Source organism: Schistocerca piceifrons, chromosome 2 (assembly GCF_021461385.2).
Source record: "Schistocerca piceifrons isolate TAMUIC-IGC-003096 chromosome 2, iqSchPice1.1, whole genome shotgun sequence".
In the NCBI taxonomy this organism is placed as follows: Eukaryota; Metazoa; Arthropoda; class Insecta; order Orthoptera; family Acrididae; genus Schistocerca; species Schistocerca piceifrons.
Genome location: NC_060139.1, coordinates 490,004,726 through 490,293,083, shown reverse-complemented (window position 1 = coordinate 490,293,083; position 288,358 = coordinate 490,004,726). Strand labels below are relative to the sequence as shown.

The 288,358-nt window shown below is 41.5% G+C and overlaps 1 protein-coding gene across 1 annotated transcript; it reads left to right on the top strand.

Moving 5' to 3' along the window:
- Window positions 1–63,112: 63,112 nt before the first annotated feature.
- Window positions 63,113–270,070, top strand: LOC124777666. Its single transcript, XM_047253146.1, has 4 exons — window positions 63,113–63,162; window positions 182,978–183,168; window positions 227,420–227,601; window positions 268,909–270,070. The coding sequence occupies exons 2-4, from the start codon at window positions 182,989–182,991 to the stop codon at window positions 270,068–270,070; spliced, it is 1,524 nt and encodes a 507-aa protein (XP_047109102.1). The 5' UTR covers window positions 63,113–63,162; window positions 182,978–182,988.
- The last annotated feature ends 18,288 nt before the right edge of the window (window positions 270,071–288,358 follow it).

Here is a 288,358-nt window from a genome sequence, read left to right as displayed (position 1 = left end):
ATTGTTATGCCTTAAAGTGAAAAAAAGGCGAAACGCTCTGGGAAAATAAACCACAGAGCAGCAAGTGAAATCGCTTTTTATTCACAAAACTAATATTTCTGTGCTTGTTGTGGAGTATGGAAGCGCAAACAAATTCGTTGAACTGTTAGGTGTTTGTATTTTGTACTTCTCGGAAGACAAATCGTGTTTAGATTCAATATTTTTTAAACTGTTAGAGATTAGTTTCAATATTTTTTAAACTGTTAGAGATTGACTCAGGTGATGCAAACACAATTGTTGTAGGTGTGAAACCTACAACTGCTAACTTTGAACCGAATTTTTAGCAAATGTGTGTGCACGCACAGGTAACGCATTATGATCGGCAAAGACAACGGAGTTTATGCTCCCCTTAAGGGACATATTCCACACTTAATCCTCACACCACTATCTTGTCACTCCATTCAGTTTGCCCTTTCTCGTTCTTGTAAGAAATTCATTTCTTTACGGTAACACACCAATGGTTTCATCGCTCCTCGATAAGGCAAAAGTCCTACAATGATCTGTATAACATATTTTATGATGAGGATCCCTAGAACATACTATAGAGCGCTGGAACACGATAGATTTCCATTAAGCCGTCTGTGAATGAGTGCTTTATCAGTAGGAGGCTCTTCTAGGATTACTTCTGGGAAGCCTTAGTGAATGAAAAGTGCTACACAGCGCAGACACTATATAAAATGTATAAAGACAATACAGCAATATTCAAGCATTTTTCATATTTCCACTACCGTTCCCCCGAGAGTACAACGTAGTTAATAAGGCGCTGAAGTCCAGATCTGCCGATCCAACTTAGTTGTGCAAAATGTTATTGTAATAAGAATACTTGCACACATGGTAAACGTGAAAGGCTGTCAATGGGATCTGCTTTTTGTAAATGTTAAGAATTTTCTTTAACCCAAGCCACATTCAGGTTACGCTTGTGAAAAGCAAGTAGAATTTTTCCTATCAGCGGTAGAATGACTGTGGATACTGAAATGGGAAGTGGAAAATTTGCATTGTCTTTAATGTACACCTTGTCAATGAGCTCCAATCTCGTCTCTCGAACAATGCTGAAGTGCTACGCGTATATAGCACCAGGAAACTGTTTGAGAAAAATAAAGAACAGTGACACATCATTAACTTTGGAAGTATCACATCATTAACTTTGGAAGTAGATATTAGACCGGCCATCCTGTCTGACAGAGAATTCCAGTGGCAGTAAATCAACTTGTTGCAGGGGGAGAATGTGACAGACACTCGTTGGACTTTGGCGTGAATTATCAAAATCTGAGGATGCAAATAAACAGCGGACTTTTAGTGAACTCTGCAATTTGGATAAGGTACTCTTAATTCTGGCTTTGTCAGAGACAGAAAGGCCCTTTAGTGAAATGAATGCTGCCAGAGGTTCACATAGGAACAGCCATGGTCAGTTCTATTTCGACGATTCGTGCTGGCCTTCGACGCCTTGGAATGTGCTGTTGCAACTTTCAGTTTGAAGATGCAGTTTTGAAAAAAGTTGGTAAGATTCAAAATAATTGAACAACTGCATAAATTTATATCTTTTCGAGTTTTCTACGCTACTGTGCTTTTCAAAATAAGTTTTTTTTGTTGTTTCATAGGTACCATCCAAACCTACGGCAAGAGTAGTGGCGTTAGCAGCTATAACACAGGACCCTCAACATTAACACAATTCATGAAAGAACAAGTGGATGACCCAGAAAGAAATAGTATGCAAATAAAAGAAGTGTGCCTTTAATATGCCATATTTAGCAAGTAATTTCGAGAAAATTGGTTCGGCGTTAAAAAAGAAACCCACTGGCTGGTGTGCGAACCGTTCGTACAGCAGACAATATCCAAACTTTCTGAATGAATATATGGGCCAGGTAGGCGGTATTATTATTTTTTTTATTATGTATGCAATTGGGCAGTTTCGACCTTTGCTCATTTTCAAGCATACATCTTACGCTTCCAGCTTCATTTTACATTATAATACATTTCTGGTACATGTAGACAGGAATACATCTTACTTCTGTGCGTCAAGTGAGCTATCGCAGATATAATAAAAAAATAATACCGCCTACCTGGGCCATGTTTTAATTCACAAAACACGTTGAGGTTGTGAATACCCAGAAAAATAAAATTTTAAGATATTCAAACTGTTCCAGATGCTGTCACAAGAAGTCCACGTCGGTCAATCCGTACACATTCAGCATTTTTACAGTAGCATAGTTAAGTGTTCGAAAAATATTTTAGAAGAGGACTTGCAATGCCATCTATAGACATTGCAGATCGTCCCGGAACTGAAATCCATTGATCACGTTACGCAACGATAATTCTGCGAATTACTGTTTCAAAAGATAAACGAGGACGAGAAGTTTATTAACAAACTGTGGATGTCAGACGAAGCTCACTTCCACCTCGGTGGGTTTATTAACAAACAAAATTTTAGATATTGGGCACAAGTGAATCCTGCGGAGCTGCACCAGATTCCATTGCACAGCAGCGTAGTTACCGTATGGTGTGCTTTCTCATCAAACGGTGTGAGAGGCCCTTATTTCTTTGAGGAGAAATGGTTGGGGGGGGGGGGGCTAGAAGCTTCTCTACCAGAGAATATACACATACGAAATGATGAAGATACCGCTTTCAAATAAGCCAGCGGGTCCGGGCGGACTCTCTATGGAATTTTACGTTAAATTTTTGACACGTGGTCGAATCACAGTTAACGGGTACCTACAGTGAAATATTTAAAGCGGCATAAATATCATCCAACCTTACCGAAGTCATAACCGTATTAATCACCCCCCGCCCAAAAAAACTAAGATTACGATAAGCGACAACTGTAGACCCATAGCAGTAGAAGACTGATAATGACATTATAATGCGCATCTTGAAAGACTGAGTTTTTAAAAGAAGTTGTAGCAACTATTTTAGGAACACGTGAGTCGTTCATGCGAGAAAAATCCACTCTAACAATTTTAGAGCTGTACGAAACATTAGTATACCCGAGCAGGGGTGCTGGGTCTCATACAGCAATCGTGTGTTTCTATTGTAAAAAGCCTGTGATAGAGTCGAACACAAATGGCCAACATTTATAAACGCATGAGATACGTGAGATTCGAGGAAACCTTTCTCACAGTTACAGGAGCAAGGCTCAAAATCAGTAATACTCTGACAGGTACAATCTCCATAAGCGGAACATAAAAACAAGGTTGCCCAGTTTCAGCACCTCTGCAAGACATTGTGGCAAAATCCCTACTAAAGTCACTTCATATAAGGGTGCAGGGGATACTTAGATTCGGAGTTCAGTTCAGGCCTAGTCTGGCGATGTTACTGTTATGTTAACAGATGTCGCAAACAGGAACACAGCTTGAGAAACTCTGCAAGAATACCAACGTCGTAGCGGTGGAAAATTAATTACGGAAAAATTTAGAAATAATGTATCTTGATGACATAAAAATGAAGATCAGACAGGATTGGTTACATGACATAACAGACGATATAGGAATACATATCATACCAATTTTCAAGATGTGATCACCGCTAATTGGAATAAAAAATTATAACTATTAATTCTGTAAGACATCTTGATAGAACACAACGGACACGTTACATGAAACACACTACCGAAATGACCAAGATGATAGGACAATGAAGTATTTATTTCGCCATTATAAATCAAAAGGCAGCAGAGATCCTTTGTTTTAAGCAATGAAGGCTTAGTGCCAGGATGTGTGGCTGCCTACTATCTCGAATTAAATTACATTGACACGAGACACTGAGATTTTTGACTGACTGCTTATACTAGCTCCTATCGAAGAAAGGCGGCAGCACATACGAAAATTAAATGCCTGAATATAAACTAAACTCAAGAATTGAATAACGCACGCAACAAAGTTTAAAAAACTTATGTTCGATCAAAGCTGTTAAGGAGACGAAGCATAATCTCAGACTCGAAAGAGTGGAAAAGGAAAACACCAACACCCTTTTCAGTAGAACATCATCAGTATTAGCCTAAAGCGACTTAGCTAAACCATGGAAAACGTAAATCTGAATTGGCGGGCTCAGCTCTGATTTAAAAATATTAAACCATTACACGAAACTCGATTGGATTAAAGCTGCTGCCACTTTATTAAGCAGTTTAAAAGTCAGCGTCGTAGCCTTCACTTTAAGAGGAAGATTAGATTTAGTCTACGGTGAAGCACTACCGACGGAAACAAAATGCGCTTTTTAACTGAAGGTCATATTGCGCAAGGGAATCAACGGAGTTTACAAAGTGAAGAGGTTCCTAACGTCTGTCCTTACATAATACGCTTCAACAGCTGTTACATCTGAGGTTATCAGTTATTTCAAGGTGTACCCGGTCTCATAGACGCCCACAAGGGGATAAGAGAAATGATTGGCGGGGGGGGGGGGGGGGGGGGGGGCTAGAAGCTTCTCTACCTCCGCGAATCTGAGTCACAGAGTTTTTATTCGTTACAGAATTTTCTCTCACTTCTACAAGTGTGTGGATGACCATCAGTTCTCTGCAATACAATAGATTTTTTGTCACATACAAAATTTAGCTCTTGTGGCATGACACGTGTCAAAACTGACCAACTGATTTATATAAAAATGGCAGTTTTAGACAGTTGCCAGCCTTCCCCCGGGGCAAATTTCTGCACACAATTTTAGACTGTTGCCGGTCTCCCCCGGAGCAAATTTCTACAGATACCCATGCACGCTCTGGGGCAACTGAAGTAGCTGAACAATGAACTGTTGCAGCCATGGCATATATTCGAAAATAGTGTTTTTTAGCTTCTGTGTAGGATATCTCAGTCATACTTGTTCCCTTTCGTTTAAAAATACGTTCTGTATGGACTCGTCGACTTCATTTACCTGTCCACCTTTGTAGATAATTTGTCAATGAGTCTATTTTATTATCCGTTCCATTGAACTACTGTATTGATTTACTGATTTCCTTTTTCTGCGTTAGTTTACTCATTTTCTTGTGGAAAACTGATCCTGCTAAGAGCAACGTGTTAGCACAATGTAACAGAGCTATAAACATGTCGTTGGCTTTTTAGTGTAAATAATTTCATCATGATAGGTTTCCTTACGTATGAATTCGGAAATTCTGTTCATGTCATTTTTTGTGATACGTAGGTCAATAAATTTAATTCGCAGAATACTTTAATTGGAAAGAACTTTAGGCGTGGCATTTGGTTGTTTCCGTTTAAAGCTATATATGTGAGCTGCTGACAACCAAAGTGGCCTAAGTCGAAAAAAATTTAGTTTTGAGTTATATCACACAGTTTATTCACAATGTACGGAAATTTGTTGTTTAGAAGAGATATAACGATAACTTCCACCCGAGATGCTTGAGAGCGCCAAATGTTGTTTTGCGTGTTTATTTACGCGCTAAAATCAAAAAGGCATTACAACAGTGTTAGTAAGTATTAGCATGACCCGCTCGGTTGGCCGTGCGGTCTAACGCACTGCTTTCCGCACGTGACGGAGCACCTGGTCCCCGGCACGAATCTGTCCGGCGGATTTGTGTCGAGGTTCGATGAACCGGCCAGTCTGTGGATGGTTTTTAGGCGGTTTTCCATCTGCCTCGGCAAATGCGGGCTGGTTCCCCTTATTCCGCCTCAGTTACACTATGTCGGCGATTGCTGTGCAAACAAGTTCTCCACGTACGCGTACACCACCATTACTCTACCAGGCAAACGTAGGGGTTACACTCGTCTGGTGTGAGACGTTCCCTGGGAGGGTCCACCGCACCGGGGCCCGAACCGCGCAATAACCCTGGGTTCGGTGTTGGGCGGCGGCGGAGGGGTGAAGTGGACCGCGGTAGTCGTCGTGGCGTTGTGAACCAATGCAGCTGGAGCGGAGACGGAGCCTCTCCGTCGTTTCTAGGTCCCCCGTTAACATACAATACATACAAGTATTAGCATTGTTGTCTTTCTTAAGATTTGTAATATCGCTTTGCTTTACGTACAATTGGGATGAGACTTTGGCATCAAAAGGCTCCCAAAAAGTAGGTTCCTACCTTCTAAAGAATGTAGAACTCGCTGCCCACGATGCTCATCGCCTGACAGGATACCGTGACGCAGCAACTGGTCAAAATCGGAATTCGAAACTTGAACTAATTTGGATAGAGATTGTAAAGCAATCAATAATGATAACCATAACTCTCCTTTCTGGCGTAAGATTTCGGAGATACTGAGGCAAAAATCAAGAAACGCTCAAATTTTCACTCCGGATTATTGGTATAATATCATTCAAAAGGCAAGGAGAAAACAACCCTTTATCGTTTTTAGAATGGCCCTTAATGATTCTTAGCAAAGGATCTAGAGAAAAGTGTGGCATTTAGAAAGTCACACGCAAAATGAAAAGCTCAGTTGGCTTCGCGTTCGAAGGCTTTGTTTCCAGAAAGACCGCCCACATCTCGTTGTATACAAAGAAACTGTTGATACAGGAATTCCTTCCAAAACTTTAGGCGTTACAACTTCACATCGTGCTCATTTCCTTCCTCGCATGTCTAGTGCTCAGGTCATCCCTCTTAACGATGCTGCGCTTACTGTCACCGAGGCAAAAAGGACAAACATGACGACACTTCTCCCGTACATCCCGACGGTGCACCACGGTTTCTTCAACTAACTGATAACTGCAAGTTCGGCTCAGGAATCTGGACCTGGACATGTCGACCCTTTCGCAGAGGAAGATGACGTGTACGGTGAACTCGAGTAAATAGACATGCTCCATTATAAAGCCTCTTGATATATCAGCATGATAAAAAATACACTTAAGAAATTTCGGCGTTTAGAAACAACAATTTATTTATAATCCGTAGATTACTGCTGAACTACTAGACCCAGTAGGTAGCATTCTAAAATTTAACAACAATAATGCAATTATTTTAACTCAATTTGTGAGAGAAAAGTGCATAATAGGGGCGATAAGTACAGACTCACATTTACTGTATCACATTATGTTTATGTTTTATAAATAAATTGGAGTCATTGAGACTAAGAGACAGAGTATTCCTTCTCATGTATTCAACTTCACCAAAACGTTTATAAGAAGAGTGGTTCAACTCTTGATTTATACCACTTCACACTTCACTAGGAGTAAATTGCTGAGAGGAAAAGTGGTATTCAAAACTTTTAGAGACTATAAAAAGGAATTTAAGATACAAATAACTAAATGCAGAGACGATTCATTTAACAAAGTCTTCATCGAGCTAGCGCTTCGTCTCTGATAACTTCGACGTCGACGGGACGTTAAATCTCAACTTTCCAGTTAGTTAGTTACGTGTCTCATAGGCCATCTGAATGATGTTTTTATCGAAATCATGAGGAGCGGGGCAGTTTACAGGATGTGAATTCATGATTAGTGATTCCTTCAGATCGCTACACATTGCTCATTTACAAGTTTTTAAATGGCACGCTGGCCTAGATTTAATATTAATGAAAATATTACTTTCGACCCTACTCATGCAACTCTGCTTAATTTCTATTTAATTTATTTTTACAGGCTACTGATTCTTAAACAAAAATTCGTCTATTGAATGGAAAGAGTTGTCCAGAAGCAATGATATTAGGTTAGATTTAAAGCTTGATTTACTGTCACACATTTTATGTTATTGGACAAATGGTCAAAATTTTTGGTTGATGCATGTTGAACTGTTTCCTGACCCACTCACAACTTCAATAACGTGCAACAAAGGTCATTCCTTTTCTTCTATTTTTGTAGGTGTGGACATCGGTATCCCTTTCAATTTGTGACGGATTATTTATGACAGATTTATTAAATCTTCGAATTTCCAATGTATGTCTTCTTTGGAGCTTACACAATTTTTTGAAACCTTTAATGCGGTACTGACCATGTGAAATACCACGTAAGAGCCAGGGAGAGTAGCTGCGTCAACATCGGAATCGCGATAACATTCCAGGGACCGAAATGCGTAAAGCGCCAGTGCGCTGCCGCTGGGCCCTTTCCGAACCTTTCTCGATTAATCTACGCAACACTTTTGGGACTGACATAACGGCCATTATCAACCCAAAAGAAGGAGAAGAACAACAAAAGCAGTAACAAACGCCAGACACACACTACGCTATTCTTTCATTAGTAACCTACTGTAAACTGTTGCGTTTACGATAAAACGTTCATATTTCTTTCGTAGTTCACAACGAAACTGTGCCTACACAGAAAAACTTACCAATAAAACAGCGGAACTATCTCTCCAGAGCAGTAGTTTCCGACCCGTGGGTAATTATGTTCTGACGGACAAAATTAAATTTTATGACGGGTAAAAACTAAAGTGTTCGATCGTGCTTCGGTCAAGAAGTTAAATATTTTACAAATATCACTTCTGTTATTACTATCACTTTTCCTAAGATTGTAATACTGATTATACAAGTTACCAATAATTACATTTTATTTTTCAAATACTAGCATTTATATGTGATACAGTGTGGTGGAGGTTACAACTTGTGTAATGAATGTATGAACAACATCTTCCTCACACAGTGCATCTACTACACACTTGCCTTGTACTTTGTACCTACGATAGTAAAATTGAGATATATAGGTCACATACGTGGTTGGTTTCGTAAGTCTGGTAAAAAAAACAAAAAAATGGTTCAAATGGCTTAAAGCACTATGGGAGTTAACATCTGAGGTCATCAGTCCCCTGTACTTAGAGCTACTTAAACCTAACTAACCTAATGACATCACATACATCCATGCCCGAGGCAGGATTCGAACCTGCGACGGAAGCAGCAACGCGGTTCCGGACTGAAGCGCCTAGAACGGCACGGCCACAGCGGCCGGCAAAAAAAAGAATGTTTGTTTCATATAACCAACTCACCGTACTACTCCACATAGTCTCCTTTGAGAGACATACACTTGATCCAGCGATCCTCCAGCTTTTCATCCCAACGGAAAAACGGGTTCTGTCAAACTCAGCAAAATACTCGTTGAATGCAATTGTCACTTCCTCATTTAATGAAAATTTCTTTCCAGAAAGCCAGTTTCAAGGCAGAGAATAGCAAGAAGACACTTGGGACTAAGTCTGGAGCCGGCCGGAGTGGCCGTGCGGTTCTAGGCGCTACAGTCTGGAGCCGAGGGACCGCTACGGCCGCAGCTTCGAATGCTGCCTCGGGCATGGATGTGTGTGATGTCCTTAGGTTAGTTAGGTTTAATTAGTTCTAAGTTCTAGGCGACTGATGACCTCAGAAGTTAAGTCGCATAGTGCTTAGAGCCATTTGAACTAAGTCTGGCGAACAGGGAGGACGAGTAACCAATTCAAAGCCCATTTCGTGCATTTTCGCCATTGTTATCTCTGTTGTGTGTGATGGTGCATTATTCTGGTGAAAGAGCATCTTTTTGCATGCTAACCTTGATCTATTTTCTTACAATGTGAATTTCAAACGACCCAGTAATGAAGCATAATAGGGTACAACTATGTTTCTCCCTTTGTTCAACCAATATATGAGGATTATTCTTTGGGAATCCCCAAAATAGTGGCCATCAGCTTACCAGCTACAAAAATGGTCTTTGCCTTCTTTGGTGCACTTTCATCATCCTTTGTCCATCGTTGTGACTGACTTTTTGATTCTGGTGTATAATGAAGGATCCAAGTTTCATCAACTGTCATAATTCGGCGCAAAAAGTCTTGCACACTGCGATTAAACATCGCCAGACATTGTGCTGAGATGTGTCAGATGCGCTTTTGCTCGACTGTGAGGCGGGGTACTCACCTCTCACGTAGCTTGTTTAAAGGGGGGTAGGATGTCAAAAATTTAAAAAAATTCTATTTTTCAAAAATCTGCCTATTTTGTAACGCACATCTTCCTGAATAGTTTGATGTACAAACCAAATATATTTGAGAGATTATAAGTCTTTTTATATCTAAAGTGTACCAAGATGCAGCGCCACACCCCTTTGCACAGCATTCTTCTGTCATACGTAAGTGTATTTCGCTCTGTAGAATTCGAATGTTTATTTTGCGCCAGAGACTGTCATACGTGAAAAAAACGACTATTGGTATCAATACTTTCTCTGCTGCTATCGACGGGCATTGTTTTGATCGCTGATTTTGTTTGATCTCTGTTTTGAAAGGCTTGCAGTTGTGAATTTCGAAACTACTTTCATTTAGCTGTATTTTTTGTGCTCGTTTGCGGCATATTATCGCACAAGAAACCTAGAATCCGTTGCTTCAACCGTAAACAACGTCACCAAGGCAACAGATACACAGTAAAGAGTGCTACAACAACTGTTACACCATTGCTCAAGGCTGCACCCTCTCAGAGCCGGTAAACATATCACTGCCGAGTGCTTCTAGAAGGAAACTTCTTTTTTTTGTTGCTAATGAAAATGGAGGCTGTGAATCTGAAGGTTCGTGTAATATTATTGTTGATGTTAAAGTACTGTCACAGTTAATACTGGAGAATGTTATGCGCAAGCATTGCTTTGGTGTGCAGTGTGTTTCTGTGACGGAAGATGAGATTGCCAGGAAAGGATTGCCAGGAAAGGCCTTGCTACGAACTTACCTGTGATATGCAGCAAATGCAACGTTGTGCGTCTTGCATGACATCTAAAATCGTAAACAAAGGTTATGATGAGAATTTGATGGTGGCATATGGCATGCGCTGTATTGGTAGGAGGCAGAAGGCAGCAAGAACACTTTGTGCAATGATGAAATTTCCGCCTCCTCCAGCAAAATTTAAGAGATATTATGGCTTACTGCTTGGGGCTGTAAAAGAAGCTGCAGAATCATCAATGAAAAGTGCTGCAGAGAATCTGTTATCTAAAATGATGGTGACAGGAACATAGTGGCCACTTTTGATGGTACCTTCGAAAAAAGGGGCCACACTTCATCTAATGGTGTTGTTACAAGAGCAACTGTTGACACTGACAAAGTACTAGGTGTTAAGTGTTGAGCAAATTTGGTCACAGTTGTGTGAAAGGGATTCCAGATCATGAATGTAATATGAACTGTAAAGGCTCAAAGGGAGATATGGAAATGCAGGGAGTTGTCAGTTTGTTTACCAGATTTGTTGCCTCCCATGCCCTGTAATACGTGAAGTACCTTGGTGAAAGTGGTAGTAAAGCTTTCCTTGACGTTCAAAAATGGACTCCATGTGGAGCTGAGACTATTGTGCAGAAATTAGAATGGATGGGACATGTACAGAAAAGACTTGGCACTAGACTTAGAAGGCTGAGACAAGATTAGTCAGAAAAAATTATCTGATGGGAAGGAAATAAAAGGGATAGGGTGTCTGACAGGTGCAGAAAATGACAGGCTACAGAAATATTATGGCTTGGCAATGAGAGGGAATACAGGGGACTTGAAAAATATGAAGCAAGCAGTTTGGGCCTTATACTTCCACAAAATGTCCACAGACAATAACCCTGTCCACAACTTGCGCCCAGAAGGAAGTGAATCATGGTGTGGTTACCAAAGGTCAATTGCTGGTGCTGGAGAATATCATCACAGGAATTCTCTATCAACTGTTGTAACGGAAGCCATCAAACCTATATTCAGGGACCTTGCAAATCAAAGCTTATTGAAGAAATGCCTTCATGGGGGTACCCAAAACCCAAATGAAAGTTTTAACCCATGTATATGGCAAAGATTGCCAAAAACCATTTTTGTGGGAAGAAATGTACTTGCTATTAGTTTTTATGGTGCACTTTCATGTTTTAATGATGGTGAGCAAAGCAGGAAACATGTTTTAGAGAAAATGGAAATTAAGCCCAGTGTGAACTGCATCAAAGATTTGTATGCAATAGACAGAGAGCGCGTAGTGAAAGCAGATAAATTATTTTTGGACGTGATAAAATCAAGAAGAGTGCATCATAGGAATCTGAAAAGGAAGAAAACTGATTTAGAAAATGAAAAAGAACGTGCTTATGGTGCTGGACAGTTCTAAAAGAATACTTAATACAAGCGGAAACTTTAACGGCCAATTTCTGCAAAACACAAATTTCTGTACTTAGGTAAATGTAACATCCGAAATAAATATCCTATTACTTTCAAACTTGGAGCTTGGTATGTTTATTAAACACAAACTCCTTAATGCAAAACTCTAGAATTTTCCAAATCTATTAAAAACTGTGGTAAAAATTGAGATAATTAACTATAAAATTTGAGTTTTTTTTAAACATGAAGTTTGAAATCCAACAACTCATTCGTTTTTTCGTAAATTAAATAAATTCTAGAGTTTCATACACCTGTTAGTACGGTTTGTATGCTGTACAAAATTCATCGAAGAATCTCTATTACTTACGAAGAAAAGTGTACCTGCAGCAACAAATGCAGCCAATAATAGTAAGTGGAAAAATGATGAAATTTCACACGAGAAAAAAATTATTTTGTGATGTTTTTGGACTGCCACTGCTATGAGAATGAATTCTGAATCCTTTCTGGTCATGCTGACAAAGTTTCATGGATTTATTTGCAAAAGTACAGATGCACTCGCTCAGGTGGGATGCCTACAGTCTCAGCATTCTCACAGGTTTTCATTAGTAGGTCTTGTATTACCATATCATGGATTTTGTCAGTGGTTATATTTGTGATGAGCTCAACTGGACGACCGGAGCGCACTTCGTTTTCGGCGCTTGTCCGACCACGTTAAAATTCATTAATCCACAAGTAAATGGTCTTCAATGCTAGTGCAGAGTCCGCTTGAACTTCATCAAAATCTGTTTTGAGCTATGTGGCAATCCAACTCTTCAAATAAAATGTTTAATAACAGCGTAAAACTCAGTTTTCTCTATTAGGAATCGCAATCGGCATACTGACCAATTCAGACGGCTGCCAACAATGAACCGTACGCTGTACATAACTGAAATTTTGAAATTCTTCCTTTTGCTGAAATTCTTTAGTGTTCGAATAATCAGTCTTACACGCCTTGACGGTGCAGCAGAAATGTTTCAGTCTTTCACGGAAATTTATCAGACTTGTCAAACCAACCTAATATGCTTAAATATCTGCGAGTTGTAAGTAGTTCCCACAATGGACCAAAAATTCCTACCTCACTCACTTCGGAACATAAATCATGTAATGGCTGCTACGTTGCTGTAGGGTTTGCACATTATTATTATTATTATTATTATTATTATTATCAGTGACAGTGGTCAAAAACAAACCATTAGCAGCCTGAAGTTTCCCCATTTCTCTCACCTCAGTACAGAGGATGTGGATGTGGATAGTTAGTTTCTTTCTCAGAAGAAGCTGTACGTATTAATCGAAGTGCACATAGAATTGCTTCATCATTCCATAAAACATGGTTATTAGATATAAGTTGTATCAATTATGTCATTGATTCACCAGTTTGTGGTTCGATAAAACACATGTAAAAACTAAATATCATTTATCTTTCACCAATTTAGAATAAAAATGTACAAAGAAAATTATTTTCCATTGTCAAGTTTAGGTAAGCGCTAATGTTGATGTTGGTGAGGGCCAGGGATGGGGCGGACGGTAGTGCGGGCTGGGTGGGGGAGGGGGGAGTGGGGGAGATCGTCGCTGGACGATACTGTAGCTAATATCTGGTTACCCTGAGGGGTTCTCTTGAGTTTCCCAGCTTAAATTCCTGTACGACCTCATTTTTTATCATTTACAATATATCTTTCATAGTCTCTGTAGAGTTCCTTTTTCCGGTCTGTAAATCTCCTGTACATACAAATATTTTATGTTGTTTGACTTCCTTTTCTTGTGTTGATCTCCAAGTTGCTTGGCTTACTGGAATAACATTTCGATTTCTACCATTTTACACAGTATTTGTAGATTTCTGTCAGAGAAATTTAATATTTTGATTTCAAACTTCGTTTCGAGTTCCAGTAGCCCATACCTAACATTCATACTGAAGTAGTTGCATGATACTGCTAAAATCTCCGGAACTACGCCGCTACCCTCTTGTCCATCTACTGCATCTTGTCATTTGTCCTCACCTTCATTTGACTTATCATGCACACAACGTAGTGCGTGAGACAGGAAGGAGGAGGAAGGAGACTAGTGTTTAACGTCCCGTCGACAACGAGGTCATTAGAGACGGAGCGCAAGCTCGGGTGAGGGAAGGATGGGGAAGGAAATCGGCCGTGCTCTTTCAAAGGAACCATCCCGGCATTTGCCTGAAGCGATTTAGGGAAATCACGGAAAATCTAAATCAGGATGGCCGGAGACGGGATTGAACTGTCGTCCTCCCAAATGCGAGTCCAGTGTGCTAACCACTGCGCCACCTCGCTCGGTTGCGTGAGACAGGGAGGGGGAGAGGGGGAGAGGCGAGAGGGGGAGAGAGAGGAGAGAGGGAGAGAGACAGAGAGAGAATGACACTTCCTCCGTAGGCTTGAATCCTCCAGTTTGCAACTGAAATTCGTTTGATAAAAAGGGAATTACTTACACAGTTATTCTGAACTCTTGTTGTTTCATTTGCAACTATATTCATGTCATTTTCGACAGTTTTTTTATAGCCACTGCTGCCAGCCCATCGCGACTTCTACTAAACTGTGACTGACACAGTTGATAGTTTATTTTATTTATTTATTGCTCCCGTCAGACCTATTCTCTCTTTTGGTATAATAAGTCGTGTTTCAACATTTTTTGAAGTTGTTATATCTTTTGACTGATTATAAAGCTATTTCTCAGCTTAAAAATGGGATTAATGATAATGATATAATAATAACACTAAAAATAATGATAATAGCAGTCGGTAAATTATGGTTAAGCAAAAAAGTGTATATATATATATATATATATATATATATATATATATATATATGCACCAGTACCAATATTTATGCATTTATTTATAAAGGTGAATACGAATTGGAATGGTGCCGTTCTGTCTCTGCCATAGTAATCACTTTTTAGTTTTTATAATTATTATTATTTTTGTTGTGTGTGTCTGTGGGTGTTCGAAAACAGTCTCCAAAGAACGTTGGGACTGATACACACCATGTGTTAAGCACCTCCCTTCCATGCACCTCTTCAGATCTCCACCGTTGAGGTGGAACTGGAAACAGCGATGACATAAGGCTGATGTGGTACTGTGGGTTCTGCCTCGTGTTGTGTCGCTGCGATCTTGGTTGCACACGGACATTCTGTGATTCAACACTCACATTCACATCTTCCACAACAGTAGACACTGGGTGCACTCGCTAGCACTTAGTTATCCACGTTGACGCTCCTATGGTGATGCTGTGCAGGATGGGAGGGGTTTTGTAACTGCAGTAACTTGGCAAATTTGTCTTTCTCTTATCAGTTTGTATGGTGATTGGTTAGTCTCTGTCGGTTCCCTAATTCCATTATAAGCATGGCTGTTCAAAATAATGTTGTCAGGTTCTTATGTATGAGCATCCTGACAGAGGTCATTGTCTTTCCAGTTAAACCTGTGCAGGTAAACTGGAATGGACAGAGTACCATTAGGTAATGTATCATGTCCTGATGGAGGTTTACATCGCCAAGCGCTAGGCATTCTCGAAGCACAGGGTTAGTTGATACATTCTTAGACCCGTTTCACTGTTGTACCAGTCGCTCTTCCATGAAGCCACTTTCCATTTCAGGAGCTAGACATTGGTTGTTACCCTTTCGCATAAGATCTCCTGGAGCTTTCGTCAGTTCCCCCTTACGTAACTGACAGGTTATCTATTTCGCTGAGACAAGTCTTCACGGCGGTGAACTGCAGCTTGGGGCGGATCTAGAGAACGCCGGCCCAGGAACCAATGCTCGCCATACCTCGATCACTAGAAATCGGCAACTCGTTATCCGTAAACAAATGGACTGCATCTACACCTACATAGATACTCTGCAAGTCACATTTAAGTGCCTGGCAGAGGGTTCATTGAACCACATTCACAATTCTCTATTATTCCAATCTCGTATAGCGCGCGGAAAAAATGAACACATATATCTTTCCGTACGAGCTCTGATTTCCCTTATTTTATCGTGGTGATCGCTTCTCCCTATGTAGGTCGGTGTCAACAAAATATTTTCGCATTCGGAGGACAAAGTTGGTGATTGGAATTTCGTGTGAAGATTCCGTCGTAACGAAAAACCCCTTCTTTTAATGACGTCCAGCCTAAATCCTGTCTTTGAACGTTTTAGATGTCAGTCGTATCTGGTAAGGATCCCACACCGCGCAGCTTTATTCTAAAAGCATAGTGTAGGCAGTTTCCTTAGTAGATCTGTTACATTTTCTAAGTGTCCTGCCAATAAAACGCAGTCTTTGGTTAGCCCTCCCCACAACATTCTCTGTGTTACTTTCAATTTAAGTTGTTCGTGATTGTAATTCCTACGTATTTCGTTGAATTACGGCCTTTATATTTGACTGATTTATTGTGTAACCGAAGTTTAACGGATTCCTTTTAGTACTCATGTGGATGACCTCACACTTTTCGTTATGTAGGATCATATGCCAATTTTCGCACCCTTCAGATATCATGTTTGAGAGTTAACTGCGGCAAACTGTAAAATTTAAGAAATACATGGTACCGACAGTTCACGGCACAACATAGGAGTAGCGTTTGGATGAACAGCAATCCAGATCCCTGTCTCATCATCCAGAATTAGGTTTTCCAAAATTGTGAAGGCTAATGTCAGGGTTCACGAGTTGCGATATATTCGCAATAAGGTTACACAGCGATCCAGGAAATATTTATTTTATCATACAACCAGTCGCGAAACACAAAAGTTCAGTAGTCGGGTAACTAATTTCGGTCAACCTCACCACTTTCAGATCTAACAATAATAACATAAAGGGAGAGTATGATGTAAAATATTTCCAAATTACATAAAACACATAATTAGAAATCATTATTAGCAAACTTGACATCATTTCCGTGCGTGAGTAAATCCAGTGGACAGTCACAATAATCAGCCACACAAGCATCGTCACAAAGTAATAAATTTTTCTGTAGTATTCTTACTCCCGGATGAACATCCCGCTATTTAGCTTCGAATGTGCGGGACAGAAGTTCACACCACAAGTGATGTGAGGTGTATCGCAGGCCGGCGGGTCCCATGGTGTAATGGTTAGCACTCTGGACTCTGAATCTAGCGATCCGAATCTCAAATCTGTGCCACTCTCTGCCATTAAACTAGATTCGACGAATATCAAAATCGTGCCAAACCCACCTACCCCTGTAGTCCTTCATAGTTAATTTTATTACTTCATGTGTGAAGTAGTGCTCTCGTATTTAAAATTCCTTCCCTTGTCCCTCTTCTTTTGTGATATAAATATGTGTTGTGTTATCTTCGCTCCAAGCCTCATGTAACGTTTGCTAAACATAATAACCTTTCATTGTAATAATTTGTACTGTATATTTGCCACTATTGTTTCTTTTTTTACTGCCACGCCGCAAAATTAACAAAATTGGCATTGATTGTAGCGAACTGTGTACCTAAAACTGAATACAAGCAAATACCACGGAGGAATGCGATGAACTCTTAACATGAAGCCAAACAAGAAAAGGAAAATGTAAAAGGAAAAATCTTATGATATAAAAAAATTACAATTGTGGTTCTCTTCCTCAAATGATGTATTCTGTGCGCCTATTCGCCCTGGCAAATTGGTTAATTACATCGTCAATTGGACAATCAATGGCAGGGAGACTGTTCAATAGAGCTAAGCCATTAAGTCGATCCTCCATCATTGTCGACCTCAGCCATGTCTTTGCACGCCGCAATGTTGAAAACCGTCTTTCCACTGTAGCAATAGATGCAGGTAGACAAGCAAATATTTTGTACAGCGTGTGCAAAGTAGGATAGTCAGATCTAGGACAAACAAACAAGCCTTGCATAACAGAATCACGATCATTAAGGGCGTTTATTCTCGTTTGCTTGTATTGAAGAATCTCTCCCATTAGTCTCTTTTTAATCACAAAGAGTGAGTCTTCTTCAAAGAACGATAGTTCAGTTAAGCACTGATTTAATTTATGTGCCGGATTATTACCGTAATGTTTCAATAGTTGTGAGGCCAAAAGTATGTTCGATCTTAACTGATAAATATTTTCTTCAGCAAAACGTTCCCTCATGTCAGTCGTAACATGGTCCAGCGTTGGAATAAAAACAGTTCTTTTCCAATATGTCATAGCATCATCATTATGATCGAAGTTTTCTCTGTGTCTTTTTCTGCCTGCCCCTAAGACGAGGAACACTCATCTCCACGTCTAAATCTTCCGTAACTGCCTTCGCCTCTTCAACAATACGAGCAAAGTGGTTACCAGCATTAGCTCTCATGCCGTCGTACACATTGGGCGTCGAATCTAATTTTGCTTTTGCCATCACGACGTCCAAGCTATGGTCTTGTAAGATTTTGCTGACTGGATACGTTATGCTCATAATGTTACTCAGTGTAAACAGAGTGATGATAAACTCGCAGTTAGAGAGACCTCGAAGGAGAATTTGGGCTTTGGCAGGCAGCTGCTGTTCTATCCCTCCAACACTGTATTTCTTTAAGAACTTTGCAAACAGTTCCGAGATCAGTTGCGAATTGAATAACAGCATCATGTCGTTAACCCATCTCGTTTAACAATGTGATTGCAGCGAATGTTTTAGGTGACTCTTTAAGTGTTGCGAACCGCTTGCTAGACGCTGTAAAGAACGATACTACTTTTTCAATAGTACCAAGTGAGTTTCTCACACTTGTAGCTTTGCAACTGTGAGAGACAACGAGTTTGAGCTGATGACTTCCACACGGTGTTACTTGCGCGTTGATAGCTTCTTTTTTATTGTAGCCACAGATCCTTTCAGGTCTGACATATTAACTGAGCAACCATCACAGCCTATACCCACGTAGTTCTCTGCTAAGCCGCCGCAGGGGAATATTTTGCTGGGCTGGCCGGAGTGGCCGTGCAGTTCTGGGCGCTACAGTCTGGAACCGAGCGACCGCTCCGGTCGCAGGTTCGAATCCTGCCTCGGGCATGGATGTTTGTGATGTCCTTAGGTTAGTTAGGTTTAATTAGTTCTAAGTTCTAGGCGACTGATGATCTCAGACGTTAAGTCGCATAGTGCTCAGAGCCATTCGAACCGTTGTCAATATTTTACTTTCCATGATATATGATTGTTTTTATTATAGGTACAAGACGGTCTCTGTTTTCTCTAATGCTTTCCATTCTCTGTCTTGACAATTGATTTATGACCTCAAGCACGCTCGTGTTTTGTGTCGCCAAAAATAATTTGGCATCTGTTGACGCTTCAACGTGGTCACCATCTTTACCATTAAGTTTGGCAAACTTTGTTAGTGATTCAGTCACAAGTTTCTTGGCGATAATGGATTTCTTTCCTCCAAACATTTTCGATTGTTCTGAGGTCAAGAAACTAAATTACTTTTAAATGATCATTGCTATTAATACTATTTCATAAGAATGAAATAGTAATTACATAAGTTACTGATAATCACATTTTCTTCAAGTACTAGCATTTATGTGTTACACAATGTGGTAGAGGTTAGAGATTGTGCAATGAATGTATGAACAACATCTTCCTCACACAGAGCAACCACTACACACTTACCTTGTGCTTTGTATCATGTACCAACGACAGTGAAATTTTGATAAATATGTCACATATGCTTAAATATCTCATGAAAATGAGTTCTGTGAGTTGCAGGTAGTTCCCGCAGTGGACCAGACATTGCTCCCTCATTCATCTCACAACAGTAGTTATGTAAAGGCTACTATAGTGCTGTAGGGCGTACACCGTATTATGGAGGAGGAGGATTAGTATTTAACGTCCCATCGACAATGTGGGGGTTAGAGACGAAATGCAAGCTCGTGTTAGGGAACGATGGAGAAGGAAAGCGGCCGTGCGCTTTCGAAGAAACTGTCCCGGCATTTGCCTTAAGCAGTTTACGGAAATCACGGAAAACCTAGATCAGGATGGCCGGAAGTGAGTTTAAATCGTCGTCCTCCCGTGAGTGAGTCATTGTGCCAACCACTGTGCTACCCTGCTTGGTCACAGTATTACTATTATTAATGGCAGTGGTCAAAAACAAAACGTTGGCAGCTTGTAATCGCCTCACTTCTGTCGCTTTAGTACTAAGGATGTGGATGTAGATAGTTACCTTTCCTTCCTGAGAAGGAGCTGTGAGTAGCAGTCGAGATACACTGAGAACTCTATAAATAAACCTGTTGTTAGAAATAAGCATTACCAATTGTATCATTCAGAAATTAAGACATTCAGCCTTCAGTTGCAAGGTAAAATTTTATTAGTTTACCTAGGTTTCGATGCGAATAATGCTATCTTCTTCAGAACCTATAAATTAGCCCATACGGATATATGTTACACATTGAAATACATCATCAATCTAATGAATTCATAATAAAGAAAATCGTGGTACATACAAAAATTAAATTATTTTGGGTGCCAAACGTTGGCCATGTCACAGAATAAAATTAAAACAGAATAAAGAGGCGTAGTCGTAAGATTATGTCTATCAAAACTAAAAACATTAAGACAAACGTAGGCGGAGCTACGCCGGCCAGGAATAAGCCATACGTAAGCAACAAGGAACTAGGAGTCGCGAGCAGTTCCGCGGCGAGGTTCGGCCAGCGGCCAAGCGCTTGTCACATTCCGATATCACTTAGTCAACGGCAAAGTTACAAAACCGGTACTTATATATTTTGGATAAAGGGCAGCAACGGTCGTAATCACTGAAATCTTTTATTTTACAGATCGATTTCGGTCACTGCGTGTCCATCTTCAGTGCAAATTGTTTGAACCTTGTAGGTCCATATCATAATAGCACAACATTTTCTATGAGGTGTAACACGAACTATGATGATCACTTCCAACAGATACCTTCACTTTTACTACATACAATAATTTTCAAATTTACAGAAGAGCCTATCTTGTAACATTAGCAGTTAACCTTTGCAGTTGCCGATGCAACATACATTGGTACGCTGGCTCTGCAACTGCTAATGTTAAGTGCTAAGGTTAACTATAATACTGAGATTACAACATAGGCTCTTCTGCAAATTTAAAAATTATTGTGCGCAGTAAAAGAGAAGGTATCTGTTGGAGGTAATCATCACAGTTCGTGTTACACCTCATAGAAAATGTTGTGCTATTATGATATGGGACTACAAGGTTCAAATAATTTGCACTGAAGATGGACACGTAGTGACCGAAATCGATCTGTAAAATAAAGGATTTCAGTGATTACGACCGATGCAGCCTTTTATCCAAAATATATAAGTACCAGTTTTGTATCTTTGCCGTTGAGTAAGTGATGTCGGAATGTGACAAGCGCCTAAGAGACCTCTTTCTGGCTGCGTGCTCCGCCGCGTGTGAACGACAGATTACGTAACGAAGCTGTGGCCGCCGACGTCAAGACGCTGCGACCGAGCGAATCGTCTTCAGTCCTTCGGTAGCTTAGTTGGTGTCCCGAGTTCGAGTCTCGGTCCGGCACACAGTTTTAATCTGCCAGGAAGTTTCATCATAATTTTGCCGGCACGGTAGCTCAGCGTGTTCGGTCAGAGGGTTAGCTGCCCTCTGTAATAAAAAAACTGAGTTAATGGATCAACAACGAACTGAAACGGGTGTCTTTCGATGTCCGCGCAGAGCAGATACAACGAACTAAAAAAAAAAAAAAAAAAAAAGTTGGTAGAGCGGTGGACTGTAGTGGTACGTTTCACAGATATCCATAGGTCGCTGGTTCAAATCCGGCCCGAAGGAATATTTTTTTATAATTTCGCAATACTTCAGAGCTACTGACAATTTTTTGAATCGATATTGATGCAGAAAGTGATCAGTGTTAGGTGGAATTACACATAGCTCTCTGTGTCCAGTTCTTCGTTAGCATTTACAGTGCTGTTATGCTACTGGCTTTTTCATATCTTTATTGCTATTCGTGTCGATGGCTGTAAACAATTACCGAAATATCGAAAGATAGGACAGTTAGGCAACAGTATTGTTCACATGTCATACAAAACGGATGAGACAAAAGTTCAGTTACTTGTTGGCTCAAACTAGGTTTTCGTGTGGACTGGACTGTTACAAATTAAAACTACTTCACACCATCGATTACGCCCATAGTTTTAAGGTTCGAGGGGAAATACAAATTGGTGTATTTGGAGAACAACGACGTGTGGAAAATCTGTAGCCTGTAACAGTGTGCTAGATAAATAACTGCGACGAAGATTTGCAGTACTTCGATCATTTTGCAGACAGCTCCGGTTTTTCAAGGGTAGATGGCAGAGCTTTTTCCAGTGGGTAATGTCTGCTGGACTATGCCGAAATGACTAAAAGGTTGTGAGTACCTTCATTGTACGTGCTCCCGTTCTGCTATCGAATATATACTGGTTTGCAAAACTTAAGGGCGGAAGTAGCTTTCGCATGATGTGTTACTGACAGGACACGTAGATCGATGAACCATGGACTTCACAAACTAAAGTGAACAAGGTAGCTGAAATAAATACGCAATGTGACGAAATGATACTTTTATTCGAAGACAATAATTACACTGAATTCACCGCGATTTATAACGGTCCCCTGGACAGTATAAAAGGCGGGATGTGGTTCTTAATAGTATGTGATCACCACGGACGGTAGCGCACGCTCTGCAACGAGGTCTCACGCTGGTTACGAGGGTGGTAAGGAGTTCTTGTGGTAGGGCGTTACATTCCTCCACTAGCGCCGTTCACAACTCCGTTCGTGCATGTGGACGAGCTACAGTAAGTCGCCCCAATACATCTCATTCGTGTTCGATGGGATGTAAGTCGGGAGAATGGACAGGCCAATCCATTCGCCGAATATCGTCTCTTCCAAGAGGTCCCCATCTGCGCTGTTCGGTGCCATTGCGAATCGTCATCTATAAAAATGAAGTCCGAGCGAATGCACCTCTGAAGAGACACACATGGGGAAGGAACACAATGTCACAATAACATTGACCTGTCAGTTCCCGCAGGCAACATTACGCGTTTGCACACCGTTAATACTCCCAGGAACAGTGCCGACCATGATCATCGTTTCGGTGCCCCATATGTTACCGTGTCGGGAGGCACTATCTTGCATGGACGTACTGACCTCCAGATCTTTGAACACGGTCTACTCACTGGTTAACGTTATTGTGACACTGTAATCCTTCGCTATGTGCGTCTTTTTGGGGTGCATCCGACCTGACTTCATTTTTATTGGCGATCGCATCGAACGGCACAAGTGGAGGAGCTCTTGAAAGGGCAGAATATTCGGCGAATGGAATGGCCGCCATTTTCCCCGAATTAAATTCCATCGAGCACGAGTGGGAAGCGTCGAAGAGACGTAGTGCAGCAGGTCAACATACATCAAAGACCATCCAGCAGATATCAACCGCGCTGGTGGAGGAATGGAACACTCTACTCCAAAAACTTCTTACCATCCTTGCGACGTTGCACAGCAAGGGGTTCAGTCCGTGGTTATCACGCACGCTATAGAGAGCCATGTCCAGCCTTTTGTAATGTCCAGGGAACCATGACGGATATTGGTGACTTCACTGTAGTTACTTTCTTTGAATAAAACTATCATTTCTGTTCGTCGCATTGCGTGCTATAGTGAGGCATTTCTTTCTACACATACCAAAAAAAAAAGTTTTGCGTCACCCCGGTCCCCAGAACTCCTGAAGATAGGCGTTGACTGTGGATATTCCATCACAGACACAGTCTCTTTTACTCTTCAGAGACGCAGTCCGGAACCGCGGGACTGCTACGGTCGCAGGTTCGAATCCTGCCTCGGGCATGGATGTGTGTGATGTCCTTAGGTTAGTTAGGTTTAAGTAGTTCTAAGTTCTAGGGGACTGATGACCACAGAAGTTAAGTCCCATAGTGCTCAGAGCCATTTGAACCATTTGAACTCTTCAGAGATGCCACTAAACCTACCCAAAGATGTAAACAACCTTTTGTAATGTCCAGGGGACCATGGCGGATCGCTGTGACTTCAGTGTGGTCACTTTCTTTGAATAAAACTATCATTTCTATTCGTCGCATTGCGTGCCATAGTGAGGCAGTTCTTTCTACACATATCAAAAAAAGTTTTGCTTCACCCTGGTTCCCAGAACTCCTGAAGATAGGCGTTGGGTGTGGATATTCCATCACAGACACAGTCCCTTTGACTGCTCAGAGATGTCACTAAACCTGCCCAATGATGTAAACAACCTAGCATGAGCAGCGCCTGTTAGACGGAGGGGGTCCGACAGCCGATTGGTTCCAGTCATTCCGCTAGGACGGAGGTACACGGCTCATGTTGGCTGTAGTTCAACCATGCCTAGACGGTCAACACCGCAGTTCGATCAGGTCCGCATTGTTACTTTGTGCCAGGAAGAGCTCTCAACAATGGAATATTCCAGGCGTCGCAAGGCGAACCATGTGATGAGGTTAGGACGTGGAGGAGATACAGAAAGAGACAGGAACTGTCGATGGCATGCCTCGCTCAGGCCGCCCAGGGGCTACTGCTGCAGTGGATGACCGCTACCTACGGATTGCGGCTTGGAGGAACCCTGACAGCAACACCACCATATTGAATAATACTTTTCGTGCAGCCACAGGACGTCGTATTAGGACTCAAACAGTGCACAATAGGCTGCATAATGCGCAACTTCACTCCCGACGTCCATGGCAAGGTCCATCTTTGCAACCACGACACCATGCAGCGCGGTACAGATGGGCCCAACAAGATGCCGAATAAAAGTAGGAGGAGCTCTTGAAATATACCGCTCAGGGCTGGCATCACGATCTCTTCACCGGTGAGTGTCGCATATGCCTTCAAACCGACAATCGTCAGAGACGTATTTGGAGGCGACCCCGTCAGGTTGAACACCTTAGACACACTGTCCAGCGAGTGCAGCAAGGCCGAGGTTCCTCCCTGCTGTTCTGCGGTGGCATTATGTGTGGCCGGCGTACGCCGCTGTTGGTCATGGAAGTCGCCGTAACGGCTGTACGATACGTGAATGCCATCCTCCGACCGACCGATAGTACAAACTTTTTTTTTTTTTTTTGTCATTAGTCTACTGACTGGTTTGATGCGGCCCGCCACGAATTCCTTTCCTGTGCTAACCTCTTCATCTCAGAGTAGCACTTGCAACCTACGTCCACAATTATTTGCTTGACATATTCCAATCTCCACCTTCCTCTACAGTTTTTGCCCTCTACAGCTCCCTCTAGTACCATGGAAGTCATTCCCTCATGTCTTAGCAGATGTCCTATCATCCTGTCCCTTCTCCTTATCAGTGTTTTCCACATATTCCTTTCCTCTCCGATTCTGCGTAGAACCTCCTCATTCCTTACCTTATCAGTCCACCTAATTTTCAACATTCGACTATAGCACCACATCTCAAATGCTTCGATTCTCTTCTGTTCCGGTTTTCCCACAGTCCATGTTTCACTACCATACAATGCTGTACGCCAGACGTACATCCTCAGAAATTTCTTCCTCAAATTAAGGCCGGTATTTGATATTAGTTGACTTCTCTTGGCCAGAAATGCCTTTTTTGCCATAGCGAGTCTGCATTTGATGTCCTCCTTGCTCCGTCCGTCATTGGTTATTTCACTGCCTAGGAAGCAGAATTCCATAACTTCATTGACTTCGTGATCATCAATCTTGATGTTAAGTTTCTCGCTGTTCTCATTTCTACTACTTCTCATTACCTTCGTCTTTCTCCGATTTACTCTCAAACCATACTGTGTACTCATTAGACTGTTCATTCCGTTCAGCTGATCATTTAATTCATCTTCACTTTCACTCAGGATAGCAATGTCATCAGCGAATCGTATCATTGATATCCCTTCACCTTGTATTTTAATTCCACTCCTGAACCTTTCTTTTATTTCCATCATTGCTTCCTCGATGTACAGATTGAAGAGTAGGGGCGAAAGGCTACAGCCTTGTCTTACACCCTTCTTAATAGGAGCACTTCGTTCTTGATCGTCCACTCTTATTATTCCCTCTTGGTTGTTGTACATATTGTATATGACCCGTCTCTCCCTATAGCTTACCCCTACTTTTTTCAGAATATCGAACAGCTTGTACCATTTCATATTGTCGAACGCTTTTTCCAGGTCGACAAATCCTATGAAAGTGTCTTGATTTTTCTTTTGCCTTGCTTCCATTATTAGCCGTAACGTCAGAATTGCCTCTCTCGTCCCTTTACTTTTCCTAAAGCCAAAATGATCGTCACCTAGCGCATTCTCAATTTTCTTTTCCATTCTTCTGTATATTATTCTTGTAAGCAGCTTCGATGCATGAGCTGTTAAGCTGATTGTGCGGTAATTCTCGCACTTGTCAGCTCTTGCCGTCTTCGGAATTGTGTGGATGATATATTCTACACACCAACGTGAATAGTCGTTTTGTTGCCACTTCCCCCAATGATTTTAGAAATTCTGATGGAATGTTATCTATCCCTTCTGCCTTATTTGACCGTAAGTCCTCCAAAGCTCTTTTAAATTCCGATTCCAATACTGGATCCCCTATCTCTTCTAAATCGACTCCTGTTTCTTCTTCTATCACATCAGACAAATCTTCACCCTCATAGAGGCTTTCAATGTATTCTTTCCACCTATCTGCTCTCTCCTCTGCGTGTAACAGTGGCATTCCCGTTGCACTCTTAATGTTACCACCGTTGCTTTTAATGTCACCAAAGGTTGTTTTGACTTTCCTGTATGCTGAGTCTGTCCTTCCGACAATCATATCTTTTTCGATGTCTTCACATTTTTCCTGCAGCCATTTCGTCTTAGCTTCCCTGCACTTCCTATTTATTTCATTCCTCAGCGACTTGTATTTCTGTATTCCTGATTTTCCCGAAACATGTTTGTACTTCCTCCTTTCATCAATCAACTGAAGTATTTCTTCTGTTACCCATGGTTTCTTCGCAGCTACCTTCTTTGTACCTATGTTTTCCTTCCCATCTTCTGTGATGGCCCTATTTAGAGATGTCCATTCCTCTTCAACTGTACTGCCTACTGCGCGATTCCTTATTGCTGTATCTATAGCGTTAGAGAACTTAAAACGTATCTCGTCATTCCTTAGTACTTCCGTATCCCACTTCTTTGCGTACTGATTCTTCCTGACTAATGTCTTGAACTTCAGCCTACTCTTCATCACTACTATATTGTGATCTGAGTCTATATCTGCTCCTGGGTACGCCTTACAATCCAGTATCTGATTTCGGAATCTCTGTCTGACCATGATGTAATCTAATTGAAATCTTCCCGTATCTCCCGGCCTTTTCCAAGTATACCTCCTCCTCTTGTGATTCTTGAACTAGCTGAACTAGCTGAAACTAGCTGAAACTTGTTACAGAACTCAATTAGTCTTTCTCCTCTTTCATTCCTTGTCCCAAGCCCATATTCTCCTTTAACCTTTTCTTCTACTCCTTCCCCTACAACTGCATTCCAGTCGCCCATGACTATTAGATTTTCGTCCCCCTTTACATACTGCATTACCCTTTCAATATCCTCATACACTTTCTCTATCTGTTCATCTTCAGCTTGCGACGTCGGCATGTATACCTGAAATATCGTTGTCGGTGTTGATCTGCTGTCGATTCTGATTAAAACAACCCAGTCACTGAACTGTTCACAGTAACACATCCTCTGCCCTACCTTCCTATTCATAACGAATCCTACACCTGTTATGCCATTTTCTGCTGCTGTTGATATTACCCGATTCTCATCTGACCAGAAATCCTTGTCTTCCTTCCACTTCACTTCACTGACCCCTACTATATCTAGATTGAGCCTTTGAATTTGCCTTTTCAGATTTTCTAGTTTCCCTACCACGTTCAAGCTTCTGACATTCCACGCCCCGACTCGTAGAACGTTATCCTTTCGTTGATTATTCAATCTTTTTCTCATGGTAACCTCCCCCTTGGCAGTCCCCTCCCGGAGATCCGAATGGGGGACTATTCCGGAATCTTTTGCCAATGGAGAGATCATCATGACACTTCTTCAATTACAGGCCACATGTCCTGTGGATACACGTTACGTGTCTGTAATGCAGTGGTTTCCATTGCCTTCTGCGTCCTCATGTCGTTGATCATTGCTGATTCTTCCGCCTTTAGGGGCAATTTCCCACCCCTAGGACAAGAGAGTGCCCTGAACCTCTATCCGCTCCTCCGCCCTCTTTGACAAGGCCGTTGGCAGAATGATGCTGACTTCTTATGCCGGAAGTCTTCGGCCACCAATGCTGATTATTTATCAAAATTTAGGCAGTGGCGGGGATCGAACCCTGGACTGAAGACGTTTTGATTATGAATCAAAGACGCTACCCCTAGACGACGGGTACCATATCAGCAGAATATTGGCGATGCATTCGTCTTCATGGAAGACAATTCGCGCCCCCATCGTGCACATATTGTGAATGACTTCTTTCAGGATAACGACATCGCTCGACTAGAGCGGCCAGCATGTTCTCCAGACAAGAACCCTATCGAACATGCCTGGGGTAGATTGAAAAGGGCTGCTTACGGACGACGTGACCCACCAACCACTCCGAGGGATCTACGCCGAATCGCCGCTGAGGAGTGGGACAATCTGGACCAAAAGTGCCTTGATGAACTTGTGGATGGCATGCCATGATGAATACAGGCATGTATCGACGCAAGAGGATGTGCTACTGGGTATTAGAGCAACTGGTGTGCACAGTAATCTGGACAACCACTTCTGAAGGTCTCACTGTATGGTGGTATAGCGTGCAATGTTTGGTTTTCATGAGCAATAAAGAGGGCAGAAATGATGTTTATGTTGATCTCTATTCCAATTTTCTGTACAGGTTCCGGAACCCTCGGAACCGAGGTGACGCAAAACTTTTTTTGATGTTGTATATATCGTCCAAGTTTCGTCGAGCAATGTTACTTGGCAGTGGCACATCATGCAAAGGTTATTTTCATCCTTAAACTTTGCATAACAGTGTTTTTATGATACTTTCTTTTCAATTTTATTTTTCAAAGAGAAGTTCTTGAATAGTCGACCTTAAAAAAACATTCTTGCAGGTTTAATTGAAAGTTGTCGTTTTAGGCCTCAGTCAAATTTACGCGTAAGCTACGACAAGTGACAAACAAGCATTTGTCACTGGCGCATTTTTGGCATCATCGACGAATTCTGCAACTACACAGACTTCAGCAGTGCCGCAGCAACTGTAGAAGCTCTACCTTGAAACCACAAAGTGAAAACAGCACTGATATTTCAACACAAAGCACACTGGTAACAGAATCGAACTAAGAATAGTACCCGACTTTACTAAGTGCTGATTTTTGAAATGATAGACGACTCTCACAGAATTCCAATACATTTACTGAATGCCGGCCGATGTGGTCGAGCGGTTCTAGGCGCTTCAGTCTGGAACTGCGCGACCGCTACGTCGCAGGTTCGAATCCTGCCTCGGGCATGGATGTGTGTGATGTCCTTCGGTTAGTTAGGTTTAAGTAGTTCTAAGTTCTAGGGGACTGATGACCTCAGATGTTAAGTCCCATAGTGCTCAGAGCCATTTGAACCATTTTTGAATTTACTGAATGGACGCATTAAACCCAGGATTGTGAGTCACCTTTTTTGACTTATTATGTAGACTATCAGGTTCACAAAAAGTACTGTTTTAATATTGAAAGAATTTTTGGAAATTACGCCACAGTTTCGTAAGTAATATTTGCAGCCAGGAAATGAGCGTTCACACTCTGACGAACCCAGCCATCATGACGGCTGGCTCCGTGAGACTGAATGTCACCTGCTGACGTTGCGGCCTTGTGGTGAGGTGAGGAAAGTACACTACGTGATCAAAAGTAACCGGACACCCCCAAAATCGTACGTTTTTCATATTAGATGCACTGTGCTCCCACCTACTGCCAGGTACTCCATATCAGCGACCTCAGTAGTCATTAGGCATCATGAGACAGGCAGAATGGGGCGATCCGCGGAACTCACGGACTTCGAACGTGGTCAGGTGATAGGGCGTCACTTGTGTCGTACGTCAGTACGCGAGATTTCCACACTCCTAAACATCCCTAGGTCCACTGTTTCAAAAGAGATAGTGAAGTAGAAACTTAAAGGGACACGTACAGCACAAAAGCGTATAGGCTGACCTCGTTTCTTGACTGACAGAGACCGCCGCGAGTTGAAGAGGGTCGTAATGTGTAATAGTCGGACATCTATCCAGACCATCACACAGGAATTCCAGACTGCATCAGGACCCACTGCAAGTACTATGACAGTCAGGCGGGAGGTGAGAAAACTTGGATTTCATGGACGAGCGCCTGCTCATAAGCCACACATCACGCCGATAAATGCCAAGCGACACCTCGCTTTGTGTAACGAACGTAAACATTGGACGGTTGAACAGTGGAAAAACGTTGTGTGGAGTGACAAATCACGGTACACAATGTGGCATTCCGATAGCAGGGTGTGGGTTATGGCGAAAGCCCGGTGAACGTCATCTGCCAGCGTGTGTAGTGCCAACAGTAAAATTCGGAGGTGGTGGTGTTATGGTGTGGTTGTGTCGTGTTTTTCATGGAGGGGGCTTGCACCCCTTGTTGTCTCGCGTGGCACTATCACAGCACAGGCCTACATTGATGTTTTAAGTACTTTCTTGCTTCCCACTGTTGAATTCGGGGATAGCGATCGCATCTTTCAACACGATCGAGCACCTGTTCATAATGCACGGCCTGTGGCGGATGGTTACACGACAATAACATCCCTGTAATGGACTGGCCTGCACAGAGTCCTGACCTGAATCCTACAGAACACCTTTGGGGTGTTTTGGAACGCCGACTTCGTACCAGGCCTCACCAACCGAAAATGGTCGAGTATTGTTACCCGTGAATGTTCGGACGTAAGTGTACAGGTTCGTGCTCCAGCAGACTAGTGCGGCATAGTTAGAATTTGCCAGAAAGCGAACACTCCGCTACAGAACAAAGGTTAACTGTGGAATGGGTGAGCCTTTTGCCGCAACATCATTTTCGTCAGGAGCTACAAATAGTTCAAATGGCTCTGAGCACCATAGGACTTGAACACCTGAGGTCATCAGTCACCTAGAACTTAGAACTACTTAAACCTAACCTAAGGACATCACACACAACCATGCCCGGAACAAGATCCGAACCTGCGATCGTAGCGGTCGCGCGGTTCTAGACTGAAGCGCCTAGAACCGCTTGGCCACGACGGCCGACCTTCGCCGACCGACATCGATACCTCTCCTCAGTGTAGCACTCCGTGAAGAATGGACTGCCAATCTCCAAGAAACATTCCAGCGCCTGATTGAACGTATACCTGCGAGAGCGCAAGCTGTCATCAAGGTTAACGGTGGGCCAACACCATATTGAATTCCAGCATTACCGATGGAGGGCGCCAAGCACTTGTATTTTCGGCCAGTTGTCCGGATACTTTTGATCACGTAGTGTATATAAGCAGAGCAGAGACCAAAGGGAAATCATCTTAGCGACGATTCTGGCCGCAAAAGGAGGAATCCAATAACAGAAGCGACTTTAGCAAACAGCAAATTGTTACGGCCCTGCACCTGGGAACGAGCATCTCGCAAAGGGCGAAGCTGTTCGCCGTTCGCGTGACACTACCGTAATCACCAATGGAAAGTGTTTGAAGCATGGTGAAACGACGATTACGCGAAAAGGTACTGTAAAGCAGGATAGACGGCGATCGGTGACAAATCTAACGGCAGACCACTGTGGTGGTGCAAGCACAAGTGATTCGGTTGGATGAATCAAGTTTCTTGTTACACCGGATCGATAGTCATGTCTGAATATGACGTGATCCAGACGAACGGTTGCTCGAGCATGAACCGCGCCTTGGATGCAAGTAATTGGGGGACGGTCACCGCGGCTGTGGTAGTAATCGAAGCTGTGGACTACGTGAATATTATTGTGGACCACCTCTATCTGTTCATGTTTGACGTCTTTCCCTACGGCAGTGGCATATTCCAGCAGGATAACTGTCCATATCACAAGCCCAGAGTCGCGATGAAGTGGCGTGAGAAGCTCGATGGTGAACTCATGTTGGCGTCTGGGCCATCAGTTTGCCTGATCTGTACCCGATGGAACACATGTGGGACGCTGCTGGGAACAGGCTTCGCGCTCACAAGGCACCGGTTCTGCTGGTATGCTGCGTTCCACAGTTGGACCAACATGATATTAAGCGTGCGATGATAATGTTTTGGCTTATGAATGTACGTATTTTATCAGTGTGAACATTTCTACGAGGAATCAGTTCGTCACTGTCGAGCAATGTGACATTTTTCGAAACAACATTCCGACTTACATACGGTTGGAACTTTAATAGTGTCAACTATTTATTTACAGCTCGTACAAAATAGATACGTGTTTCAAAGTTTTACTGCCCTTCAAAGTAGTCACCAGCATTGTGTATAACCCGTTGCCAGCGATGTGGAAGTTGTAGGATACTCTTAGCAGGGCCAGTGGTGTTGACAATTCGAGCGGCGCGGTCTATTGCCCGACGAATTTGTAGCAGTTCTGAAGCGAATATCGTGAAGTGTTTCCTTCTGTTTAGAAATCGAGTTGAACTCACGAGGGCTTAAGTCAGGGGAGTGCAGTTGGTGGTATAGCACTTAGCAGCCCCATCAGTCAAACAAATCAGTAACAGCTTGCACTGTACGTGCTTGAGCATTGTCCTGCAAAATGATGGTCAGGTCCTGCAGAAAGTGTCATCACTTCTGTCTCTATGCTGTTCATTTTTGGAACACAACTTACGACCAGCTTAGAGACAGAAGCGATGACACTTTCTGCAGGACCTGACCATAATTTTGCAGAACAATGGTCAAGCACGTACAGTGCAAGCTGTTACTGATTTGTTTGACTGATGGGGCTGCTAAGTGCTATACCACCCACTCCCATGACTTAAGACCTCGTGAGTTCAACTCGATTTCTAAACTGAAAGAAACACTTCACGGCATTCGCTTCGGAACTGCTACAAATTCTTCGGGCAATAGACTGCGCCGCTCGAGCTGTCAACACGACCGGCACTGCTAAGAGTATCCTACAACTTCCACATCGCTGTCAACGGGTTATACACAATGCTGGTGACTACTCTGAAGGCCAGTAAACTTTGAAACATGTATTTATTTTGTACGAGCTGTAAATAAATAGTTGCCACTATTAAAGTTCCAACCCTCGTAAAAGAGACTAACTGCTTCGCACTTTGATGAAAACGTGTCCGTGGCTTTTTTAATGGGTGTTTAAACAGCTACGTTGTAGTTTATAGCATTCTCGACCTAAAAGATATATGTGCTACTTCCTAAAGTTCTGAAGTCCTCTGTGAATTTTAAAAATATTGAAATCGACAATCACAATCCCCAGGCAATTTCAGAATGAATATGTTAACTACAAGAGGCACTCAAATGAAAACGAAACAGATAGAAAAAAGTAACTAAACTGTTTATAATTTAAAAAGTAACCGCCATAACTGTTAATAAATTTATTCTGCTGTGAGACGAGACGGTCTATGCCTTCATGAAAAAATGTTTGCTATTGCCTTCGTAACCATGATTGTACCCAGAAGTTCACCTCATCGTCCGAAGCAAATCGATGGCGACAAACGTCTTGCTTCAGGACTCTAAAAATCTGGAAATAGCACTGAGAGAGATCAGTACTGTATGGAGGATTGTAAGGATTTCTCAGCGAAACTTCAGCAGTGGGCTTTATCCTGCAACAGAATGATGCCATCCATCAACATTCCTGGGTTTTGGGCTTGATGTGGCGCTTGTTTCTGCAAAGTGTCCACGTACCGCTGTGTGTTAATTGTGGCGCCGTTTTCCAGAAAGTCAATGAGAAGCGAGCCCTTGTAGTCAAAGAAAAAGATAATCATGACATTCCCGGAGCTGGTGTGCCTTTTGTTTCGAGTACGCTGGGGAAGTTTCGCTGGGAAGCTCTTTACATCCTCCATACAATCCCCATCTCTCCCCAAACGATTTCCATATTTTTTGGACCCCTGAAGAAAGACGTTAGTGGCCGTCAGTTTGTTTCACATGAAGAGGTGCACTGATGGGTACAATCATTGTTCTGTAGGAAACTGCAAACATTTATCTATGAAGACATAGACTGTCTTCTCTCACAGTCATATAAATACATCGACATGAAATAATACACACTTTACTTACTTTTCTTCCATCGGTTTCGGTTTCATTTCATTTCCCCTTACATATTCCAAACGATACAATATTCGCTTTACATGTTTTTCTTGTCTGGTAGCCACAGCTTTCTTCTAGTCACTATATTATGAAGTATAATACCTATTGCACGTCATTTATCAAATGTCATTATTTGGTATGACTTATTTACTCGCTTGTGACCCCAGTGACTGCAGTGGAGAATGGGATGTGTCCCTGCGGTAGGGAGACAGGGGCCGACAAATAGGCTGCCTCCTCGACACACGCTCCAAAGAGGTGGTGTAGCTTCAGTTCATCTAAGCGCACTACAGCTAATGAAAATTACACCAGTTAACTGTAAATAAGGGAGCTTTCAGACTAAAACGTGCCAGATGGCAACATTCTGAATATGTCGAGAATCAGAGGCTGATAAAATGAGATGTGGGTACCACTAAGCTACTTTTTGGGTGCCTAAGATATTTGGTTGTCTCCATTTAAGACAAACACCCTGAATATACCATCGACAATGATTTCAATTAGCAATATGCGATCGGCGAGGAAACAGAACCATCGTGAAATGTCAGGCTTCCTCTAAACAAACATCTTGTACGCATATGTTCTTGTGCATATGTATACAGGGTGGTCCATTGATAGTGACCGGGACTAATATCTCACGAAACAAGCGTCAAACGAAAAAACTACAAAGAACGAAACTCGTCTAGCTTGAAGGGGGAAACCAGATGGCGCTATGGTTGGCCCGCTAGATGGCGCTGCCATAGGTCAAACGGATATCAACTGCGTTTTTTAAAAATAGGAACCCCCATTTTTTATTACATATTCGTGTAGTACATAAAGAAATATGAATGTTTTAGTTGGACCACTTTTTTCGCTTTGTGACAGATGGCGCTGTAATAGTCACAAACGTATAAGTACGTGGTATCACGTAACATTCCGCCAGTGCGGACGGTATTTGCTTCGTGATACATTACCCGTGTTAAAATGGACCTTTTACCAATTGCTGAAAAGGTCGATATCGTGTTGATGTATGGCTATTGTGATCAAATAATGAACCATCAACCGTATGTAACATCTCAACAGACATTATTAAACCTGACAAATTTTATAAGGACAGCAGCGCTGACCTTCGGCCCTGTATTCTGAATAACAAAAGTAAAATTCTTACCTCAATAAAAACTGCATCTATATCTGCTCTTATCTAGCGATACAGCTTCGTGCAATGCTGGCGTATATTAAATTTTTATTCTTGGAGGAAATGCATAGGAAATATTCTTTAAATTGAAATGAATGTTTTTCTTTAAAAAAGTTACTTTATAAAAAAATTATTATTGGGGCATTTTTTGAACAAATTAATTACAATTAACAAACATTACAGATGCGCGCAATGCTGCTTCATTACCTTCTATAACAATACTCATCCTCCAGAGTCCTGACCAGAGTCGCGAGCAGAGCACACAGCCGACGCATGCCGACACCCTACTACCGTATCCGACTGACTACTACTACAGACAGAGTACAACTGAACACTCGCGCGGTCAAGCGCAGACTAGCAACGATAAATAAGTCTCTGGTCAGAGATTCTGTCATGCCTCGCCATCGCTGGTAATGAATACATACGTGTTTCACCCTTAGGGCCCCTACGTCACCCATGGGCTTGCACACGGCTCCATTCAGATTGTCGACCCGCATCTGTGGACTGTCGGCGCAGCATCTGACATCACAGTAACGGCAGCTCCCCCACCCCTACTGCCTGTGGTCTGCTCCACACTCTAGAGTCACTGTCATACGCAGTTGTCCTGTTATTAACGGGAGACATTGATTCCACACTTCGCTGCCAGGGCACGTGGTTAACCGAATAGGTATTCGTGCTCATGCATGATAGAATTCTCAGACGTGTCATAGGCTGCCTATTATCTGTGATGCTAAAAACGCACTTAGAAAGATGACGAGACAAAGAAAGTTTGTCTAAGCTTGCTAGGTATTTCCACACATTTATAACCAAGTGCCTGCTATTCCACTGCATGGAAAACCGACATTATTCTTTCAGATTGCTGCTTAGCCAGCAACCAGTCTGCTTTATACTGCTGACAATACGAAAAACTGCTGAACATCCTTTCCACTTCCTATTATTCACTCAACTGAATTTCTGATCTGCCTTAAGCGCTATTTGTAGCATACCCATGACAATTACACTAATCACGAATCTGAATAAATATTCAACACAATGGACAAATTCTTTTGTCATAAGAGCAAGAAAATTAATTAAATAATAAATGAACTTTCTGGTGTGGTACTCAAAGCATAAATTGATTCAAAACTGGTAGAATTTAATTAGCAAATACAGGGGCCTGATAAACAATAAGAGCAGTTCAGTTAGACCATCATCCACATAAAAAGTGATGTAAGTCATATGGTCAGTGTAGTGCAAGTCGTTTAGTCGTAGGTTCCACTTAGAGCTGTGGAACATGTCCATTACATACACTGACCACAATATTCAGTTCTACACAATATTCGATCATTACCTTCCCCTCTCACATACACATGCAATACTTCAATCACACAATTTTTTGTCGCTAAGTTACCAACACTGCATTGTGCTGTATATATATTTTTTTCGATAACGATATATATATATATATATATATATATATATATATATATATATACACTCCTGGAAATGGAAAAAAGAACACATTGACACCGGTGTGTCAGACCCACCATACTTGCTCCGGACACTGCGAGAGGGCTGTACAAGCAATGATCACACGCACGGCACAGCGGACACACCAGGAACCGCGGTGTTGGCCGTCGAATGGCGCTAGCTGCGCAGCATTTGTGCACCGCCGCCGTCAGTGTCAGCCAGTTTGCCGTGGCATACGGAGCTCCATCGCAGTCTTTAATACTGGTAGCATGCCGCGACAGCGTGGACGTGAACCGTATGTGCAGTTGACGGACTTTGAGCGAGGGCGTATAGTGGGCATGCGGGAGGCCGGGTGGACGTACCGCCGAATTGCTCAACACGTGGGGCGTGAGGTCTCCACAGTACATCGATGTTGTCGCCAGTGGTCGGCGGAAGGTGCACGTGCCCGTCGACCTGGGACCGGACCGCAGCGACGCACGGATGCACGCCAAGACCGTAGGATCCTACGCAGTGCCGTAGGGGACCGCACCGCCACTTCCCAGCAAATTAGGGACACTGTTGCTCCTGGGGTATCGGCGAGGACCATTCGCAACCGTCTCCATGAAGCTGGGCTACGGTCCCGCACACCGTTAGGCCGTCTTCCGCTCACGCCCCAACATCGTGCAGCCCGCCTCCAGTGGTGTCGCGACAGGCGTGAATGGAGGGACTAATGGAGACGTGTCGTCTTCAGCGATGAGAGTCGCTTCTGCCTTGGTGCCAATGATGGTCGTATGCGTGTTTGGCGCCGTGCAGGTGAGCGCCACACTCAGGACTGCATACGACCGAGGCACACAGGGCCAACACCCGGCATCATGGTGTGGGGAGCGATCTCCTACACTGGCCGTACACCACTGGTGATCGTCGAGGGGACACTGAATAGTGCACGGTACATCCAAACCGTCATCGAACCCATCGTTCTACCATTCCTAGACCGGCAAGGGAACTTGCTGTTCCAACAGGACAATGCACGTCCGCATGTATCCCGTGCCACCCAACGTGCTCTAGAAGGTGTAAGTCAACTACCCTGGCCAGCAAGATCTCCGGATCTGTCCCCCATTGAGCATGTTTGGGACTGGATGAAGCGTCGTCTCACGCGGTCTGCACGTCCAGCACGAACGCTGGTCCAACTGAGGCGCCAGGTGGAAATGGCATGGCAAGCCGTTCCACAGGACTACATCCAGCATCTCTACGATCGTCTCCATGGGAGAATAGCAGCCTGCATTGCTGCGAAAGGTGGATATACACTGTACTAGTGCCGACATTGTGCATGCTCTGTTGCCTGTGTCTATGTGCCTGTGGTTCTGTCAGTGTGATCATGTGATGTATCTGACCCCAGGAATGTGTCAATAAAGTTTCCCCTTCCTGGGACAATGAATTCACGGTGTTCTTATTTCAATTTCCAGGAGTGTATATATATATATATATATATATATATATATATATATATATATATATATATATATAATTAGGCAATGAGTGCCAATGTCCTCTGTAAAACGATTTATGTACATTATTCTGTAATACTATGTCATTTATTAGCTCTTGTTTTCAATGATGACTTCTGATGGTTTATAATTAGGCAATGAGTGCCAATGTTCTCTGTAAAACGATTTATGTGCATTATTCTGTAATAGTATGTCATTTATTAGCTCCTGTTTTCAATGATGACTTCTGATGGTTTATAATTAGGCAATGAGTACCAATGTTCTCTGTAAAACGACTCATGAGCATTATTCTATAATACTATGTCATTTATTAGCTCCTGTTTTCAATGATGACTTCTGATGGTTTGTAATTAGGCAATGAGTGCCAATGTTCTCTGTAAAACAACACATGAACATTATTCTGTAATACTACATACATGGTACAGAAATGTTCAATAACTGGGCAATGAGTGCCACCAGCTATTAGTGTAATTCTCAATGAAGACTAGTATGTGAATGTCCTTCACCTTCTGACCTAATTACCTGGAATTACTGCAATATCCGTTTGTCCTGTATATCCTCTTGATCATGGAGGACTATATTTGGTTTTTGCACTAATTCTACCATGGTGTACCTTACAAGAACGTGGTGTTGACATGACATGCCGTCCACCACCGTGAGCGATGGAGATGCTATTATGGTCCCACTGTTTGGTGTACCTAATGTACCACCAAAAAGATAACATGGAATATTACTACGACATTTCAGTGTCTTGGCTACGCTGATTAATACTTCTGGGAAAAGAACTTCAGATTGTCTCACTTGGGCCAGCCGAAGTGGCCGTGCGGTTAAAGGCGCTGCAGTCTGGAACTGCTAGACCGCTATGGTCGCAGGTTAGAATCCTGCCTCAGGCATGGATGTTTGTGATGTCCTTAGGTTAGTTAGGTTTAACTAGTTCTAAGTTCTAGGGGACTAATGACCTCAGCAGTTGAGTCCCATAGTGCTCAGAGCCATTTGAACCATTTTGTCTCACTTGGTGTTGTGCTTCTGTAGAAAGATATGGACTTTCAGTGCAGCTGCGTGCAACCTAAAGTGCTACAACCATGATGCAATCCTTCCCTTTTCTATCCTAATTCTTGTAACATAGTGAAAATCATTTTTTGCTAACATGATTTGTATTCATTGTATATACATTTTGTGATTTGATGATATATTCTGTACTACAGTGCATGTGCACTTTATGCCATTTGTGAATATGTTTTGTACTCATTGTATATATCTATCGACACAGCTTCGTGCAATGCTGGCGTATATTAAATTTTGATTCTTGGAGGAAATGCATAGGAAATATTCTTTAAATTGAAATGAATGTTTTTCTTTATAAAAGTTACTTTATAAAAAAATTATTATTGGGGCATTTTTTTGAACAAATTAATTACAATTAACATACATTACTAGATGCGCGAAATGCTGCTTCATTACCTTCTATAACAATACTCATCCTCCAGAGTCCTGACCAGAGTCGCAAGCAGAGCACACAGCCGACGCATGCCGACACCCTACTACCGTATCCGACTGACTACTACTACAGACAGAGTACAACTGAACACTCGCGCGGTCAAGTGCAGACTAGCAACGATAAATAAGTCTCTGGTCAGAGATTCTGTCATGCCTTGCCATCGCTGGTAATGAATACATACGTGTTTCAAGGGTAAGAGTCCAAGACTGTGAAAGCAGCTGCCACACGATGGTAACACTAAGGCAGTGGCAGTGGTGTCTGCACGAACCATTTATTCACTCCCGAGCTGATGGCTGGAGTGGTGAACGGCTAGCCTTGTGTGGGCAGTGACCCGTGCGCGTGGCTGGCGGTTGCAACACTCATGGTACAGCAAGTGTTAGTGCAATTGGGGGCCAGCAACATCACGGAGCAGCACGTCTGGAAACAAAGAGGCCCATTCCTCCTGATTCCCCAATGTTTGTTTCAATAAAGAGGCAATTGTTGCTATTACATACCATATAGTCTTAAAGTTTGGACTTTAACTTAACGGAATAAATAGGTTTAAAATGCTGTGTGAGATAAGTGCTGATCGTTTAGAACTCGCACTGAATTGATACTCAGGATGACAATTGTTTAAATGGTTATGTCATAGGAGACTTGTCTAACTTAGGACAAGCAGGATGGAATTCTAAACATAGGATATGTGATGTGACTCCTATAAATAGTCCAACATGTCTCTGCAGGTCTGGGTGCTTTCTAGAAAGCAAGTTACTTCCCTTTGTTCTGGCATCTTGGTTTCTGACGTCAAAAAGAGTCACCGGTACTCCAGGTCAGCTTTCTTGGATTGTGAGAGCATAGAACTGCAACAGTATTCTGTCAACCATCTTGAATTCAACATTTAGCACAAGTGATCGACTTCCATCAGCATGGCAATGCGCCATCTTTGATTTTTTTATTCCCCATCAATTTCTACTTAGGACAACAACCCAACTTTGACAGTGATATCGTTGGAGTGGGGAGGGAAACCCCAGCTACATTTTAATTTCCCTCCAAAATTTGAATTTCCCACCATTTTATACATCTGACGTCATCGGAAATCTGGCAGCAATGCAAAGTTGACCAGAACTGGCCCTGTGTACCTACTACAGATCATTGTCTCAGTTAAATAACATTTTCTTTTGTGACGTTAGCCTATGCATTGGTTTTACTGAACTTTTACTCTGAACGATTCAGTGATTAAGTATAATAATTCACAGTTATGTTTCTATGTTTTTCCAAGTAATCTTGCGACTCATCCCATCACCCCGCCTCCGTAAAAAGAGCGCACCAACCATAATCTCTCCAGTTAAAAAATTGTGCTTGTCGACTTCGTAATTATCCATATAATCTTTATCCATTTATTATATTTTTGTGTCGATACCAGAATGTCGCAGCAAATTAAAGTTTCATCCTTTGTCACAAATTTTTACTGAGCCCAACAGGGTTGACCTAAACATTCTTGAGTTGTAGCATTTCTCCAAACAGATGAGAGACAAAAAGAAAGAGAGGAAACAGCTCGGCACACAAACTCCTCATGGTCATTATTGTATATTGGATGTAATGCTTTCACTCTGCTACTCTTTCTTTCCGCGACCTTCAAATAGTACGGAAAGGGCTTTTTCATTAATCTTTCTTTTATTTTACAAGTGAGAACAAGCTTAAAGTGTGCTTCTGAAATCACGTTCCAATACATTAATACGGGAATAAATTGATTCTGTGGTGGTTCATGGTTATTAACTTTATTCATTTCGCAGCCAATCTGCGCTGTTGTCAAACTTCCAAATGGAAATGGTGATTAAGCAGCAAAACGAGTTTTTTTTTTTTCGTGTTCTGCAACGAAGGGCTCGAACGATTTAATGTACTAGAGAACAAACAATTATTTGTAGATTTCACATGAAACTTCCAGTCAAAGCTTACCAATGCGAAATGTACGTAATCATGCTGTAAGGATGCAATTTTATCTGAGTGCAGGGAAAGACTAATTTTAAGTTTTTTCGTTAATTGATTGCTTTCTTTCTTTAGTTGTGACGCGAAGTAAGCCGGTTTGCGAAAGTGCCCTCCTATTCTTACTGTTCTGGTTATTAAATTCTTCGCTTTGGAAACAGATACCAATAATACTCTTTCAAGACCATCAAACAACTGGAAACCGCTGCGAACAAGAAGAATATTACCTTAAAATTTGTGTGGCTGGGAAAGTCTAGAGATATCTTCTTTATTTTTTTCTTAAATACAAATCCATAAAATATTTGCATGAAATGCTATGAAAGGCAGCAGTCATTTGGATGCACTTTAATAACTTTCACATATCTCGACCACTTTTTTGATTGCCAAAATCGATTTATGCGTTTTCGACATTCCGTCAGTCTCTAAGGCTGCGAAATACAACTCAAAACTGACACCAAAACATGTGAAAATAAGTTACATTTCACCACTGATTAGAGACTGGTATAAAGGGTAAAATGTAGTTTTCCAGCAACCCCAACGTTACGTCAGTCATTCAGTGTTGTACAATAGATACGTTCTATCTCATCCACATTCTCAACCACGAGACAGGTGCAAACTACTAGTAAGAAACAAATTGAAAACCTGCTGGAGTAAACCGCTGGGCTGCGCTGGGAACGCGGTACTCACTGCATTTGTTTTTTCTCAACTACATTTCCATCGTTGCGTCGTATAAGGCGGTTTTATAAGAAAACAATTTATAGAAATCACTTTTCAGTGTTTTACAAGAAGTTTTTTGTAGTCAAAAGTAATACATTAGTACATTAGAATAAGCTTCCGAGTGCCGCTGGGGTACATGAGACCAATTGTCCGTTAATAATACATTTCTGAAAACTTTCAGTGTATAAATAAGTAACATCCTAAAGTTCATAACTATCATTTTATAAGAATATACAAAGTACAGAAACACCCACTGAGGTATGTGGCACTCATTTCTGAACACGTGGCGCCCATGGGTTGCCTTTTTTTTTTGGGGGGGGGGGGGGAGGCGGGTAGCGCAATCATGGAACGCCACACATCAGTTCCATAAATTGCATGTGCGGTCTGTTCAAAAATTGTCCACAACATTTTTCTAGGCTTACCTTTTCCTTATTGCGCATGGTCTCCTTCCAAATACCCTCCTCCACAATTGATGCACCACACCCAACGCCGTTTCAAATCCGGGGAGCGAGGTGGCGCAGTGGCTAGCACACTGGACTCGCATTCGGGAGGACGACGGTTCAATCCCGCGTCCGGCCATCTTGATTTAGGTTTTCCGTGATTTCCCTAAATCGCTCCAGACAAATGCCGGGATGGTTCCTTTCAAAGGGCACGGCCGACTTCCTTCCCCATCCTTCCCTAATCCGATGAGACCGATGACCTCGCTGTTTGGTCTCTTCCCCCAAACAACCCAACCCTCTTCCGGAAGCAGTGTTGGTCCGCCACTTGCAGAATCGCGCGATGCGTCGTCTGCGAGTTTTCTTTTATGCGTCTATCGTTGCAAATCTTCGTCCTTTCGACTGGGGTTTTCAACAATGGAAATTAAAAAAAGTCCGCAGGTGCCAGGTCTGCAGAGTACAGAGGATGATGCAGTACAGTGATTTCGATTTTTGTGCAATACTCACGCACCAACAGGCATGAATGTGCAGTTGCGTTATCAGGGTCCAAGAGCCATTACTTATCTCGCCACACTGCAGGCCATTTCCTTCTCATATTTTCTCGCAGGCATTACTACACGTCCCGAAAAGTACCATCGATTAACAGTTTGTCCCGCGGCACGAATCGGAATGGTTTTGACATTTGACCTGACATGACGAGCTTGCTTTTTTTTTTTTTTTTTTTTTTTTTTTTTTTTTTTTTTTTTTTTTTTTTTTTGTCTTGGAGCCCCTTTCCCGACCCATCGTGAAGACTGAACTTTGGTCTCAACATCATAACCGTAGACCCATGTCTCGTCACCAGTTATGATTCTCTTGAAGAACATCTCGTTCGCATTTGCGCGATCCAAAAGCTCTTCACAGATTGCGAGGCAAAGGTCCTTCTGGTCTTGACTCAAGAGCTGTGGCACGGACTTGGCGGCAACATGACGCATTCAAAGTGCTATGTCAGGATTTCATAATATGATCCAGGGTGAAATGTTGTATTCTTCTGCAATCTCTTGGACAATCAGTCTTCTAATGCCACCCACATTTCATTGACGACACTGAACTGAGCGTCGTCGGTAGACGTCGAAGGGCGTCCTGAACGAGGTTCATCTTTAACTTCTGTCTGGCCATTTTTAAACCGTGTGAACCATTCGTAATACCGAGTATGGCTTAATCACTCTTCACCATAGGCTTCCTGCATCATTCGATGTGTCTCTGTAAAGGTTTTCTTGAGTTTCACGCAGAATTTAATGCAGATGCGTCGCTCCTCTAACTCTGCCATCTCGAAATTCGCGAACTGTGCGACACAAAGTTCTACTAACAATACCTAACAGACATACGACAATGAAACTTCCAGCAGTTACACATTAAACACAGGCGTGCGCAGGGAGGCCACCTGCATTTCGCTTCAACACACAATTGGTGCGAAATTATGAAATGTTCCGGAATTTTTTGAGCAGACCTCATATGGCAACCATCCCAGATTACCTTATCTACCTTCCAAACTGAACAGAAGCTCTCCTGCGAACCTTTCAGGAGTGCTAGTTCTGCAAGGTTCGCAGGAGAGCTTCTGTAAAGTTTGGAAGGTAGGAGGCGAGGTACTGGCAGAAGTAAAGCTGTGAGGACGGGGTGTGAGTCGTGCTTGGGTAGCTCAGTTGGTAGAGCACTTGCCCGCGAAAGGCAAAGGTCCCGAGTTCGAGTCTCGGTCCGGCACACAGTTTTAATCTGCCAGGAAGTTTCATGTCAGCGCACACTCCGCTGCAGGGTGAAAACATCATTCTGGAGAGAAAGAATTAATAAGACACTAAATCATGTGAGAGATTATACGAGTGAATAACACATTACAAAGGATACTTCTTTACAACTTCGAGGAATTCCTGTACAGAGTACAAGGAGAAACCCACAACGAAATCTTTCAACTTGTATGTTGTTTCAACCCCGCGAACTCAGAGGTTGTAATATGTCAGAACGACTGAGAAGTATTGTTTGGGAGAGAGGGGTGACTCACGCAAAAGCGTGCAGAGAGACACCGACAAATGTGTCATTGATTTTATTGCATTCAAGGTACACAGTCGGCCGTCCACTTACTCCGGCAATGGCGCCTCGCGGGTTGTGTGCGTGGGTCAGCGCCAGTTCCAGTGCCAGAATTTGGTGCGTCGGCTCCCGGTCGCCCAGCGTTACAGCCGTAGCGCTCTTACTCAGTGCCACGTTTGTTGACTGCGCTGGTGGCCCGGTGGTCCTTCAAGTGCAACTCGTGTAACTCATGTAGAGCGCCGCACCCCTGTGGACAACAGCATGCAGTACGCCAGACGATGTCACCCAGAGAGCGGAGGTCAGCAGTTCTCCCCCTCCTCGCGCCGGTGCAGCTCCAAGATGCGGTCGGCCCGCCACAGAGCGGAGCTTGGTGGTAGTTTCAGCGAGCCGGTTGGCCGCCGATATCCATCACCAGAGGTTGTCGTTGTTGGCCTGCAACTTAAGCTATCGTCATTCTCTCCGGTTCTAGATGCGGACAGAATGGCGACACGAGTGCCTGATTTGAGCCTCCGGGCTCGCTTATTTATACGTCTTTTCCCTACGCCTGTGGCATGGTTCCTCTGAAGGGAACAAGTGGAGTGCTATTTAACAATTACAATGTCGGCTTTCCTTAGCCCGCTTTGGCACCTACGCACAGGAAGGCGCTGTTTTCTATAATTGCAACGTATGAGTTCGTCACAGCACGTCAGTGCCCTGTGCTGCTCTTATTAGTTCACACTTATATACAACGCCCGCCAGACCGTGCCTTCTCACCTATGAGTGGTGTCGTAAATGCCTCACAGAATCGTTTGCTAAATATCAACATTGCTCGTGCCTTCCATCCGATGTGACAATCAGTTCTGTAACTACTATCTACCAGCCATAGCTAAGTGAAATTTACGATGATGATGTTTGGTTTGTGGGGTGCTCAACTGCGTGGTCACCAGCGCTCGTACAGTGTCCCAATTTTTACATAGTCCTGTTTTTACACAGTCCAGTCTGGCCATTATCACGAATGAAGAAGATGATGATGATGAAATGATGAGGACAACACAAACACCCCGTCATCTGGCAGAGAAAATCCCCAACCCGGCCGGGAGTCAAACCCAGGACCCCGTGATCCAGAGGCAGCAACGCTAGCCACTAGACCACGAACTGCGGACACGAATATTTACGAGAGTTCCCCAAATCCACGCCTATACCTGTTCGTGGCACAGCATTCCTCCCCCCTACAGAGAAGATTCATCCTGAATCTTTAACATCATGCTCCCACTCAACTACGTTAACTCTAATAATTTACATATTGAGGACAATCTTCCGAATTCACCATACAGGAATTCCGTTCACATTTTACTAGTACCATGTACCCCCTATCATATGCTCATACAGTAATTAAGACCTTAAAACTAACTGGTTCCCTGACCAATGCCGGTCAACCATTCTACTGGTAATTGGTATGTTCGAACGTCCACAGCCTGTGCCCCCTTGTGTCTTGCGCAGAAATACAGTAAGCCAAAGCCTGATAGCAACATGCCACAACTGGTTGCCGATCCGCACATCGCTAGTACTTTGTGTTCCTATTCATCCCGCAAATGTTATACATGCTGCCGCATTTGTTCCATAGAAATTCTCCTTTGCTGGGACTCTTTAATCTGTCCAAGGACTGCAAAAGCTCTGGATTGAGCGCGTCATTTAAACACGTTAAATTTTGAACTGGTAATACCCTCGGGGATCCTTCTGGCCAATAAAACGTTTTCTGCGACAATGCCAGAACACTGGAGCCTGTAAGCATAGCTGGAAGACGAAAATCTGTCCCGACTATCTCACAGGTCGTGTCATTAATTATCATCCCACTTTCTTGAAGCTCGAGTTTTTTCAACCTTTCCAGACTGCCTCCTTTGTAGCAATTCAGCTCTACAGTTTCCAGCGTGAATATGGTGCATAATCAATGTGTAGCCACCCTCTGGAAGTACTTTCGGGCTGGCGGAGGCACCTTCCCACAACTCATCACAGTTGCTTCCCCCAGAGACAAAGACGATTCACATGTCCGCATATCAGTCCGTACTTGGCCTCCCGGACAAATCACAAGCCGCCCTTGCTTGCATCTTTCCAACTCTGCCCGTGACATTACCACGTGAGTCTGTCTGTCCTTTGAGACTAGCAATACTTCGCGTGTTCTCACTTGCACCCACTTCCCCAAAACTCCCATTTCACTGTTATAGGTGAATGCTGCAGCAATGAAACTCCGAGTTTCTGGCCACAACAGGTGCGCCGATCGCTATATGCATCATGAGTCCATCTGTTTCCACTTCCACTCTAGCTATAAGGAAGAACAGTGCCAGGTTCCCCTGCGACATTTTGGCTATATGCGGTAACTCTGCGGGAAACTGCCTTTCTACCCGCCACAACCCCATCATGAATTCCCTCAGTTTAACCAATACGGTGGCACTAAGTTGGCCATTCACCGCATGAAACCTCATCTCCTGACGTACACCACTTCAAATGGTGACAGGCCTGTTGCCGTATGAACCTTCGAATTATAACCACACTGTACTATAGGTAAATGGGCGTCCCAATCATCGTGTCTGGAACCTACGTAATAGCTGGACCTTTTCTGCAATTGTCTTGTGCATGCGTTCCATTTACCCATTGCTCTGCGGATGAAACCGACTCATCCGTAACTTCTGCGTACGCAACGCAGGGTGTAGTTGTTTCATTAAATCCGAGACGAAATTCGTATCCTTGTCCATAATTACGCCCCAAACTTTAATATCCAGTTGTTTACTAACGCCTGCGCTACAGTTGCGTAATCCTTGCCTGTGCCCAATGCCACCTTCCAGGGCTCTTCTCTAACATACTTAACATCGCTACCTCGTAGCTTAACAAATCTGCATTTGAGTGTGATCTCCCTGGCTTGTGGCTTACGTCGTGCTCGAATTCACTAAGCTTAAGTGTCCATCGAGTTAATCTACTAGATAGATCTTTCAAAGCAAGTTACCATTTCAATAAGGCATGGTCTGTTACGACCTTAAACTTCCTACCATACATATAATACCGAAAATAAGTAATACCACATAAGAGCGCCAATATCTCTTTCTCCGTTGTTGAGTAGTTACGCTCCACCTTTTAACTGTCTTGAAGCGTAAGTTACTTGGTGTTCCTGACCATATATCGTATTTCCCAAAACACAGCTGGCTGCGGCCGGAGTGGCCGAGCGGTTCTAGGCGCTACAGTCTGGAGCCGCGCGACCGCTACGGTCGCAGGTTCGAATCCTGCCTCGGGTGTGGTTGTGTGTAATGCCCTTAGGTTAGTTAGGTTTAAGTAGTTCTAAGTTCTAGGGGACTGATGACCTCAGAAGTCAAATCCCATAGTGCTCAGAGCCATTTGAACCAACCACAGCTGGCTGCCTCATTTGAAGCGTTACGCGAAAGGATAAACTCTTTCTAGAGATCTGGAAAAATCAATACAGGATCTGAAACTAATATTTCCTTCAATTTTTCAAATGCCTCCAGATATTCCTGCCACCAATGGAACTTTGTCGCCTTCTTCGGTAGCTTGTTCAAGGGTCCAGCTATTTTCACAAAGTCCTTCACGAACCGTCTACAATAATTTCAGAGGCCATTGAATGGCTGTACCTTCTTTGTCGATTGTGGCATTGGATAATTTTGAACTGCATCTGTAAGACGAGGATCGGTCTGTACGCCTCACTCAGTAATCACGTGCCCCAGGTAGTTTACCTGGTTTGGGGCAAAATGGCGCTTGTCCATACTTAACGTCAAATGTGTCGATTGTTTAGACATCCTCCAAACGTCTCATATGCACCAATAAATCCTTTGAATAGACAATTATGTCATCGATATAAACCAAACAAATGTTTGGTTTTAATCTTCTCAGTACCTCATCTAACAACCGCTGAAAAGTTGCTGGTGCGTTCTTTAGTCCAAATGGCATGCGTTTGTAATGGAAATGTCCTCTACAATTGATAGTATCCACTTTTGAGGTCCGTAGTTGTAAAGAACCGAGACTGACTCCGATTATCCAAAGTTTCCGTGATGTTTCGAACTGGATAAGCATCCGAAATGGTTCGTGCGTTTTGATATGTATAGTTACCGCAAAATCTGTATTTCCGTGTCCCGTCCGCCGATTGCTTTGGCACGACGACAATATTTGCACTCCAGGCACTGTCACTCGGTTCCATGATCCCATCCCACAGTTGTCGTTCATTAAATTCGTTTACCAATGGTTGCAGCTGCTTTATTATCTGGTACGACTTCCTATAACTCAGTATGCTATCCCCTGTCGCAATGTGATGTTGCGTCAGAGAGGTTTCCGGTAACTCTCCGTTAGCACAAAATGAATCACTAAACCTCAGCAACAAGTTCTCCATAGCCATTGGATAACTGCCCTTCAAATGTCCTACTTTGCCTCATAACACTTCCGATACTTTGCTTGTGGCTTTCCTCTAGGCTCGACCAATCGAAATCCTACTCTTCCAAGACTTCCAGAGTGGCTATTATTGCACCCTTTGACAGAGTCACTTCCCCTCCGCCGAAGTTACCCACACTAACCGGAATCATCTGTTCCCCATTAAGGTCACTAGCATGTGCCAAACTCCTACATATAAAACAATGCGAACTATCCAACTCTTCATTGGTTAAGAGTGGTACAACCACATATAATGCTTCCCTCGGCAAATCAGTACCACTGAAACCCATACTGTCATTTCCTTACCTACTAGTATTTTATACTGCTGATCGATCTTTACTGAAAACGTATTCAGTTTAGTTGGTCTCACCCCCTTGATAGCTGAGCCTTGCGCCATTGCCTCAGTTGCAACTATTTCCCCCAGTTGAAACAAAGTGACACTGAGTTCCACTGTGCGCTGCAAAGGCCAATCTTAGCTGATGTTTGTCGAGAAAGTTTAGCCCGAGGATCACGGAATAACCATCGCCTACGTATGGCAACACCTCCAAGGGTTCGCTGAACTTAGTTTTCCCGACCGCAAACTCTAGTGCTGGCGTACCCATAGATTCCACCCTATTATCGCCAACCTCACATAACCTATACCGTGGTGGCCCCAATCTCCTTTTTTCCATGAGATCCAGACTGATAACGGACACATTCACATCTGTCTCAACCAAAAGTCTCTGTTTCCTCACCGACTAAGCCACCAAACTACATTCTGTCTTGCACTAACTTATTCCGTGCTACGGTCTATCGGGACTGTCTTTCAACGGGTGAAACAATCCCGTTTGCATTTAACGACTGCTTCCCTCGCCGGTGCTTTCCACCGTTCTTACCTCTACACTCAAATGCCCGGTGGCCGATTATGCCACGCACGTAGCACTTTAATTGCTTACACTGCTTCCTTACGTGACCCTCCCGACCACATCTGTAACAATTCAGAAGCGAACACGGGGTGGTCTACTTTCTCCTTTGTGACCATATCCACCTACTCTATAAGTGCTGCGATCCTAAGAGCTGACTTTAAGTCTTCCAGGTACTCCATCCGTATCCTCTGTGACATTTCGGCGGGTATACCACGCAAAAAAACTGCTCTCTTTTCTACCACCTCTAACAGCATCCTATTACCTTCTTAATTCTGGGTCTGTACACGATGTCTTTGCATTTAGCTTATGGACTATATCTGAGAATGCTTCCAAAGACTAGTCGCGCTGAATCGAAAACGTATTTAATTTCTATCGAAAAAGTCGTGCACTGTTCTGCTTTTGGTACCGCTGGCACAATCCACTAGCCCGCTGCTGGAACGTATGTGCTGTACTCAATGTCTCGTGGTAGACAACATATGCTCTAGCGTCCACCACAAAACGCGTATTAGCAACGTACAGGGTTATTCCATCCGATCACCAATGTACTTCCGCAGCGTCCCTATAATCCTTAACGAAAATTGCCTTGTCAAAGAAGGGATTAATCAGTGCGACCAATGCCGTGTCATATGGACCAGAAGACACACTCAGTACAGACTTACTTTCCCGTGACTCTGATTGCGACTGATCGTGACTCTCTTTACAAGCCTATAGTTCACGATTAGGTTCGAAATTTCTCTTTTTCATGTGTTCAAACTGCTCTGTTAACGTTTGCATTTGTTAAGTTAAAGCAGCAACTGCATCTGCGGTAGTAGACGTGTTTCCACCATTTTGCATACTCTATTTCCACCTTTATTCAACTAATCTTTTTTTTTTAAAAAAAAGATAAAGTATAATCTCCCATTTAAGCCCATACAAAAAAAGTAATCATAAATTAATTCCGCCAGCGTATCATCGCCCATCTGCACTCAGTACAACTACTAGACAGATGACCAGTATGCCTACATACAGCACAAACTGCTGCCACAGCTCTGGTACACGGAAACTTGTGTCCAGACAAATTGCAAAATGGACACCTCACTGTTACTAAATTCTCACGTCCAACATCACCCCTAAACAAAGATAAGTCCACGGTTTCCTGTAGCTTCACAAAAGTAACTCTAAACATCGTGTACCCTAGTTCATACAACTAACTCTGAGAATGAGAGCAAACATCAAAAATTAGAACTTAAACTCACCATTGTGCTAGACTGGTACCACCGAATCTACGTCAAGTACCACTGCCTCCAACTCTCTCACCAAAACGTAGTGTTGGCCGTGGAAGAATTATTTTCCACGCAACGTTTTGTGTTGGAAAGCGAAACGACCACTTCCTGACATCAAACTGTTACAACCCCCCGAGCTCAGGGACTGTAATATGTCAGAACGACTGAGAAGTATTGTTTGAGAGATAGGGGTGACTCATGCCGGAGCCTGCAGAGAGACACAGACAATTGTGTCACTGACTTTATTGCATCGAAGGTACACAGCCGGCATTCCGGTGATGGCGCCGCGCGCGGAGTGCGTGCGTGAGTCAGCGCCAGTTCCAATGCCAGAATCTGCTGGGTAGGAGTCCGGTCGCCCAGCCTTGCAGCCATGGCGCTACTACATTGCCACAGCTTGGCCGCCACGTTTGTTGGCAGCGCCGGTAGCCGGGGCCACAACTGACTGCTCCTTCAAACGCAATTCTAGAACTCACGCAGAGCGCCGAAAGGAAACAGCTGTCCGACGTCGTTGTAGTGAGCCTTAGCAGCTCTGGCTGTCCGCCCAGGGCACAGGTCTGCACCTGGAAGATCACGAGTGCGCACCCCGGCCCCACCCCTGCGGAAGGCAGCTTGCAGTCCGCCGAACGATGCCACCCAAAGAGCGGAGGCCAGCAGCCCTCTCGCACCTCGCACCTCGCGGCCGGCCCGTCACAGCTATGGCGCGTCCGTGTAGCGGAGGTTGGCCGCCGATACCCATCACCAGAGGTAATCGTGGTTGGCTTGCAACTTAAGCAATCGTCATTCTCTCCGGTTCTAGACGCGAACACAAAGGCGACAGGACTGCCTGATTTGAGCCTACGGGCTCACTTATTTGTGCGTCTTCTCCCTACGTCTCTGACGTAGTTCCTCTGGAGTGCTCTTTAACAATTACAATGTCAGCTTTCCTCAGCCCGCTTCGGTCAGTACTACACACAGGTCACTAGGACATGTTGTAACTGCAACCTACGGGTTCTTCACAGCACGTCAGTGCCCTGTGCTGCCCTGTTTACTTCACACTTATATACAATGCCCGCCAGGCCGTGCCTTCTCGAATGCGAGCGTTGTCGTAAATCTATCTCGCAGAATCGTTTGCTAAATATCAACATTACCCATGCCTTCGATCCGCGCGCCTGCTACGGTCACAGGTTCGAATCCTGCCTCGGGCATGGATGTGTGTGATGTCCTTAGGTTAGTTACGTTTAAGTAGTTCTAAGTTCTAGGGGACTGATGACCTCAGATGTTGAGTCCGTAGTGCTCAGAGCCATTTGAACCAGTTGATGCCTTCGAGCCGATGTGACAGTCAGTCTCTTACCTACCATCTTCGAACCGTAACTGCGCTCAGATTTACAAGAATCCCCCACGCTTGTACATACTCGTGGCGCAACAATATGAATACCTGGGGTTTATCATCAATTTTTTCAGCTCAGTTCTGCTGGAAGCCTATTGAAAATGAAACCTGCTGAATTGTACACACCTTTCTGTACACTGCTCAAGGAAAGTTATCTAGCGAGGGGATCGCACGTGCTCGTCATCACCGATCTCGTCCAAATTTATGGGGAATACAAGGCTTGGCCAGAAACGAAAGAACAGTAGTGAAAGCTTCACATAGTCAAGCGGTTAGAAAAACATAGCATATTTGGTGTGGATGGAAGAGCCATAACCGTTAATGTTCTCGTAGTTGGTTCAAATGGCTCTGAGCACTATGGGACTTAACATCGGAAGTCATCCGTCCCCTAGAACTTAGAACTACTTAAACCTAAGGACATCACACACATCCATGCCCGGGCCAGGATTCGAACCTACGACCGTAGCAGTCGCGCGGCTCCGGACTGAAGCGCCTAGAACCGCTAGACCACCGCGGCCGGCGTTCTCGTAGTTCGTAGCGGTTGGCGCAGAGGAAACAGTGCACAATATTGATCGGAGGGTCGTAAGGTCAAGTTCCAATGTGCAGGCTTCTTATTTTCAATTTTTGTGTTATTTACGCCGCAAATAAACCGAAATAACCCACAATATATTGTTTTATTAGTATTTGGTGAAAGGTATGAAAGTGATGGCAAAAAATTTAGAATTGCTAATAAATTTATCAGAAGAGATTGTATAGCGTACACGAGAACATTGTACATAAAATTAAATATTTTTATTGTGTTACAGTCGATGGTTTATAGTTGCTGGGGTGATATTTATCGTAAAAACAGGGGAAGCAGTAATTTTCACTGCATCTTTCAACCCTTATAAGCGCCATATTTTTACGTTTACATCGTTCTTTTAGAGTATCCATAGGGAAACAGACTTGGTTTACCTTCACAATCAGATTGCCAATGTCTTCAAACGAAAGGGCATAATCATATCCTTTACAACAGACAACAATATTGGACAGAAGTTACCCAACAACATCGGCACACGAAACCCACTTCATCACACAACTGTGTACAAAATTGAATGTTTGGACTGTGACTGCTTACACATAGGCCAGACAGGCAGATCATTTGAGATTAGATTCAAGGAACACATGGCAGCACTAAAAAACAAAATATACCACACATCAGCAATAGCCACCCACCTGCATGAAACAAAACACCATGTTAACAATACAAGCATCAGCATCCTACACATCCAATCAAAAGGCATAAAACTAGACATCCTTGAAACACTCCAAATATACAAACATCAAACAAAACAGCCTGAATCCACTTAAATGACAAAAATGACAATATTTACAGTAGTATCATCTCTGTTTTCAGCAACTGCCTACATCATTAAAAAAAATGCACACACACACACACACACACACACACACACACACACACACACACACACACACACCCCTTAATATTTACCATAAATATTGACAGCCGACAAGAGTACAAGAGTTTGACCTCATTAACAGATAATTCATCACACCAACAGCTTGTATCCCTTCTCAAAATGGTTCAAATGGCTCTGAGCACTATGGGACTCAACTTCTGAGGTCATTAGTCCCCTAGAACTTAGAACTAGTTAAACCTAACTAACCTAAGGACATCACACACATCCATGCCCGAGGCAGGATTCGAACCTGCGACCGTAGCGGTCTCGCGGTTCTAGACTGCAGCGCCTAGAACCGCACGGCCACTTCGGTCGGCTGTACCCCTTCTCAGCTTGAAACTATAAGTACATCAACTACTGGCACAAATTGTATATCCATCTGCATATTTTAAAGCATTAACCAATGTATTACCCCAACCTTTAGGCAGCTAATATATGTAACTTGTAATCTTCAGACTCCTTGCCATGTAAAGTTTGCTCTCATACAATCACTCTTTCCAGCCTCTCTCTCTCTCTCTCTCTCTCTCTCTCTCTCTCTCTCCCTCTCTCTCTCTCTCTCCCCCCCCCTTCTGCCTCCAGCCTTTCACATCTGTCTATTAATCCCAATCAAATATTGTTATTTATGTATAATTTTACTGCTGTAGCCAATATGATTATTGTACTTGTAGTCTGTAACATTTCACCTGATTGTTATTAACAAGTACGAAGTTTAAGCCATTTTAACATTTCACCTGATTGTATTAACGAGTATGAAGTTTAAACTGTTTTAACCTGTCAAAATCGGATTTATATGCCACCTGAAGTACACACACATCTATTCGACACCTCAAAACAAACACAAATCCTTTAAAAATTATTCTGTAATAATGTTGTTACGATGTATATTCTTTGTACTTCGCGATAATGTCTTCTCTTCTGCTATACTAACCTTGCACCCAGCAGACTCCAGACGCCATATTTGTTTACAAATATGACAGTATACATGTGATGTGTTACGACAGCGAAAGGAACCTGTGACCACTGGAGGTACTCTGTTTTACTTATTTTATGTTTACCGTTAGATATCAGTTTAATTTCTTGTCAGAAGAAACCAAAAACCATGTTCTGAAATAATGTCTTGTTTCTCCACTAGACAGTGCCACAAGTTCCTCCAAAAAATCGTAACACAACACACACACACACACACACACACAAATGTCAAACTAACTAATGTAAATCTACCCGATGATGGAGGTTTAAACCTATGAAACGCGTCGTGGAGAGAAATAAAAGGGTGACTGGTAACAGCAAACTTGTTGTTTCATGTAATGTCAATAACACTCACGGTAAAGCCTAACCTAAAATGTTCGCATTTAAAGTTACCCTCAGAAACCTATCGAAATACGAAGTCCTGTCCGCTGTAATTACAGTCCCTTCGTGAAGTTGTGTGCAGAGTCCACGCGCACGCTGTAAATATGCTCCTTCCTTGAAAATTTATTTACAATCCCAAATTTTCCTTTGTCTTTCGTTTTCATGCCTTTTACGAAAATATTGATAAATACACTATACTGAGTATCGTTTCGGTTTATTTAAGTGTGAATAATGTAACAGTTGAAAATAAAAAATAATGTTCTCGCATAGAGGCTAGACCTTACGACGCTCATATTACCGGACTGTGGTGTATAAGTTGCTCCAACCGCCGCCTAGAACTGGCGCTAACATTAAAGGCTCGTGCCTCGCCCTACCCTCGCCAAAAATGCCACTTTTCTCTAAACACTTGGCCATCTGGAGCTTCCACTTGTGTCACTTTCATTTCTGGCTATCCCTGCATATGTGGGTGGGGTAAATAAATTTTTGTCACTGTGCCTATAGGTTATAAACAGTTCTGGTGATTGGTATTTCCTATTAAGTAGTAATGTTTCGAACTGTACTTACATATTGCGTGGACAATTTCTTACATATTACGCTCCTGTTGCATTTTTGTTGTTGTTCTTCTTCTTATGAATGCCAATTTGCGGTTTTTTTCCCACATTCCACTGCACTATGAACTGAACGCTTGTTTCAATGCAATGTTTGGTTTCTGTAGCCGACTGTAAAATGTTTTTGCCAAAGATCGAATATTACTGCCAAACTTTCGAGTGTAATTATTGAAGTATCTGTGATCTGTTCGTGTATGCATTTGTGTGTGTGTGTGTGTGTGTGTGTGTGTGTGTGTGTGTGTTTTGGTGTGATTTAATTTTTTTGTGCTGTGTGTGAGTGTGTGTGTGTGTGTGTGTGTGTGTGTGTGTGTGTGTGTGTGTTTGTGTGGTATAACCTATAGACACAGTGACAAAAATGTAAATTAAATAGCTAACATATGTACATATTCCAGACCACTGATGATGCCTTGCAGAAAATAAAGGCGAAACGCGTATGGCACTAAAACTGTGTTTTATTCAGTTGCTGTCAGACGGACCATAAGTAAAAATTATCAATATACCGTAATATTACACGTAACTGAGGAAGAGAGGACTAAAAAAGTTGAAGAAGACTGGTTTCGCCTGAGTGGTTATGTCATCTCACAGAAGCATAGGTTCTGGGCAGCGGACAATCCACGCAACTTCCACGAAAGACCATTGCGTGATCAGAAGGTTGGGGTTTGGTGTGCAGTGTCTGCATGCTGCATTGTTGGCCCCATCTTCTTTCATCAGACGCTGACTTCGGCGCGTTACGTTGCCAATACTTTGAAACCATTTGTGGCAGCATTAACGGAGATGGAAAGCACCTACAATTACCTCCAACAGGATGGAGCAACTGCCCACACAGCCGGCCGAACCTTGGAGCACATTTACACAACCTTCACGCCTCACGAAGTTGTTAGCAGAGGTCAGTCCGGTCGCGGCCGATACCCATGTCACCTGATCTGTCAGTGTACGATTGTGTGGGGAGCGTCAAGTCTAAGATGTATCGCAACAACCATCATAGTCTTCAAGAACTGCAGCGGAACATTTCGGATGAGACTGCAGCAATTCCAGGAGCGGAGCTTCGATCCTCCTTCAGTAACTTGCTGATCAGGGCCCAAAAGTGCCAAGAGACGAATGATGGTCACTTTCAATATCTGCTATAGTCAGGTTAGTACTGTATTTCCTTTCCTCTGCTGTGTTTCTTTGTACCCTGGAACTCTGTTTTCCGGACTACTTTTATGTGCTCCAATATGGCCGACATCGGTGCTAACGAGTGGGCGCCGTCCCCTTGTAAGTACCAAACGATTTCCAGCCTGATGTTCACCAAATAAATGTCGTAGTTTCTTCTGAATAAATCAATATTGCGAACAAACAAACCCAACGATCGAATATATGTGTCAGGGATGGCAAAGTTAGCATCCAACAATGGCGTATACAAAAAGTTTACAAACTGATACCGCAGATCAGTCTGACACTCTTTTCTGGATTAATTATATTCTTGATTAATGCACAGAGTTGCCTAAAATATAGCACCATACGAATAAAAGCGAGAGTAAGCAAAGAAGGCGAGGCTTCGTATTTCATTGTCAGAAACACTGGAGATTATTTATCTTAGTCTGACAACATCCGCACTACAAATAAAGATTTGTTTAGGTGCTTCAGCACTTCTGTGGTATGCTTCTCCAAAATGAATTTATTATGAAGAATTTATCATTATCAGCCTATTCTGTAAGCTTGTCCTCAGATTTTAGCTATGTACTAGGAGAAACTTCCTACAAGTTCTGAACTGCATATAGAATTTCTTTTCGAAGTACGGCGACAAAGAATTGGCTAAGAAAAATTTATTAATGTCAATGAAAATTTCGTTAACCGTTCGTTCTGAAACTATATTTAATTTGCTATGTATTCTTGCATTTGACGTCGTCGTCTTCGTTTCTCTTTTATCCAGCATGAGGCTGGGTTGGGACATTTATGGCACTTCTCCACTTTCTCTGTGTTTCCACCATTCTTCTTCTATAACTGTTTAGTTCGAGCTCAGATTCCTTCTCCTTAAACTAGTATTTATTAAGCCAATCCATCTCGCTCTCGGTCTCCTTCTTGTCGTGGAACTTGGCCTCTATCATTCGTTTTGGTATTCTTCAATTTTCTGCTCTCTTTACATGTCCAAAGCATTTTAACTTGTTCTTCTCAGTTTCCTCATTCAACTTTTCTGTTCCAATTTCGTTCCTAACATCTTCATTCTCACTCTGTTCTCCCCTTCTCCCTAACATACTTCTTAGGACTTTTCATTTCACTGGCTTGGATTCTACTCTCCTCTGTTCTTGTCATCGTCCAGGTCTCCGATGCATAGGCCAGCGTGGGTGTAAAGTACGTCTTGTACGGCACTCTTTACACATCACTAGCATTTACCTCTCCCAGACTAAGCCCTTTATACACTGGTAAAATACGTTGCTCTGCTGCATCCTTTTGCTAACCTCTCTCTCCATTCTCCATTATCACACTTCCTAGATGCTTAAAGTTATCCACAATTTCATTGTCCTGTCCTTTAATATCAATTTGCCCTTACCTACTCTGTCTCCCGTGGTTACCACCATGGTATTGCTTTTCTACACATTACATTTCATTCTATATTATATTTGTATCATCTGAAAACAAAACAAACTTGGCATCTGATAATGATCCTGACCCATACGTATTATAAAAAAATGTATGTATGTATGTTCTCAACCAAACCCGGTACACATATCCTTTACTGTCAGACAACAATCGCTGTGGGGGTAAGGACCACGTGCCTAATAAAGTTCAGAAGATATGACGTCATCAACAGTGAGATGCGTGAAAAAGTGCCACATCATGCATGGCGTTTAAATGTATTACATCTGTACTACTAACTGTATTCACAATAAATTTCGCAGACAGTATACATATGCTGCTCAATACACCTACAAAAAGTTCAGAGGATATGATGTCATAAATATTGAGATGCGTGAAAAACTGCCGCATCGTGCTTGACGTTTAAATTTATTACACCTTCGCTACAAACTTTATTAGCCATGTATTTCGCAGACAGTATCGACATATGACGCCGAATGTACCTACAGAAATACGTCATTGTACGACACATATCTGCAGAGATATGACGTCATAAACACTGAGATGCGTGAAAAATTGCCGCATCATGCGCCAAATTTTAAGACATTTATTCTTTGCTACTAAGACACCCGTACAGTCAAGTCAAATTAAGGAAATCCTAGACGCCCAGCAGCGATTCTGACAGCTTTCAACTACGAAACACGAACGGCTGCACGCGAAAACGGTAGCCATCTATAAAGCTATGGGGAGGCGTTGCCATCGAGACGTTAACAAAATCGCGTTGCAGACACGCAAAGCAGCTGCGTCCAGCATACAGAAGCTGTCTGCAATTATGTTTCTCTATTTGGATACTACACTTATACATTTGGCCATTATGCATGTTTCATTGTACTACTGTTTCGTAATTACACCTCACTGCCAACACAGTTCATTTTTTGCTTTCGTTACTGACAGAAAACTGGCGACATGAATACCAGGAACAATGCCGGCTTTGTCAGCTAGAATACACAATAAATAGCAAGAGCCTTTAGATAGAACCCTGTGGGACACTACATGTAATGAGTCCTTTGTCTCTTTTTATATTCTGCTGTACTCTTAACGTCTTCTTGACGGTTCGTGTCTTTCTGCGGCGTCCTAGGGGACTAAGGAGAATGAATAAGATAAACATAGAGAAGCTTCCATCGCAACCTTGCCAGTGAATGGATTGCTACAAGATTTTGCATAATTCGTGTTACACACATAGAGGTTGTAGAGGGGACTTGGTAGATCAAGTTTTACACAGGAACCTATGTCAGACAACGTCGTCCAACGACGCTACAGAGCGTCGAAGTTATAGGCACCAGCGCCTGTAAATGGGGCTGATTCTGTTATGGCGTTGCAGACTTTCTAGGATTACGGAGAAGGATAACTGTATCAGTTTGAGGTAAGGGTCCCTGTGCCGAAAACGAACGAGTCGAAAGTTACAAGCGAAAACCGTTCTGATACCTACGACGGCGGAATACATGTGCTGGTACCGCAGTTTCTAAGACTGTATGGCTGTCAACTTCAGAGGTGGTAGTGTAGACCAAAACAAAGAAAAAATGTCTAATAAACATGAGCTCTAAAATGCATACCTTAAGAGCTATGAGCACCTATTCAATAAAGATGTGTTTTGACAGTAGCGAACATGAAGAAGTGCTCATTGCGCCTCAGGCACGCATTTTAGAGCCCGTGTTTACCGGACATTTTTTTCCTTGTTTTGGTCCATATTAACTTATGTTAAAGTTACCTTCCCTACAATCTTAGCAACCACAGAAATAGCACATGTATTCCACTGTCAGATGTTTGAGAACGGTTTTCGCTTGTAACTTTCGACTCGTTCTTTTACAGTAGAAAGGCCTTTATCCTAAATTGATACATTTATCCTTCTCCATCGTCGCAGAATGTTTGTAACATCATATCGGAATCACCCTGTATACAGGGTGGTCCATTGATAGTGACCAGGCCAAATATCTCACGAAATAAGCGTCAAACGAAAAAACTACAAAGGACGAAACTTGTCTAGCTTGAAGGGGGAAACCAGATGGCGCTTTGGTTGGTCCGCTAGAGGGCGCTGCCATAGATCAAACGGATATTAACTGCGTTTTTTTAAAATAGGAACCCCCATTTTTTATTACATATTCGTATAGTAGGTAAAGATATATGGATGTTTTAGTTGGACCACTTTTTTCGCTTTTTGATAGATGTGCGCTGTAATAGTCACAAACGTATGGCTCACAATTTTAGACGAACAGTTGGTAACAGGTAGGCTTTTTAAATTAAAATACAGAACGTAGGTACGTTTTAACATGTTAGTTCGGTTGTTCCAATATGACACATGCACCTTTAAGAACTTATCATTTCTGAGTATGCATGCTGTTACAGCGTGATTACCTGTAAATACCACATTAATGCAATATATGCTCAAAATGATGTCCGTCAACCTCAATGCATTTGGCAATACGTGTAACGACATTCCTCTCAACAGCGAGTAGTTCGCCTTCCGTAATGTTCGCACATGCATTAACAACGCGCTGACGCATGTTGTCAGGCGTTGTCGGTGGATCACGATAGCAAATATCCTTCAACTTTCCCCACAGAAAGAAATCCGGGGACGTCAGATCCGGTGAACGTGCGGGCCATGGTATGGTGCTTCGACGACCAATCCACCTGTCATGAAATATGCTATTCAATACCGCTTCAATCGCACGCGAGCTATGTGCCGGACATCCATCATGTTGGAAGTACATCGCCATTCTGTCATGCAGTGAAACATCTTCTAGTAACATCGGTAGAGCGTTACGTAGGAAATCAGCACACATTGCACCATTTATTTAAATTGCCATCGATAAAATGGGGACCAATTATTCTTCCTCACATAACGCCGCACCATATATTAACCCACCAAAGTCGCTGATGTTCCACTTGTCGCAGCCATCGTGGATTTTCCGTTGCCCAATAGCGGTTTACGTTACCGCTGTTGGTGAATGACGCTTCGTCGCTAAATAGAACGCGTGCAAAAAATCTGTCATCGTCCCGTAATTTCACATGTGCCCAGTGGCAGAACTGTACACGACGTTCAAAGTCGTCGCCATGCAATTTCTGGTGCATAGAAATATGGTACGGGTGCAATCGATGTTGATGTAGCATTCTCAACACCGACGTTTTTCAGATTCCCGATTCTCGCACAGTTTGTCTGCTACTGATGTGCGGATTAGCCGCGACAGCAGCTAAAACACCTACTTGGGCATCATCATTTGTTGCAGGTCGTGGTTGACGTTTCACATGTGGCTGAACACTTCATGTTTCCTTAAATAACGTAACTATCCGGCGAACGGTCCGGACACTTGGATGATGTCGTCCAGGATACCTACCAGCATACATAGCACACGGCATTTTTATCACAATAGCCATACATCAACACGATATCGACCTTTTCCGAAATTGGTAAACGGTCCAGTTTAACACGGGTAATGTATCACGAAGCAAATACCTTCCGCAGTGGCGGAATGTTACGTGATACCACGTACTTATACGTTTGTGACTATTACAGCGCCATCTATCACAGAGCGAGAAAAGTGGTCCAAGTAAAACATTCATATTTCTTTACGTGCTACACGAATATGTAATATAAATGGGGGTTCCTACTTTAAAAAAAACGCAGTTGACATCCGTTTGGCCTATGGCAGCGCCATCTAGCGGGGCCAACCATAGCGCCATCTGGTTTCCCCCTTCAAGCTAGACGAGTTTCGTTCTTTGTAGTTTTTTCGTTTGATGCTTATTTCGTGAGGTATTTGGCCCGGTCACTATCAATGGACCACCCTGATAGTGGCGCCAATAACTTTGACGGTCTGTAGCGTCATTGGATGAAGTTTCCGCACATGGGATTCTATGTAAGACTGGATCTACTAGTTCCTTCTACGATCTGTAAGTGTATAACATGAATTGTGAGACACCCTGTATATGCATAGTGGTCCCGCCGTGCTTGGCACCGCCCACTCCTCCGCGCCGGCTGGAGCGGCGGTACAGCTGGGAGGCATTATCTCCGAACGCCTCCAGATAAAGGCGGGCGCGCTAAAGTCCCCAGGGAGAGGTCCCAGTAGCTCTGTCAACATCACGGCGTCCGCTTATCGCGACGCCTCGTCCTCCAGACAGCGGGCACTCCGCTACTTCTCAGCCGCTGATGGGTGCCGCTCGTCCGCCTGTGATGACACGGCCGCCCAGCTAGACGCCAGCCACCGGCCGAGTACCCGATCGCGCACACGCCATGACGGAGGCGCCGCTGGAGAATGTCGTCTACTACCGCGGCGGTGGCGGCTACGCCTCCCTGCTGCGCTTGCCGCGTGAGTACACGCACTGCGGCCTTCAACCCTTGTGTGTTTTGCTAACGTACTAGAGACTGCACGCAGAATAACAACAACAATAATACGTGTTTCAAACGCTGTGCATTCGATTACATGCGACAAGCTGAAACTGTGTGCCGTACCATGGTTCGAAAGAGAATCCTCCTCTTTTGTGGTAAGCACACTATCAATGCCGCGTGGGCTCTCTCAGAGCTTCAATTCGCTGCAGACCTCTGATCACCTCTTGTAAATCCCGTCAGCTTTACCCTGAGACGTGTTCAAATAGTGCTACTGGCAGAATACTGTTCGCGAACGGGACATACCTAGTTTCAAGCTCCGATACGGTACACATATTTAACCTATCACAAAAAAATTAAGGTAGCGTAAATACGACCTTGTAATTTGTTTACTGAATATGCACGTCGTGGTTTCTTGGTCTTCCTATAACGTCCTTCCAACGTCAGCGAAAGTTCCACGTTTTGTTACATTACCTTGATTCTTTTCTTTTTCCTGGCCGCATAAGGCCACATCCATAAGGGGTCGGCGAGTTGACGTGGATTTGGCAATGAACCGATCTGATCCGGGAGGGCATCGCGTCTCCCCTGATCCCGGAAGAGGCGTCGTAACGCGCACGCTTATTCGACCTTGTAGCATTACCTTCAGTAAATATTTTAATAGGCATTTGAAAAGTATTGCAAGAATCATACAATGTAGGCTTTCATGGCCAGCATCTTTTTCAGTTAAAACTTCCGAGCTCAAATGCCGTGGTCGATGCATAAAACTGCTTCCTAACGTTTCGTCACCAGCTGCAGGAGACATTTTCCGAGTATCCGTTTTACATCGGAAGATATCTCCTGCAACTGGAGACGAAATGTTAAGAATGTGTTCTGTACATCGACCACGGCCTCTCAGCCCGGAAGCTTTAACTGAAGAAATATTACAAGACTTTCTCGAGGGAGTACTACCAATCAATACCGGCGCTTCCCAGAGATCCACATTGTGGGAGGTGGCGCTTAGGTCAAGACACTGGTCTCTTTTTCGGGAGGAAGTACGTTTAGATCACATCTGGACAGTCTGATTTAGATTATCCGAAACTTTCTTAAAATGAATTCACACGAATATCGGAATAGATCTTTCAAAGAAGCAACAATTTACATTCAGCTCCGTTTTTCTTCTCTAGATGACCACGATGTCGATTAAACCTGACGTCCCTGCCATGCAGTCCTTAATAGTTCTTAGATTCGAGAACTACTGTTCAGAAAAGGGCTTTCCAGCGAAACATCTGCAGCGTACTCGAAACAACCTTTGCAGCATGATGACGTCCGTCCACATTCCTGCGCGTTTGGACTTGGTGGCGAGCTTCAGTTCTTGTAAGTTTTCATGTACCGCAGTGTCATCATGTCATCATAACTTTTCCGGAGCTGGCGTGCCTGTTGTTTCGTCTATGCCGCAGAAGTTTCTCTGGAAAACCCTTACACATCCTCCATATAGCCTCGATTTCTCCCCAAGCGATTTCCATAGTTTTGGAGCCCTAAAGAAAGACGTTCGAGACCGTCGATTTGCTTCGATCGAAGAGATGCAGTCTGGATACAATCATGATTTCATAGGCAACGGCAAAAGTTTTTCCGTGAAGGCATTGACCGTCTTATATCACAGTGAGATAAATGTAATAACAATTACAGCAATTATTTTTGAAATAGTAAACACTATGCTTACTTTTTCCCATATGTCTCATTTTCATTTCACTGCCCCTTATAGTTTTTAACAGCTCACACAGAGAACGTAACTATTGGTTAAATTTCAAGTTCTCGGAAACCTTTCTTTGGAAGCATATGATTTTAACCAAGTCAAAAATATGCAACTTGCATATTTTGAGAGTGTCTCTACCTATTTAATCTCGAAGAAGCCTACTTTTGCACTCCGTATTGAAATAATTCCATTGTAATTCCTTTATTTTACTATGACTGCTTTATTATTTTTGGCTCCCTGACTGATCAGTTTTAATTATTAACAGAAGGCTCTGATAATCGCGCCCTCGAGCACGTTGGCAGTCGAAATATCAACAGTGTTCTCCCCTTCAAAATGCATCTGAGTTTAGTTGCTAAATCTATGTAAGCCGCTCAAAAAAAGTTTTGCATCGCATGTATGTCTGCAAACGTGTGAGGGCTTAGAGTCAGTGGGAGCAGGGAATAAAATAACGAGCCTCATGAAAATAAAATGTATATCTACTGTGAAATAAAATTAAAACAATAATCAAAATAAAAGCAACTTGTTAGAAGATGCACGTCGGTAAAACCAAAATCTGCATCTGGGTAACATTCAATAACATGATTCTCCACCGTTTGCATTTTAACATGCATGGATCCTACTCGATATGCTGTCCAGAAAGTTGTCGAGACGTTGCTGCTCATGCCTTTCCCACCCTTCGATGGTGGTCATTCTTTGGTCATCCAGTGTGTGCTTAAGGTTCGTGCGAGGACACGCAACAACTTTCAACTGTGTCCAAACACACTGTCAGTTTCCTATCTGCACGTACCGCAGGCCGCTTCATTCGGTTGATTCCTGTATCTGGAAGAAATATGTTCAGCGGATGGAGGAGGTGTGCTCGCATCCTCCACCAAAATGTTGACTGTAAGGCTGGGCAAAAGGGTTGCAGGGTCCTGTCTCTATAATGCACAATATTCAACTTACCCTCAGTAGCGACGAGAAGCACTCGACGTCCGTATATAGGGTGTTCAATACTTTGAGAGACGGTAGTATAGACCAAATCAAGGTAAAATGTCCAGTAAACATGCGATCTAAAAAATGGTTCAAATGGCTCTGAGCACTATGGGACTTAACATCTATGGTCATCAGTCCCCTAGAACTTAGAACTACTTAAACCTAACCAACCTAAGTACATCACACAACACCCAGTCATTATGCAATTTAAAATGCATACCTTAAAACCTATGAGCACGTATTCATCTTCTCTTCTACTGCAAGCTCTAGCCGGCCGCTGTGACCGAGCGGTTCTAGGCGCTTCAGTCCGGAACCGCGCTGCTGTTACGGTCGCAGGTTCGAATACTGCCTCGGGCATGGATGTGTGTGATGTCCTTAGGTTAGATGGGTTTGAGTAGTTCTAAGTCTACGGGACTAATGACCTCAGATGTTAAGTCCCATAGTGCTTATCGCTAAAGGAGGTGCTCAATATGGTGTCCAATCATAGTAAGGCATGCTTCTGTCCTACATCTTCGAGAATCATGCTCTGTTTGAAAAACTCCATGTTGGTCGTGAATGCGCTGTCATACATTGATCACGCGTTCCTGTAGTGTTTGTACATCATTAAAGGGGCTTGCATACACCAAAGATTTCAAGTGTCTTCACGATGATGATGAAGTCCCATACTCCTCGACAGAGGGTAGGGGACGATGCGGGAGACCCGCACTGCTGTAATAGGCAAGGTCCTAGCGGAGGTGGTTTGCCATTGCCTTCCTCAGACCGTAATGGGGATGAATGATGATGATGAAGACGACACAACAACACCCAGTCATGTCAAGCCAAGTGAAAATCCCTGATGCCGCCGGGAATCGAACCCGGGACGCCGTGCTCGGGAAGCGAGAACGCTACTGCGAGATCATGAGCTACGGACGTGTCTCCACAACCAAAGGAATTAATATCGGGGGAACCTCCCCGACTACTCCATTGCCCATTAAATGTCTGTGTGAGGTATTCTCGAAGATTTAGGAGAAGATGGGGTGGTGCCTTGCTTCTAAAACTTCGCGTGGATTTTCATCAGCCCATGCAAGTTAATTACGCAAATTGGTAATCTTATCTCGCATGAAACCAGCTTCGTTTGTGAACTGTATTTTTAAGTAGATCTTTAATACATCATTGCAACGTTCTTCATTCTGGCAAGCTGATTTTGTGGTCGAAGGGCATGGACGCACTGTACATGACAAGGGTGTAGCATCGCCCAGACTGCAGTATGACTAGCCCCTGTAGATGTTGAAATTCTGTGTACTCTAGTTCCGGAATCTTTGTCCATTTACCACTATCAGCCGTTTTTGTAACTTTAAAGCTAATGTTTGCTAGTCGCCGTAAAAGGTGGTGGAATAATTGCGCAGACGGTACCCTGCGTTCGGAAAATTTTCATGCCGGCCGGAGTGGCCGAACGGTTCTAGGCGCTACAGTCTGGAACCACGCGTCCGCTACGGTGGCAGGTCCGAATCCTGCCTCGGGCTTGGGTGTGTGTGATGTCCTTAGGTTAGTTAGGTTTAAGTAGTTCTAAGTTCTAGGGGACTGATGACCTCAGAAGTTAAGTCCCATAGTGCTCAGAGCCATTGGAACCATTTTTTGAAAATTTTCAGCTTGCAATAGACGGGCTCAGAGGTTACTTCCATTTACCAGCCCGTGTGGAATAATAAGCTCGCATTATGTAGATAAGTACAAATATAAAAGTGTAGTAAAGTAAAAACATTTCACAAATTTATCAAAACACTAACTGGTTACATTGGAACTCCCGGGTTCCCGGGTTCGATTCCCGGCGGGGTCAGGGATTTTCTCTGCCTCGTGATGACTGGGTGTTGTGTGCTGTCCTTAGGTTGGTTAGGTTTAAGTAGTTCTAAGTTCTAGGGGACTGATGACCATAGATGTTAAGTCCCATAGTGCTCAGAGCCATTTGAACCATTTTTTTTTTACATTGGAACTAATGTATATGCCGCACTTACCCAGAACTGTGAATACGGTTTACAGTAACAACACTAACAGTTGTTTACTACATACTGCATCCTAGGACAGTAACAGGAGAATGGGTTTTCAATTGTTTACTGCTTTCTGTACGTCGTCAGTAATAGCAAAGGGCTTGTTGCAGAGAAGATGAACAAATGCTTATAGCTCTTAAGGTATACGTTTTAGAGCCCATATTTACCGGGCATTTTTGTTTTGTGTTGGTCCTTACTACCACTTCTCAAAATATGGAATACTTTTTATAGCATCTTGTTGAATGCTCGAAAGACATCGCTGTGCTGTACGCCTGTTTAATGGGCAACTCCCTGCACTGACAACACTGCTTGCCGTAAAGTGACAACACGCACACCGTTAAGCTTGAAATGACTCTTCGAGGCTCGTTGACAGCCTGGATATTGTACACAAACCGCACTGTCTTCTTCACGATTAGAGATACAGCGATCCATATTAACTTTTACCTCCATTACGCACGTGGCTGTAGGTAGCGACTTTTTGTGTGAAACGAGAGTTGAGGAAGCTGTTCCGGTCAAAAAACACAAATTTATGTAAGTCATGAGGATGACGCAAATCTTTTTTGACCAGGTTAATTCAATTATTTTTCTGCGTTCTTCTGTAATAAGTTTTGCCTCCTCCAGTACTACTTTATCTGAAAAGGTAAGAACATTAGTTTCAGATGTCTGTATTATTACTGTGCTTTATGGAAAGGTGCATATCTGTTGAAGGAAGAGAACTGATTTTTCATCTGTGATGATTAGATTATACGATTTACGTTCATGCTATTGTCCAGATAATAACATATATTCTTCTCCATCACTAGTATAGTATTTTCATGGGTTTTATCGTCAATTTTTGTGTTATCATACCCAGGAGATACGGCATAGTATGAAAACGTGAGAGGGGAATTCCCTCTGTTAAAAATGGAAATCGACACTGTTGAATAGTAGTAGGACGCATACAATCGTATGCAATGGGATTTAAGTATGCCGGCCGGAGTGGCCGTGCGGTTCTAGGCGCTACAGTCTGGAACCGGGCGACCGCTACGGTCGCAGGTTCGAATCCTGCCTCGGGCATGGATCTGTGTGATGTCCTTAGGTTAGTTAGGTTTAATTAGTTCTAAGTTCTAGGCGACTGATGACCTCAGAAGTTAAGTCGCATAGTTCTCAGAGCCATTGGAACAATTTTTTTTATTTAAGTATCGTTGTGACCTTTCTTTGGATGTGGCCTTGTGAGCTTTGGCCGCTAATCTCTATTGCGTTCTTCCTGTTGAGAAGTGCTCGTTCAGCTTAGCTGGCAGCGCTCTAGCTTGCCATGCGGAGACTGATAGCCAGATTAACTGCTTTTGGTATGGCATGCTGTGCGGTGTGTGTGTGTAATTTTTTTTCTAGCGTTTTCCTACATCTCAAGAAGCCGTACATTCTTTTTATTACACATAATTTGATTTGTAGGACATCAACAACTGAGAGGCATGATTAACAGAATGACAACCGCTTCAGTTGTAATAATGATTTATTCAGTCCACGACCGGTGTCGGTATTATAAATCCCACCTTCAGGTGCAAGAAAAACTGTAACATACAGAAGGATAGGAGGGAGTGAATATTACATATCTGAAAAAATACAAGAACAGACCAAGAAAGCAATGCGACTCACGTACGAGTACTGTACTTAGTCACGAGTAACAAGCGCTCGATCCAGTACGTGCAAAAACTTCTAGTCATTGCATCTTGTGCGGCACTAGATAAAAGATAACGATACAGACCTATAAATGTAACATTAGTGGGGGTAGGACGAAGGAAAAAGGGACGAAAACCAAACGCTGTACTTAAACTGTCCGCCGTTGAGCAGTCACGCGCTTGTCATCCGTATAAAATCATTCACTTTGTTCAAAAGTCTGCATACCAGTGTTTTAAACATTCTGCGAGCGTTTAGGTATGTGCAGAACGGCAACAGAGAATCTCCGTTGTGAGGACAAGTTATCCCCCTTCCGTCTCCCCCCTCTCCCATCCACCCACGAATATTTGGTCCGCCAGCTTTTAGCTATAGGCTGTGCAAGAATAAAAGTCTGTAAGCGAAGTCATTGTTTTCAATAAAACCATTTTTTGACCGATAAAAACAGAACTGCTGTGAAATGGGAGATTATTTGCATGACGCCTTCTCTTTCATAACAAAAGCCACTCATCCACAAACACTGCTAAAATCAAATGCGTCACGATATTGGTTAACATCGCCCTGCAACACATGGACCTCGCCGAGGGGGTGTGGTTTACGGGCCTCTGCGACACAGGTAGCCATACCATAGGTGCAATCGTATCGGAGGGATATCTGTGGTTCCTGAAGAGGGGCAGCAGCCTTTTTAATAGTTTTGGCGGCAATGGTGAGAATGATTGACTGATGTGGCCTTCATTAGCCAACACGGCCTTGCTACATTGGTACTGCGAAAGGCCGAGAGCGAGGGAAAATTATAGCCTTTACATTTCCTGAGGAAATGCAGTTCTACTGTACTGCTTTATGATGATGGCATTCTGGTAAAAAAAAGCCGGCGGAAAAAAAGTCCCCAATTCGGATTTACGGGCGAGAACTACTCAGGAGGGTACTGTCATCAGGAGAAATGAAGCTGGCGTTCTCCGGGTCGAAGTGTCGAATGTTAGATACCTTAATCGATTAGATAGGTTAGACAATTTAAAGAGGGAAACGGATAGTCTGAAGTTAGGTATAATTGGCGTTGGTGAATTGTGGGGACAAGATGATCAGAGTCTCTGGTCAGGTCAGTACAGGGTTATCAACACAAAATCAAATAGAGGTAAAGAAGATGTAGGTCTAATAATGAATAAGAAAGTAGGAATGGGCGTAAGCTAGAAGGAACAGCGTGGTGAATGTATTGCAGTAGCCAAGAGTTAGCTTTTCGTGACTGCTCTGAAAATCACACATAAGTATTCTCTTTGCCGTTGGATTGTGAAGAACACGCCGTCTTGTCGTTGTTGTGAAAAACTTAATGTGATGATAGCGGAATGAGTAAACGACAAAGACTGAAGTACATAACACGGAAAGTACATCCGTTGTTCACACTAGTATTCTTTTTGTAATTCTCATACTACAGTAGCGCCAATCAGTTTAAAGACATGGATATTTGCAGGAAAATTGTCGTTGTTTGTTGAAATAGTTGTACTTAATGTAAATGCAATAGTAACAAATCCAGTGGACCGGCAAAGCAGTCAAATGATATCGCATTTGATGTCAGTAGTACGGTACATAACAAGACATCAAAGAATCATGTGGCAGAGGGTGGAACTCGGCACAAATGCAGTCGGCTCTGTGCGGTGTTAGTGTGTGCGTATGTGCCTTACTGCGGATACGAAACAGACATCATTAGTGACAGTGCTTGTTGTGTGTATAAACCACGATTGTGACAATGCCCCGCGGAAAACAGCTACCGTACGTTGAAAGTACTTACAAGGAAACTGAACTCTCTTATCGTAAAATCGCCAAGAGTTTGAACTGTACAAGTGCGATGATTGATGATGCACGGTATGAACAGGCGGAAAATATGAGCAAATTAGAAAATTATCTGAGGCATAGAAATGCTTACAGTTGCGCAAAGCAAAGGCCACAGACCGTTATTCTTCTCTCAACTTGCTGCTGATTTACAGTTGCCTATAACCGCCAGACACGTACGACAAATTTTGTTCACATGAAAAATATCTTGCATTCAGGAAATGGCTGCAGAAACCCGCTGTAACTCCCAAATATAAACAGGTGAGATTGGAGTTTGCTGAAAAACATGTTACCTGGACTTCAGAATGTGATAAAGCAATATTCAGTGACAAGAAGTAGTTTAATTTAGATGGGCAGGAAAGATTTCAGTATTATTGACATGATCTGAGAACAGAGCAACAGGCCATAATGAGCAGAAATTTTGATGATGGAAGTATTCTGTTTTGGGCAGCCTACTGCGCTAAAGGGAAATCACGCATTGCTTGGCTGAACACTAGAATAAACTCTTAACATGTACACTGAGATGCTACAGACAGAATTGGTTAGAAAGCATGAGAACCTAAGGGGCGAAGATCTAATGCTTCAAAAGATAATGCATCTGAGTTTGTTTCTGCGCCAATCAAAAAGTGGTTTGAAGATAAAAATATCGATATCTTGCCTTGGCCTGAACGTAGCCCGTATTTCAACCGCGTGCAAAACCTTTGGGGAGTACTTGCAAGGCGTGTTCATCGCAATGGAAGGCAATCTGAGGCTATATAGGAGCTGAAAAGAGCGATACGAATAGAGTGGGTGACAATTTTATTTCAAGAACTACAATCTCTAACAAAATGAATGCTGAAGAGAGCTTTTGAGGTAATTACTAAGAATAGTGGTTGGACAAAACGCTAACAATGCAATAACACGGCAGTAGTGCCTTTACACCAATTCCCATCCAGGTAATGAAAACACCTTATTTTGTTACTCGGTTAATGAAAGAAACTATGTAATTCCGTCATGATTGTTTATGTCTTGTATGTGTCTATTACATTCATGGTAAATTCGACATGCTTCAGACATGATACTATTACTTTCATGGAAACCTGCATTTATTTATTTATTTAACCTGATCAGATTTGGGCCATCAGGCCCTCTCTTACATCGGACCAGTGTTCCACACATGCAGCATTTCACACATCAGAGTTACGTCATGATAATAGTTTACATAATAAAATTAGATTACTCTAGTGACAATATGAATAAACAGTAATGACTAAGACCTAATAAAGTAAATGCTGGCAGTATTTTTACAACAAGTGCTATACATACAGATTATGATGAAAGCAATAATAATAACAGTAAAAAAAAACAAATAATAATGATAAACATGAGAAAAATTGGCAATAGTAACGACGATTTGTGCAGATGTACATTAATATCTTGGTGTGTAAAGTAGATGTTTACTACTATAGCGAGTTTTGGGGAAAGGAGATTTAAGGAGGGGGAAAGAGGGAAGTAATGAGGTAAAGTGCATTCATGTACAGAGGAAGGCATTACTGTTGCTTAAGTAGATACGTCGTTAACTGTTTTTTGAAGCCGGACATGATTTTAAGTTCTCTAACATAACGAGGGAGTTTATTCCAGAGTCGGGTTCCCGCTACTGTAAAGGACTTGGAGAAGGTGATTGAGCGATGCAGTGGAACAGAGAGGATTTTATTATTATGGGAACGTGTGTTTCTGTCATGTTGTTCCGACATAAGCGTTAAGGACGAGGAGAGATATGAGGGACAGTGTACGTTTATAAGGCAGTAGATGAGAGAGAGTGTATGGAAATCTCTGCGTTTGTCTGCACGCAGCCAGGACAATTTTGCATATGCTGGTGAAATGTGATCAAAAAGTCGAACGTCACAGATATATCGGACACAGGAATTCATGACCAGTTCTAGACGTCGCGAATTTTCCTGGGAGAGGCCTTGAAGGATAATATCGCTGTAGTCAATGATTGGGAGTATAAGCGTTTGTAGTAATTTCTTTTTCAGATCGAAAGGGAAGAATTTTTTATATTTTTGTAGGACACGAAGGGATGCTGATGCTTTTTTCCACACTGCAGTTACGTGCTCTGTCCAATTTAGATTTTCATCTATTATTACTCCCAAACTCTTTGCTGAGGGAAAGAAGTTAATATTTTTTCCATTTATGATAAGAGATGGTACGGATTCCCGATGTTTTGGGCTAATGAGTTTAGAGTGACCAACAAGTACCGCTTGGGTTTTAGATGGGTTTAGTTTTAGTCCTATGTCCTGTGCCCATTTTGATAATGCATCGAGGTCAGTATTGAAATTTTCAATATCTTTCTTAAGATTGCTTGGTTTCGCACTTAGATGCAACTGAAGGTCATCAGCATACATACGATATTTGCAATAGGTCAGAACCGATGACACATCATTGACATACAGGCAGAAGAGTATAGGACCTAATACTGAGCCTTGGGGAACGCCTGAGACTACCTGCCGCCATTGTGATTTTATATTCCCAGACAGGACGCGTTGCTGACGAGACGTCATGTATAAGCGAAACCATAGCACTGCACTTGGTGAGAAATTTAGACCGCTAAGTTTAGCTAGTAAGATGTCGAAGTCGACAGTATCAAATGATTTGCTGAAATCTAAGAAGCAAATGATAGTCGCTTCTTGTCTGTCCATGGCAAGTTTCAGGTCATCTGTCACCTTTATCAGTGCGGATGTTGTGCTACGATGTTTACGGAAACCTGATTGGTATTCGTCTAGTAGGTTGTTAGTAGTTAGGTAGTTGGTGAGCTGGTCATGAACTATATATTCTAAGGCCTTTGATAGTGCAGGAAGAAGGCAGATGGGGCGGTAGTCAGAGGGCGCTGTGGCGATGTCCTTTTTAGGCAGTGCCTTAATTTGTCCCAGTTTCCAGGCCTCAGGGAAAACACTTGTGATTAATGAGTCGTTGAAAATGTCTATTATAGAGGGCAGTAGTTGGTCAATAATAAGATTTACCATCTGGATAGTGATGCCATCATGTCCAGTAGATGCTGACCTAATCCGCATTATGGCTTTCTTGAAAGTATTGCAAGTGACGTGCTGTAGATAGAATTTTTCTTTGCTACAGTCGTTCATCCCCATGAAGTAATCAATGATTCTCTGTCTTTTTTCTGTTCAATTGTGGTTGTAGGTAATGTGAAGAATCGGTTTAGTTCTTCAGCTGGGACCATGGGATTTTCTGCAACTTTTATTTTGCCTAAACCGAGACTACGGAGATTTTTCCATAGGATGGCTGGTCTACATCCATTGTCAGCTAATGTACGGGCGTGCCTGAGCTTAGCGTTACTCACCGCTTGACTGACTATGTTTCGTTTCTGCTTGTATACGGTATGATTTTCATTCGGGTGTAGGGTGTATCTTGTATGCTCGATGCGCAGCGTCTCTGAGATTCATGAGCTGTTTTAGTTCATCAGTCAGCCAAGGTGCAGGTTTCCTTTTTACTTTTCTGGTCTTTATTGGAGCATGTTTGTCATATAGTTGAGTAATTTTGTTTGTGAAATCCTTGAGTGTGTCGTTTATGTCCATGAGGGGAGTAGAGGTCATCCCCCAAATTATTTCGTGTGCCTCAGTTTCGAGTTCAGGCAAATTTATGCGTTTAAGTCTCGGTATGTAGACAGTTTTTGTTTCTTTCTACGACATTCTAGTGGATGCGTCATGAAAATGATGTCATGGGCAGACATGCCAGGTGCAGATATTTGAGAGGTGCGGATTATTCCGTTTGGAGATTTCGTTGCGAATATATCTATGAAAGTGTGACTGGTAGTCGTGTGATGAGTAGGTGCCAGCTGAAGTAGCATCATATTTGAGGAAGAAAGCATCCTCTTAATTTTCCCAGTGGAAGGACTATTGCGCAGAAAATTAATGTTAGTGTCGCCTGCTATAATTACATGTTCATATGACGATTCGAGACTAGAGAGGGCAGTTTCGACACAGGCGAACCCACCTACTTTTGGAGGTTTGTAAAGGACACATATTAAGCACTTCCTGTTAAGGGATTTTATCTCTATGAACATACAGGGTTATTACAAATGATTGAAGCGATTTCACAGCTCTACAATAACTTTATTGTTTGAGATATTTTCACAATGCTTTGCATACACCTACAAAAACTCAAAAAGTTTTTTTAGGCATTCACAAATGGTCGATATGTGCCCCTTTAGTGATTCGGCAGACATCAAGCCGATAATCAAGTTCCTGCCACACTCGGCGCAGCATGTCCCCATCAATGAGTTCGAAAGCATCGTTGATGCGAGCTCGCAGTTCTGGCACGTTTCTTGGTAGAGGAGGTTTAAACACTGAATCTTTCACATAACCCCACAGAAAGAAATCGCATGGGGTTAAGTCAGGAGAGCGTGGAGGCCATGACATGAATTGCTGATCACGATCTCCACCACGACCGATCCATCGGTTTTCCAATCTCCTGTTTAAGAAATGCCGAACATCATGATGGAAGTGCGGTGGAGCACCATCCTGTTGAAAGATGAAGTCGGCGCTGTCGGTCTCCAGTTGTGGCATGAACCAATTTTCCAGCATGTCCAGATACACATGTCCTGTAACGTTTTTTTCGCAGCAGAAAAAGGGGTCGTAAACTTTAAACCGTGAGATTGCACAAAACATGTTAACTTTTGGTGAATTGCGAATTTGCTGCACGAATGCGTGAGGATTCTCTACTGCCCAGATTCGCACATTGTGTCTGTTCACTTCACCATTAAGAAAAAATGTTGCTTCATCACTGAAAACAAGTTTCGCACTGAACGCATCCTCTTCCATGAACTGTTGCAACCGCGCCGAAAATTCAAAGCGTTTGACTTTGTCATCGGGTGTCAGGGCTTGTAGCAATTGTAAACGGTAAGACTTCTGCTTTTGCCTTTTCCGTAAGATTTTCCAAACCGTCGGCTGTGGTACGTTTAGCTCCCTGCTTGCTTTATTCGTCGACTTCCGTGGCCTACGCGTAATACTTGCCCGCACACGTTCAACCGTTTCTTCGCTCACTGCAGGCCGACCCGTTGATTTCCCCTTACAGAGGCATCCAGAAGCTTTAAACTGTGCATACCATCGCCGAATGGAGTTAGCAGTTGGTGGATCTTTGTTGAACTTCGTCCTGAAGTGTCGTTGCACTGTTATGACTGATGTGAGTGCATTTCAAGCACGACATACGCTTTCTCGGCTCCTGTCGCCATTTTGTCTCACTGCGCTCTCGACCGCTCTGGCGGCAGAAACCTGAAGTGCGGCTTCAGCCGAACAAAACTTTATGAGTTTTTCTACGTATCTGTAGCGTGTCGTGACCATATGTCAATGAATGGAGATACAGTGAATTTATGAAATCGCTTCAATCATTTGTAATAGCCCTGTATATTCCTCTTGTTTATCTACATTGTTGTCGGATGTATGTAGTGCAGTAGGTGACAAATCAGAGCGTATGTACGGCCCTACTCCGCCCCCTCGTCTGTTGCATCTGTCGTGCCTGAGAAAGATATAGCCATCTAGGTTTACGGAAGTTGTAGGAATACTTGGTTTGAGCCAAGTCTCTGACAAAAGTATTACGTGTATATCAGTAGTTTGAACTATATATTTGAACTCGTCGAAGTGTTGCATGTGCAGTATGCAGCTTGGTGCGTTCGGGTGTTGATTGCCCGAGGAGTCTGCCGACCGATGTTTGCGGGTCGTGGTTAGCGGTGACAAGAGGGTCTGGCATGAGGAATGCGGTTGGCGTGTGAAGGAGGGGGGGGGGGGGGGAGGATGAGGGAGTGTCCTCCCAGTTCTGTGCAGTGCAAAGCGGCCGCGAGGGGGAGGGGGTGGGTCCCCGGGGAGGCAACGGGATCTGCGGCCAAGGTCAGCGAGGTCTGCAACGGTTCTGGAAGTAGCCGTGGGCTGACAGGGGAAGGAATTTCGCTAAACACAACGGGAGTAATCTGCACGTAACGGTAGAGTGTGATTTCTACTACTGGATACAAGAAAAACTTCCGTTTCTTGTTACGTTACTTTGTGAATCTGCTCAACAGCTTGTCGGTACACCCGGTAATGCCTTCTTTAACAGGAGAAGTTTTTTTTTTGTGACTATTTACATTGGAAGTACTGTACTGTCCCCGCGAACACACACGCTCGGCGCTGTGGCTTATGGAAGCGAACGTAAACATTCGTTTTATAGTTTCAAATGTCGTATTTTGTTGCAATATTTTATTTAATTTTCCGGATGGTTTTCGCTATATTAAAGGCGTCTTCACTGTTTTTAATGGAATGATAGACAATTTTTTACATGCTATGATATTTATAAGAAAAATATAAAATGTAACTGTTACCTGTCTGTCCTGCCAAAATCTGCAGTTTTTCTTGTGCGGTCACGGGTTAAGGATGCAGTTCCACTTAGGAAAATTCGTCACGTCTTCGCCTCGAAATCTTTCATTTTCCATTAACTAAATGGTGTGAAACACTTCACTGCTGATTTGACAACCGCTTCAGATGTGTACTGTGACGATTACAGTTGTGAAAAGTTTGTTTAGTTTCTGTCTCAAGACTTACTTGTGTACATAAGTGTTACCAACTTATTATGTGTTCTTTTCTGTATTTAGCTCTCATTTCATGTGCGCGTGCGCGCGACCATGTGAAACAGCTTTTTAAGGATTGGGACGATTAGGAATCTTGTAGCATATATATATATATATATATAAGATATTTTCTTTGGTTATTTTTGCCGGCCGGTGTGGCCAAGCGGTTCTAGGCGCTTCAGTCTGGAACCGCGAGACCGCTGTGGTCGCAGGTTCGAATCCTGCCTCGGGCATGGATGTGTGTGATGTCCTTAGGTTAGTTAGGTTTAAGTAGTTCTAAGTTCTAGGGGACTGATGACCTCAGATATGAAGTCCCGTAGTGCTCAGAGCCATTTGAACCATTTGAGCCATTTTGGTTATTTTTGTTGATGACTTCCCATATCTCTCTTCTTTTTGAAAGATGGCCATTGCCTCTAAGTACTTAATACATCAACTGAAAGTTGTTGCACTGGGTGATCAGCAAATTCTATGCTAATTCCCCCAAGTATTCTGATAGCTTGGAGGCTTACAGTGGTTAGCACGCTGACCTTGTACTCGCGAAGACAGTGGTTCCAAACCCCGTGCGACTATCTATATTTAGATTTCCCGTCATTTCCGTATATCATTTAAAGTAAAAGCCGATGTGTACTTAGATTTCCTTTTCCTGTTCTAAGTAATGATCCGTCTGCAATGCCCTCATCCTCCACTGGAAGTTAAACCAATACTTTCCTTTTTTTTACGAAAACGGTGTTTATTCGATTTCAGATTATTGACTGGTTCAGTCCGCTACTCTACTGCGCACGACGAAGACTGCACTAGATTTGTAGCATGTAGTTTGTAAGAAACTGGACAACAGCATACCCCACTGTCGTAGTTTTCCTTCCGTACTAGTTGTATAGTCAGGCGTAAAATATTGTTGACTGAGCTTTTAGAATGCCGAAAGGAGCCAAAACGTTTCAGAAACGTCGGGTGGCAGTCACAAGTGACAAAGCTTTGTCTGTGTTAGAGACGTAGCCCGGGAGAAAAAAAAATCGATTAGCACTATGGAACTTAACATCTGAGGTCATCAGTCCCCTAGAACTTAGAACTACTGAAACCCAACTAACCTAAGGACACGATACACATCCATGCCCAGGGCAGGATTCGAACCTGCGACCGTAGCGGTCGCGCGGTTCCAGACTGTAGCGCCTAGAACCGCTCGGCCACACTGGCCGGCTAGGCGCTAGTAACTGGGTCACTGTTTATGTACTGATAACCCCGGCGCGGCAACTGTACGAAACGTGGTATAGACTCGAAAACAGTAATGAAAAAGGATGCTCGATGTGATTTTTTTTCCATCACCGCACATGCTAAAGTCAGTTTAAAGACTGATTCTGATACTTAATTTATGATCGAAGGAAGCTGACAATGAACACATCACATTGTTAGTTCAAAGGGTCGTGTATTTAAAAAATGGCTCTGAACACTATGGGACTTAACTTCTGAGGTCATCAGTCCCCTAGAACTTAGAACTACTTAAACCTAACTAACCTAACGACATCACACACATATATGCCCGAGGCAGGATTCGAACCTGCGACCATAGCGGCCGCGCGGTTCCAGACTGTAGCGCCTAGAACCGCTCGGCCACCTCGGCCGGCGTCGTGTATTTCAACCCAGAAAACAGTGGAACATATGTGTTCGAGAAGAAAATTAAATATTTGGCTAATTACTAACAGTGTAACCCTGCTCCTATTAAGCTTCGTTTTCCTGTAGGTCATTCCTCGAAGAAATAGCGGTAATGGGGCTTTATTTCGAACACTGCTGTGGTTAGAATACTGCGTTCACCGACTGACTGCAGCTGTATTTGCGAACTGTGTGATCAGGCTGCAGATCAGTAATCCTTGTGTTTCACAAGCTGCGACGTGGTCACGAATTGAACAGTGACCCGAATATAGACTAAATTTCACGTCAGCTGTTACTTTTTTTTTCATCAGATTATCGGCTTCAGTCTATAATTACCATCTTCAGATCTGTTTTATAAAAACAGTATATTAGGACATGTTTTTTATAAAACAGATCTGAAGATGGTCATTATAGACCGAAACCGGTAGTCTGATGACAAACAAATTTTGACCATTGACGTGAAGTACAGGAAATTTACCATTGTATCTTATGACCTAGTAGCGGAAATGTTTATCCAAACATCCAGGCTGATAACTGATAAGATTTCCTCCTCACAAAGATGAGCAGCTGACTGAAGTGTGAACAGAAGATTAACGAATCAAACCAGTTGCGCTATAGAAATGTCTGAACGTACACTATGGCGTAGCAAAAGATAGACATTTTTTATCATAAGGCCGATAAAAAAATGACAGCCTTAGTCTTCGTGATAGAATATCAGAATACTGAAGCTCATCTACTGCAGACTGCTCACATAACTCGCACACCATTTTTTCTCACAATTTTTTGAGTGGACAGATATACATCTTTTCTCTATTTTATTTTCTTCTCTCATTCCTCGAAGGCGAAAGAGGTGCGGCAGCTGTACAACATTTTACTCCACATTCAGAAGAATTCTTAAATACAGGTTGTCAGAAAAGTCTTTCCCTGATTACATAAATTGATAACTCAGGCTAGAAGTAAGATACAAATATGAAACTGGTGTCTAATTGTTTACAAACTATCAAAGTTTGTTTCACACATCAGTAAACTTCCACATGAACACCCCTGGTAGCACGTAGCACATCTACGTGATATTCAATTTTCTTCCACACATTAGCCAACATCACTGGAGGGATCGATTCAACGACAGTGGTTATCCGTTGCCGCAGGATTTCACGTGTTCGGTGACCTCGTCCTTGACGTAACCCTATAAAAAGAAGTCTAATGGGGTATGTCAGGAGAGCGTGGAGGCCAAACCGTAGGCCCATCACGACCAATCCATCGCCCAGGAAAAGTCATATCGAGATAGGCACGGACGTCCAAACCCCTATGAGGCGGTGCACCGTCTTCCTGAAACAAGACATCGGGGTGATACTGAAGCAGCTGAGGAACAGCATACAGTTGCAACATGTCCAGATACTCTGCAGATGTGATGGTAGCCTCAGCGAAGAAGAATGTCCCGATATTTCGATCGTGCAATGGCGCGCACCAAACATTCACCTTTGGACTGCCTCAGGTGCACTCCATGACCTCGCCAGGGGGTTTTGAATCCCAAATGCGTACATTATGGCGATTCACTACTCCCCTGACAAAAAGGTCGCTTCGTCGGAAAAGGCAATTCGTCTGAGATAACCATCATCGTCCTCTATATGTGATAGCACTTCGACCGCAAAGTCATATGGACGTGTACTGTCATTGGGCAACAAGGCCTGAACGATTTGCACTTTGTATGCACGAAACAATAAACGTTTGTGTAAAATGTCATGGAGAGAGCTTTTTGGCATCTGTAATTCACGTGAGGCCCTGCGCACCGATTTATTCGGACTTCGCAGAAAAGACTGCCTTACAGCTTCCACCCTGTCTGCTGAGATTCTTGGTTGACCAGACCTCGGAAGGTCAGCAACCGATCCTGTGTTCTTGAACTTCTCATACCAGGCTTTAATGCTCTTGGCATCAGGTGGATTCCTTCCAAATGTTGTCTGGAAGTGTCTCTGCACTGTGGTTGGTGATCGTGTCTCATGGTACCATAGGACACACTGTGCCTTCTCCTGATTGGTTAACATGACTTCTTGGGCACTGCACCTCATCCACTACTTACGTACTGCGAACCTAAAACAGAAAAAAAACTTTGATAGTTGTAAACAATTCGACACAAGTTCCACATTTGTATCTTACTTCTAGCCTGAGTTACCAATTTATGTAATCAGGGAAAGCCTTTTCGGACACCCTGTATAACAACGACATACATTATCCGATCAGAAGTATCCGTGCACCACAATGTAATCCGATATTGACCACTGTATGTCACAAGAGACAGATCCGCCATTATAAAAGGAGGCGGGGAGTAGAGAAGCAGTAACAGCGAAATGGGTCGGCCAGTAGACCTCAGGGCGAACGTGGACTAATCATTGGATGACAACTGAGTAACAAATCCATCAGGGACAGTTCAACCCTTCCAAAGCAGCCCAAGTCGACTGTTTATGACGTGATATTGAAATGGAAACACGGAGGAACAACTGCAACTAAACCTCATGTACTGACGGAGAGGGACCGTCGAGCACTGTGGAGTGTGGTTGTAAAACATCGTGTGAAATCAGAGAAAGGTATCACTCTTGAGTGCCGAGGCTATCACAACGTGTTTGCAGGATGGATGCCACTGAACAGAGAAGGACTGGAAATGAGTGATTTGGATTAAGTACCCTGTGGCAGTCCGATGGAATGGTTTGGGTTTGGCGAATACCCGAAGAACATTACCTGCCATCAAGCGTAGTTCCAAAAAAATGTTCAAATGTGTGTGAAATCTTATGGGACTTAACTGCTAAGGTCATCAGTCCCTAAGCTTACTCACTACTTAACCTAAATTATCCTAAGGACAAAGACACACACCCATGCCCAAGGGAGGACTCGAACCTCCGCCGGGATCAGCCGCACAGTCCATGACTGCAGCGCCCAAGACCACTCGGCTAATCCCGTGCGGAGCGTAGTTCCAACAGTGAAGTACAAAGGAGGTGGTGTTACGGTACGGGGGTTTTATCTTTGCGGTTTGGCTGGGGTTCTCTCATTGTAAACAAGAAAACGCTGAATTCGGAAGGATATTAATACGTTTTACAGCACTGTGTAGTGCGTACAGCTGAGGAAAGATGGGGAGATGGTGAGCGTTTCTATCTGCACGACGATATACCCTGTCGTAGATTAGCGTCAACGAGACTATGGTTTGTCTACGATGACATTTCTAAAATAGTCTGGCTTGCCCAGTCCCAACGTGAGCCCAATGGAACGAATACCTTCGAGATGAGTTAGGACGGCGGCCCCGAGGGTCCAACAACACTATCTTCTCTGTTTTCGGCTTTTGTGGAAGACTGGGTTCCATTCCTCCACAGACAGTCGGACTAGTCATGGAGAGTATCCCTAAAAAAGTTCAACCCACCATAAAGACGAAGGGTGGTCACGCCCCACATTAATGTCCACTAATAGATGTCTGGACTTTTGATCAGTTGATGTAAATTACCTCCCCCCATGAACCATGGACCTTACCGTTGGTGGGGAGGCTTGCGTGCCTCAGCGATACAGATGGCCGTACCGTAGGTGCAACCACAACGGAGGGGTATCTGTTGAGAGGCCAGACAAACGTGTGGTTCCTGAAGAGGGGCGGCAGCCTTTTCAGTAGTTGCAGGGGCAACAGTCTGGATGATTGACTGGTCTGGCCTTGTAACACTAGCCAAAACGGCCTTGTTGTGCTGGTACTGCGAATGGCTGAAAGCACGGGGAAACTACAGCCGTAATTTATCAAAATGGTTCAAATGGCTCTGAGCACTATGGGACTTAATATCTGTGGTCATCAGTCCCCTAGAACTTAGAACTACTTAAACCAAACCAACCTAAGTACATCACACACATCCATGCCCGAGGCAGGATTCGAACCTGCAACCGTAGCAGTCACGCGGTTCCGGACTGAGCGCCTAGAACCGCTAGACCACCGCGGTCGGCCGTAATTTATCCCGAGGGCATGCAGCTTTATTTACTGTGTGGTTAAATGATGATGGCGTCCTCTTGGGTAAAATATTCCCGAGGTAAAATAGTCTCCCATTCCGATCTCCGGGCGGGGACTACTCAGGAGGACGTTGTTATCAGGAGAAAGAAAACTGGCGTTCTACGGATCGGAGCGTAGAATGTCAGATCCCTTAATCGGGCAGATAGGTTAGAAAATTTAAAAAGGGAAATGGATAGGTTGCAGTTAGATATAGTGAGAATTAGTGAAGTTCGGTGGCAGGAGGAACAAGACTTCTGGTCAGATGAATACAGGGTTATAAACACAAAATCAAATAGGGGTAATGCAGAAGTAGGTTTAATAATGAATAAAAAATAGGAATGTGGGTAAGCTACTACAAACAGCATAGTGAATGCATTACTGTGGCCAAGATAGATACGAAGCCCACGCCTACCATAGTAGTACAAGTTTGTATGTCAATTTGCTCCGCAGATGCCGAAGAGATCGATGAAATATTTGATAAGATAAAATAAATTATTCATATAGTGAAGGGAGACGAAACTTTAATAGACATGGGTGACTGGAATTCAATAGCAGGAAAAGGAAGAGAAGGGAAGTAGTAGTTGAATATGGAATGGGGGTAAGTAGCGAAAGACGAGGCCGCCTGGAAGAATTTTGCACAGAGCATAACTTAATCATAGCTAACACTTGATTCAACAATCATGAAAGAAGGTTGTATACATGGAAGAGGCCTGGAAATACTGAAAAGTTTCAGATAGATTATATAATGGTAAGACAGAGATTTAGGAACCAGGTTTTAAATTGTAAGACATTTCCAGGGGAAGATGTAGACTCTGACCACAATCTATTGGTTATGAACTGTAGTTTAAAACTGAAGAATCTGCAAAAAGGTGTGAATTTAAGGAGATGGGACCTGGATAAATTGACTAAACCAGAGGTTGTACAGAGTTTCAGGGAGAGCATTAGGGAACGATTGACATTAATGGAGCAAAGAAATACAGTAGAAGAAGAATGGGTAGCTCTGAGAGATGAAATAGTGAAGGTAGCAGAGGATCAAGTAGGTAAAAAGAAGAGGGCTAGTAGAAACTTTGGGTAACAGAAGATATACTGAATTTAATTGATGAAAGGGGAGAATATAAAAATGCAGTAAATGAAGCAGGCAAAAAGGAATACAAACGTCTCAAAAATGAGATCGACAGGAAGTGCAAAATGGCTAAGCAGGGATGGCTAGAGGAAAATGTAAGGATGTAGAGGCTTATCTCACTAGGGGTAAGACAGATACTGCCTACAGGAAAATTAAAGAGACCTTTGGAGAAAAGAGAACCACTTGTATGAATATCAAGAGCTCAGATGGAAACCTAGTTCTAAGCAAAGAAGGGAAAGCAGAAAGGTGTAAGGAATATTTAGAGGGTCTATACAAGGGCGATGTACTTGAGTACAATATTATGGAAATGGAAGAGGATGTAGATGAAGGTGAAATGGGAGATATGATACCGCGTGAAGAGTTCGATAGAGCACTGAAAGACTTAAGTCGAAACAAGGTCCCGGGAGTAGACGACATTCCATTAGAACTACTGACAGCCTTGGGAGAGCCACTCCTGACAAAACTTTACCATCTGGTGAGAAAGATGTATGAGACAGGCGAAATACCCTCAGACTTCAAGAAGAATATAATAATTCCAATCCCAAAGAAAGCAGGTGTTGACAGATGTGAAAATTACCGGATCATCAGTTTAAAAAGTCATGCTGCAAAATACTAACGCGAATTCTTTACAGACGAATGGGAAAACTGGTAGAAGCCCACCTCGGAGAAGATCAGTTTGGATTCCGTAGAAATGTTGGAACACGTGAGGCAATACTGACCCTACGACTTATCTTAGAAGCTAGATTAAGGAAAGGCAAACGTACATTTCTAGCATTTGTAGGCTTAGAGAAAGCTTTTGACAATGTTGACTGGAATACTCTCTTTCAAATTCTGAAGGTGGCAGGGGTAAAATACAGGGAGCGAAAGGCTATTTACAATTTGTACAAAAACCAGATGGCAGTTATAAGAGTCGAAGGGCATGAAAGGGAAGCAGTGATTGGGAAGGGAGTGAGACAGCGTTGTAGCCTATTCCCGAAGTTATTCGATCTGTACATTGAGCAAACAGTAAAGGAAACAAAAGAAAAATTCGGAGTAGGAATTAAAATCCATGGAAAAGAAATAAAAACTTTGAGGTTCGCCGATGACATTGTAATTTTGTCAGAGACAGCAAAGGACTTGGAAGAGCAGTTGAACGGAATGGGCAGTGTCTTGAAAGGAGGATATAAGATGAACATGAACAAAAGGAAAACGAGGATAATGGAATGCAGTCGAATTAAATCGGGTGATGCTGCGGGAATTAGATTAGGAAATGAGATGCTTAAAGCAGTAATTGAGTTACGCTATATGGGGTTCAAAATAACTGATGATGGTCGTAGTAGAGAGGATATAAAATGTAGACTGGCAATTTTGTGAAAGTATTTGTACGGGGTGTAGCCGTGTATGGGAGTGAAACGTGGACGATAAATAGTTTAGACAAGAAGAGACTAGAAGCTTTCGAAATGTGGTGCTACAGAAGAATGCTGAAGATTAGATGGATAGATCACATAACTAATGAGGAGGTATTGAATAGAACTGGGAAGAAGGCACAACTTGACTAGAAGAAGGGATCGGTTGGTAGGACATGTTTTGAGGCATCGAGAGATCACCTATTTATTTCTGGAAGGCAGCGTGGAGGGTAAAAATCGTAGAGGGAGACCAAGAGCTGAATACACTCAGCATATTCAGAAGGATATAGGTTGCAGTAAGTACTGGGAGATGAAGAGGCTTGCACATGATAGAGTAGCATGGAGAGCTGCATCAAACCGATCTCTGGACTGAAGACCACAACAACACCAACAGTGTAAATTAATGAAAGAATAGAATATATTACACAAATTTCAAAACTATTAAATATATGTTTTGATTGGAGACGTTAAACATAGCTACAGTTGCTGTTTTTAATATCGAAGGTGCTAAATTGGAGTAGATGTTAAAATGTTGTATTGAATTGGACACACTTGAATTAGGAAAAGACAACATAGGAGAGTGAATATTGATTGAGTTTGCGGAATCGTTCGATTTGAGAAAAAGAGGGATCAGGTAGTCTGGAACAGACGGAGAAATGAGAGTAATATGGGACGGTAAGTGGTAGGAAAACATGCAGTCTTGCGTAGGAGTAAACTAGATTGGAGGACGGCCTTGGAGAAAAACAGGGAAAAAAACGAAATAGGAGAGAGCAGTGGTAGACTTGATATGGAGAGAGCTGGAAAGAAATGAGTTAGATTTGGTAGGAAGGATAAATTTCAGGGAGGAATTTGTCTGGGAGTGAGAGTATTTAAGTCGTCCTACGAAAGAATGTGGGACCTGTTCGTATTGATGTGACATGATATCAGGATCAGAAATTAGAGGGAAGAGACGATGGGGTCGTTGGGGTCGAGCAAGTCTTCAAATCTCTCCGTCTGACAGCCTCACCAGATACGTGATAATCTACCGATTCTCTATCCACAAAAGGAATATGAGCTGAACGATATTTACTAGCAGTATGAGAGTAGGAAGAATGGAGTTTAAGGCCCCGCCGATGACGTGGTCCTTAGCGCTGAACTGGCATGAGGGGTGAATCAGCCGTGGGTTCACTGAAACAATGTAGCGAAACAACGGAATTACCGAATCAGAATGCTACGTCAATCCTTGCGCCACTTCGTCACATTTGCTAGCTAGGGGCCCCGGACGCGAACCTGGCAGTGAATTTCGCTGAGTAGATATACATGTAAAATTTCATTTTTTTCGTTGTTTTTGGCACATAATTAGGCACATCTTAGATGATTCAATCTCAGAACGGTAATACGAATATCGTTGGTTTTTCTTATACTTATTGAGAATTTAAGCGGATCCAATAATCAGAGTGACAACTTGGTCCCGATTTCATGTCAAAATGTAGGTCGCCGTGTAACTGACCGAGTAGAGCAGCTCACATGGCGGAAGAGTATCAGCCTGCTACAGAATTCTCCCGTTCAAAACAAAATTTGTGGCTCATGAGCATTGTAGTGTCAAATTTCTACTATAAGCTACTAGAAAGTTGATTCTGTGTTTGTAAACGATGTTGCTCGTAGTCGTATAGTTCTAATGATCACCTCGAAAGACAAATAAAGCTATAACCGTGGAATCTGATGATGGTGTGAGTGTTGCTCAACATACTCACCCTTCAACGTACACATTTTTCCCAACGTTGGTTGACTATGCCCTTTGTCGAAGTCTGCATTTTGGCTGACGTTGAAACGTTCACATACCAAAACCCCAAATTAGCCATACTGGAAATGCCTGCCATGCAACGGTTTCTTCATCCGAGGAAAGAGGAACTGTCTGGCTGTCAGATTTTCGAAAGCATGCGGAAATAGGGCAGGTGCTTTACTGGTTTGACCGTTTACCGTATTTGACGCCTCCGGACTGCATCTTAACGAAGCATATCAAATCATTTGCACTGGAATCACGTGGGTGATGCTCAGACAAGGCTAACCAAATGTGATGTATCAATTGCGTGGGATATTTCTACGGATGGGACGAGGTTACATTTAACAGCACATAGTGCACTGCATGAAATCTGTCTGGAGATGCTCCCTCTTTACACTCCTCAGCCTAGTTGGTACCATTCGATGCATTTTGTAATAGCAAAATGGGTGCCTAATAAGTTTTAAATCACACACAAAAAAGAAACTACACCAACATACGTCTTCTCCCCGCATCTGAGTGTAAAATGTGCTCTTGGGTAGTAACTAATAAATACATAGACGTTAGTATTGTACTGAGTGTGTCTAATATGGGTAGAAGGCAGTTAAAAGCTATGGTGGAGTCGACAGAGGCAGTACTCGTATTCTGACTCAGGTCACAACTGAAGGTAAAGCGGCTCGAATACAGCTGACGGCAAGCACTTGAGGCGTGGGCAGGTTGCCAGTAAACTTTAAGAGGCAGCGAGCGGCGTATCGCTTCTTATCGTTGTACTGGTCAATAGAAAACTGAGTGCTCTCTATTTGTTTCATCATCCGCGACAGCACACACCACACTGCACTCAAAATGTATTCATCAAAGATTTTGAAAGTGCGCATAAACAAATCGAAAGATAAGTACGTAATCGTTTACCAGGACACTGACAATCATATCCATCGGTCCTTCGGCGCCACGATATTTCTCCCTGAGCACAACGGACAGAACACTGCCTTTACTAGATACCTTCTCAGGGTGACCCAGTATCCCTTAGCTTGTGACTCGCGAAATAAAAAGAAGCAGCATTTTCACAGTAAAATTTTGAATGCTATTATTTTTCTGGCTCTTTTTGCCACGACAATTTTATGTTTTCTAGGCATCACTACTGAAAATTAGCCTATTTTGTAGCGCAACAACAATGCACTGAAAGAAAACATGATCGTCATGAAGGCGTGTACGTGGTCTGCAACCTTGTACGGTACTCCTTGGTCACCATGGTGCCTTGCACGAGCTCCACAGGACCCATGGACGCCTACGTGAATGTTCCCCAGAGGATAATGGAGCCGGCGCCAGCTTGGCTGCGTTCCGCAGTACAGGTGCCAAGGAGCTGTTCACCTGGAAGACAACGGATTCGCGCCCTGCCATCGGCATGAAAAAAAGGTATCAGGATTCATCAGACCGTGAATTGCTTTGCCACTGCGCCAACGTCCAGTGGCGACAGTTACGTGCCTATTTGTCGTAGTTGCCGCTGTCGTGGTGTTAACATTGGCACATGCAGGGGACGTTGGCTGCGGAGGCCCATCGTTCGCAGTGTTCGGTGCACTGTGTGTTAAGGCATACTGGGGACCAAACCTCACAATAACCCTAGGTTCGGTGTGGGGCGGCGGTGGGGTAAGTGGACTGCTGTAGCCTGTTGTGGGGTTGTGTACCACCGAGAGCTAGTGTGGGGACGAAACCTCTCCGTCGTTTCTAGGTTCCCAGTTCAATACATACATACATAAAAATCCCAAGTTGGTACAAGGCTGCACAGTCACTGACCCTGTCTTTTGGAACCCGTGTCCTCCCTGCGATAGACAGGTGGACTGTGCGCTAAGCTATGCAGGTGGACACGGATGTCACATGGAGTGGATTTTTCTCAAGTAGTCCACATCTTCCACGACACTCATTTATGTAGAACCGCATTATTTTTGTCGGCAACACGTGTTATTTTATCAGAAGGAGAGGCACATAGCTTTAAAGAACAGTCAGGTCTCAGGCTGCAGAATAACATTAAATAAATCACGCATTTGTTCCTCAAGGGCGGTTTACGGAAGATGTTCAGTCATTTTTACTGGATGTGATTACAATGATTACAATTCATAGCCGTATGGTGTTCTTGTTGTAGATGAATCAGAAATTTGTCAGTGGAAGAAGCGGAAGTATACTGTTGCTTAGAAAGTAAGACTACACAATCGTTCGAAGGAAGAAGGACATCAGGAACAGATTGCAGTAGAGCGTGAAATTTCTTTTTTATCAACAGAGCAGAGGTTTACGGGTACCAGACATTGACATAGAAGTAATAAGAAATTTATGAAGCTGTTAGTCTGGGCCACAGTAACGTGTGAGTGTGAGACATGGATCATAGGGAAATAGAAACTAAAAGCATTTTACTTGTGGCATTACATGACAATACAAAAGTTAATAAATGTTAAAGCAGGACTGAAGAGGTGGTGGAAAGCTCTGGCAGCGAAGGGTATCAATGGGAAACTCTTCCCAAAGGAAGGGATTGGTTTATCGTACGGATGATAAGGCGTCTGGGAAATAGCCAGTTTAAAACCGCAAGGAGTAAAAGTTACTAGGGCAGCCAAAGACCAGAATATGCCGAACAGATTATCGAGCTTGCCGAGTATATTGCAAATAAAACCATCGCTACTACAGTGGAAAAAAAGAGACAGAGTACACCATCATACTAGTGGAAAGTCTGATGAATCAAAGAAAAGCAAGCCATCGTTGTCATCAGCCTTGAAACATTCGTGATTTGTGCGAAATATTCACTTTGCAATAATTCTTTGACGCGTAACATAAGGTGCAGTCAAATAAAAACGAGACAGATGAAAAAAAAGTAAGAAAACTGTTTGTTGCCCGCCCGGTTAGCCATGCGGTCTAACGCACTGCCTTCCGGGCGGAAAGGCGTGCCGGTCCCCAGCACGGATCCGCCCGGCGTATTAGTGTCGAGGTCCGATGTGCCGACCAGTCTGTGGACGGTTTTTAAGGCGGTTTTCCGTCTGCCTCGGCGAATGCGGGCTGGTTCCCATTATTCCGCCTCAGTTACACTATGTCGGTGCTTGCTGCGTAAAAACTGTCTCCACGTACGCGTACACCACCATTACTGTACCACGCAAACATTGGAGTTACACTCGTCTGGTGTGAGACGTTCCCGGTGGGTCCACTGGGGATCGAATGGCACAATAACCCTGGGTTTGGTGTGGGGCGGGTGGGGTGAGTGGACTGCTATAGCCTGTTGTGGGGTTGTGTATCGCAGCGGCTACGGGGGGAAGAAGCCTCTCCGTCGTTTCTAGCTCTCCAGTTCAATACAATACAAACTGTTTGTTATTTTAAAAGTAATCGTCATAATTGTTAATTCGTTTACATTTTCAGGAGCTGGTGCCCCACAGCCAGCAGAAATTTGAAAAATATGGATTCATGAGGTATCTCCATACTCGTACACGTCCATCCACTCGATACAATTTGAAACGAGACTCGTCCGAGCAGGCAACATGTTTCCAGCCATCAACAGTCCAATATCGGTGTTGACGGGCCTAGACGAGGCGTAAAGCTTTGTGTCGTGCAGTCATCGAGGGTACACGAGTGGGCCTTCGGCTCCGAAAGCCCATGTTTCGTTGAATGGTTCGCACGCTGACATTTGTTGATGACCCAGCGTTGAGATCTGCAACAATTTGCGGAAGGGTTGTTCAAATGGCTCTGAGCACTATGGGACTTAACTTCTGAGGTCATCAGTCCCCTAGAACTTAGTACTACTTAAACCTAACTAACCTAAGGGCATCACACACATCCATGCCCGAGGCAGGATTCGAACCTGCGACCGTAGCGGTCGCGCGGTACCAGACTTGCCTAGAACCGCTCGGCCACTCCGGCCGGCCGGAAGGGTTGTACTTCTTTCACGCTGAACGACTGATTCCCTTTAGTCGTCGTTGGTCCCGTTCTTGCAAGATATTTTTCCGGCAGCAGCGATGTCGGAGGTTTGATGTTTTACCGGATTCCTGATATTCACGGTACACTAGTACGGGAAAATCCCCATTTTATCGCTACCTCGGAGATGCTGTGTTCCATCGCTCATGTGCCGACTATAACACCAAGTTCAAACTCACTTAAATCTTGATAACCTGCCATTGTAGCAGCAGTAAGCGATTTAACAACTACGCCAGACACTTGTTGCCGACAGCAGCGCCGTATTATGACTGTTTACGTATCTCTGTATTTGAATACACATGCCCGTACTTTGGTGCTTCAGTGTATATGGCGAAAATAAAACCATTGGCTAATAAAACCATGACTCTGTCACTGTAGTCGCATCGTCAATACATGTGTCCCACTGAGACCAGACGGTCAATGCCTTCATGGAATACTGTTTGCAGTTGCTTCGGAAACAGTATTGTAACCAGACGAGCACCCCTTCGACCACAGCAGTTCTACGGCTACGAGTGTCCTTCCTCACGGCTCCAGACTATGGAAATCGCATAGGAAGAGATCAGTACTGTCTGGAGGCTGTGTATGGGATCACAGAGAAACTTCTGCAGCGTAGTCGAAACATCTCGTTGACATGTGGGCTGACATTATACTGCTGTCCATCAACATACCTGGCAGTTTGGATTCGATGGAGCGCTCCAGTTTTTGCAGTATCCAAGTACGGCTTTGCATTAATTTTGGCATCGTGTTCCACAAAATCAATGAGAAGCGGGCCCTTTTAGTCAAAGAAAAGGTCGTCATGACTTCTCCGGAGCTGGCACGCACGGCTCTGAATTTCTTTGGTGGATGTGGATCCATATACTTCCAGTGTTGGCTCTGATGCTTGCTCTCCGGCCCAAAATGATGACACCATCTTTCATCTCCCACGGGACAGGAAACAATATTCTTCACCGTGATACCGTTCCAGGTGCTGCAGTGTCGTCGACATTCTGTTCAACTTCTGCTCCTTCGTTTGGTTTGTGGGGTGCTCAGCTGTGCAGTCATCTGCGTGTTCCTTCGTCAGGCAGTGGGAAGCCCACCGCACACAGATTTTCCGGAACTTCAGATGCTCTGTCATGACGGCGTGAGTGGTACCAAACTGATGCCCAATATGGGTCGAATGTCTTCCACCGTCTGCCGTCGGTCATTTGTGACGGCAGCATCGACTGCAGCAATGACAGGAGGGGTAATGACTCAATGAACTGTCCTGGCCATCTTTCAACCACACCCGATGCTCTCGACATCCATAACATATGCGTACGAGACGTACTATGTTCGCCATACACAGTAGACATTTGGGTATGAAATTCACTTCCTGACACTCCTTCTGCAGTCGAAAACCGGACAACACCTCGCTGTTCCTGTTTCCCGGCCTCCATAGTGAAGCCCGGTCTCTTAAACTGACATACAGCTGGGAGAGTGGTGTGCTGACCACATGACCCTCTGTAGGCTCATCCAGTGACACCTGTGGGCTGAGGATACCACGGCGGCTGGTCGGTACCGTTGGCCCTTCATGGTCTGTTCGGGCAGACTTTATTGTTTTTATTTCACAGTGAAGTCGGTAGCACACATGACTCGCTGCCTCACGCCGAGCACGTATGACAGACAAATGGCACAGAGGTGAACATTCGCACTGTTCGCTCCTGATTCGTAACCTGCGTTACCCTCGTCCGCGGCATTCTCGTTATATAGTCTGTATCGTTTTCATTTGACTTTCTATTGTAACGGCGACTGGAACGGTCGCGGGGTTGTAGTGACGGAAACGCGGCAGGAACCGCGGAGCGGCCCGTGAACAACAACACAACGGGAGAGGACGGACACGACGAACGGAAGGACCCTACGACACAGCAAGAACAGACAACAGAGTCACGAACCAAACAAGACAACCACGTCCACTCGTAAAGCAACACGAAAGTCAATATGCTGTCTAATGCAAGGCGATATGTCCTGAGATGCACGCGAGGTTAAACTGGTAGGCTGAGCTTTTTTTTTTTTTCTTTATTGATTTTCAATTCCCCCCGAAGGGGGCGGGCTGGCAGCAGCTTACTACGCTGCTCTACAGCCTACAGACTTTTTTTAAATAAAGGAAGAAGAAAGAAACAAGGAAAAACAGGCGATAAAATGGTGATTTAAAGTGGAAAATGGCGTAAATTTGCAAACGAATACTAAATTCATTATATTTGATTTTCTAGAAAGAACATTCTAATCATTTTTTTGTTGTCGCCGTACAGAGAAATACATCAGAGCAGTATGGCAAGGCAGGTTCTGGGACAAAGGGGCATTGTTTACCCTCTCTCAGGATAAAATAAGCTCCCTCCACTTCCCTCCCCTAGGCAGATGACGAGATCACCAAACCTCAGTACCGTTGCTGGGATAGAGGATCCATTGTCCTGTTATGATGAGGTCACCAAGGCACATGACGAACTTCCAGGCCATTAGGAATCAAGTTCCCCCTCCCCATTCCCCACCTTCATGTAAATTCAGTTGCATGAGAATTGTCATTCACACTTTGTTCGCCATAGAAAATAGATCACATTTACACTACGATTGCATACATATTCTATAAAGTCATTGAATGAAGTTCTGATATGTGGACACCAACGACGTAATCTGTGTGTTGTGGATCACTAATGCACAGTAGAATTCATGCAGATTGATGAAATTTGCATGTTTAATGTATATGCATGTATCTTCTGAATTTATTTCCAGCATTGCCTCTCCATATGTATCCACTATAGACATCTTCCTCCAAAGGTTAATAGGAATAAGTGACAGGTCGTACACACTCATCATCTTCCTCACACTGTATTTCGTTGTACTGCCAAGACAGTCGCGTATGTACGCTTAGGCTGTAGTCTAGTGGTAAGCCATTGTCAAATATGTCAAAGTCACTGTTATGCACCAGGCCTGTATTCATACATTTAGATCCGCTATGTGTCAAATTGTAGGTTTTGGCGAATAGCAGTATTCTAGAACCACTTAACTGAGGCAGTTCCGATAACTGTGGCTATCGGTGTGGGGGCACTGAAAAGTCCAATAAATCCGGAAGACCGCCTGTGGGTTGCTGTGGTAGTGCTAAGTCGAACACCAGTGTGACATGGTCCAGCAGCATGGAACCATGCACAACTAGAACAAAAAATAAGTAAGTTTAACACTTAGGATATTAATAATAATAATTTTTAATAATACTAATAAAGGATGGACAATTACTTACTCTTCTTCTTATTAGCGGATCTCTGCTGGCATTTCACAGTGATCCTTCCCTATGCAGAACAAAGTTGGATTTATACAAGACAAAAACAAGCAAAGCAAGGTTATGAACGTGAAATACTCGTCTGTTGTATAATTGTAACAGACAGTAATCGACCACCATTGGTGAACTACGTTTCGTCGTATGCAGAAGAACCACAACATCTGAGGTGTCTCTGCCAGAGATTTACTTGTCTGTTACTCGACAAAACGGACGGTAGACTTGGCGAAAGCGGGAACTAACTTGATCATACGGCTACTAAAAGCCATATTACAGTTAGGGCACACACTAAAAGTGAACATGGGAAATACTGTTGCTGGAAACCCAAGACAGCTTTCTGTCGTTAAATTTGTTAAAAATGAGAAGGAATAAGGAGTGACAGTGCTGTTGGGAAAGATGATGGAACGAATTAGCTAAAGATAAGTCAATCGTGTGCAAACTGCAGCACGAAGGATCCGATGCTGTGCAGAGTGGGAGTCAAAGTATCTTTCCCCCAAGGAAGAAGAAGCAAAGAGCACACAATAAGTATCATTTATGAGATGGATGATTTAGTTATTAGCCAGCAATTTCTTTGACACTATGGCCAATATAACGATATACGAGGGACAAATGTGCGAAAACTTCATAGACTTTGTCGCACAAAATGGACTTGATAGCTAACAATGGAACTCAGGAAAAAAATTTTCTGCTTAAGCCAGAGAAAACGACTCATGTGCCAATAATACGATATACAGGTTGGTTAGACAGAGTCTGAAACGCTTGTAAGGGTGTTGCGCGGTAGGTTGTAACGAGAAATTATTGTCAAGGAAAAAAAATCGATACGTTGCCCCGTTTCTGAGTTAAATAGGATTGAAGTTAGCCAATTAGGCCGTTGCGCCCGCAAATTCAAGCGGGTCGCCAGAGACGGTGTCACCAAACGTGTTCTTCGTTTGGTTTCCTAAAACTGAATAAGAGAGCGATTCAAAAATTTAACGTTGGACGGTACTAAGGATCGGACCGGAGCCAAAGTCTGAGCAGCCTCGTGGTCTGTCATTTATGCTATGAGAACAACTAACACCTATTGTATCTGGCGGGCCCCTTGAATTGCGCGCACAGTGGCCTGATTGGCTAACTTCAACGCTAATTAACTCGGAAACGGCGCAACGTATCGAATTTTTTCTTAAAAATTATTTCTCAGCACAGCCTACCCTGAAACACCCTTACAAGCTTTTCGTACTGTTTCTGGACACCCTGCACACTATTTGTCAAAAACGTGTAACATCCAAAAGACATGTCGGATGTCAATGTAACTTCGCACACTTTTACAACATAGGCTGGTACGTAAATAAGTGTTGCGATTCTCTGTGACATATAGAACGACCATCAGAGCGCATTAGTGTTGCTTGTGTTTAGCTTACCAAGTCTGGTAGGGTACATGAGGAGCGAGTGAACAGCGTCGGATATTGAGCGTTGACTACGAGGGACATGGAGATTCTGCATACTCGTGTGGGACGGCAACTGACAGAACTTGAATTGTGTGTCTCCACTTGGCCAGCTGGTGCAGTCATGCTTTACCCGTATTTTTGTGGAACTCGATGTGACAGTGACCCATTGTTGGACTGCATGGGAACGTGTGAACAGGCGTACTCGTCGCCAAGGTTCCGATCGACCACATCCGATCACCACAAGGGAGGATTGCCATCTTATGCACTAAGCACATCGTATCTCCTTCACATCTGCGTCTGCCATCAGAAAAGAAGTAATGGACTTCTGCAACATTCTTTGTTATCCCGCACCATTGATCGTAGTTTAGCAGTGACCGGTCTAGGGAATTAACGTCCCATGCATAGACTGAACACCAGGCGCATCAGTCTGGAACCGCGAGACCGCAACGGTCGCAGGTTCGAATCCTGCCTCGGGCATGGATGTGTGTGTTGTCCTTAGGTTAGTTAGGTTTAAGTAGTTCTAAGTTCTAGGGGACTGGTGACCTCAGATGTTAAGTCCCATAGTGCTCAGAGCCATTTGAACCACAGACTGAACACCAAAACACAAACGACTGTGTTTGTAGTGGTGTCGTGACTGTAAGCCATGGACTGCTGACTAACCACGTCGGATTGAGTTCAGTGCTGAATCGCGGTTGTGTGGTACCCCGGATGACCATTATCAGCGATTATGGCGGTGATTCGGGGAGGGGTCTCATTCTTCCAATGTTTTGGAGAGGCACAGCTGTGTTACTCCAGGCGCGGGAAGCCGTTGGCTGTGACTTCAGATCTCTGCCAGTACAACGGTACGACACGGATATCCTGCGTTCGCATGTGTTACTTCCCATATGACAGTGCTGTGATGCCATTTTTTAACAAGACAATGCAATTCCACACATGGCTCGTGCCTGTGGCAAGCAGGACCCTAGATTTTCCCCGACAGAACATTTGTGGGCAACAACCTCGCCGCAGTGGCCAGCATCCAGGATGCCAAGCGCCAAAGAAACTGGTATAGGCACGCGTATTCAAATACAGAGATATGTAAACAGGTAGAATACGGTGCTGCGGTCGGTAACGACTATGTAAGGCAACAAATGTCAGGTGTAGTTGTTAGATTGGTTACTGCTGCTTAAATGGCAGCTAATCAAGATTTAAGTGAATTTGAACGTGGTGTTACAGTCGGCGCACGAGTGATGGGACACAGCATCTCCAAGGTAGCGATGAAGTGGGGATTTCCCCGTACGATCACTCGCGAGTGTATGGTGAATATCAGGAATCCGGTAAAACATGAAATCTCCGTCATCTCTACGGCCGAAAAAAAAGTGCGCGAACGGGACCAACGACGACTGAAGACAATCGTTCAGCGTTACAGAAGTGCAACTCTTCCGCAAGTTGCTGCAGATTACAATGCTAGGTCATTAACAAGTGTCAGCGTGCGAAACATTCTACGAAAGATCATCGCCTGGGCCCGTTAACACCGACATTGGACTGTTGACGACTGGAAACGTGTTGCCTGGTCGGACGAGTCTCGTTTCAAATTGTATCGAGCGGATGGACGTGTACGAGTGTGGAGACAACCTCATGAATCCGTAGACCCTGCATGTCAGCAGGGGGACTGTTCAAGCTGGTTGAGGCTCAGTAATGGTGTGGGGCCTGTGATATAGGACCGCTGATGCGACTCTGACAGGTGACAAGTACGTAGGTATCCTGTCTTATCACCTGCATCCATTCACGTCCATTGTGCATCCCGATGGACTTGGGCAATTCCGGCAGGACAATGCAACACCCCACACATCCAGAATTGCTACAGAGCGGCTCCAGGAACACTCTTTTGAGTTTAAACACTTCCGGTGGACACCAAACTCCCGAGGGATGAACATTACTGAGCGTACCAGGAGTGTCTTGCAACGTGCTGTTCAGAAGAGATTTCCACCCCCTCGTACTCTTATGGATTTATGGACAGCCCTGCAGGATTCATGGTGTCAATTCCCTCCCACTACTTCAGGTATTAGTCGAGTCCATGCACTTCTGCCTGCTCGTGGGGGCCCTACACGATATTAGGCAAGTGTGACAGTTTATTTGGCTCCTTTATAACATCCTTCCTAACCGAATCAGCGCCTGCATCCAGGCCAGAAGGGGTGCAACGTCATACTAATTAGTGAGCTCATAATGCCAAGATCTTTGTAAATTTGTCTATATCCTGTAAACCCTAAAATAACATCACGTGCCCTCCCAACCCGTGAATTTCAATTTCATATTCTCCTCCCCTTTTGGGTGCTTCACTTTTTTCGTCACCTTTTGCAAATTATATTTTACGAAAAAATTAAGCATCTAAAGTAAAGCGATGGCGATTTATCACGACGAAACATGTAATAATACACATATCGCTGTGAATAAATGTAGTCAAAACGACAGTGTGCAAAGACTACTGGTAAACGGTGCCAGTTGTTGTATAACTGTTGCGATATGCAGGACTCTGGCGTATAGACGTGTAGCGTGTGCAGCGTCCCATCTGTAAGAATGGTGGAGCGTGTACTATTAAGTACCTCCCTCCCTATTCCTTGGCCGTAAATACGACGGTGCTGCCACCGTGACCAGGTCTTCATTTAGCTTTGCCGACATGCAGCACAATGGACAGAGATGAGACTTAGAAATTGGGTTTCTACTTTGTTGGTCACAGTACAAAGAAAAGGAACAAAAGGTTTGGAGATGCAAAGATCGTCGTCGACGGCGAGGTCATTAGAGACGCAGCCCGTTGCTTAAGGAAAGGATAGGAAATCAGCAGCAACTTTTCCACAAGAACCTTCCTTGCACCCGCCGTAAGTGGTTCAGGAAAATCGCAGAAAACTGAAATATAGGTGACTGGACGTGAATTTGAACCCTACTCCTCCAGAATGGATGTCTAACGCCGTCAATGCCATACGTAGATCGGTCTGTCGTCGTAGGAAAAAAAGAGGCAATACGTGCGAAATTGCAAAAAAATTATCTTCCTGCGTTAGTAACTGCTGTAAGCATATTACCTACAAATACAATACCTGAGAAGTAACTGATCTCTTTAATTTCATGAACTGTAAAGAAAAGAAAGATAACGAGGGTTTATATTTTCAGAACGAGAGCTTCTTGTTTTGTTCATTTTCCTTCTGAACAGGAACCCACGAGGCGTGTCTAGCACGATAAGTGCGGCAACACTTTTTGCCGTTTTCGACTAGACGGCGCCTGACCTCTCATTGATAATTTTTTCCGTGTTTATGGCCCGACATGTTTAGGTTCTGCTTCGTGGGAGCGTAGTAGTTACGGGTCGTTAAGGGGCCATCAAAAGTCACGCGTTACGAGTAGAGCTCCTCAAGCCACGTGACAATTTCAAAATAACCGAAGACGTAGGCTGCTGTACGTAACAGCTAGATGAAAGGGCGGATCACGACAGTGTCGAAGTAAACAAGTAGGAACTTTGTTTGAAACTTCACCTTTGTTTGATTGTATAATTCCTCTAAATCCCCATCTTATATTCAGTTCTTTTAAAAGTACTGTTAGAATGCTGACTACTGATCCAGTGAAATTAGCATTTGTTTCAGGATTTGCTTCATCACAGTAATGAAATATATATTCTGCGAGCGACCGTTTCAAACTGATAAACAATAAAAGTCCACAGAATAGGAAGGCTGAAGACGTTTCATAGCATACTTACAGGAATTTTCCTGTTGCAGATGTACGGAACAAAATAATAGTATAATTTCTCAATGATTATGCAGATGCATTTGCATTAAAAACTTTGTTTATATTGAACTGAACGGTGTATTAACTCGTGCGCATTTACTCACACACACAGGGACGGAGAGAGAGGAGAGAAGGGAAATTACCTTGTCAAAATCTGATTCCGGGCACAGGAATCATGCAGCAAAAAGTATCTGTTATTTGATACCTTTAACTCGCTGGAGGGAGGGGGGGGGAGGGGGAGGGGGGGGGTGAGAGGCAATGTTTTCATGGTTAAGTAATGTGCTCCATGTGAACAAGAGTAATGTTAAGTGGTGAATATTGGCGGTCATGTTTGGTGCTCCTGACATGTTTGCGAACTCTACTATTCTTTTGAAACTGACTGATTAACTAAAACCCGCGCAGAGTGGCCGCGCGGTTTGAGGCGTCATGTCACGGACTGCGCGGCCCCTCCCGCCGCAGGTTCGAGTCCTCCCTCGGGTATGGGTGTGTGTGATGTTCTTAGCATAGGTTAGTTTAAGTTAGTTTAAATAGTGTGTAAGTCTAGAGACCGATGACCTAAGCAGTTTGGTCCCTTAGGAATTCACACACATTTGAACATTTGATTAACTAAAAACACTTGCGCTGGGAGTAAATGCGTTGCGAGGCTGTTGTCAGTATACCAACTTGATTTAACAACAGGGACTATTCTACAGTAGCTTATTAGAATGAAAACAACATATCCTTATTTTACACTTTAGTGCAACAAAGCCGGCCGCGGTGGCCGAGCGGTTCTAGGCACTCAGTCCGGAACTGCGCGACTGCTACGGTCGCAGGTTCGAATACTGCCTGGGGCATCGATGTGTGTAATGTTCTTAGGTTCGTTATGTTTAAGTAGTTATAAGTTCTAGGGGACTGATGACCACAGATGTTAAGTCCCATAGTGCTCAGAGCCATTTGAACCATTTTTTGAAAAATCGTACGTGTACAGAAAAAAAATTCCAACGCTGTACGTCTGGGGCGCAGTACTGAATGGAAATGAATCGTTGACAGTGAGAAAATCGGAAAATAGAAGCTGGAAGTTATGAAATATATTGCTGCAAAATTGTGTTAAAAACTAAGTAAATAAATAAATTACGACTTCAAGAGATATTGGAGGCACAAGGGAATAAATGTTTGGAAAAGTCATTACAACGACAGGTTCGTTGGAAATGTGCTAAGACGTTAAGAACTTACTGACTTAACACAGGAAGAAGCACTAAAATGGGGAAACAACGGTGGAGATTTACAGTGCAACAGCAAACACAGATTAGAAAAGGAGCTGGATGCGCTGGGTACGCGTAAATGAAGGGTGATGTTTCCAGTCGTTCAGAATACTAGGGATTGTAAATAAATCTGTATGAAGACTTTGAACGATTGCCAAAACCAAGAATAAGTGGCGTAGTCGTCGAATATTTTCAAACAAGCCTTCATACTGGGCCAAGTACCAGCAGCAGCACGATGACTGTCCCAGCGCGGTGTATGTTCGCACGGACTCGCCAAACGGCACTCGAATTAACGCAAATAGGCTTGTGGCATTGCTGCCTTCGTGAAAGTCGCAGTTTACATTTGAATTGTTTCAGTACGATTGCTACGCAACTTAGAATAAGACAGGCGACTGCAATGCTGGAGTGTCTGTTTTATCAAAACTGCCACAATTTTAGCGACATTGTCCAGTTCCTCATTTGGCACCCTTAAAGTAATGGATCAAAGCAATCAGGAGGATGCAGTATTTCTTGACGCCTGAGAAGAATTTGACTGGGAACCATACCAATGTTTATAGATCATTTGGGGTAGCAAACAAAATTTGTGACTAGAGTGAAGATTTGTTGGTGGACAATATGCAGCATGTTGTCTTGGAGGGCGAGTCATGGACAGAAGTAACTTCAAGCGTGCCCCAGGGACGTGAATTGGGACCCTTTGCTCTTCGTGTTATATATCAGTAACCTATTAGGTAATAGTAATAGTAATCTCATACTTTACTCAGATGATGTATTTATCTATAGCAGAGGTTCCCAAACTGGGGGGCGCGCCCCCCTGGGGGGGGGGGGGGGGGGGTGATGATGTTGCAAGGGGGGCGCGGGTGGAGTTAGCGGTATGAACCTAATATTTCTTTTTAATATCGATATTTTAATAAAAATGAATGTGCAGGTATTAATGATACAGGGTGTTTCAAAAATGACCGGTATATTTGAAACGGCAATAAAAACTAAACGAGCAGCGATAGAAATACACTGTTTGTTGCAATATGCTTGGGACAACAGTACATTTTCAGGCGGACAAACTTTCGAAATTGCAGTAGTTACAATTTTCAACAACAGATGGCGCGGCAAGTGATGTGAAAGATATAGAAGACAACGCAGTCTGTGGGTGCGCCATTCTGTACGTCGTCTTTCTGCTGTAAGCATGTGCTGTTCACAACGTGCAAGTGTGCTGTAGACAACATGGTTTATACCTTAGAACAGAGGATTTTTCTGGTGTTGGAATTCCACCGCCTAGACACTGATAGGTCTGTGCACAGACGGCGCCCCATCATGCTTGGATGTCGCTCAGGATTCGTGCAGATGGTAAGAGAAAAAAACCCTAGTGTTACTGCTATCCATTGTGTAATACACCGTCAAGCATTGGCAGCTAAGACACTTCCAAAGGAACTCAATGATGTCTTGAAATTGTGCATCAAAATCGTGAATCATATTAAAAAGAGTGCGTTAAATTCCAGGTTATTTACGGCTCTTTGAGAAGACTTGGGAGCAGAGTATAAAACACTTTCATGTCATACAGATGTATGCTGCCTCTCAAAAGGAAATATGCTAGGAAGATTATTTGAACTTCGAGACGAAGTGATGCAGTTTTTGGAAAATAACAAACTGAATTGTATGTGGAATTTAGAAAGCCCGGTGTTCATGTTACATTGGCTTATCTGTCAGATATTTTCGAATCTTTAAACACATTGAATTTGAAATTAGAAGGTGGAGAGTCAAACATAATTTTTCATCGGGATGCCATAAAAGCGTTTACTGATAAGTTGCAACTATGGAAACGTAAAATGTTAGCCTGCAATTATTCCTGCTTTCCCAGATTGTTTGGAATCCTGGAAGAAGCCCGATTTCAAAATAAGAGTAAAATATCGAACCATTTGCAGCACCTCATTGATGAATTCGAACGATACTTCCCTAACAGTTGTGATGATAAAATTTATTATGGGTTAGCGACGGATCCATTTCACGTTGACATGGATGTGTTGCCAGACAGACTACAAGAGCAAGTCTTGATTCTGCAGCGAAGTATGACTTTGAGAAGATGGATAAGCCTTTATTTTGCGTGAAATATCTCACGGTGTATCCCAGCACAGCAGAACAAGCACTGAAAGTGTATTTACCGTTTTCAAGCACTTATTTGTGCGAAAGAGCATTTTCATCGGTAGTGGCGATAAAAAATAAGCTTAGAAGCAAACTCAGTATAGCCAATGATTTACGTTGCGCAGTTTCTGCTATTCAGCAAAGAATTCAGAATCTTGTAAAAAATATGCAAGCTCATCCTTCACATTGATTTATTTGTTTGTTTCTTGCCATATGTGTGTGGAAATAATATTTTTATAATAAATACGTCACATTATAAGAGAACTTGTTATTTTCCTCCTAACTATCCTTACATGTAGGTAATGCTGTAAAATTATAAAAAACTATTTCGAAGAAACAATATAAAATAAACATAGTGAATCTGATTTAAATATAGATACTGCGTGTGATCCTTATGGATTCTGATGTTACGTGTGGTATGTTATTTCAACTAATAATAGTATTTCTTCTGGATGAAGACACAGCGAAAGTTTATCCTAGATATGGCAAGCGAAGAGTAGTCCTAAAATCGTATACTGGTGAAGAAATGGTGTGCAGCAAGGGAATGTAATCAAGGTAAGGAAGTTGTTTTATTCATATTTTTTAAAGTTCTACATCTACATCTACATTGATACTCCGCAAGCCACCCAACGGTGTGTGGCGGAGGGCACTTTACGTGCCACTGTCATTACCTCCCTTTCCTGTTCCAGTCGCGTATGGTTCGCGGGAAGAACGACTGTCTGAAAGCCTCCGTGCGCGCTCTAATCTCTCTAATTTTACATTCGTGATCTCCTCGGGAGGTATAAGTAGGGGGAAGCAATATATTCGATACCTCATCCAGAAGCGCACCCTCTCGAAACCTGGCGAGCAAGCTACACCGCGATGCAGAGCGCCTCTCTTGCAGAGTCTGCCACTTGAGTTTATTAAACATCTCCGTAACGCTATCACGGTTACCAAATAACCCTGTGACGAAACGCGCCGCTCTTCTTTGGATCTTCTCTATCTTCTCCGTCAGACCGATCTGGTACGGATCCCACACTGATGAGCAATACTCAAGTATAGGTCGAACGAGTGTTTTGTAAGCCACCTCCTGTGTAGTCTGCAAAATTATTTCGTAAAACTTATTTTTTTATTTTTTGTCTGGTTCTGGGAACTGGGCCTTTATCGCTGTTCGGTAACTGTCGTCGTTGACATAAATGTCAACCTATGCGCAATGACAATGGGGAGCGCTATAGGCGTACAAATCAGTGATGTTCGTTAACACCGTAGCTGAGTGACTATTTTTGATAATGAGTGAAAGTAATAAGCTACACTCAACTTAAAATAATGGCCCGCATCCACTAATCTGCAAAGGCCGCAAATATTTTTTCCTGGTTTACCAAGGAATTTCGTTACTTTAGGAGTGGCTTATAATCTCTAGACTAGACTGATGACGTAATAACTGCGACTCGATACATTAACAGCCCACCATGTTAACATGACGTCACCATCACAAAGTTTTCAATAGTTTCTTGATGTTGTTGTGGTCTTCAGTCCTGAGACTGGTTTGATGCAGCTCTCCATGCTACTCTATCCTGTGCAATCTTCTTCATCTCCCAGTACCTACTGCAGCCTACATCCTTCTGAATCTGCTTAGTGTATTCATCTCTTGGTCTCCCTCTACGATTTTTACCCTCCACGCTGCCCTCCAATGCTAAATTTGTGATTCCTTGATGCCTCAAAACATGTCCTACCAACCGATCCCTTCTTCTAGTCAAGTTGTGCCACAAACTCCTCTTCTCCCCAGTCCTATTCAATACTTCCTCATTAGTTACGTGACCTACCCACCTTATCTTCAGCATTCTTCTGTAGCACCACATTTCGAAAGCTTCTATTCTCTTCTTGTCCAAACTATTTATCGTCCATGTTTCACTTCCATACATGGCTACACTCCATACAAATACTGTCAGAAACGACTTCCTGACACTTAAATCTATACTCGATGTTAACAAATTTCTCTTCTTCAGAAACGATTTCCTTGCCATTGCCAGTCTACATTTTATATCCTCTCTACTTCGACCATCATCAGTTATTTTTTTAGTCCCTAAATAGCAAAACTCCTTTACTACTTTAAGTGTCTCCTTTCCTAATCTAATTCCCTCAGCATCACCCGATTTAATTTGACTACATTCCATTATCCTCGTTTGATAATTTTTTTGATAATTTTCTTGATAATTAATAAAAATCTCTATTTTTTTAGGGGGGGGGGGGCACGGAAGTTTTCTTTTCGGCAGAAGGGGGGCGTGACAAATAAAAGTTTGGGAACCTCTGATCTATAGTAAAGTTCTATATGAAGAAATCTGCATAAACATACATTCGGAACTTGATAAGATTTGGAAGTGGTGCGAAGACTCACACCGTCCATTTAGTGTTAAAAAATGTGAGACTGTGCACTTCACAAAACGAAAAGAATGTGGAATCCTATGATATTAATCAGTCAACTTATATACATAATTGGATTAACAATTCGTATGATTGTGAAGTGGAATGATCACATAGGCTTAGACGTAAGTAAACCAGATAACTTCCGTTCATTGCAGGATTCTGAGGGAACTTAGTCAATCTGTGAAGGAATGACAATAGAACACTTCTGCGCTGCATTTAGAATATTGCTCAATTGTGTGTGACTCTTACCAAATAGAACCAACAGGGGATATTGAACTTCTTCAGAAAATGGCACCATTAATGATCACAGGTTCGTTTGAGTCACGCGGGTGTCATGGAAGTGCTGAAAACACTGAAGTAGCATAAGCTTGAAGATAGAAGCAAATCATCCAGCGAGAGCGCGCTTACAGAGTTTCTGGAAACAGTGTTAAGTGACGAACCTAGGAATATTTTCAGCTCCCTACGTATGGCAACCATATGAAAACAGTGACAACATTAGAGCAATTATAGCGAGCACAGCGATTCTTCCTGCGGTCCATACGCGATTTGGACAGGAAGGAACCCTAACACACTGGGTACTTACAATGAAAGTGCAGTTACTCACGGAGGCCTAGCGTGCGCTGTAATTATGGTATGGCAGCGAAACTTGGTACATATGCTAACGTATGCCCTGTGTAGTGCTGGTGGTCGTGAAGTGTCACGAGAATTACCCATCTCGTGGTCAACAGAAACTTGTGGAAAGCTTCGCTGCGTATTTTATTCTGGTACCCGTAGTAGATCCAGATAGTGTAGCAACTGAAGCCCTATGATCCACAGCAACATTTTCAATTCCCTCCTCGATTTTTGGCACATACTGAAGTTGACAACATAAGGCTGGGCAATATTCTATGGAGTGATGGGTCACATTTTACGCTACGGAATGCGGCGAATACACAGAACTGTCGAATTTGGAATACTGTTCAACCGCGTGCTGTGCGCGAAGAGCCATTGCACTCACCGTGTGCGACCATGTGGCGTGGATTCACAAGCATCTTTATTCTCGGTCCGTTCTTCTTTAAACAGAATACACATAGAGAGCCTTTCAGGCGCACCGTAACGTTTGCACGTTGCCTTCTCACCACTTGTCATATTTACGTGCAAGGAAAATTTAAGAAAAGAAGTGGTGTTCCAAAGTTCTCACCGGAACTCTGTCACAAATGAGGCACATGCTTTTTTGTCTGTGTCTTTTTTTTTTTTTGCTATGCATAAGCACTGTGGAAATCTGAGCGTAATTCACTGCAGACCTTAATACAGGTGCTTTATCTTGATCTAAGCTGATGTCTTAACCGGCGACTTTAACGAATCCACTCGAGAGCTCTTCCTCTCCTGGCAGTGACTAAACACCACGTGGTTCGCATCTACTATCTGGATGTTGCCTCATGCTGTGGGCGAATCTGCAACGGAACAATGAGATTCCAATAGCCGCTTAAGCTGATTATCTCCCCACTAAGTAAGCCCGCAAGTAGATGATAGATGATTTTCGTTTCAATAAAATCTACTCCTTCCTTAGTTATAAAAAGCATAGTGAATATTTAAAAACGTACCAAACGTGAATAGTAAGTAGTGACATTATGTTAGAAACGGTGACTGAAAATCACTTAGTTTCAAATGAATTTTTCCTAACTAGAATTTATTTATTTCATGTTTCATACATATTTTCTTTTTCTTAGCCAATATTATTTTAAACATACTTTATACAGGGTGGTTGTAATTAAACTGTCGCTACTTGGGCTAGTGTTGACAGGAAACTATTTATCGTGTGGATACTCATCTTTATAGGAATGATGTTCAGACTGTGCACCGTAGGGTTTTCGTTGTCGATAGTGATAGTGTCATGACTTATTGATAGGCGCCGGTACTGGTACGGCGACGTTGAGTTGAAGCACAAGCATCAGTGTGCATTACGGTTGAACGCAGTCACGATGCGTCTGGACAAGGTCAGCTGGGCTTTACTCTTAAAGCTGTTTTATTATGACAACAGCAATAGTGCTGCTGATCTTCGCGAGTGTCGACGCATTAAAGGAATACAGAGAGTTCCTCTTTCCTCACCGGGGCTGAAGTACATGATTCGGAAATCAGAATTAACTGACGATTTGAGAATTGGTCCTGGGAGAGATCGACGGCCAATTGCACCAAAAATTGTTGAAGAAGTTAATATTGCCATAGTTGAGTATGCACAATCTGTGTGACGACAGCTGAACGTTTCGTGGTCCATCGTTCGAAAAGAGCTTCGAACAACTGTGAAATGGAATTTCTAATGTGGTTCCAGGCTGTCGTGGGTAACACTCATGTCACACCACTTTCTGCAAAGGTGACGTCATTTTGACGTCACCCGCAATACGGACGACCGCAGACCGGCTATCGACTTTCTGACAAGGAAGAATACGAATGTTATTTCTCCTCGATTCACTCGCAACAACTTAAGCTGTCCTCTTAGGATTATGGGAGTTACGGTACGAACGATTTCAAACAAATATAGTTTATTGTCCTACAAGGTACAAAACATGTTGTCACAAATATCGATCAGAGCGAACTATCTGCGGGTCCAGAGAGGTTAGTTGAGCTACCTCTGGGCAGCGACATTATTCCGGGCGACTCCACGGAGTTACGTCCCCACAGGTTCCCGCCTAACGACACACTTGGAAATCGCCACATTTTCGGGATTAAATAGCCAAATATTCATGAAAAGGCAGAACAGTATTTTATTGCTGCTCGTTTCAGTCGCAGCAAATACAGCTGCCCTCTTTGGTTCCTGCCTAACCACACACCTGGAAAGCGTAGGGTGACCAGATGCAATTGTTTAAAAAGGAAGACAAACAGCTTCAAAAAGGAGGACAAAGGAAGAAAAAAGAGCACACATCAAACGGGTCAACTGCAGACGAGGATACCACCCGTCAGCTTTGGACAAGTCACGGGACTGCCGGGAATAACCGGTGAAACCAGTAATAGTTAATTGTTGCTGAGCAATATTTAAAAAAATTAAAAACATTGATTGTGGTGACAGTGTGGCGTCAATTGTTTTGTTATGTCAACAACACGGAATTGTTTACAGACCGAAAAACGTAAGACCATTCACCTCCCTTCATTCGACGCACCGCTTCCAACATCTACAATTCAAGCAGCAGCTGACGACATGTAAACTGCACTATAACCTTCCGAATACAAATAAATCGAATGACTATGAAACAATGAAATAAAACCATGACAGTTAATCTGTCGAGTTATTTCTTACATTTATTGGCCACTGAGACGTACGTTCCAGCTCCACATATCTTACATTCCGCTTCGAATTCATTTCTCCCTTTCTTAAAGCCGGATATTTGCAGGAAATGACATCAGAGAATGTATACTTTCGTTTAGGCATAGCCAAATATTTTACGTAATTCACTCGGTTAAAAATTACACTCACAAATCACACGTACACTACAGGAAGCCAAGCCAATGCAAAGCAAAGATACGAAACGAAAATTTTAAATAATCGATATTTGCATTCGCTTATACACTCCTGGAAGTTGAAATAAGAACACCGTGAATTCATTGTCCCAGGAAGGGGAAACTTTATTGACACATTCCTGGGGTCAGATACATCACATGATCACACTGACAGAACCACAGGCACATAGACACAGGCAACAGAGCATGCACAATGTCGACACTAGTACAGTGTATATCCACCTTTCGCAGCAATGCAGGCTGCTATTCTCCCATGGAGACGATCGTAGAGATGCTGGATGTAGTCCTGTGGAACGGCTTGCCATGCCATTTCCACCTGGCGCCTCAGTTGGACCAGCGTTCGTGCTGGACGTGCAGACCGCGTGAGACGACGCTTCATCCAGTCCCAAACGTGCTCAATGGGGGACAGATCCGGAGATCTTGCTGGCCAGGGTAGTTGACTTTCACCTTCTAGAGCACGTTGGGTGGCACGGGATACATGCGGACGTGCATTGTCCTGTTGGAACAGCAAGTTCCCTTGCCGGTCTAGGAATGGTAGAACGATGGGTTCGATGACGGTTTGGATGTACCGTGCACTATTCAGTGTCCCCTCGACGATCACCAGTGGTGTACGGCCAGTGTAGGAGATCGCTCCCCACACCATGATGCCGGGTGTTGGCCCTGTGTGCCTCGGTCGTATGCAGTCCTGATTGTGGCGCTCACCTGCACGGCGCCAAACACGCATACGACCATCATGGGCACCAAGGCAGAAGCGACTCTCATCGCTGAAGACGACACGTCTCCATTCGTCCCTCCATTCTCGCCTGTTGCGACACCACTGGAGGCGGGCTGCACGATGTTGGGGCGTGAGCGGAAGACGGCCTAACGGCGTGCGGGACCGTAACCCAGCTTCATGGAGACGGTTGCGAATGGTCCTCGCCGATACCCCAGGAGCAACAGTGTCCCTAATTTGCTGGGAAGTGGCGGTGCGGTCCCCTACGGCACTGTGTAGGATCCTACGGTCTTGGCGTGCATCCGTGCGTCGCTGCGGTCCGGTGCCAGGTCGACGGGCACGTGCACCTTCCGCCGACCACTGGCGACAACATCGATGTACTGTGGAGACCTCACGCCCCACGTGTTGAGCAATTCGGCGGTACGTCCACCCGGCCTCCCGCATGCCCACTATACGCCCTCGCTCAAAGTCCGTCAACTGCACATACGGTTCACGTCCACGCTGTCGCGGCATGCTACCAGTGTTAAAGACTGCGATGGAGCTCCGTATGCCACTGCAAACTGGCTGACACTGACGGCGGCGGTGCACAAATGCTGCGCAGCTAGCGCCATTCGACGGCCAACACCGCGGTTCCTGGTGTGTCCGCTGTGCCGTGCGTGTGATCATTGCTTGTACAGCCCTCTCGCAGTGTCCGGAGCAAGTATGGTGGGTCTGACACACCGGTGTCAATGTGTTCTTTTTTCCATTTCCAGGAGTGTAGGTAGATCAACGATAACATCGACGATCCTGGTGCCACCTACTAACACCGTCTTCGTGCGTGTTTATCACGAAGGCTGAGCCAATAGTTAAAGTATTTAAGAAAAGAGCAATAGAACCGGACGAATTATAAATTTAACTGTATTACGCTCAACTTTGTGAAAAAGCCGGACACTGTAAAAATCCGCCCGGACCCCGGACAAAGAGCTAAAAAGGAGGACATGTCCGGATTAATCAGGATGTTTGGTCACCCTAGGAAAGCGCTAAATATTTGTTTCATCCTTCGTTCTCAAATCCGACGGGATGTAAATGACATCGAATATTGCAGAAAATATGGAAGTTCCAGAATGTGTTAACAACGCTAACATGAAAAAAGATATATGCCTGTGGCGATAACTCACATCATTTGACTCGACAAACCACGTGGTTTTCCATTCGCTAGCGTTTAGTCGCGTGATATTTATCTCCTGTCTTGGCTATCAGTGTCTCTTGAAAGGTTATATCGTTGATGCGTCATTATGTGACATTTAATGATAATGGTGACGTGTTTGTGAATAATTTTCAGTGCCCCGTTACATGAAATGGCACACTGCACATTATAATACAAGCGTGTTCATGCTTAATTTGTAAGTTATTGACGATAACAACTCATTCCTGAGAGAACACTCTTATATGAAGCTGCTAACCGTAGACAAAGGTTCTGTGAAATTTAATTATAGCAATAATGGTAACAAATCAGTCAAAGAATTATGTATTTTTATAAATCTCCGATACCCGTGCATTAAGTCTTGTGAGAGGCCCGTATCGAACACTAACGAATGTCCATAGGCGATCATGCGGTCGAGTCGGTTGCGAGTGACGTTGAAATGAGGTCACGTTTGTAGGAAGTGTGAAATGAGCGTTACCCTGCTGATGTTGTGGATGTAGATGATCGTCTCATTGAGCAACGTTTGTAACCTGCAACGTAAACATTATAATAAACAAAGAGTTAAGGTTAAGTTCTTCAGATTACGGAAACTTGCGATACTACTTAATTTTCACCTGTGATGGTACCGATTTTAGGATATAAAGCATCCGACTCACGTTTTTCCGTAATTTCTCAATACAATACACTCTGGCGAAGTTCTGTATTGTTTAAAGGTGGTCCAACACTTAATGATAGTTTTCCGTGCTTCTGGGTTATGCTACGGAAATTAGTCCTTCTATAAATGTCATGACAAAGTACAAAATACAACCTAGTTTTTACTTCTGCTTCATAAAACTAACGTAACATCATTCGTAACAGATGCCACTTACATTTGTGTACAGACTTATAATATGTGAAGCTTGTGACGTGACATATCTAGGGAAAATAGTTAACTTATTTTGATAATCACATGAAAATAGTTAACTTATTTTGATAATCACATAAACATCTTTTGTTTCTATCATATTTCTAAAAGTTTTTCGTTCTCAAAAAGTGTAATTTTATTCAAATCTGTCTTTTTTCCGAAAAGCGGACATGATCTTGTGATTAATGTGATATCCGGAATGTTTCGCACATTACGTGATTCCCGCGACAGGTAGCTGAGACTACAATAAAACTAGATCTAAGTTAGTATCATCGTTTTACCAGTCGAGGCATGTAATACTTATTTAACTTAAAATGTCTGTTCCTTCACACATATTATTCCTGTACTGCCTAACCTTGGTTAACACCGAACGAGATGTTGCTGTAGATAAGACTCGCATTCAAAAAGAAACTGTCCAAATTTTCGTCCGGCGATCTAGATTTCAGTTTGCCATCGTTTCCTTAAACCGCTAAATGCAAATGCACGGATAACACCTTTGCGCAGAGCATGGCCAAATTCCGTTATCATCATTCCTCAAGCCGGACCTGTTCTCTCTCTCTAACGATCTCATCATTGACGGGACGTTAAACCTTAATATTATTTCTAAACTGAGACTTGGCTACAACTGCATCCCAAAGTGCCGTACGTCGGAAGTAGTTGCATATTTTTAAAATGGATCGTCTGCCAGTTGTGAACTAAGTTACCGGACTGAATAATAATAATATTATAATAATTTCGTTTGGCTGAATGTCCTGGTGCTAGCCTTTCAATTAAACGTTAGCCACTTCGGCGACTTACATGACCCTCGTGTCCCTAACCTACCCCAATTATTCAAACGAGGGGAGGGCACCTATAGTGTAACGTGGAATCCGAACCACGTGTCTTTCCTGGTGACTCCTCACGTTATTGGAAGGTGAAGGCTAGATTAAGTCGCAGATTAACAAATCCGAGGTCCGATAGAGATTCGATCCAGGTCTGTGTTATTACTGCTAGACTACGTGGCCGGCCTAACCCAGCAATGAGTATCACAACCGTTCCTGAAGATAACGAGCAACTGCCTCGCAGAAATACTGTGCAGTTTAGATAAAACCATCCGACGCAACACCAGTATACCTTTCAAGCAGTACCAGTCTGTTTGGAAGTCATCTTGAGAAATCTTGAAAAACAGCTGTTGGGAAACAAGTGTAGTTATGCTTAAAGTTTACGTATGTCAGCTCAATAGCTTTCATTAGACTTCATTAGGATATTGAGAAACTGAGAACTGAAACAGCGTTTATGAACAGAGTTTCCATATCAACGAAACTATTCTTAGCGGTCCTAGAGAAATTTCTCAAAGTCTTAAATTTGGAATGCAGTTGACGAATATGGATTACTGTGTCATCATAAGTTGACCACATTCGTTTTGCTGACGACATTGCGCCGTTTGCACCTATTACAAATAAGTTTCAACAACGAATGGGACTATTTAACAGAGAAAACTTGAAATTAAGCCGAAACATCAGTTGCTGTAAGATTAAAATAATTCACAATCAACATGTCCAAAAGAAAATCGTTCAAATTAACAACGAAATCTATGAAAAAGTCGATGATTTTTTAGGGCTGTTAAAGACAGTGGCTGGACGTACTACAAGGGAAATAACCAGCAGTGTACAAATTAAGACTTTCACTTGCTACGGTGAGATATAGATTTTTAGTTCGAAAACCGTTGAAGAACTGAGGTCTGTTCAGCATTGGAGAAATAAATGTTGGGAATTATTACAGCAGACAGGAAAACAAAGAAAAGAATCATGTAACAGACTAGAGAGGAATACATAATGCAAATGAAATTAGCTGGTGGGAAGTTCAGACAAGTAAATGGGTAGCTTTTGGACAAGGAAGTTCTTTGCTGAATCTAAGAGACAAAACCGGGACGACGACCTAATGAAATGGGCGGGCGGGGGAGGGGGAGAGATTGCATTAGAGAGCACACAGAAGCAAGATGGTTGCTTGCAGCTGCATGAGAAAGCCTAGAAAAAGCCTTTTGCAGCAGTGAACATCAAATGGCCGATGTTGCTGCTGCTGCTGCTCATAATGATGATAAGAAGTGCATCTGAAACTTCAGAATGTAGGATAAACCCAAAAACCGTCGACAAACTTTCGTCCTATTTTAGCTAGGAACATGGGGTAAAAAGTTTTTGGTGTAGCCCGGACCGACTGTCATTTGTATATCCAACCGAACATCTTTCTTACTGTAGCTTTGTTACAGTGTATCGAATAATTCGTTTCACAAACATCTTTGTTGCATTGCTGACAGCAGTTGTTCTTACCTAATTTAAGGATGCTGATTTCAGATCTGAGGTCGCTTTTTTCCTGAAAGCATTAGTTTTCATGCACTCGCAAAATGTCAGTATTTCATGTTATTATCATTATATCATAATGTAGGCCGATGAATATTTAAATCTCTCGTACGTAGCCGGTAATTAAATTAAATACAAATTACATAGGAACACAGTGTAAATCTATTCAGTGGTACGAACTGAAACACATACCCATCATGAAGAAAGTTACGGTTTGATAAAAGTTATTTCTAACTAACTAACGCTTTCTGTTGAGGCAGAAGTTTTCATTTCAACCTCGTCCGTTTGTGGAGTACTTCAGGGAGATCTCATTTAATTCTCCAGCAATAGCCTGCCATCATATGTTCGTTCCATCTCTCTTCCATAGTCTTGAGGTCCTGATGGAGCCGTTTGTCTTGCTCGTCACTGACGTCTTCTAAGTTGTCAGGAAATTAGTGAAGATGATCATATTACACCCAAGAACATGAAATTCAGCTATGAGACTTTCATAGTTAACAGCTTCTTTATTAACAAGGAAGTTTTTCATTACCGCACCCATGCAGCCCTGTTCTTGATGTTCTTTTTTGTGACAAAATAGAGATAGTAGGATATGATATTTTATGCCTGTTTTTCATGCCATTTCCCTTTAGATTAACGATACAAAAATAGCAGTCACTTGTTGGACCGGAATTCCGAAAGGTAAACATTTACTTCATTTCGTTCAGTCACGCAGCATTTCCTCAAAGTTGTGACATACAGTATGTGGTGCCCAAGCATTGCCTTGGTCGCCAGATTTAAGTCCAAAGGTGTGCTCTGTAAGCTTGCATCACAAAGGATGTTATATTTCGTCTGGGGCGAATAAGGGTATAATATCTAAAAATGCAACAGAAATTGTCATGATGATTATTGCATTGATGTCTCTTCGTAGCCATGATGAAATGACATCAGATCTGAAAGAAAAGCAGATACAATGTCATAGCCCTAATGATAACATAAACATGAAAGTAGTTAATCTAACCACAAACGGCTGGAATGAAAAGTTTTTATTGCATGGAAGCCAGAGCATGGAGAGCAAAACCGATTTAAGATTTGAAGTCGGCAGATCAGAGACATTAAGAATCACTGAAACAAATCTCATGTAATTGAGAGTTCGAAAATTTTGTTGACCATTGTCTTAAAAGGGCTGAAATTAATGCTCAACTAATGCCACAATTTGTACGTGCACCGTTCGGATTTTACGTGTTGGCGGCTAATGTCACAATTATGGTAGGGTAAAAGTTGGGAACCAGAATGAAATATGCTCCTATCATAGCACAAAAGAAAGGAATATGTCCTGGGCAGAGTTATGGGTATAAAAGAAGGGAACGAGTTTTTCGACTTATCTGCAGTTTCAAAGACATTTAAATCAAAACATCTTGACATATTCACTCTTTCTTACGAGTTAACCCTGCATCCCCAGCGCACCTGCATCTTGCAATTTATAGGCTAAAGTCCCTGCTACTGTGCCCAAGATTCGCCAGCCATAGTAAACGACGTATAATATCATATAGCTGAAGGCCATACATGTAACAGCCAAAAAAAGTCTTTTTTTTTTTGGGGGGGGGGGAATAAAATTTCCATGGGTGGATGAAAAGCGCAAATACGGCAAGATGTCTTGATTTAAATGTCTCTGAAGCTGCCATTGCTTATTCTGCCCAGGAAATATTCGCCTTTTTGTGCTATGATAGGAGCATTTTTCATTCTGATTATGATACATTCAGTTTTTACCGCAATTTTCTTTGTTCCTGCGTAAATGCCTTCACTACAGGAAAATGTTGTAACATGCAATCATCAAAACGTACAACACGCAAAATGCAGAATAATGCAACGCACAGAGGCCAAAGTTCCGTGAAGTGGTAGCCGTCAGAGTAGGAAGAGCTAAACGTATTGTCTATGTGCCACTCTTCCCTTGCATTCAGTGAACACACACACGAGGTGTGCATCGACTAGCTCTTCAGTATTAAGCCTATCCATACTGCTGTGTATCACTGTTAACGTGCAATTAACACTGCTGGAAAAACAAACGCGACACAGAACCGAGCAATACTGAATGCGTCTTTGAGGGCAAAGAGAAAAGTGGACGTACTGTTGTCAACAAGCAAGTTCCGTGAGCGGATGGAACAATTTTGTTTCCAAACAAGACTCACGCAACTTACACGGTCGACATCTGTACTGTTGTGCAGGTATTTTCAGTGCAGTACCGATACAAAGATAGCTGCGGCTAAGAAATGGAATGAAATACAGTAAGTCTGTAATGAGGTACTGGAGACCACGGGCCCTTGTACCAAAAGGTATCCGCGAACAATCTACGTGGAGTTCAGGCTCACCGTGTTTGTCAAAACTGCGCGCCGGTTCCAAACTTGAAAAAAGGGGCAATATTATTACTAACTTAATAATCCACCATTGCTTATGAGTCACCTCCAAGTTAAAAATCTGCCTCTGCCTACATCATTCGCCCTCCACACGTATATTTTCTAAACTATGAAAAGAAATGCTGATGAGATTCATAGACAGAATCGTAAGGAAATGTAACTCACCCGCGAAGGAAGTGGCGTATAAGCTGCTTGTTCGACCGATTCTTGAGTATCGTTCATTAATATGGGTTCTTTACCAGGAAATACTGGTAGAAAAGAGAGAGAGAGAAAGAGAGATAGAGAGGAGATAGAACAGCGAGAGCGTTGCCGAGATGCTCAATAAACTTCGTTGGCAGACGTTACAAGAGATGCGTTGTGCCTCACAGAGAGGTTTGCTATGGAAATTTCGAGAGAGTTCTTTCCCGGAAGAGTCGGACAACATATTACTTAGTCCCACATATATCTCGCGTAATGACCACGACGAAAAAATTCGAGATGTTAGAGCCGATATATCGATCATTCTTTCCACACGCCATTCGCGAGAATGGATCAGTTAATGATACCAGAAGTTCCCTCCGCCACACACTATTAGGTGGCTTGCGGAGTATGATATAGACGTATAACATCTTATACTGTAGCTCCTGCCGGCCGAAGTGGCCGAGCGGTTCTAGGCGCTACAGTCTGGAACCGCGCGACCGCTACGTCGCAGGTTCGAATCCTGCCTCGGGCATGGATGTGCGTGATGTCCTTCGGTTAGTTAGGTTTAAGTCGTTATAAGTTCTAGGGGACTGATGACCTCAGCAGTTAAGTCCCGTACTGCTCAGAGCCATTTGAACCATTTGTAGCTCCTGAGGAAAATGATGTAGCGGCAAAAGGCTCACGCATTCCACAGTTAACCTTCGTTCTGTGGCGGAGTGTTCGCTTTCTGGCAGATTCTAACTATGCCACACTAGTCTGCTGGAGCTCGAACCTGTACACTTATGTCCGAACGTTCACGGGTAACAATACTAGACAGCTTCTTCGGTAACAGCATTTCTCAGTTACATGGTATAGGTGTGAGTTCCGGGTAAACACACAGCCTTAATCTACTCCAGAGTGAAACCTTCATTTTGCGAGTTATAATACGAAAATATGTTCCGATCTCTTATGAATACTGTCATTGCGGGAACCAGATTACTGTAACTCAAAACCAGTTTGCTTGTCACTACTTGAATCCCATACTTCGATTAGCTTTGGCAGTACAATATTCGAAGAACTGGTTACTGAAGCATAATTTTGTCTGCCGGCCGGAGTGGCCGATAGGTTCTAGGCGCTTCAGTCTGGAACCGCGCAACCGCTACGGTCGCAGGTTCGAATCCTGCCTCGGGCATGGATGTGTGTGATGTCCTTGGGTTAGTTAGGTTTAAGTACTTCTAAGTTCTAGGGGACTGATGACCGTAGCTATTAAGTCCCGTAGTGCTCAGAGCTATTTGAACCAACCATAATTTTGTCTAATAAATGTAACTCGATTCCACTGTTTTATTGTTACTGTGGTATTGGTTAATTCTGTTATTTCTTATTTGCTGTAGATGTTCATGGGCCCTACGTCGGGTAGTACAGCAGACGGCAGTCATGATAGTCTCCTGATCCTGAAGAGCATGTGATTCTTTGAAATACTGCGAAACTTCAACACGAGACGATGCAACGCCCGAGAATCTCAGTAACATTTAAGCACAGAAACCATCATTTCTGTCTTAATTTACGACTTCGTCGTAGTTTTATTCTCTGTAGATTAGTGGCTCAGTTTTCAAGGAGCTAGTTTGTTTCTTACAAGTGGTACTCATAAAACTCGAGGATTACTAATATGCCGATAGTCAGATCGATGTTATCGCACAATTTAGCGCAGCCGTCAAAGAAAAGATTATCTGCAGACAAAGCTGAAGGCGGACTCCGAATTACTGATGTGTGTTTACGTAAGCCGCTGCACGCATGTGAGATGACGGGCGCGTGCTGCTGCTGCTCATCAGCGTGTCAGAAATATGATGGATTACGGCGCGGTGTGGGTAATTATTACGGTCAGTGGGTGGCTTCTGTTATTGACGTAAATAAATACACAGCTTGCGGAAAAAAAACTGGAGCGCCCAGAACACATGATGGGATGTCAACATAACTTGGTAAATGTACCCAACATAGGATAGTCTGTAAATTATGAGCGTTGCAATTGTCTATCACAGATACCCTAACCGCCAAATAAACTGTTATAGGCAAGCGTATTCAAGTACAGAGATATGTAAACAGGCAGAACACGGCGCTACGGTCGGCAACGCCTACATAAGACAAGTTCAAATGGTTCAAATGGCTCTGAGCATTATGGGACTTAACTTCTGAGGTCTTCAGTCCCCTAGAACTTGGAACTACTTAAACCTAACTAACCTAAGGACATCACACACATCCATGCCCGAGGCAAGATTCGAACCTGCGACCGTAGCAGCCGCGCGTTTCCAGACAGTAGCACTTAGAACCGCTCGGCCACTCCGGCCGGCAAGACAACAAGTGACTCGAGCTGTTGTTAGATCGGTTACTGCTGCTACAATGGCAGGTTATCAATACTTAAGTGAGCTTGAACTCGTATTATAGTCGGCGCTCGAGCGTGGGACACAGAATTTCCGAGGTAGCGATAAAGTGGGGATTTTCCCGTACGACCATTTCACGAGTGTACCGTGAATATCAGGAATCCGGTAAAACGTCAAATCTCCGACATCGCTGCTGCCGGAAAAAGATCCTGCAAGAACGGCACCAACGACGACTGAAAAGAATCGTTCAGCGTGACAGAAGTGCAACCCTTCCGCAAATTGCAGCGAATTTCAGTGTTGGGCCATCAACAAGTGTCAGCGTGGGAACCATTCAACGAAACATCATTGATATTGGCTTTCGGAGCCGAAGGACCACTCCTGTACCCTTGATGACTGCACTACACAAAGCTTTACACCTCACTTGGGCCCGTCAACGCCGACTTTGGAGTGTTGATGGCTGGAAACATGTTGCCTGGTCGGAGGAGTCTCGTTTCAAATTGTATCGAGCGGATGGACGTGTACGAGTATGGAGACAATCTCATGAATCCACGGACCCTGTATGTCAGCAGCGGACTGTTCACGATGGTGGAGGCTCTGTAATGGTATGGGGCGTGTGCAGCTTTAGTGAAATGGGACCCCTGATACGTCTAGATACGACTCTGACAGGTGACACGTATGTAAGCGTCCTATCCGATCACCTGCATCCATTCGTGTCCATTATGCATTCCGACGAACCTGGGCAATTCCAGCAGGACAGTGCGACACCCCACACGTCCAGAATTGCTGCATGGCGGTTGCAGAAACACTCTTCTGAGTTTAAACACTTCCACTGGCCACTAAACTCCCCAGACATGAACATTATTGAGCGTATCTAGGATGCCTTGCAGCCTGCTGTTCATAAGAGATCTCCATCCCCTCGTACGCTTACGGATTTACGGACAGTCCCGCAGGATTCATGGTGTCAGTTCCCTCCAGCTTACTTCAGACATTAGTCGAATCCATGCCACGTCGTGTTGCCGCACCTTTGCGTGCTCGCTGGATACTACACTATATTAGGCAGGTGTACGAGTTTCTTTGCCTCTTCAGTGCATGTCGACCATCAGAGTGTATTAATGTGTTAAAGTGTTTAGTGTTGTTATCCGGCTGAGTAGGGTGCATAAGGGGCACGAACAGAGTCTGATCTTGAAGTACACGGAGATGCCGCGTACTCGTGTGAGACAGCGTTATAAGCACCTGAGAAAATTTGAAAGGAAACTTATGGATCTCCATTTGACCAGCTAGTAAAATCGTGCAATATCCTGATTTGTGAGGCATTCGGGCGTGACAGCGGCCCGATGTTGGACGGCATGAGAACGTGAGGGTAGGCCTACTCGTCAAGATTCCGGTCGACCACGTCTGACCACCACAAGGGGGGATCACTGTGCTGTGAACCAAGCACATTGTAACAACCCCTTCACATCTGCGCCTGTCATCTGAGAAAAAGTAAAGGACTGCCTTCAGCTCTCTGTGTCATCCCGCGCCATTGGTCGGAGACAAGCGGGAGCTGGAGCGGGGAATTAACCATAGGCTTACGGTAACAAGTAAAATCAACGGCTGCATTTGGAGTGGTGCCGTGACCGGGAAGCATGTGCTGCTGATGACTAGCGACACGATGTCTTCAGTGATGAATCGCGTCCCTACACTGCCTCGTCAGCGAGTAGGGCGGCGATCGTGGGAGTTCAGTTCTTTCAAGGTTTTGGAGAGGCACATCGTGTTATTCCTGGGGTCAGGGCGTGTGGAGGAGTCGGGTGTCACTTCACGTTGCTGCTGGTAGTGACAGAGGGAACTCTGATGGTACAACGTACGTCACAGCTATCCTGCGTTCTCATACCTCACCTCTCGTACGACAGTATCGTGTTGCAATTAATTGGGAGGGCATTGTTCTTCCGTGGCACCTGTATGAACTCTGTGTTGAGGTACTCCCGTAGCCAACAAGAACCCCAGATCTGTCTCCGATAGATTTTGTGTGAGAGCATCTCGGGCGTCAGCTTCGTCTCAGAGCTAGGATTCGGGATATGAAGGACCTCGTGTAATAGTTGCCTCAGAAGAGGGTACAACCGCTTTATGCCTCCCTTCTCAACCGATCAGATCATGCATGCAGGCCCTAGGGTGCGCAGCGTCATACTCTATAGATGTGTTTTCTTTACATGTGTAGGTTGATTTAAATCAGTCAATGCCAGTCATTTTTTACAGCAAACTATGAGATAATGATTTCTTTGCTCCATTGTGGTTTGTATGCTGTTCATCGTATACTGTATTTTCTTCCTTCCAGGTCGGCCAGGGTGGCCGAGCGGTTCTAGGCGCTACAGTCACGAACCACGCGACCGCTACGGTCGCAGGTTCGAATCCTGCCTCGGGCGTGGATGTGTGTTATGTCCTTAGGTTAGATAGGTTTAAGTAGTTCTAAGTTCTAGGGGACTGATGACCTCAGAAGTTAAGTCCCATAGTACTCAGAGCCATTTGAACCATTTTTTTCTTCCACGAGAATATTCCGCTGTCTTTACGAATAACAATTTTTTTCCATCATCAGATATGTGTCCCATAATGTAATACATCCGCAGCTCGTGCTCTAGTGGCTAGTGTTGCTGCCTCTGGGTCCCGGGTTCGATTCCTGGCCGGGTTGGGGATTTTCTCTGCCCGGGGACTGGGTGTTTCTGTTGTCCTCACCATTTCGTCATCATCTTTCGTGACGGTGGCTACATTGGACTGTGTAAAAATTTGGATTTTGTACGGGCGCTAATGGCTGCGCAGTTGAGCGCCCTACAAACCAAACATCATAATGTATTATCCTTATCTACTAATCACGTGCAAGTTATTATATTTTACGATTGTTTTCCCATCTAATGTGAATATTTTTTTTTTTTTTTTTTTTTTAGACTCGGGCATGAAATCCAGTATGGCTGAGGATCGCCCAGACAGTCTAGCGCCGGAGTACGAGATTTTATATGTAAACTGTGAGGCACGTAAAATAAGTTTCTTCAGATTCGAAGGTCTGCAGCTCAACGCTCAGCTGGAAGTAAATTTTCGGGTTTGAAAAATTCTAAGCTGCCTAGTGGTTCGTAGATAAGCCTTAGGTATCCCTATAACTCGTTGGGTTAGCCTGCTCAAATGTCAGAGGAAGGCAAATGGCACACTATCTCCACTTTGACCGGCACTAGTAAAGCACTCGAGTGTTTCACTTTTATCGCAGCCTTGCCTTACCATGTCATTACGAGGAAGTCACAACACATTTTTCCAAAATTTTGATTTCGCACCCGATACTGTTGTCGCACAAAAACGGGTTACGTCAAGCAAAGAGCTGCCGAAAGTTAAGGAAGAACGCATCACCTCCTCCTCGTCAGAGCGGTCTATGGAAGAAATCTGTGTTGCGAGTGCAGCGCGTGCGAGGCTGAGATAAGGGGGGAGGCAGGAAAGTGGGGTCGTCAGTCACGTCATTCTGTGTAAACGGAATGTGAGAGGCACGTCCTCAGGACAAGATAACACAGACTGCAGCTATAAACATGGATACGAGCTAGGTGGGTATGATTTTCGACATGGGAAGTATAAAACTCAAACTTCTTTGATAAATTTTAAAAAGAGTGCCAAGTCTTTACAAAGGAGCCACATAAAGCGTAGAAGACCCACAAACTACTGAAAATGCCTAATGCAATTATGTGAAACACGTTTAGTTCAAAGCAAAAGATGAGAGATTGTTATTATTATGCATAAGATAAACATCGTTGAAGTAGCAACTAAGGTAGAATGGTTGGAAATGTTGATAATATAATTATACATGGTGTAAGTTTTAAGTTGAGAAACCAGAATAACTCGAAAAATAAGCTTCACACAAAAAAATGTGTAGAATCCAAAGTTTATTATTTTCGAGGGGTGGGGCGGGAGGCAACTTTAAAATTTCAAATGGGAACCCCATTTTTTATTGCAGGTTCAGATTCTACATAAAAAAACTACGTACATTTTGTCTTAAACATTTGTTTTGATTCTTGGTAGTTGGCGCTGTAATTGAATAAAATCCACGTTCTCATTTTTGCGTGGAAAATGGTTATGGACAAATAAAAAATACTTATTTACTTAGTGATTAAAACTCTCCCTCTCTCCCCATAGGGTGGGGTTTGAGAGAGAGGAAGTAGAGTTTTACAAATGCTGACCCACATATTAAGCCGGCCGGGGTGGCCAAGCGATTCTAGGCGCTACAGTTTGGAACCGCGCAACCGCTACGGTCGCAGGTTCGGATAGGTTTTGTTTGTTTCGTGGTCATGAGGCCACACAACTTTTAATTATCAAACAGATCATCTGACTAACTAACTAACTAACCAAACATTCTACTTACTAACTAGTGAACTTTTTAACTAACAGAGTAAACAAAGTAAAAGACTAACCCACTCGCTAACTGTGAAACGTCCCCTTAGAAAAATTATACATGACTGTGTTTAAACTGACACAAAATATTTTTAGCGCAACGGAATCTGACTTTCAATAATCCCTACAAAAGAATGGCCCTGACTAACATTAACCTATACCTTTCACAAATCACTTACCTCACAAAAATCTTCGTTACTCGAACTACTGCAATACAGCGAGCGCCACTACTGCCAGCTAAATAAAAGATTCAAACTACTGAAGGCACTAACTACTAATAGGCATAGTTAGCAAATGAAAGGTTTTGATAGAGAACAAACAATGTATTTACCTTACTAGTGTTCAAAAGTCATGATATATATAGCAGTTCATGACATCCATTCTTACAAATGTACTGTTTCTGTCCAGATCATCCGCTCTCAAAAATCCGCCATCTCACTTCCCCACATCCACCACTGCTGGCGGCTCACCTCCAACTGCGCAACGCTACGCGCTGGTCACATCCAGCTGCCCAACATTACAATGGCAAACAATGCAAACTAGCCACAGATTGCACACAGCACAGCCAGTGATTTTCATACAGAGCACTACGTGGCGTTACCAATAAGAAAACCTAAACAGCCTACTTACATCTGAAGGTGAACGTATTCTCTTTTAAGATTTGATGGTCCTGAAAATGAACGATTGGTTTCGTTTTATTGTTGATTATTAGCAAATACTTGCAAGTAAATGAATTTCGGGGTGCTTGTTTTCAGAGTCCTCTCGCTCCCACTTTCGGCCTGCTTGTTGTCCGTAAATCGCTTGCATCTCACCGTTTTTTGAAACCAAATTTTCAAAGTGATGACCTCCTACATCAATGCAATTATTGACTCGTGCTGTAAATCCCTGCACACATCTTGATAACATGTCTGGTGTAACTGCAGCGCAAGCATCTTTTATTCTTTGCATCATGTTTTCACGAGTGATAGGCGTTTCCTGATAAACGATATATTTTAGATAACCCCATAAGAAAAAATCTGGCGAGGTAAGGTCAGGCGATCTGGCTGGCCATATCACAGGATCTGCCCTGCCGACCCTGCGACCATGGTAAAGTCGATCTAGTACATCGCGCGCTACTAATGAGTAATGCGCTGGGCAACCATCATGTTGGAACCACATATTTTGTCGAAGTTCGATGCTCACGTCTTCAAGCAGATCTGGCAGGTCATTTTCAGATAGGTTTCGATATTTGTTGCCATTCAAATCACCGTCGATAAAATATGGACCGATCAGTTTATAGCCAATTACACCACACCAAACATTAACTGATCAAGGTCGCTGATGGTTGACTTCTCGAACCCAGTGTGGTACTGTTCAGTCCAGTAATGCACGTTATGGCGATTAACTTCGCCGTGATTTGTGAATGTTGCCTCATCGGAGAAAAGTGCTTTAGCAAAAAAGTTTTGGGTTGTTTGCATCCGCTGAATTGCCCAGTGACGAAACGTTAGACGGTTTTGGAAGTCATTGTCATGTATTCCTGATTCATGGATACATGGTATGGATGAAATGTGTAGAGCTTCACGATTTTCCAAACACTCATGTGTGAAATTCCTGATTGCCTTGATATTTCTCTTGTGCTCGCCTGTGGATTATGAGCCACAGCAGCTACGGCTGCCACGTGATTGTTTTCTCAACAAACGGTAGCTGCACTGGTTCATTTTTTTCTGATCCACACTACCTTCCGCAGTAAATTATTTAATAACTCTAATAAAAGAGGACCGTGGTCGTACTCGTCCAGGAAAGCGCTGCGGATAAAGCGCGACTGCATCGTCAAAATTTCTCCCACTTTCTCCATAGATGTACACCATCTCAATTTTGTCTTCCACAGAAAGATAATTCATAATGACATATGCCACCTATTAATCTCCAGAGAGGAAAGATAAAGGGCGTCGAGAAGGCAGGGTTAGAATATCTATGAGCGAGAAGCGGTCTGCTCGGCGTAATTCCGCCTAGCAATACTGACTCCGCGTCAAACGTGCTGTCTGAATGCTCAAACGGGTAAAAGATACAGCGCGTTTATTACGTTAATACTTATAATTACCGAGCGAGGTGGCGCAGTGGTTAGACACTGGACTCGCATTCAGAAGGACGACGGTTCAATCCCGCGTCCGGCCATCCTGATTTAGGTTTTCCGTGATTTCCCTAAATCACTCCAGGCAAATGCCGGGATGGTTCCTCTGAAAGGGCACGGCCGACTTCCTTCCCCATCCTTCCCTATTCCGATGAGACCGATGACCACGCTGTCTGGTCTCCTTCCCCAAACCAACCAACCAACCAACTTATAATTTCTAAAGCCCAGTCTCATTACGCCGCTCATCAGCAGGGGCTGGATAAGAGCATCGATTATCGATCAGGGCTGAGTGGGATATCGATTAACGTACAGAATTGTAAAAATATAAACTACGCAACAGCCGCGATATTCCGTAATAGCCGCGATATTCCGAAGTAAAATAAAAGTGTGAACAATGTGATTTAAGTCAATAAATTTATGAATGTCGTTTTCTACGTTTTGCCACCCGAAACTAAAAAACTCAAGCAAACACCCCAGTTGTGAGACTTCTCGACAAACAAGAGTGATTACTCTGAATCTAATAAAAAATGAGGTTCGTGAGTCAGTTAGTTTTTTAGTTAATGAGTTCACACGTTAGTCAGTAAGATGTTTGGTAAGTTAGTTAGCTAGTCAGATGATTTGTGTGATAATTATAAGTTGTGTGGCCTCATGACCACGAAACAAACAAAACAAACGCTAATTCCTCTCTCTCAAACCCCGCCCTATGGGGAGAGAGGGAGAGTTTTAGTTTTAGCAAATCAGAATTTACGAAATAAATAAGTATATTTTATTTATCCGTAACCATTTTCCACGCAAAAATGAGAACATGGATTTTCTTGAATTACAGCGCCAACTACCAAGAATCAAAACAACTGTTTAAGACAAAATGTGCGTAGTTTTTATGTAGAATCTGATTTTGCAATAAAAAAATGGAAGTTCCAATTTGAAATTTTAAAGTTGCCTCCCACCTCACCCCCACGGGGCTGAGGTGGCGGGCTAATTTTAGCACCAGCAGATGTGCCTCTCGAAAATAATCAACTTTGGATTCTACACATTTTTTCGTGTGAAGCTTATTTTTCGTGTTATTCTGGTTTGACGACTTAGAAGTTACACCCTGCTGGTAGCGGAAGTGTAGCTAAAAGGCCGAACTCCTTGAAGATCAGGTGAATACCGCCTGTCTACTAACATATGTAACCAACGTTAAAAGCTATGTATATAAACCAGATACCATTGATATCGTCAGGCAGATATTTGGCTTTGCGGGTGACATGTTAATTAGCTTCAAACTCTTGGCATTTTTGAAACGACGCAAATGTTGATTCAGAGGAGCCGTGCAAAAAGATATGAAACTTTTGTAAAAATGGACCATGGTGTGTTTCCAATCAGGACGAAAATTCTTAGACACATATTGCTTTATTTTCAGCTTACCCACGTTGTCAAGCCTCAAGACGTCTGCTATCATTTTCCTTCCATTATTGGGTTTACGTCGAGTCATTATAGTGCCCTTGTATCACACGGGAAACGTTTCTGTTTGCCTCCGTCCTTCTCCTTTTACCTCGGTCATAAAAATACCGTATGTACAAACAGTTCTCGGAATAGACTCGTGAATGCTGGCTGCCAACAACAGCGAACTTTGTAAACATCACAGCGACAGACCGATGACGTGCGGGTATCTTCATTTGCGCTCTCCGCAACCGCAACTGAAAAATAACGCAATGGGACAAATCATACTTCATCAACAGAGTTATTAAAGACCGGCAGAAAAACAATGGCCTGGACTTGTTAATTACTCGTGAACTATCATTTAAAATACACATGCTTGCAATCCCGAATAAAAATATCCAGATTATATCACTTTTGCCAATAATATTATGCAACAATTGGTAGTATTCTGGTAAATATCGTTAACCATTATCTTCTTTATTCCTTGTGAGTTAACGTCTTTACTGCATTGCAAACCAATCGCGGACACCATTCCTGCGCCACTGTTACTCATAGACTTTGAATATTACGTGTTAGAAAAGGTTTTGGAATGTTTCTAGTGATCGATCACAAAAAAATAAACCGTTAAGAAGCAAGTGAAGAATATTTCCATTTCTGCAACGATAGTACGCTGGTGCGATATGAAGGAGGTGGCGTTCGACAAACGTCAAATTGGCACGATGTATATTACTTTCTTGTTTATGGAAATGATTCAAAAAAATGGTTCAAATGGCTCTGATCACTATGGGACTTAACTTCTGGGGTCATCAGTCCCCTAGAACTTAGAACTACTTAAACCTAACTAACCTAAGGACATCACACACATCCATGCCCGAGGCAGAATTCGAACCTGCGACCTTATAGGTCGCGCGGTTCCAGACTGAAGCACCTAGAACCGATCGGCCACTATGGAAATGATTCCAAGATGAACATCAACAAAAGTAAAACAAGAGTAATAGAATGCAGCTGAATTAAATTAGGTGGTGCTAAGGGATTTAGATTAGGACATGAGACACTGAAAGTAGTACATGAGTTTTGCCATTTGAGCAGCAAAGCACGTGATGGTGGCCCAGCAGAGAGGATATAAAATGCAGTCTGGCAGTATCGCGGAAACCATATCCGAAAAATAGAATAGTGTTAATATTTGGTTGCCCTATTAGAAGTGAAACGTGGAAATAAGAACTTCGGACAAGAAGAGAATAGACGCTTCTGAAATTAAATGGAATCATCGTATGGCATTATTGGCCTTGAATCCCCATCTATGGTTTTTCGGTCACCTAGTGAAAGTCTTTTTATTTGACGTCACTTCGGTGACTTGCACATCGATGATGATGAAATGATAATGAGGCAAACACAACACCCAGTCCCCGAAAGGATAAAATCTCAGACCCAGCTGGGAATCGAACCCGCTCCCCCTACTCGGTAGTCAGCCGAGTTGACCTATCAAGCTTTTGAAACGTGGCGTTATAGAAGAAAGCTGAAGATTAAATGGGCAGATCGAGTAACAAATGAAGCTATCCTCTGTCGTTCTGTGCCGGTCGGAGTGGCCGAGCGGTTCTAGGCGCTACAGTCTGGAACCGCGCGACCGCTACGGTCGCAAGTTCGAATCCTGCCTCAGGCATGGATGTGTGTGTGATGTCCTTAGGTTAGTTAGGTTTAAGTAGTTCTAAGTTCTAGGGGACTGATGACCACAGCAGTTAAGTCCCATAGTGCTCAGTGCCATTTGAACCATTTGTTGTTCTGTGATGAAGAGGCTTGCACAGGTAGACTAGCACCGAGAGCTACATCAAACCAGTCAAGGACTGAAGCGATAACAACAACAATGACTAGTATTTCAGTGCAACCGCACAGAGTAGATAAGGGTAATGCTGCCTACATTCTGCACACAGGGTGGCTCAGAAATGTTGCGATAAACTTCGAGGGGTTGTAAAGGGTGTCTTAAGGAACAAATCGAGAATAGGAACCTGCGTGCGGAAACATCATCAACGATGCCACAGAGCGTCGACGTTATAGGCAAGAGCGCTTACCCCAAGGCTACCCCTTCGGTACCAAATATGACTTTGTTTGCTGAAGTTGTGTAGGCAGAACGTCTCACAAGTGATCGCGACTGATTGGCACGATCGCCAGTGGAGAATATGGAGCTAGCTGCTGTGTAGAAATGCCTTGTCTCCTGTGAATGCCATGCTCTGTTGTCCTAGTGGATGACAGTTTCAGACACAGGTTTCCACCTGCAGTTTATTTTTCTCCTGGAACCCTCCCAAATCTCCAGTGTTTTTTAGTGTACAGAAGGAAAATAAACTGCAGATGGAAACCCACGTCCGAAACTATCACCCACCAAGGCGACTGAACATCGCATTTATAGGAGAGTAGGTGTGTCTACGCAGTAGATAGCTCCATCTACTGCGCTAGCGATTATGGCAATCAGTCGCGATCATTGACAATATTGCAAGACATTCCGCCTATGGTCCGTCAGCTAGAAAATCATGTTTGCTGCCGAATGGTTGGCCCAGTGACGGGCGCCGCCGCCTATAACTTCGACACACTATAGCATCATTAGATGACGTTTCTGGAAACGTGTTCTTGTCCTCGATATTTTCCTCAAGAAAGCCTCTAAAACTCCTATAAGTTTGCCGCAACATTTTTGGGTCACCCTATACAAGGAACAATTACAGAGTGGACTTCACATTCAGGATTCGCATTTTGATGTTATTTGTGTTTGAGAATATGTGTTATTCCTCGTGTAAGAAGTAGAAACGGCTACCAGCGCGTGTTGGAAGTCGATAGTGAGAAGATCGCGACCTATCGAGATGGCAGTTTAATGTTCTGAGATATTGCTGTTCACATTACTCGTCCAGTGGTAACAGAGGCACAGAAGAGGCATCACATCGTCTTTTCAGGAGAGTCTCGGTTTTGTGTGCAGCATTACAATCGAAATATTCATGTGTGAAGGCTATAATGAGAACGAACGTTGACAGATTGCGTTCATCAACTTCATAGGCCCCAGTAGGCGTAACTGGGATGATTGTATGAGGTGTGATCACTGCTGGTTCGAATGACCAGTAATTTGAGCAACAGCTGTTTCATTTCTGACGCCGTCAGGCCGGTGACTGTGGCCTGTCTTCGAAGTTTCCAAACCGCTTTCTTACAATGAGGTAAACCAAGACCATGTGGAGCTGCACTATTGTAGCTACCCTTGATACAGATGGTGTTTCAGTTTGGCCTGGCCGGCACGCCCGCCACATCTCTTACCACCCTGAAAAAATTTGGTTATGGGTTGCTGAGAGACTGGCATGCCACCACTCGCCAGCAACTATGACTGACAAACTCTGGTACAGAGTTGAAGCAGCATGGAATGAGAATGCAGGCTTCCTCGGCGAATCTCGATGATAAAATCTTCTCGGGTTGACAGCCGAGTCAATGTGTTGTTTTCCAGCAACGTTTCAGCAAGTTTCTTACCTGCCTTCTTCGCCTGAAGATGGCAAGTAAGAAACTTGCTGAAACGTTGCTGGAAAACAACACATTGACTCTGCTGTCAACCCGACAAGATTTTATCAGCATAGAATGACATACCTGAGTCTGTCGTCCAAGTCAGTTCAACTGGATGCTCAGCTGGGGTTAAGCAACTGTTGCTGCCAAAATTGGGTCAGAGTAAGTTTGACTGTTGGGCTAGCCAGTACATTCGCCAGATCTCTTACCTCTCTGGAAACATCTGGTTATAGGTTGCAATCACCATCACTCACCAGCTACTATGATTGACGAACTCTGGAGTAGTGTTGAAGCAACATGGAATGACATAGCTGGGTCTGTCATCCAAGTCAGTTCAACTGGATGCTCAGCATGGTTTAAGCAACTTTGGTGCCAAAGTAGGTACACAGGGAGTTTGACTGTCGGGCCGGCCAACACATTCGCCAGATCTCTTACCTCCCTGAAAACATCTGGCTGTAAGATGCTGAGAGAGTGGTACGCCACCACTTACCAGCCACTACGTTTGACGAAGTCTGACGTAGAGTTGAAGAAACGTGGAACGGCATACCTGGATCTGTCATCCAGGGCAGTTCAACTGACGTTCACCTGAGTTTAAGCAGCTATAGGTGGTATAGTAGGTACAAAGGGAGTTCGACTGCTGATCTGGCCAGTGCATTCGCCCCCCTCTTAACTCCCTGAAAACATCTGGTTATAGGTTGCTGAGAGACTGGTACACTGGTATACCACCACTCGCCAGTCACTACAGCTGACGAACTCTGGTGCAGAGTTGAAGCAGCATGGAGTGACATACCTGGGTCTGTCATCCAAGCTCAGTTCATCTGGGTGCTCAGCTGCGTTTAAGCAACTGTCGCTGCCAAAGATGGTCTGTGGCATTGTTGGCTGGAAGGCCGCATTCAGGAGAGTTCGGCCACTGGGTACAAGTCATATTTCAGGCGACGCCACATTGGGCGACTTGTGTGTCAGTGATGATGAGACGATGATGGGGACAACACAACACCCAGTTGAATAAAATCTCCAATCTGGCCAGGAATCGAACCCGGACCCTCTGCATGGTAGGCAAGCACATATCCACTCAGCTAAATGGGCAGACAAAGATGGTAGAGAGGGTATTCAACTGTTGGTCTGCCCAGCACATTCATGAGACCTCTTACCTCCCCGAAAACGTATGATTATAGGTTGCTGAGAGACTGGCACACCACCACTCGTCAGCTACTACTCTAGTGTTGTGCTGAAGCAGTGTGAAATGACACCCAGATCTGTCATCCAACCTCAGTTCAGCTGGGTGTTCGGCTTCGTTTAAGCCATTGTGAACAGCTCTGTCTTCTAAATTTTACATCCTGAAAGGGCGTATCTTTCCTACTATAGTGTACACATGCAATAAGTGAAATGCTATTTACTAACCTTGCTGTTGTTACAATTGTAATGTCCAACATTGTAGTTTAAGATGAACACTGCACACAAGGTGACGTTGTGGTGCCTGGCAGGCCATTGGTTTAGTGCACACTGTAGTTTTCGTGCATCACTTAACGCGAGTGTCCAAATTATTCCTTTAAAAAGGTCTCCGCCATTTCTTTTATCAGCTTGTCCCAATAGGCTCTTGCGCCCTGCTTCTAATGAACTGGTCATTTACGGACGTTAAACACTAATCTTCCTTCATAAATACAGGCAAATTGAGAGTTAGAAAAAAATGCTTTAGCACTAAAAGTATTTTAAAATTTGCTTTTTGAAACAATAAACAAATTATACTTTTGGAATTATTGGATAACACCGGGCCTTTATGGTGTAAAGGAGGATGGAAGCTATCTTGAAAGAAGTTTATTAAATGTGTATGTAAGCACTACATGGGAGATTCCTTTTGTACTCCGTTTGGAAAATGTAGTCTCTCTTTCGATATTGAAGTTACGGGGTCTGTTTCATCTAAAACGAAAGAAAGATACCGTTAGTATCTGCTTTACGTTTCCCAAGGAGAAATAGTTAAATGCACGCTAGTTACAGATTACGATATCTGTTGTCTCAAAAGTACGCAATGGAAAATATAATAAATAAATCTTCGTTACCGAAGTCACCACCCAATTCATTCATGAAACGGAAAGAGTTGATCGAGTTGGTTAAACAATGGACTCGCATTCGGTAAAGTAGTAGTAGTCAAAATTCTCATGCAAATATCCTTGCAAATTTCTGCAGTTTCACTAAAATACTTCAGTGAATGTCAGATCGGCTTCAGAATCATGTTGACATGCGAAGCCCCTCTGCATTTGTTAAAGTGTTAATATTTATTTATCGTATAAATATACAAATACAATTCACAGCAATATTCACACAATGAAGTACAAAAGGAACGTGCAGAAGCTCTGGTCTCATTTGATCCTACAAAGTGATGTCAAGAGAGTCTATCCATTCCAATGGCACTGATGATGTCCTTCCAGGCACTGCTGAAACGTCTTTTGGGACAGTCTTCTATAATGCTATGATCTGAAGCTTCACAGCCACTCAGTGGGGTTTCCGAGAGCCCTTATTTGTAGTTTTTCCGTGTCCACATCGCATTCTGTTCAGTTGACGCCAGGTTCTTCTAGGCAGTTGCAAGACTGATATACCTGTGGGGTCTTCGAGGTCATGACGACGTCTGTTGGTGTTTTTCCATATCTTCTTCCACACATCTTCACTGTTCGGTGGTTGGATCTCACAAGCTGATCAGAATGGTTTCCTTGACTCGAGACTCATCCTGATTGGACTGAGCACAATTTTCTGGGCATGTTGTCTTTGGGAAAACTTTGAGTTATTAATTTTTTCCCGTTCACAGGTCACTGCATCTTGTCGCTTCAAATGTGCTGGAACGATGTTGCTGAGAGCAGGCAACCAACGTAGAGGAGTTGTCCTCGAGATGCCCGTTGTGATTCTCATTGTATAGCTCAAATGAAAATCCACCTTTCTGTCATGCACACTCTTGTACCATAATGGTGTGCAATATTCAGTTACAGAATATACAAGAGACTAGGCCGCTGCGCAGAGAGTGTTTTGTACTTAATTACCTCGATGTCGACGGGGCATTTAATTCTCCTCCTCTGCAAGAACTTATTTCTAGAATATCGCCGTAAGTTCAGGACAGCGCACAAATGTAGTTAAAATCACACGTCGCTAGTGTATGTAGTATGGTGTTTATTGAATGACACTAGTATTTAATACGCTACGCAAAAAGCTGAACATTCTTGACAGATTTTACAAGCCTTCACCTGAAAAACAAATTAATTACATCACAAGCCTTGGCGATGTATTCAGACCAGATAATCCTCTTGCCTACAACTCACATCAGCTACTTACAAATTCCGATACTTAAAAAATTGCAGCTACGTTTGATGCTTTTAATTCTTCCTCAGATGTAGCACCTTCGCCAGTATTGCGACTTCTTATTTTGATTGAATATCTTTAAAATATATGACACATTTTAACTGATATTTTTACAATTCGTTAATCCATAAAACAAAACACAAATACATCCGTTACTAGTGAAATATTAGTTGCAAAGCCAAATATGCAACATTTTTGAAATGAGAGAATATGATAGCTCACTGACTATAGATTTACTCAGTAGCTGTTCGGCATGTTACGAGGACGGGCTAAAAAGTAATGCCTTCGAATTTTTCATGCGATCATTCTTAAAGATTTTTAAATGAAACGAACGTTATTAACTTTCTGTATCTTTATTGTTTATGTCTACATGTTTGTAGCCCTGTGCCGCTAGAGGTTTCCGAACTGTAGGATATAACATGGGGGTGTGTAAAGTAACTGTGTCGGTCGTGAGAAGCAGCGTGCTGTAATAAAGTTTCGAATTTAAACAGTTCATCATCACATGGCGCACCCTCTCCTTCAGCGTGACAATGCCAGACCATGTACGAGCTCTGCAACATCTGCAACAATCCGACGCTTTAGGTTCACTGTCATCATCCTCGATACAGTCTCGACTTGGCCCCATTCGATTTTCCTCTGTTCCCACGAATTAACGCACACCTTCGGGCTACGAGGGGTTCACTTTGATGGTGTTGAATCGATGCAAGCAGAGGTGAGTCAAACAATCTACGAGTATCAAGAAACACGTTCCTCGTTGGGGGAAATGTGTTCGCCGCTAGGGTGACTATGTTGAGAAATAAATAGGCGGACACGAGGAATAAAGATGTAGTCTATTAAGGATACAGGGTACTCTTTGTAAAAATCAACACCTATTTCTTTCAGGCACTGTTTCTAATGTATATGTTTTACAGATTTTTTGCTAATGTCAGGTTATGCACCACACTTTCTAAGCAAATTAGATGGATTTTGAATATTTTTGAACCTGCATAGGGTTATTAAAAAGTTACAAAGAAATAGATACAATTCTTTTCCAAAATGCTTCCTCTAATTGAGGTACCATTTAATCCAATGTTGTACATTTGAAGGAGACCAGACTTTTACCAGATATGCATGACGTGATAGCTAAGGTACTAGACCTATTTAATTCCACCAACAAAAATGTTATTTTTTCCATAATTTAGTTGATTCTGCAATGAAGCTAGGGTCTACTATATAAGTATGGACTATTGAAAGTTACAGAAAAAATTAGAGCAATGCTTTACAAACTTTAGGACATATTTGTACCTGAATTCTGAAAAATACAACTTGCAGGAAATTGCGAATGAAGATATGAGTCCAATTAAAGTGTGCTTCAGAACATTCCTGAAGCATAGTCTTCATCATGCAGCATTTCTTCATTTTCAAGCTTCCTCTTGGCATTCCTTTTAGCACTTCTTCCTTCTTTGGTAACTTGATTAGCAAATCTTTCAGCTTCTTGCACCCCTTGTCTGTCACACACAAGCAATTGATCTTCCATATTAGAGCCACATTTTATGCCTAAATTTCTCAGGACTTCCAACCTTCCTCTCACTTCATCATTGAAACATATCACTGCATCTAGTACACCAACTTTTAATTATTTAGTCCTACAGAAACATTCTAATGTAACTTTTCCCATATGCAATGGTTGAAAATTTCATTTGTATTCTGAGTGCCCCCATGAACACATTTACTAAGCAAGACAGGTTCATTCAAGTCTCTAAAAAATGGTTTTATTTCATTCATAACAGGCTCAGGAAGAGAATGCTTATGATGATTTTTTTGACCTCTTTCTTTTGCCCCCAAGAATCTGCTCCTTTAGGGCAAAGTCCGTGAACAGGGTGGTCATCTGTGGACAACTTATGAAAGTAGGTGGCCCATACAGCTTTTCTCATTGCTATTAGATCATTCAGAGGTGCATTTCGGCTAATGGCCAGTCCATAATAACTCTGAAGAAGGTCTATTTCTGTTTCTGTCACTCTGCCTCTGGAAGACAGAGATTTTCCATCAGATAGCAACTTTCATTTCATTTCTCTTCATAGCTTCCTAAATCTAGCACCCATCCTCTTTTTCACATATCCACAACACTCCAGTTTTGTTACCAAGATATCACCATTAACATTGAACTCATTAATTTTATTGAAAGCGTTAGAGTCCCCATCGCCTAGGTACTTCGTATATCTAACATTATAATTTGGCACTGACCTCTGAAATATTTTTAGAGCTCCATCACACTCTATACCTCCACTGTAACCACCATAATCCTTAGAACACTGATGTTCAATATGTCCTTCAGTGTTACCATGGCAGGTGTGGCAGTACTTAGATAAGCTCTCAACATCAACAATTTTTCCTTTCTCCAGAGAAGTGGAACTTACAACACCACTCAAGGAACGATGTCCTCGACGTTGCCATGTCCCATCATGTGCAAGAGCAATGTCCCTGGTTCCACTAACATTTTCACTTTCTTCCACTGCTCGTTTCATAGATGCTTTAGACACAACCGTCAAGGCACGTACAAGTATTTTTATGTACTTGCTGAACTTACTGTGAGGAAGAGGAAGGTCCACCAAACCACAGAACGTTTGCGCAGCCTTTTCTCCTTTTCCTATCGCATGCATTGCATACACTAACTTCAAATTCACATCATATGAATTATGCACAATGTTCGAAGTCATTTTCGAGGTAGATTTATTGCAGTATCTACACAGAACAATTAATTTTGACGCCAAACCCTTCCAGCTAATTTGTTGTTCAGTTATTTCCAGATAGCCTACACCATCATATTGTTTACATTTCGCTACTTCCTTTACCAAAGAAGACAAGAAGCCAACATCAACAACAACAAATCCATTACAAACAGCGTCATTGTTAACATAAAAATTTGAATCACCAGGAGGCGTGCCATGTGGGAGTTACTTCCCTGAAGAACTGACACATAGGTTACTTCCAACAGTGTGGCTTGGTTTGTTTGTGAACTGGTTACCACGGAATTTCCTGTTACTGAATTTCTTGATGCTTGGCATAGTTCGTATTTATTGCACACTAAAGGATATGTAATTCCACAAATATATGTAGCGCTTGGGCAACAATCATTCTGTAACACGTGAACAAACTGCTTCAGCGAAACAAAAGTAAATACTTCAACGATAATCATTTATGGACACTAGAAACCTGCACTGTTATCAACATATACAATGTATTATACGTATAATTACTGGAAACAGAAAGTTCACAGTTCTTTTCGAAATAATACTGGTTTCTGTAACAGAACTAAATGGGGCGTGGCTGCATAAATGACTGCAACTTAAAAATTTGTTATATATAGGTCATTTTTCATTTGAAACCCTATAATGTATACATCAGTGTAATCAGGAAAGACTATAGAATTTAATAAAGTCATAAATAGATTGATTTTACCACCATTTATAAGTACCCTGTATCCTTAATAACGTTTGTTGTATTTAAAAAGCTATAAGAGTTTTCACATTAAAAATATTTGTTGGGCATTAATTTTCAGCACGCCCTCATATGTGAGATAAATAGAGCCAAAGCTGTAAACGAATAAGTGAGTTATTTTCAAGTATTTAAAAATAAATCATTTATTGACCTATACAGTAACAATTACATAACTTATTGGCTCCTTTTTAGACATAATACGTGCTAACTAATACAGAAATATACAAAGATATTACCAGGGAAATTAAAAAAAAAGAAAGTCATTGGCACTTTGTGTCTCATCTAACCAATCTAAGAATTTTCACGGAAGTGTAAGGTTGTGTGTACTGTTTTAATAATGAATAAAAATTTCTTAGCAATTCATATAGTGACCAGCTTAGTCCTCTATTCGTTCTACATCTCCTGTTCCCAGCGACTCAGTGCAGAATAAATTGTTACATATTGTACTTCAAGATTTCATCCACATCAATTCAACCACAAATAAATACAAATGGCAAAACATGAACGATTTGATATACACGAACAGGTCACAATAAGGCGCTCAGTCTGTGTCACAATTTTTCTTTTGTTTAGGCCTACGTACAGTATTCATTACACAAACGACTTTGATGGGAATGATTTTCATAATAAGTTCTGTTACCGCAGTTTACAGGAAATTAAAAATGCTGGAGGCTTTACAACACCATCTGCCCTTGCAATATTTGCTGACATCATTGTTTTCCTCGTCTGTCAAACAACAACTTCAGATGGTGGAGCTGCATTCTAAGAGCGAAGAGATATGAGTCATAGGTGTAATCAGAGATTAATTACCACAACCTCTTCTGACTTATCATGTACCTTTGTGTAGTCACGTGTCACTTCTGATGGGGGCTGCAAGTGCGTGTTCTAGATTGTTGTCGATTAATTACGTCGGCACGGCTAACGCCTAATTTAGTACCCACTTTGACATTAAGGTGACAAAAGTCACGGGATATCTGCTAATATCGTGTCAGACCTCCTTTTGCACGGCATAGTGCAGCATCTCAACTTGAAATGGACTCAACAAGTCGTTGAAAGTCTCCTGCAGAAATATTGAGCCATTGTGCCTCTATAGCCCTCCATAAATGCATCTAAGTGTTGCTGGTAGCCGCGCGGGATTAGCCGAACGGTCTTGGGCGCTGCAGACATGGACTGTGCGGCTGGTACCGGCGGAGGCTGGAGTCCTCCCTCGGGCATGGGTGCTTGTGTTTGTCCTTGGGATAATTTAGGTTAAGTAGTGTGTAAGCTTAGGGACTGATGACCTTAAGCCGTCGGCACACGGACCGTGCTGTCGAACGTTAACGTTGAGCGTGCCGAGTTCAACGTGCTGCTGAACGCTCAGGAATGATGCGACTTGTGCATACGGTACGTGGGCCCCAACGTGGTATACGCGATCGCAACGCACTCCAGCGGCAGTTTGAGTAATGTTTCTAGTTCGTAAATCACACTGTTTACTCAACGGGTGCGCGTAAAAATCCCACGTTAGCTCTATTAAAACGCACATTTCCTCCATCGTCCACGAAGAGGAAACTATCATGTCAAATCAGTAAGGACACAGGCTTATAAACGTTCCATCACAAACAGTGCGGTACAAATTTGGAATACTTCTCCGCGTAAGATAAACATTATTCCATCATTCCCACATTTTAGTAAAACCCCAAGGTCAGTCTTACTTGATCACTGTTCCTACCCAGTAGCAGAATCTTTGAAACATATGAATTACGAGCGTAAAAGAAAAAGGAGCAAAATATCTTTATACGCGTAGCGTAAGCTGTCCTGTAGACTAAGCCAATCGAACAAAGTCACCCCTCAAAAAAAGGTGAACTTATATTTACATAACATCAAATATTATACCATATACTTATATTAAACTAATAATAAAGTATCAGAACCTAATAAAAACGCGAATGTTAGGAAAAAAAAATTGGAACTGTTAAGACTCATTACTTTTTTTTTTAATCTCATTTTGTTCACTTTCGTTAGTTGCATCTGCTCGGGGCGGACGTCGTGACATCCGTTTTATGTTCGTTGTTGATCTATCAACTCACTTTTTTTATTACAGAGGGCAACTAACTATCTGACCGAACACGCTGAGCTACCGTCCCGGCTTACTGGACAGAGACGCTACTCATTATGCTAAACCAACAACAGGCTGAATTATTTCAATCATATTGTGTTACCCCTTGCTAAAAACGTTAATCTTAGATAATTATATTAATTGAAATTTAATTATAACATTGTACCAAGAACAATGCGTTTTGGGTTGATCTTCAGTGTGTCGCTGCCTTCAAATAGCTTACTCTCATAATACGCTCGTTACAATAATTCTTTTGCCACGAATATGATGTTTCTCTTTATTGTATTAGACTGAATCACACAGTTAACTACGGGTTTTCCAGTGATTCTAAATTTGCTGGTGCTCAGAAACGGCAAATATACGTATAGGCTTGAAACGAATGCCAGTATGGCGCCTCACAACTCTATAGTGAAGGGAGACGGCGTACGTGTAACGTAGGTGGCGTTGTGCCATCTCATTGGTCAATGCTCAGACGCACGCTCAGAATATCTGACATGCCAGATATCGCTCTGCTCGTTCGGAAAGACTCCCGAACGTGCTATTCCACGCTATGACGTCAGAATCTCGGCACGCTCAACGCTCAACGTTCGCATGCACGGTCCGTGTGCCGACGGCTTTAGCGGTTATGTCCCATAAGATGTCACACACATTTGAACATCTTTTTGTTGCTGGTGCAGGATTTTGTGCGCAAACTGACCACTCCGTTATGTCCCATAAATGTTCAGTGATTTCATGTCAGGCGATCTGAGTGGCTAAATCACTCATTCGAATTGTCCAGAACGTTCTCCAAACCAATCGCGAACAATTTTGGCCCGTTGACATGACGCATTGTCATCCATAAAAATTCCATCAATGTTTGGAAGCATGAAGTCCATAGATGACTACAAATGGTCTCCACACAGTCGGACATAACCATTTCCACTCAATGATCGGTTCAATTGGACCAGAGAACCCAGTCCGTTCAATGTAAACACAGCCCACACCATTGATTTCTGCGTTTATTTCACGTTTTGCTTGTCTACCAGCACTGACAACTGCATGCGAATGCCGCTGCTCTTGCTCGTTGAGTGAAGACCGTCGGACACTGCGTTGTCCGCGGTGACAGGTGATGCATGAAATTCGGCACACTCTTCGACACTTTGGATCTCGGAATATTGATTTCCTACCGATTTCCGAAATGGAATGTCCCAGGCATCTAGCTCCAACTACCAGCCCGTGTTCAAATTCTGTTAACTCCTGTCGTGCGGCCATAAATCACGTCGAAAACCTTTTGACATGAATCATCTGAGTACAAATATCAGCGCCGCCAATGCACTGCCATTTTATACCTTTTGTACGCGATACTATCGCTATCTCTATATGTGGATATCGCTTTCCCATGTACTACCAAATGATGTTTCGAAATCAAGCCAAGTTGTTACCTCAACTATTCAGAGAATGCAGTATACAAGCAGCAGGGCACATGAAAAGTTCAGTGTTCAGCACGTGAAAAGAAATGATCTCGTCGCTGTTTGACATATTTATGAGGCAAAATGGTGTGTAATGTTCCTGACTTTGAGGTCAAGAAAGAAGGAGAAGCTCCTTGCAATGGAGAAGACCGAGGAAGCAAATGGCCACGCCATGTTGGGGAAATCATCCCAGGTTTTACCTGAGGAAGTTGGTTACAGAAATCACGGAAAACCCGAGATTGTATAGCCGAACGAAAATTTAAATGAAACCTCCCCCGTCCACAAGTTTTCCGTGCACCATTTGCCAGTTATGCCCCCTGCCCGGTGTTCTATTCTCACAATAAAAAGAAAGGGAGGGGAGAAAAGGACCTTTTATATTACAACATTATTGATATAGTAATTTGATGGTGCATTAAGAGCATATATACGCACATTGTCATTGCACGCAAAGGCTGTAAGGTATATAAACTCACAGGTCACAATACAGGGTGTTTCAAAATGAATGGCTTGATTTCAAAACTCCATATTTATTGATAAAAACACAAAGCCTTAAAGTTTTAGTTATGCTGTTACAAATGCTCATTGTGTCCACCAGCAGCAGCACTAGCAACATCTAGACGGACCTCAATTCGTGTTAAACTTTACACAATGTATCTGCTTTTACAGAAGTTATGGCTTTGTTATTCTGTTCTTCACTTCTTCTATGTCACGAGTTGAAGGGAAGATGAACACACTTTCCTTCACATATCCCCACAAGAAAAAAATCGCATGGCGTCATGTCTGGCAATCTTGAAGGCCAAGAATGGAGGTCAGTGTCTCGAGGTCCCTTATGATACAAAAGCGGAAGATTGTGTTTAACGTCCAGTCGACACTGAGTTCATTAGAGACAGAGCACAAGCTCGCATTATGTTAAGGATAGAGAAGGAAATAGGCCGTGGTCTTTTCAAAGGGCCGGCCGGTGTGGTCGAGTGGTTCTAGGCGCTACAGTCTGGAACCGCGCGTCCGCCACGGTCGCAAGTTCGAATCCTGCCTCGGGCATGGATGTGTGTGATGTCCTTAGGTTAGTTAGGTTCAAGTAGTTCTAAGTTCTAGGGGACTGATGAACTCAGTTGTTGAGTCCCATAGTGCTCAGAGCCATTTGAATCATTTGAACCTTTTCAAAGGAACCATCCCGGCATTTGCCTGGAGCGATTTAGGGAAATCACGGGAAACTAAATCAGGATGGCCGGATGGAGGTTTGAACAGTCGTCCTCCAGGATGTAGGTCCAGTGTGCTAACCACTGCGCCACCTCACGCTATCCATTGTTGTGGCAGAGTGTCATTGAGAAACTGACGTATGTCGTGCCAATGTACGGAGCCCCAGCCTGTTGTAAGATGAAGTCATCGGAGTCCTCCTGAAGTTGCGGTAAAAGCTAATTCTGCAGCATTTGAAGATAGCCCACTTCAGTCACTGCGTTTTCCTAAAAAAAAAAAAAAAAAAAAAAAAAAAGTACCACGAGAAATGGCACAGAAATCTTCACTTTAGGTGGGCCTCTTTCATGCTCAACAACGTCACGAGGGTTCTGGAGTTCCCACATGTGTACGTTACATTGGTTTACTTTACCGCTAACATGAAATGTTGTTTCATCACTAAATTAACCTTGGTAAAAATGTATCGTCTTCCATGCCCTCTAGCAGAGCATTGCTGAAGTTAGTCTGATTCCCTTTATTACCAAACCAAAGAGTTTGCACTAATTCTAGTCTGTATGATTTATAGACCAAACGACGGCTTAATCACTCGCCGTACAGCAGACATTCGCAGGAGGCATTGCCAGTTCTCTGCTTTGCGCCGACTATTCTTGCGTGGGCTCCGCCTAAACGTTTGCCGAATTGTTTCCACCATGTCATCAGAAGTATGAGGTCGACCTGGACTGGACTCTTATCTTTGTACAAGTATCTTGTCTCTTCAGATTAGCGTTACCAAAGACGAATGTTTTTGGGTGCAGGAGGACCAGTGCCAAAACGCCGACGAAACGCGCACTGAACCGAAATCACTAACTCAGTCTTTGCGAACTCCAGCACACAAAGCGCCTTCTGTTGAGCGGTAGCCATCTTACTTCTGACTGACTGCAAACTTAGAAGATGCGCCAACTGACACCTAATGGTGATTTTCTGAAACTCTAGGCCACGTCCATTCAAACAACACAATTTTCTTATCAGCACGTCCCAAGTTTAGTAGTTATTACCGTATAAAATCAGGTCATTCTTTTTGAGACACTCTCTTTTAGTTCACAACAGCTTTGAACTGTAGATGGCGCAGAAACGGTACCACTCAACCATGTGACCCTCCACTTTTGACAAGAGTCATATACATCTGCATCTACAGGATTACTTTGCAATTCACAATTAATGCCTGACAGACGGTTCATCGAACCACCTACATGCTATATGTCTACCGTTCCACTCTCGAACAGCGAAGGGGAAAAACGAACGCTTAAATCTTTCCACGCGCACTCTGATTTCTCTTTTTTATTATGATGATCATTTCTCCCTATTTATATGGAAAACAACAAAATACGAGGGTTGGAACTTTAATAGTGGCAACTATTATTTACAGCTCGTACAAAATAGATACGTGTTTCAAAGTTGTACTAACTTTCAAAGTAGTCGCTACCATTGCGTATAACCCGTTGCCAGCGATGTGGCAGTCGTAGGATACTGTTAGCAGTGCTAGTTGTGTTGACAGTTCGAGCGGCACGGTCTATTACTCAAGGAATTTGTAGCAGTTCTGAAACGAATGGCGTGAAGTGTTTCCTTCAGTTTAGAAATCGAGTTGAACTCACGAGGGCTTAAGTCAGGGGAGTGGGTGGTATAGCATTTAGCAGCCCAATCAGTCAAACAAATCAACAACAGCTTGCACTGTACGTGCTTGAGCATTGTCCTGCAAAATGATGGTCAGATCCTGCAGAAAGTGTCATCACTTCTGCCTCTAAGCTGGTCGTAGGTTGTGTTCCAAAAATGAACAGCACAGAGACACGGCGTAAAGGCAGTGGTCGTAAAAAGATCCTAACCGACAGGACTGAGTGTCATTCCTTGTTTATGACACACAGGCCCCACGTCATCTCAGAGCCTGTAAGTTTGTCAAATGATTTAGCCCATCTCGAAGTCACACATCGTCAGGACGGTCATAGCGAAAGACAGATCAGACACGAGATCCGCTTTTGAGCAACCGTGCGCCTGGTGAATATGAAAATACCGAAATGGCACCAAAGGCTACGGCCTTTTTGCCTTAATCAGGAAGCATTTCCATCAGATTAGTCGTCTTTTGCAGTGATATGATGTGAAATATATTTTTCGACCACCAACTTAGATTAGGGCCCTTTAGGATCTGTAAAGGATGATCTTGGTATTGGTTAGGTGGGTGTAGGTCGTATTCGCCGCAGATGTGCCACGTCATATATTACTCATACCATTAATTCTTGGCTCAAATGGCTCTGAGCACTATGCGACTTAACTCCTGAGGTCATCAGTCGCCTAGAACTTAGAACTAATTAAACCTAACTAAACTAAGGACATCACACACATCCATGCCCGAGGCAGGATTCGAACCTGCGACCGTAGCGGTCGCTCGGCTCCAGACTGTAGCGCCCAGAACCGCACGGCCACTCCGGCCGGCTCAATCAAGTACCTCCACAGTTGGCCTCATAAGGGCTTAGTGCACCCCGCTTGCCAACAGCACCCGGCAGACCCAAATGGTCACACATTCAAGTGCTAGTGAAGCCCAAAGCAGTTAACTGCGGTGATCTGACGGGAACCGGTGTTGCCACAGCGGCAAAGCCATTGGCTCCATATGTGGACGAAACTCGATTAGAGCATGCTGTTCTTCACGCTGTAGACAACACCAGTGTCACAAGGCTGCACGCATGCCATCCTGCTTTGATGAGTAATCGAGTGCCCTATAACGGCGCGAATGGTCCGCTAAAACACCCGATCTTAATCGCATTTAATGTGTCTGTGCCTAGTTATAACGGGCGGTGAAACGTAGCAATCAACATACCCGCAATTTGCACCGAACTGGATCCAAACCACGTTCAACATTACAAATGTGAAAGGAACTCTGTCTGTTAAGTTTCACGACTAAAACGCTGTACCGATGTGGTATGGAGATAGTTTGAACGTTTAGGAAGAACAAAGACTACTTTAGAAAGCGTGCAGTACAATACATTTATTGATTTGGCGAATACAACGCGAATTACGGAACAATACTTACTTGTTCGAAAAAGCTATGTACTCTTTGACCTTTAAACTTTATTAACCTTGTGAAAATGTTTTTGTTGTTTGATGTAGTCTGTATAATACGATTCAGCGTAATGAATACAGTGCCTCTACAATACTCTACGCGTTTAATGAATACTTCCATTCCAATATCAGTCATAGATCCATTGAATTTTAGCCACTGGGCGTCACGCGTTCTTATAGCTTCTAAGACACGCATCAGCGTGTGTCAGCTGTTGGTGGTCTTGTGGTGGGCGTTTTCAACCATCGCCTATGGGATCCCGGGTTCCATTACCCGGCGAGGTCGAATTTTTTCCGCTCTCGCCTGAGTGTGTGTTTTTTCCTTATCATAATTTTACCATCATCGATGAGCAAGTCTTCAAAGTGATATCAAATAAAAAGACTTTCACCAGGCGCCCGAACTTCCTGAACGATGTCTCCCGGCCAATGAAGTTCGTGGCGCCCTCCGTCGGTAATGTTGATGACAGCTTCACTCCCGCAAGCATACGTTCAATCACGTGCTGGAAGGTTTCTTGGGGAATGACAGCACATTCTTCACGGAGTGCTGCACTGAGGAGAGGTATCGATGTCGGTAGGTGAGGCCTGGCACGAAGTCGGCGATCCAAAACATCTCAAAGGTCTTCTATAGGATTCAGATCAAGACTTTGTGCAGGCCAGTTCATTACAGAGTTGTTATTGTCGTGTAACCAGTCCGCCACAGGCCGTGCATTGTGAACAGGTGCTCGATCGTGTTGAAAGATGCAGTCGCCATTCCCGAATTGCTCTTCAACAGTGGGAAACAAGAAGGTGCTTAAAACATCAATGTAGGCCTATGCTGTGATAGTGCCACGCAAAACAGCAAGGGGTGCAAGCCCCCTCCATGAGAAACACGATCACACCATAACACCACCGCCTCCGAATTTTACTGTTGGCACTACACACGCAGGCAGATGAGGTTCATCCGGAATTCGCCATACCCACACCTTGCCATCGGATCGCCACATTGTGTCCCGTGTTTCGTCACTCCACACAACGTTTTTCCACTGTTCAATCGTCCAACGTTTACGCTCCTTACACCAAGCGAGGCGTCGTTTGGCATTTACCGGCGTGATGTGTGGCTTAAGAGCAGCCTAACTGTTATAGTACTTGCAGTGGATCCTGATGCAGTCTGGAATTCCTGTGTGATGGTCTGGATAGCTGTCTGCGTATTACACATTACGACCCTCTTCAACTATCGACGGTCTCTGTCAGTCAACAGACGAGGTCGACCTGTACGCTTTTGTGCTGTACGTGTCCCTTCAGGTTTCCACTTCACTATCACACCGGAAACAGTGGACTTAGGGATGTTTAGAAGTGTGGAAATCTCGCGTACAGACGTATGACACAAGTGACATCCAATCACCTGACCACGTTCGAAGTCCGTGAGTTCCGCAGAGCCCCATTCTGCTCTCTCACGATGTCTAATGACTACTGAGGTCGCTGGTATGGAGTACGGTACCTGGCAGTAGGTGGTAGCACAATGCACCTAGTGGCAGCACAATGCACCTAATATGAAAGACGCATCTTTTGGGTGGTGTTCGGATACTTTTGATCACATAGTGTAGTTATTGTATAATTATGGAAACGGTTGTCCGACAGCTCCATAGAACAGCGAGGGCATTTGAACGTAGACGTGTTATTATACGTGGTTTATGGCAGACGGAGCGTCGTGGATATGAGGCAATATTCACGAGCGAATAAACGATTCAATGGTTACAGATGTGTGTAAGAAATTTTCCTGGGCTCTGCATGTGAAGTTGAAGACTGGTAAGGAAGAAGCGGACGTCTTTGAACGACTACATCTGACAGGAACGAACCGATGCCCTGACTGTCTTCAAACTGATCATGGAGTTGAATTGTACGATCGCTGTTTCATGCTAGTAATCAATACGCGGCTTCAGCTGGACAAGGCACACCTGAAGAAACTGTTGATCCTCTTTCTTGCCGAACGGGTACCATTATCAAAGTAAGAGGCGATACTACATTGTATTATTGAGATATCTCCTGTGGGTGACAAATCAGTGTCTAGTGTGCTTAGCATTCCTTATATGTGCAACACGAATTATGAGAGTTGTAATCAGACGTTCAGCAATTCGTGGGTCTTTTAGAATTTACATAGACATAAGATCGTGGAAATTTTGACTTGCACCTACATCAGCCCATCGTAATGGTGGCAGGGGACCTTGATTCGTCACCGCATGGTTGGTGCAGAGATACAGTGATAATGAAGTGATATCGCTAATCCAGATAAATACACAGTACAGCAGAGATTAAACACTGCGTTTTCAGCTGACATTGGTAACTGACTCCGATAAGGCGCCAGGGTTATGTCTGCACTTCCTACACGGTGCAAGTTTTTTTAACTCACTCTAAGTTCTGTCATTGTGTTTTATTGTTGAGATGTATTCTAGGACTTCGTCATCGACGTTGGATTTACCTCCTAATGAGTAACACGATTTCCGGCCGGTGTCGCCGAGCGGTTCTAGGCGCTTCAGTCTGGAACCGCGCGACCGCTACGGTCGCAGGTTCGAATCCTGCCTCGGGCATGGATGTGTATGATGTCCTTAGGTTAGTTAGGTTTAAGTAGGTCTAAGTTCTAGGGGACTGATGACCTCAGATGTTAAGTCCCATGGTGCTCAGAACCGTTTGAACCAATTTAGTAACACGATTGCGGCATACTGAATTTCAGAATAATGCCGATAAGTCATAATCATTAACCGGTTTACTCATAGCTGAATCTCGAGACATCAATCTGTCATTTACTTCTTAAGTAGTAGAGTCGTCGACATCCCATCCACAGCTGTCTTCAGCTTTTGTAATGTGAATAGGTGGGTCTTCAATCTACTTTGCATAATCCTATCATCTACGTGCTGCTCTTCCTTGTGGTCTTCTGTTTCTTTTTTGCCTTGCAACATGGTCTTAAAGTTATCCCGTCCTTTTATCAAAATGTGCCCAAAGAACTGAAAGCATCTTTGACTGACAAGGAAAAAGAAACTTCTTGTGATGCGAAATTCTTCTATAATGGAAAGATTGGTTCCTCTTTCTGTCCATGGCACGCGTAACATATCTCGAAAGCATCAGTTTGGGCCTTTCTCACTATCTTTCACGGTCCAGGTCTCGCAGCCGCACAAGAACGCAGAGAACATCAATGACTCCACTCAGCGCATCTTCGATGCTCGGATACTATCCGATTCTGCCAGATCTTAGTTAGTCTAACAATTGCAGTTCGGCCAAGGACAATTCGTCGTTTTATTTATCACAGTTTACTGTGTCATTGATCAGAGATCCTAGATGTACGCAGTCATTCACCGCCTTCATATCCCTTAAACAACCTGTAAGTTGAATTTGGTCTAAACCTTGTCAATTAATAATAATTAATGTGGTCTTTTTCATGTTAATCTCAAGACAGAAATTTAAACCAATTATCTTCACTCTGGAAAACTGATTAGTAAGCTCTTCCTCACTTTCGGCAGTTATGGTAGTATCCTCAGTAAAACAGAGATTGTTGATTTACCCATCACCAATCGAATTCCACCATCCCAGTCATTCGTTGCTCCCCTGGTGACATTCACTGCTCAGGTTTTATGAGCTGAGCAGACAATATATGTACTTGTCTGGCTGTCCTTGTCACATTGACAAGTTCCGAGTATTCACCATCGGCTTGTACTCCTGACTGTTAGAAAAATCTTTTGTTTGATCTCATATCGTCATGTATCAGCCAAAATCAAAATATCTCAACCACTGCATTTTTAAGAATGAAACGACAGTAATGTTTTTTCGCTTACTGATCATTTCATTTGCTACCTGGGGAGGGGATGTAGCAGATGTCAGCAGTAGTCATAGGGCGCTCTTCATCCAACAGAAGTTTTAAAACTGTATGTATGATCAAAACATCGATAACAAAATGGTACAAGTCAATAATAAAATAACGGAACCAGTTAGTAAAATTTGTAGGCCCTATTTAGAGGAGCTGAAGACCACAACTGGACGGACAAGAAAGGGAATAAATGGAAGACTAAAAGTAGCATGGAGTGTCTTTTTGAAAACTACGTAGAATTTCAAAACGAAACTTCTGAAGCATCGGAAGTGGAAAGTTTATAATCAATGTGTATTAGTAATATGTATTTTGTCACTCACGCCCAGCGGGCTCACAGCTCTTATCTGAGTAGGTGCTTTGCTACCACTGTGCCCCAGGCTTGTAGCACTACTTCTCTTCAAGGCTGCAATCCTATACTTCTACTATCCCTTTTCTCCCTTTGCCTTTCCATCAGATGGTCTGCCTAGTCCAGACCCTGCTTGGATCTGGTACAGGATTTAGGACCATACTTTCCCAGTTCACTTCTGGCGCCCTATTCACTTCTTCATTAGCAAATCCATGGACCCCATTGTTGGGTTTGACTGCCATCACTTTTCCAAATTTTTCAGAAATGCCAATCGTGCAGGGAAGGTCACTCAATGTGGTGTACGATTCACCTCTATGCATTTCCACTTTCACATCCTTCCTTTCCACTATGGTAGTATACCATTAACCAGGCATGATAGCCATCCTGTTGTGAGGAGTCGTAAAGTGCTTGCACGGTGGTAGCCCCCTGACCACACAGGGATCCCACTATTAGTGGCTCAGTTGCAAAGTCGCTAGTATGCCGAGGAGTAAGTGCCCATCGTGATTGGGGCATGGGGACTTCGAGCAATGGATTACTGGCCAGTTACCTATTGCTGAGGCTGGGTGGCGCCTTGGGGAAAGCCCCCAGTAACAGACGGTGGCACCATGGCAGATGACTTGCATATGGAGTGGATCAAGCTTTCTCCTACTTGTGGCCATTTGACCCCATCAGTATCTTCAGAAGGCAAGAACTCGTTCAATGCAGAGAGATATGGCTCAAAAATGTTTCCTTCCCTGGCTACACCATGGGAGAAACATAGTTAAGTGACAAGCAGAGAATACTCTTTTTTGGCCACAAAGCATTTATTCTTTGTAGAGAATATAGAGGACAGGTTTCGGAAGTTACAGCTATCTTCAAGATCTTGAAGAGTGGGTCTATTTTAATTAAAACAGCATCCCGTGCTCAGTGACAGGTGTTGCTTGTTTGTGACAAACTGGATAGCATTCTGGTGACGATCACTCCTCATAATAATCTAAACATGGTTTAGGACATCACTTTCCATCATGATCTCCTTTTGCAGTCTGATGTAAGCTTGATGCCAGCTTGGAGTGCTGGGGTTTACACTTTGTCTGTCATGTCCATTGGGGGCCAAAGAGCAATAGGATTGCTACCAAGCGATTCATCATGGCGTTGAAGGCGATTTGTTGCCTGAAAAGGTCAAGGTGATGGCATATCGATGTGATATGAAACTGTACTCCCCTCCCCCCCCCCCCCCTCCCATGCAATGATTCAAAAGTATGAAATTCAGACACATGTCTTCACGTTGTGATGTAAGCCCAATCTGTAGGGATTGTGGACAATGGCATGTGAATGTTCTTTGAGCCCCTCCCCCCCCCCCCCCCCATCTGCATCAACTGTGGAGTGCACCATTCTCCATGATCACCAGACTGCATCGTCTTTCAGAGAGAGAGAAAAAAATACAGGAACATAAGAAAGAGACCAAGAAAAAGTATGAGCATCTTCATCCTGCACTCATACCAATTGTTGTATGCTTCAGTTATGACTACATCGCTCTCTCTGCAGATGGTGCTTTCACCTGTTATGCCTCCTTCAGCAAGATCTCAGAACTGTTAGACTGTGCCTGCCCCCCAGCTGGTCAGGGTCTCTCCTCCTGCTACTTCCCCCACACCCACTTTGGGAGTAATGACTCCCCACCTGCTGGAGATGTCGACCCCATCCCCCAATCAGAGATGCATCACCATCATCTGGCTTCTCACGCCAGAAACGGATCTCTTTGGACACACTTATCCAAGGTTTCTGCTGGTCTGCAACTGGATACCAGCCAGTGGCTGAAGGAGACAAAGGTCGCCAGTTTTAGAGCCTCAAGATCTTCCTCTGTCTCTCAAACTATTTCAGGAGTGCCCTCCCAGCCACCCAAACCCCTAAGAAGAAGAAAGACCAAAAGAAGTCTTCAAAGTCGAAGGAGATACTGGTGGCCCTCACGCCTCACGCCTCTATATTCCACATGTTGTGCTTTAGTGTCTGAGGTATCGACTCTGGTCGTCCCTGAGGCTCCAGATCGCACCAGAACCTATGTGTCTTGATACCATACCCTCTCAACCAGTGGCAGCAGGTGACCCTGGGACATATCCTGTCTCCTTGGTCTCTTCACACCCTCCCAGTATACTGCCAGCGTGATTCTCCAGTGGAACTGTAGCGGTTTTCTCCACCAGCTGGCTGAGCTATGACATCTCTTAAGTTTCTCCCATACTTTCTGCATTGCCCTTCGGGAAACTTGGTTTCCAGCAACGTGGAAGCTTGCCTTTCTTGGCTACTGGGGATATTTTATGAATCATGCAGTCTGTGATAGGATGTTGGGTGGAGTTTGGCCATATGTTCTTGACTCTGTATTTAGCGAACTTGTTCCAATTGTTACAACTTTGGAGGTTGTGGTTGTTCAGATAAGGTCATTTCAGGATTTTACCATCTGTAATGTTCATCTCCCTCTCGATGGTGGAGTGCCTTAGAACGTATTGTCTTCATTGGTTTCTCAGCTCCCCCAACCGTTCCTGATCTTGGAAGACTTCAGTGCTCATAGCCATTGTGGGGTGGAACTATGATCGCTGGTCACAGTAAAGACATTGAAAACTTACTGTCAGATCTCTACCCCTGTCTCTTGATACTGATACCCCCACACACTTCAGTGTGGCCCAGGGAACTTATTCGGCAATTGATCTTTTTTCTACTTGCAGCCCTTGTCTCCTCCTATCTATCCACTAGAGAGCCCTCAATGACTGTGTGGTAGTGATGACTTCCTTATCTTCCTGTGTCTTAACTTCCCTGGGTGCCACCAAGACCGTCTCTCCACAATGCCGACTGGAATGCTTTCACCTCCACTTCCGCTCTTAGCTCCCCGCTACATGGACGTGTGTTCAGAGTGCAACAGCAGCCATTCTATCAGCAGCTGACTTAGTGATCCCCTATTTTTCGGGATCCTCCATCAGAAGAAAATACGTTGGTGAACCTCAGAAATAGCTGAGGCCAGTAGAGATTTCAGGCGCGCTCTCCAACGCCATAAACAGTATCCATCGATGGAGCACCTCATTGCCTTTAAATGGCTTCAGGTCCACGTCCACCACCTAATACAATGACGAAAGCAAGAATGCTGGGAACGGTATATTTCAACCATTGAACATGTACATCTCCTTCACAGGTTTGGGCAAAGATCAGACGCCTCTATGGATACCAGTCCTCTGCAAGTGTCCTGGTATTTCCTTGAACGGTGCTATTTTGACTGACCTAGACACTGTCGCCAGACATTTTACTCTGCATTATGTTCAGACATCTGCATTGGAGAATTATCAACCTGGATTTCATGTCCTTAAACAGCGATTGCACTCATCTTTCACCACAAACCACCTGGAGCCCTAGACTACACCACACAGTGAGTGGGAATTCTTCCGTTCCCTAACCCTTTGCCCTGATACATCCCCTAAGCCAGACCGCATCTGCAACCAAATGCTCAAACACATGTCAGTGAATTTTCAGCGTCATCTCCTTACTATCTTGAACCCTATCTGGAGCGAGGACGAGAACGGACCTTACTGCCAATGTGGTGCCCAGATTTGGGTGCTTTGCAGTGATATTGAAACTTCCTAACACACTATTTCTGGTGCTAGTGGACGACGCCAAAGTGGCTGACATGGTTTTCCGTTTCACCTGTGACGGTGGCTTCTACTCATCTCTGTGAGGTGGGGCACTTTGATCTCATTGACTGCCTGAGGCGATGGATGAGCACCACTCGCCTGCTGTGGTCCATAGGACCCACAGTGGCCCTTGCTCTGTGGTCCAGCCTGGTCCCTACCTTTCCCACCGTTTTATTCTTCTTATTCATTTATGTTTGCTGTTTTGTCTTTCCTAACATATTATCATCCTGTCTATGCTGCTCGTCTCCTTGGGGTAATGGTTGGTGGGTAGTGCTGGTCGGATGCAGATGATGCATCTTGTAAGGGGTCAACTGCCCCTTACGTATAGAGAGCAGTAGGTACTATCGATAGTCTAGCGCCCAGTGCGCCAGGAGGAGTCAGTGTTGAGACTGAGCAAGTAAGTTGTTGGATGCTAAGCGAGCAGGGCGGATTTCGGCAGGACGGCCGACTACGTTTACAGTTAACGGCTGTGTGTGTGTCACCCAAAGCGGTGAGCCTGACCTCCAGCAAATACGTAGATGACGTTAATTGAGTGATTTGTTTGATGTGTTTAAGTGTTCATTCGTGCACCGTGATTACACAACCGCGCCGGTCACCCACGATTTGAATTGCAGTGATGATTGTATATTCAGGGCCACATGAAGGATATTGGTGTGTGACGGCATAAATAGGCATCTGAGATGTGTTAACCGTAATTACTTTGTCAGACGAAGCAAGTAACTGCCTCATTCGTGCCGTTTAGACAAAAGATATAGAACATTAACAACAAAGTATGGACCGATTTCTGGTATCTGACATCCTAATTAGCTATGTTGGATTTGATATGAAACAACTCCTGTGCAAATATTAACCAATCAGCCTTTGTCAGTTGCACATGGTCAAACTAATTTAAACTGTTAGGTTGTAATCCACTAGTCAATAATGGTGGGTTAAATAGTCTCCCACCACATAGTATGCCCTTTGGACCTGAACTGCATTCTGGACAGAGCGGCTCGCCTACCCCCTCTCACTGCCCTCTTACTTCTTCTTCATTTTATCTCTTTGTTACAACAGGGCTTTTCAGGATTTGCTTCTCTTTACCCATCCTCAGAGGATTACTCCTGATTCGTTACATAAAGGATGAAAGGACTGATGACCTCCAATAATCAACCAATCACGTCAGTCAGGCATTAACTTTTAAAACGAAACAATCCAAAAACTGAAGGTTTCTCAGTGGGCAATGGGGAAACGCATGTTAGGAATATTCAAGCAATCAGGGAATAAAGAATTGAATCTCAAACAAACTTAAGTAAAAAACGTAATTCTGCATGTAATAGGAATGAAACACAGGAGGACGGTTTATGTAGTCAGGTGAATGGTTGATAGACAGACCAAAAGACGTTCTTTGTTGGATTCCATGAGATAAGAAAATTTAATTCAAGATAGCGGTATAACATTAGTAAACATGCAGGAGCAAGATGGATACACATTCCAACATATCTGGAAACAAAAACATTCTCCACGGAATTCAACAAGAATTTCGATAACATCAACTGTGTGAAACTCTGTGGTATCATCCACAGATCGCGGCGCCATACCGAAATCAGGAATGCACATCGATACCACAGACATTAATGATGTTTCACTGCAATCTGCAATGATGAACGGGAGAGGCTGAAGAAGGTACACTCTCTCAGCACAGAAGTGCCCTCGTACACAGGTCAGTATAGAGCAGAACATGGAAGTACCCCACCCATTGCTCCCTCAGCTGAAGCAGCCAACATCATTGAGTACGATTAAAGAGTGTTTTTATAAATGTTCAATGTTGTACTTCAAAAGATTTGTAGTTGTATGCATCTAGTAACGCTTTAATAATCAATGACAAATGCAAATTATCAAGTTCTCTTGTGGCAAAGGAGTGTATCAAGGTAAGTAAATCTTTTTACCATTGAATGAGCCATCTCCCATAGCAAGCAAAGAACCCACAGTTCTCGGTCGACGATTATTGTTTCGTCTGGTCATAGCAAACTTAACTCGCGCTGTTCACATATGGCATCCTCAGTGTTATGGACAGAGGAAACCTGTTTTCTCCGGCTGTTGAGTCACAGCCAGAATCAGTAATATCTTACAAATTATCTAACAGTTTGTAATATATGAACTGCCGTTCGTTTGCGAAAGGTACTGCATACGGAATACTAATACAGCCCATACTTGAATACTATTCAAGTGTACCGTAGTCATGTCAGGTCCAGACTAATTGGAACGATCCTTTTTATACAAAGAAAGGGGCGTGAATGGTTTATTAGATGGGTGAGTGAGTGTAACAGAAATGATGAAAAATCCTAACTGGAAGATGCTAGAAAAAGACGCCGTACTCCTCATGAGAACCTGCTACAAGGATTTTCCGTTGAAGGCAGAAACGAGGAATATTTGTCTCCTCCCAGTGTTCCTAACACATACAGACGTGGCAAATAAAATGAGGCAGACATAAGCTCTCACAGATGTGTACAAACATTCTGTCCATGCTAGGTCCGTGAATGGAACGTAAAGAGTACTACACTGAAGAGCAAAAGACCTGCCTAATATCGTATAGGGCCCCTGCGAGCTCGCAGAAGTGTCCCAATACAATGTGGCATGGACTCGACTAATGTCTGAACTAGTGCTGGAGGGACGTGACACCATGAATCCTGCAGAGCTGTCCATAAATCTGTAAGAATACGAGGGGGTGGAGATCACTTCTGAGAACACGTTGCAAGCGTCCTAGATATGCTCAATAATGTTCATGTCTGGAGAGTTTGGTGGCCAGTGGCAGCGTTTAATATCAGAAGAGTGTTCCTGGAGCCACTCTGCAGCAAATCTGGACGTGTGGGGTGTCGCATTGTCCTGCTGGAATTACCCAGGTCCGTCGGAGTGCACAATGGATATGAATGGATGCAGGCGATCAGACAGGATGCTTATGTACGTGTCACATGTCAGAGTCATATTTAGACGTATCAGGGGTCACATATCATTCTAATTGCACATGCCCCACACCATTACAGAGCTATCACCAGCCAGAATAGTCCCCTGCTGACATGCGGGGATGTCTCATAAGAAACTGTTACAAGGATATTCGCCTGAAGGCATAAACGACGAATATTCGTCTCTCATCGCATATCACTCTAACTGCACACGCCCCACACCATTACAGAGCCTCCACCAGCTTGAACAGTCGCCTACTGACGTGCAGGGTCCATGGATTCATGAGATTGTCTCTATACTTGTACAAGTCCCCCGCTCGATATAATTTGAAACGAGACCTTTCCGACAATGGAACATGTTTCAAGTCACCAAGAGTCCAGTGTCGGTGTTGATGGGAGGCGTAAATCTTTGTGTTGCGCAGTCATCAACAGTACACGAATGGGCCTTCAGTTCCGAAGGCCCACATCGATGGTGTTTTGCTGCGTGGTTCACGCCCTGACTCTTTTTGATGGCGCAGCATTGAAATCTGCAGCAATTGAAGGAAAGGGTTGCATTTCTGTTATGCTGAACGATTTTCTTCAGTCGTCGTTGATCTCTTTCTTGCACGATCTTTTTCCGGCCGCTGCGATGTCGGAGATTTGATGTTTATCGGGTTCGTGATATTCACTGCACAGTCGTGAAATGGTCGTATGGGAAAATCCACACTTCATCACTACCACGGAGATGCCGTGTACCATCCTGCCGACTATGACAGCACGTTCAGTCTCACTTAAATCTTGATAACCTGCCATTGTAGCAGCAGTAACCAATCTAGCAACTGCGCCAGACACTTGTTGTCTTGTATATGCATTGCCGACCTCAGCGCCGTATTATGCCTGTTTACATATGTCTGTTTTTGAATACACATGTCTATACCAGTTTCTTTGGCCCTTCAGTGTATATAGTACAACAAAGTGTGCCCTGTTCCATGCGTTTCACAGTGTCCGCAGAGTGTAGATGTAAATGTACAGGGGTTGGTCAAAGTTACGAAAACACCGCAAGAAACGCATGCTTGAACATAAATGCAAATATTAACCAAGCCTGCAGGTTGAATTGTTGTATTTTATCATGAACAACACCTGTGTAGTGCCCTCAGTACGTTGCAAGTGTCAGTTATGTTCAGAACAGTATTCCCTGTAGTCGTGACTGAGCTAAATGATTTCGAACTTGGCCAAGTTGTTGGTAGCTGTATGCTTCCATAACCAAAGTATACAAAGTATTTGGCGTGCCAAGAAGCACTCTATCGAGAGTTATGCAATGCACAGGGAATAAATTGCTGGGAAACATCAGAAGACCTGACCTTGTGCAGAAAGACGTCGTAAATTTATTGAACAATGTGAAGTTTTCTTCACCACACTTTCAATCGCATCAGTGAATGTGGAACGCATGGAATTTGCTTGAAATGCAATACCTACATTACCAAAATGTCCCCACAACTGTAACTGAAGGGATAACAACATAGATGTGATAATGAAAGGTCAAAGGAAATAAAATTATTTTCCAACATAAAAGAAACCAATTCGACAACTGTTGTGACATCTGAGTCACAAACAACAAGAATCTTCAATGCATTCACTTTTGACGCAAAAGAAATTACATTTACAAAACTTGTTTTACTGGAATGTCGAGTGAAGTATGAGAATTTCGTATGTGTCAAGGAAAGTACCTTTCATCAGAAGAACAGATAAAAACACAAATATACTTCTCATGAATGAAATATGTGTTTGTATTCTCTTAATTTCAATGGAATATACTGCAGTTATACAAATGTTCGAAAGTATTTGTTTTTGAATAAGTTGTAACTTATGGCACCGAATCCGAGCGATTTGGCTGTTTTTCATGTATTTCATGATCATTCTTGTCTCCTGGTAATCCGCTAAATCACGACAAGAATAAAACTGTGTTTTGAGAAGTTGTGTCTTCTGCAAAATTTTACCGTGTGCTACAATGTGTGGCCCATAGACCTTTGGGCGACAAGGGTTGTAACCATAGTTAAAATGAATACATTAAATTTACACACATAAACTGAAATGTTTAAATATATTAAAATGTTATAATTAATCGTTTAACTCTGTGAGAAAAAAAATTAAATGAAAAATGTATATGGTAGCAGTGACATCGAACCCAAACTGCTGAGTTGCCAGCTTCCTCCTTTTTTCCCACTTGTTGCACTTTACCATTGGGCTACTGCACTGATGCATGAACTGCTGCTCAAAAATATCTCAAATTTGTAGACAACATTTTACCTTTTCCTATGGCCTACTCAGGTTAAATATTCAAGAAATTTGAAAGGGGCATCATCCCACACCCTTGTGAAGTTAGTTTTACATTTGGAATAGATCTAACTAACTTTTTAAAAGTAACTCTCTCGTTCAGAGATATACCAGAAAGGGCCCTACAGCAGATCATCTATAGAAAACACTTTCATGCAAAATTTTCTGGTATATGCACTTTTTTACGATCATCTATATCCTTTTCATTTGCAAAACTAGTAATCATAACTAAAGTGCATATATTAATTATATATGTGTATATATATATATATATATATATATATATATATAAATAAATAAACTGAACTCTTTAAATATATTTAAATGTTACAGTCAAAGCTTCACATTGCGAGGGATGAAATAAAATGAAAAAACTGGTATCAGCAAGATTTGAAAACAACCTGACAAACTGCCAGTCAGTGCATTTGACCACTTTTATTTCCCTCAGCCACAGCGCCATTACATCAACTGCTCCACAATAATTGCTCATATTGTACGCTTGCACAGTTCATTACTTTCAGTTTCAAAGAAAAATACTGACCTGATCCTGCAAGCAATGTGAGCATCAAGGGAATGGAAGATAAGAGAACATTTGAGCTAGAATTAGAAAAAAACTGTTAAATAAATGTTTTATAATGTAGTGGACCCCCCATGAACCATGGACCTTGCCGTTGGTGGGGAGGCTTGCGTGCCTCAGCGATACAGATAGCCGTACCGTAGGTGCAACCACAACGGAGGGGTATCTGTTGAGAGGCCAGACAAACATGTGGTTCCTGAAGAGGGGCAGCAGCCTTTTCAGTAGTGCAAGGGCAACAGTCTGGATGATTGACTGATCTGGCCTTGTAACAATAACCAAAACGGCCTTGCTGTGCTGGTACTGCGAACGGCTGAAAGCAATGGGAAACTACAGCCGTAATTTTTCCCGAGGGCATGCAGCTTTACTGTATGATTACATGATGATGGCGTCCTCTTGGGTAAAATATTCCGGAGGTAAAATAGTCCCCCATTCGGATCTCCGGGCGGGGACTACTCAAGAGGATGTCGTTATCAGGAGAAAGAAAACTGGCGTTCTACGGATCGGAGCGTGGAATGTCAGATCCCTTAATCGGGCAGGTAGGTTAGAAAATTTAAAAATGGAAATGGATAGGTTGAAGTTAGATATAGTGGGAATTAGTGAAGTTCGGTGGCAGGAGGAACAAGACTTCTGGTCAGGTGACTACAGGGTTATAAACACAAAATCAAATAGGGGTAATGCAGGAGTAGGTTTAATAATGAATAGGAAAATAGGAATGCGGGGAAGCTAATACAAACAGCATAGTGAACGCATTATTGTGGCCAAGATAGATACGAAGCCCACACCTACTACAGTAGTACAAGTTTATATGCCAACTAGCTCTGCAGATGACGAAGAAATTGAAGAAATGTATGATGAAATAAAAGAAATTATTCAGATTGTGAAGGGAGACGAAAATTTAATAGTCATGGGTGACTGGAATTCGAGTGTAGGAAAAGGGAGAGAAGGAAACATAGTAGGTGAATATGGATTGGGGGACAGAAATGAAAGAGGAAGCCGCCTGGTAGAATTTTGCACAGAGCATAACTTAATCATAGCTAACACTTGGTTCAAGAATCATGAAAGAAGGATGTATACATGGAAGAACCCTGGAGATACTAGAAGGTATCAGATAGATTATATAATGGTAAGACAGAGATTTAGGAACCAAGTTTTAAATTGTAAGACATTTCCAGGGGCAGATGTGGACTCTGACCACAATCTATTGGTTATGACCTGTAGATTAAAACTGAAGAAACTGCAAAAAGGTGGGAATTTAAGGAGATGGGACCTGGATAAACTTAAAGAACCAGAGATTGTACAGAGATTCAGGGAGAGCATAAGGGAGCAATTGACAGGAATGGGGGAAATAAATACAGTAGAAGAAGAATGGGTAGCTTTGAGGGATGAAGTAGTGAAGGCAGCAGAGGATCAAGTAGGTAAAAAGACGAGGGCTAGTAGAAATCCTTGGGTAACAGAAGAAATATTGAATTTAATTGATGAAAGGAGAAAATATAAAAATGCAGTAAGTGAAACAGGCAAAAAGGAATACAAACGTCTCAAAAATGAGATCGACAGGAAGTGCAAAATGGCTAAGCAGGGATGGCTAGAGGACAAATGTAAGGATGTAGAGGCCTATCTCACTAGGGGTAAGATAGATACCGCCTACAGGAAAATTAAAGAGACCTTTGGAGATAAGAGAACGACTTGTATGAATATCAAGAGCTCAGATGGAAACCCAGTTCTAAGCAAAGAAGGGAAAGCAGAAAGGTGGAAGGAGTATATAGAGGGTCTATACAAGGGCGATGTACTTGAGGACAATATTATGGAAATGGAAGAGGATGTAGATGAAGATGAAATGGGAGATTTGATACTGCGTGAAGAGTTTGACAGAGCACTGAAAGACCTGAGTCGAAACAAGGCCCTGGGAGTAGACAATATTCCATTGGAACTACTGACGGCTGTGGGAGAGCCAGTCCTGACAAAACTCTACCATCTGGTGAGCAAGTTGTATGAAACAGGCGAAATACCCTCAGACTTCAAGAAGAATATAATAATTCCAATCCCAAAGAAAGCAGGTGTTGACAGATGTGAAAATTACCGAACTATCAGCTTAATAAGTCACAGCTGCAAAATACTAACGCGAATTCTTTACAGACGAATGGAAAAACTAGTAGAAGCCAACCTCGGGGAAGATCAGTTTGGATTCCGTAGAAACACTGGAACACGTGAGGCAATACTGACCTTACGACTTATCTTAGAAAATAGATTAAGGAAAGGCAAACCTACATTTCTAGCATTTGTAGACTTAGAGAAAGCTTTTGACAATGTTGACTGGAATAGTCTCTTTCAAATTCTAAAGGTGGCAGGGGTAAAATACAGGGAGCGAAAGGCTATTTACAATTTGTACAGAAACCAGATGGCAGTTATAAGAGTCGAGGGACATGAAAGGGAAGCAGTGGTTGGGAAGGGAGTAAGACGGGGTTGTAGCCTGTCCCAGATGTTGTTCAATCTGTATATTGAGCAAGCAGTAAAGGAAACAAAAGAAAAATTCGGAGTAGGTATTAAAATTCATGGAGAAGAAATAAAAACTTTGAGGTTCGCCGATGACATTGTAATTCTGTCAGAGACAGCAAAGGACTTGGAAGAGCAGTTGAATGGAATGGACAGTGTCTTGAAAGGAGGATATAAGATGAACATCAACAAAAGCAAAACAAGGATAATGGAATGTAGTCTAATTAAGTCGGGTGATGCTGAGGGAATTAGATTAGGAAATGAGGCACTTAAAGTAGTAAAGGAGTTTTGCTATTTGAGGAGCAAAATAACTGATGATGGTCGAAGTAGAGAGGATATAAAATGTAGGCTGGCAATGGCAAGGAAAGCGTTTCTGAAGAAGAGAAATTTGTTAACATCCAGTATTTATTTAAGTGTCAGGAAGTCATTTCTAAAAGTATTCGTATGGAGTGTAGCCATGTATGGAAGTGAAACATGGACGATAAAGAGTTTGGACAAGAAGAGAATAGAAGCTTTCGAAATGTGGTGCTGAAGATTAGATGGGTAGATCACATAACTAATGAGGAAGTATTGAATAGGATTGGGGAGAAGAGAAGTATGTGGCACAACGTGACCAGAAGAAGGGATCGGTTGGTAGGACATGTTCTGAGGCATCAAGGGATCACCAATTTAGTATTGGAGGGCAGCGTGGAGGGTAAAAATCGTAGAGGGACACCAAGAGATGAATACACTAAGCAGATTCAGAAGGATGTAGGTTGCAGTAGGTACTGGGAGATGAAAAAGCTTGCACAGGATAGAGTAGCATGGAGAGCTGCATCAAACCAGTCTCAGGACTGAAGACCACAACAACAACAACAACAATGTAGTGGAATGTTTTGAGTCCCTAACAAATAGTTGTATTTTCTTCATTGTCATTTGAATTGTGCGATTCCAATGTGAAATTTATGTTTTGTTTGTAGACACTTAAACTCTAAATGATGTGATAAATATGTTCTTCAAAGTGTACTGCATGCATGTCAAATCATTGTTTACTAGTTCAGAGAGCATGTTTAAGACCAATGCATTAATTCATTGTCTCAATTTTTAACACACTGTGAAATATTAATATTATATTTATCATACATTAATTTGTAGATTTTTGCTGTGCATAAGCTGTATGGCATTATCGCATTTTACCATATGAAGTTGCGACACTCACTGCTATGAAAATTGTTACCATCTGATAGGTGGAATGACACTAACAGCTCTAGTGGCAGGGAAGCACTTACTGCATTTTTATATTTTCTCCTTTCATCAATTAAATTCAATATTTCTTCTGTAAAATTAATATTTGTTTTTGATTATTTTTCTACTTAATTAAGAAAATAGTTATTATTGTTTTACGTTCCAAGCATTATTAAATTATCAACAGAGAAGAGTGATTGTGAAATAAATAGAAAAATAGCCAAATCTCTCTGATTCAGTGCCATAAGTTACAACTTATTCGTAAAGAAATACTTTTGAATACGTGTATAATTGCAGGATATTCCACTGAAATTAAGAGAACTCAAACACGTATTTCATTCATGAGAAGCATATATTTCTGTTGTTGTTATGATACATACTTTCATTGACACATAACAATTTTGAATGAAGTCTAATGTTTTGGAAATTCGTGCACTTCACTCAACTGTGTAATACACAACTACTTTTGTAAATGTAATTGCTTTTGCATCAGAAGTGAATTCACTGAAGACTCTGGCTGTTTGTGGCTCACATGACGCAATAATCGAGGAACTGGTTTCTTCTCTGTTGGGAATGTTTCTTTTGATCTAGGTGTTGTGTGCTGTCCTTAGGTTAGTTAGGTTTAGGTAGTTCTAAGTTCTAGGGGACTGATGACCATAGCTGTTAAGTCCCATAGTGCTCAGAACCATTTGAACCATTTTTTTTTCTTTTGACACTTCATTATCATGTCTATGTGCATCTCCTTTCAACCACAATTGTATTGGCTTATTTGTACGTTAAATAATGTAGGTACTGCATTCCATACAAGTTCTGTACGTTCCACACTCACTAATGGGACTGAAAGTGTAGTGAAGAAAACTTCGCATCGTGGATACACGACATCTTTCTGCGAAAGCTCAGTCTTCTGTTGTTTCCTAGCTATTTTCCCTTCTTAAAAGAAAACAATATTCATCAGTATATACCTGTAGTTAAAAGAGAATTTTAAATAAGATGTTCTATAATGTACCGTTTCATACCTCCAAAGAGTCCCTAGGAAACTAAAGAAAGACAGAAGTGTTGTAATTTTTTAGTTACTGCCAATTTTTATAGCACTGCATATGCTGTCTATTCTATGTTACACATTTATATAAACGACACGATTCACACTCATCCACTATTGTATTTTTAAGTGTACCTTTCCGTCCACTTGGAGCACTGCTGTCACAGTGTGTAACATACATGACAAGGAATTTTGTGACTGTATAGATTTGTTTAAGCAGCTACCAGAGAACCACTTTTAAGGGCTAAAAAACAGGTGATGATGTAGGAATGCGTGTTTGTTGTTTTCTCCGCTCAACCCTTTCAGATCTGAATTTTTTGTAGCGGAAGAAAACTTCTTTTCATGCCTTAATGCTCTTGGCGTGATTTTTAATGATTTTTGATAGAAGATTAATAAAAAAAAGATAACCCATTTTCAAAACATACTGTGTACACTTGGCATCTTTTTATACACTAAAATAACTAATTTTGAAATATTCACTGTTGTGTTAAATTAACTTGTAATTCCATAATTACCATGCAGTATAACAACTATAATAATTATTCATATATACAGTGGAATATAACTAACCACTTCTATATATTCTGGTGGCCACAAGCACTGTATACTGCTACATTACCTTGTTAATATTTTATACTGAAGCCCAGCAGTTGGCAGCACTTGTACTTGATAAAAAGATTGAACATTCACAAATGTGTACATGAGGTTGCCACTGGGAAAAAATATTTCTGTTACAACTAAGAGACAGTGAAATTCAATGTACACAGTTATAGCCAGTAGGTCTGAAAGAGATAAATGCATCTCGTTCCATTTCTGGTCAGATTTCCGAACACAGTGATGTATCAATAGCTGATACATGTAGCAGCAGCAACTGCATATCTAGATCTACATCTACATTTATACTCTCCAAACCATGGCAGAGGGTACATCCCATTCCACTCACAAATGGAGTGGGGGAAGAATGATTTTTTAATGCCTCTATGCATGCATTAATTATTCTAACCTTATCTTCATGATCCCTATGTGAGTGACATGTAGGGGGGCTGCAGTATATTCTTGAGTCATCATTTAAAGCTGGGTGTTGAAACTTTGTTAATAGACTTTCTCAAGGGTAGTTTACATGTATATTAAAGAGTCTTCTAGTTCAGTTCCTTCACTAACTCTGTGACTCACTCTCACAGATTAAACAAACCTGTGACCATTTCCGTTGCCCTTCTCTGTATATTTCAATATCCTCTGTTAGTCCTATTTGGTATGGGTTCCACACACTTGAGCAGTATTGCAGGATGGGGTCACAAAAGTGATATGTGAGCTATTTCCTTTTTAGACTAATTGTGCTTCCCCACTATTATACCAATTAACTGACATCTACCATCTACTGTACCCACATTTGAGCCTATGTCACCATTCCATTTCATATCCCTTCAAAGTATTACACCCAGATATTTGTATGAGTTGCCTGATTCCAACAGTGAATCATTGATATTATATTCAAAGGACACTACGTTTTTTCGTTTTGTGAAGAACACAGTTTTACATTTTCGAACATTTAAAGTAAATTGCCAATCTTTGGATCACTTTGAAATCATACCAAGATCTGGCTGAATATTTATGCAGCTTCTTCAGACAGTACTTCGTCATAAATAATTGCATCATGTGCAAAAGGTCTAAGGTTACTATTAATGTGGTCTACAAGATCATTAATATACAATATGAACAAGAGGGTCCTAACACACTTCCCTGGGGCACACCCAAAGTCAATTCTACATCTGACAATGACTCTCCATCCAAGATCACATGCTGTGTCCTCTCTACCAAAAAGTCCTCAATCCAGTCACAAATTTCACTTGATTCCCATATGATCATACTTCTGAGAATAAGTGTAGGTGTGGTACTGAGTCAAATGCTAGTTGGGAATCAAGAAGCTCTGCATCTACAAGTCTGCCTTGAGCCAAAGCTTTCAGTGTGTCATGTGAGAAAAGTGCGAGCTGGGTTTCACATGATCGGTTTTATGCATCCATGCTGGTTGGCATTGAGGAGGTCATTCTGTTCAAGATACCTTTTTATGTTTGAACTCAGAATATGTTCTAAGATTCCACAACAAATCGATGTCAAGGATATTGGACAGTAGTTTTCTGGGTCACTTCTACTATCCATCTTTCAGACAGATGTGGCCTTTGTCCAAGAAGTGCACACAGTTTTTTATTCGAGGGATTTACAATTGATTAAAGTTATAAGAAGTGCTAAGTCAGCCGAAAATTCAGTATACAATCTGATATGGTTTCTATCAGGAATTGTAGCTTTTTTCAATTTTAACTGTGTCGGTTGTTTCTCAACACCACTGAGGCTAATACTTATTTCATTCATTTTTTCAGTGGTATGTGAATTAAACTGGGGCAATTCAACTGGGGCAACATTTGACAACAGAATTTAACAGTTCAGCTTTTGCTTTGCTACCCTCAATTTCAGTTCGTGTCTCATTGAGTAGGGACAGGACACTTACAGCCTTTACATATGAGCATAATATCTTTGGGTTTTGTGAAAACTCATTTCACAATATTCTACTTTGGTAGTTACTGAAGGTATCACGTGTTGCTCTCTTGACAGCCAAATGCGTTTCATCCAGAATCTCTGTATCTATAGCCCTATACTTTGCTTTACATCTATTGTGCAGTAATCTATGTTTCTTTGGAAGTTTGTTGACAGTCACGGTATACCATGGAGTTTCCCTCCCATCATGAATTGCTCTACTGGGTACATATCTATCCAGTCGATGGTCAACTATTTTTTAAACTTGAGTCGTAGTTCCTTTACATGCTGCTGTCCTATGTTAAAAGTTTCAGGTTCCTCATTGAGATTTTTTATCTAGTTTAACGAAAAAATGTATCTTTCTGATTATTTTAGTTGTCGTTTGTACTTTGGTAATCATCATTGCCACAACTGTCTCATGGTTCACTGACACCAGTTTCGATGTGGACATCCCAAAAGAGGTCAGATCTATTTGTTGCTACTAGATCCAATATATTTCTATCACAACTGAAGTTTCTAACCACCTGTTCTAGGTAGTTTTCAGAGAAGACATATAGTAATGTTTCATAGGATGCCTTACCACACCCACCACTAACAAAACTGTAATTTTCTCAATTAATTGTTGGGTGATTAAAGTCTCTGCTGATGATTAGAGTATGACTGGGGAACTTAGGTACAAGGGAACTAAGGTTTTCTCTAAGGTTTTCGTTTACATCAGGAGATGAGTCTGGTGTACAATAGAAGGATCGAATGATCATTTTATGCTCACCCCTAATATACATACAGCTTCAGTTTTTGTCTCAGCTGATTTGAGCGTCTTCTCTACTGCAACAAAAAGATCACCTCCATTTCCCATTTGCCTATATTTTCATTATGTACCGACATTTTCCCCAAAAATCTCACTGCTATCAATTTCAGGTTTCAACCAACTTTCTGTACCTAGTATCATGTGAGCTTCATTGATTTTCAGGAGCGCCTCCAACTCTGGCACTTTGTTGCAAATCCTTTGGCAGGATTTATAAATTTTCTCCTGTGGGAGGCATTTCTTTCGCTATTGCAGTCATACTTCTGGGTTTCCTACAGCTATCATTGTCTGGATTAGATGAAGAGTCGTCTAATCTAAAAAAAAAAAAAACGCTTTGTGTGCACACCACGCACATTCAGCAATATGAGTAGCTCCGATGTGTAGTGCACACTTGACCCATTTAAGGGGACCCCACAGTTCTCAACCATATGGCACAAGTCCAGGAAGTCGCACCCTAGCTTGTCACAGAACCTTTGAAGTTTCTGGTTCAGTTCTTCCACTCGACTCAGAGCCAAAGGGCCATGATCAGTTTTGGTAATGAAGCTGCAAATTGAGAACTTTGTTGAAACTCCACACACAAGGCTGGTCTTCTCAACCTTCTCTGCCACTCGTTGAAGGACCCAGGAATGACCTTGGAGCCCAGACAACAGAAATCATTTGCTCCAACATACACTACAATCTGCAGTTGGTTGCACCGTGTTCCCACAATGGCTGCTGGAATAGCCTCTTCAGTGTGCTGGATGAGACCACCATGCCCACACATTGAGTGCACATGATGTCCTTTCCTGTCCCTTGCTACCATTTCCCTACGAGGCACCACTATTCATTGTATATTAGAACTGCTGACAATTAATAGACCCTCTACACTTTTGTGTTTGCATCCTCCTGACACTGGATAAAACAGATTACCCCATGACAGGTGAAGTGAGTCCCACTGCCTCAGTTTCAGTGAAAGACAGCACCTCAAACTTGTTGTTTAAGGGGATTGGTACAATACCCTGAGTCCTCCCTATCCCCATCCACCCTGTGCAGAATGCCTAGATCTACCATTGACACACCACTTGCAGTCAGGTCCTGTAATTTCTGTAGAAGAGACAGGATCCACAGGAGAGGATAGTACTTGAGGTGCCTCCAGTATAGATATCACCGTTACATGGCTCTCAGGAGCTCTTCCAACACACTGATTCGCAACAGCTGCCAACAATAGTCAGAGCGATTTCCAGCTGCTTATGAATGGCAAATAACTCATCCCATGTTTGAGAACAGCATTCGCAGTGGGGCTGCATTTTGGCTGGTGCAATATATTAAGTGGCAGTGAAAACAGAACATTAAATTAGTGCCTCTGATTATCTTTTATCTGTTGAGTTAAAACGTTCCTAATTCTCCATAAGAACTGAAACAAATACACAAAACGATATTTCCATTAAGGCAACACAAAAGTCTGGCAAAAATTACTACTTTCTTAAAACATTTTGAGGTTAAAAATATTTGTTAACAAACTCAAAAACAGAGTTAATTTGTGAAAAATTAAATAACATATAGAGCTACCCCTCTTTAAGGGAAAACTAGATGTATCACAATATGTTATCGTATGAGGAGGAAGGAATACAGCTACTGCTAGATGTCCCTTTATTTTCTTCGAATGCTAAGTCATCTTCCATGGTGAGATCGTGTGGAGCACAGCGGACTCGAATGAAGTGAATAGGTCTTCAATTTTCCTCAATTTTAGATGGTACAATTGTCGAAAACGCTGTTTTAACAATCCAAAGCAGTGCTCAACAACACACCTGTTTTTCGAGAGTCCAGTGGTAAAATGATTTTGAGCTCTAGACAGATGCCCCGTATTTCTAAATGGGGTAAATAAATTCGTAATGCATTGTCATCGAAAATATGAGAATCCATGAGGATTTAGTTAAGTGTTGATGTCCTAAACAGTTCCCCATCACAAACAGCACCCAGGTAACTGACGAGTAAGTCCCGCATCCGTTGGTCATATTCACAGACTATTTGCAGTTGCAGTGAAAAACAGTTTTTCCGGTTCAAATACCACTGGGGGTCTTTGGAGGACTGTTTATTCTACTGTGTGTCCTGTCGATTACACCAATCGCTCCAGGAATCCTATTTCCCCGGAAATTATCCTCAATTTATGCCCTTTCCTTGGCGGACAGCCACTTTGTAAATCCTAAATCACTAAACAACTATGTCATTCTTTCTATGACATGGTGCAAAAAGCCAAAACAATTGTTAAATCTGTCTACCACATATCTAAAGCTTGCTGCTTCGTGGTCAGTAACCGCAAAAACATCAGAATGTGCTGTAATGGAAGGAGCTTGCTATTGCTACCTTCCTGATGCTTACAATTGCTGGATTTTTCTCTTAACTCCTCCCCCACACAACACCCACACGAAAATATTCCATAAATTCAGTGTCTCTATACTGCAGCATGACATTCTCGAAATATTTTTTTTTGTCTTTTGGCAAGATGTAACACTTCCAACTCCACGTCACTCAACAGAAAAATCGGTTTCGATTTGCTAGACATCTGGAATAAGTGACAGTTATAAGTTCCGTATTTCAATCAATTGCAGTTCTTTTGCACTTCTAGAAGTAAAGATGAATTTATAGGAATAAGTAAAATGATTACCTTACATTTAACGAACAAGCACAAAAATGAACTAGTCGAAAACCGCAACTACAGCAGCTTCCAAAATATCGAAGAACTCGCCAAACAAAGCATGACTCACTTGGAGTATACCGCGCTCTATCTCAGGCAGTTCTGCGCATGCTGCATGGTAGCTTGGGAGAGCCAGAAAAATTTTCCAGGTAGAGTCTGGCTGCTTCACCTCACTGCTTATACAGTGAACAGCCACACACTAAGTTGCCAGAAGCGGCAGAAGGAACTGTTTATATGCGGTTTCAACTCTGCAAATGCGCATGAGCCCGCCGGAAACTGCTTGAACGAACCTTCTGTGTTAGCACAGTCTAATAATATGTACTATTAGACTGTGTTTGTATGTAAATTCTGTGATACAATCATGTAAGTGATGCAACGGATGATTATAAACTAATCTAAAAAAAGGCCAGTTCACACCAGCTGTCATATTACATCTCGACACGTCAAGGTTTCTCGGGGAGAAAGTATTGACAAGTGGCTTCGCGTGCTAACATTGGAGATTGTTGCCGCGCTCACGCATTTTATAGTAGTGGATTTTGTGTTTTAGCATCTTCTTAATTATTATCATTGTTGTTGTTGTTGTTGTTGTTGCTGTTGTTGTTACTGTGCTTTGTTTTCTGGAAAATTGCAAGTGTTCCGTGACAACTTGGATATTTTTCCATTGAGTGTTCTCACAAGTGAAGTCATATACATGAAAGCAAACAATTATGTAGGTTTTACAATGATTTTGAAAAAACCCTCTATATCCATATCTGTACACCGAATACAGTCATACCGACAATTGATGTAGCATATGAACAGGGCTCAATTAACAGGGTACATTTCTCCAAATTTTTCGGTGTTCGCATTAATGACAACTTGAACTGGAAGAAGCATATTACTGAGCTTCATAAACAATTAAGTTCAGCTTCTTTCGCTCTTCGTATAATCGCTAGTCTTGTTAATAAACAGATCAGCCTCGTAACGTACTTTGCATATTTCCACTCAATAATGTCTTATGGAATATTTTTCTGGGGTAACTCACCACTTAGACATAAATTATTGATTACACAAAAGAGAGCAGTGAGGATAATTAGTGGTGTTCACCCAAGGACGTCATGTAGCCACCTTTTCAATGTGTTAGGTATTTTAACTGGACAATCAGAGTACATATATTCGCTAATGAAATTCGTTACAAATAATCCATCTCAATTCGCAAAGAACAGTGATGTTCACCTGTACAACACTAGAGGGAAAAATGACCTTTCCTATCCGTTATTGAAGCTGTCAGTTGCTCAAAAATGAGTACATTATTCAGCAACAAAAATCTTTGATCATTTGCCCAATGACATAAAGTGTTACAGGTAACAGTTCGAGTTTTAAATCTAGCTTAAAATCATTTCTTTTGGACAACTCCTTCTACTCTGTGGACGAGTTCCTTTTTCAGAAAGGGTAAAAAAATGTACCTCTAAATGTAGTTGCATGTGTAGAACTAAAAATTTCAGTAATATTAATATTAGCACATTCATATATATATATATATATATATATATATATATATATATACACACACACATCTTGTATTCTGACTTGTTCCATGTCAAATCGATAAAACAATCAGCAAAATGATTTATGGAACTTGACATAACTAAACTAAACAGAACAGAGCTGACACAAACAGTGTATACAAGTAAGAACATATGGGTTCTTAAGAAATTTTCATTACACAACGTTTTAAGAGAAAAATTCAACTCTAATTAACTAGTAAAATACGGTTGTTTATGACTTAATAGTTACATAAGGAAAAAAAACATAATGTGTAAAATAAAAAGGCTCTATTAATTTCCTTACAAATATTGTTTGTTGTGAATCTTCCTGGCAGATTAAAGCTGTGTGCCCGACCGAGACTCGAACTCGGGACCTTTGCCTTTCGCGGGCAAGTGGTCTACCAACTGAGCTACCGAAGCACGACTCACGCCCGGTACTCACAGCCTTACTTCTGCCAGTACCTCGTCTCCTACCTTCCAAGCACTTGCCCGCGAAAGGCAAAGGTACCGAGTTCGAGTCTCGGTCAGGCACACAGTTTTAATCTGCCAGGAAGTTTCATATCAGCGCACACTCCGCTGCAGAGTGAAAATCTCATTCTGGATTGTTTGATGTTTTTGTATGTATACATTTTCTTATGTCTTGAAATGTAGTTTCGCGTTTTAGCACTTTTTCACATAAAATTGATCAAGAACATGCGTTATGAAGTTTGCTTTGCCCATTAATAAACTCTATCGTCGTAAATTCCTCAGTTCCGATACTATGGTCGAACTTTTGTCCCACGGGTGTTAAATCATAATCTCACTTTCACCAGTGCGTAGTGGGCTACGCGAATTGATGTGACGTGATGGCCAGTGTGAACTGGCGTGTAGTGGTCAGAGTGGACTCAATGGAGTTGTCGGAGTGTATCAACCACCTTCACTCTACCAACAAACCAACATATTTAAACTACATGAGAGAACGAACGAAAGCAAAATGAACGATTTTCCAGATATTGGAAACACTGGAAGATATGGATAAATATACGTGTTATCAGTGAAATAATTGTTCGTTTTTTGATTCGTGAAAATTTGCAGTGTGCTATTTCACATGTAATCTAGTCTGCGCAACTCAATAGATATTATAGATTTCGATGACTGTGGAAATCCAATTGTTTATATTTAGAGAGAGAGAAATAATAAGAGTTCTGTTCCGTGGGTCGTTTGCAGTAATCGATTACTCTCGAGTTTGCGTTTCTGTATGAAGTGTATCTGTGGTGTAATAGAATGTAAACATCGACAGCTGATGCTTATAGTGAAAAACAACTAAGTTTTATTTTCAAGACTTTGTAACTTTATTCATGAATTTTGTGGTAAACAAGGTACGTAAATATATTCTGTTTAAATCAAGGATTTATGACAGTCAGTGACAATCGAGAAATCAATGTAATTATCAACTGCGTCAGCAACAACTACCTGTTCTAGACACCAAACAAATTTATTAGTCCAAAACACGTCAACATTACGCTTCTTAAAATAGCGTTTCTAGGGAAAATGTGTCAGTCTCATCAGTATCCCATGTTTCGAAGACTGACATCAGTTGTTACCCCTTGCCGGTTTTTCATAATTTGTTGCCAGACACCATTAGTTGATGAAAAGACTTCCCATCTTTGTAATATGTTACTGTTATCATTTAGTTATGTGTTACATAATTTGCATGTTGACAATGATGTGTGTTTAATGTGACTAGTATAGTATGGATTAGTCTAGTTTGTTGTAGCAGCTTGAGCCCATTGCGATAGTGAATGTCACGAAATGCAGTCATTTATATGACTATCTCCTCGCCGTAATTCGTAGGAAATAATGTGACAATTTAATTACTTTGTTTTACAATAGTATGATCAGTGTTCTGTAGAGGACTTTCTTATTACATGAAATCGAGACTCCAGAAGAAGACTAGCTTTTTTGTGTGCTGGTTTCATCAATTTCAAACAAAATGTCTCATTTTACTAATTATATGGAAATGTATTGTTGTTGTTGTTGTTGTGGTCTTCAGTCCTGAGACTGGTTTGATGCAGCTCTCCATGCTACTCTATCCTGTGCAAGCTTTTTCATCTCCCAGTACCTACTGCAACCTACATCCTTCTGAATCTGCTTAGTGTATTCATCTCTTGGTCTCCCTCTACGATTTTTACCCTCCACGCTGCCCTCCAATACTAAATTGGTGATCCCTTGATGCCTCAGAACATGTCCTACCAACCGATCCCTTCTTCTGGTCAAGTTGTGCCACAAACTTCTCTTCTCCCCAATCCTATTCAATACTTCCTCATTAGTTATGTGATCTACCCATCTAATCTTCAGCATTCTTCTGTAGCACCACATTTCGAAAGCTTCTATTCTCTTCTTGTCCAAACTAATTATCGTCCATGTTTCACTTCCATACATGGCTACACTCCATACGAATACTTTCAGAAATGACTTCCTGACACTTAAATCAATACTGGATGTTAACAAATTTCTCTTCTTCAGAAACGCTTTCCTTGCCATTGCCAGCCTACATTTTATATCCTCTCTACTTCGACCATCATCAGTTATTTTGCTCCCCAAATAGCAAAACTCCTTTACTACTTTAAGTGCCTCATTTCCTAATCTATTTCCCTCAGCATCACCCGACTTAATTAGACTATTAAGTATGTATAAGATTCTGAAAAACGTAGGTACATTATAATTATCTCAATTTTGTTTTAGTCGCCTTTTAAATACATGCAACGATATTTATACTTCGCATCATACATTCCACACACACATCACTTATTCGATTTCATTCTTCCACTATTTCCTTTGGAAGGGTAACTTCAGCACTCTTTTTATGTACTTGAAAATAATTGGAAAAGGTGAAAAGGCAATAACAACAAATTTATTATTTAAAAACATATCATTTACATATAATACATGTTGTCTGCATCTGTGTTTGAACTGCTGCCTTGGCATCAGCTTGATATTTCATCCAGATCGAACTGGATAATACTTTTTTATGTTCAAAATTTCCTCATAATACTGTTATGTAACTGTATTATCTGTGATTAGTCTGAGATTGCAACTAATACTATGTGCTAAGGGATTTATGTATAACGTGAATGGATATATCATTTTTGCCTGAATCACAGTCTGCTGCCTTGGACTGTACATCAAGGACTACTGTTGCAGAATGTCAAACACATTCAGCTTTCGTAGAGTTCTGCTCTTTCCCCAACTTATTAAAAATATATTTAGCTGTCACTCTGGAATGCACAGTCTCTTCAAAAATGTGACTGCATATGAACTTTGCTATGCATGAGAGAGATTACTTTGTACAAATATTAGTAACTTTATGTCAATAAAGTTTGCATGTGGAATGATTGTGTATGTGTTTTACTACATGGTCTTATTCTCATAGTTTTTATTTGAAGCATATGATGTGGGCGAGCAGAAGTGTTGTGCAGTCCTCTTCAAGCACCAGTTCAGAAGCACGGAAGTATACATTGCTGCCCAGCCATCTCAGTGTAGGTTTTTTGTGATTTTCCTAAATTACTTATAGCAAATGTTGAGATGGTTTCTTTGAAGAGAATGTGATCAATTTTCCCAACCTGAGCACATTCTCCATTTTCTATCACCACCTCTTTGATGGAATATTAAACCTTAATCTTCCTTCCTTCCATTAAATACCATTTCTGTAAATTTATCCAGAGGTTTTTGTGAGAACATTGATTAATTTCTTCCAGAGATTCCCATTTACTTGGCTCCACTGACATGTTACTGCCCTAGCATTATGCCTCCAGATTCATTCAATATCATCTGTCTTGCTCTTGAATTACATTTCATTCACTTACTGTGTTCCATAGGTTCTAGTAAGAAGAAAAAACTTCAGGGACGTAAAACAAGTCTAGGTAAACTGTAACGAAAGAGAAGTAACTTTTAAAGCTTCAGTTGTAGACTATACTATGAAATATTCGTTATTACACCAGGTGTATGTAACTTTTAATATTAGAATCAAAGCCGCAAATTTGGAAAACGCTGCCATTTCCTCACTTTTATTAAGTAATTACTGTTTATCTTGTATTGATAGCTTAATATTTCCATGATTACATGAATAAATAAATGAAATATTTTTCAGAGAAAACAGCTCATATCAATAGTTAAGGGGATGGGTGTTAATGAATGATGTGAAATACTGATATATGTGTATGACACAGAAGGTGGTAGTGATGGTTCTGTGTGTGCTTCAGGTGTAGATGTTGTTGTGTTTTGTTTACCATTTGTCTAGTTCTTGTCTGTGTTCTGGCAGCCATTTAATTCTTGTGCTTAGTTCATATTTTTGTTTGTCACTCCCATCCATGATATGTAAAATTTGTGGGACTAGTGTAGCAGGGGATACAACCCGTCGGCTTTGGACAATGACATCACAAGTCGCCAAACGAGAAGCGATTCTTCTTAGTGTTGTAGCTCCCTTCAGTAGCTGATAAGTGTTTTTTGGCTTTTTTTAAAAAAAATCTCACGAGATAGAATAAACAGATCCACTTTATTAAGCAATCAGTAAAAAAACGAAACTGAAACATAACAGCAAAAGCGAAAATGGTAAACTGCTCTCTGGCGACTTGTGACGTCATTGTCCAAAGCCCACGGGTTGTATCTCCTGCTACACTAGACCCAAATTTGTTTAGAATTATTGTCATAATGGAACCCATTCCTAGTGCTATTGATGGTTGTCGTATCTGTACCTTTTCCTCTGGGGACCATCCAGGGAGTGAGGGAATTGTTGGAATTGACATTTCAATTGATGCTGTTTTTCTGATAAGTCTACATTGTAACAAAAGAGGGTTAATTGATATTTGAAATGACTTGAGCTCATCAAGGAAAAAGAGACATTTGTTAAGTGTTGTCATTTAATAGACCTAATGCATGTGAGTGCTGCTAAGTCCAGGAACTGTCCACATGTGGAGTGGAATTGTGCCACCATCAAATGGAGGTGGTGGTACACAGCGTCCTTACACCAAAATAAGGAAAAATTTCACATAAACATATGTCCAAAACTTCATTTTCAGGTTATTAATGAAAGCTTATCAACACACAAACTCATAATAAATGCTCAGAATTTCCTCCTCTTGCTTCTAAACATGCATACACTCATTGAATCATGGACTATCAACCCTTTCAAATACTCCCTGACATTTTCATATGGCTTTGTGGGCTTCCATGATACATCAATGAAGATGTCTGCATCCAGGTGGTGTGTGCTGCATAGATCAGTTGTTTAAGGTGTCCTCAGAGAAAAAAATTGAGGGTTGAGGCTGGGGGAATGTACAGGCCAGGTCCTTCTGTACTTATCCATCTGCTATGGTAGATACTGCTCAATGTGTCTTGAACACTGAGGCTGAAATGTGCTGGAGCTCCAGCATGCATAAACTAGATATTTCTTATTTGCGGGGACAGATCTTCTAGTAGATTCTGAAGAATGTGCTGAATAAAGTCCTTGGTGGCAACACATGTAGGATGGGTTGGGAGAATGTATTGCCCCACAAAACAGTCATCTTCAATTTCAGCCCACACATTAACCTTAAACTGATGCAGATGTCTAACTTGTACAGTAATATGAGGATTGTGTCAACCCACATGTGCTGGTGATGGAAAGTGTTACTCCATCTCTTCCAAATGTCGGTTTGTTTGTAAACAAAACTCAGGAGACAAACAAACCATTGACAAAAGTTCTTCTGTGGTGGATGATCGTTGAAGGTGATACAGATGCATGAGATGTTCGTGAAGTGCCTCCACATTGAAGTTGAAAATGTAGCACAGGCCAGGGCCACTTGTCTTGCGCTGATACCTGGCTCCTCTTCGACAGCTTACAGAACCTGCTCTTCCTAGTCATACATCACATGGTCTTCCTCAGTCAGTAGACTGTGGTGCTACAGATTCTGACCTGGCAATGCAACAGTACAGCATCAAATGCTGTATCACTTGGCTGTCTTTGGTCTGGAAATGCCATCTGATACAGCCATGCATTTTCATACAAAATTATGTACGGTTACTTCCCTGATCCTTGTGAATATGTTATACTATGGCGCAGGTCATTACTGACGTACAGATTTTCCTAGTCATACATCACATGGTCTTCCTCAGTCAGTAGACTGTGGTGCTACAGATTCTGACCTGGCAATGCAACAGTACAGCATCAAATGCTGTATCACTTGGCTGTCTTTGGTCTGGAAATGCCATCTGATACAGCCATGCATTTTCATACAAAATTATGTACGGTTACTTCCCTGATCCTTGTGAATATGTTATACTATGGCGCAGGTCATTACTGACGTACAGATTTTTCTGTGGAATCCTGCACATGCTGTGTGACAAAACCTACGTAATGGCCAACACTCATTGGAACCTAGTTTCAACAATATTGTTGGGAAAAGTGTAAAAGATATCATGCTTTGTCATAACTACAACCACTTATGATTAGAAAGCACAGACTGAATGTGAATGCTTGTTACACAATATTTTTAAAAGGCAGAGCTATATAAAAAGATAGGTCAAAGCTGAAGTGACTTCCAACAGCAGCATATTACATTAAATGAACTGTAGCAGTGAGCAAGTGCTTGTGGAGAGAAGATTAATGTTTAATGTATCCACAGATGTGGATCCAACATGGTTCCTGTCTCAATATTAAGGAGTGGTGTGATGGAGTAATTTCTTCATACATACCAAAGGTTATTCTTCATACATACCAAAGGTTATTCTTTAGAAGAAATGGTTATTGTAGCAGATGTATCATCATGTGCAAATCTTGTGTTGGTAGTGGCAAATACCATACTCTTCAAGAAATTCACATAAGGAGTGTGTTCATAACATGAATACAACAGATTAGGGTTGCAAACATTTCTCTTCTTGATGAAAAAAAATGCTATGAGATGTGAATTGGTACATTATGTTGATAATGATTCGTTCTGATGTGTTTCTGATTTAACTTTTCTCAAAACATCTTCGTTACAGTTACACACTACCATCTTTTCCTCATACCTGCTCACAAACTTGTCTGGGCGCAATGGACAAAGAAATCCAATAGTGTGCCATGGAGGAGAGCCAGAATATTGTCTACTCAGGCAAATCATATTTCTTCTAAGGGATGATACTTTGTACCATGTTCAGAGTCTCCAGTGAAACCTCCCAGACGTGCATGTAAGTTGTGGTGGAAGGTGGAAGAGATATTTGATGTTCTGAGAACTTTTTAATTATGCAAAAGTTGATTCATTCATTGATCTAAATGATATGTTGAATAATTACATTGAGCTGGTGGATGTCCAGGTTTTTTCTTTTGTGTGCCATCGTAATAGAGACGGTAACATTACAAGCCGATTCTTTTGTTGCAAGGTTAAATATTCAGAAGCAGTCACACTTTTGGATTGAACCTCAAAGCTACTAAAGTTTGAATCCCACAGAAAATCTCTCAGATCTCTTAGAATTACATGTCAAATATCAAAATGAATGTCAGATGTCAACTACATGCACTGACCAAATTTGAGTCATGTCAGCAATGATCAAACAGTGGTATCCAGATAATTATCCAGTCATTGCCTTAATGAATTTCTGCCATTTGTTGCTAGTATGTGGTAGTGCTGCCCAATTCCCCCCTCGAGTTTGTGGTGTGTTGACAGACTGATCTGTAGCACTGGGGTCATTCCATCCCAAGTGATCACATTTTTCACAAGCTTTCCGCTCTTGTGTTTCTGATTTTGCTCAAATTTACCATGAGTAGAGATATACTGTAGAAATGAACTCGTGCAAAACTTGAGTTCATAATACCCAATATGTTTGAAAATGTGGTCCTGTGTTTGAGAAGCTCTTCGACAAGGGTATGATGAAAGTGAACAAACCCCATTGTTTGACATTTCTTAATACAAGGGAACACCATCTAGGAACATCTTGTTTTCAGATCCTATACAGCTGTTGGTCCTGAATCGGAAAAAACATGGTGTGCAGTATGAAAACACTTTGCGACCCAGTATAATAAATCAAAGTACCCCAAAAAATGTACAGAGAAAAACATTCAATTTTTTTGGACTTCTCTGTAGGCAGGTATCTCTGGAAGGAAAAAATGCAAAACAACTATAATTTAGCAGATATATTAATGGTACCTGGGGCAGGGTCTTATCAGTACATCTTCTTGCTGAAGCACTTATTGTGCATCACACTCAACCAGAAACATGATGCAAAATATAAAACTGCAGAAAGTGAGCCAAGTTCAGGTACAAATATTGCAAAAGGATGACTTCAGAAGTTCTTCCTTCCAGCACCTCTGGTAAGAGCACACTTTCCTCCACTAGAAACATCTTTTGTATCTGAGAGTTGAGTCAGCAAAAGGGATGAAAAAGTATTATGCAAATGCAAACTCTGTCAGTTGGCATATCATTTTTAAAGGCAGAATTGTATAAGCTCAGAAGATTTAACTTTCCTCAAAACATCTTTGGTACAGTTACGCACTACCGACATGCCTATTTGTTATTAATCTGAGACAGTTGTTTATTCAGTATGGAAAAGAAAACATGGAGCAAAGAAGTTGGGTTTCCTAAATTTTGTGAGATGCAACAACTAAAATGGTGCATTACTGTTGGAGCAAATTCAGTATGCGTTTGCACAATCCATCAAATTTTAAAGCTAATGTGTAATGTGATCTCTACTGACATTGACTACAAAGCCCTTCTTGCTAAGATTGTCTGCAATTTAGATTTAGATTGCATGCTTCAGTGGTGTGAAAACTGCCCAGAAAGCATAGAAGTAGGGAAATATTTAACAGAAGTGTTTAAAAACTGTGATTTTGGTGATGTGATTGAATTCAAACAATGGACCCAAACTGATTGTGATACACTGAAGACAAAGTAGCTGCCTATTGAAGAAGTTAGTAAGAATTTGATTGCCAAAATTTTGAAGTTTTGTAGTCATGCAAAACATCAGACGTGTCACTTGAAGAAAATCAAAGAAAATTTGAAGCCTGTGAACTACTCATTCTAATGCATTTTGCAGAAAATCATTCTTTCCTCATCCAAGATGCTGTTCAAAGTTATCACTGGGACAACAGTCAAGCAACATTACACCTATTTGTTGTATACTATAAACTGAGGAAGTGCAATGTATTAGCTTATGCATTAGCAGTGCACGTCTCGAGCATGACACCATTGCCGTCCATATATAGCTGGCCAGATTGATGAACAATCTGTGAAGTAGTATACATTCACTATTTCAGTAATGGTTCCATTGCTCAATACAGGAATTACAAATAGTTTATTAGCCTGCGCTATCACAAGATGGACTTTGGTATAACTGATAAATGGATATTTTTGGGACAAGCTGCGTTAAATTTTTGTGCTATGGAATTGGTGGAACATCTAAAGACTTACGTCCATTATAATTATCCGGGCTGTTATGCCGTGGTCGGTTGATGAATTCTGTGTCGATTCCCAATGTTTCGTCACTGACTGCGGGAAACATCTTCAAGGGGGTCCGTAGCTCGATGGAAGGTCCAACATACCCACTGGCTCGCTACCACATTCCAGTTATCTGGGTTTCAAGTGAAACAACTTATTTTGTGACTTCGGTTTATCAATCAACTGACACTAATGTGGTTTTCATTCATCAACTGACCATGACATAACAGCCTGGATAATTATAATGAACATGGTATTTGCCGGCCGTGAAAGTCTACATTTTAGTATCTAAAGACTTAGCAGCAAGAACAAGCCTGCAATGAACTACAGATGATCAGATTTTACCCCCAGAAGATTTATTCAAATTTTGGGACCAACAAGTCCAAGGAATCTTGTTCATTTTTGTTACTAGCCAAGAAATAGAAGACGAAAGAAGGCTAGAACAACAATTTGCAAATCACCATACTTTAGCTGGAACATTTTTTTCCAGTGCATTCGAACCACATTCCAGTTATCTGGGTTTCAAGTGAAACAACTTATTTTGTGACTTCGGTTTATCAATCAACTGACACTAATGTGGTTTTTGTCTCAGTTTTAAACTGTATTCCTGGTGAATACATTGCATGCATCTACGACAATCACTTGTGGATTGGTAACATGTGTGGAGTTGATATTGAAGAACAAGATGCCCTGGTCAAATCCGTGTGTTCTTTTTGTCCAGCTTGCTCATTTTGTTAGTCTGAAAGATAAAATAAATATTGGATTCCTGAATAGCACATCATCGTGAATATTGCAGCACCTTCAGATCTAGAACAAAATGTAAAAATTATTGGACTCCAAAGAAGGTCAAAAATCTGTGCATTTTTCTCTGCAGGTTTTTTTAACCACTTTCATGGATTATGATGCTTCACAGAATGCTTCACATTCTGTCACACTGTATTTTTCTGATTGACAGCTGAAAGTTATCCAAGACCTGAAAGTGCTTACGTGTCTCTTGTAACAAAAGAGCTTCAAAAATTGAGTTTTGTTCATTTTCATGCACATTCATCAAAAAGACATTGAAATAGAAGGCCAATGTTTCTCATATACTTAAGCTCATTATTTAAAATTTTGCACAGGTTCATTTCTTGCGTAGTTCTAGACCCACAACAAATTTCAAGAACATTGAAGCTCAAGGAGTGGGAGGCCCATGATCACTTGAGATGGGATGACCCACCACTTAAGGTTTAGTTTATGTTGGATGGTGCTAAATTTGTTGAGTTGGCAAAGACTACAAATGAGAATATGTAATGAAGGTTGTGGTAACAAATTTATCTTTCACATAGCCCTTGTCTACATTCCCCATATATATACCTCTCTTTTTACTACGAAAACTATAACCTTTAAAATAAAAAAAGTGACACTAGATAATTGACATATCTCCAACAGATATTTTGTTGCAAGATATTGTCATATATCGTCTGTAAACTGTGAGCAATGCAAGGAGGGGAAGGGATTATGTTACATAACCATTGCCCTTTGTTAAGTGTCCTGTAACAAATGTGCACAATATTAGGATCCCAATACCTAATGTTTTGTGGGATGAGCTTATTTATGTTGCTCACATAGTTTCAGATTTTGATTTGACATATGTAAAAAGTGTAATCGATTGAGGAGAGAGGGAGGGTGGAGTATTTTTCCATAATGGGAAATTGTCTAAATTTTGAATACTTTGTCTTCTGTTAACTTGCAAAATTATGTTAGAACAGTGGCAGTATTCTTTTTCCAGTGCTAAAACAGCATAATTATTTAAAATGTGGGTAACAGTAACTACTTATGTAGAGTACTAATGTATTAAATGCAATACTGGATTTTCCCATGTTCCTCATTACTTTCCTTTCATTTTGTTTCCAGAGAAGGGAGCGATGCATGGAGCACGACGAGTTGCAACTTTCTGCTTGTTGACAGCAGTCCTTCCAACCGTCCTCCTTGTTATACCCTTGTACCTGCGTCACAGTGTTTTCTCAGACAGAATGTTTGAAGTTGCTGAGGATGAAATTCTGGTTCTTGAAACGGTAGAGGGAATATCTACTGTGTTCTGCCAGGTGAGTCAATAAACATAATAATATTTATTTGTAAAGGTGTAATTTTGAGTAAAAAAACTTCACACGAACTAAATGGTTCTATTACATCAATGAATTGGTTTCATTGAAGCAAACGAGTGCAAAAGATATATTTTAGGAGGAAGCAATAGATACTGTGGTTATTGTGCATGCTCTGTCAGTGCTATTCAGAACCAATCATTTTATTTCAGTCTCACACAGCTGTTAGTTCAGCACTCTGTAACTTTTCATGAAATGCAGAAACTGAATGATGAGGGAATGAACTTTTTGTTATAAGGGCTACAGTGTGTTTCCACAGATTTGTGAATGACCATACAACAATATAATATGAACACGCCTTTATTGCTCTAGGAGATTTCGATGAACTGAAATTCAGTTCTGAAGATTCTAATAAAAGGCAAAAGCTCTATCACTGGTGCAGTTCAACAAAACATATCTGAGAGATGGAGGGATGGAGTTTTGAAAAACATTTCTCTCATATTTAATCACTTCCACATTACTGAAAATCAGCCACGATTTACTTGGTTGAAGGTTCACTATAATGTGACTTAAGTCTTATTGGGCTTGCGTGTGAAATCCAGTGTCTGCAATCTTCTCTCCTACGTTATAGAAGCTATCAATTTCTTACCGTACTGCACCATTGTCCTTGAAAGTACACCTACCCAATTGGCCATGCTAATCCTCTTTGTACCTTTCTAGTTCTAGTTAACATACTGTGAAAGCTAGTATTTCTGTTTGAAACCAGTCTAGTTGTCACATGGGCCACTTAATGTAGTATCTGTTGTAAATCACTCATTTAAATGCTTAATCCAGACCTGAAATATCCTTTGTGACAATAATCTTCTAAGCGAAACTGCAATGAAATAACAGCAGTAGCAACGTGGTGTTGTGGTTATGATACTAGACTGTTGCATGGAGGGTCGTGAGTTCAGAAGTCACCTGAACTGTATAATTTTAATTTCTATATTCGGTTCGACTATATTCTAGAAGTATCCACAAATGTCAAGAATCATTGTACTGGAATGTTCTGTAACTGTATATATACTGTATGTGTTCTGGCCAGAGGCAGTTCGCTCTGCGCTCTTGTATGTGCAAGTGCTGAATAAACCTTCGTTAACTGAAGTTAGTATTCATCATTCATCTAATTACACCTTCTTCTACTTGACATTATTGTGGCAGAGACACTGGGTATTGGAACTTGTGATAGTGCACATGACACGATAAATCAGTCTAATCTAAAAGCTGTAAATTCAACTAAATACCTAGATATTACAATTACGAACAACTTATATTGGAAGGAACACACAGAAAATGTTGTGGGGAAGGCTAACCAAAGACTGCATTTCATTGGCAGGACACTTGGAAAATGTAACAGATCTACTAAGGAGACTGCCTACACTACGCTTGTCCATCCTCTTTTAGGAAATTGCTGCGCAATGTGGGATCCTTACTAGATAGGACCGATGGAGTACATCAAAAAAGTTCAAAGAAGGACAGCACGTTTTGTATTACTGTGAAATATGGGAGAGTGTGTCACATTAAAAGAAAGGCATTTTTCGTTGCGACGGAATCTTCTCACGAAATTCCAATCACCAACTTTCTCCTTCGAATGCAAAAATATTTAGTTGACACCGACCTACATAGGGAGAAACTATCACAATGATAAAATAAGGGAAATCAGAGCTCGTATGGAAATATATAGGTGTTCGTTCTTTCCGTGGGCTCTACGAGATTGGAATAATAGAGAATTGTGAAGGTGGTTCGATGAACCCTCTACCAGGCACTTAAATGTGATTTGCAGAGTATCCATGTAGATGTAGATGTAGAAACTACTTCTGTTTACCAAATGCTAGCAGACTATTTTGCACAGAAAATCTGTGTCAAAGCATTTGCTGGTGTTCTGTGACGAGTATCTTAGAGCGCGCAGCCAGGAGTGACTTGACTTCGGATTTGGTAGAACCAAGTTTTCCAGTATGTACTGCCCATCCATTCTTTGTGTAAGTGCCGAGAAACAAGGAACATCTACAAAACATAAAAAGCAAGGGACATCTACAAATTATTTAATACTCTGTGCATGAACAATGAGCCAGGAAGATGGATGACTGAGGGTTGAGGCAGAAAATTTATAAATATACATTATCTGGGGTAATTCTCATACCTCAGTTTTATTAGTTTATCAAAGCATGTGGGGCTATGCTTATAATAGCAACTTTTATGATAAAAACAAAAAAAAATTCTGAACATAATTGATATGCCACTGAAGAGTGACAGCACCCTCTCAAGTAATTAGCTGTGGATAGACCAACAAGAATGATACTGAAATAGAGAACTAAATTGTAGCAAGCCATTAACACATCATAAGCTGTTTCTGTTAGCATTGGTAAGTTACACTATTTTTATGTGTAAGAGTCTTCTAAAATATTGTGGAAATGCTGAAGTCAGTAAACAGCCAAGAACTGATAGTGAGTTAGTGAGTAGGAAATAGTTCACTGCATTAAACAGGGCAAATGCACCTGCAATCTTGAGTACTTGCTGTAAGGTTAATCTCCTCCACTCTTCAGATATACCATAGATTCCATAGCCCTTGTTATTAACTTTTGTATGTGTTTGCTCCTGTCGCCACTTGGTGAGTAGATTTTTTATTTATCCAATTCTATCATATTATTACTAATAAAACTGTAAAACCATTGTGTCCTTTTGAACACAGTAGTCCCCAAAATTACAAGATAAATTTCATAGAGGTTTCCTTTGGTAACTTGAGCGTAGCTTGGAGCAACGTACAGACTTTATTTCATCAAAATCAGATCGGGGGCAGGGGGGGGGGGGGGGGAAGATGTTTTAATTAAAAGTTTTATCTAAAACTGTCATGTTGATTTGTTTGAACACACAAATCTCCAAAACTGCTAGATGAATTTTCATGGGGTTTTCATAGTTAACTTGAGTGTAGCGTAGGGCATTGAACATGGCGAGGGGGGGGGGGGGGAGATAAAATTTTATCTAATATTGTCTGCTCAGCTTAGTAGTTTGGATGTTTAATCACCATGGCATAGGACACCAAAGAGTAAATAGATGGTGGTGTTATTTTTTTTAACTAGGTGGCAGAATTGATTTTCAGAAGTTTATATCAGTGACAGAATTAAGCCCCACAATCTTATGTTTACGAATACAAACAAATAGCGAACTTACTTGGCTAAAATGTACGGATTAACTGATTTTGCTTTATGTATAAAAATTAATGACATTGCTTTGCTTCTTTCAATAGTTTGTATTTATATTCTTTGCTAGGGAAAACAAATTTATTAAGTTTGCTTTGTGACTTGGGCACCTACTCATGATATACCATTTCACTTCAAATGTGTACAATTTCCGGTAAGCTTATGTTATGCCATTACCATAAATAAAGCACAAGGCCAGGATGCTGTGTGTTGCAGGAGGTGGACCTAAACATCAGTTGCTTTTCTCACAGCCAGCTTGTGTGTCTCTCTCCCATGTGAGTGAAGCAGACAAGCTCTTCATTTATGTCTTAAATCATACTACTCCAAATGTTGAACACACAGAAGCTTTACAAGTCAAAATGAAATTCCATGTGTACACAGTCTTGGGCACAATTATAAATAAGTATCTGGGAAATGCTGGGTTTCTCAGCTAGTTGTAAAGCACATTTATAGTAGGGAACCAAGAGAAAAGAAACGACTAAAGTCACCAGACAAAACTGCATTGGTCTTATCTGGTGATCCAGAGTGGATACTAGTTGATGTCTGTCTGAGGGAAGAAATGTGTCCCTCAGCCAAACCCTTCACTGTTGTGAGCTCTCTACCTTGATGGAAAAATATATTGAAGGACAAGGCAGCCTATATACTAAGATGGCTTTCATTCTCCATCTGCTCATCACCTAGGGAGTTTTTCAGGTCTGTAATGCCCCTCTGTTGAGCAAGTAGAGTTTCTGTGAAAAAGATACCTGCAATAGAGATAGAGCAAAAGTCTACCACATGTTGCCACATATCTGCTCCCTTACAAAGTCGAACTTCCAAAATAGATTCTCTAGATATAACATTATTAGAGAAAACAGGAGTGATAGGAAGGGTGAAATCACTCTCCTCATCCATGAAACTACAGCATACCACCAGTTAATTCTCAAGCAGGTGTGCCTGTGTATAAATTGCACTATCCTTAAACAACAATGTCTTGTACAGTTCCATTGTTGTTTTACAATTGTGAGCCCATAACTGTTCCTTCTATTGCTACAGCTAACACAATGATAACTAGTGGTGCCATATGTCCAAGTGAGCAGCAGCAATATACGATAAACAATGAGCTAGGTGAGAAAAAATTTACGATCCTTGCAAGAAAATGCCCTAGATTCCAAGCTAGTGGCACAATCCCATAATGAAGCAGTTGTCAATCACATAATTAGCAATTTAATAAGCAGTTGATCAGGATCTGATGCAACTGCACTGTTTAATGCTTTGCTTGGGTTATTACTGTGGTGTAACGTGTATACAACAACAGAGTAATATAACAAAAGTTTATTTTATTATTGTTTAATGAAACAGTGATTTAGTTCATATAATGTAAATTTATTCTATCATTGTTTCATTGAACTAAGATGAAAGTGCGATTTTGCTCAGCCATGTTTACGTTGGTAACATAAAGATAGCTGTTCTTTACATGTGCTGCAGGCTCACTCGAGGTTTAGCGGCACTGGTTATGCTTCGATCACCACTTCACCTCATGGCAGCCCACATTAACCTGTCAGGTAGCTCAGTTACAATCATACAATACCTCTTAACTACCCACAAAGGACAGTCATGACATACGCCTGGAAATTTCACAGATACACAATGAGCAACTAATTCAATTCTCAAGTGGCAACATGGAGTGTACAAGGCAGCAGACAGAAATGGAGCAGCTATTCCTCCACTAATAATAGTCCAGAACTACATACTGTTGGAGATCTTCAACCGGCAGTGGCACCTTCACCTTACCAAAGGAGCTCACTTGTTGATATCTCCATCTCTTGCTCTGATATGTGTCTGTGAAGTTTTGAAAAATAGAATGGGGATGGATGATTATCCCATCCTGATCACTTTGACAGCAAATTTGCGTACTCTCCAGATAATTGGACCAGGCAAATGAAACTGTGACAAAGCTGCCTGTTTGGTCATTTCATCTTTCTCTTGTATCAAATATGCCAATTTCCTATCCCAACTCACTGACTTATGCCGTAAGACTTAGTCATGGTACCACTGGAGAAACTAGCTTCCACAACCATCATAAGGAAAACTGTATACTGCTCTGTAAAAAAGTCCTGTGATATGGTTGAACCCGGAATGCTCTTGAGCTATTGCTTGAAGGTGACGAGCATTAAGGGTGAAGCAGTTCTTGAAACAATGCAGAAGTGATTTTTTTTACAGACACAGTCATCCCAACATCTGTAAATCCTGAGTCAGTTTCATATGATCTCATTGTGAAGGATCACTTTCAATGCACACTCATTAATGAGGAAACTTCTTCTGACAATCAAACCAATCTCTAACACTGCCACCGAGAGTGATAAAATTTGTTACTCAAATGTTTTACATTTGCTATTAGAAGTGTTACAACATCTGCCGTGTATCCTAGGTCAAATGCAGAGTATATAATCATTATAGATGACATTGGTCACACATATAATTGTGCCCATACTGAAGTAAAGAAATAGCCCTATTGCTCTGTCAGCAAAGCTCTGGAACATGTTATGGAAATGGTTCTCAGGAGAGACATCTGACGTTGTCGTGAAATTCTCACAATATTTCATCAGCACAATGGAACATCATCTTCTGGTGTGATAAAAACACTGCTGAACTGCGACTGAAGCTGTTAGGGGTTCAGCATTCGTTTGCTGGCCATGGGTTTGGTGACCCCGGGGTTCCTGAGCTGGGGACTGCTAGATGCCACCAGTCTCCTGATGCTGTAGGTTCTGAGCATGCTTCAGCAACCACTGTAGTGGAACATTGTGTGCCACAGGGAGTGGGGATCTTGGCTTGACCACCCAGATCAATGATAGTTCCTGCGGGTGTCCCGGCGAAAGACAGTCCACTTGGTGGTCGCCGGAAGTCGCTGAGGCAATTAAGGAGCGTCGGCGAGCTCTACAGAGGCATAAGCGGCACCCTTTCCTGGTGCACCTAATAGCCTTTAAATAGCTCCAAGCTCGTGTTCACCAGATTATCAAAAGGCAGAAACGGAAGTGTTGGGATAGGTACATGTCGACCATTGGATGCCATACATCACTTTCCCAAGTCTGGGCAAAGATCAAATGAGTTTTTGGGTACCAGACCCCAACAGGTGTTCCTGGTGTTAACATAAATGGCGTGTTATCTACTGATGCAAACTTGATTGCCGTGCACTTTGCTGAGCACTATGCTCGCGCCTCTGCGTCGGAGAATTACCCCCCAGCCATTGCCCCGACACAGCTCCTGGACCTGATCAGATCCACAGTCAGATGATTAAACATCTCTTGTCTGACTACAAGTGACATCTCCTCATGATCTTCAACCGGATCTGGTGTGATGGCGTCTTTCCATTGCAATAGCAGGAGAGCACCATCATACCAGTTCTCAAACCCAGAAAAAACCCGCTTGATGTGGATAGCTATCGGCCCATCAGCTTCACCAACATTCTTTGTAAGTTGCTGGAATGTGTGGTGTGTCGGCGGTTGGGTTGGGTCCTGGAGTCATGTGGCCTACTGGCTCCATGCCAGGATGGCTTCCGCCTGGGTCACTCTACCACTGATAATCTTGTGTCCCTTGAGTCTGCCATCCAAATAGCCTTTTCCAGATGCCAACACCTTTTTACCATCTTTTTTCATTTACATAAAGTGTATGATACCACATGGCGACATCACACCCTTGGCACATTATAGGAGTGGGATATCCGAGGCCCACTCACGATTTTTATCCAGAATTTCCCATCACTTCGTACTTTCCGTGTCCAAGTTGGTGCCTCCCATAGTTCCCACCATAACCAGGAGAATGGGGTCCTGCAGGGCTCTGTATTGAGTGTATCTCTATTTTTAGTGGCCATTAGTGGTCTAGAAGCAGCTGTAGGGCCGTCCATCTCTCCTTCTTTGTTTGCAGACGACTTCTGGATTTCGTACTGCTCCATCAGTACTGGTGTTGCTGAGTGGCGCCTACAGGGAGCTATCCACAAGGCGCAGTCTTGGGCTGTAGCCCACAGCTTTCAGTTTTCGGCCACAAATTCATGTGTTACACACTTCTGTAAGCATCGTACCATCCATCCAGAACCAGAACTGTACCTTACTGACGATCCCTTGACTGTAGTGGAGACATATCGATTATAGCGCCCTTGTTCAATCCCGCCTTGACTATGGGAGTCTGGTTAATGGTTCGGCAGCACCATGAGCATTGCATTTACTTGACCAAGTGCACCACTGTGGTGTTCGGCTAGCGATGGGAGCTTTTAGGATGAGTCCGGTGACCACCGTCCTTGCGGAGCCTCGAGTTCTGCCATTTGCAGGTCAGGGGTGCACAACTGCTCGCCAGTTACATTGCACATGTTCATAGTTCTCCTGTGCATCCGAATTACTGTCTCCTTTTCCCACCCATGGCGGTTCATCTCCTGCATCGGTGTCCCGGGTTAGGGCTTGCAATTGCAGTTCGCGTCCGATCCCTTCTATCTGAACTGGAGTCCTTGTCTTTACCACCTACACTCGAGGTCCAATTGCGTACACCTCCTTGGTGTACACCTAGGCCGCAGCTTCGCCTGGACCTTTCACATGGCCCAAAGGACTCAGTTCACCCCGTGGCTCTCCGCTGTCATTTCATCTCGATTCTTGACATGTACTGAGGCCATGAAGTGATTTACACCAACAGCTCGATGGCTGATGGTCACATCGGCTTCGCGTGTGTCCATGGAGGACATATTGAACAGCATTCCTTGCCCAATGGCTGCAGTGTTTTCACTGCAGACCTAGTGGCTCTATCTCATGCTCTTGAGCACATCCGTTCATGCCATGGGGAGTCATTTCTTCTGTGTACTGACTCCTTGAGCAGCGTACAAGCTATCGACTAGTGCTACCCTTGTCTCCTTTGGTAGTGACCATCCAGGAGTCCATCTATGACCTGGAATGGTCGGGTCGTTCAGTGGTGTTTGTGTGGACCCCAGGACACATCGGAATTCCAGACAACGAACTTGCTGACAGCTGGCCAAACAGGCTACACAGAAACCGCTTATGGAGATAGGCATTTCAATAACTGACCTGTGTTCATTTTTACGTCACCAGGTTTTTCGGCTTTGGGAGATGCAATAGAATAGTCTCAGTACGCACAACAAACTGTGTGCCATTAAGGAGACTATGAATGTTTGGCAGTCCTCCATGTGCACCTCTCGCAGGGACTCTGTGGTTCTCTGCTGGCTCCGCATTGGCCATACTTGGGCGACACATGGATACCTCCTGCGCCGTGAAGACCAGCCTCAGTGTCGATGCGTCGCCAGGTTGACAGTGGCCCATATTCTGATGCATTGTTCCACTTTGAGTGCCCTGTGACAAAATCTTCGGTTACCAGACTCGTTGCCGCTAATTTTATTTGACAACACCTCGTCAGCTGATTTAGTTTTACGTTTTATTTGTGAGGTTTTTAGCGCATTTTCTTTGTCCCTCTGTGTCCTCCACCCTAGTGCTTTCAGGGTGGAGGTTTTAATGTGTTGCAGAGTAGCTGGCTTCTCCTTTTTATTCTCATGGTCATCCAGCCATGGTAATCTGTTTTGTCGCTTTACCCTCTTCTACCTGTTTCTTGTGTTTCTGTGGTTTTCTTCTTCCCTTTTTTTCATTTAAGTGTTTGTTGCCCTTCTGTCATTCTTGTGGTTTTTCCTTTCTCTCCACTTTGTCTTGTCAGTCTTGCTTGTTTTATTCTCACCCTTGTGGCATTGTTTTATTCAGAACAAGGGACCAATGATCTAGCTGTTTGGTCCCTTCCCCCCTCTTTTAAACAAAACAACCAACCAACATGAAGAAAGCAAAAAGCCATGGGCGAATTACAGCAAAGGTGCAGTGACATGCAGGGATCTAGTGCACATTCCCAAAGGAAAACAGAAGGTTGAGTGGGCCCAAGAAGGCATAGTTGATGTCCTGAATGATATGGAAAGAGTGGAAGATGATCTGGTCAAATCCAGCTAATGCATCCTAACTTTCAATAGCACAAAGTTACCGGAGTATGCAGGGAAGGTTTTCTTTGTTTAAATGTGTGACTTTATTTCCCTAATCCAATGCGCTGCTTTAAATGTCAGCATTTTGGGCATTCTACTCGTTGATTTAAGGGAGAAGCCACTTGCAGCAGATGTGCAAAGGCTGCCCATGAAGGAGTCATCTGCTGTTAACCAGTGAAGTGTGTGAATTTCTCTGGGTATCACTGTGTCTAGAGTAGGAACTGCAGCATATACCTTGAAGAACAGAAGACACGAGAGCTTAAAACTGTGAAACCGGTGAGGCCAGAAAGATGTATAAGGCCATGTTGACATACATGGGTGGTGCCACCTTTACTTCTGTTCTTAAACAGCCTGTACAAAAAAACTGATGCTGCTGTATAAATGGAGGTTGCTAGTGTTGGTGTTTGTCAATGCACTTGTGCTGCTGCAGTTATTTCAAAGCTCATAGCTGCCCCCAGAACATCATAAAAGGCTGTGGCTGCTGAGATTGCAGAACTCCCTGCCTCTCCAAAGATTCAGTCTGGTCCATTGTCCAGGACTGCCACTACCACTCTGCAGTTGTGGGTCCATAGTCTGCTCAGGCCAAAAATCACAGGCAAAGCATCAACCACTGATGGAGATGGGAAGTAAGCAGTCTGACAATGTCAATGTAACTCCCTCAGATGTCTCACACTATTTCTCTTCAATGAAGCCTTCTCATGCAAAGGCTGAGCTTCCACCTATTGTGGAAAGACTGGGTGAAAGTGCTACCACAATGATAAATGACTCCCATGCTACAGTGGAACGTTAATGGGTTCAGGACACACATGGGGGAGCAGATGATGTTCCAAGTATGTTATTATATTTAGTACCCACTCCATGGACACCAACTGTCATTTACTATGTTTCACTGGAGACAGGATTTATGGCTCCCTGTCTGATAAGGATGATGAACTACATGGCTCAACAATTTGTTAAGCACGTTTCGTTGTCATTGTACTCCACATATACATTGTCCACACAGTCGTGCGTATATGGCACGACACATTCCACTGGCTCATCTTGCAGAAACATTAATATTTCATCTGCTAGTTCATTGTCACTCTATGAAACCCTTTGGGTTCCTTTCCGACGAAATGTTAACTTCGTCAACTGTTGTAGATATAATGCAATGTTTGCTTTGTTTATCATTGCCATTGCTCTGCTCTGTATCAACACCACTAGAACTGTAGCACTGTTGTGAGTTACTCATCGACTAATCAGTTGAACTACGCTCCATAGCCTGCAGCTGTGTTCACCATTGGATGCCTCCAGTCCCGTCCCCTATTGCCATTAGCAGCCAATATTATGGTTGCATGGTAGACAATATGTGGGATGTCAAATGCTGTAAACATTATTGGCCTCTTACGACCTTCAACCATCGACCTCTCTTTCTGCTATCCAGTCCTCGCTGTCTTTGTTTATTACTGCTCTGGATTCACCTACTGGATGGAGTTCTCCCAGAAATGATACAGCTACTGTGGATAATCAGCGGATCTAACTGGACACCATTCAGCTAGCTGACTTAGTCTGAATACCACGACAGCATCCATGAGTGGGTGGATCGCATCACGAGTGATCCACCATGCTACTGACTTCACCATCCCGAAGTCCTCTGGTCATCTTCAGAGGTAGCCTGCCCCTTGGTGGGCTGATGAGTGCTGTTCATTAATGTGGATCAGGCAAGTGGCTCTGCAACAATTTAAGTGCCACCCAGCAGCAAAAGAACTCGCAGCCATTTGAATGGCAAGGGCCAAGGCTCGATGCATCATTTAGAAGAGCCAGGAAACATCATGACAAGCAGTGCAGGACCTGTTAACCATTCAGTTTGTTCCACAACAGTGTGGGAAGCAATCAGGAGGATTTCCTGTAAAGGCAGTCAGTTACTTACAGCGGCATTGTTGAAATGGATGTCTCCAAACAACATATGGAGACATTGCGTAGACAATGGCAGAGCATATTGTACTGATTACCACCATTGTGAGCCAGGATCCAGTGCCACCATGGAGACGGTCGAGGTGGACTTTCTGTCCACCAATTCGGCATCCTACAACTGCCCATTCCCCATGTGTGAGCTGAATTTGGCACAGTCGGATGCTCGTGATACTGCACCTGGTCACGACCAAATCCAGTACGGCATTCTGCAGCACTGGCAAATGGTGTCAAAAGAAATCCTCTTACGACGTTTTAATTTGATTGGCTGATAGGCCAATTTTGATACCTCCCCTCAAACCAGGAAAACACCAAATGTGTCCCAGTTGTTAATGGAGCTGTGCCTTACCAAGCTATATAGGAAAAGCCCTAGAGTGCATGGCCATCTGATATCTGTCTGGATATTAGAGATCAGGCAGCTCCTTAGCAGCTGACAGTATACACTCCTGGAAATGGAAAAAAGAACACATTGACACCGGTGTGTCAGACCCACCATACTTGCTCCGGACACTGCGAGAGGGCTGTACAAGCAATGATCACACGCACGGCACAGCGGACACACCAGGAACCGCGGTGTTGGCCGTCGAATGGCGCTAGCTGCGCAGCATTTGTGCACCGCCGCCGTCAGTGTCAGCCAGTTTGCCGTGGCATACGGAGCTCCATCGCAGTCTTTAACACTGGTAGCATGCCGCGACAGCGTGGACGTGAACCGTATGTGCAGTTGACGGACTTTGAGCAAGGGCGTATAGTGGGCATGCGGGAGGCCGGGTGGACGTACCGCCGAATTGCTCAACACGTGGGGCGTGAGGTCTCCACAGTACATCGATGTTGTCGCCAGTGGTCGGCGGAAGGTGCACGTTCCCGTCGACCTGGGACCAGACCGCAGCGACGCAAGGATGCACGCCAAGACCGTAGGATCCTACGCAGTGCTGTAGGGGACTGCACCGACACTTCCCAGCAAATTAGGGACACTGTTGCTCCTGGGGTATCGGTGAGGACCATTCGCAACCGTCTCCATGAAGCTGGGCTACGGTCCCGCACACCATTAGGCCGTCTTCCGCTCACGCCCCAACGTCGTGTAGCCCGCCTCCAGTGGTGTCGCGACAGGCGTGAATGGAGGGACGAATGGAGACGTGTTGTCTTCAGCAATGAGAGTCGCTTCTGCCTTGGTGCCAATGATGGTCGTATGCGTGTTTGGCGCCATGCAGGTGAGCGCCACAATCAGGACTGCATACGACCGAGGCACACAGGGCCAACACCCGGCATCATGGTGTGGGGAGCGATCTCCTACACTGGCCGTACACCACTGGTGATCGTCGAGGGGACACTGAATAGTGCACGTTACATCCAAACCGTCATCGAACCCATCGTTCTACCATTCCTAGACCGGCAAGGGAACTTGCTGTTCCAACAGGACAATGCACGTCCGCATGTATCCCGTGCCACCCAACATGCTCTAGAAGGTGTAAGTCAACTACCCTGGCCAGCAAGATCTCCGGATCTGTCCCCCATTGAGCATGTTTGGGACTGGATGAAGCGTCGTCTCACGCGGTCTGCACGTCCAGCACGAACGCTGGTCCAACTGAGGCGCCAGGTGGAAATGGCATGGCAAGCCGTTCCACAGGACTACATCCAGCATCTCTACGATCGTCTCCATGGGAGAATAGCAGCCTGCATTGCTGCGAAAGGTGGATATACACTGTACTAGTGCCGACATTGTGCATGCTCTGTTGCCTGTGTCTATGTGCCTGTGGTTCTGTCAGTGTGATCATGTGATGTATCTGACCCCAGAAATGTGTCAATAAAGTTTCCCCTTCCTGGGACAATGAATTCACGGTGTTCTTATTTCAATTTCCAGGAGTGTAGATTCAGGAGATGTTGATCAACTGTCAACAACCTGACCCTTCTAAAGGCGGCAGTCCATCAGGCTTTCCTATGTAACAAGCATTGACAGGGGGGGGGGGGGGGTATTTTTTGAAATAAGTGAGGAATGTAACACCACTTGGAGGCACAATATACTCAGTCCAACGATGCTTTCACAGCCAGCTCCCTGTCTTCATTAGGCCCTTCCTCTCAAGATCCCTTTTACGTACAGAGTCAGTGACATGTTGACAGATAGTTTAAAATGGCTCTAAGCACTATGAGACTTAACATGACAGATAGTTTTGTGCAGGAGAATGGTGTTCCTCAGGGCAATGTTTTAAGTGTCATCCTCTTTGCCATAGCCATTAATAGTATAACATGCACAGTAAAGAGTCCCATCCAATGCTCCTTATGTGGACGATTTTGTGGTCTTCTGCTCTTTCTCCAGTATCACAGCAGTGATTTATCAGTTGCAGCTTACAGTGAAGAGAGTGGAGGTGTTTGCTGCAAAGACTGGTTTTACATTTTCTGCAGATAAGTGTCTATGTTTTCATTTTAATGGTTCTTGTCAGATTTTTAACTTTCCTGAATTGCGTATATGGGACACCATTCTCCCTTTTAAAAACTCTGTCAGGTTCCTGAGTCTCATTTTTTTCTCAAAATGGTTGTATTTACCACAGCTAAAGAACCTGAAGGTGAGAGCCCAGAAGGCACTGAATATCTTTAAAGTACCTTGGGGAGCAGACAGATCATCATGGGGTTGTGACTGGACTACAGGTGCACATTGTATAGCTCAGTGAGGCTTTCTTACCCAAAAATCATTGACGCAATACATCATGAGGGGACCAGGCTGGCCATAGATGCTTATAGGACCAGCCCCATACCCGTTCTCTGTACCGAAGCTGGTGAACCACTGCTTACCATTCAATGGCAGCTCCTCATGGTGCACCAAGTGTCTACATTCCTTGACACTCCACTTCCCCAGTATTCCATCCCATTGTTCGCCCAGCTGTGTAACATCTATTCTCAAATTTTCTATCAGAGGCCAAGAGTAACTTTAGATTTAGTGCAATATCGAAGAGTTGTACTCCTGCTTCTTTTTTTAATACATTTTCTGACATTGCGTTGTCTTCAATGCCAAATTATCTGTTATCTTGAGGGCATTGGAGCAGATGAGATGTGCTGTGCCTGCTAAATTCCTTGTGTGTGCCGACTCCCTGACTGCCCTTCAGTCTCTGCATTGTTTGTGTACAACCAGTGAAGTAATCCACTTACAAAAACTGAGGAAGGAGGTTCCTTTCAGCTGGGTGCCAGGGCACATGGGCATTGTAGGGAAAGGAAGTGTGCATGAGCTGCTTAAGAGGCATGTTGTGAACCTCAATTAGTTCAGTGTACTGTCCCCCTACATGCTATCACCTAACTGTTGATGTTCAGAATCATGTGTCGATGCGAAGAAGAGGACCTGGAAATGACAGATAGTAAGCTGTGTCTAGTATAGTGCACTATGTGGCCCTAGCATACCCCCTACCAGCCGAGCTGGCAGGATGAGGTACTATGTACTCTTCTTCATGTAGGCCACAGCCCTGTGATGCATGGCTTCTTCCTCCAGCAAAAGGAACCTCCAATGTGTGGTGCTTGTGGCATACAGATCACCATTTGCCACATTTTACTAGATTGTGTTTTATTTTCAGGCCAGAAGGAAGTGGCCAATTTGCTGACAGATCTGCCCTGTAGTTTAAGTGACATTCAAATGAATGTGGTTAGAGTTTAAGGTTTTTTGATGTGTCCAGCTTGTTTCCTAAGATTTTAGGGAGATGTTCTTAATGTGTTAACTGGCTGACTGGCACACCCATGTTTTTTATAAGTAGTCAACTAGTCATATTTCCCTCTTTTGATATAGTGGCTCTTCTCCTGTATTTCTTGTTTTACTTCAGTTTAGGACCTTTAAGGTATTTTACAGACTGGCTCATCCTTGTTTTTTGTAAGTGTTTCACCAGACACATTCCCCTGTGTTGTTATTTTAGATCCTATGTCGTTTTGATTATGCTTGAACCCCAAGTGAAGCACCTTTCATCCTTTCGCCTTTGTCTTAGGGCATATAAGATAAAGTTATTGTGTGGGTCAACATGTGTAAGGTGGGAGTGAGTTAGTGTCATTTTGTGGGCTTAGTTCTCACTGGGTGACAACATTTTAGCCATTTTCTCCATATTTGTTTCTTTTAATATTTGAAAGGATGCTGATAACCTTGCTATTGAGTTCCTGTAAACTCCAAACACACACAAACTGTGACTGAAGCCTATTATTTGTACCAATGTAAATAGAAAATGCACAGGCAGAAGGTACCAAAGTCGGTGGCAAGTAATGAAGATTTCCAGATTGATAGCGGGAAAGAGAGCTATGCCACCTGTTGCATGATAAGCCAAGAGCTTTGGCACATACACAGAGGCTCTTGTTCTTACTGTATGCTGCTGTTGACTACCTCAGTGCCCTGTGTTAGTAGCTGCAGGCTGATATGTGTATCTGCACTGGCATATGATCATCCTTCTCCACTGGCTCCTGAATATGTATGTCACCAACAAAGTGTCAACCATTTTATCAGCAGTAGTCGTCCTTGTGATCACTATGATTTTAACGTATCCAGCGTTACGAGTTAACTCTGTACTTTGAGTGTCTGTTTAGCACATTCATCGAGCTGAGAACTTCCACCACTTTAACAACACTTACCCAGTAGGAAGACATCAACTAGAGAATTTTGGTATTTTTGCAGTCCATATTTTGCATTGTACTGAGACAATTGTTTGCCACAGCATATTTCTCTGGCTGGTCCAGTCATGTTTGTTGTCAATGTTTGACACATCTTTCTTGCTCAGTACAACATGTTTGTCCAATGTATGATGTCCCAGAGCTGCAAAGAATCTACACCAGACCGTCTCAAACCAAGATTGTCTTTCACTGAGCCTAGAAGAGATCTGAGTTTCTTTGGCAGATGGAAGATGCATTGAACTTTGTTTTTTCAGTAATCTTCCAATTTCTGAAGAAGTGCTGCCAACATACGGCAAGATGACCATTCCTCTTTGCTTTTCACTTTCTTCCATCTCTTCGCTTTGTATAAAAGGTGCCAGGTGTTAAACATGGCGACTCTCCCATTCAGAATATACATTCTGCAAGAATATGGTATGAAGGTGGTCTAGCTCATTGAATAAGCTGTCTGAATCTGATATGGCTTATGCTCTGTGGGCCAACATCTTAAACATGCCACTTTGTTGTAAAAGATGATGATAGCTGGTGGCCTGTAAGTATAAGACCATTTGTGTAGGTTTATGGTACACAACATGATCCAAGGTGCCATCCTCTTTTTCTCCATGCCAATACACCCAAGAACAGTAATTCACTATTTTTCTCCATCTCCATCATAGACTTGTTGTTTGAATGAAGAGTATCCCATTGTGTTATGGAAACACAACCAATGATGCAGTACCATGAGGCCAGATTACAAAGATGTCAATCACATATCACCAAAAGCATGTAGGTTTTAACTTTGCTGACTGGAGTGCTCTCTCCTCAGAATCTTCCATTAAAAATTAGCCACAATGGAAGACAAGGGACTATTCAAATTCAACACTATTAGTCTGTTCAGAGTATTGGTCATTGAATGAAAAATAGGTTGTGGTGACACCACGCTTGAACAAATCAACGAATTTCCTTTCCAGCTTTTCTCCAATGAACAACTGTGATTGCTGCACTGGTGCTAGAGTTAAAAGAGAGACCACATCAAAATTTGCAAGAATATCTGATGGTGTAGGTCATAAGTTCTTGAGCTGATGATGGAGTCTTCTGAGTTGCAGATGTGGTGCTCATATTTTCCTACCAAAGGCCTTAGTTACACTGCCAGATCTTTTGCCAGAGAATAAGTGAAAGGCAATCTTGGTTTGAGAAAGCTTGGTGTCTATAAGATTCCTTGCAGCTGAAGGACATTATACTCTGAAAGAAACTTGTTGCACTGCAGAAGACAGATGGATTGAACATCGACTATACACACAACTAAACTAGCCAGAGAAATTTGCAGTACAGGGCACAATATGGACTACAAAAATATCAAAATTCTCTTGTTTTCATCTTTTTACTGGGACAGCATAATTGAAGAAGTGGTGGAAATTCACATCCCAACAGTTCTGCTGAACAGAGACAAAGGATGCCAACTTACCACAGCATGGGACCCAGCACTGGCAATGTTAAAATCCCCAGTGACCACAAAGGGATGACACTTCGTTGGCAACACAGATATTCGGGTGACAATAGGAATGATGGTCGCATGCTAATGCTAATGCATTTATCGGCATGCTCCTCCTCCAGAGAGCGCTCACATGGCTGACAGCAGTGCAAAAAATGAACAACAGCCTTTGTGCATGCACTGAAGCTCTCGATTCATTGTCTAACATGTGACATAGCTGCCTTGCCCACTACCAATAGGAAATCTTCACACTTGGTCACCAAATTTGGCACCTTCATTTTTTAAACTATGCCTGCAATGGTGACAGGAATGCAGTCACTTATTACCAAGCATCTGAAGTGACTTCAGAAAAGAAAGGGGATTGTAGGACAAACATGCATTATTGAAACTTGTATCTTAACTGATCTCATCCAACACAGCTTTCTAACCACAGTCTTCTTTGATATCTCAGCTCCATACAGCAATGTACAAGTTTCTATGCTAATACATAGGCATTGTACTCTTAGAATACTGGATACTTTCATCACATTTATCTAGGGACTGCTTCGCACTTTAGATATACATTTGTTAGAGCAATGATATGTTGGACCTATGAATATTACTGCAGAGCTTCCCTCAAGTGCAGTCCTCAACTCAATATTCTATTCCACCAATTACTAAATTATTACAATATTATGTTACAGAATGGCACATATCTCCAGGAAATGTGTCATAGTCTGTATCATGCTGCCATATTGCTTGATGGTTGGCTGATAAAAACTGGGTTCGCATCACCACGTCACAAATCTCAAGTAGTCGTGTACTCACAAACATATGTGGCATTGGGCTCCACAAATGAATTTAGAAGAGTATAATACTAATAACTTTGACTGACTGCACTATTCTTGAGACTGATCTTTGACTCAATATGACATGATAATGCCATATTAAGTATTTATTTCCAAGACTAATAAAATTTCCATTGGCTGTGCATTGTGCCACATTTGGTGGAACAAAGTAGCATGGATCCCACTGCAATGCTCCCCCCTGCACTAATCACTGGAGGAACCTCAACTGTATTGCTGTGTGAACATCTAGCACATTTTCCAGTTTAGACTAATTAAGAAACTGCACCATTAAAATCTATATTAGAGTAATACCTTCAACGTCACCTAATGCTCTGCTCTTTGGAAGCAGCAGAGATGCTTGTTCACATTCGGCACCAGTATATGGTAGATGAACATTAAGACTCCCAATTCTGCATTCTACGTCGTTTGGAAAGTAACTGAACAAAGGAACTTCTTGAACAAATTACCTGTTTTGCTTCCCCCCCCCCCCCTTCTTCTCTCTCCCCCTTCCTCCCTCCTCCTGTCCTCCTACTCCTCACTGCAGTCTCTCTCTCTCTCTCTCTCTCTCTCTCTCTCTCTCACACACACACACACACACACACACACACACACACACACACTTCTTGTTGTTGTGGTCTTCAGTCCTGAGACTGGTTTGATGCAGCTCTCCAAGCTACTCTATCCCGTGCAAGTTTCGTCATCTCCCAGTACTCACTGCAACCTACATCCTTATGAATCTGCTTAGTGTATTCATCTCTTGGTCTCCCTCTATGATTTTTACGTCCACGCTGCCCTCCAATGTTAAATTTGTGATCCCTTGATGCCTCAGAACATGTCCTACCAACCGGTCCCTTCTTCTAGTCAAGTTGTGCCACAAACTCCTCTTCTTCCCAATTCTATTCAATACCTCCTCATTAGTTACGTGATCTACCCATCTTATCTTCAGCATTCTTCTGTAGCACCACATTTCGAAAGCTTTTATTCTCTTCTTGTCCAAACTATTTATCGTCCATGTTTCACTTCCATACATGGCTACACTCAATACAAATACTTTCAGAAACGGATTCCTGACACTTAAATCTATACTCGATGTTAACAAATTTCTCTTCTTGAGAAACGCTTTCCTTGCCATTGCCAGTCTCCATTTTATATCCTATCTACTTCGACCATCATCAGTTATTTTGCTCCCCAAATAGCAAAACTCCTTTACTACTTTAAGTGTCTCATTTCCTGATCCAATTACCTCAGCATCACCAGACTTAATTCGACTACATTCCATTATCCTCGTTTTGCTTTTGTTGATGTTCATCTTATATCCTCCTTTCAAGACACTGTCCATTTCACCGAGCGAGGTGGCGCAGTGGTTAGACACTGGACTCGCATTCGGGAGGACGATGGTTCAATCTTGCGTCCGGCCATCCTGATTTAGGTTTTCCGTGATTTCCCTAAATCACTCCAGGCAAATGCCAGGATGGTTCCTCTGAAAGGGCACGGCCGACTTCCTTCCCCATCCTTCCCTAATCCGATGAGACCGATGACCACGCTGTCTGGTCTCCTTCCCCAAAACAACCAACCAACACTGTCCATTTCGTTCAACTGCTCTTCCGAGTCCTTTGTTGTCTCTGACAGAATTACAATGTCATCGGCGAACCTCAAAATTTTTTTTCTTCTCCATGGATTTTAGTACCTATTCTGAATTTTTCTTTTGTTTCCTTTACTGCTTGCTCAATATACAGATTGAATAACATCGGGAAGAGGCTACAACCCTGTCTCACTCCCTTCCCAACCACTGCTTCCCTTTCATGCCCCTCGACTCTTATAACTGCCATCTGGTTTCTGTACAAATTGTAAATAGCCTTTCGCTCCCTGTATTTTACCCCTGCCACCTTTAGAATTTGAAAGAGACTATTCCAGTCAACATTGTCAAAAGCTTTCTCTAAGTCTACAAATACTAGAAACATAGGTTTGCCTTTTCTTAATCTAGCTTCTAAAATTAGTCGTAAGGTCAGTATTGCCTCATGTGTTCCCATATTTCTGTGGAATCCAAACTGATCTTCCCCAAGGTCGGCTTCTACCAGTTTTTCCATTCGTCTGTGAAGAATTCGCGTTAGTATTTTGCAGCCGTGACTTATTAAACTGATAGTTCGGTAATTTTCACATCTGTCAATGCCTGCTTTCTTTGGGATTGGAATTATTATATTCTTCTTGAAGTCTGAGGGTATTTCGCCTGTCTCATACATTTTGCTCACCAGATGGTAGAGTTTTGTCAGGACTGGCTCTCCCGAGGCTGTCAGTGGTTCTGATGGAATGTTGTCTACTCCCGGGGCCTTGTTTCGACTTAGGTCTTTCAGTGCTCTATCAAACTCTTCACGCAGTATCATATCACCCATTCCATCTTCATCTACATCCTCTTCCATTTCTATAACATTGCCCTCAGGTACATCGCCCTTGTATAGACCCTCTATATACTCCTTCCACCTTTCTGCTTTCCCTTCTTTGCTTAGAACTGGGTTCCAATCTGAGCTCTCGATATTCATACAAGTTGTTCTCTTTTCTCCAAAGGTCTCTTTAATTTTCCTGTAGGCAGTATCTATCTTACCCCTAGTGAGATAAGGCTCTACGTCCTTACATTTGTCCTCTAGCCATGCCTGCTTAGCCATTTTGCACTTCCTGTCGATCTCATTTTTGAGACGTTTGTATTCCTTTTTGCCTGCTTCATTTACTGCATTTTTATATTTTCTCCTTTCGTCAATTAAATTCAATATTTGTTCTGTCACCCAAGGATTTTTACTAGCTCTTGTCTTTTTACCTACTTGATCCTCTGCTGCCTTCACTACTTCATCCCTCAAAGCTACCCATTCTTCTTCTACTGTATTTCCTTCCCCCATTCTTGTCAATTGTTCCCTTATGCTCTCCCTGAAACTCTGTACAACCTCTGGTTTAGTCAGTTTATCCAGGTCCCATCTCCTTAAATTCACACCTTTCTGCAATTTCTTCAGTTTTAATCTACAGTTCATAACCGGTAGATTGTGGTCAGAGTCCACATCTGCCCCTGGAAATGTCTTACAATTTAAAACTTGGTTCCTAAATCTCTGTCTTACCATTATATAATCTATCTGATACCTTCTAGTATCTCCAGGGTTCTTCCATGTATACATCCTTCTTTCATGATTCTTGAACCAAGTGTTAGCTATGATTAAGTTATGCTCTGTGCAAAATTCTACCAGACGGCTTCTTCTTTCATTTCTTACCCCCAATCCATATTCACCTACTATGTTTCTTTCTCTCCCTTTTCCTACTCTCGAATTCCAGTCACCCATGACTATTAATTTGTCGTCTCCCCTCAGTACCTGAATAATTTCTTTTATCTCATCATACGTTTCATCAATTTCTTCATCATCTGCTGAGCTAGTTGGCATATAAACTTGTACTACTGTAGTAGGTGTGGGCTTCGTGTCTATCTTGGCCACAATAATGTGTTCACTATGCTGTTTGTAGTAGCATACCCGCACTCCTATTTTTTTATTCATTATTAAACCTACTCCTGCATTACCCCTATTTGATTTTGTATTTATAACCCTGTATTCATCTGACCAAAAATCTTGTTCCTCCTGCCACCGAACTTCACTAATTCCCACTATATCTAACTTTAACCTATCCATTTCCCTTTTTAAATTTTCTAACCTACCTGTCCGATTAAGGGATCTGACATTCCACGCTCCGATCCATAGAATGCCAGTTTTCTTTCTCCTGATAACGACATCCTCCTGAGTAGTCCCTGCCCAGAGATCCGAATGGGGGACTATTTTACCTCTGGAATAATTTACCCAAGAGGATGCCATCATCATTTAACCATACAGTAAAGCTGCATGCCCTCGGGAAAAATTACGGCTGTAGTTTCCCCTTGCTTTCAGCCGTTCGCAGTATCAGCACAGCAAGGCCGTTTTGGTTAGTGTTACAAGGTCAGATCAGTCAATCGTCCAGACTGTTGCCCCTGCAACTACTGAAAAGGCTGCTGTTCCTCTTCAGGAACCACATGTTTGTCTGGCCTCTCAACAGTACCCCTCGGGTGTGGTTGCACCTATGATACGACCATCTGTATTGCTACGGCATGCAAGCCTCCCCACCAACAGCAAGGTCCATGGTTCATGGGCTTACTAATTTTTATTTTTATTTTCACTCACATAATATGAAATACAATAGGCATAATTGTATTCAAAATTCTATGGGAGAAATCACATTTTTTGTTTTGAGCCAGTTTTTTTTAAAGCTAGGTTCACGCAGGGAGCAGTTTATGCAGTGTGTGTCTTCAAGGTGGATGGTTGTTAATCTTTTTTGAAAATGAAGTTTCAAAAAGAGATGTGGAGTCAGTTGCAATTTACATATTTCTCTGGGACATTTTTACCCCAAAATTCTTCAGAGGGTGCAGTTTTGCAAGTTTGCGAAGAAATATCTTTCTGCAAGTGTGTTATCTCCATTTGGAGTAAAGGTCTTGAAAGTCAGAACAACTTCCCAACCACATCAATCCATTCTGCTGCTGGAGAAAATTAAGGCGATTTTTAAGAATTGCGACAACTTCTCTATCTTTGCAAAGTCTTGGAATCCTCCTGCAAATTTTTTCCTAAGTTCTCACATACGATTTGAAAATATTGCAATGTCTATTTCAGAATTATTTTTACATTCAAGAATTGTTAGAAACTGAATAAGTTTCCAGCTTGTAATATCTTTTTCAAAGATACACAGTTTGCAATGGAAAGAAGACATACTTTATGTCAGAACCCATGTTAGTTTCCCCATCTCCTTGTAGCTCGATATTGAGTACATTTAAATTTTTCAGAAAGTCTTTCAGGAAAGCCGCAGCTAGCTTATTGCATTTTCTTCGTAGGAACTCCAGATGCTTCCTTGCTTCTTGTGTATCCCAAGTTGTGTAAGGAGGAGGTTACTTCTTCTTTTATTTGCCAAAAACATTCAGTCACTTGACCTTCACTTAGCAAACAAACATTTTTTTTGCCATAGTTAGTCAGAATGTGCCAAATTACTCTCAGATAGAAACTCTTTGAACTGTCTGTGCTGAAGAGGAGCACAAGTACCTCATAAAATTTATCAACCTGATCAAGCTGTCCATTACTTCTTTCAGAGTGGCACTAAGTTTTTCACAAAAGACGGTGTGGTGAATTACGTGTGATTAAGATAGTAACCCAGCATTCTTATCCTGGATTCTCTTTACTAGTCCCTTTCCTGTGCTGATCATTGCTGGCATCAGTTGAAAGAGACACCATTTTAATTTATGTCTGATTTTGTCATGATGTGTCTTGAATAAATTTTCTCCACGAGTCTTGCCTGTAAATGATAATATTGCTAGCAGTTATTCCCTAACTGCTTTACTTTCAGTATCCAAAAACACATGAAGGTAGACATTTGTTCTTCATCAAGAATGCCGCACGATTAATGAGTTGCTATGATGTAGCAAGACATTTTCTGCAGAAGTTCAAGCAAACTACTTTTATTGTTAGCAGCCAAAATTCCACTTCATCTTGCGTTGCCAACAATGGAGTACCTTGAATTGCAGCAACAGCATCCTTTTTCTCTCTAAAAAGTGCCATGATCACTTCCAGCACACATTTTTTACTATCTGAGTCTGAAAATAGCTTCTACTGTTTATTAAATGACACACACACACACACACACACACACACACACACAAACAAAAAATTGCTACTTTGATAGTTTTTTCTTGTGTGCTTGTAGGGTGATTGACTTAGTAAGGGTGTGCTTTTTTAAAGGAAGCTAGATATGCTACTTTGATAGTTTTTTCTTGTGTGCTTGTAGGGTGATTGATTTAGTAAGGGTGTGCTTTTTTAAAGGAAGCTAGATATGCCTGGAGTTGTTTTTGATGAGCTGTAGTGTTGCTTTAAATTGGCACTTTTAGCATGAGAAACAGCTTTGTTACATATGAGGCAAACTGGAACAGCTTCAAGTCTATCAGGCTGTGTAAAACCATATTGTTCAGTCAACTCAATCAAAATATTCAAATTTTCACTATCAACTTTACATTACAGTAACAAAACAAATGAAGAACAGCTCCATATGAGATCACAGTACCTACTGATGAGGTAATGATAAAATCTGTTTGTTTTATTTAGATTCATTCTATGTAAAAATACCACCACCCAGTACAGAGCACATGCCAACACACCACAGAAGAGCTACTTCTGTGTCAAAGTGTATGTTGATGCACTGCGAAAGTGTCGCTTCCATGTTACATGTCGCTGCAGCCATGTACATGCACCTGAAAGAGAAAATTGTTATTTCACAATAAAGTTTCATAAAGGGTGTTAAGCTGTCATTCGAGTTACGAGCACAGAAATTGTGTTAAAATGAATATTCCGCTCTGATTAAAAAAGATTTCATAGGTCACCAGAGTTAGAGATCAATGTATAAAATTTCGTGTTCCATTAAATAAATTCTCGTGTTACCTTAAGGTGTACAGAGCTTTTATATGGATCAATATAACATGCTGTGCTGACAGGCCAGCATGCCCCCCTTCCCCTGCCACCTGCCCTGCACTGCACAGCATAGCAATTATGTATTTAATGTGCTTAATAACCATTCAGAACTCAAATCAGTCACACAGCTACTTGTAAAATACAATACAAGATACTAAGGTTTTTGTTGTGACAGTGCCACGACATTTAACAGTGCCGCCACGACAGTACACGCAAACGGCGATAGAGGCGCTCCGCAACTCGGCTGAGCGCGGGAGCGCCACCTAGCTACGAACGGCGCCGGCTGCATGTCACGGCACGGCAGTCGAATAAGAGATACTGAGTTTTTATCATGTAACCAGCTATTGTTTCATAGTGAGTGTGTTTGAATATCCACGCAATTATTGGTGATTAAAGGTTATAACACTTTTCGGCGACGAGGTCGGATATTTTCACTGCTTTGTGGATTTGTGTGTTCGTGACGGGGCAGACATGTAACAGCTTATGCAAGCACTCATTGAACAACAAATACAGCTGACGGCTGCTATTCAGGCACAACAAACACAGCTGACGGCTGCTATTCAGGCATTGTCGACGTCGCTTACTCATCGTATGTCTTCCTCTTCTCCGCCTCCATTCCCTCCTTACGACGAGGCCGCTGAAGACTGGGAGGATTATGAGAAGCGTTTGCAGCAACACTTCTTGGCTTTCGGCGTTGTCGACGCTCCTATGTGTAAGTAGTTATTTCTATCTTGGATTTCCCCACGGATCTATCAGCTGCTATCTCAGTTAGCCCCTCTGCGGGAACCTGCCTCTCTGTCCTTCCAAGAAATGTGTGACTTATTATCTAACTATTACCAAAAAAACACCCATGTCATTGCTGCCCGCGTGGCGTTCTACCAGTGTAGCCCCATCAATCTTACCAGGCTTGGGCGGCGGAACTACACGGTGTGAGTAGGGAATGTCAGTTTGTCACGGACACTCATCATGAGTCTTATGCTGATTCAATGGTTAGGGATGCTATTCTACAGCTTGCTCCTGATAAAGAAGTTCAGCAACGTGCCCTACAAGTGCCAAACCCGTCGTTGTCGGAAGTTCTAAGCATCGCTCAATCCTTTGAAGTGTCTCACGCTGCTGGCGCACAAATAGACATGTGGTGTGATGTAGGCGCTGTACAGTCAACTTTCGACATGGACAGTTTGCCTGTTTCACAGGAGAATGAAGATGTGGCGGCAGTTCACTCGCGTGAACAACGTCGCGTTGGACTGCAACGCTCGCAGCGAAAACAGCAACCACAGAAGCAGGTTCGTTCCGCACTTCCTTCTTGTCCACGTTGTTTCGTACAGCATGACAGGGTCGCGTGTCCAAAACGTTGGGCCACGGGTAATTCATGTAGGAAAAAAGGCCACATTGCTTCTGTGTGTCAGTCCCCTAAAGTTCCTGTCAACGAGGACGAGGCATTGGACATGGATGTTAACTGTGTGCTTTCTCAGACAAATAAGTTGTTTGTTACTGTTCGTGTTCTGGATAAAGACATTTGCATGCAAGTGGACACTGGCTCTGCAGTAACTCTCATTAATTCTCGCACGTATTTGGAGTTGGGCTCCCCTCCCTTGTCTCCAGTTACGCGAAATCTGAGAACTTATAATAAACAGAAAATTCCTATCAGTGGCCAGTTTGGTGCTTCCACTGCCTACAAGTCTGTTGTTAGGCCCCTCACATTTTATGTGGTGGATCATGCGGGCACTGAAAACCTGTTCGGTTATGATGCTTTCCAGCTGTTCGGGTTCTCCATTGATGATGATGTGCACCTCATATCTGAGGATATTCCGTATCAACAGCTGGATGGATTCTGTTCTGAATTTTCGTCCGTGTTCTGTGCTGGTCTGGGTTGTGCCAAGGATTTTGAAGCCCACATTACTCTTAAACCTACAGCTTGCCCTAAGTTTTTCTGGGCACGCCCTATTCCGGTGGCGTTGCGTGCACCTGTCAAGGCTGAGATAGACAGGTTAACAGCTCCAGGGATTCTCCTTCCTGTTACCTCCAGCGAATGGGCATCGCCAATCATGGTGGTTTCTAAACCAAACGGAAGTCTGCGATTGTGTGGTGATTTTAAAGCCACTGTCAACGCTCAGAGCCTCATTGACACTTATCCTCTTCCCCGTCCTGAGGAGTTATTTACCAAGCTCGCTGGGGGCCAGTTCTTTTCCAAACTTGACTTATCGGAGGCGTACCATCAGTTGCCGTTGGATGCTTCTTCCCAGGAATTTCTCGTCATCAACACTCCTTGTGGGTTGTATCAGTACCAGCGGTTACCATTTGGCGTCACTAGTGCGCCGGCCATTTTTCAGCGGTTTTTGGAACAGCTCATGGCTTCCGTTCCCAGCTGCATAAACTATCTGGATGACATTGTTGTCACGGGGGCCTCCACTGAGGAGCACCTTTGCAATTTGCATTCACTGTTTCGGGTTTTGCATTCGGCTGGGTTGAGGTGCCATCTGGACAAGTCACAGTTCTTCCAACCCTCCATTGTGTATCTTGGTTTCCACTTGTCCCGTGAGGGTATACGTCCTCTATGTCAGCGCGTTGCGGCCATTAACGCTCTACCCCGGCTGTCTACAGTCAAAGAACTTCAGGCGTTTCTAGGCAAGATTGCTTATTATCACAAATTCATTCCATCCGCAGCGGCGGTAGCTCATCCTCTGCATCAGCTGTTACACAAAAACGTCCCTTTCTGTTGGTCCGACGAGTGTGAGCAGGCTTTTGTCCGCCTGAAGGCTCATTTGCAGTCAGCGCCTTGTCTTGCCACATTCCGTCCAGGTCAGCACTTGGTTCTGGCGACTGACGCATCACAGTATGGCCTAGGGGCTGTTCTCGCCCATCAGTATGAGGATGGGTCGGAACGACCCATCGCCTATGCTTCCAAGATCCACAACGATGTGCAACGGCATTACTCTCAAATTGAAAAGGAGGCGCTCGCTATCATTTATGCTCTAAAAAAGTTCAGCGTTTTTTTGTATGGTTCTAAGTTTCACCTCATCACCGACCACAAGCCGCTGGTCTCTCTGTTCAGCCCATCGGCGTCGCTTCCGGATTAGGCAGCTCACCGCCTGCAATGTTGGGCCTTATACTTGTCTCGTTTTCACTATGAGATTCACTGTTGCCCCACAGCCCAGCACGCCAACACTGACACATTTTCGCGATTACCGATGGGCCCCGACCCAGTTTTCAATCGTGATGAACTACTCTGTTTCCACATTGATGAGGAAGAACGTTGTGCGGTCGAGGGTTTTCCACTTACAGGTTCGCAGGTCGCGTCGGCTACTGCGCGGGACCCAGTCCTGTGTCAGGTGATCGGTTTTGTTCAACGGGGTTGGCCGGACAGGACCCCGGGCCGGGCATCGGATCCCCTTCGCAATTACCATGCCTTGCGCCTTCATCTGTCTGTTCGTGATGGTGTTGTTCTTCTGGCCACGGATGGCGCATCTCCACGGGTCGTGGTGCCAGCCTCTCTTCGCAAAGATGTTCTCAAACTGTTGCATGAAGGCCATTGGGGTATTTCTTGGACTAAGTCCCTGGCCCGCAGGCACGTTTATTGGCCCAGTATTGATTTGGACATCGCCCAAATGGTTGCTGCGTGTGGTCTGTGTGCTCAACAACTGGCTGCACCTCGTACAATGCCCTCTCCGTGGCCTGATCCGGCGCAGCCATGGGAACGGGTGCATGCTGACTTTGCCGGCCCCTTCCTCGGTACTTATTGGCTACTGTTGATTGACGCCGTCTCGAAGTTACCGTTTGTTGTTCGATGTCCGTCGCCCACCACTGCGGCGACAATGCTGGCTTTGTCCAAAATCTTTGCGCTAGAAGGTCTTCCATCCACGATCGTCACGGACAATGGCCCTCAGTTCTCTTTGCAGGCCTTCCGTGATTTTTGTACTGGACAAGGGATTCATCATGTGACAGCACCGCCCTTCCATCCGCAATCGAATGGGGAGGTCGAGCGCCTTGTCCGCACTTTCAAAAGCCAGATGAAAAAATTCCTTAGTGATTTTTCCACAGATGACACTCTGCTGCAATTTCTGAGTTCTTATCGCTTCATGCCTCTGGGTGATCGCAGCCCTGCTGAACTCTCGCATGGCCGCCAACTGTGCACTCTACTGTACCTGCTTCAAGGCCTTGTGCTGTGTCCCCTAGTGCGGGAAAATACTCAGTGGGTGCCGACGTGTGGGCACGAGGGTATGGATCTCGCCCTAAATGGATTCCAGGGGTGGTCAAGGCTCTTCGCGGTTGCCGGCTTTGTGAAATACGTATGGACGACGGCATGGTTGTTCGCCATTACCACCAGATGCGCCCACGAGTCGTGGCCACGCTGGTGCCACTGCCCCTTCCTTCGCCTCCACCAGCCCGAGAAGCCAGTCCTGTCGCTGCTGCCGATCTACCGTACGTGTTGATGCAGCGGACGTTGCTACCGCTTCCGAGTACCCCGGAAACGGCCCCAGTCGCGACACTGCCTTCTCCGGGACCCATCTCGCTGGAGCACACCCCCAGGTCCACGACACCTATGGATGCTGCTCTGGAGTTTTCACCCATCATCTCGTCCAGGAGACACGTTCCACACACGAGCTTCCGTCCTGGACATTTTCGACCATACTCTCGTGTCTCTCCGCAGGATCTTCTCGGGGCCTCACAAGAGGCCATGGATGTCTCCGCACTGTCCATGTCTCCAAGGAAGTGAGTGTTTTTTTTTTCCACGGGGGGAAAAGTGTTGTGACAGTGCCACGACATTTAACAGTGCCGCCATTACAGTACGCGCAAATGGCGATAGAGGCGCTCCGCAACTCGGCTGAGCGCGGGAGCGCCACCTAGCTACGAACGGCGCTGGCCGCATGTCACGGCACGACAGTCGAATAAGAGATACTGAGTTGTTATCATGTAACCAGCTATTTTTTCTAAGTGAGTGTGTTTGAATATCCACGCAATTATTGGTGATTAAAGGTTATAACAGTTTTGCTCAAACATATTGTTATCAATAGAAAAATATTTTTTAAATAATTTACTTGAGTAATTTCAGAAAGTTTTTGTTGGTCTAGGTTGGTCTAGCTTTTGACCTTCAGTGGTCTGGACGTGGACCTGATCCACCATTGCTGACGGTGGCCCTAGCTGTACATATGGACAAAAATGTTCATTTGGTGAACATAATGTAGAAGGTGTTAAGTTGTAGGAGTATGAAATTTTGGTGTATTTCCTCTGGATTCCATGACACCAAGGCCTCCAACAAAAGGGATATGTTCCCTTCCTCACAAAGGATGCAATGCAAAAATGGGCACTTTCTTATTCCCCATGTTGATGTATCCAACAACATCCCTGAACATGAAGCCAGGGAACCTCTAGTACTATAACGTACAGCCTGTTCCAAACCCACACCATCTCTCTCTCCTCCCCCCTTTCCCTGATGCTTCCCACCCCCCTTCCAGAAGAATTGGTTTATGGAATTGTCATGTGACACGTGGTGTCCAATATCAGTGACAAACATGTCTTTCTCAAGATTGTAACCTGCTGGTCAGCTACTATGTGCTCCCGTTGTACTAGTATAAACTTGTTGTAATCCTCAGATAGATTATTAATTTAATATTATGTCAATTGCACAGCCAATAAAATAAAATTAAAAAAAAAAATCATTATGTAGGCCAGCTGTTCAGAACTTCAACCCCTTGTGAAGTGAAGGTTTGCAACCCACTTACGACAGACCACTAGAAGACATTGACATAACTCGAGTAATTATGCTTCAGCAAGATGTGTCTATATCTTCTTATGCTCGTTAATAATTGGGTTACAAACTCTAGCTTCCCAAAAGGTTGTTTAGTTTGCCATAGTTGACTTTCATTTAAGCATTTTTGTTTATTTTATTTTGTTGCTGTTTATTGTAAATGCCATGTAATCAACATCATAATACATCACCAGTAGATGTGACATCCTGGTAATGATACCACAAAGTGTATAATATGAAAGTATAGGAGTCATGCCAGGAGAATTCAGTGCTGGATGATGTAAACCCCCCCAGCACAAATTCTGATTGGTCAGTGTTAGTGACTGTGCAAGTGTGTGCCTAATAGTTAGGAAATAGAGGACCTTAAGGACTAGCCTGGTCCTCTTTGATTTTGTTCATACTTCTGAGATTAGAAGTTTAGTGTTTGGACATCAGTTATCTAAAGTATTACTACACACTTTTCAAAATAAACTAAAGAAAACACATTTATATGCTCTTTTTAAGTATGAAACACTTGTTGATTAAGAAATTTGACAGTAGCTCAGCATGTAACATAATTGGTTTGTATTCATAAAGCTGATGGTTCAAATCTCACTAGTAGCATACTTCCATTATTACTTTCTCTTTTAAAATTGATTTTTATTAAGAGTTGAAATTTTTAATATCAAATATTGAATCAACACTGCAGGAAAAGGCAGATTGCTACTTACCGTAAAGAAGAAATGTTAAGTTGCTGACAGGCACAATTAAAAGACACGCTTTCAGTCACATCCTTCATCAGTAAAGCACACACACAAGCAGGCACACCTCATGCACTCACGACTGCCAACTCCAGCATCTTGGGCCAGAATGCAACTGTCATGTGGGATGCAAGCAGCAATCAGGAGAGGGTGGAGAGGGAAATGGATAGTAGTGTACAGTTGGGGGAGAGAAATGAACAGTGCCTGGTGGAGTGTGCAGGGACCAGACTGTCAACAGGCGCAGTGTCACAAGGTTGTGGGGCAGGGAGGTGGGAGAAAAGGAGCAAAGAAGGAGAGGAGTGGGGGAAGATGGGTGAATGCATTGGCAGAGTGCTGCAAACAGTCATGGTAGGAGATGAGAATGGGGAGGAGATGATTGAACAGAAGGGTAGAAACTGTTGGGTGGAGGGTGTGGGTACAGTACGTTACCATAGGTTGTGGCCGGGATAATACAGGAGCAGAGAATGTGTTGTAAGGATAACTCCCATCTGCACAGTTCAGGAAAGTTGGTGATGGAGGGAAGGATCCAGATGGCTCGGATTGTGAAGCAGCCATTGTAACCAAGTGCGGTATGTACAAATGCATGTTGTGCCACAGGATGGTCTACTTTGCTCTTGTCAACAGTTTGGCAGTGGCTGTTCATTCTTGTGGACAGCTGGTTGGGAGCCGTACCAATATAAAAAACTGGGCAATGATTGCAGCAGAGCTGGTAAATGACATGGCTGCTGTCACAGGCAGCCCAGTGCCCGATAAAGTAGGATAAACTGTGACAGGACTGGAATAGGAGATGGTGGGCGGGTGGATTGGACGCGTTTTGCACCTGGGTCTTCCTTAGGAATATGATCCTTGTGGCAAGGATGTTGTTGAGGTTAGCTGGGCGACAGAACACCACTTTAGGAGGGGTGGGAAGTATCTTGGGTAGGATGTTCCTTGTTTCAGGACAGGATGTTAGGTAACCAAAGCCCTGGTGAGGGATGTGTTCCAGTCTGGGGTGGTACTGGGTGATGAAGGGGACACTCACTTGTGACTGGTTCTTGGGGGTGTTGGGAGATTGGGGGCATGAGGGGAAATGGCACGGGAGATCTGTTTGTGGACTAGATCTGGGAGATAGTGCCTGTCTGTGAAGGCCTTGGTGAGACCATCAACATACTAAGCAAGGGAGTTTTTGTTGCTACAGATATGCCATACCCATGTGGACAGGTTGTATGGGAGGACATTTTTGCTGTGAAAGGGATGACAGCTGCCAAGATGCAAGTATCATTGGTAGTCGGTGAGTTTAATGTGGGGAGAGGTGCGTATGGAGCCATCAGAGAGGAGGAGGTCAACATATAGAAAGATTGCACGCTGGGTTGAGGAGGATTGGAAATACCCTTCATGAAAAGTTTTTAAAAAATTAAAATTTAAATAAAATTCTGCAATCACATACAATTGCAATGGAAAACATACATGAGAAATTGAAATACCTCAAGTAAAGCCAATTTACTTGCAATTGATGTGGTCAGTAGTTCAGTAAGACAGTACAGTTAATAAGACAGAGGGCTATTCACTTTGTGTTTTGCTTAGCTTCAATGAAACTTGTGTTCTGCAGATATCACTTGTAACTCAGAAGTTTCTGCAATGATCAAAAAATGTTCTGTTTGGTTCTCTGGAGCCTTAAATCCAGTCTAAAGCAAATTGTTCAGTCAGTGTGAAATGGGTGCTCTTCACATTTTTAATGAAAGTGGAATACCATACTTACTAATCATAGTTGAGGCAATTATTTTTCTGAATATAAATAAATAGGACACTGAATGATCATCGTACAACACACCAATATGACCAACCAAGCATCAGATTACCTGTAATTTGACATTATAAAAATTAATCCAGTATAGTTTAGTTGCCACAATTTTAATTTTAATCAGTTACTGTACACTTCAAAACTTATGCCCTTTGACTCATATAGTTTTGAGAAGTATCCTTATTATGTTTAAGATTCTGATTTTTAAATTCCATTTATCATGAGACTATGCTTATGCTGACTTTCTGCCAGTACTGACAGTAATTTTGTCTTTGCAGTAATAATCTGACTTTAACAGCATCAACAAATAAGCGATACTAACAGTGTGAAAGGACAGATAGTGCTCACCACATAGATGAGGCACTGAGTGACAGACAGTCACAATGAGGAAAAAGCTGTTGTTTATTATCAGCTGTTGGACTAAGTCCATCAGACATAGACAAAATAACACACACACACACACACACACACACACAGAGAGAGAGAGAGAGAGAGAGAGAGAGAGAGAGAGAGAGAGAGAGAGAGCGCCATTGACATCTTCAGGCGCTAAGGTAGTAATTACAAAAGAAAATGATACCTGGTAAATGGATAGAGTACTGGCGTCAAACTTAGGACTGATCATCAAAACAAGAACATCCCGTCCCTCTTCATCACTCGTGGAACAAAGTTATGCACTGTAAGAATTACAGTACAAGTCACATGTTGAATGAATGACGAACTGTAAGGGTAGGAGAGAGTAAAGAAAAACTAATGCCCAAACAGGCCACAGTTATTAAGGTTTGATAAGTATTTTGTTGATTTCACACTGTGGAAGAAATCAAAACCACCTCCTCCATGAAACTGACCGAAAAGCAGCAATGCCTGTGTTTTAACTCCTGTTGAATGCCCTGATTATTTCTGCTGACTGATGACCATAGATGTTAAGTCCCATAGTGCTCAGAGCCTCAGAGCCATTTCTGCTGACAGTATTATGTTTAGTAAGCCCAAATTGTCTTACAGCTACTAATTCAACTCTCAGCTCTCAACTCTATCAACAAAGTTAATTAAGGCATGTTCTTGTGATTTTAGTACAATTCTTAGTTACTTGTGTAACCAGTCAGTTATAACAGGGACATTTCCTGACTGGCTAAAATATGCAGATGTTAAGCCTCTATTCAAGAAAGGGGATAAAGAGATACCATCAAACTACAGACCGATTTCACTTTTGCCAGCATTCTCAAAAATTTTAGAAAAAGTAATGTACAGGCAGCTTCTCAACCATCTGAGCACAAATAACATATTATCAAGAACACAGTTTGGATTTCTGAAGGGTTCTGATTTCGAGAAGGCTATTTACACCTACAGTGAAAATGTACTTAATTCATTAAATAACAAACTACAAGCAGCAGGTATTTTCTGTGATTTGTCAAAGGCATTTGATTGTGTGAACCACAACATCCTTTTAAATAAATTAGAATTCTATGGCGTCACGGGCAGTGCTGCAAAATGGTTCAAGTCATATCTCGCCAACAGGAAACAAAGGGTGTCAGTGCAAGGGACTAGTGAATGAAGTCATCAGTCATCATCAGAATGGGAAGAAATTACATGTGTTGTCCCACAAGGATCCATCTTAGGGCCATTGCTTTTTCCTTGTCTACATTAATGATCTCTCATCAGTTACACTGCCAGAAGCAGAGTTTGTTTTGTTTGCAGATGACGCAAGTATTGCAATAAATAGTATGTCGAGTGTAGTTCTAGAAAGATCTGCTAATGATATTTTCATGGATATTAATAAATGGTTTAAAGCCAACTCATTGACATTAAACTTTGAAAAGACTCACTACATGCAATTCAGAACCTGTAAGAGGTTTCCACCCAGCATATGCATAAAGTCTGAAGAAGAGCAGATAGAAGAGGTTGACAGTCTTAAATTCCTGGGATTACAACTTGATAATAAATTCAGTTGGGAGGAGCACACCACAGAACTGCAGAAATGCCTTAACAAATCTGTATTTGCAATTCGAGTGTTAGCAGACATAGGTGATATAAAAATGCAAAAGCTTGCATACTTTGCCTACTTTCATTCCATAATGTCATATGGTATAATATTTTGGGGTAACTCTTCAAGTCAAACAAAAGTTTTCAGAGTCCAAAAGCATGTAATACGTATTATTTGTGGAGTAAATTCACGGACGTCATGTAGAAACCTCTTCAAAGAACTGGGTATACTAACCACTGCCTCTCAGTATATTTACTCCTTAATGAAATTTGTCCTAAATAATATATCTCTTTTTCCAACAAACAGCTCAGTTCATACATACAATACCAGGAACAAAAATTATCTGCACAAGGACTTAAAAGCACTTACTTTAGTTCAAAAAGGGGTCCACTACTCAGGAACACTCATCTTCAATAATTTGCCAGCAAACATAAAAAATTTAGTTACAAATAAAGATCAGTTTAAAAGGAGCCTGAAAGACTTACTAGTGGCCAACTCCTTCTTCTCCATTGACGAATTTTTTAATAGAAACAAATGATGTATTGTATATATTCATACTATTAGTATTGTTATTTCAGCTTTAAAAAAAAAAATGGCATGTTCCACATCCACGAGGATCTCCTCAGCACGGATCTATGGAACGAAAACTAATCTAATCTAATCAAGCTTTTTTTGTACATTTGCCATTGGGACATATTCCAGTGCACTTTATTTCTTAAAAACTGACATATCTACTTCCTTCTTACCATCAACCTGTGTAAAATATTTGTGGTTTAAAATCAGTATGTCTGCATGCAGCTTAAAGTATGATAATATTTTATTTGAGAAGCTCAGATTATTGTTGTACTAGGAGTACAATTTCTGGATAACTTTTCTTTATCTTTATCATCTTCATCATCGTACAATTCTGTTTCACAGGTGCTCTTAATGAGGGGGACTGATGGCCTCAGATGTTAAGTCCCATAGTGCTCAGAGCCATTTGAACCATTTGTTAATAAGGGATGGTGGTTGTTGTTGAAACAGCTGGTTTGCAGTCTAAGTTAACCTGACTGTTAAAACGGCTCAAAATAAACAGTTTTCAGAACAACCAAAATGTAGACTTTGAATAAAGGAGTAGGAGATCTCAACCAATATGGGGTTAAAATTGTGGCGGAACTTGGTCTCATTATCTTCAGCAAAGATGGTGAAGATAAAAGGGATGGGCACAGAGACAGCACGAGAGTGCGATTTCACAAGTGGATGACTTTCCTCCATTGTCACCTGTGGAATGCATCAGTTTCCACCATGAGGCACCATAAAATTAAGGGTTCACTTATTATCCCAAGTCAATAACATGTCAATAATGATATAGGTATATCAATTAAATTTGTGTTCTTTTCTTTGTGGATTTTTCTCCTTACACTACCGCTCAATCTCTCTTCTGACAGTTCTATCAAAAATTTTTGAGAAAGTAATGTATTCAAGAGTAGCCTCCCATATTTGTAAAAATAAAGTACTAACAAAATGTCAGTTTGGTTTTCAGAAAGGCTTTTCAACAGAAAATGCTATATACGCTTTCACTGATCAAATATTAAATGGTCTGAATAGCCGGACATCACCCATTGGTATTTTTTGTGATCTCTCAAAGGCCTTTGATTGTGTAAATCATGGAATTCTTTTAGATAAGCTAAATCATTATGGTTTGAATGGGGCAGTGCACAGATGGTTTAATTCACACTTAACTGGAAGAATGCAGAAAGTTGAAATAAGTGGTTTGTGTAATGTTAAAACAACAGCTGATTCCTCAAACTGGGGGGCTATCAAGTACGGGACCCCACAGGGTTCAGTCTTAGGTCCTTTACTATTCTTGATATACATTAATGACTTACCATTCCACATTGATGAAGATGCAAAGTTAGTTCTTTTTGCTGATGATACAAGTATAGTAATAACATCCGAAAACCAAGAACTAAGTGATGTAATTGTAAATGATGTTTTTCACAAAATTATTAAGTGGTTCTCAGCAAACGGACTCTCTTTAAATTTTGATAAAACACAGTATATACAGTTCCGTACGGTAAATGGCACAACTCCAGTAATAAATATAGACTTTGAGCAGAAGTCTGCAGCTAAGGTAGAATTTTCAAAATTTTTAGGTGTGTCCATTGATGAGAGGTTAAACTGGAAGCAACACATTGATGGTCTGCTGAAACGTCTGAGTTCAGCTACGTATGCTATTAGGGTTATTGCAAATTTTGGTGATAAGAATCTCAGTAAATTAGCTTACTATGCCTGCTTTCATTTACTGCTTTCATTTACTGCTTTCATACGGCGTCATATTCTGGGGTAATTCATCATTGAGTAGAAAAGTATTCATTGCTCAAAAACGTGTAATCAGAATAATTGCTGGAGCCCACCCACGGTCATCCTGCAGACATCTATTTAAAGATCTAGGGATCCTCACAGCAACCTCACAGTATATATATTCACTTGTGAAATTTGTTGGTAATAATCCAACCCAGTTCAGAAGTAATAGCAGTATGCATAGCTGTAACACCAGGAGAAAGGACGATCTTCAATACGCAGGGTTAAATCTGACTTTGGCACAGAAAGGGGTAAATTATGCTGCCACAAAAGTCTTTGGTCACCTACCAAACAGCATCAAAAGCCTGACAGATAGCCAACTAACATTTAAAAATAAATTAAAAGAATTTATAGATGACAACTCCTACTCATTGGCTGAATTTTTAGATATAAATTAAGGGAAAAAAAACCTTAAACATTAGTGTCATGCAATATTTTGTTTAATTTAATATCTTGTACAGACATCTTTTATTAACCTGACACATTCCACATCATTACGAAGTGTCGTATTCATGATCTATGGAACAAGTATTAATCTAATCTAATCTAACATGATATCGAAAGTTTGTTGTACCTCCTCCAGTTTCTAATCTTTTAAAGCAAATGGAGCATTGTACTTTAGTGCTACCGTACTTTGTAAAATATTTCCAAACTAGGGGTCTGCAATACAACTGAAGTCCAAGGACAATAACGAGATACTAACAGGGGGCTAGGAGGGGCAAGTCTTCCACACTGCATGTACTTGCATTCCATGTAACAGACCATGCCACATGATGACAGATATGTCGTTGCCTCAGCAATGTTGTATTAATTGTTATGTGTTTGTTCCTAGTTTCTGCATTGTTATTAAAATAAGCTACTCGGTTTTCCCATTGTCTATAATAAATCAATATTCCAAAGGAATGGAATTTTTGTATTAACAAACATTACTCTTTTTTTTTAAAAAAAAGATCTATTTAAAAACCAAACATTTTAGCACTGCCGTTAAGGCAAATTGATATGTCTTTTTTTAAACTAGTTATTACATGTCCAACCAATGGATTCTGGGTCTTCCTACAGGACATTTTCTTACACATTAAGGAGTAACTTTCAGAGATGAAATAGGGAAGGCAGTAGAGGGTCACATAAGAAACAAGACACATTAGAAATCCATGGATAACACAGGAAATACTGCAGTTAATTGGCGAAAGGAGAAACTTTTGGAACACAGCAAATGAAGCAGTGCAGGAGATACATTCTAAAAAATGTGAAATAGACAGAAAGTGCAAAATGGCAAAACACAAATAGCTAGAGGACAGATGTAAGGCTGTAGAACCATACCTAACTAGGAGAGAGATATATGCTCCCTACAGTAAAGCTAAAGAGACATTTGGAGAAAAGGAAAGCACCCATATGAATATCAAGAGCTCAGATCGTAAGCCAGTACTATGTAGAGAAGGGAAAACACAGAGGCGGAAGGAAAATATAAATGGTTGAAATAGGGGAAACAGACTTCAAGACAGTATTCTGCACTGTCTGGTCACATTAATATGACCATCTGGCAAAAATTTGAATAACCACCTTTTGCAGTGTGGACAGCTGCAAGACACGCAAACAGGGAGTCAGTGAGGTTCTGGAAGGTACCAATGGGGATGTGGAGCCATGCCAACTGCAGTGCTGTGGGCAGCTGCAGTAGGTTTCTCAGTTGACAGTCTGTGGCATGAACAGCCTAATCAAGGTGGTCCCACAGATTTTCAATTGGGTTTAAATCTGGCGAGTTTGATAGCCAGGCGAGTACAGTCAACTCAACCTAGTGCTATTCGAACCAAATATATACAGTGTAAGCTGTGTGGTAAGTTGCATTGTCATGCTGGTAGATGCCATTGTGTTGAGGAAAAACGAACTGCATTTAGGGGTGAACATGGTCCTCAAGAACAGATGTGTACTTGTGTCGATTAATTCTGCCTTCCAGAATGATGAGATCACCTGGTGAATGCCCTCCAGCATGATTCCCTCTGACAATTGTTGCAGAGTGTTTGCTTTCAGATGTTTTACATCATAGCTGCTAATGGTCTCCTGTCCAATGGAGCATAGAACATCCAGTCATGATATTGGTACGAAAAGTTCAATCTTCACCACCAATAGACAGCAGTCAGCATAGTTGCATGAAACAGGTGCCTAATGTGGATGTCCATAAGCAGTAACATTCACTAAAGTCATCGAGAAGACACAGTTAATAGCCCTGTTGGTTCATCTGAGTGGTCAGTTGCTCAACAGTTGCACATGTATTAACCCGTCCACATCTCAGCAGCTGTTGGTGGCCCTGTGACCTATGGCCTGTGCGGCACCACATTTGCCTTGGCACCAGTTTTGAATATTGCCATTTTGCCATGCATGGTATACTTTAACCATGGTGGCAGACAAACAGTTTACAAACCTATCTGTTTCAGAAATGCTTCCACCCTTGGCCTGAAAGCCAGTGACGACCCACTTTTGGACATCAGATAAATCGCTCTGTTTCCGCATTACAAAGATGACTGCACTGTTTTTCACATCCCCCCCCCCCCCCAAATTCGTTTTATATAACACCCATTGCTAGTGCTGCCACCTGCTGTCTGTGACTGGTTGTTGCAGGTTGAAATTGAACATGGACATGGTCACATTAATGTGACTGGACCTTGTAGAAAGAGAAGAGGAACTAGATGAAAATGAGATGAGTGAAATATTACTGTGAGAAGAATTTGGTGAAGCATTGAAAGATGTAAGTGGAAAGAAGCACCCTGAGGTAGATAACATTCCCGTAGAATTGCAGAAATCATTGAGTGACACAGCCATGACAAAATTATTCCACCAGGTGTGCAAGGTTTATGATAAAGGCGAAATATCCTCAGATGTGAGGAAGAATGTAATAATGCCAATTCCAGGTTTGAATACTAGAGAACAATCGGTTTAGTAAGTCATGGTTGCAAAATATTTACAAGAATTATTTACAATAGAATGGGAAAGGTGATAGATGTCTACCTCGGTGAATATCAGTTTGGATTCTGGAGAAGTATAGGAATACATGAGGCAATACTGATCTTGCAGCTTATCTTAGAAGGTAGATTGAAGAAAGGCAAACCTATGTTTATAGCAAACGTAGACTTAGAAAATGCTTTTGACAATGATGAGTGGAATACAGTCTTTGAAATTCTGAAGGCAGCAAGGGTGAAATGCAGGTTGCAAAAAGTTATCTGCAACTGGTAGAGAAAGCAGACAGTAGTTATAAGAATCAGAGGGTATGAAAGGGAAGCAGTAGTTGAGAAGGGAGTCAGACTGGGTTGTAGCCTATCCCTGCTGTTATTCAATCTGCACATTAAGCAAGCTTTGAAGAAAACTGAGGAGAAATTTGGAAAGGGAATTAAAGTTCAGGGATGCGAAATAAAAATATTGAGGATTGCTGATCACATTGTAATTCTGTAAGAGACTCCAAAGGACTTTGAAGCACATTTGAACAGAATGGACAATATCTTGAGCATAGTTTATGATATGAACACATCAAAAGTAAAAACAAGGGTAATGTAATATAGTCAAATTAAATTGAGCAATGCTGAGAGGATTAGGTTAGGAAATGAGACATTAAAAGTTTTGCTGCGTGGGAAGCAAAAAAACTGATGATAGCTGAAATAGAGTGGATATAAAATGCAGACTGATAATATCAAGAAAAACATTTCTAAAAAAGCGGAAGTTAACATTTAATGTGAATTTAAATGCAAGGAAGTCTCTTCTGAAAGAATTTGTCTGGAGTTTAGCCTTATATGGAAGTGAAAAAGTGGACAATAAGCAGTCCAGAGAAAAGACAATAGAAGCTGTTGAAATGTGATGCTATAGAAGAAGCTCAAGATTTAATGGGGAAGATCAAACAACAAATGAGGAAGTACACTTGAGTAAATAAGGTATCAGTTGATAGGACACATCCTGAGGCATCAAGGAATTGTCAGTTTGGCAATGAAAGGAAATGTGTATGGTACAAATTGTAAGAGACCAAAGCTTGAGTACAATAACAGATTCAAAGGGATGTAGGGTGCAGTAGCTACACAAAGGTGAAAAGACTTTGCATAAGATTGACTAACACGGAGAGCTGCATCAAACTAAACTTCAGACTTAAGAGAGTGGCAGCAACATCAACAATATCATTTGTACATCAACACATAAAGGAGGTTGCTGTCATTACTAAGGAACTATTTTTTGTGATGCAACTGTTCCAAACTTGAACTATGTCTTACATTGTGACAAGTTTTATCAGAATCTTCAATTCATTGACAGTGGATGAGTAGTGCTTCACAAAAATCTTGTGTATCAAGTCCGAGAAAAAAATGTTAGACTGACACTGCAAGTATGTTGTTACTATGTTCAGTTAGTGGAATCACCTTCAAAATAGGACACATTAGAATTGCATTGTTCTTTCCCCTGCTCAAGATTTTTGTACAGATGCTTTCCCATTAGACAACACAGCTGCTCCACCGTTTTTGCCGTCCAGTGGAGTATGAAAACATTTTTGTAGTAAACTGCTAGTCCTCGGAGACAGAATTGATCGATTTTGTTGAAATATTTACAGCATAAGGGAAAAGTTCTAGGAAAAAATAGTTGTGCACTAATACACAATGATGAATAGTTTAACTAGTCTTTTATTTTGTGTTGAGGTAGCATATTTTATTGGTAATTAAGTTAATGTATGTTACATACTCTGAAATACCCTTTTTCATGAATACGTGTTCCTATGCAGATAATTATGAAATCTGCCATTTTAAGGCAGAATTTCTGTTTGGCTGACCCACTGTGTTTATGACTGTAATTAGACATTTGTATTTGTTGCTTCCTCCTAATTACTTGTGTCTGCCCTTTGACTTATGATTCAAGAGTGACACACTTTTTTTCCTATCTCTGTCACTTTTTGTTCCTAACTCTGTCACTTTTTTGCACCTGTCTCTCATTTTTCTCTTAGCTCATGGCTTCCCCTTCTGACTTTTGAGTTTCTGAAATGTAGTTTTAATTGACTCAAGTATTATTCTAAATAGCTAATGAAAACCTGTACTTATTGCAATTCTGTCTGATGATCTATTTGTATGTGTCTTACATTATAAATTGATTTGTAATCATTGAGGGGTGTCTGGCTGTTGTTTTTAGGTTAGTAATATGTCAGTAGTTGTTTACCATTTTCAGCCACAGTATTTTTCTGTTTATGTCCAATGCATTTTGGAGCTACAGCTTAATTTTCAAGAACTATTTTTTCACCTTCACATAGCAGTAAAAGAAACAGTTGTTAATTTTATTATGAAGGTGTCTGAGATGGAGTGAAACAGAGAAACAATATATTGTCTAAAGATTGTGTGCTATTTTTGAGATTTTTCTAATCTATGTCTCTTTCATCAATTGCATCTTTTTCAGCTTCTTTCTCTAACATAAATTTACTATAGCAACTTTTCACTTTCGATTTTCATTTCGATGTTTTTTAATGTGTTATACGTGGCAGGTTTCCTATGTTTTATTATTTTGCTTTAGTCAGTTCCATTTCATTTTCTTTCTTTCAGGTCGTTCAGTTTTCTACCTCCAGCTTAAAAACTTCTCCATGCCTTACCACTGTCACCATAACTCATTTGAACTGTGGATTTCATATGAAATAAGAAACTTTGTATTTCTTATGTAATAAGAATCTGTTTTATTAATATAAGCACTGACTGAATGGCTGGCAACTGTTCACCTTTCAGAAAAAATGCTGAGTGGCAGATAAGCACTTATAAAGCAGATTACTGATCTGTTGTTCAGAGAAGGAAGCTTAGACAGATGAATGTACATATGCTTTGAATGCTACAGCATGAGCAGTGGTTTAGAATGAGAACCACAAGAAGGCATGCTCATGAAAACGTATTTGCTTTCAGCTGCTACTTCATATCTTTTAACTTACGAATACAGTCTCACACCTGTGTCCCTAATGTCAAGTCCTCTTATCTATGCCATGAAAGAAGGAACTGACAGTCTCTATTACATCCTAAGGAACTGACAGTCTCTATTACATCCTACAGTCTTCCAAATCTTGATGGCATCAACTTCCAGTACCCCTACCTCTCTAATCTCCTGTCATTGCTCTCTCGATCATCTGTTCCTTTTCTGTTTTCTTTCTCTGTCATGTGAACGTGAGACTACTCATTTGCCTTTCCTCCTTTATCATATACAATTATATTTACTTTTTATGTAGTTTCTTTGATCTTTTCTTCATCCTACTTTGTGTCCAACCTCCCTTTCTGGTTTCCTCTTTCTTGATGCCTCCGTACTCGAAACATCTACACTTGTCCTGTCCATAAAATATCCCTGCCTTCAGTTAGTTCTGGAAACTGTCCCGTATTTGTGTCACTTCGTTGCCCCCTGTCTTAGTCTCCCCCACACTTCATCCCTGCATCATTTTTGTGGTCTAGGCTAGCACTATCCCAGTAATGTTGTGAGATCAGAATCATGTATGAATGTATAAACTTTGTCCAATGAAGAGAGTTCAAAAGCCTAAGAAAATAGTTATTTCTGCCAAAACATTTCCTAATGTTCTTTTAAATTATACTTATTTGGCTTTCAGCTTCTCAGGATATCTTCAGGTGACAACCAGTTCAGTTGTCACCAGAAGATGATAACAAGAGGCCGAAAGCCAGTTCATATTAAGTAAATGTAATTTGCAGAACATTAGGAAGTGGTTTCCTTTGTAATACTACTATCATGTTCTACCAAGCACCAACAGAAAATTCAGTTAATGTTATATTTGTCATTCATCTTTTCATGTCTTAAGGTACGTGATGACATGTCCTCTCAATCATTGTTGTCATTACATACAGAAATTTAATTATTATAAGTTCATTATTATTGAGTTTCTCACATAGCCATTGAAAATATCGTGGAACTCAGCTAACATCAGTTGTGAACTGTAAATATGTTACACATTATACTGTTTCTACATGGGGATTGCATTTTCTCCGTTTATACTTACTGATGTATGAAATTTTATTTGCCCAGTTTATATTGGTTTGTTTCTGCACTTTAGTCTAGTTAATTTTGCAATTTCAGGGCCATTCTTTGAAGATGAATTCCACCTTTAATGCTTTTCAGCTCAGGACTGTTCCTGAGATTGGTACTAAAATGAAGTCTTCAAAAATAATAAAAAAATTCTCACTTCATGATGATACTTGGGAATATTGGGGTTTCTTTTTGCCAAAAGGATCTGCTATAAATGTAACACTTTGCTCAAGGTCAGTAATATTTCATTTGCATTAAAGTTTCTAATCACTATGAATCTTACTTCTTTCAAATGAAAACAAATGCCACCCAGAAATTCATTTTAACAATATTCTAAATTAAGTTATTTTTGACTATATAACTTAAGGACAACATACCAGAGTCTTGGAATTGAAAATACCACCTGTATATGTGATATTTGCTGCAAATGCTCTTTTACATATTATCTGCAGTACTCTCTCTCATCTCAGTGTAGTCATACCACTGTTTCGCTATAGTGAACCCAGTGACCTTTCATTCAACTTTGTTTGTATTTTTGCGCTATGCCAAGCTCCATTTTCTCTTTGGTATCAACTAATGAAATATTACCATTTATTTTAATTTCATGGATTAGTTTACATTTTCACATCTGCTTTGTGCCGTTTTCTCTAGTGTGGGGCTATTATTGTTTTGATCAATTTAAGTTTATCATCTTTCACTGTTAAGCTTTATTTGTACTATTATATCAGAGTAAATACAAAGTACTGTAACAGATTATTAAACAAATCCTATATAGTGCTTCCCAAAATACAAGTAGTTATGTGTAAACAAGTATGAAAATCTCATGGATTTTGTGATGTTGATGCCTAACTCAGCTGTTATTGCTAACTTACTGTGTAGTATGAAAAACTGCAGTTATGGATAATTAAGACACATTTGTTACCCACAAGTGGTTTGACATGGCTGTAAGCAATAAAATGAAGCTTACTGGCCTACGTGGTATCAGGAGAGTAGAAAGCATGATCCCTCCATACAGAATAATCACAGGAAACTATCTACATACTGAATAAAGGGGCACACACAACTTAATATAATGGCAGTTAGGAAATAGGGGAGTGTGATTATTCTCGGACATTTGTGCTGAACACAGCAACTGAACATGTACTTCTGAATAGTTACTTTGTTAAGATATGTTTACATGGGCAACAGAAATAGATTATTGTTGACAGTACTGCTGGCCATACAAATTGCAGCCACATGTCAATAACATTTCTGGCAACTGCTGCTTGTGAATGTTTGCAACAGTACACTTCAGGGCCAGTAGTGTTTATATGGGTCACATTATTTCTGCAGAATAGATAAAAGTTAGGCACTGGAACTGAGTATAGCTCTCCTGTATTTGCATTACACCAAGTTTTGCAACCTGCTTGGGGCCCTTCAGTTTTTGGCTGCTGGTAATTCATACAAAAGTTTGATATCACTCTTTAAAATTTGCTCAAATGGCTCTAAGCACTCGACTTAACATCTGAGGTCACCAGTCGCCCTTCAAAATTTGCCTCTCACTGATAAGCCTCTTGGTATGAGACATTGCAACACATCAGTGGAAGGATGTGAGAAATTCATGAAGTTAGTTAGAAATAACAATCAAATATTTGTGATGATATTTTATTGTGGATTACCAGCACTATGAGAGAACAATGAATTTCACAAATGCAATACATCCGTGGCCAGACTTACGGGACATGATGTGTTCGAAAACAGGAATAGAAGAAGAAGAAGAAGAAGAAGTAGAAGAAGTTGGCAAGTTACTGGCCCTGAACACAGAAACACATGTGGTGAAATTTAAAAATGTTTAGATCACTTGACCTGTGTAAAATTGAGTTATGGCTTACTCCATCAGATTCTTTACTATGTTTGTAGCAGTGAAAACGTCCTTTTACAGACTGCTTCCTTTGTGTGTATTAATTTCTATGTGCTGTAGCTCTGGCTGTAGAAGTATGTTTCAAATTTTTGCCCACTTGTACTTTGTTTTAGATAATAAAAAAATTGCACACCAACTTTTGAACTGAACTGACATAATATTGTTTCATCATTCAAAATATGCGACTTAATAGTGCAGCACTGTTGGCTGGAGAAAGAGGCAGCAAGGCTAAGAGTGAGAGGGAAGCATTTACAGGCAAGTACAGAGATGCTTCCACTCATAGAAAATATTTTCCTCTCATGGTGATCAAAACCAGCAACTCCCTCCTCGACCATACCTCGGCAACTACTTACAATGGCCTGCTCAATCAGCAGTGTTGCTAGGCCATACTGCAACATTGAGGTGTATTGCAGACAGATTGCAGCAATGTTGATACCAACAATATTGCAGTATAAGAACACACACACACAAAATTCAGCTGCCCAGCTACATTGTCCCAACTCACTAATTGTAGCTCCCCTGCAACTTAATTGGTGAGGGATTGTATTGTATAGGATGAGCAGGGAGAACAAGAGGTGGAGAGGAGGGCCAGGGTTATTGGAAGGAAAATTTGCTGGTAATGGGAAGAGAGAGGCAAGTACGTGAGATGGGAATGTGACGCCATTGTGCTTGCTTTGTCACAGGTAGGGGGCTTGTATATGGAGAGTCAGCTGGGAGAAAGGGATAGCAAAGAGGAAGAGGGAGGCAACAGAAAGAAATGTGTGAGTGTAGAATTAGTGAAATGAGAGGATTTGGAGCAGGCTTGCAGGTGGGTGTGCGATAAGGGCTAGTAGAGGTTGAGGAATCAGAGAATGTGTTGTAAAGACAGTTCCCAACTATGGCATTCAGATATGCTAGTTGGGAACCATTGGGCACTGAAGGAGCCAGGTATTAAGCATTGTCAAGTGGCCACTGTAATTGATGGTTTGTGATCAACAGCATCTCTGCCACTGGGTGGTCATCGCTGTTCTTGGGCGCAGTTTGGAGTTCTGTTGATCCTAGTAGACAGCTGCTTTGTGTCCATGCTCACATAAAAGGTGTGCAAAAGTTACGTGATATGACTGCTTTTACAGGTGGCCTTACCTCTAATAGAATAAGAGTATGCACATTAGGAACAGAAGTAGGGCATGCTTGGTGGGTTCATAGGACAGGTCCTGTATCTGGATCTTCCACAGTGGTATGACCCAAATGGCAAGGGTTAGAGTGTAGATGCACCTTAAGGATGGACCAGGGTATTTCATAGATTAGGTGGCTGGCAGAATACCACCAGAACACCAGAAGGAGTGGAAAGGATTGTGGGGAGAGTGTTCGTCATTTCCAATTGCAATGATAGGTAGTCAAAGCACTGGCTAAAGATATAGTTAAGTTGTTATAATGCCACAATCTTCCTGACATCAGCATTCACTAGCCTCCGTCTCTCACTCATTCCATTCCCATGGTGCCCCACCCACCACCCTACCCTTCGTGTGATGTGTTCTACAGTGTGTCCAAGAAATCCTCATACCCATAGATCAAAATACTGTATCGTGTATTGAAGTACTTTTGTATAAAACTATGCATCCAGCAGATCTGTATGTGCACTATCGTGAGTAAAGTATCAAGCTTTACGCAGAGATCTGTGCATCTTAATCCTACTTTCCATTGTGCGGCATCTCAGGAAACAAGCCTCAAAAGGCTTCCTCCAACACTTTTGTGGAATATTTTATTAGTCTTGTGCCAATGTTGAACAATATTGGGTTTGATTATTTACCATAATGAATTGTTTGATGTTATAAAATTTGACCTTTGTGATAGCTATTTTAATGGGGCTGGGCATTTTGATGAATGCCAGTCTAGTGGTTCTGAAATTGTTCTTGTAGGAATTTGCACACCTGAAAAGCAAACTGTGATGGATCGCAATCCTGTTTATCCACACGTGGTCCACAATTCCCTTGTGTTTTAGCAGAGGTGTTAACCATGTTTACATGTTCAAATAAGAATTTGCATTCATGTACCCTTAAAAAAATTGGTCCAAACTGATATTGCCATGACATCCTAGTTCATATCATAGTATGAGGTGGATTTATTTCCAATTTCTATGCATAATTGGATCTTTCTTTGACCAGAAAATCACATTCTCTCTTTTTGAGTTGCAATATATCACAAATTTACCAGGAAGTAATTCTCTTATGTAAGATAGGGAGATTGGGAAATTGTGGCATCAAAGCAGTGCTGGCTGCAACTTGATATTCAATTTCATCATTAGACAATTCATTTATAAACTCTGGTGTAAATCCTTTCATTTTCAAATATTTTCTTTTTTAATTTGGTCATGCCATGTTGACCATAGTACTTGTTCCTTTCACTTTTGTGGATGGATTTCCTTGGTTCCTATTCAGTTGATCAAGTGATGGCAGCACACTTTCCTGTTGCATTTTCTTATGTTCATTATGTAGCCTGTCTTTGACACTGCCTGAATCAAAAGCATGTTTCTCCCTGTCAAACAGAGTAGCTTTATGATAACAAACATTGCCAAAGCAATCTCTAAGTACACTTACTATCTCTGTCATTTTTTCCCTTATGTACTTGTATGTGATTGTTTGTATTCCCACACAGATGTTACTGATCACTCCTAAACAGTGTAACTGTATTGTTTCACATCAGCAAAGGCTTCATAGCCAAAACACTGCAATTTTGAAACAAAATATTACTGTACTGACAACAGGCTTTCTCCTCAGCTTCAAAGGAGGGATACCAATAAAACTACTATTTATTTCCCCAATTGTACAAAGCCAGTTGTACAAGGACTTCTTGGATACCCTGTACGCTCACACCCTTGTCTCGTCTCATCTCCTGTCTCCCCCTTCCCCTCTCTTGTGCTGTCACCAGTGCCACATTCCTTTTCTGTGCATTTGCTGACCCTCTCTGCCAGCCATTGGCAGTGCTGCTGTCCAAGTCTTCTTGCTTCTAAACATTTTCTTTTTCCCTCTCACCCATTTCACCCCATCTCACCAGTCAAGCTGCAGTGCTGGTACAATATAGTAACTTTTAAGTCCTGTTTATGGATTATGGGCCTATCTACAACTCTTTGCCTCAGCTGTATGGTGAATTGTTGACTCAAGGATGTTGCTTACAACACTGAAACTTAAGGGGAGTACTTATGGTGAAATTGGTCAAAAAGTGACAGTTTCTGATTATTATCTCTTAATAATATTTTATCTCTCCTGAATAATTTGATGTATCATTTGTCAATTAATTCCAATTGAAAGTGTACTTTTTATCATTTCAAAGTTAATAGTGCAAGTGTAAAAAAATCCGACCTTCTGCATTGACTTGCTATCTCTGGAACTATTCAATCTACAAAGCTATTTATTCCTTGAATTCATATTAAGAGGTTGGATGCACTGTGTAAACAGAAATGGCAGTATTGCACATGCAACTTGTGCATTTACTTTGTGGGTGTAGTGTTTTATAGGTGTTGAACTGTAAACATAGTGGTTTGGTGCACTATTACACGTTCTTATACCTCTTTTCAACATGATGAGAAGAAAGAGTTCTCTTAAGAAGTGATATTTCCATGGAAATCAGCTTACTACTGTATCTGAATCCAGTGCTGACACTGAAATAGATGTTTCACAGACACATGAAAAGGACATGCCTACTAGTGCTTCGAGGAGGAAACTTGGAAACCATGAAGATTTATTTATTGACAAAGGAGGTCATGTAAATAGTTCAGGTCATGTTTTATTAGATTTGAGTGTGTTAGGACAAGTTTTACAAGATGCTGTATTATGTAAGGTTTGTGGTGGGCAAATTAGCATCTTTGAGGACGCATCTGCAAGGATTGCAGGCACTCTGTATCATTTTGGACTTCTCATAAGTGCAAGAATGACCGCTTTGAGAACAATGTTAGATTTTTGTATGAAATGAGGTGCATAGGTAAAGGACTGACTGCAGCTCAAGCAACATGTGTGATGCTGAATTTGTCAAACCCACCGACCAGATCAAGCAAGTACGCAGAAGTAATTGGTGAATGTGTCAGATCTGTTACTGTTGCTTCTGTGAAAGCCACTGCTGAAGAAGCAGTAGAATTAAATAACATGCCAGACTTATCTGTCGCAGTTAATTGTACATGGCGGAAGAGAGGCCACACGTCTAAAAATACATTTGCAACTGTCACTAGTGTAGACACAGGTAAAATTTTAGACATCAAAGTGCTAACTAGATACTTCCACCAGTATAAATCAGTTGAAAATGAAACAAGTGGGAGTCATAAAACAAATTGTGCCAAGAATTATTAGGGAACTAGTGGGGGTATCGAGGCTGCTGCAGTTGTTTATATGTTCAGACGCTCACAGCAGGAAAGAGGTGTGTGCTACACCGAGTACTTGGAGGATAGTGATTTGAAGGCCTTCAAATCAGTCATGGAAAGGCAACCTTATGGTAAAAAGCATATTTTGAAGATTGAATGTGTGGGCCACATTCAAAAATGGATGGGAAAATGCCTTTGAAAATTGAAGCAGACAAACGGAAAAGAAAACTTATCAGATGGGAAGACACTAAGTGGTAAAGGAAGACTGACAGACAAAAACATTGATGAACTCCAGCAATATTATGGAATGGCAATAAGGAACAACACACGTAACCTACAAGGAGTGAAAAGAGCAGTGTGGGCTGCATTCTTCCACAAATCATCCACTGGTGATACACCTATGCATGGTCTTTGCCCACCAGGTGCTGATTCATGGTGCAAGTATTGCAAAGCTCAGGCAGTGGGCACAGAGGAACAAGTTAGGCATAGAAACAGCATACCAACTGTAATGAGGGAGGTAATTAAGCCAATATAGAGAGAGTTAGCTCATCATGATCTTCTTTCCAAAAATCTCCATGGTTGAATGCAAAACCCGAATGAGTCTTTCAATAATGTCATTTGGAACTGCATACCAAAAAATGTCTTTGTAGGCATGAAAACTCTATGCTAGGGTGTTTCTGATGCTGTGACAATGTTTGATGATTGAAATAAGGGAAGAATTAGGGTACTACAGTAACTTGGTATCACTCCAGGAGCCAACACACTGCAAGCCTTCCAGTGAATGAATCGACTGAGGATCATGAAAGTGCAGTGTGCAGCAGAGGAAATGTCTAAAGAAGCAAGAGGCAGGAAAAGAAGGAAGCTTCTAGGTTTGCAGGATGATATTTATTTATTTACACGTCAAGTTCCGTAGGACGAAATTGAGGAGCAAATCTCCAAGGTCATGGAACATGTCAGTACATGAAATTACAATATAAAAGTAAGAACAGATAAAAATAAAATGTTTATGAACCCGAAAAGAGTCAGTCCATAAGTTTAAGTAAACACAATCAACAATGCAACAAGAATCAGCTTAAATTTTCAAGGATCTCCTCGACAGAATGAAAGGATTAACCCATGAGGAAACTCTTCAGTTTCAATTTGAAAGCACGTGAATTACTGCTAAGATTTTTGAATTTGAGTGGTAGCTTATTGAAAGTGGGTGCAGCAGTATACTCCACACCTTTCTGCACAAGAGTTATGGAAGTCCGATCCAAATGCAGGTTTGATTTCTGCTGAGTATTAATGTGAGTGAAAGCTGCTTATTCTTGGGAATAAGCTAATATTGTTAACAAGAAATGACAGTAAGGAATATATATATTGAGAGGCCAATGTCAAAATACCCAGACTTGTGAACAGGGGTCGACAAGAGGTTCATGAACTCACACCACTTATTGCCCGAACTGCCCATTCCTGAGCCAAAAATATCCTTTTAGAATTGAAAGAGTTACCCCAAAATATAATAGTATATGACATAAGTAAATAAAAATAAGCAAAGTAGACGATCACTCACTTCAGGTACAGTTCGAATAGTAAAAATGCTAGAAACTGTAAAAACTGGGTCTTACTGTGATTTAGCGTTAGTTTATTTTCTACAAGCCATGGACTTAGGTCATGAACTGCACTATTTGAAACCGAGCCAATGTTGCACACAACATCCCTTAGCACCAAGCTAGTGTCATCCGCAAACAGAAATATTTTAGAGTTATCCTCAATACTATAGGGCGTATCATTTATGCAAATAAGGAACAGGAGTGACCCCAACACTGATCCCTGGGGCACTCCTCACTTGACTATTCCCCACTCAACCCCACATCACAGCCATTCTCAGCATTGTGAATAATGACCATTTGCTGTCTGTTGCTAAAGTAAGAGGTGAACCAATTGTGAGCTACTCCCCATATTCCGTAATGGTCCAACTTCTGGATTAATATTTTGTGATCAACACAATCAAACACCTTAGTTAAATCAAAAAATATGCCTAGTGTTCGAAACCTTTTGTTTAACCCATCCAGTACCTCATAGAGAAAAGAGAATATAGCAATTTCAGTTGTTAAATGATTTCTGAAACCAAACTGTACATTTGATAGCAAATCATGTGATATAAAGTGATCAGATATCCTTACATACACAGCTTTTTCGATAAAAGGAACTATTTAACAAACATTGATGGCATAGAAATAGGTCTAACATTATCCCTTTCTCCCTTTTTATAAAGTGGCTTTATTACTGAGTACTTTAATCGCTCAGGCAACTGACCATTCCTAAAGGAAAAATAACAAATATGGTTAAATACAGGGCTAACATGTGGAGCACAGTACTTTAATATTCTGCTAGGCACTCTATCCTATCCGTGAGAGTCCTTAGTATTCAGTGATTTAATTATTGACTCAATCTCCCCCTTGTCTGTATCACATAGGAATATTTCAGACATCAATCTCGGAAAGGCATTTGCCAAGAAAGTTATATGATTCCCTGTAGAAGCAAAATTTTTATTTAATTCACCAGCAATGCTCAGAAAATGATAGTTAAATACTGTACATATATCTGATTTATCAGTGACAGAAATATTTTTACTACGAACTGACTATATCGTTGACCTTGTGCTGTTGACCAGCCATTTTCTTCACAATTGACCACATAGTTTTAATTTTGTAATGTGAATTAGCTGTTCTATTTGCATAGCACATACTCTTTGCCTTGCTAATAACATTTTTAAGCACTTTACAATACTGTTTGTAATGGGCTACTGTAGCTTGATATAATTCCTGCTTTGTTCTACGTGATATCCTTACCCCACTAGTCAGCCACCTGAGCTGCCTATTACTGCTAGTACCCCATTTAGAACGTTCTAATGGACTCAACGAGCATGAGAAATGGGTTAAGGAAAGCATTATATTTCTTATCCATGTTGTCGGTACTCTAAACATCCTGTCACTCTTGTTCCTTGACTAGGTTTATAACACTCTTTATTGTTGTTGGATTAACTTTCATACATAGTTTGTAATTATATGTGACATTTCTTTGAGAACAAAAGCCCTTCAGTGTTAAAATTTGTGCATGATCCAGATAATGCTAATTATGGGTCTGACTGTTTCTAAGAGCTGGCATGGCTCCATATGTGAGTTGATGTCAAATAAAATGTTTGTACTTGATTTCCAGATAATAATAATTTTCAGAATATTTGACCCATTATCTCAGGAACCAGGGACTTTTTTTTAAAAACAAAATTGAATATAATTTTTGAAAGATCATAACTAACTAATAGTCTGTCTGTATATTCTGATCCTTTTCTGAAAAGGAGTGAAACTATACTTCCTAAAATTTCAGATCTCTGTCTCTCAAAGGTTCTGAGATAATGAGTCATCAGTATTGCAAATTTAACACTGTAGGTGTATGACGTACATACTCCCCTTAATACAAATAAAGATGAGCCTAAATAAGAGGGAAAATTTTTATTTGAAATGGTCAGCATTATGTGATTGTTGTGAATTTGCACCTGTTGGAAACATAACATTCTGTTGCCACACACAATGAGACTAACAGAGTGGGGTGGGCCACATGCATTAAAATGCTGGTCTGTTCATATATGGGATCAGCATGTGTCATTATTGATTTTCAATGGAAGCAGCGATGTAGGTTGTTACATAATTTACTGACAGAAACATCACACAACTTAATCTAAGAGAAATAGAGAATGGATACTTGTGAATAACACTTAACAACCAGTATAAATGGTAGTGGCTAATTAATACAGTTGAACATATTTATTTCAAAAGTATTTTGAAATTTCTTCTTTCTAGAGAGCAGTAATCAATTTTTAATATTTCCCACTTTATGAATGTATTTAATGCAATAACCAGTCACATTACACACCAATTTAAAACTGCTTTGCTGCCATGAGCCCTACTAAAGACATGTACAGACATTAATAGTATTCTCAGATTTCTTTTACCTCTTTGTAACTGTTATGTCATAATGTATGGCACTTGTAGAGCAAATGTGTATGCCTTTAACTTTTTGTGTACAGTCCCATTGTTATTTCCAAGACCGCTCATCCTTCAATGTCAGCAAGTATACAACTGCTACACTATGAACATATTTCCTTGTTAAATGCATTTAGGAGCAAGCGATAACCGTACATTGTGTTCATTAACCTTGTCATTAGCGTCTACATTGCCACAGAGATGCATTTATAATTTTTGTGTATTATGTCAATAACCAACTATTATTAAAAATAGACAGTTTTTTTGTCACACTTATAATGTTGTTTACATATGAAAAGAGTGGCGTTTACATATGAAAAGAGTGGCAATTAGTGTTTAATACAAGATGGTCAGAAACATCTGAACAGTTTGTAAGGCTGTTGCAGAGTAGATTGTGCTGCGAATAATTGTTAACAAAAAAATTCGATATGCTGCATTGTTTATGAGTTAATTAGCATTGAAGTTAGCAAATCGGACAATTGTCCATGCTAATTCAAGTGGCCTGCCAGAGACGTTGTCACCAACTGTAAAGCAATGGCATTGTCTTAGACCTTGTAGCTACAAATAGGCTGGACCTTGTGGACAACGTCAATATACAAATGGGGATGTCATTACAGCAGCTATGATCACAAAAGTTAATAAATTAGTCAGGAAGGCTAGGAGAGAGTTTCTGCTAGATAGAGAGGATAAACAGTTATTAGCATCTTACTTAGACGGTGAATTGGCATCACTTAGTACCAGTAAGATGGATGTAGAGGAATTATGGGCAAAGTTTAAGCAGATTGTAAATTTCGCTGTGGAGAGGTATGTGCCTAGTAAGTGGATAAAGGATGCAAAAGACCCACCATGGTTTAATGATGAAATTCGTAAGATGCAGAGGAAGCAGATGATGTTGCGCTCTTGGTTTAAAAGGCACACACAAATGACGACAAGCGAAAGTTAGTAGAGATTTGTGCATCTGTGAAAAGATATATGCACAAAGCGTACAACTACCACCATCACACCTTAGCAAAAGATCTGGCCGAAAACCAGAGAAAATTCTGGTCATTCGTAAAACTGCGAAGTGGGCCTAAGGCTTTCATTCAGTCCCTTATTGACCAGTCTGGTACGGCAGTTGAAGATAGGAAAATGAAAGACGAAGGTTTTAAATTTCACGTTCAAGAAACCATTTATGCAAGAGAACCATACTAATGTACCATCATTTGACCATCAGACAGACTCCTATATGGATAAGATAAAAATAACTATATTTGGTATAGAGAAGCAACTTAAAGATTTGAAAACAAATAAGTCACCAGGTCTGGATGGAATCCCTGTTCAATTTTACAAAGGCTAGTCTACAGCATTGGTCCCTAACCTAGCTTGCGTTTATCATGAATCTCTCGCCCAGCACAAATTCTCAAGTGACTGGGGAAAAGCACAGGTGACTCCGGTATATAAGAAAGGTAAAAGAATGGACCCACAAAGTTAGAGACCAAATCTCTAATGTCTGTCTGCTGCAGAATCCTTGAACACATCTCAGTTCAAATATAATAAGCTTTCTTGACACTTAGCAGCTTATGTCCATGAAACAGCATGGTTTTAGAAAGCATCACTCTTGCGAAACTCAGGTTGCCCTTTTTTCACATAGTATACTGAGAACTATGGTTGAAGGGCAACAGGCAGATTCCATATTTCTAGATTTCTGAAAAGCATTTGACGTGGTGCCCCATTGCAGACTGTTAAGGAAGGTATGAGCATATAGGATAAATTCACAGATATGTGAGCGGCTTGAAGACTTCTTAAATAATAGAACCCAGTATGTTGTCCTCAACGGCATGTGTTCACGAGAGGCAACGGTATCATCAGGAGTGCCCCGGGGATGTATAGAGGACTGCTGTTGTTCTCTATATACATAAATGATTTGGCGGACAGGGTGGACAGCAGTCTGCGGGTGTTTGCTAATGATGCCTTGGTGTATGTAAGGTGCTGAATTTGAGTGACTGTAGGAAGATACGAGATGACTTAGACCAAATTTCCAGTTGGTGTGAGGAATGGCAGCTAGCTGTAAATGTTGAAAAATGTAAGTTAATGCAGATGAGGGGGAAGCACAAACCTGTAATGTTCAGATACAGTATAGCTAGTGTCCAGCTTCACACAGTTAAGTCACATTTTAGGAAAGAGTGGGTCACCTGTGAAGGAGACTGCATATAGGACACTGGTGCAACCTATTCTTGAGTACTGGTCAAGTGTTTGGGATCCGTACCAGGTCAGATTGAATGAAGACATAGAAGCAGTTCAGAGGAGGGCTGCTAGATTTGTTACCGGTAGGTTCGAACAAAACTTAAATGTTTTGGAGACACTTTGGGGACTCAAATGGGAATCCCTGGAGAGAAGTTGGTGTTCTTTTCGGGAAACTTATTGAGAAAATTTAGAGAACCAGCATTTGAAGCTGATTGCTGAACAATTCTTCTCTCATCAATATACATCGCACTTAAGGACCGCAAAGATAGAATACAAGAAATTAGGGCTCATATGGAGGCATACAGATAATCATTTTCTCTTGCTCTATTTACAAGTGGAACAGGAGGGGAAATGATGAGTAGTGGTACAGGGTGCCCTCCGCCGCACACCTTACGATGGCTTGCGGAGTATCTATGTAGATGTAGAGCCGGCCGTAGTGGCCGAGTGGTTCTAGGCGCTTCAGTCTGGAACCGCGCGACCGCTACGGTCGCGGGTTCGAATCCTTCCTCGGGCATGGATGCGTGTGATGTCCTTACGTTAGTTAGGTTTAAGTAGTTCTAAGTTCTGGGGGCCTGATGACCTCAGATGTTAAGTCCCATAGTGCTCAGAGCCATTTTTTGTAGATGTAGAAACATGTTCTTTGTTTGGTTTCCTAAAAATGAATAAGAAAGTGATACAAAAATGGGACGTGAGATGATAGTAAGGATCGAATTCAAGTAATGGTACAGGGTACCCTCTGCCATTCCCCTTACAGTGGCTTGCAAAGAATCTATGTAGATGTAGATGTAGAAATGTGTTCTTTGTTTGGTTTCCTAAAAATGAATGGCTGAGCAGTATCATGCGCTACCATCTACACTATGAGAACAACTGACAGTAATTTATTTAGCAGGCTGCTTGGAGTTGCCTGTGCATTGTCTTATTGATTAACTTTAATGCTAATTAACTCAGAAACAGAGCATAATATTGGATTTATTTCTTAACAATAATTTCTCAGCACGAGATACCCTGGAACACCAATAAATTTTTCAGACTGCTTCTGACCACCCTATATATTTACCAGAGGAGGCATTATTTTTAAATAAGCTGTTGCTTTTTGAGTCATACAGTTGTTCTGCTGGTTATCTATTGCAGCATATGTAACACCTATGTAAGGCTCTGAATGCTGTTGGAGGATGACAAATGTGTCAGTGTATGGCTAATTATAATAAAAGCTATTCACTGTAGTGCTTACAACATGTTGCAAAACCAGAATTCAAAATTTCTGTTGTGTACCAGAATATGTAATAAGATATGGGTTTAATTTCTGGAAATCTATATTTAACCAACATCTATGGTGGAATACATATTAGAACTATTTGCATGAGAAGAAAACCCCAAATTGTACTACAAACAGAGAATCCACATTGAAAGTAGCAGTTGTATGCCTTATATTGTGGTCTCGTGAGCTAGACTGTCTGCATATGGATCAATTCACACTCGTCATGGATGGGATTCATTCTCGACGTGGTTTCTCATATTATTCACCCATTTGTAATCTCTCTCCAACAAAAGTAGAGTCTAGCTAAATGAATGTACACCCTGTAGCCAAATATCTGACATTAAGCATGCAGATAAGTGAAAATTTTATCTTCAGAACATGTGGAGAAAAAAAATATTTTCTTCTATCAAAAATGATGTATTTAGTTATTAGTTACAGTGGCTGAATGCAAGCGAAAATGAAGAACCTGCAGAGTATGTTCATCAAGAATCTCAAGTCCAAACAGAGTGATAGTGGAGCAAAAAACAAGAAACGCCATTACCTGATGGATGCAATGCAATTTACTATTTGTTTAATAAAAGTAACTGGTGGCCATACTGATAATTTATGTACAATCTGCCATCCTTCGCCAACACCAGATGTTTCCAAAATGGAAAATCTCAACGAAATAACCCTCTTCTCAGAAAATATTTTGTCCAGTTTAAAGTATCGGAACTAACCAATAATGACCACTGTCCTCCCTGTCGTCACGCCAACCCACACCTGTGGCAACACCACCTGAGTCATCTCGGCCGTGATGCCAGGACCACGTTTGACAATTCATAAGGACTGGGTGACAGCATCATCTGATCCCAGGTAACCCTGGGAGAAGACAAGTCAGGAAGAGAAAATGTTCAAATTTTCAAAGTGATGCAGACAAAGCCTTTGCTGAATATTTTTCATCACAGTCTTGATGCAGACAAGGGATATTCAGTTGAGGTGTTATAAAAGAAATGCATTGCTTCTCATAGATGAGGTCACAGGGACCTCTCAGGGAATCTTGTACCATTCCGGAAGAAGAGGGCCGCCATCCTAGCAGGGCATGGCAGGATTCAGCATCAACGACAGTCAGTTTTAACATTCATCCCTCGCTGAAGAAACACCAACAGGAAGTAGTTTTTCCGTGTTGACAGAGCTAGCAAATCATCCTGAACATTGCAGCATCTTCCTTATCACTAGAACTGTTCATCATACAGGTGTTTATTGAAGGAAATATCCAGCAAAAGTTTTGTTGCTCCCTGTTGGTGAATTGCAAGCTGTCTGAAGGAAGATCGCACCCATGATGAGTGTGAATCGATACATGTGAAGATGGCTGTTCATAATTCATTTGAAATGGGCTTTACCCTCTTTGTCATAGGTAACATTAAACAATAAATAAGCTGACAACTAAGTGTGATATTTCCAAAATCCTCAGACTTCTGCAAGAGCTTGATTATCAAAATTGCATAACATTCTATTTGCTCAGTTTTGCCCAGTAAATTGTTTACTGATTTTAGCTGCATTTCCCCAGAAGAGCTTCTTGCAAAACAACTGGGAGTGAAAATATGCTAGATATGTAATTGTCTGTAGGTCAAGAAAATAACTGAATTACAAAGGCAAAGCAGTTGCATGAGTTTTTTCTTCAGCTTGTGTGTTGATTCTGTTTAATAGTATACCTGAACACCCAGTATTTGCAGACATGATGTTCTAACAAGTAAGCTCCCTACAGTATCTACTCCTGGACCTGCTGAACATAGTTATTAGTGCAAAGGATAAACTTTTGTAAGATTGTGACTTAGGCTATGTGCTTAGTCTTTGTTCTGCTTTGAACCTCCAAGCCCTGCATTTACAAATTCTACAGAACACTTTATCCTGAATTTCACCTATTAATCAAAAAGAGTTACACATTTCATTCTAGTGCATTCTAAGCGTGCTGTTACTGTCAATTGTGCAATAGATGTAGAGGTTCAGAGTGTCTATCATGCATGAAAGTCATTAGCATGCAATCGCCTTTACATAATATTCCTCCGAAAAGCCTAAGTCATATGTGATATCTTATAGCATTTACCATAAATTAAAATACTAGTCACTTTTTATTTTCCACTCAAGGATTTCTCAACAAGTTCTGACATTTCCCTCCTATGACTGTTATATGAAATGGGAATTTTAGTGTGAAACCAGAACAAGAAGTAAATGATGGCCAGAGAGAACAATTGAAAACAATAAAAATATGAAGAAGACAAAACAGAAACTTCTGTTGGAGTAGACTTCATGTTTTGTTATTCAAGATAAATATGAACAGAGAGAAAACTGTACCAGAATTCTGAAATTTCTGAAAAAAAAAACTGTGTTTTTACAGTTCAAAAGATAATTAAGATAGTTTAATAATGAAAATAATGTCAAAAATGTGTATAAAGCTGTTCAAAACATGAAGAAAAAATAGTTTTAATAGAAATTGTGAAAAATGAAAGCAGAATAATGCAAAAGGCACTTACAAAATTATTTACAGGATGCTTGCGAAAGAAGACATGTCTGCAAAATTGGAAAAGCACTTCACTAGAAAAAGGATAGACAGGACCTAAAACCACGTATGGTACCTGTCAGCCCCTTCTCTATAATAGAAGATATTCACTAAAATTATAACCAATCAGTGTTTTTGAGAATATTTCTTGTGGAGAAAATCTGCGATCTAGCTAAAACACTTCAAAAATGGATTAAAAACAGTCCTGACCGCAATAAAATATCCATTTGTAATGGTAACCCGTTTTGGTCAGAATTTATCTTCAGATCATTTAACAGCTAAGCAGTTGTCTTTCATGAAGCCACAATTTCTGCTTCATTCACAGCCACCGCCTATCATCATGGTATAAATGGTCTGAAGATGGTCATATTCTGACCTAAACTGGTTATCAAGACTGTTTTCAATCCCTTTTTAAAGTATTACCGATCACATTGAAAAACTATGGCTGTAGCAGGTGCCAGTAGTTGAACTCAGTTATAGTGGTGTGACACCAACAATATTTTGCAGTCTGATTGGAGTCCATGCTGTGAGTGTGCATAACCGAGCTCATAACACCTGAAGAAGACAGTCGAGCCGATCATTGAAAGTTTATTGAACACAGGTCATAAAATTAGTACACAAAGTATAACTTCAGTGCACAGAACTGAGTCCAGGCATAGACATCAGTAAACAGCAAGCAAGGATCTGGCCAACACAATAATCCGTAGAGAATCAGTTGTATAGGTAAGAGCAGTAGTTGGTGGTGCGGTCAGACTGTAGCAAATGAGCAGACACAGTAATCTTCTTGTGCTTCGCTTATGCCACCCCAGAGGCCAATGCTTGGTACCCTGTAACCATATGTGGCAATCTAATGCTTTGGACGACTTATAAAGTGGTGAAGTATATGTATAAACTCCCACGTCTTTAATGATACGACTTACTTGAGATTGTCAGCCGACTTTCCTTGCTGGTTAGCTTGCTACTGCAACCTCCTTTTCTCTTCTTCTCTGAAGTATATTTGCTAGGAACAGAAATTTCTCAAGACTCCTCCTACTTATAAAAATAAGCAGACGTACGTAGTTTCTTTTGCTTCACTTAACAACGTATATTTAAACATCAGACTTTTACAGATCTCATACTCCACATAAACAAACACTGTCAATTAAGTCTCCTTGCTTATCCAAAGGTTAGAAACAAAGTTCATTTTCACATAAGAGAAAGTTGGCTTAAAAACCCAGTCCATTCTCATCCTGAATCTGAATACACATCTTATCCTCTCCAAGTCCATATCTCAACTGTTCTTTTTTTTTCCATTACAATAGTCAAAGTTATAAAAGAGCACAGAATATATAAACACTCTTTGTTCTTTCACTACAGCTTCCATGGTGTGACTGGCAAGCACTTGTCGGTGCCGTTCGATCGCTGTTTCTACAGTCGTCTCACGATAAACTTCAAACCTGCACACACAGACAAGTGATGCACAGTAAATAGGTTTCCTTTCTCCCACTCACAACTAAAATATCCAGTGTTCAAGAAAGTGGAAGGCGGAAGGCTGAGTGGTTCTACAATTTACACAGAATTTCTTGAAGCACTACATATTCCCCCCCCCCCCCCCCCCCCCTCCTTAGATCAAACACGCCATATTTTATACACAATTATTATGTACATTAATACCACATATAATAACAATTCACATTTCAACAGGATATATATTCCACATTTTTTAATAACCATGAATAACCTTTTATTTAATATTTAGCTATTCTTTTTTCTTCACTTTAATAATAAAACATGAGCATTACACTCAATGTTGGAGTCAGCTCTTTTAATATCTATGAATCGCGAAGACTAAATTTTTTTTCCTCCCCCCCCCCCCCCTCCCCCACCCCCCATCATAGGTTTCAGGTGTTTTATGACATATGAACAATCTATCTCCGGTTCTCAACTTTTTGTACTACTTTCCTTTTTTAAGTATGTACTATTTTCAATATTTTATGTAGTTTGGGGGAACTCTGGGCAATATGAAAGCATTCCTTTGGACACTCGTAAACTTACATAGAGCGTAATAATGCTCATTGTGTATAGAATTCAAACTTACCAGGATAATACATATAAAATGCGTGACATCTGTCACGATACTATCGTTTTCCTCTAGGATCAGTACCTATACCTTGCCTGTGGGTTTACCATAAGAGTGCGCTTCCTCTTTCCAATCTTGTAGTTACACCCTGTTATACCGCATCCCTATTCTTTAGGCTACAGGTCGTCCTCTATCTATGTAGGTACACCTGCCCTTTATATTTAGTAAATGCCGGGTACGCACTCCTTATTCTTCCTGAGTAGGCCTCATGGTTTGTTACCCCCAGTATACATTCCTATGTATAATATAATGTATACTATAATTAAATATTTTCTGGTAAAGATAAAGATAAGATAAAAATATTTTCTTTTTAATACATCATCAACTCCCTAGAGTCCTCCTCCACTCATCAACTTCTATACCTGTAATAGATACCATGTCTGGATGTACTATTTAGTAGATAATATGTTTACTTGGGCTACATGAGTCCCCCTATCGTACAATTCATCAGAATATTTGTTGGACTGACATTCCTTAATGACTCTCACAATTAACTCCTCTTTGGCTTATGTTGTCTTTCATTACTCGTGCCTCTTTCTTATGTATACTTGGAAATCGTCACAGTTTTTATATTTATACATATGTACACACATTCTTTCCCCCTACCACACCTGGTGGTTCACACATTGCGACAGGTTTCTAATCTTTAATTCTAATGTTTGTGTTTAAGTGTATTTTTGTATGTATGCAGATGTGTGTTCATGTTGTCTGATTCTTTGGCTTTCTTATCTGAAGATAAGATGTAGGTTATTGGAAACCACGGAAACAAGGAAGGACTAATGTGATAGAAGTCGATGAATATGGAAAGAGGGAAATATAGATAGGTCCTCAAATGAGAAGTAAGAAAGGGAATAAATAGAAATGGTTGCTAAGATTGAAGAAGAGATAGAAGATAGCCCCAAAGACAGGAAACCCTTTCCACCCCCCTTCCCCAGGATCCCTACCTCGCAGGTACATGAGTGAGACACCGGAGGTGGTTTGATTTTAAATCATCTCCTACAGAACGGACATTCCCACCTTCACCCTTGAGGTCCCTGAAGGAAATCTTAGCAAACCTTTGGAAATGGCAAATGGTGATGAATCAGTCACACTTGTTTGTGAGGGTTGTCTGCAAGGTGTGATGTGTGTCTTGTGTTAGCCATGATTTATCGGTTGGTGTAAATCCTGCTTTACAATACCTACCCCTTTCAAAATTTATACAAACCCTCCCATTTACATCACATCTCATAAAAGGTATAAAATATCCTATACAAAATAGAAAATTATACACTACAGTACCATAGTCGTTCAGTTCGTCACATTATATTTTTCACAAACATAATATTCTTATTCTGTTTATTTTGTCTAAATCAGTATTTGTTTTATTGTCATATCCAGTTTTCCAATTAAAGTTTACAAGGTAGTTTAAGATTTTCGAAATAGATGACAGAATAGTTTAAGATTTGTAAGGAATTCAGTGCAGGAGAACTATTTTGGAAGAAACACCAAAAACAACTCAGGATCCGACGCTCATCACTCCGCCTGTTTACTCAGAATGTTAATGTCCCTGGGGGATATGTAACTTTACATCTTTTACATTTTACTTTACCTTTTCTGATCCAGTTGTAGGATTCACTAAAAATAATGTCTTGGAATGGATTATCGTTTGTATTCGGTATGGTCCTTCATATTTTTGGAAAAACTTCTGTGTCTCTTTCTTCATGGGAGACTTTGAAGGCATTGTTTTACAAGAACTAGGCCATTGACCTTGTACTGAGGTTGTACAGCTTTCTCATTATGCTTACTCACCCCTTGTAGGGCCTTTTCAACTAAATTCTTAGAAGCTATTTCCTGGTCATTTTGTAATTGACACTTGGTTGTTCAGGCCAACTAAAACATTTAATGAGGTGTTTTCCTACAAAGGGTTTGCCTATTACTTCTAATGGTGTCAACCCAGTTGATAAATGTGGTAATTCATTTAGAATAAGTTCAAAGTCTTTAATTTTCATTACCCGTAAAGTATGTTTTTCATGGCAGTGGGTACGGCATAATTTTCCGATTTCCTTCATTACTCGTTCACATGGATTCGAGGACATGTTATAATTGGATATTAACATGTGACGAATACCTTCCCATGTTAGAAACTCTTTAAATTCGTTACTCATGAACTGTGGTCCATTATCTGTCAGAAACCGCTTTGGTTTACCTACTTCTAGAAGGTATTGTTGTAAACAGTGTACAACTGTCTGCGTATTTGCTTTTTTGATGGGATATAGCTTAACATACTTTGACCAGTACTCTATGATGACCAAAATGTGTGACACTCCTCCCTTTCCTTTTGGAACTGGTCCAAAAAATCCTGCTGCTGTGAGGTCATTTAATGACTTATTGATAATCAGATACATTTTGTATTTCACATGGGAATTATTCTTTCACCTTCTGACAGATTTCACAGGTTCTAATTAAAGATGCTACTTTATGCCATAGCTTCTTAAAATAATAAAACTTATTCATTTGGGTTATATACTTCTTGATTCCGAAGTGTCCATATTCTGTATGAACATACCACACAAGTGCATCTTCCATTACCTTCGGAATGCATAAACACCAAAGTTCCGACGTCACGCTGTCCCTCCAAAACAAATTATTACTTATAATTGTCCATTTTCCTACTTGATTAGGAGGTAAGGAATTCCTGATACACATAGCAAACATTTTTGTAAAGTAGGAATCATGATAGGTATTCTCTGTTATTCTTTGAGCCATCTCTTTTACCCAGATGTTTGGATATTCTACTGACATAAAATTAATTGCAAAAATAATGCTGGGTCCTTCCGTGCATTTTAATTCTTCCATTCCAATTGGTAGCCTAGACAAAGCATCCGGTACAATATATCTCGGAACCTTTTACATATTGTATTCGAATATCATATTCCTGTAGGAACAGCATCCACCATATTAACCTACTGTGCAACAGTCAATTACTCATTAAAAAGTATAGAGCTTGATGTTCGATATAAACATGGATTTCTGATCCCCATATTAGTGTTTGAAATTTCTGGATACTCCATACAATTGCTAACAGTTCTTTTTCAGTAGTCTTGTAGTTTAATTCATGTTTTTTTTTTATTTATTTATTTTTTGTTAAGACTACGGCTAGCAAAAGCTATAGTTCAGTACTCTACATTATTTAGATCCCACTCTCCTTGGAACAGTTCTGCAGCAATACCGTACTCAGATCCATGTGTTGACAATTTAAGTGGTTTGCCCATAACCGGATGATGTAATATGGGTGATTCAACTAGTGCTCTTTTGATGTTTTCAAACACTTCATTCACCTCTTGATCCCAAATCCACTGTACTCCCTTCCTTAATAAAATAAAATAGAGAAAAATATTATAATGATTATTCCCATAATGTTCACAAGCACAAACTTAGTGTGTAATTGCTTTGGTGCATAAGAAACATTACTCACATTTTTCAGTAAAAGCAAAGGAACATTTTTTCTAAATACATTGTCAAAATTTATTTTACGTTCCAGCTTCCTTTTTAGCTTTTTCTGGTTTGACATGTGGTGATCCCAAACCTTCCTCTTTAAATGAATTCTTTTTAGCTTTATGTTGAATGAATGTCATTTGTCTTAAATAAGATAATGAGCAAAAGAAATGCATTAGTTTTTCTAATTCTGGTATGCTACTTTAAAATTAAGAACCAAAAATAGCTTTTGCATGATGTGTCACTGCCAGTTAACATAGCTCGATGAAACTTGCACCATACATAGAAAGAACTGCTACAGATTCTAAAGATGATTACTGAAAGAAGTACACAATGGGAAGAACAGTAATGACACTCTTATTCAAAGACAATAATTACATTGAAGTCACCGCAATTTATGAAGCTTCCCTGAACATTGCAATAGGCAGGATGTGGTGATTACAATGCTGGCAGTAAGATTGGTAAGGAGTTCATGTGGTAGAGAATTCCATTCCTCCACCAGTATGGTTGACAACTGCTGGGTTGTGGTTGGTGCATGTAGACATGCTGCAGTACATCATCCCAATGCATCCCACAGATGCTCAGTGGGATTTAAATCATGGGAACAAGCAGGCCTGTCCATTTGCTGAATACCCTCTCATTACAAGAGCTTCTCCACCTTCGCTTTTCAATGCATTCACATGTTGTCATCAATGAAAATGGAGTCGAGGCCAAATGCACCCTTGAAATACACACAAAAGGAAGGAGTACAGTGTCACAATAACGTTCACCCGTTACTCCTGCACCTGGCCCACCAAAACTATCACATTCAACAATGTTCCTGGGTGCATTACATGTTCCCACCTCTCGCCATATGGCATACTTTGCAGTCCTGTTGCGTTTCCACACGCCGTTTGATGTGGGGTCCCTTCTTGCTAGTTGCACAATGCACCATCTGTTGCTGTAATTGACCATGCTCAACCAACTCCTCTGTTTTGGATAGCAGTGTCTGTGGTTCAGAATGCTCCCCATGAACATGAAACAGTACTGTGAGCACTACCACACCCTTGGGTTTCACTCATCACACCTCATTCTCCTTCCATTTTCCCAATGATTCTTCCCCATCTGAAGTCATCCAAATGTTGTCTCTGGGCCATGTTGTAATGAAGATCACTGCCATAGTGCATGGTAACTGCTTACTTATTGACACACTGTGTCTTTTCCTGTTTTTTCAATTGCTTCCTGCTGCAAGGTCAGCCCCATTTGGCACTTTAGTCACATTGACTTCACATCACATGCCATCCAGCTTTCTGTGCATGACTGGGGGACCTCTGGCAACATGCTTCTGCGCTTACATTCATTTCCACCATGTTGTTAATATGTTGTGTTACTTTATCCACCTTGTCCATAAGTTTTACACGGCAGTGTATAAGAGATGTGAAAGTAGGCTGAGGTTCTCTCGTTTACGGTGTTTGTAAGCAAAAAAAACTTCAAGAAAACATGATAACATTGACTTGGACACTTCGTTTGTCTGACATTAAATGATACACATTCCTAATCAAATTAAACAACTCTTAGATGGAAATTATTCTAGGTGGGGACCTGCTCTGACTTATTCCTGGTCTGTCCAGGAGAATGTATGCTCACTTTGCTAACATTTCTGAAAGGTCCTTCTTCATTGCCACATCTCTGTGACAAATGACACTCGAGTGTGAATGAGTCACAAGCTCTACGAGTGCAGTGGAAACTCGCATGCTTGCTGGGGCAGATATCAGTTGTCAGCTTTTGCGCCATTGTACTTCCTACTGACATTGATGGCTACAAGTGTGAAACTGAGCGGCGATGAGCTTACGAGCAAGTCTGAAAGCTGGGACGACTGGATTTACCTGGTTCTGAAGTTAGCTGGTTGATTCTCCAGTGTTAAATGCTGCAGTAAGGCAGTTCAATGTGCACTTTTTTCACTCATCTTGCTGAAACATCTGGTGTGTTATTCATAACTGTGGTATAGTCATCATGTTATGATACAATTTGAGCATTACCAAAGATCACCAGGTCAAACTAATGTATATCCGTAGAAGTTTCAGTGGAATTAGCACTATCTCTTTTATATATCACCTTGGCCTATAATCTGTGTAATTTAAGTCCTTCCACATTTTTTTTATTAAAGTCATTCTCCTGTTTTTGCATTTCAGTGTCCCCTCTATAAACGCAACATAGTAACGACAGTGTATGGACAGCATTGTCAGAGAAACTAATTTGGTGGCCTCTCAGTTTCAGTTGTACTCACAATTTATCAGAGTTTGCCCCATTGTTGTTTATTTTATGTTGTTTAAACTGATTTTGGATACTTCTTTTATGTTGTCTCTTTGTATGCATATACGCCATGCATTTTGTATACTCCAGTGTCTGTTAGTGGAGGATGCAATTTCTCTCAGTCTTCCTGTTCTTAGTAAACTTCTGTTATAATCAATGATCATTTTAACAACAGGCAAAAGCTTTTCCTGTAGCTGGTTACTCTCCACTACATGCTTTATATTTTCCAGGATGTACTGCTATATTTATTTCTTTGACAGAATGGGTATTACTTCTAAAAATATTTTTCAAGTGGGACCATTCTTCCTCCAGTTATTGTGGCTCACATTTTCCTCTCACACAGTTCATAAGTGCCTCAATTATTGTATTCTTCTTTCAGTAATGGTGATTGGAAATTTTGTGAAGGTGTCAGTCTGTGTGAGCAGATGTTCTATACATTTTGTGTGCTTTAGTTCATCTTTTCTCCTTGGTAGTTGTGTTCTCAAAATTCAAATCTGTGCCTTCTCTCTTTTCCATTGTAAACTTATCTAGGAATTAATACGATTCAGAAAACGTAACACTGTGCTCATTTTCTCTTGCGGCCATGTGTCATGCATGAACCAAAACCCACTTGTTGGTCATTTTTTTCTGTACAAAAAGCAACTACTTTAAAATTTAGTATATATAAATTCAGTTGCAACTTCACTGAGTGAGTTCCACATATCCAAAATGTCAGTTTGCTCATAGAATTTGTTAGGCCTTTGAAAGAAGTGTGATGTGAAACACTTTTTAAAGAGACGCAGAAAATTTCAGAATGGTTTATAATATTTCCTAGGCTTAATTTAAGGGTTTTTATAATTTCTCCCCCAAAGTGATGAGAAATTATGCATCATAGTGGTCAAGTGTTGGCAATCCCGTAGGTTGTATATGCAGTAGAATTGACAGTAATTCTCAATGAAATGCCTAATTTGTGAATTTTTGACTGTTTCTGTGATTTGATGAGACATTTTTTTAATTTTGGGAGAAAGGAACTTTTATTAGCTTGTTTATTGCCCTAAGTATTGCAGTTGTGAGATCTCTTTTAACCTCTCTTTTCGTCTTTGTAGTTGTAATATGTCTTGGATTTTAGTGCAGTATTCCTCTTTCTTCTTTACATTTTGCCACATTATATGAAGCAGCAACTAAACTATTTGATAACCACTTTCACATAAATGGCACAAGATAGGTTGTCAGTGACACCACATTATCACAGTTGTGTAATATACACAATTATGCATGGGACAAGTAAAAAAATCCATCAGTTGTACATAAATGTACATAAATAGAGTACTATGTCCTTAAATCTATAGCATATAGTGCAAAACAACAAGTTAAAGGGAAAGTTTTCATCCATTTGTTAAAATAATCATAGATTGTATCAGTAGAATGCTAAGAAAACATGATAGTGACACAATGTTCAAATCAACAAAACATACAAGTCAACACCTGAATTCCAGTAAGGACAGTGTTCTCCACCACCCACAACAGGAGTATACAAAATCCCACGTATGGTGTACAAAGGCTCAAGAAACACAAGGGCAATTATCATTTGGCCAACAGGGACAAAATCAGCAGTAGTAGATCACACCCTGAGACTAGGGAGTAATGAAATTTGTTCATCTAACATTTAATCTTCTGTTGATGTACAACCACTAATATGATAGAATGTATAGAGTTGCCATTGATATTCAAAAACACAAGAGTGACATTAAAAAGGAAAAGGCATAAATTTTATGGATAATGAGCTATAGAGCTGAACAGGAGGGAAACTTTGAACTCTTTTTGCCAAATGAAGTTCACGGCATACATCAATGTGATTCATTGGACTCTAGCAGTATTTGGATTATGTCATGTCATAATATCCATTGCTTGGTTACGACTAATAGTTCAGCTTCTTAAGCAGGCTAAGTGGGTAAATTGTAGATTTTATTGCGTTGATAAAGTATGTAATATTGGCGAATGAATCAATCAGCTGTCTCCATAGTCGCTCAGGATGTCTTCAACAGCGGGAGATTAAACTTCAGGCATTGCTGTGTATTAATAAGAGCAATAAAGAGACAGTGAACAGATATGCATATTCATTTACCTTCAATTAGAACTACACCTTACAAAAAGCATACACTTTCTTGAATATGTGACACCCTTGTCGCATTTCACAGTCATTTAGCTGGAGAGCTGTGCAGTTTTCAGCTATGTTGAGTATTTCATTCATTAATACTCATTCTTCTGTTGTGGTATTATTAAGTATGTACATTTGATGGATTTTTTACTTGTTCCATGCGTAACTGTGTATGTTACACAACTATGATAATGTGGTATCACTGATGACCTATTTTGTGCCTTTTGAGGAAAGTTGGTTAGTGTCTAATTAATAAATGTATTTTATAGTATTTGCAGAAACTATCACAGACAAGTAGTGATCAGGCATTTGAGGCATTTGAGCACTTGTACATAGCAGGTGTAATGACATGTGGTATGTGAGTGAGGATAGATCAGAGAATAGAAGAGACACTGAGCCTACAGCAGTCAGACTGGGATGAGGTGTACCGTGAACCTGATGCCAATTTAAAATATAATTTATTTCATGACATTTTTGTAAATGCATTTGAAAACTGCTTCCCCAAGAAAATAGTTAAATATACTCGTAAGAAACCTTGTAACAAACCATGGCTTACTAAGGGTATAAAAATATCTTGTAACCGGAAAAGGGAAATGTATCTGACAGCAAGAAAGAGTAGTAACCCAGAAACTATCAAAAATTATAAAAACTACTGTGTTATATTAAGAAAAGTTATTAAAAAATCCAGGAGTATGTGTATCATGTCTGAAATCAGCAACTCTGATAATAAAATTAAAGCAATTTGGAATATTATTAAAAGAGAAACAGGTCAACCAAGAGCAGAGGAAGACAGTATTACCATCAAATTGAATGAAAACTTTACGAACAAAAAGTCAGAAGTTGAAAATATTTTTAATAATCATTTTCTAAATGTTGTGGATATAGTAGGATCCAGGTGTTCATTAGAAGATGCTAGGCTGTTAATGGAAGAGGCCATACCTATGCAATTTGATACAATTGAAATCTCACCCACTTCTCCCTCTGAAATTAGGAAAATAATAAACTTGCTTAAAAGCAAAAACTCACATGGAATTGATGGCATTTCCAGCAAAATACTAAAAGCTTGTTCTCAACAGATAAGTAAGATTCTCAGCCAACTGTGTAATAGCTCTCTGGAACAGGGCATTTTCCCTGATAGACTGAAATATGCTATTGTTATACCTTTGCATAAAAAGGTGGATAGATCTGATGTCAACAATTACCGTCCAATCTCCCTTCTAGCAGCTTTATCCAAAATTTTTGAGAAAGTAATGTATTCAAGAGTAGCTTCACATATATGTAAAAATGAAGTACTAACAAAATGTCAGTTTGGTTTCCAGAAAGGTTTTTCAACAGAAAATGCCATATATGCTTTCACCAGTCAAATTTTGAATGATCTGAATAACCGAACACCACCCATTGAGATTTTTTGTGATCTCTCAAAGGCTTTTGATTGTGTAAATCATGAAATTCTGCTAGACAAGCTCAAGTATTGTGGCATGAGTGGGACAGTGCACAAATGGTTTAATTCGTACCTAACTGGAAGAGTGTAGAAAGTTGAAATAAGTAGTTCTCGTAACATGCAAAGATCAGCACATTCCTCAAACTGGGGAAATATCAAGAATGGGGTTCCACAAGGGTCAGTCTTGGGTCCTTTGTTGTTCTTATTATATATTAATGACTTGCCATTCTATATTCATGAAGAGGCAAAGTTAGTTCTCTTTGCTGATGATACAAGTATAGTAATCACACCTGACAAACAAGAATTAACTGATGAAATTGTCAATACTGTCTTTCAGAAAATTACTAAGTGGTTCCTTGTAAATGGACTCTCACTGAATTTTGATACAGCACATACAGTTCCGTACAGGGAATGGTATGACGCCATTAATAAATATAGACCTTAATCAGAAGCATATAGCTAAGGTAGAAAATTCCAAATTTTTAGGTGTGTCCATTGATGAGAGATTAAATTGGAAGAAACACATTGATGATCTGCTGAAACGTTTGAGTTCAGCTACTTATGCAATAAGGGTCATTGCAAATTTTGGTGATAAACATCTTAGTAAATTAGCTTACTACGCCTATTTTCACTCATTGCTTTCATATGGCATCATATTTTGGGGGAATTCATCACTGAGGAATAAAGTATTTATTGCACAAAAGCATGTAATCAGAATAATAGCTGGAGTCCACCCAAGATCATCCTGCAGACATTTATTTAAGGATCTAGGGATATTCACAGTAGCTTCTCAGTATATATACTCTCTTATGAAATTTGTTATTAACAACCAAACCCAATTCAAAAGTAATAGCAGTGTGCATAACTACAATACTAGGAGAAAGGATGATCTTCACTATTCAAGATTAAATCTAACTTTGGCACAGAAAGGGGTGAATTATACTGCCACTAAAGTCTTTGGTCACTTACCAAATAGTATCAAAAGTCTGACAGATAACCAACAAGTATTTAAGAAGAAATTAAAAGAATTTCTGAATGACAACTCCTTCTACTCCATAGAGGAATTTTTAGATATAAATTAAGAAAAAAAAGAAAAAAAAAATATTTAAAAAATAAAAATAAAAACTAAAGAAAAACAAAAAACACAAAAAAATAAAGTTGTTATATTAACTTAAGTATGTTTTTAAATTAACCTAATTATGTCATGTATTAGAAAATTCGACTCGTTCCACATCATTACAAAATATCGTATTCATGATCCATGGAACTAGTATTAATCTAATCTAACCTAATCTAAGCAGTGAACAGACTGGTATAAAGGATGATCAACTGATTAGCTTATACAACTTCTGTAAATCTAACCCCCCCCCCCCCCCCCACTCTCTCTCTCTCTCTCTATCTCTCTCTCTCTCACACACACACACACACACACACACACACACACACACACACACACACACACACACACACAGAGAGAGAGAGAGAGAACTACTGTCTCCCAGGTTTAATGTTATTGGAAATGATTGCAACAAACTGTATATTGGTCAGACAGGAAAGGCCATAACAGCTAGGCTGATTGATTGGGAATGACTGCAACAAACTGTATATTGAACAGACAGGCAAGGCCAAAACAACTAGGCTGATTGAACACAAATGCAGCTGGAGATTACATAAGTCAGACACTGTTACCAAGTCCATGCGGAAGTCCTACATATAGCTGACAAAGGAAGAAAACTAAGCCTTTTAGAAGCACTTGAGATAAACAGATATTAGCTCAAAAACTCTAACTGGTTCTAAATGATAAATTGCAGCTGAGTACATATCCCCCTTTTAAGCTTCACATGATGCAACCAACCAGTCGCATACCAACACACTGACACATACTGCTACAAAAATCAAAACACAACACAATTTCCTATTCCTTACGTTGCTTATCCCGGAAACTTCAGCTATATAACTTGTAATATTTTAATATTGTGTGATTTAACCATGTACTTTGTTTAATATTGCCCATTGTGTAAAAATATTATTTGCAATGTAAATCTTGGTTTTTGCACAACATAAGTTACTAGTGCTCATTTATATACTTCTCAACCAATGTCACGACCTCACAAACTATGGAATCACAACCACATAACCGGTAACACTATTATGAGAAGGAAAGTTGCTACTCACCATATAGCGGAGATGCTGAGTTGCAGTAACACTCTTAGTTTATGTATTTTGATTATTGTGTGTAATACTACCCATTGCCAAAAGTTTATTTTATAATGTTAAAAAGCATGTTTGTTGCACAATATGGATGAAGAGTGTTCAGTTTATCAGTTTCCCAGCCAATGTCAAGACCTCACAAAATTTAGTTTTGTAACTATTTAACCTGTAGTACTGTGTAGTTTAATTATATATTGCACTTATTATTGTCCATTGTGCAAAGCATAATTCAACATTAAGAGACTTATAATGTTTGGTTACATAAGAACTAGTGTCTGTTTCAGTCACCAGTCAGTTGTGTCCTATCGATGGTCTAATAAGCCAAAAACTAGTTTGAAATAAACAAAAATCAGTAGAACAAAACTACTGTACTTGTTATTCAACCTTAAAGTACTGGAAAAACATCACACTTTTAATTTAATGCAGTAACACTAGGATCTTGTCAGCTTCTAATGATTTTATTGTATTTAATAGATTTCCTATCCGGCATATTCTTTATTTACATTAATCAGTTTATAATATAAGTGACAACAAGATCATATTGTTCCTTCGTCAGGCTCAGCAGCTTCTCCACATTGATGACAGTTTTGGCCAATTTAACTCAACTGTGTAAAAGTGCTTGATTCATATAGGTACATAGTTGCTAGAGTTGGTGATGGCTTGTTGGTGTTTTATTGAGGTTTATTGTGCAGAAATCTTGTAAGAAGTGCCTGTGGTTGATGTCATACAATCCTTAAAATCAGTTGCTTAAGAACATAATAACATGCTAACTAGAAGCAAGTGTAACCAGAGCCACGTGTTGTGAAATTTCAACATTGCTTTGCCACTCCTTGCTCAGATTCTGTGTATTTTCTTGGTGATGCACATGCTCCCTATAAGGTAGTTCAAGAGCTATATTCACAGGCAGTTCCATTCCTGTGTAAGAGCAATCCAGAGGTTGGGAAGAGCCTTGATGGCAGCTAATAGCAATTTCCAATGCACTGTAGACATGTTCTATACGATTCACACCTGCAGATGCAGTGGCCAGTCCATGCAGTGGAATCTTCAGCTACAAGGAAGTGTCTCCCAGTGTAACACTTCTCTGGATAGGCACTATTGTCCTTGAAGAAGAAGACTGCAACAGCTGCCAAAAAGTCGCATATTCATTGCAGTATCTCACTTCTGTGCTTTGTGCCATGAACAATATTCATGCAACCACTAAAAAAAGTGTGAAACTCTGTTATGTCAATCTGTTGTAAAACCTCCTCACAAAATGATACCCATCATTACCAAACTGCTCTCTTCCCATGATGTTACTATGATTATGCAGGCTACAACTTGTGCTCGGGACAAATACAAAATGGAACAGAATTCATTGTGAAGAGAATATTTCCTCTTTCCTTATGCACTACTTTCTGTTGTTTATGAATTGTATGTGTATACAAAACTGTGATTAACTGCCCCCTACATAGATGACAGTTATGTTTTGGGGGAGAATCATGACTGACATTTACAGTGATTGATAACTTCTTTATTTGTTTCTGTCCTTAATTGGACTTAACTTTTTGACACCAGTGTAAAACTTGACCAACAGAATGAGAACCTAAACTGCTAAAGAAGCTCCATTTAAACATTATGTACCTCGATAATCTGCAAACCATTGTGAAGTGCATGGAAGAAGGTAATTCCCACTAAATGATATAATAGGGTTTCTTCACATTTGTGAAGTGGACAATTTTTCGTTTCTGAACATTTAACACATGTTGCCATTCTCTGTACCTGACTGAAATTTTGTCATGCCCTGACTGGACATTTGTGCAACTTTTTTCTGATAATACTCCATTATAGATAACAATATCATCTGCAAGAATTCTGAGGGTACTATTAAGGGGAGGTTTACTGTCTTTGGCCCGAAAAAATCATGTTTGAGAATTTTTTTCTCTGGATGTGTTATAGATATCAATGTCAAATTTGCTCAAAATGTTTATTGATATTTCCTCCACAAACTGGAATTTTTTGGACTGGAAATGTCAAAGAAGGCGGAAGTGCCATCAGAACGAAACGAAATTTCGATGTAGACCTCCATGTGCAGTATGTCATAGGTCAGCTGGCTCATCTGAAATCAAAACTGAGTTGGCGTTAGTGAAGTATATAAGATTCTTTAGGAGTTGTACCTCGCTTAAGTTATTTGGACCATAGGAAACAAACTGGCGGCCATTTGAAAAAAAAGGGTTTTTATCTATTTATTTATTTTTTCCATTGATTTATCGACTTCGTCGGCCAAGTAAAAATATTTATAATTGATGGGTCGGAGTAAAGGTGGTACAACTCCTAGACAATTTAGTTAGCTTCATCGGAAACAAAGAATCATGGCAATCGGTTCAGTAGATTTGAAGTTACCATACCACACAATAAAAAAAAGTCATTTTGAGAAAAATGCGTTGCAGTTTTGACTACGTATAAATGCAATATTACGCAACGTACTTACAATCTGCTATTCCGGGTCCATAAACTAGTTCTTCCTCTTCCTCATAGAGGGTGTTCTGCTCGATCTGGGCCATCCTGCGCTGCTCCAGAGCCGCTGGTACGGCCGGTGACAAGCGGTTTTCGGGCGCTTGAATCTGGTGGTCATCCGAACGCTTGGCGATCTGCGTCGAATAGAGTCCCAGGGTGACGTCCATTATTGTCATGGTCTTCAGAATTGCTGAATACCCTCCGTTGAAGCTGCTCACTGCCAGGAAAATCTCAATCTCCACAGTCTTCGCATGAGAATGCACTCATGCAATCACTTGTGGGTAACTTCCAAACACACGCATTCAAACTTTCATTTGAGTTTTGTGTGTTTCCTCTCAAGCACTGGTACAATAAATTGTCCTTCTAAAGAAAAAAAACTGGTGCGTGAAAAAGGCCGATGTCAGGTAGGTGCTTTTTTTTCCATCCATGAATAACAAACATTTCCGTTCTGTATTGAAAAAAACCGTTTCAGGGGTGGATTCTAAACACTTTTATGGATCCAAAAATGCAATTTAAAAAAAAAAATGATTTTTTGAACCAAAAGATAGTAAACCTCCCGTTAATATCGCGACACAAGATCCTACCTGAGCCGTCTTAACAACCTTATCATATATACGGTCTATTCTCTTTTCACTTAAGTGACATTATCAATAACATTTTATGAGGTACATCCTATAATCTTCAAGAAATTGAATGTTCTGTTCAAACCACTAGCAGTAGTTAGTTTTTGCATTAAATATCTGATTCTAAATAATCCCCCTCTCAGTTGGCCACAGACATTTTTCTGATTGTATGCGTGTTTTACTTCTTGTTGATAAATGTAAACAAGGATAGGGAGCCACTTACCTTTAATGAGAACTTAGACATACATAATAGTGTGACTGTAGATGGGGTCCATTTTTTGAGTATGTGTGAAGTTGAACTGAAAAGAAACACAGAGTAGCTGCTCAAAAGGTATTGAAAATTCTCTACTATTGTGTGAGTTTATGCAACATGCATCAGCCAGCTATATAGATAAGTGGTTGCCTGTCCTCATTTTTGTTTGTTTTTCAATCCTTCTATTTGCAGTATTATAGTATTAATTATTTCTGATCTTTTTGCACCTTGTACAACTATAATTTTTTAAATGGCTGACTTGAACCAGCAAAGAATATTTATTACATTTTACGAGGTCTATTCAAACAATTCCAGAACTTTGTCCACAAAATTTTTGTACATTTATGTTTTACTCATGTTGCATGGTCTCCATTAAAATACTCTCCTCCACAATTGATATACGTCTTCCAACACTTGTTTCCATTTCCGGAAGCAGTCTTGTTGTATGAAATGCAGTCTGCAAATTTCCTTTCATCTTGTCTGTCATCGCAAATGTTGATCCTTGCAATGGGGTTTTCTACTTTGGAAATAAAAAAAAAAGATGAGGCAGCACAGTGATATCATTTTCTGTGCAATAGTCACACACCAACAGGGGTGAATAAGAAGGTGTGTTATCATGGTCCAAGAGACATGAATTGTCTTGCACATTTCTGGCCATTTCCTTCTCACATTTTCTCACAAGTGTTGCTACATGTTCCAGTAGTACCATTGATTGACAGTATTAACAGTTTGACACTGTGGCAAGAATTCATGATGAACTAATCCTTGAAAATCAAAGAAAACTATAAGCATGGCTTTGACATTTGACCTGATCTCATGAGCTTTCCTTGGTCTTGGAGAACATTTCCTGACCTATTGTGAAGACTGAATCGCGGTCTCAACATCATAGCCATAGACCCATGTCTCATCACCAGTTATGATTCTCTTAAGGAACATCTCGCTCTCATTTGCTTGATGCAATAGCTCTTTACAGACTGCAAGGTGAAGTCTTTCTGGCATTGACATGAGCTGTGCGAAGAACGTGGTGGCAACACAGTACATTCCAAGATACTGCATCGGGATTTCATGACGTGGTACAACTGAAATGGTACTTTCTTCTGCAATCTCTTGGACAGTCAGTCTTTGATTGGCATACACAATTTCATTGACGTTCTTGGCATAAGTGTCATCAATAAATGTCAAAGGGTATCCTGAACAAGGGTCATCGTTAACTTCCATGCAGCCATTTTTAAACTATGTGAACCATTCGTAACACCGAGGATGGCTTAAGCAATCGTCAGTGTAGGCTTCCTGCATCATTTGGCGTGTCTCTGTAACGGTTTTCTTGAGTTTCATGTAAAATTTAATGCAAACACATTGCTCCTCTAACTCTGCCATCTTATCTTGAAATTTGTAAATGTATGACACAACATTATACGCAATACAGCACAGAACAATATATAACAGACATACAACAATGAAACTTCTGGAAGTTACACATTAAACAAATGGTATGTGTGTAGGGATGCCAACCACATTTTGCTCCAATACACCATTGGCCTGAAATTATGAATGACCCGGAAATTTTTGAACAGACCTCATATTTCAGACCAAAGAAAATTGTATCTCAAGCTCACAAAATACCTGAGGTCACCTAAATATTTCATTCTGACAACATTCCTTCACTTAGCTTGTTTGTTGTGAAGGATTTCACAACAAAGAGAAATGTAACTATTATCTCCCTCCCTGGAGGTCCTTCTTCATATTGCCTAGTCAATGCACTTTTCTCTCTCTCACCTTGATCCGAAGCCTAGTTCAAGTTTACATTCTGTTAGATACATTCAAGCAGAATCAACAGTTAATGAACACATTACTGACAGTTGACTTGCAGCACTTCTTCAAATGAAAAAATCATTGTAGCTATTGTATTCAAGCACGAGGGGTTACTTTGAAGATGATAGAGGGAAAAGTTCTGTAGTGTATGGTCCACAAACCTGTTTTACCCACAGTGTGACCTATGTTTCACCTTATTATAGCCTATTTTCTAGCACAATAACGTAGCTAAAATGTTGATACAAGAGGTTGGTACACTTAGAAGCAAAGAATTGGTTTCCAGAATGGAGATGAATTCTTGGTTACATTGATGTTACTCATGTTGATATGATAGCACTACAAAATATTTAATTAATGTACCTACAATAATCTTAAGATGTAATTCAAACTGGGCAGTTCTGGAATAATTACAGTGAAGTCCATTGGTGGACTGCCACTCAGATGAGCAGAAGGCCATGGCGGCAATGCCCCAACAGGGCGCAAGCATGACTGATTTGCATGACGGGTCAGCTGCTCTCTGTTGACATCCACCATAAACAACTGCTGAGAGTTGTGGCCTACCGTGACACCTGGCAGCTACCCCTGCCACAGGCCAAAGGAGTAGACCCAAACAGTTGCCATGAGAAGAAAACATGGTAGACTACGCTGGTCAAGGGAACATGGCTCAACATACAACAAATCCAAGACTCCCCACCCCTGAAAATGTTCCACCAGACTGCACTCATTGACCAGTGTTGCCTTGTACGTAGCCAGAAAACTGGACAATGCACCTTTGTGGGAAGAGGCAGAACAGACTTCTTCATGTGTATCTCAAATGTATTCCCTTACTGCTCCACATGTGATTTAGATGCCAGGTGAAACATGGCAGCAGTCAGATTCTGGATAATGTTGCAAACACAAAATTCTTCCAACACCTGACACAAATTTATTACTGTTATTGAATGAAAGAGTCCTGAGGGGTCCCTTGATGCCAAAAATAACCAACAACATGCAAATAGTGGGAGTCAGTGATGTGGAGAACAGCTTATCTACATACAGGAAATTGGACAATGCATCAACCACCAACAATCACATACCGCCCAAAAATAGATCCGCAAAATTGACATGCACCCTGCCCTAAGGGTGCTCTGGAACCAGCCGAGAAGAAAACTGGCACACCAGTACAGCCTAGTTCTGTGCACAAGTCCCGAAAGGCCACACCAGATGTTCCACGTCATGATGGATTATCAGCCAGTGGGTGTGATGGTGTGCCAGTGCATTCATACAAGTAATACCCCTGCGCAACTAGAGTATGTAAGGACACAGAGCTGCGAGACCCCTGGACAATGTTGATTGAATCATACAAGAGGGAAAAACGTATGGCATGCCATATCTGCCCCCAAAGACATGCGCTCCAGCCAATCCACATCAACAGCTGAAATGATTTTTCAGAAAAGCAGGTCAGCAGCCATAGTGATAATGACCTCTCATACTGTCAACGGAAAATCCGACGGTTTGATGCAAGGTATCACCCATCGTGAACATGAGAGCCCCCTAATGATCAAACTGCAAATCAGGACCTACTGATAGCCACACAAATGCATCAACACTGGCATGTTTGGTGATGGAGCACTAGTTACTGAGAAATAGGGTCCACATTTGCTGTTATCTGCGAGCTTGGATTAAGGACCAGATAAGGAAACCAATGGCTTGTAGTTGGTGACAAGAAGGAACCCTACCCTGTACAAGAAAACATGACATTTTTTTAACTCCAAATATAATAGCAAAGTGACTCCTTTTCCCCATGTGAATAATTATGCTGCACAGCGGACATCTTTGATGCCTAAGCATTGGGTTGTTTGGTGCAATTCAAGTTTCAATGGGACAGAACCACACCATGTCGTACTGGGAGGTTTCACAGGCTGAATTAAAGGTTTACATGGTATAAAAGAAGCCAGGCAGGGAGCAGAGCACTAACATTGTTTAAGAGGTTGAAGCTCATTGACATTCCACAGACCAGACAAACCTGAAGTCCTTTTTATAAAGAGGATGACAAATGTGTGCAGCCCAGGGAATTAAATGAACATAATATGAAATCTAACCCAAAAACACTGGAGCTCCTTCAAGTTCTTGGGTGCCAGCAGGTTGACAGTAGCTTTGATCTGTTCGTCCATAGAGGTGATCCCATCTTTGTTAAGCACATACGCCAAAAACGCTCTTTTGGGGTGAAAAAAACTGCACATTTCCAGCTGGTAATGAAGGCCATTCTCCAGGAAACATTTAAGGATGGACTTAAGTTCCCATAAATGCTCCTCCTGTGTAGGGCCAATTACCCAGATGTCATCAAAGTAATCGATGGAACAGGGAATCTCCTGAATCAACTGCTCCAGATACCATTGACAAATTTACGGTGCATACAAGATCCTAAAAGGCTAGCAGTTAAATTGGTAGAGCCCAAAGGAGGTGTCGAGGACCATGAAAGTCTGAGAAACTGCGTCCAAGGCCAGCTGCACATAAACATGTCTTAAGTTGATGAATGAAAAATACTAACCTCCCCCAACAACTTCATCAACAACTCCACCAGCCATGGAATTGGATATGAATCTGCAGCACATTGCACATTGACTGTATGTTTAAAATCGCCACAAATGCATCCTGTGCATTTGGGCTTCTGAATCACCACCAGTTGGGTGGGCCATTGATTCAACAAAGTAGCAATGATCTCTTGATCCTGCTAACACTGCAACTTGGCCTTTACTTTGCCACTCATGGAAAAGGGAATGAGACAGAAGGGGCAAAATTTAGGTACTGCCAACAACTTGAGGAAAAGTGCCTCGAAATTTTCTGCCCAACCCAAGGCAGTTTTAAACAGCAAGCCGCATGACCATATTAAGCACCCCGAATCATGAAAAGGAATGGGTTGAGACAGTAAATGCATTTTGCCAACTATCGGGAAGCCAAAAACAGAAAAATCATCAAGCCCAAAAGTATTTTGCACCAATAGTGAATTGTCCACTAACTATGTAAATTGCCATTCCACATTCTTATAACACATGGAGATGGAAAAGTGCTCCCCAACAAAGGAATGCACTGTTTACTGTAGAATGTAATGTGACATAGTGGCCACTGTTACACCGGGCACCCCAGGAACCTGTATGTACCTAAATAAGTGAGGCTGATCATCCCTTGGCTGCTTGAAATTCAACTGGTCACCCATCCACAACCAGTGTCAGCAAAATACACTAAAACGACACGTGTAAGGCATTGAAGACAGCCTCAGCATCCTGCAAACACACAAGAGTGTCCGACGCCTGACTCATGGCTCACCAGCTGTCACCAACAGCTGCCAAATGGTCTGTCTGATGGTCTACCCCACACCTGGCTTCCACGTGTCCGCAGTCTTGTTAAATGTGCGGCAAGTGCCAGTCAGGGCACAATCATCAGCAAAGACTGCCAGTGCTGCAATGCCATTGCACTGGACTCATCAACACATGGTGACTCAGCAGGAGGCGAGGCCAGCTGGGATACCCTGCGGAGCACTAGGAGTCTTGGAGCTGTTTATCATGCATACCTAATTGAGGAACCTAACATTTATCAGAAAAGACATCCATTGCCAGTGCCGCCAGCTCATGCAATTCCGTGACCTGGGCAACATTGGCTAAAGAAGGACTGGACAAGGTCAGTACCCTAGTCTGAACGTGAGGATCATATATTGACTGGACAACCACATTCTGAATTAGCTAGTCTACGTAAGAGGTAGCACATTTGGAACACTCAAAACAACATTTGCACAAGAAGCCCTGAAGATCAGTGATTCAGGCCACGTATGACTGCCCGCGATGATTCTGGAGCTGGTTAAACTGCAACTGTGCCGCCGCCACACATGTATGGTGCCTTAAATACTGCATAAGCAGAGCTTGTCAAAGGGGAGTTTCTTGGGCTCAGTGAAGAGCTTCAAGTATTGGATACTGCTTGACAAATACAAGGCAGTCTTATCCCCTGGATCAATGAGACCCTTACCTGGGAGTGCAACAAGAACTGGCCCAGGGATTTGTCTCGCTTCTCCATAGACTCATCAGAACTTGCAAAAGGCTTCAGGGGCGGGGAAGAAAACAGCACAACTGGTGCCTAGCCCACCACTAGTGGGACAAGGGGACAAAGCAAATCCACATTCTGGTTCATCAGTACCTACATCTGCTCTTCCTGCTGTTCCTTGTATAGACACAATTGTTCCAGCCAGTATTACAGAAATGCTAGGTCCATGCTGGTCTAAAATGAACACTATGTAAAGGGGGAGAAAAAAAGTAAGAATGTCCTTTGTCCCCACATGAATGACAACACCGTTACACTACACTGTCAGTGTGGGTACTTCACTGGCTGACAGTGGTTCAGTAATAACTGGGGAACAGAACTCGAACTGAGTGTGGTGGTACAGTGGTTAGTACACTGGACTCGCATTCGGGAGGATGACGGTTCAAACCCGTCTCCGGCCATCCTGATTTACGTTTTCCGTCATTTCTCTAAATCGTTTCAGGCAAATGCCAGGTTGGTTCCTTTGAAAGGTCACAGCCGATTTCCTTCCATAATCCGAGCTTGTGCTCTGTCTCTAATGACCTCATTGTCTTCGGGACGTTAAACACTAATCTCCTCCTCCTCCTCCTCCTCCTCCTCCTCCTCCTCCACAGAACCCCATGAGAAGAAATGAAACTCGTGGTGTGGATCAGTCTATGGAAAGTAGAAGGTCTGAACACTCGGTAACAACTTTCATCATGAAGTGGAAGAAGAGGTGGTGGTTGAACTCACTGTCAGTATAAGCTGTGGCTCACTCTGCATACTGCCGCCTGTAAGTAAAAACGTCTGTCAACAGGTCTGGCCATAATACGCATCATGTGTGTCCTTCATGGCAGGTTTCCGCACTATTCCACTGCACTATCCACACCAGCTTGTCTGCCTCCATCACTGTGTTTGCTTCCGGGATTACTAAATGGAACACTGACAATATTACGAAAAGGGCAATTTGCTACTCGCCATATAGAGGAGATATTGAGTTGCAGACAGGCATTGCAGAAAGACTGCTATACATGTGAGCTTTTGTCCAAAAGGCCTCCTAGACAACACACACAAGCGCAGCTGATATACAAATTACCGCTGTCTCTGGCCACTGAGTCCAGACTGCGGGCAGCTGTGCATCTCACATGTTTAACAGTCTTTTTGTTGTGTCAGTCTGCGACTCTACATCTCCTCTACATGGTGAGTAGCAATTCATCCTTTTTATAATATTGTGATTATTCCATTGTGGATCATTGAGCAATGATTAATTTAGGCTGTCTGGAAAGCGAAGAAAATTATATATAACATAACTTTACATAGCTTTTCCAACAAAGGTCATTCTTTGTAACCTACTGCAGATACTAATTACAATTTTTTTTCACTTAAAAATGAAACTTCATGCTTATATTACAGTGACATTTTTGTTGTGATGTACTGTTGCTAATATCTATCTACATTTAGATCGATACTCCGCAATCCATATTATGGCGAGATGCGGAGGGTAGCCCATACCACTACTAGTCATTTCCTTTCCTGTTCCACTCGCAAATAGAATGAGGGAAAAACTACTGTTTGTATGCCTCTGTAGGAACCATAATTTTTTGTATGTTATCTTCGTCCTTACATGTTGGAGGCAACAGAATCATCCTGCAGTCAGATTCAAATGCTAGTTCTCTAAATTTTTTCAATAGTGTTACCAAAAAAGAACATCCTTCCCTCAAGGGATACCCATGTGTGTTCCTGAAGCGTTTCCTTAACACTTGTTCGTTGTTTGAACCTACCAGAAACAAATCTAACAGTCCGTCTCTGAATTGCTTCAATGTCTTCCTTTAGTCTGACCTGGTATAGATCCCAAACATTCGAGCTGTACTCAAGAATATGTGACTCTAGCATCCTGTATGTGGTGTCCTTTACAGGTGAACCACACTTTGCCAGAATTCTCCCTGTAAACGAAAGTCAATCATTTGACTTTCCTACAACAATCCTCATATGCTCGTTCCATTTTGTATTGCTTTGCAATGTTACATGCAGATATTTTAACAATGTGAATGTGTCAAGGGGAACCCTACCAATGCTGTAACCCAACATTATGGGTTTGTTTTTCCTGCTCATCTGCATTAAACTGAGAGTTTTGGTACTATTATTTGTCTTGGACTGATTCCAGACTATAAGATGTAACGAGTTCTTAGTTAAGGTAATTTTAGCATGAAAAATATGAATAGAACTATGTTGCCTACGTGCTTCCCTGATAGCTTGCTGAAATAAACATTCTTTTGCTGTATGAAGATTAGGGAAATACCTGTTTCTCACATTAGAGTATTGTGAATGTGTGGTTTTTAATTTTGATAGGCAGTTCATAACATTTTGCTTTTCTTCCACAGCAACCCTGGAGCACGAATGTTGATTGTCAAGGGAGACAAAACTCTCAAGAAATGCGACCTGATTGACCAAGGTGTTCGAAAGGTGTCTGATAGAATTCTTGTAGACAGGTTCTATAATAAAGGGATCACTGTGTATGAGATTAACAAACAGCAACAAAGTCTTACAGAGAAAGGACGCAGTGTTCCACAGCATGATACTCATATCCAAGGTATGTCAGAACAGTCTGCTGAACAGTTTGAAGGAGAAGATGAAACAGACGATGGAGGTGATTATCCGCTCTCATTTTCAAAGGGAACGAACAGAGTAATTCTTCCTGTACTGCCCAAACAACTGAAGCAAAATATTGAAAAAATCCCAAATTTGGATGAAGTGAAACAGAGTGATACAGGGAACAGTGATGATGATAGTTTAGGTGCTGAAGAAGTTCAGGCATTAGAGGTGATCAGATCTCATTTACAGAAACATGCCAATGAGTCCTTGTATTTAACTAGTTTGAATCAAAGTAATGACACAAGTGCTAATTCGTCAAGAAAAATGCGACATGCCAAAAGTAGAGCTCGAAATATCAGACGCAAAGAAGTGAGTGTTGCTGGTGATGAAGGACAGTACCAAAGACAGCGGAGGGATGTCCATGCGTTGGATGGAGGTATGGCTCATGGTGGTACTGCTGCTAATTACACAGAACCAGAAGATGATGTGGAGTCATCAGAGTCAAGCTTTGAAAATGAACTGCTGCGTTGTTACGGGAAACACACTGTATTTGAGCATGACCTTGTACCGTCTCAGAATTGTACAAAAGGTCCCAGTAATATGACATATACAACAATCGTAGACTATAAGGTACAAGAAGATGGCTACTACCATTACATATTTTATAGTGATAATGATTTTGTTGATAATACTATTAATGCAGTATTTGAAATGTTTAAACCTAGATTCAAGTACACTAATTACACTCATGCTTGTATAAATCAAACTGAATGCAACTTTGATTTATCCTTTTGGTCAAATGAAGTGGTAATACTGGAAATGCCTCATTACAGTGCCATTGAGACTGAACGAAAATTGCATTTGATTTCCAGCTGTTACCCTCGAATGGCAGTGTATATAGTATTTCCAATTTCTGTCTTGTTCTTGATATTAGGTTGCGCTTTTCTGTGAATGGATATGTGGCCTATCTTGTACACTATAATAATGTCCTTGGACAACAGACTAGAAATTGGTCTGGAGTGCAGTCATTATGCAACTCACTTTCATATAACATAGTATGGATTTAATAAGAGCTTAAGTTGTGATTCTTAGGTTTTGCAATCTGATTATAAGTTTTTCATTATTTTACTGCATACTTGGATATCTAAGTTAACAGAAATTAGAAGCCCAGGTGAAAGTAGTTGCAGCAGTTTTTCACATTACGGACACAGTCTCAAAACAGCAATTAAAGCATAGAAAGGCGAACCAACTATAAATTATGGACATCCAGTTATAAAAGGGAAACAAAAGTAAAGAATAACAATTGAAATCACTATGAGCATTGGCTTTCCCCACCTCCTTTCTCTCTCTCTCTCTCTCTCTGTATGCCAAAGTGCTTGTTCCTCAGTCTTTTAGTGTATTGAGCCTTGTAAGTGATGGGTTGGTAAGTGGGCCCACCATTTCTACAATTTGAGGCCTCTGATCTGGTGTATTGTGTTTAGCAGACCATAAGGGCCTGACTGATTCCTACTTGTGTAGGTTATTTGAATAGAATGTCAATACAAACTTCTGTTCTCAGCCATCTGTCCTCTAAACCTGCACCAGTGGTGAAGTAATAATATACTGCTCTGATATTTGGAAAGAATTGGGCCTGAGTCCTAAAGTGAGCGTCTTAGCTGTACCAAGCAAGATGACCCTTTCGTCGGCTTACTGGACTCGCATTCAGGAGGACAGTGGTTCTCATCTGTGTCCAACCATCCAGATTTAGGTTTTCCGTATTTTCCCAAAATTGCTCCAGATGCTAAATTCCACCATGGTTCACTTGAAAGGGCATGGCTGATTTCCTTCCCCATCCTTGAAACATTTCGAGCAGGTGCTCTGTCTCTAATGGTGTCAACTGGATGTTAAACGCAAATTTTCCTTCCTTCCTTCATCCTAGTTCTAGCTGTCACAATTTGCCTCATTCTACCAAAATAAATGTCAGAATTTCTTAAACTAAGCCACAGCTAACTAAGTCTCTCATTTCTGTCAAAACTGGATGAGTGTTTGCCGGCCATTGTGGCTGAGCAGTTCTAGGTGCTTCAGTCTGGAACCGCACGACCGCTATGGCTGCAGGTTCAAATCCTGCCTCGGGCATGGATGTGTGTGATGTTCTTAGGTTAGTTAGGTTTCAGTAGTTCTAAGTTCTAGGGGACTGATGACCTCAGGTGTTAAGTCCCATAGTGCTCAGAGCCATTTGAATCATTTTTTGGACTAATGTCATCATTTAAAAAAATATGCAAAAATTAATCGTAAGTCTCATCATGTACAAGAATATGACTAGCTATGAAAAAGTATAAGCTCTTTCATTTGTGTCTCACATCGCATTTCCTTCCCACTGCCCATCACTCATAACTACTATCATCTATTATTGGGTAGTAAAAATAAGCACTTGGATAGCTTGTCAACACAATGCTGTTCATTAAATGTTTCAAAACTATTTTGCTACACTCACTGTATCTCATCACCTTTCAAAACGAGTCATAAACCATTTTTTTCTAAATGTCTTTTGGCAGATAAACTTGATCATCACATTCATTAAGGATCTTTTCATCTACAGAATATTACCAATCTATCAGCTGAAGCTTCAGTTGCGAAACAAGGCAGATTCACATGGGACAAGCTCATATCTGTAGGTGGACCACATATGTTTCCATTGTCAACATGGTGCTAAACTTTACTCACATTCATCATGAGGTGCCCAACTCACAGGTGAATTCATTGAATTGCTTTTAACACCTCCATGACTTGATGCAAGATTGTTTTGCATTCCACTCTCCAGTTGGTGTATTTTAAAAAAGGTTGTCTTGAAAAATAGGAATTTTTTTAATTGATATCAGTACACCCATCATTTTCAAATGACCACTTCATGTTGTGCAACTTTGTTGAAACATAATCGTGATAAAGTTATGTTCCTGAGCCTGTAACAATGCTATTTATGAGAGACTTTTAAAAAGTAAGTTACACATTATTATCGGAGGGAAATAACTTTTACTGAATGCTGCACTATAGTTTACATGTACATGACCTAATTTTTCAGCATAGTCACCAAGTCTGTGTAAACAACAGTCAGTATGCTTTACCAGTTTCCAATTCCTCAACTGTAAAAATCTTCTACTTGGTCATGGAACTGCTCAAGAACTGTGGTGAGAACATCTTTGTTATTGGAAAATCTCTTCCCCCCCCCCCCCTCCCTTTCACCCACACCATCCCTACCCCCGCACCCCTATCCCTACCCTCACCCCAACCCTACCCCTATCCCCACCCCCACCCCCACCCCCACCCCCACCCCCACCCCCACCCCTACCCCTACCCCTACCCCTACCCCTACCCCTACCCCTACCCCTATCCCTCAAATGTTCTTTCATCTTGCCAAAAAAGATTGCTTGGACATTGTCATCTGTGGTTGATGTCAGTTGCTTTCCTTCCTGATCAGCATTGCCCACATCTGTGTGTCCTTGGTGAAAATGTTGACTCAGTTTCACTGTACGTAGATGTGACATTGCATTTGACCCTTATGCTGCCAGAATTTGACTGTGAATCTGTGTGCAATTTAGACAATTTGACCACAGAATTGTACTTCCCTGCATTCTTCAGCTTTGGAATATGTTTCCACTTGCTGCACTATTTCATTCCCATACTGTGATGCACCTGTTATTCATACAGCAGAAGAACTGTATCTACAGGAAAGCTGGAACATACACCACTTTTGTGATTCAATTATCATAGCATGGGACAGCATATGTAATTTACTTTCTGAAATCCCAACATACTTAGTTCAGTGAATGGTTTTAGAATTTTTTGCACTGGGAATAATGTACTGTTTGCTCTTATGGAAAGAATTGTGGCATCTGCAAAAAACAAAGCTTGTCACTTTGATATGGTGTTTTATGTAGTGGTTGTGGATTACAGTTATGAACAGGTCCAGCGATCCTTGCCAGTTGCTGGTATGGTGTACAGTGGTCTTCTTGCACTAGAATGTATTACTGTAATATCATCATCCTGCCAACTGTTTGAGCATGTTGTTGTAAGGGGGGAGGATCTTTGAAGCTAGAGCTACTCCCACTAAAACATTTAAATATTGTAGAGTGACATGGAAATTCATCCTCTGATGACAGGTGTCATTTCCTGAAGTCATGAACCTATTGTAGAATAGATCAAGATAGCACAGGGGGAGAGTCCAGTGAATCTTACCGCACAGCTGGCACCTTTAGTTTGTATTTGTAGCATGAGATACTTGTATTCACTGAGTGAATGAATGGCATGTGTACGCACACACTGTTGCTATGTTCTGCTCAAGATGTTACTAGCTAAACTACTACTAACTGCAGGATGGTAAGTGCCTGTACCAAGACTCATCTGCAAGAGTGAAAACGCTGCAGCTGTAGGCCTGCTCGGAGATCAAACTTAATGGGGCAGAATGTGCCACGAGGTAGACCTTTTGTGCCTCAGATGGTATCAGTTCTGTAAGCTTCCAACTTGAAAAAATAGAGCCTTTGACAGTTATGTGGGAGGGCAGGGGGCAAAGCCTCCCTGCTGAAACATCGACCAAAAAGTTTCCATTCAGAGACCGTATATCCCAGAATCGGTATGCTAATCAGCCAAAATCACTGTTAACATTGAGACAATCATCCAACCAGTGCATCAGGTTGAAGATACCTGTTTAGTAAAACATTCTGTCCTTCTGCACAAGAAGTCCGTAACACTGCTACACGTCCTTGTCTGACAGGAATCGTTGATCCTTGAAGGCCTTTTAGAGACAGAAGGTGTGATAATCAAATGGGGAGATGTAAGGACTACAGGGCAAGTGCGCTAGTGTCTCCCACTTGAGCGTTACATCTGTGTTATGACATTTACAATACATGGGGACATATGTCATCATGAAGCAGCAGCACTCTTGTCACCATTCCACAGTGGTGGTTTTCAACAAATATGCAGCCCATAGACGTTCTTCATTCCCTTATTGATGTCTACCATTGTTTGTCTTTCAGCAGCCGATAGAAGAATAGCAACATGTTGATCCTGTTTGGATGCATTTGGTAGTAATGTCACCGTAGTTCACATTTCCGCATTTATTAAGTGCATGTTGGAAAGACAGAAATGCTACACTAATTTCTTGCCTACGTTTCGATGCATGTATACCCGCATCAGAGTTGTGCCATGTTGCGTATATGCTGCAGTAATGCTCTCAGATGAAAATTTTCTTTTGCTCTTTGTAGAAACTGACCATTTGTTTTTGCTGAAAGAGATTTCCTATTCTGGCTCAGTTCCAACCATGAGGAAGTCAGTTCTCATTATCAGAATGCCTATATTATGAAGAAGAAGAACTTATTAAATCTTGAGTAGTTTTTAATGGTTGCCACCATTTTGAGTTAGTTATCAACTGCTCTCAGAATGATGCCTGCCAAAATCTGTTTCTGTTTTGGTTCCTCAGTATGTTAGGAATACTTGTCAGGAAAATTCCTTTATTTTTTAAATTTTGTTAATGATTTGAATCAAAGTTGAATTTTGAAGCAACTTGAGGTAAAAGTGATAGGGAAATTATGGATGTACCAGTGGTTTGTTCTTTGGCAAATGGTGTGGAATTTGTCATCTTCTGAATGATTCCTTATTAATTCCTACTTGATTCTTTCTTTGTTTGTGGCCTTGTGCGGCCGCCTACACAAGTGTGTCTCTATGTGGGGCTATCCTGGGAGGGTTTGTTGCTCCACAAGTTTGTTATTTTGAGATTAGTCTTTGCTTCAAAATTTGGTCCTGTGTCAAAGATTATTGACTTTACCATTTAGTAGTAGTAGTAGTAGTAGTAGTAGTAGTAGTAGACAACAACAATAATTATGTATTATTCTACCTAAAATGCATCTGAATTTTCCAAAATAAAGGGGGCGGGGGGCAGCACATGTTAATTCTTCAAGCACAACTGGGGCGACAGTACACATCTGTGTTTGACCTAGACATCAGTTTCAGTAGAGGGCAGTGGTTTGTTTCTTGTGTACAGCTATTTCTTTTGTCAAATGAAATGAAATGTTCATATATCATTATTGTTGAGGAGACCCCATCTGGGATGGGATTGTTCGGCCACCTGGTGCAAGTCTTTCTATTTGATACCACTAAAGTGATGTGTGCATCTTTATGATGAAAGTGAGATGAAGTGATTAGAGCAGCACAGACCCAGCCAGGAATCGAACCTGGGACCCCGCAGTCTAACCATTGGACTGACTGCTATTTGCAGAACTTCATGGAAAAAAAATTCTAAGGTGTCTCCTTTCTTCCCCTCTTTGTAACTGCATACCTTTCTGTGAGGCAAAGAAACTGAATGCAAATTTTGATTCTTACAGTTTGATAGTGCTTACAGTTTCTGTCTCTTATACAATGTGAGTTTATACGTGGTAGGCCTCCATTGCAGTACTTATAGATGTATGTTTCAGCAAGACTTCCAGAAAGAGGATCATTCATAAGGAAAGCTATCATAATACCTATGATTACCCTCAGGGAGGGTGACCTTAAGTTGAAGCAAAAGAATCCATTTTTAATTATATTAAGTGAGGTGGCATACTGATTAAGGCACTGGACCCAGAAGACCAGGGTTCAAATATACACCTGGCTGACAAGTTTAGGTTTTCCATGGTATTGCTTAATGCAAATACTGGAATGGTTCTTTTGAACAGGATGTGACTGATGTACTTCTTGGTGGTCTTCACTGTAAGACTTGTTTGATGCAGCTCTCCTCATTGGTCTATCTTGTGAAAGCCTCTTTATCTCTGTGTAATGACTGCAACATATGTCCATTTGAACCTGCTTATTGTATTCAAGCCTTTGTTTCCCTCTACAGTTTTAACCACCACCACCACCACCCATTACCAATTTGATGATTTCTTGGCACCTCAGAATGTGTTCTCTCAAATGATTCCTTCCTGTACTTAGTTTGGGGCACAAATTTATTTTTCCCCCAATCATTTTATGATGTAAATAGCAGTTTTTTTTTATCATCAGGATATCGATCCCCATTTTTTGCTCCGTTGTAGTACGTAATGTATTCCAGGTTTTATTGTATGGCTCTCAGGTACTTATTTAAATTGAGTCTTAGGGCCACAAAATTTTCTTGGCATTGTTTAGGAAAGCTGAGTGAAAAAAATTAATTAATTAATTAAAAAATGCCCGTTAAGGCTCATAAACTGTTGCAAACAGTTTGACTTCAGCAGGCTATACATACAACCCGTCAACTTATTATTGCTTAGTGTAAGTGCTTATGATGAATGTTTCTTAAGTATAAGTGCCTTTTTTGTTGGTGTTGGAGGAGCAAGAAGGTAGATGATGAAACCTGCTGCTAGTTCATAGTCTTCTACCCTTGAAAAACCTAAGTGGGCCATCAATTTTGAGGTCTTCTTCCAAAAAACAGTGTTACGATACATGGAATGTAAGCTGGGATTTTAGTACACTGTCTGATGATCAGGGGCTGTATGTTACCATTTCTCTTCCTCTTAGTGGTCCTTTCTGACTGTGAAAATTGTTTCCACTGCCAGAATTTGAACAAAGTACCTCCAAGCAAACATCCCTGTACTAGTGTGTGCTAAGTAGGAGACCTTTTCAGTTATGATAACTTTTATAACAAGAGTGAATAGTTATTTCAGAAAAGAGATTTAAAGTAAATTCTGCATGAACACTTGAATTTTATGTGGAAATACTTCATGAGTATTGAGGAGCAAGGTAGTGGAACAGGGAGAGAGAATCATGCATCTCTGTGTCCATGATCACATTACATCACAGTGGTTACAACAGTTTATTGTATAACCTAAAAAGTGCTAGACCCAATGAAAAATATATAGGTAAATACAGACATGCAGATTGATTAATGTTAAATGTAAATTAAGATTTATCTAAATATTTATGTATAAACATCAGTTTTCTTTAGTACTCAAACATGAGCATGAAAAAAGATTTAAGGAATTTATGAAAGTGAACAGTAATTTATGAGCCCATAGAAAGAAGGACGTGATGTCTGTGAGCTGTCAACATACAATTTTCTCACCTCCAAAAAAAGTTTCATTTGGGAACCATTAGTGAATTAAATTTTCCTTACTACTGTCATTGGTGAAACATTATTAGGTCCCATCAGAAAGAAAACCATAATTGGTTTCCTCTAATCTATACCGTCACTGAGCACACTGTAACATTAAAATAAGCAGAGGCTTGTCCCAGCCATCTTTTATCTTCCATCAGAACATCTTGTATTATTGTACAGCCAGATTGTCATGTAGCATATCAGACTGATACTAATGGTTCAACTCTACTGCAGAAAGTCTGTTCTGGCATAATTAATGACAACCAATTCTATTGTAGTTAACAATATGATTTGATTATTGTAAAATTTCAGTCTGTTTTGTGAGTTGTAACTATTTTTTTTAGAAAGGTCTAAATATAGTGCAGGCTATCTTCCCTCTTACCTGTTTAATTGGTTATAAAGATCTTCTTCTTCCTCCTCTTCTTCCATATATATAATGATTACTTCTAGAGATTAATCTAAGTCCTTCAGTCTGGTTTTGAGTTTCCCTGTGTTTCTCCATCCTGTTGGTTTGTAGCAGTCTTACTGGTATGCTCTTTTCATTTCTTTCTTTGTCCTTGTATTTTTTTCTTTTAGATACATTAATCCTAATTATGCTCTTATATTGGTATTTCTCTTTGAATCTTGTCTTGTGCATCCTGTTATATGGCCAAGGAATTTCAGTTCCCTATTCTGTAATTCTAGTGTATCTTTCTTTCGTTTTTGTCTAGGTTTCATATCAGTATACTACTACTGGGAGTCTATTGTCTAAATGTCAGAAGTGTCTGTTTTCTCAGTTTCCTTTGAGAGTTTCATCTAATGGCACCATTCATCAAGTTAATTTTTTTTAAACTTACATTGGTAATTAATTTCATCTTCATGTTATATGTTGCATCATAAGTGTGTAACATTTTTAGTGACTATTATTTCCCAAATAACTAGAATATCCAGTGTGATCCTCTCATGATAACCAGTGGCAAGCAGAAAGGCAAATGTTTTTGTTTCACTGGAATGATTGTAATAAAGTTAAGAGTTTCTGTCTATCTGTCAAAACTTGTATAGTTGTAACACGGTGTGTTTGCTTCTGAAACTGAGTAGTATATAAATTCGGAAAACTGTTGCAAAGCTCAGTCAAGCTGATCTTGTGATCCTATGACAGTTATGCATTTTGTATGTGACTGGATCAATTTGATCAACTTAGGCCAACTTACATCCCATTTTAGATCATTTAGTGCCTTATATGAAGGACTATATGTAATAACTGTAAAGACAATCATATCTCAGTGGGCTTTATCTACATAGAAAGCAACAACAAGCATTTCACAAAGTTAACTATCGTGACGTGTTTATGTCGGTGCTTCACCACAGAAAGAATCTGGGAGAGATTATGATTGTGTTACTTGCTTTACTGTACAGAATTGCTGGCTTGTGAGGATCTCTGTGAAGACAAGTGCAAATCATTTGTAATAATATTCAAACTGTAAGGGAGCTGTGGAAGTTAATCCCAATTAGAGTCATATAATTGCTACTATGTAGATGTGCCTTGTCTTGCAGAAACAGAATGAAGTTAAAGATTGGAAGAAATGCTATTTTCCCTTAGAACTTTGCATGCTCATTTGATCACACTTGCTTGTATCACCAAGTAGAATAAGAGAGGTGCACTTTTTGTCACAGGAAGTGTTGATAAAGGAACTGAAATTTTTCAAAACATTTTTGTAAGTAATGTGTTTCCTAACTCTTACAGATAATAAGCATATCTTAACTGCAGAATAAAATGGTTCTCTATTTAGTTTTTTAATGTGCTGCAGTCAAGTCACAACACTGCTTCTTAAACAAGAATTCTCTCAGAATGATGGAGGATCAAATACTAATTGATTGTGAGTTGTATAATGAAAGCTAGAATAATTTGCTGTTTAGAGAGACTGAATTTTGTCGTCATGTTTTTCACTTGTAGTAGAAGTACTCATCAAGCTGCAAATCATGAATTTTTTTTTTCAATAATTACATGTGATTTAACATTATCTCTTTAATAGTGAATGCCCATAAGGCTGCCCATAGGTATCACATCTTTGTAGTTATTGCATTACATATTGTTGTTCTTGTTATGGTGAACACAGAGTAATGTATAAATTGATTTATAGAAAATACTGTAATATTTTTCTTCATGTGTGAATCTGAAGCAGGCATAATCTATTGTTATTGCAGGTAACAAGAGATGTCCTTATGTTTCCAAAATTTAGTATCATGAAGTGCCTTAGATAATATATGTGTGTATATAATAGCTCCTGTTCCATTTTTCCATTCCATATTTGGGATTTCTGTGTGTTACTGTTTAAGTTAAGGTTGATCTTCTAATCTGTTTATTTATTGTATGTCTCTGAGTGGCTTGTGTTAATGATTTTGTGTAACTCCATGAAACTGTGATGTTCCTATCTCTTTACTGAATTATTGTATGTACTTCTAATTGTATCTGAGAATGTGTAGGGGAAGGGGGGGAGGTGATATTTACTGTTTGGAATATAGATATATACAGAGAGAAGCAGTATTACATGTATTCTTCTAACTGATATTTTTAATCTTCTTACCTGTACAGTTCTATTCTTAAAAATTAAATGCGCTGGAGATTACATATTAACTTACATGCTTCTTTGTGTCTAGTTTAAGTACCTTTCACGTGCCAATTGTCTAATGTACACTCACCATTTTCTACACTTTTTGTTGTTGCTAAAAATAAAATAGAACTTTTGATATTGAAATACACTGTTAACACAGTACTTGTTTGTCACAAACCTAAAGCATTTATCAGACGAAGACATAAAACTCACGTATTGGTAATTTAGTATTATTATCTGTATTAAAATTTAAAGTCATTCCCAGTTCATTTGTTCTCATGTAACTAATACAGTAAAAGCTTCAAAGTGATGCTGCTATTTGGATGATATTATTGTGACACAGTTTATGTTCAGAACATTTACTTGATATTTCATTAATCCCACTTGACTGAAATTTGTAGTCTTCTCTTTAATCATAATTCCAGGAATTTTTTATATTGTTTTCTGTAAAAAAATGTTTAATGTTTGACTAGTATGAGATTTGCAAGTCTCATATGTATAGAAGAAGATGTGTGTGCTGGATAAACATTTTTCTAATGGTTGTATTCTTGATTCAGACATATGAAATATTAGCAAATATTTCATAAAAGGCTAAATTAGACTGAAAGCTGTTCATAAAATAATAATAATAATAATAAAGCATTTGGTAGAAGTTTTGAAGGTGAAATGTGATATTTTCAGTTGGTAATGAGTTTCCTACATTTGAAGTGTAACATTTCATGTGAAGAGAGAGATTACATGTCATTATTATTGTTGCACATAGAGAGAAAGCATTTATTTTTGTTATCCATAGGTACATAAATCATACTTTGCATTTTTATGTCTTTGTTAGGTCTTCCATGTAGTTGATATTTGCATACTGTGATAAGAGGGTTGCCATAAACACAAAAGAAATATGAAATCCTAACCAATGTTGGTGAGTAAGATGAAGAGAGAGATATAAAATCACTTAACCCATTACAAATAACTAAATTTTCTGAGAACTCTTTATTACTTGTCACAATTAAGTTATTTCAACAGCTATCTCTTATTTTTGAAATACACATAAACTAAAATGAAAATTTTTCAGTGAGAATAATAGCAAAAATATTAGGTAGCTGAAATCATGGTTGTATATAATGTTGTATCTGTTACATTACTTTTGAGCTGTATCAATTTGTTACTTGTATTTTCACTTGGTTAATTACCTGATTTGCCCAGAAACTGCCATTTAAAGATCTGTCCCCTATTTCCATAGAATGAAGATGGATTTATGGCTTCTTTTCTACTGTGTTCAATGTTTATTTCTTTGGAAAAGAGTGTATTTTATAGATGAACCATTATTTACTTCTGACATTGTTAACCCCTTATAATTCACACAATGTAGTTTTGGCAAACTTTTTTCCTCTGTGACAAAAATATACATGTGTTTAATTATTGACAGTTCTTGTGATTAGTATCTGTTAATTTGCTAGGAAAATGCAATAAAGTGGCAACCCAGTGTAAAATAAATAGAAATAAGTAGTGTGTGTGTGTGTGTGTGTGTGTGTGTGTGTGTGTGTGTGTGTGTGAGAGAGAGAGAGAGAGAGAGAGAGAGAGAGAGAGGTGTGTGTGAGTGAGTGAGTTAGTTAGGTTTTGTGTATTGCTTTATTATATATAAAGACCCAAAGAGATATTTTAGTACTTAATGTGCACTGTACAAATAAGCAAAACATTAATTGTGATATCCAAAGTGATGGAATTGTATAATAAAGATTAATAACATTACAAACATATTGTCTTTTCTTTTACTTAAACAATTTTTTATCGTGGAAAATTTTCCATTGTACTTTTTCACATGGAAACTTCTACAGCTGTGGTGATTCAATGTTTTTAACACAGCTTCATGTTGCATTGGCTCCTGCATAATGACCAAATAAGTATTGAACAAAAAATACCCTGTGACAACTACAGGCTACAACATTATCTAACAAATATTGAATATGAATTTTCTTAGAAAACAGATATTTAAAGAGAAAGATATTACAGAGGAACAATGAGCTTAGCAAGTACATCATAATCAGTAGTGGCCCTCTGTGGTGGTGCAAAGTGTGCATTGCACCCTGCCCACCAGTTTCAGGAGGGGAGGGAGGGGCTAAATATGTACTAGGGCTGCACCACATAGTCCACCTTACTTCAACATTAGTAAAGGTGCCAAGATAGTGGTCACACCCAAGACTGATAGGCTAAGGCTATCTCTGATCATACTATAGGTGTATGAGCCCACAGGAAATTTCTGCACAAGGTAAATCCTCAGTTTAGAGATTTTGTGGTAGAGACATAATCAGTAGTACATGTACAACAGTGGAAGGCTGTATTTCTACAACTTCTGATGATTAGGGAGGATGGTATACTTGAACAGACTAGTGTGAAAGACATGGTTAATTTGCCAGTCAATTGAAAAACTGAAGGAGATAATTATGCCAACCTGACAACAGTCAGTAGTTACTGCTCAAGAATGACTTGTGGAATTTGAACCACTTTGTCCTGTTGGAAGCCCCAAGGAAATTTAATAAAATTATATCGGTTATAAATATTTATATTTAAATAACTTTGTTTTTCTTTTGGAGCCATGGGGAAATCACAGCTTTGCATGTCTAGAGTTAGAAAGTGGAAGTGGCACCTGCTCAGCTCTTCTGAGGGAAAATTATCTTATCAGAAAGATTGTTTTTACTGACAGCAGTATTGCTTCTCCAAATATACAATGTTAACATAACTGTTGACAGTTGAGCATTTACCTAAACATACAGAAAAGACATTGTACCTTGTGGTTTCTATGCATTTGGTCCATCATATGATGTGTTGAGTGGAAAGGAGGTCAGGTTGATAATGCTGTCTGTTTTCCCTTCCTGCATGTAAGAGCATTCAACTTCATACTGATAATTTTGTGGTTGCATTGTGAATGTATTTGGTTATGGAAAGTAAATAAAAAACTCCTTTTTTGTTACTGCTTGTTCATATTCAGTTGCTTCATACAAACAATTGTCCAGAAGAGTGTATTGTCATAAATAGTACTTTGGTATTTTTGTTCATTTATTTTGATTTTTATAGTCCGTTCTGTTAATACTAATTGCAATAATAATTTATGTATACACTAAAAAGACATTATTGTTAATTCATACATTGACTGAAGTAACATTAATAAATGAAAGTAAATAGGATATACTTTACAACAAAACGAGAATTTATAAAAGCTCAAAAAAGGTTTTGCATCACCTTCATGACTTTCTCAATACTTTTTTGACCATAGGAAATCACTACATACAGCTACCTGTCTTGTGGAGCTAAAAGTGAATCAGCATTCTCAGTGTAGTTCGGTAGTGTGTACGACCTCCAATCGTGGATGAGACAATATTACTTGTGTACATTGATTAGTCTGTCAACATGTCTCAACAAATTATTTCAAGCTTAAGACTGTGTACAGAATGTTACTTTATGGCTAGAAGAGTTAGCACAACGTGAAGCTGCCCTCTGAATGGGCGTGCACCGCAGCGATGACACTTGGACATTTAACTGCTATTGTGAGACATAAAACACTGAAGATCTGTATGGTATTTGGCATCTGTGGTCAACAAAACCAACTGATAAGAGCTACCTGCAAATTGTGGCATGTAGAAAAGAATGCAAAAGAGCTGTGCATTGCCTTTCAGAAGGCAAATGGGAGGCCTTTCAGCCCAGACAGCATGTAACTGTCTCCACATTATCAGTTGGCCTTTAATAGTCCACTATGAGCAACAGTGCAACCGTCAGCATAGTGATGCATGAAGGAGGTGGGCCAAGGAACACGTGGAATGGATTCTGGATCAATGGCATTGCATTCTTTCCACTGATGAGAGCAAGTTTCTCTGAATCCAGATGATTGTGACACGAGAGTGTACCACTGCATGTCTCAGGCATGCAGTCCCACCAATTCAGCAGGGAGGTGGGTAAGTCGTTTTTGGTATCATGTACAGAATTATTGGCTTCTCATGACTGTCTAGAGTAAAGGAACATCCAACCTACTGTCCACCCCTTCACTTAACATTCCCACAATGGGGTTTGTGTTTCCAGACAATAACGTGTGGCCACCTTGTGAACAACTTCTTCCAGGAGCCAGGAACCAATCAAGTGCAATGGCCTACAGTATCTGCTGTTATGAACCCAACAGAGCATCAGTTGAACTTGCAGTATGGGGTCCAGGAGCCCTACTAACACACTAGATGCACAGAATGGGAGTGACATAGTGTTGGATGTAACCCAACAGAAGATTCTGGTTTCATGGATGTACACTGCCAAACAGACTTCAAATTTTTCCCTTTCGACAGTAAAGTCACTTTTAGGATTCCTCAACTCAGTCAGTAAAACAGGAACCCTTATAGAATCACTTTGTTGTTTGTCTCTGTCTGACTGTCAAGGCCCCATCTTCTCCAGAACAAGTAGAAGTATCAAGCTGTGATTTACGTCATGTACTATGGCCTGTAGTCTCTTGGCAATGCAAAAATATTTAAGCTTCTTACTCAAAGCAGTCAAAAGATACAGACATTTATGTCACATATTTTGATACACTTCACTCATCAGGAACTATAGGGTACTTCCTGTTGAACTAGAACTGTAAAATTTTGCAAGAAGCAACGCTTCACAGTACAAGTACAGGAAAAAATCCAAAAATTGTTCATTTATAACTGATGATGATGATGATGAAGTCCCATACTCCGTAACAGAGCGTAGGGGAACAATGCGAGAGACTCGCACCGCCGTACTAGGCAAGATCCTAGTGGAGGTGGTTTGCCATTGCCTTCCTTCCGACTGTAATGGGGTTAAATGATGATGATGATGATGAAGACGACACAACAACACCCAGTCATCTCGAGGCAGGGAAAATACCTGACCCCGTCGGGAATCGAACCCGGGACCCCGTGCTCGGGAGGCAAGAATGCTACCGCGAGACCATGAGCAGCGGACCATTTATAACTATAGCATATACAAAATATTTTTTTGCCCTTTGTTGTCCATCTGCCTGTCCATCTGTTAAGACATATTTTTCTCAGGCGCAAGTAGAGGTATCAAATTGAAATGTATGTTAAATACTAAGGTCTATGGTTCCTTGATGTTGTAAAAATTCATTTTTTTTATTTATTTAAGCTGATCTGATTTGGGCCATCAGGCCCTCTCTTACATTGGACTTGGGTTTTGAAGCTTCTAAGTCAGTGCCATTGAATGTACGGACAAGAAACACAAATCCATGTGCAGATGCATGTGAGTTTGTCTGGGCAAGACTCAGTGTCAGGGGCAGACATAAAATGATAACTGGATCCTTCTATCACCCACTAGACTCATCTCCTGATGGAACTGAAAACTTTACAGAAAACCTCAGCTCACTTTATGTAAGTTCTCCGATCATACTGCAATCATTGGTGGAGACTTTAATCATCCAGCAATTAATTGGGGAAATTATAGTTTTGTTAATGGTGGGTGTTATACACATCCTGTGAAACATTAATAAATTCCTTCTCTGAAACTACCTAGAACATATAGCTAGGAACACCCCTCATTATGGAAATATATTGAATCTAATGGCAACATATATACCTGACTTCCTTGAGGATGTCCACATTGAAACTAGTATCAGTGACCATGACGCGGTTGTGGCAACAATGATTACCAGAGCGTGGAGAACAACTAAAATGAACAGAAAGATATGTATATTCAGTAAGTTATATAAAAAATCAGTAGAGTCATATCTCAATGAAGAATGTCAAACTTTCAGCACAGGGCAGGAGCATATAGAGGAACTATGGCTCAATTCAAAAGAATAGTTTACCATGCGCTGGATAGATACATACCCAGTAGAACAGCTCATGATAGGAGGGAACCTCCTTGGTACAGTCACTGTAAAGAAACTTCTAAAGAAACCGAGATTACTGGATATTAGGCATAAAACAAAGCTAGGTCTGGAGATAGAGAGATGCTGAATGAAGCATGTTTGGATGTCAGGAGAGCAATACGTGATGCCTTCAATGATTGCTGTAACAAAACATTGTCAAATGATATTTCACAAAACCCAAAGATATTCTGGCCATATGTAATGGCTGCTAGTGGCACCAAAGTTAATGTCCAGCCCTTAGTGAATAAGACAAGAACTGAAATTGAGGGTAGCAAAGCAAAAGTGGAAATGCTTAACTCCATTTTCAAATATTTGTTTACAAAGAAAAACCCAGGGGAATTGCCCAATTTAAATCTCATACCACTGAAAAGCTGAATAAAATAAGTTTTAGTGTCAGTGATGTTGAGATCCAGTGAAATTATTAAAACTGAACAAAGATCCAGGGTAGCTGAGTTAGCCCCTCTTCTAACTATACTCTATTGTAGATCCTTGGACAAAAAACCATGCCTAGCTCTTGGAAAAAGGCACAGGTTACACCCATCTACAAGAAAAGTAGTAGAAATGATCCAAAAAACTACCACCCAATTTCCTTGACATTGATTTGTTGTAGAATCTTAGAACATATGTTGAGCTTAAACATAATGAGGTACCTGAAAGAAGCTGCATAAATATTCAGCCAGATCTTGGTAAGATTTCAAAGTGGTCCAAAGATTGGCAACTTGCTTTAAATATTCAGAACTGTAAAATTGTGCACTCAACAAAACGAAAAAAATGTAGTATACTATGACTGTAATATCAATGAGTCACTGCTGGGATCAGCAAACTCATACAAATACCTGGATGCAACACTTTGTGGAGAAACAGAATGGAATGATCACATAGGCTCAGTTGCGGGTAAAGCAGATGGTAGACTTCAGTGTATTGGTAGAATACTGGGGAAGTGCACTCAATGTACAAAGGACATTGCTTAGAAATCATTCATGTGACCAGTTCTAGGATATTGCTCAAGTATGCGGGACTCATACCAAACAGGACTAGCGGGATATAGAATGTATACAGAGAAGGGTGGCACAAATGGTCACACTTTTGTTTGATCTGTGGGAGAGTGTCATAGAGATACTGAAGGAACTGAACTGGAAGACTGATAGAGGTAAACTATCCTGAGAAAATCCGTCAACAAGGTTTCAAGACTGGCTTTAAAAGATGACTCTAGGAATATACTACAATCTCCAATGGTGTAACAGTAAAGCATATGCCTGGAGACATCATGGGATCGAATTTCAGGTGGACCACAGATTTTTCGGTTTTCGTTTGAACATAGCCTTCACCTCTCAACAATGTGAAGAGTCACCAGAAACAGTACATGGTTCAGATTCCACGTTCAACTGTAGGTCCCCTTCTGCTGATTGGATAATGGGGATAAGTTATGGACACACAAGTCACCAAAGTGACATCCAATAGAAACACTTACACCAGGCCATTATTATTATTATTATTATTATTAGTATTATTGTCGTCGTGATCATCTAGATACATAACTAAGTTTGTATGTAACCTCCAGAGTGGGAGTCCTTCTCTCACTTTGATTTGTAGTTTCGTGAGGGTTACTCTTTTGTAGGATTCTCATGTGTTCATCTGGGTCACACAATAAGTTCTCCACAATATTTTGGCAGACAGACTTGTTCTCATGATCTGGTGGTACCAGTTTGCCGAAATATTGCAGAGAACTTATTATGTGACCTGGGCAGACCCCAAATAATTATACAAGTTAGAAACAGGCTGAGAAAACATCAGATCACTTATTCTTTCATTCACTGCTCCCCTTGAATTTATGAGGGCATGCTAAAAAGTCAAGCTTCTGAACTTTTTATGTGAAATTTGTAAAGCTTTTTAAATAAACCAAACATTATTAACTTTGTACATCTTTATTCTTTGTGTCTACATATTTATTTCTAATCATAGTCATCTTGTTGATTAACACATTTCTCCTAATGAAGGACCAGCTTGTTGATATCATCACTACAGAATGTTTCACTTTGTTGAAGAAGCCACAATCTCACCTCTGCTTGCACCACTTACTTACTATCAAAATGAAGTCCTGGAAGGTGTTATTTAAGGTCAGGAAACTGTTCAAAATCAGGAGGGGCCTACTTGGGACTGTATGGAGGATGATCAATGAGAGGGAATACAAGGTGTTGGATTGTTGCAGATGTCACAGCACTCATATGGGTTCTGGCATTGTCATGCTGAAGAAGAGGATGCTTCATGTGTGGATGAACACTTGGAATTCGAAAGTCGATTACATCATACTGTTTCTCACACTGACGTAATTATGTTACACACCGCTATGTTGCTCACTAGAGTTTGGACCCCTTTAGATGCAGAGGGCTGCAAATACATAGACATGAAGGATAAAACAGTAGAATTTTAATAACATTTATTTTATTTAAAAAGTTGTAAGAGTTTTCACATAAAAAAGGAGGCATTACTTTTCAGCACGACTTCATGGACCCACACTTATTTGCAGATATACAAGTGGTACAAAACTGTTTTGTAGCAGTTTAGTTGTACATGTGCTAATGCAATATCACAGTGATTCAACAAAATTATGTATCAGTGTGCTCATTTATGCTAACCAATTTAGCAGTTGACTAAAATGATTTTTCCATGAGGTAGTCCTTCAATTTGCT

Excerpts from the sequence above, each read along its gene's own strand:
- LOC124777666 (XM_047253146.1), top strand. The coding sequence starts at position 182,989 with ATGCATGGAGCACGACGAGTTGCAACTTTCTGCTTGTTGACAGCAGTC. Across the intron at positions 183,169-227,419 it reads TATCTACTGTGTTCTGCCAG|GGCCATTCTTTGAAGATGAA; the intron begins GTGAGTCAATAA and ends TTGCAATTTCAG. Across the intron at positions 227,602-268,908 it reads AATGTAACACTTTGCTCAAG|CAACCCTGGAGCACGAATGT; the intron begins GTCAGTAATATT and ends TTTCTTCCACAG.